At 41.6% G+C, this 288,358-nt stretch overlaps 5 protein-coding genes and 1 non-coding gene across 9 annotated transcripts; 3 read left to right on the plus strand and 3 right to left on the minus strand.

The window, feature by feature from the left end:
* The first annotated feature begins 32,139 nt into the window (after positions 1 to 32,139).
* Positions 32,140 to 32,245, plus strand: LOC128777440 (U6 spliceosomal RNA). The gene has a single exon (XR_008422700.1). It is a non-coding gene; the product is annotated as a U6 spliceosomal RNA (small nuclear RNA).
* A 30,769-nt stretch (positions 32,246 to 63,014) lies between these two features.
* On the plus strand, positions 63,015 to 174,700 carry SLC7A14 (solute carrier family 7 member 14). Of its 3 annotated transcripts, none has more exons than XM_019440558.2 (9): positions 63,015 to 63,234; positions 80,025 to 80,170; positions 120,076 to 120,532; positions 143,644 to 143,880; positions 145,534 to 145,751; positions 154,613 to 154,759; positions 157,248 to 157,456; positions 159,355 to 160,232; positions 172,314 to 174,700. In XM_019440558.2, the coding sequence occupies exons 3-9, from the start codon at positions 120,229 to 120,231 to the stop codon at positions 172,634 to 172,636; spliced, it is 2,316 nt and encodes a 771-aa protein (XP_019296103.1). In that variant the 5' UTR covers positions 63,015 to 63,234; positions 80,025 to 80,170; positions 120,076 to 120,228; the 3' UTR covers positions 172,637 to 174,700. The 3 variants fall into 3 exon arrangements, with proteins under 3 accessions (XP_019296103.1, XP_019296104.1, XP_019296102.1); XM_019440559.2 differs by having other exon boundaries at positions 80,028 to 80,170; XM_019440557.2 differs by lacking the exon at positions 80,025 to 80,170.
* On the minus strand, positions 126,203 to 127,836 carry LOC109262126 (centromere protein Q-like). Its single transcript, XM_053903643.1, has one exon. It carries the CDS (start codon positions 127,738 to 127,740, stop codon positions 126,877 to 126,879), a length of 864 nt encoding a protein of 287 aa, XP_053759618.1. The 5' UTR covers positions 127,741 to 127,836; the 3' UTR covers positions 126,203 to 126,876.
* A 26,777-nt stretch (positions 174,701 to 201,477) lies between the features above and the next one.
* CLDN11 (claudin 11) lies at positions 201,478 to 216,863 on the minus strand. Its single transcript, XM_019440560.2, has 3 exons — positions 216,405 to 216,863; positions 212,518 to 212,682; positions 201,478 to 202,789 (listed from the first exon to the last, which is right to left on the minus strand). The coding sequence occupies exons 1-3, from the start codon at positions 216,628 to 216,630 to the stop codon at positions 202,557 to 202,559; spliced, it is 624 nt and encodes a 207-aa protein (XP_019296105.1). The 5' UTR covers positions 216,631 to 216,863; the 3' UTR covers positions 201,478 to 202,556.
* Positions 216,864 to 229,694: 12,831 nt separating this feature from the next.
* On the minus strand, positions 229,695 to 259,178 carry SKIL (SKI like proto-oncogene). Of its 2 annotated transcripts, none has more exons than XM_053903644.1 (7): positions 258,826 to 259,178; positions 255,465 to 257,246; positions 240,478 to 240,575; positions 238,756 to 238,988; positions 235,281 to 235,522; positions 234,781 to 235,005; positions 229,695 to 234,126 (listed from the first exon to the last, which is right to left on the minus strand). In XM_053903644.1, the coding sequence occupies exons 2-7, from the start codon at positions 256,560 to 256,562 to the stop codon at positions 233,968 to 233,970; spliced, it is 2,055 nt and encodes a 684-aa protein (XP_053759619.1). In that variant the 5' UTR covers positions 256,563 to 257,246; positions 258,826 to 259,178; the 3' UTR covers positions 229,695 to 233,967. The 2 variants fall into 2 exon arrangements, with proteins under 2 accessions (XP_053759619.1, XP_019296099.1); XM_019440554.2 differs by having other exon boundaries at positions 258,808 to 259,178.
* LOC128777370 (basic proline-rich protein-like) lies at positions 258,079 to 259,799 on the plus strand. The gene is made up of 2 exons (XM_053904170.1): positions 258,079 to 259,139; positions 259,340 to 259,799. Exons 1-2 carry the CDS (start codon positions 258,079 to 258,081, stop codon positions 259,797 to 259,799), a joined length of 1,521 nt encoding a protein of 506 aa, XP_053760145.1.
* Positions 259,800 to 288,358: the final 28,559 nt, after the last annotated feature.

Genomic DNA, 288,358 nt, shown 5'->3' on the forward strand with positions numbered 1-288,358 from the left:
AGAAATAATGCCACGGTTTCAGCCTTGGCAGCTGATTAGAATTACATGAAGAGGGGTGCGTGGGTGTCTCAGTCGGTTGAGCGTTTGACTTCAGACCAGGTCATGATCTCACCCCTCTTGAGTTCAAGCCCTGCGTTGGGCTCTGTGCTGACAGTTCAGACTCTGGAGCCTGCTTCTAATTCTGTGTCTCCCTCTCTCTGTCCCTCTTCCGCTCACACTCTGTCTCTTTCTCTCAAAAATAAACATTAAAAAAAAAGAAGAAGAAGAATTACATGCAGAAACTGTAAATATCCCCGTGCCTGGGCTGCATCCCAAACCAGCTAAATCAGAATCTCTAAGGATAGGACCTGGACATCAGTATTTTTTAAATCTCCCTCCAAAACTGCAACATGTAGCCAAGTTCTAGAACCACTGAAATGATGTGTTAATTTACATACCCACCAGTTTAACCAAGGTCCTGCAATCAATTGTTCCACTTTCCCCTTACTGCTCTGCATTCTGGCCTCTCTATGCCAGCCTAAGACTTGTGAGGGACCGGATATTCAGTCTAGATCCCGAGCAGTCTATAGGACCTCATTGTGCGAATTAGAACAGTAACCCTCTCTCAAAGCACATTGCTTTGTTCTATTTAAGATTGTCTTGGGGAGCCTGGGTGGCTTGGTCAGTTAAGCATCTGACTTTGACTCAGGTCACTATCTTGCAGTTCATGAGTTCGAGCCCCACATCAGGCTCTGTGCTGACGGCTCAGAGCCTGGAGCCTGTTTCAGATTCTATGTCTCCCTCTCTCTTTGCTCCTCCTCCACCCTCTCTCGCTCTCTCAAAAATAAATAAACATTAAAAAAAATAAAATAAAATAATCTTAATATGATATACTGATTATATTAGAATAAAATCTGTCCCTCATCAAACAAGATGTTCTTTTTTTTTTTTTTAGTGGTCTTTCTTTTAATGTTTTATTATTTATTTTCGAAAGAGGGAGAGAGAGAGAGAGAGAGAGAGAGTGGGGGAGGGGCAGAGAGCGAGGGAGACACAGAATCAGAAGCAGGCTCCAGTCTCTGAGCTGTCAGCACAGAGCCCGACATGGGGCTTGAACTCATGAACCATGAGATCATGACCTGAGCCAAAGTCGGATGCTCAACCGACTGAGTCACGTAGGTGCCCCAAGATGTTCTAATAAATACACAAATCAATGATGCTTACAATGTGAATAGAGAATCTTTATATGTGGTAGCTTTGTACAGTGCACAACCTATACAACTATATTTGATGATCATCATGTAGTCAGGGGAGGTGTCTAATTCTGACTCCCTAAGTTTCTGACCCGAGCCCAGTCAACTTACTCTTTGACTCCTTCCTAGTCAGGATGATCCATAAATAAGGAGAATATATTTCCAAAGCCTTAATATGTATCCTTGGCACTGAGAAAGAATTTTGTTTTTCCGATTAGTGGATTTATTTAAATGAAGTCTTATAAAAGGCATAGAAATTAAATAACATCTAGTTATTTATTCAGTGAGCCGACTTTATTAAAAACAATTATGCTGCATGAAATTGGAACTGTTGTGGAAAAGCTGAGAAGGATAGCTGCCAAACACTAACTCCCAGACTAAAATTCTGCAGGTCTATTCTCCAGCCTCCCATGATGTGACATTTGCACCCACTCCATTCTCTATCTTGCAGTTCCTTGCAGTTTAGAGACCACCGGTGACCAAGAGGATTCTTACTGGGAAATGAGAGATGCACAGAATACCATCCTCGCTGTGCTTTTCCTCCATGGCATCTCATGCTCAGAGATGGCTGCTTGAGAAGGAACAACGATTCCCTGCAATCTCTCACTTTACTAACCCATGGCAGGGGTGCCGTGGTGGCACTGCCATGGTGACACCCGGGCTCACGGATGGCCAAGGAAAGGAGAGACTCAAACCGACAAGAATAATGATGGTCTCGATACCCACATAGAGCATTTCTTCCACGGATGATCAGGAGGAAGGACACGTACGTTCGGGTGAGAAGGAGCTGTGCTGGCCTGGAGAAACGGTGAATGTGAGCATCCTCTACCCACCATGGAGGACAGAACAAGGACTATTGGCCAGTGGATAACACAGAAAGAAAATAGTAGTGAAAGTGATCATTTAAAGAACTATCGTTTGAGTGGGGAGTGCAGAAATGAGGCGATCGCTAAGCCCCCATCTTTCACAGAATTCTTTGCCCAAAGAATCTAAGGTTATGGTGAAAAGAGTCATGTTCTAGAAGAGAAGATTCCAGCCCTGGTCCCGATATTAATCAGCTATTTGATCTTGGGGGAGTCACCTCACCACCTGGTACCTGTGAGTCAACATTCGTGGACTAAGGGGGATGACTTCCAAGATCCCTTCTAGATCCAGAGACAGCAAAGCGTGGCACAGAGACTCTGAAGCTGGAACAACTGGATACACATTGGGGCTCTACCTCCTGCTAGCTGTGTGACCTTGGGCACATTACTCATCATGATTCTGTGCCAGAATAAAATAGGATAAAGAGGGTGCCTACTTCAAAGACTAGCTGTGAGGATTAAACTAGATCACGTAAGGAAAAACTGCTTAGAACATAGCCTGGAGCACAGAACATGCTTAATAAAAAGCAATGAGAGCAGGGATCTATGTCTGCTGTGATCACTGCTGTGACGTTAGGTACTGACAACCTCATCCGGAACATAGTGGACACTCAGTAAGTATTTCTTGAAAGAACGAATGAACCGCGACATACCTATTAAAATGCTCAAAATCCATAAAACTAACACCACCGAATTCTGGTGGAGATGTGGAGCAATGGGAAGCCCCATTCGTGGCTGGTGGGAATGCGAAATAGGATAGCCACGTTGGAAGCCTGTGTTTGGTGGTTTCTTATAAAACTAAAAGTACTCTTACCATGTGATTCAGAAATTGCACTCTTTGTTATTTGCCCAAAAGAGCTGAAAGTTTACGTCCACACAAAATCCTGCACGTTGATGTGATGTTTATACCAGCTTTATTCATAATTGCTAAAAGTTGGAAACATTTAAGACGTCTTTCACTGGGTGAATGGACAAATAGACTGTGGTCCATCCAAACGATGGAATATTATTTAGCACTAGAAAGAAATGGACTATTGAGCCATGAAAAGACATGGAGTAGCCTTACATGCATGTGATTAAGTGAAAAAAAGCCAGTCTGAAAGAAACTACATACTGTATGATTCCAACTATGTGACATTCTGAAAAAGGCAAAACTATGGAGATAGTAAAAAAATAAAAATAAAAAGAAAGAAACAAAAAACAAAAAAAAAAAAACCAAGTCAGTGATTGCCAGGCAGGATGGAAGGATGAATAAGGAGCACAGAGAAATTTTAGAGCAGTGAAATCATTCTGTACGATACTATAAATATGCATAAATGTACTCCGAACGCTAAGGTAAACCGTGGACTTGGGGTGATAACGTTGTGTCAGTGTAGATTTCCTGATTGTAACAAATGTACCACTTTGATGGGGTTGAGGAAGAGGCCAGGCATGTATGGGGGCAGGAGGTATATGGGGACTCTCTATACTTCCTCCTCAATTTTGCTGTGAATCTGAAACTGCTCTAAAAAAATAAAGTTTATTTACTTTTTATTTTTTTAATGTTAATTTATTTTTGAGAGAGAGACAGAGCAGCAGCAGGGGAGGGGCAGAGAGAGAGGGAGACACAGAATCCAAAGCAGGCTCCAGGCTCCGAGCTGTCAGCACAGAGCCCGATGTGGGGCTTGAACCCACGAACCATGAGATCATGACCTGAGCCAAAGCTGGATGCTTAACTGACTGAGCGACCTAGGCACCCCAAGTTTATTTTTTTTAATAATGAAAAAAGAACACAATGGATCATATAATTGTCAGGAGGAAAAAAGTATATACATTACATATATATGCACAAGACATACACACACAGATGTTCCAGAATGTATTACTGAGCTTCTAGTGAAGAATCACCTGGATAGGGGAAATATGAGCAGTAGCAATTGATGCCGTCCTGCCAAGAGTAGCAAATTTAGGGCAAGGTATTGTTTTAAAAAATGATAAGCAATAGCTGCTGCAATTAATGAAGAAAAGCATGTGATTCTGTGTCTTTCCTAACATCCCTAATTTAAGCTATAGGGAAAAAAAAATTAGCATTTGTCAAGCAGGACTCTGCAACACACATTTTCTGTGTATAGTAATACCTAAACAAACGAAAAATAGTGCTTTTCCTTTGTGAGTGCTCAGGGCTTCCTTGAGGCAGCATCTGAAACAATGTACAGTATAATAAGATTAAATTCTTTCTTTTCAAAATATGATTTTGGGGGTGGTGGGACACAAAGAAATGAAAGCATCTTGACGGTGCTCTGAGATGGGGTCAGGACTCTAGGGAATGTGATGCTATGTGAGCTTCCAAGGTGAGGTCACAAAAAGCGACACAGCTTCTACCAGGCTCTCTCTCTTTTCTCTTGAAATACTCAGTTTGGGACACTGGGCTACCGTGGTAGCAAGTCTAAGGCTGTCATGCTGTGGGGAAGCCCAAGCGAGGCCATGTGCAGAGACCCCAGAGAAAAGCCTTGAGACCACATGAAGAGAAAGATACTGGCCAGCACCCAGCTGCTCCAACACTCTTACCCCTCATCCCAGTTCCAATGGGAGCTGGCTAATCACTCCTGCATGACAGACCCTGGGCCAGAACCACTTAGCTGAGTTGCCCCCCAGTTCCTGACCCACAGAAGCTATGAGAAATAATAAATGTTCTTGTGTTGAGCCACTGTTTCGGATGATTTTTTTTTTTCCTGCAGCAACAGATCAACTGAACAAATTCCCTGGCAAGCAACAACCAAGGCTGGCTTCTTCTCATCCACCCATCTCAAGCCTTAAATGGCTACTTGGTCCTTGAGAATGTTGGGATTTCTCTGGCAGGAAATCAAACACAACGTCCCTCAATTCACCTGCGAACTTTCCTACTGGAAACTCCTGCTCTTGCAGTTTAAGACCAAGGATCATGGGTGACTTCAACCTTGACTTCCAGCAACCTTGTTGGCCCTTGTCAGATTACAAGGAAACTCACTGTTCAGCAAGGACTCTTTTCTCTCTTTGCTTCCAGTAAATGTTAGGGCACCTCAAAAGTCCTTTCTGATTGGCTCTTTCTGGAAAGGTTTCACATTTCCTTCCTTTTCCCATCATTTCCCATCACGTTCCTCAAGTCTCAAGATGACAGTAACTCCAATGTCTTCTTTTGTCATTAATGTTTGACTGATCATGAAAGTGAACACCTATAAATCCTACATCTACACTGACAAACATAATGAAGAGTTGATTTGGGGAGGATAAGGTACATTTATCATGCTGAGGGAGGAACTCTATCATAATGGCAATTCAGGTTGTATAGTTACACATTTTAAAAGAATAACTATACTTCGGGTAATCCTTTCCAATTACATGTCCAAGGAGCAGTGCACACAAATCTCCTCCCTTGATAAATTCAAGACCTGGCTGCTCTTCTGGGACAGAGACATCAAAGAGAGAACAGGCAGATGTCAGACAATAACATGTCTCATGTGCCCAAAAAGGAGTCCTCCAAAGTTGAGGACAGAGAGCAAGGAAGCATAACTCCAAGGTGACTGTAGTGGACAACTCAGGTGTGACTTCTCATGAGCAGCTCGTAGTCCAGTAGAGCGAGCCCAGAATCAGGAGACAGAAACCAGTATTTATTTCCACCTCTGTGGCTTCCTAGATGTATGAACGGAAAAGTGAGATCTCTAAAGCCTAATTTCTTCACCTCTAAAATAAGATATAAATAAGTCTACTTTAAAAAATGTGTACAACAGAGTAGAAAAAGGCATTGAAACAAATACTTGGGAATAAATCTTTGTAACAACATGATTTATAGTAGCCAAAAGGTAGAAACAACCTGAATGCTTATCAACTGTTGAATGGACAAACAACATGTAGTATTTGCATACAGTGGAATATTATTCAGCCGTAAAAAAGAGCCGGGTGCCTGAGTCGGTTAAGTGTCTAACCGGCTCAGGTTATGATCTCATGGTTTGTGAGTTCAAGCCCCGCGTCAGGCTCTGTGCTGACTGCTTGGAGCCTGAAGCCTGCTTTGGATTTTGTGTTTCCCTCTCTCTCTGCCCCTCCCCTGTTCGCACTCTGTATCTCTCTCTCTCTCTCTCAAAAATAAATAAGCATTAAAAAAAAGAGCAAAGTACTGATACATGCTAAAACATGGACGAATAATGAAAACATGTCAAGTGAAAGACACAAACACAAAAGGCCACATACTGTATCATTTCGTTTATATAAAGTGACCCAGAATAGGTAATTCCAGGTACCAAAAGCAGGTCAGTGGTTTGCAGGGCCTGGGAGGAGGGAGGAATGCTGGGTGACTTCCCAGTGAGTACTGGGTTTCCTTTTGGAATGATGAAAATATCCTGGAACTAGATAGTGATAATGGTCACACGGTAATGAATGTTGTAAACTAAATTATATACTATAAAATGGTGAATTTAAGTTATGTGTATTTTAACATGACAACAAAATAAAATATGTAAAGCACATGTGCCCCCTCCCATGTCAGTAGACAAAGTAACCCAGCAGCAGCCTGGAACAGCTTGTTCCAACCACCCCATCACAAACCGAGGTTCCCATTAAAAAGTCAGTACAAGAGAAAGAATAATACATATCAGAGATTCTGATTCGTTTGCTTTGGGTGGGACTGGGGCATGTGTATTTTGCAAAATCTCTCTGCTGATTCTCATGTACGCCTCTAGTTAGGAAGTTCCTTACTAGATCAGGCAGCCTCCCACCAATAGGTTCTGGCCCCAAACTTTGCTTCTCACTGAGTGTCCTGTTTGTCACCTGAGTTCACCCACAGTGAAGTTCTCTGCACCAAAGACACATAGCTCACAAGACATTGTATTCAAAGACACTTTTAGAAAGACAGATAAGTCCCTTGGTGGCCCAATTAAATGGAGTTCCTATTTTGAGTGGGCTGAATTGCAATCAAAACTCAATCCTTGGCTTTTATCACCGTGAGAAACAGCCATTAAGAAAACAAAAAACAAAAAAACAACCTTCTGATTATTTTGCACAATTGCTGTTGAGTGCTTTGTATAGTGAATTGAAGAGTTTCCCCCAAAAATGGTATGGCCAAGTCCTGTCCCTGATACCTGTGAATGTGACCTTTACTTGGAAATAGGGTCTTTGCAGATGTAATTAAACTAAAGGTCTCGAGGTGAGATTGTTCTGGATTTAGGGTGGGGCCTAAATCCCATGAGTGATGTCCTTACAAGAGAAAGGGGAGGGAGTTTGGAGGCACAGGGAGGAAAAAACCATGGAAAGACACAGGGATCAGAGACACAGAGGGTCATGGGAAGACAGAAGCAGAGACTGAAGTGATGCATCTACAATCCAAGGAACACTGAGGATTGCCGGCAGCCATCAGGAGCTAGAAGAAAGGATTCTCCTTCAGACCCTCCAGGAAGCACCAATAGTGTCAACACCCTGATTTTGGACTTCTAGCCTTCAGAACTGTGAGAAAATAAATTTCTGTTGTTTGAAGCCACAAATTTGCATAAATTTGTTACAGCAGTCCCAGAAAACCAATACACTTGGTATCTCATATGACACTTTGTATCACAGATTAGACAACAAATGTCTTTCTAGAATTCAGTCCAAGGAAGCAATGTGTCTCTCCAATTGATGTATATGCTCACCCTTACCCAGTAAGGAGTAAGAGAGTTTGTATCCTGCCACATTTTGCATCGTTCTCATCAGAAAGCTCAGAGGGAGGTTAGGGCTCGAGCTGTGTGGTTACCCAATCTGATTCTTACTGTAACTGTACCCTTGCTTTTCCATATTTGCTTTCTTTTTCATTTTTAATTTGCTTCATCTGTATAGTTGTAGTTTTATTATAAATCTCCTAAAATCCCTTTTGAGAAGAGATGGCTATGAAATTATAAGTTAATAGTAGAATGGCTAAGAGAGCGGGCTCAAGAACAAAACTTCCTAGGTTCAAATCCCAGCTGCATAACTTAGGAGCTATGTGACTGTGTGGGCACTCCAGGCCTCCACATCCTCCGGTGCAAAGTGGGAATAGTATTGGTAAGTGCCCTATAGGGCTGTTGTAAGGATTAAATGAGTTAATAGATACATGAGAAGTACTTAGGACAACAAAAATATTCATTCAGTAAATGTTAGCTATTACAATTATTTGTCCATGTTATGGTCTTAGTTAAAACTCTCAGGCTGCCTGGGTGGCTCAGTCAGTTGAGTGTTTGACTCTTGATTTCTGCTCAAGTCATGATCCCAGAGTTGTGGGATCAAGCCCCACATGGGACTCTTCACTGAGCATGGAGCCTGCTTAAGATTCTTTCCCTCTCTCTCTCTCTCTCTCTCTCTCTCTCTCTCTCTGTCTCTCTGTCCCTCCCCACCCCCTTGCACTCTCTCTCTAAAAAAAATAAATAAATAAAATTAAAAATTCTCTACTGATGCTTCATTTCCTGCTGGATGAAGTTCAAGCTACCTATCACAGCACGCAAGGCTTTCCATGACCAGCTTCTCCAGAGGGTTGCAGCTTGTCTCCTGCGGGCTGTGTCCCACTGCATCTTCTGGCCACACTGACTACATCCACACGCTTGGCTGTCTGCTTTGCTAGGGATGCCATAGCTGGCTCCAACTCACCCTTGCAGACTCAGCTCTGGGTTACCTTCTCTAGGAGCTCAGCCCTTGCTTCCCCACCTGCAGCAGGTGGTCCTCACCCCGGCCCCCTCGGCGGCGTGGGCCCGCCTCCTATCTCGAGCCCACTATTTCCACAGCCTGTTAGAATGACTTGTGCTTTGTCTCTCATCCGGGATGTGTCTGAGTCTCCTGATTTCCGTTGTCTCTGTGGGTGGACAATAGAAGCATCGAAGCCCTGTGGAGGACTGAACTCTCGGGCTGTGGAGAAGGAGGTATTGGGTGCAGTCTGTATACTGACTGACCAGGATGTCCCCGGAAGGGATGGCAGCACCTGGAGATCCAAAGCTCCACACGCTCCACGAGCCATGGAACTGTTCGTGCTTAGGGTCAAAATTTGCTGTTCCATCCAGGCCTTTGACACTCAGGGTTGCTATTACTCGGTTGGCGAGATGTCATTCTGCATTTAGCACCACTAACCCCTGCTCTTGAGGAAGTTAAAGAATAACAGCCTCTAGGGTTTCCAGATGGCTTTGTTTAATCAAGTTTGGAAGTGTAATATTAAATCCTCTGAGAGGTTTTCCCTCGTGCCCTTTCTCCCCCCACCCCCCCCCCCCCCAGCTTACTGAGGTATAATTGACAAATAAAATTGTAACATATTTAAAATGTACATTGTGGAGATTTAGTATACGTATACATGTGAAAATATTCCCACCATTTGGTTAATTAACACATCATTGCCTCACGTATTTATTTATTTATTATTGTGAGAACATTTAAGTTCTGCTATATTAACAAATTTCAATTATATAATACAGCATGATCAACTACAGTCACCGTGTTTTATATTAGATCGTCAGAACTAACTCATCTTATGGTTGAAAGTTTGTAGCCTTTTTACCAGTCTCTCCCTGACTTCCTACTTCCCAGGCCCTGGCGACCATTTTTCTACTCCTTGTTTCCATGAGTTTGACTTTTTTTTTTTAGATTCCACATGTAAGTGATGCCATACAGCATTTGTCTTTCTTTGTCTGACTTTACTCACTTAGCATAATGCCCTCAAGATCCATCTATGCTGTTGCAAATGACAGGATTCCTTTTTTTTTTTTTTTTTTTCATGGCTGAATAACATTCTTCATGCTCTTTTTGAAGACCTCAGATCTGGGGCTTGGTGTGATATGTGTGTGTGTGTGTGTGAGAGAGAGAGAGAGAGAGAGACAGACAGACAGACAGACAGACACAGAGACAGACAGACATAGAGACAGAGACAGAAAGACAGAGAAGAAAAATTGGCCAGTCATTGCCCTGTGGTATCACAAAAAACATTCCCATTTGAGAATCAAAGGATATAAAATGAAGGAAAAAGCTCTACATGAACCTGTTTAGCTGGCCCTGTGTCCCTCCCCTACTCACAGCCCAGCTTTCTGCTTTCTTTCCACAGAGTCTAAGACCTTCACTCTTGGGTCTCCTTATTCCAAGACCAGGACGCATGAGCTTGAAGGCCCTGGTGTATAAGGGTCTGTGTACCTGCTGAGACCAGGGCTTGAGCCTGCAGGGGCGGGGGGGGTGGGGGTGGGGGGGTGGAAGGCAGAGCAACCAGGCTGAAGGTTCCCAGACAACAGAGGATTTCCTGGGTTCCCCAGGGCCCTCCCAAGGCTTCACCTTTTAACACTCTCCTCCATTCAAGGAAGTTCCTAGTGGTTGCTATACCCAGTATTCAGATGTAGTAAATGAAGTGTTTGTGGGTGAGTGGAAAAGGAGCACAGGATGATTTCTCTCAGGATAGCCTGTAGCCATCAGCCAGTGTGGAAACAAAATGGATCCTGGAGTCAGGCAGACCTGAGTTAGAGCCTGGGCTAGGAAGAGGAAGGAAAATGGAAACCTGCTCCTTCCAGGCTAGACTTTAAAGGCCTACGGATGGATAGCTGGTACCAGGTTCCTCTCCTTGCCCCAACCATGTTGACTGATACACTGCACATTTTTTTGCACACAGAAATCCTGGCACCTCAGTCTATATCCTATATCTACTTGCAACCCTCAATCCTTCAATCCCTACTTGCCAGGAGGAAAGGTGTGGAAAGCTTTGCACTCCTTTGAGATCCTCTGGCCTAGTCTCATCATTCAGCAGGTGGGAAAATAGGACTCAATGGTACTCATGCCAAGATTAGACTTATCTTGAGCCTGAGTTGCAAATGAACACATCTCTGGCTTTAAGGCAGGATTCTAGTATTCATATTAAAAAAAGTAAAAAGAAACTGGTAGAATTAATTTTGTGGCCTCTCTATAAAAGATCTGAATCCTGCAACCCAGGAGGCAAGACATAAAGTCAAAGTCAGTTTAAGTGCAGGATAGAAAGTGCCAATGGGAGGAACCATCTGCTTAGATTGTCGTTTAGAGCTAAGGCTGGACATCACCAACAGTGAATAGGTGACAGTCAGTCAGTCAACAGACAATTATTGAGCACCTGGTGAATGTCATGTACCCTTCTAGGTACTGAGGACCGAGAAGGAGCCTCTACTCCCTGAACTGTTGGTAGGTCAACCCGAGTCAAAAGGTACACTGCTGTGAGGCGAGGAGCTCGGGCTCAGTCTGAGTTCTTCTCTGCTACTTACATTTGTGACCTTGGGCAAGCCATATACTCTCCATGCCTCAGTTTCCTCATCTGCAATGTGAAAGTAATAAGGGTAACAGCCTCAGAGAGCCCCTGTGAAGGTTAAATCAGTTAAGTTAAATCAGTTTAACAGTTTAAACTGTTAAACAGTTTAAAAACTATTTAAACAGTTAAATCAGTTTAACTTTGTGAAGGTTAAATCAGTTAAGTAAAGCACTAAGCATGGTGAGAACTTAGTTATCATCCTCCTGGACACTAATCTTATTAAAATGCTGGGAGTAAGCAATGTTAGCACTGCAGAGCATTTGAAAGAAGCCACCCAGGGCTCTGACAGCTTGTGTTCCTTCAGTGGTGACAAGTTACGGCCTGGCTTCAAACAGGCCACTGGTTGTTCTCAGCCTCCATTCCATCCCCCAGTCCGGGGTTGGCAGAGGAGGGATGATGCCAGCTTGCTCAAGAGGCACTGGGAGGCGAGATGAGGTCATACTAAGTCTTGGAAGCCCAGAGTGTACTCATATAGCACACCTCACTTGGACTAGTCACACTTCAAGTGGCTCTGTATCCACACATGACTTGTGTCTACCATATTGTAGAGTACTGGTGTTCTAAACACGGCCAAGAGCTGTTTTGTTTTGGTTTGTTTTGGTTTTTTGTTTTTTGTTTTTGGTAACTAGACACTCATATTATTTCAGACAGTGCCCTGGAAATGGCAAACTGGACTAAATAGCGAAAGACATCCTAAGTTTTATTTTCGGGACACAGAATTACCTCCTGGCTTGCTCCTACCCTACCTTCATCAAAAGAAGCCAATTGTGTATTTAAAACTCTATGAGTTCAGTAATTAGTCTTTTCACTCTTGATTTAACTTGAGTACGGCTTTCAATAAATCATGCCATGACGCTCCAACGCTACCCTTCAGGCAGCTCACAAGAGCACACACACATAACCACTGGGAGCCCCAAGCTCCCACCCAGATGAAGCCTTAAGTGCCCCTCTGTCATCTGGCTGACTTACCATCTCTTTCCATGGCAAACACAGAGACACCTGTCCTGCCTCTGCTGGAGACGACCTGAGCCAGAGTCGGACACTTAACCAACTGAGCCACCCAGGTGCCCCTATATGATTTCCCTTATAGGTGAATCTAAAAAATAAAACAAAGAAGCAAACAATAACAACAATGAAGATCGAAACAGACTCACAAAAACAGAGAACAAAGTGGTGGTTGCCAAAGGGAAGAAGGGTGAAGGGATGAGCCAAATGGGGGAAGAGGTGAAGCTTAAGAGGTACAAACTTCCAGTTAGAAATTAAATAAGTCACAGGAATGAAAAGCACAGCATAAGGAATATAGTAAATAATATGGTAATACGCTTACTTTGGTGAAAATTTCATACTGCGTATGATTATTCAATCATTATGTTGTATACCTGAAACTAATTTAATATTACACGGCAATATTGTACTTTAATACACAAGAAAAAAATTTTAGTAAAGAAGAAACAAGTCCAGAGCTCACAGATGATAAGAGGTGGAGGTGGGATTCACACCCAGGCAGGCAGTTTCCAGGGTCTGTGCTGTGAACCACCCTGTGGCCTCTCGACTTATCCAGACTAGCCTGGATTCAATTTTGTTATCTATAAACTAGAGTCAACAACATCTGTTCTGTCTACCTTAAAGGACTGTGATGAGGACCAGAAGGAGACACGGGTGACCATAGACTGACTGTACACACGTGAGAGGGCAGAAGCTTCAGAAAGCAAATTACACAGAAAGAGCTTCCCATCTGTAAAGCCGTTAAAATCCAGACCCAGTTCCTCCATACAGTGTCTTCCCAAATGCCCCAGATGGCATTAATTTTTTCCTCTTCTTGTGCTCCACAGCATTCTGTGATACATCACCACCCTCACACTTGTCTTTCATTGCATGTATGTGTCTGTTTCTGGTATCTTAAAGGCAGACTGTCTTTTTTTTTTTTAAATATAATTTATTGTCAAATTGGTTTCCATACAACACTCGGTGCTCCTCCCAGCAGGTGCCCTCCTCAATGCCCATCACCCGCTTTCCCCTCTCCCCCGCCCCCATCAACCCTCAGTTTGTTCTCAGTATCCAAGGGTCTCTTATGGTTTGCCTCCCTCCCTTTCTGTAACTTTTTCCCCCCCTTCCCCTCCCCCATGGTCTTCTGTTAAGTTTCTCAAGATCCACTTATGAGTGAAAACATGGTATCTGTCTTTCTCTGACTGACTTATTTCACTTAGCATAACACCCTCCCATTCCATCCACATTGCTGCAAAAGCCCAGATTTCATTCTTTCTCATTGAAAGGCAGACTGTCTTGAAGATCAGTGCTTCTCAGCTGGAGGTGATTTTGCTCCAGGGACATGTGGCAACATCTGGAGACATTTTTGGTTATCATGACTTGGGGGGGGGGGGGGGTGGGTACTACTGAATTCTAGTGGATAAAGGTCAAGGATGATTCAAAACATCCTACAATGCACAGGACAGTCCCCACAACAAAGGATTATCTGGCCAAAATGTCAATAGTACTGAGATCATTACATGACCCATTGTGCCTCAGACACACACGAAACAATAGGTGTTCAACAAATGAGGAAATATTGACTGAGTGAATGAATAACAAATATAAATTACCTGTCTGTCTTGGATATAATTTTCTCTCAGCCACACTCAACAAATACATATTAAATACCCACGATATACCAAGCACATACGATAGCTGGAAAAAGAGGAGATGCAAAGGGTCACAGTCACAACAAGGAGACTGTCAATAACGTGGCAAATGATGAGTGCCATAGTCTTCACCAGCTTCGGGCAAAAGCACCACTCAGGAGATTTGTAAAATTGGATACGTGTCCCGGCCAATCTGGATGAAACTAATAATTTTTTCTCCATTTTCTATTTTGAAAAATTTCAAATACCAAAAATGCAGAACACCATACATTAAACAATTATACACATTTAGATAGATAGGTAGAAGATAGACGATAGATAGGTAGATAGATAGATAGATAGATAGATAGAAATATAAATAAAACACACCATTTTTTCAGAACCATTGGGAAATAGGATGCAGACATTATGACCTCAGCTAAAAGTATAAGCATACATTGGACTGACGTACTAATAGGTCTGGAGTAGGGTGCTGGTCTCGGACACACAGCCCAAGTTGTTCCAAAGTTCTCAGAGAAACCCTGAAATAGATTATGGGAACCAGGCCACTCTTGGGAAAGAGGAAAGGCCTTCTGGAGGAGACAAACTAAGTTTTGAAAGTAAGAGTCATTCAGGTAAATAAGAAAGAGAAAGAAGGTCTAAGCAAAGATAATAGTGTGAACACAACTTCAGAGGCTAGAAATACCATGGCATGTTTTGTATTCCTGGAACACAAATGTACATGAGATGAGGCTCAAAAGGAGAGACAGACTAGTTCCTAAAGCCTCATATGCCACTTGGGGGGCACCATCAGGAGCCACTGTGCATTTGGAGCAGAGGAATGACATGGCCAGATCTGGCTGCCAGGTGAACAGGTTGAGAGAGGAAATGATGAAGGAGGGGACAGAAGTTGGGCTGTTGCATTATTCCTGGAGAGGGACATGGGAGTCTGAACAAGGGCAGTGGTGGATCTGCAGAGGGAGGAGGGAAGGATTCAAGGGGAATTTGTTTAGGAGGTAATCAGAATCACTTGGTTCCTGATTCCCTTCTCCCCACTCGAGGCTGGAGTGTTCCCATCTGCAAGCTTACTTTTCTAAGTCTCTAGAGCTAATCATGAACCAAGACAGGGTGATATGAGAAGCTTCTGCTCAAAATCAAATCACTCTTGCTAGGGTCCTAATTCTGACAGATGCACTTTTGTCCTGTCCCCATGAGAGCCCTCAGTCTTGGAATCTGGATTCTTGCCCTGTTCCTGCCCTTATTCCTATATATGTGTCTCAACAACCTGCCCAGGGACACACAGGCCTTCTTGGATGGGACCCCCATTGTCCTTCTCCCTTTATCAGAGTTTCCTGAAGACTTTTGCCTGGGTCTCTGAGTTCTACCTGATCCCCAATTAACCACTGCACTTTCTATGCACTGCTGGGCCCCTCACACATGTTGGTTGTGCATGGGAAGCAAAAATATGTTGCTGTACCTTTCAGATACCTTGCCCATCCACCATGATGGATGTTCCACTGTCCCATTCACTCACCACCCCATTAGTGTCCGGGTCTGCTTCCAGGGCCTTTTCCCTCTCAGTTACCACAGCCCTGGTGTATTTTCCCATTATTATTTTCCATTTCCTTATCTGCACATGAGCAAGAGGCTTGCTTGAGTGATCCTAGGGCATCTTGGAGGTCAAACGTCTTGTCAGTATCTTGTCTGATTCTCAAATGTGAGTGATAATACAGTGAGTATCAGAGCACATGCAGAAATCCCATACCTTGGCTGTGGCCATCCTAAGACTTAGCCTAGCAGCCACATAATTTCAATATTCAGTGAGTGCAAAGCCATCAAGACAGGCTTGTTTTTAGTCAATAAACCAACAAAACATGCATTGGTTGGTTGATTGCGTTGTTGGATAATCTTCTGCTAACTATCTCATTAATATCCTCCTACCTCCCAAGATTCTGGTGAATGCTTCACTCTCTTCATCTTAAGTATATTTATCCCTTTCATTTCCCTCAGTCCTGTAAATTGAGGCAAAATGCCTCCATGTCACCTCTGATTTCCAAAGAGTCTACCAAAACAGCTACCTTTAAAGAGAAGAGAGATGCCACTTGAGGACAAATGAGGTCAGTCCTGGCCGTTGGACTTGTCTCTTCAAGCTTTGCTCTGCTGGCTGTGCACAGAATGAATTTTGGCTCCCAGGTGGTGGCCTAGACCCAGGGACACTGTGTCTGCGGGCAGATCACAGGAGGCACAGCAGTCTTCCTTGCCAAACTCCTCCCAGGTGGGAAGTTCTGAATCCCAGGAGCTCCCAAGGTGGAAAGGACCTGCAGGTCACCCAGGCCAACTCTCCTATTTTACAAATTTTTAAAAACGAGGCCCCAAAATAGCAAGTGCCTTTCCAAGGTCACACATCTAATTAAGTATGTGTTTGTCTGCTGTCTCTACTTGTTGTCTGACCCAGAAATTCCACTTCATGGACTTCATACCACAGATGTGCTCACACACAGGCACGGTGACGTAAAAGCAAGGTTATTCACTGCAGCATGCAACACAGAAAAGATTGGAAATGGCCTCTGTGTCCCCCATAGAGGACTAACTGTTCTTGTCATCAAACACACCGGACCACGTCCAGGCCCAAAAGCCATCTCCACCCACCACCCATGTTTCTTGAGTGTCCACCCCCACCTCAATTCAAATCCCACAGCATAAACCTTTCGGGGTGACTGCACCTGGCTGTGCCATGTGAGTTCCACCCGCAGCACAGCCTCCCCCAAGATGGCTGTGCACCAATGTCTCCAGCCCCCTGAGAGAACCACACCCTCCGTGTCTGTCGCACTAGTCTCTCCAATGGAGGTCTGACAGAACCCGCTGACAGCGCTGATTGGGGCCAGCCTGGGGCTGCAGCCAGCTTGGCCCCAGGCAGGGCTTACAGCTGAGTCAGCTGTTCACTCTTCCACATTTTTTAAATGTGCCCCTTACAGTGAAGAGAACTTCTCTGTCAGAGCACCATTTTAGATCCTCTCCCTTCTCAGCTCTGCCCTTCTCAGGGGCACAGGAGAAGAGGTGTGGGTGAGTCGGGCCCAGTGCCGTTTTCACTCTCTCATGATGGGGAATAAAGCCAGGTTCAGGAAAATCTAAAATACAGGCCCCATTGTCTTCCCTCTATCCCCACAGCCTTCGGGGTCATGGCTCCTTTGTTCAGTCATCCTTTCTTTCATGTGTAAAACACAAAAGCAACTTTCTGATTCTAATGCAAACACAGTGAGAAACCTAGAAAAGACCTCTGTGGCCCCCCATGACTCGGTTCCTATCTTGCACTCAGTTGAGGCAAAAGGGTCCCAGGGGAACCTTGCTGGTGGGTTGTGCGGCTGTCTCGAAGTCACCCTGCAGCCTGGGTGCCCCGCCTCCGGCCAAAACCGAGTCACAGGTTCCGAGGTTTTGGTCTTACTGTTGGCAACAAAGCCCTCACACTGGAGGGGAAACATACACCAGAGGTTTCAAATGGCTCACTTTTGTCAATATATTGTCAGACAGGTGGGGCAATGCATCCAGAATGGTGTCAATCTTACATAGGAAATCCCTATGTGCAGAGGTGACACAGTGATACTTGAATGAACAAGTCCTTGGGAGCAAAGAGCCTTTTACTACATCGGCTGAGCACAGAGGGAGCTGTGGTCTCCCAGACCCTTGGGCTCCAGGTTGGTGTGCAGCTGCTGGGAGGGGGCAGGGGCGTGGTCTCAGCGCAGATGTGGGCCTCCAGAAGGTGGACCTGGAATGTTTGAGAGGGGGAGCTTTCATAGCCATCCCCAACAGTGTCTCACAGGTCTGCGAGGGTGCATTCCCTCAATCGCGGCAGGGCAGGAAGGAGAGAAAGGGGCCCATCACAGGGCTGTGGGCAGGGCATGCATATCCAAGTCTCATCCCTGTGCCTATTCTATCTTCTGATTGTAATATTTTTTTTCTAAGAGAGATAGCCCACTGGAATCTTCTGTGGTGAAGATTTTATTCATGAATAAATGTGGAAAGGAGTAAGAGGAATTGGCTGGTAATTTGATGCAGAGTAATTGTGAAATAAATAAAGAAAATGACATCTAGCAATTTGTAAGCATGGCACAGGATGGTCTTAACTCTAAAACTAACTCATCTCCCACAACATCTCCACATTCTGGGTTTTACCCCATCCTACAACAAAGTCCATTCTTGTTCCATCATTTTTCAAGCCTTGATTGAGCCCTAAATTGTCAGTACCTGGTCCAATACTGGTCCTGGGAGAGTGGAGTGGCATTGTTAGGTTCTTCATGCTGTAGTTCAACCCCAACGTCCAGACTAGTTTTAAGGAAACTCTCTAAGGGTAGGTTCTCTGCCTCCATCAACTACCCATGTGCCCTAGGCTCTGCCACTTTCCCTAGGAAAAATCTTTGAAATTCTCTCCAGTTCAGATCCACTGCTTGGATATGGCCCATAGTGTATCTGGCTTGGGCCATCATGACACTCCAAGTGGCATTTATTTTCCATAGGTTTTGGTGTCCAGCTGATAGCCAGGTATTTCCACACTTCACTCAATGAAGCTAAACTCTTTCTTGTGAAAACATGAAGAAACTAGGTTCCCTAAACTAAGATCAGGTGACAGAAAGACCCCTCTCCATGCCAGTGGCCAGTTTGCTGATAGTCATCTTTCCTGAAGCCAAGCCAAGACTTAAGCACTTTAGGAAGAGGAGGCCCAGATCTAATTTAGCAGGGAGATAAGATGCCAGCTTGTCAACACTGCATCTCCAAGACCCTTGGAGACCCAAGCAGACATCTGCTGCTTTTGGCTTCAACATCACAATGGTGTCCATCAATAACAGCAGTGAAGTTACTCCTGGGGCTCCAACATTGGACAGACTTGTGTTTATTCATTTCATTTCCCTTCATTACGAATGGGTTTCATTATAATTAGCCCACTCCATGGAGTGCTATTGGGTTTCAGAATCTTTGTATATCTGCAGTAAAAATATTTCCTTTTCATACAAGGTACTTGATAAATCAGTATTTAGCTCAAGAGTACATTCAGCCTCATAAATAAATAAATACAATTTGCACACAGATGGCTCACCAAGCTCCGAGCACCTTCTCAGAGTGAGAACCTGGGGCTGGCGAATGGAGGGTGAGGCATGTCCCAGTGTCTCGCCTTATTGCTGTTGGCTTGAGTCATTATGGTTTAGTAAAGCACCTCTGACTGGACTCATGTTCTCCCAGAGCAATGGGAAAGCATCACCAGCTCTCAGTTAAGGAGCATTGGCTTGGCCTTTTGGCCATGTGTACAATTAATCGGCAGGCCATGCGAATTAGATGGTAATTAATTTCTGATAGCAAGGCCATGTCCATTTAAATAACTGCTTCAGCTGCATATGCTGTGTGGTGACCACTTTGGTCTCCAGGAAAGCCCTGGTCCTTCTGAAGTTTGTGGGTATTGAAATTGTGTAAAGAAGGCAAGGTTCGGAGCCTTTGAAAATCCCAACCTTTGTATTCAGTCCCACAAGTTGCCTTGCCCCGGAACCGTGGGGCAGTATGGCACCATGTACCCTTGAGCCCCTTCAAGCCTGTGTGCCTTCTACCCTGTCTCATGTATCCTCTCCCATCCCACCCACAGTCAACCTACATGAGGTTGCAAGATCAGTCTTCCCGAAGTACAGCTCAAATCATGCCACTTGTCTGCCAAAAACCCACGATGGCTTCCTGTTTGAACTTCAGAATGATGTCTAAACCCCTTTGTGATGAACTTATTTGAAACTCTGTGTGGTAGGAGAAATTTCCCATTTTCTGGTGGTCGTGAACCTGAGCCACCCCGTAGACTGTGGCTGAGAGGTTTCTTCATTCCTGATAGTATGTGCCATGTTACCATCTAGCCTGTGCCCCACCACAGGCTGCTTTTTAAGGCAAGATGTGGCATCTTCAAGCCAACGTTGCTTCTTACCTGGTAATTACCACTGGCTTCTAGGACAGTCATAATAATAGTCGATTACAGAAATTTCATCTGACATGGGTGTGAGAAAGGAAACTGATAGATGGTACCTGTTCCTAGCATTCACTGCTCACACACATGTGTGAGTGTGTGTTACACATAATCACAAACTGGACAGAGCCCTGTACACCTCTTCATCACCAACAGTCTACTAACCAGGGGACCCAAGAGAAGGTAATAATTGCCCCCTAACTGCAAAAAGGGCCTGTAGACTCAGGGCTAGAAGCTGGAACCGGAAAGTCTCAGTACAGGCTGAGAATGACTACTGGGAGGGGGCTGAAGGCAGGAGAGTTCAAAGGACCCGAGGTCAAGACAGTGCAGAGAATCAAAGCCAGCCCCCTATCAGGAGGCTAAAGTCAGGAAAAAACCAGGGACAAGGGGGGAAATAAGAGCAAGCTGAGCAATTAAAGGAACAGAGGCAGGCAGAGAGAACTCCAAAACTGAAGAAAACCCAGACAGAAACCTCTTGTAGCCTCCTGCTGCTGAGGCCAGGATTGCCAGAGTGAGCCCAGCCCCAGTGCAGCCTCCGCAGTATTGCTGTTCCTGGCCCCCACGCCCAGCCTGGCGCCTTATCAGCGGCAACCTGTCTCCCTCCACCATGCCCAGTTCTCTATGTTCAAATCCCCCCCACCTAGCTCACATGTTCCTACTCTCTCCCTGCAGGAAGAAGCCTGTGTTCCTCTCAACTTCATTTCTGTAAACATTTTAGTCTCTGCCGCTGAGTTCACCTTAACCAGAGGCTCTCAAACTCTGGAAACACATTGGCATTACCCAGTGAGCTTTTATAAAATACTGATGACTTCAACCCCAACGATCCTGATTTTATTTGGTCTTGGGAAAAACCTGGCAGGGATACTTTTCAGAAAGAAGCAGCCTCGGTGACTCCGATGTACAGCCAGGGCTAAGGAGGACTGACTTCAACCATTCCTCCTCCAGTAGAATCTCAGCCATGGAAGACACTCCCTACACACTTAGAAAAAGCAGAGCCCATGCCCCCCCCCACCTCCCTGGCTGTTTGAAGGACATCAAACACACCCCATGCCACAGGGCATTTGCCCTCACTGTTCCCTCTGCCTGGAATGCCCTTCCATGGTTTGACCCCTCGCCTCATTCAGGACTGCTGTGATGTCACTCCTCGGAGTAGCCCTCCCTGATGCTCCTGCCTAAATGAACAGCTCCTGGGGCGCCTGGGTGGCTCAGTCGGTTGAGCGTCCGACTTCAGCTCAGGTCACGATCTCACGGTCTGTGAGTCCGTGAGTTCGAGCCCCGCGTCGGGCTCTGGGCTGATGGCTCAGAGCCTGGAGCCTGCTTCCGATTCTGTGTCTCCCTCTCTCTCTGCCCCTCCCCTGTTCATGCTCTATCTCTCTCTGTCTCAAAAATAAATAAACGTTAAAAAATTTAAAAAAAAAAAAAAAAAAGAACAGCTCCTATGACTCTCCACCCCTTCCCTTGCTTATTGTTATTCATACCATTTCTCTGTGCTGATAATACATTAAACTTCTATTTAATTATGTTTTTATTGTTTAGCCCCCAGCAGAATGTAAGCTAACTATGGGCAGGGACATTTTCTTGTTCAACATGGGTATCCCCAAAGACTGGGACAGCTTCTAGAACATAATAGTTTTCCATAGATATTTACCGTTTGAATAACGAACTGAGTTAACAGATGAAGAAACTGGCGCTCAAAAAGTGGGAATGCTAAACACCCCACAACACACAGGACACCTCCCCACAGCAAAGCCATGTCCGCAGTGCTGAGCTGAGGAATGCCGGGCTGGCGGTCAGGTGGGGAGGTTGGGAGTGAGAAGGAGGTATCAGAGCTGGTCCTAGAAGGGAGGCAGATAGGGAGACTGGCAGGAGTGGATGAGTCAGGAAGTTAAATGCCTGGTTCTGTCACTTCCTGGGGTGTGACCCCTGTAAGCCATGCCCTCATTTGGAGACTAGCACTCACCCTCGCCTCCTGTTGTGCCAACCAAAACTGTCTCCACACATTCGTAAATGTTCTTCCCTGGAGGACAAGACTGTCCTGGTTGAGAATCACTGCAAATCTACCCTCTCCTTCCTCAGAACTTCGGCCTCCCTTTGGGAGAAGCCTTCTCCAAAGTCTTGGGTTCCATTTTGAGGTCAAAAGCACTCCTGGAACCAGTGTATCTTCTCTCCTGCTGGATTGTGGGCTCTTTACTCACTGTCTTCCTGACTCCCCTGTGCATACTCCTGCCTCTACACTGCGCCTGTTTCTTCACACACAGGAACAAGGAACATCCAGGGGAATCGGATTCTAAAACATCTGGCAACCTTTGAAGACAAAATGACCTAACTTAGGGCCAAACAGAAATAGATCCAAAATCTGGAGATTGCTCCAGATATCGCTGACTGCCATGTAGGTGTAATGATATCAAGCCGCTATGCTAGACTAGTTCGTAGATAACTAATATAGCTCTGATACTATAGAGAAGGCTTGTGAAATAAAAGACAAACAACTCTCTGCAGAACATCTGCAGAACTCACTGCAGAACATTTGAATGAAAGCTGGGAAGGAAAAAGCACGGAGGGCAGAAAACCAAGTGACTTGATTGGCAGGTGAGACCACCGTCCCTGGGGGCACCAGGGAGGGCTCAGGACTGCATCATTTAGCATTTAAAGATGTTGCTCTTTCTTCATTCAAAGGGGAAAACAACCTACTTTTTGTTTGGTTTGGCTTTCTTTCTTCCTGGTTTAGGATTCAGCACATCACCCAAGTTGGTGGATTTCACTGAAGTATTTTCCCCAAATGACCTACAGTTCCATTTTCTAATATGCTGCCACCCTCCCACAGCCTAGCAGTCAGAGATTGATATTCTGTAATTTTCAGCCACTAGCTGGAGCTTTTCTATGCACTTCTGTAATACTACCACTCATTACAGGTAAAAATGAGGGAAGTGATTACGGCGCTGGTGGAAAATCAGCTGCAGCTGAAACACAATATAAGTCTAAACCGTAGAAGGGCTGGGAATCCACAACTTGACTGAGCAAGTACACTCAGCAACCTCAACGTCAAATTGCTTATTGTAAGGTGGGGCTGGAAGATACTGCAAAGCAAATTCAAGTTACCTTGAAAAATAATTAGTGAGGGGCGCCTGGGTGGCTCAGTCGGTTAAGCATCCGACTTCAGCTCAGGTCACGATCTCACGTTCCGTGAGTTCGAGTCCCGCGTCGGGCTCTGGGCTGATGGCTCAGAGCCTGGAGCCTGCTTCCGGTTCTGTGTCTCCCTCTCTCTCTGCCCCTCCCCCGTTCATGCTCTGTCTCTCTCTGTCTCAAAATAAATAAACGTTAAAAAAAAATTAAAAAAAAAAGAAAAATAATTAGTGAGATGCAAAGCCTTGGAGATGGAAAATTTCTTTGAGATTAATTATTGCTGCTCAAATCTAGCCAGTCTCTGTCAGCAGCAAAGACAGTCTACAGCTACAGATCTCATCTCTTTGAGTGCTGCTGGAAGCTTCTGTTGGATCCTGATCTAAAATCAGCTTGAGTCTGGGGGTACCTGGGTGGCTCAGTCTGTTAAGCGTCTGACTCTTGATTTCGGCTCAGATCCCAGCGTCCTGGGATCAAGCCCCGTGTCGGACTCTGTGCTGAGCGTGGAGCCTGCTTAAGATTCTCTCTCTCTCTCTCTCTCTCTCTCTCTTTCTCTGTCTCTCTCTCTCTTCCTCTGCCCCTCTTCCTTGCTTGAGCCTGCACACATGTGCTCTCTCAGCAAAAAGAAAAATAAATAAATTAAATTAATAAAAAATACAATAAAATCAGCTTGAGTCTAGCATTAGAGGGGGTAGCCCATGCTGCAGAGGGAACTGCATAGTCAGAGGGTCAGATGAGCCCCAAATGCACAGGGAAGAGAAAAATAGGAAAAGCAATATCTGAACTGAACCATCAAGTCAGATTTAGAGGCCTTAGCCTCATCTAGTAACCCAGGCAACTGTCAATTCTTTGTGTGGAAGAGGAGAGATGAATGATGAATGTCTCCTTCACTCACAATACCCAGCGCACCCTCAGTGGTTGAAGACAAAAAAAATCCAACAGAGTGACACATCCCATTTCTCACGTGCAGCACCCCTCCTTGGGAGCATTCCAGGCACAGAGGCAGAAGTTGTGAAGTGAATGAAAATCATCAGCAACAACTGGAAAGGAAACTTGAACAGCGGAGGGGGGTGGGGGTCTTCGCACACCCAACAGGACTGGGGCTCACACCCCACGAAGGAGGGGGCATGAGAGAGCGGCAGGTCGTTTCCTTGCACGGAGGTATCCTTTGTCCTTTAGAGCTGACGTCATCATCCACTACAGCCGGGAACGGCAAGCACACTTTCTGCCGACTGTGCTGCCGGCCAAGGATCACGCAAGCCTCCAGTGAGTTGGGGGAGGGTGTCTGCATGAAAACACAGCTGAAGGAACAGGTGAAAACAGCCACAAAACACAAAACAACCAGAGGAACTGTGATCGTCGTTTTTGGTCTTTCTCCTTCTGTAGGAGCAGCCAAAGTAGTCAACATTTGGAGAGCACGTGGAGTCCCTCTTGTTACTGCCTTTGTGGCTGCAGCTGGAGGTTCAGATGACTAACCAGGCTTCAGGCAAAGCTGTAACTCACAGGATAAGGAGGGAGGAAGGGAGAAAAGGGAAAAAAAAAAAAAAAAAAAAGGATCTGTCAGTGGATTTGCTTTTTTTGGGAAGTTAAAGCTCCTATCCATACATTCAGCCCAAGGTGGTACCAGCCCACACTCGCCTGTATGAGCATTAAAAAAGAGGCCCCTCCAGGTGCCTGGCTGGCTCAGTAGGGAGAGCATGAGACTCTTGATCTTGGGATCGTGACTTCAAGCCCCACGTTGGGTTTAGAGATTACTTAAAAATAAATAAATAAACTTAAAAAAAAAAAAGAAGAGGCCTCTCTTCCTCTAGGGCACACAGTGTGGTGAACAGATGGCAGCTGGATTTTAGGCATCAGCCACTAAACCAACATGCACACCCCCATGATCACCTATGTCAGTCATATCCCAGCAGAAAATAGATGGAGCGTTCAAATTAGGACAATTCAAGGAAGGTTTAATAATGGACCTTTATTAAGGTGTGGGCAGGGTGAGGGGAGGAAGCACAAGGGGTTGCACAGAACCTCTAGTCTGAAAGGATGAGAGTCACGGTGTCACTGGACCTTGGAAAGACAGGGTTGGGTAGAGGAGGTCACCTGCCAGGTGCTGTGACCTCAGGAAAGCCGTTCAGTCAAAAGAAATCTCACAGGGAGAAAGTTGAGGGAATAAATACCTCCACCTCACTCTGCTCTGTCCCTCCAAGCTTCTTCTGGGATTCACTGGCTGACTCACCTGGAAAGCCAGAGGGAAAGGAGTTCATTGATGTGGCTTGTGCAGGTCAGCCTCTGGTGCAGAGAAGTAGCTAGAAGGTGGACAATGGACCTGGTGGTACACACAGGAGATATCCACCCTCCAAGGCAGTACCGCTCCAATCATTTATTTGCCATTCAAACATGTTCAGAACTGTCTACCCAGTGCTGCATCGGGTTCTGGGGACACTTTGACATGTCTATTCTGGGTCCCTAACCTCAAGCAGCTTTTTTCTAGTAGGGGAGATAGCTTCCTTGCTTGCTTTCTTGTTTCCTTCCTTCCTTCCTTCCTTCCTTCCTTCCTTCCTTCCTTCCTTCCTTCTTCTCTTTTTGCCTGTGAATCAGAGTAAATCTAACCATCTTGGGAAATTAGAATTCTTTTCTTTTTACTTCCAGCCATGTGGCTTAAGCTTCCACTTAAGTGACTGGGTGGGGGTGGTGGGGGGAGGAAGGGGCTGATGTTATCTTGAAGGCTCCTGACAGCTTGCATTTTATGAGTTTGCCTGCTTTATAAAATATTAACCAGAAAAATATTAAAGTTTACAAATGCAGCAACAGACCCAGAGGGACAATGTGATGATATCATTTTTGATAGGTTTTTAAAAACATGAAAAGCATATCTGACAACAAAAGGGGGGAAAAGTTCATGTGAATCTCTTTTCCCCTTCAGTGTGAGCAGGGTGGTATATATTTGTTTTCTGTGGACAGTGCTGACTCACCACGGATTTAAGGATTACTAATGAGTGTTTTTGCTTCTCATTTACAAGTGGAATATATTAAGAAATTACTCACCCACTCTGTGTGGTTTTTAATTGAAACCTACCTCTCTGTGTGGATGAGCAGAATTTGTTTTTCATTGCATACAGGGGCTGGTTGACCTTTTCAGCTTCACAGGGCCTGAAATGTGGTCGGCACATTTCCGCTTTTCACATGAACAACCTGTGCAATCTGTTTACATAGAATAACCGAACTGCCCGATGTTTCTTAGAATCCAGAATTCATTGCCTTAGAATATTCTCTGTCTCTCTCTCTCTCTCTGTCTCTCTCTCTCTCTCTCTCTCCATTCCCCCTGCCCCACCTTCTGAGCACTTTTTTTTAATGTTTATTTATTTTTGAGAGAGAGAGAGAGAGAGAGAACATGTGGGGGAGGGGCAGAAAGAGAGGGAGTCCCCAGGATCTGAAGGGGCTCTGAGCTGACAGCAGCGAGCCCTATGCAGGGCTTGAACTCACGAACCATGAGATCATGACCTGAGCTAAAGTCGGATGTTTAACCAACTGAGCGACCCAGGTGCCCCCTGAGCACCTTTGAAGCAGAGAAGATGCAGCATGAGATGGCATGTTTATTAACCCAATTTCTACTCTCTATTTTAAAATATGCAGTAGACCATAGTCTGGGAGGAATTATTACCCCAAATGTGACAGGAAAAGAGTGATTATGTTCTCATATTCAAACACTAGTAAAAACCAATAAAAACCTGACATCAATAACTAAATGGACAAAGGACATAACTAGACAGTGCTTTGAGAAATCACATCTACCAAAATGAGGAATTTAGCAAATATTTTTAATGATAATGCTCAATGTTGTAAAGCAACAGTTAACTGGGCTGACCTTGTCGACCTTGTGTCTTTTTAAATAGTAATATCCATGGCTTTCTAATTCTGTTTCTGGAGTTCCATATTAAGGGAATAATCTATCAGAAAAGCTATATGCTTTAAAATATTTATATATCATACAATCCTGTTACATACTGTAGCAAAAAAAGGAATCACCCTAAACCCTCAAAATCCACAGAGACATTCAGTGAATTATAGTATATCCATTTTTCTGGCTATTCTGTATCCATTAGGAATGTTCAATATATCAACTGAAAAAATGAAAACTGTGTATGTACTAAGTAATAATTATTTTAAAATATGCACAGGGGAAAAAAAAAAACCTGGGAAGAAATATTTTAAAAATACTGAGAGTGATCCCATGCATGATAGTTTTTTCTTTTTCCTAAGTTCCAAAAAAATTAATAGAATAAAATTCAAACCTGTATAAAATGCATAATTTACAAGGAAAATATAATCCTACCCATGTCATATCAGGAGCAGTTCTCCACCAGCTTAGTTCAAACGGCAGGAAAAGTGCCGTTGTCCGTCATGAGTCCTGGATAGTGGGCCCATCTCTAATCACTGTGTAATTTTGGTCAAGCCCCTTACCTCTCTGATTTTGTTTTCAGAAACGAAGAGAGATGCACTGAATTATCTCTCAAGCTCCTTCTGGCCCCCAAATCTATGAATCTTGATATTCTAGGAGGAAGAGTATGTGCCTCAATTCACTGAAATCACAAACGGGAACTGAGACACTTCTTCACCTAAATCAGGGGCAAAACGTCAGGCAGAGAAGGGACAGAATCAGAAACTAACGTGTGTTTGTCTCATCAGATATTGCTCAGAAGAGATTAAACAGGGTCTTTCCCACTGAACTCCTCACATCCTCTGTTTTTAGTGTATAAAACCAGGCTTTATGGAAGGGCGAGCTTTATCAATTATTCAGCACATGTCAATCTATTGTTATTCGGCCATGTAGAGGTGGTGCCCTTTATATACGATTTGGGTTTCCATATGCCAATACAAAACCTATATCTCTAATTTCTAAGTCCTTTTGCTTTTCTCGTGGTCATTCACAATACAGAGTACTCTGAGCTTCTACAGATTCAGTGTCTAAAACTGAAGGTGACCCTGGATAACAGAATCTACCAATTCTTCATGCAGGGAAAAGTGAAGCATTAGTAGGAGGGTTTTGTTTTTTGTGTTTTGTTTTTTTAATGTTTGTTTATTTTGAGAGAGAGAGAGAGAATGCGAGCAGGGGAGGGGCAGAGAGAGAGGGAGACACAGAATCGGAAGCAGGCTCCAGGCTCTGAGTTGTCAGCACAGAGCCCAACACGGGGCTCAAACTCACAGACCCTGAGATCAAATGATCTGAAATCAAGAATCGGACATTTAACCAACTGAGCCACTACACACCCCAGTAGGGGGTTTCTTAGCATGCTTCAGGGCCTGGAAATGCTCTTCATTCCTTTTCCAAATGATAGAGGTTTTAAACATTAGATTGGTCTTTTCTTAGGGGCCGAAGTAAGTAAATCATCTCTTGGATTAAATGTAAGTTGATGGGCTCCCCTTAATCAAAGAAGTTTATCAGTGGTTGATAAAATGAAACCTGAAATATGCTTCATCTCATGGGTGTTAGTGGGTGAGTCAATTCCTTCATTTGTAAAATGGGAGGCTTGGGCTTTATGCTTCCAAAGCCACCTTTCGGCGTCCTACTTTGCAGGCTTACTACAGAGCACCTAGGGCTGACCCAGGAGCTACTAGAAGATGCAGATATAGGAGCTTTGGGGATTCTGGCTCTCAGGAAATACCCGCAATAGTTACTTACATCCATGAAAACAGAGAAACAAATGGCAAAATACTCTGGCAGCTGTGCAGACTTTCCAACTTACAACTGCGTAAGGTGACAACCTACCTGATCCCTGAGCATGAAAAACCTCACCCACACTTGCCCTGTCTTTTCCTCATAGGAGGGTTCCTAGGTCCAGGAGGTGCCAGGACTAGAGGAAAATGCAGAAAAGAAACTATAAGATCTGAAAGAAAAATATTTCCCTGGAGAATTTCCCTGACCATTGAGGGGGTCAGTTAATAATGAATCCATTACGAATCTCCAGAGAGCTGAGGGTTCCAGCAGGTGGGGATTTACTTCCTGACATGGTTGGACACGGAGGAAGGTCACAGGTTCAGTCCCCGGGCCCCCTTCCCTTCCTCAACCGCACACCCTTCTTCAGAGTCTCATCCAGTCTTCCGGCTTTAAATATCAGGCTGCTGACAACTCCCAAATGGATCTCACACCTAGCTGACAACTCCACTTGGATGCCTTATAAGACATCTCCAATTTAAATATCCAAAGAAAACTCTTTTATTTTAATGTTTATTTTTGAGACAGAGAGCGCAAGCAGGGGAGGGGAAGAGAGAGAGGGGGACAGAGGATCTGAAATGGGTTCTGCACTGACAGCAGAGAGCCCCAGACGAGGCTGGAACTCACCAACCATACCGCGAGATCAAGACCTGAGCGAAGTTGGATGCTCACCTGACTGAGCCACCAAGGCGCCCCTCCAAAGATAACCCTTAATCCCTGCTTTCCACTTCTGAATTTGGTGCTCCCCGCAAAACCCAGTGGTCATTACTGGCGTCTTCCTTCTTCCTCATCCCTCACCATCATTTCAGCTGTCAGCTCTGTTTCCTTTGAGATCCAACCGGCCCCATCTCCACTGTCACCACTGAGGTTCCAGCCATTGTCACCTCTCGTGGGGGCAACACGAATAACCTCATAATTACTCTCTCTACTTCCATTTCTGACCCCCCTCTAATCTAGTTTCTGCACTGCAGCCAAAGGTTCTTTTCAAAACGTGGTTTGAATTACACTGTTCACCTGCTTAAAACTTATACCTGTCTCTTCACTGTGCTTCAGATGAAATCTTAGGCTCGTGCTATGGGGTCCTAAGGCATTCATGATGAGCCCCTTGCCCTCCTCTTCACCTTGCCTGGGGTCACACTTCTTTTGGTCCAGTGCACTGCAGTCCCACTGGCCGAATTAACATGCTACATGTGATCCTGCCTTACAGTCTTTGCCCCTCTGGTTCCCTTTACCGCCCCCCCCCCCCACCACCGTTTGTGTGGCTGACTCTTCTTCAAGTTTCAGTGTCAGTGTGACTTCTACAGAGAGACCTTCTCTGATGACCTATCCAAAGGATACCCCACCTTCATTTCTGTCTGTGACAGTACCCTGTTTATTCTTTCTTAGCACTTTCTAAAACCTGTCATTATTTTATCACTCATTTGATTACTGTTCTAGTAAGGACAACGTCAACGTTCTAGACAGGAGCAGAGGTTCTCTTCTTGCCTATGTATCTCACATCCAGCATATAACTGGTGCTCAATAAATATCTGTTGATTAAATTAATTAATTAAAGGACATTAGTTATTCCTATTTTGTGGCTAGTTGTTAGGAAAACATTCTGATTAACCTAATCTGACTGAGGCAGATTCTGTTCCCCCCACCTCTGTGCAAGTAGAGGTTTTGCCACACGAAGGGAAAAAAGAATTTGCAGCCTCATTTCCTGAAACCAACTCTTAAAAGAATAGAAAACTCTGTTCCTTTTTCAGGAGGACTTCTGAAAAGTTTCCTTTTCTGTAGCCTCTCCCCCAGAAAGCTTTGGTTTCACAGGGTAAAGAGAATATTAATTATAATTTATGTGAGCTGCTGTTTATTTTATAGTCAATTGCCTTGTAGCTCAATAACATTTATGCCTATCATTAATATGTGTCAGATTGATGTTCTTTTAAGTTTTATTTAATTATAGCTCATATAATACAATTTTCCCTTTTTTTAATTAGAGGAAACAATACATCAACTGGATGGACTATTATGCAACCATATAAAATTATTATTGTGTAGACATAGTAACAAGCAACAATGTTTATGATTCATTTTAAGAGGCAACAGCAGAATACATAATTGCTCTGATTTATAATTAAAACTATCAAAGTATGTATACAAATGAACAAGAACGAATAGGAAACAGGAAAAAAACACTTTGGTTTTCTAGTGTGTTTTATTTATGTATGATTCTTTTAAAAATTATTATTATTTCTCGGTCCAATATTAATTGCACAATCGTCAGAGGGAGCATGGGCTATAAATATGGCTGCTGGTACATACCTGAAGTTACTGTACCTACTAGAAATGCATGGTGCTAGCCTGAGAAAGTCTCACTGTTACTACTCTGGCTTATTTGGGCTGCCTAAAAATTGTGCCCTTCTGTTTAATGCTTATGGCTTTAGTGCCTGATTCAATGCTTCTTCACTCAAATATCCTATCAGGAGGGGCGCTTGGGTGGCTCAGTTGGTTAAGCATCCGATTTTGGCTCAAGTCATGGTCTCATGGTTTGTGAGTTCGAGCCCCACATTGGGCTCTGTGCTGATAGCTCAGAGCCTGAAGCCTGCATCGGATTCTGTGTCTCCCTCTCTCTCTTCCCCTCCCCCATTCGTGCTCTGTCTCTCTCTCTCTCTCTCAAAAATAAATAAACATCTAAAATTTTTAAAAATATTCCTATCAGGAAATGACAGCAAGATGAGCATCTGTAAAAGTTATATTTCCTGTTTGTGCTCCATGAGGATGTCTGTGTGAAAGTGTGTTGGTTAGGGTGGAGGAAACAAGGAGGACAATATATTTAAAATAACTGCAACAAAGTGTGCTGTGCCTGGGTGGCTCAGTCAGCTAAGCATCTGACTCAATTTCAGCTCAGGTCAGGATCTCAGGGTTTTTGAGATCGAGTCCCATGTTGGGCTCTGTGCTGGGCATGGAACCTGCTTAAGAGTCTCTCTCTTTCTCTCTCTCTCTCTCTCTCTCTCTCTCAACAAATTAAAAAAAATAAATTTTTATAAAATAAGTTACAAGGAATGGGATGGATTTCTATGTCTTATGTGCAACAATTCCCAAGATTTATTGCTGAGTTAGTTTTCTTTAAAAAGTAGAAACAGGGGCACCTGGATGGCTCAGTCAGTTAAGCGTCCGACTTCGGCTCAGGTCATGATCTCACGGTCCGTGAGTTCGAGCCCCGCGTCGGGCTCTGTGCTGACCACTCAGAGCCTGGAGCCTGTTTCAGATTCTGTGTCTCCTTCTCTCTGACCCTCCCCCGTTCATGCTCTGTCTCTCTCTGTCTCAAAAATAAATAAACGTTAAAAAAAAATTTTTTTTAAAGTAGAAACATGTCACGCTCGCTTCAGTGGCACATATACTAAAATTGGAACAATACAGAGATGATTATTATGGCCCCTGAGCAAGGATGGCACACAAATTGCATGAAGTGTTCCATATTTTTTCTTTTAAATAGACATCTGACTATTAACAAAAAGTAGAAACATGTGCATTATACCATCATTTGATATAAACAAAATAAAATAAAAAAAGAAAGTCAGAGGAGGATATATATTTATATCTATATATAGATTTTTTTAAAGCATGGATTTGCATAAATATATATACTATATATCTATAATACAGATGTGTATATTAGACACTCACATGCAGAGACATGTTTCTGAGCAAAGATTTATCTGGAAAGACAGACAACTGGTAATAATGGCTGCCTCTAAGGAAGTGAACTGGAAGACTGAGGTGTGAGTGAGCGTATCATCTTTCACTGTATCATCTTTCATGCTGTTTAAATACTTACCTTTTATGTATATTATCCATGCAAACAAATAACTAAGTCTTCGCTAATGAGGATAGAGAACCATTTGCCAACAAACCAAAATGACTGCATATGAAGCAAATTACGTTAAATGCTTCATGAATGGATTTTTTTAAAATACATAAAGGATAAAAAGGAAAATAAATACAGCTAGTATTATTAAGTGCTGCCTAAATTGTGTCCTGAGCATTTTGCATGACACAATGGGGCAGATATATCAGAGAAATAGAAGAGGTCACTATCTGTATTAATTTGCTGGGCCCTCCGTAACAGAATACCACCAGCAGGTGACTTATTTTCCTGCCGTTCTGGAAGCCTGGAAGACCAGGTACCAACAGGGTTGGTTTTTTCTGAGGCCTCTCTCCTTGGCCTACAGTCAGCCACCTTTTCTCCCATGTTGTTCATCCCTGATGTCTCTTTGTGTGTCCTAATCTCCTTTTCTTAAAAGGACACGGTTAGACTGGATTAGGGTCCAGACTAACAGCCTCATTTTAACTTCATTACCTCCTCTAAAGACCCTCTCTCCAAATACAGTCATATTTTAAAGGTTTTAACATACGAATTTTGGGGGACACAATTAATTCACAACACTGTCTTTGAGTTTTCATTTGAGTCAGTGAGCTAAGCCATATATGCTTGAAGGAAAGAGAAGAAACAATGTTAAAGGCAGCACACAATTAAATGTCAAAGTTAATATAGAAGCTAATGTGTGAAATTCTTTTTTTTTTTAATGTTGATTTATTTTTGAAAGAGAGAGACAGAGAGAGAGCAGGAGAGGGGCAGAGAGAGGGAGACAGAGAACCCAATGTGGGTTCTGTGCAGACAGCAAAGAGCCCAATACAGGGCTCAAAAACATGACCCTGTGAGATAATTTATATATAATATAATTAACCTGAGCCGAAGTCAGATGCTTAACTGACTGAGCCATCCAGGAGCCCCTGAGTGAGATTTCCTAGAGATTCCTAGGCACAATCTCCTATTTAAAGAAAAAAAAGAAAATTAAGAATCCATGAGGAAGCAAACAACAGTTAGTCCTTGCCATAGTTACCGTACCAGGTGCTGTGGGCAGGGTCTGTCTGTATGGAGTTTGGGAAAACAATTCGTTCACTAAATTATAATGTGATATGCGTATCTCCCCACCATACTAAGGCAACTCATGAATTCAATCAATTTAGTGAAAAAATAGTATCTCTAATGCTACTTGAAGTTGCCTAGGCAAGAGAATATTAGATTGTTGGAAAGTTTTATTTGTTACCAGTCATTTTATAACAAGAACAAGTGAGTGGGACTCATACCCATAAAAATGTAATAATCCCTCCATCCAGGAGAAGGCATTATAAGTCATCCTTGTTAATCAACTCAGGCAGTGAATATTTAAGTGAGTGCCCCTACAAAGAGCCCAGGTCTTTTTAGGGCTTGCCATAGATCAGAAAAGAAAACCATCATGTCTGCCTGAGGGAGTACTCAATCCAGCCAACCGAAGCTTCCAGTTGGTTAGATACTTCACCTGTTATTTTAACACCCTGACCCATCTTCCTTACTTGTTTCTTCTTGCCCAATTTCTTCTTCTCTCTTTCCTCATTTTTTTCTCATTCTGTGTACATGTCCAATAGATAGAAGAGCACATGATTCAGAATCACACCAAAGTGATGTAGTCCTTAACCTCCCAGCTCCACACAATACGACGGAGAAAGTTCTGTCTGACCTGCTCTGTACAGGAGTTCCTAACAACGTTCTGTTCAACCCACTCCTCAGGAACTGCGAGCGCTTGATTGGGCAATGTATATGAAAGCACTGTAGGAGCAGTGAAGCCCTCTTCAAAAGCTGGCTATTACTACTGTGCAGAAGTAAACAAAACAAAAAACTGAAACACCAGTCGGATCCACTGGAGCTGGTCATGTGGCCCAGTCGACTGTAATTGTCAGGTACCTTGAGAGTATCAGGGCTAAGAAGATGTGTTTTTGTTGCTCAGATGGTGAAATGGGGAGCCATACAATGAGGGAAAGCCCCCCTGGTAAATGAGTCAGGGGCAAATATACATATCATGAAACAAAGGGAATTTTGGCGTCTTCTTCCATTTTGAAAATCACTTACATATCAGCGTTGACTATTAGGTTTCCTTCAAAATGTCCGTCTTATGGGTATCTCAAAGGGATACATGGTAAAACAGCACAAATGGTATTTTTGGTGCCCTGAATCCAGGAAAGGAAGAGACCCAAGAAACTCAAGTGCCAATCAGCTCCTCTATGTGATCAATCCCTTGGGGAAGATTATGTAGCCACCCAAAGACCATTTAAAAGCAAAACAAATGTGAAGCTGGTGGGCTGCAAGTTGACCACACAGACCTCCTTTCCCCCCAAAATGGAAGCTGTGGTCACAGTGTAACAGTGGACTCAGCCCCTACCACTGTTCCCTGATTGACTAGTTCCTGTGACAGATGCCAGAGGAGGTGAATCTTCAGGACAATTCTCCAGGCCATTGACCCAGGTGGCACAGAATCCTAGGGGGGATCCAAACAAAGAAAGTTGTCAGCTCTCATTTTCTCAGTTTAAATTTCTGGAGGAATATGGCCACATGTGTTTGAGCAGGAAAAAAAAAAAAATGTCGGGATCACTTTTTGGATTAGCTGAGCTCCAGAAACAGACAGGTGTTGTTTTGTTGTTGTTGTTGTTGTTGTTGTTGTTGTTGTTGTTTTATCTGTTTCCTTCTCCCCACTGGCCTGACTTAACCAGTCAATCTAAGTAGCAAAATTCCATTTTGCCCGAAGGCCCAGTCTAGTTCTCATTAGAACACCTATTTGCTTTGAATGAGAGGCCCTTAGACCTTCCCCTTCCTACAGAAAAGTGTTCACATCTAATCTGGGATGAAAAACTTTCCAGTGACCCCAGGGGTAGGGAGGAAGCCGGGAACGGAAAGCTTCACACCACTCAGTGCCTGTCTGTCCACCAGATCATACCAGCTCCCCTTCAGCTGAGCCAGAGAGCGCCTGGAAGGGCAGCATGGAACTCCTTACTGTCATCACTTGTCCCTTCCTCCCTGTTTTAGTGCTTCCAAGAAGGGGGAGGCCAATGTGAAACTGGGGAATCAGATCTGCTCTGAGCTTACATGACATTCAGGCCTAGGCAGGGCTCCTCCAGGAATGGCTGTGCCCTCCGGAAACTTTCCCAAGCTCCCAGTGGGCATTTGTGGAAGGAGGTGAAGGAGGGACGAGGAGGTGCTACATGTGGCACAGAAGTAGTGACTAGGCCTCTGTGTCCTCCCAACAGGGAGGCGTGCTAGAAGAGAAAAAAGCATGGGCTTTGAAGTCAGACAGGCCTGGGTTTGAATCCTGTTTCGGTCACTGTATTAACCAGCTCAGGCTAAGTTATGGTGCAGTAACAAACAAATCCAGAATCTTGGTGGCTTGCAATAACAAAGGTTTATTTCTCACTCAGTCTACACATCATTTGTAGGTCAGCTGCAGTTCTGTTTCATGTTTTCTTCAGCTCAAGACCCAGGCTAAAGGAGCAGCCTCTGTTTAGGAAACTGACCTTGTGGAAGAAGGAGAAGATACAATGAAATCATATGCTGGCTTTAAAATTTTCTGCTCTCATCGCTTCCATTCATATTTTACTGACCAAACCAGTTATACCACTGAATCTAACATCAACAGAGCAGAGATATTTAACCCAACAAAGGATAGCAAATATGTTGAACAATAATACACCTTGCCACAGCCATTTACCGTGTGTCCTTTGGCAAATTACTGTGAGGTGAGAACAAGGATGTGAACCTAAAGTTGATGACGGGAAGGTTAAATAAAATACGGATTTTAAAAGTGAGTATATTATAGTAGGAACCAGACAAGTTAGTTCCCTCTCACATTTCATATACGAGACTTATCAAAGAAATTCTCATCCCTTCAGAATTAGCTTTTATGATTCTCTTCTATGCAGATGTGCCAATGTTAATGACTTCTCTTGAGAAATGCTTGCATTGTAATAATGGCCTTCCGTGCTATTTTAACCTAAAGTCTTAACTCTAACGATGGGAATTTCAGACACCAGAAGGTGTCGATATGCTTGACCACTTTCTTCCTTGCACCTATGGCCCTCTAAACTTTCCAGTTTGGACCACTTATCCGAATTAGGAAGAACTATAATGCATCATGCCATGTAAGAAAATGAAAGTTGGAACAGCTACAGCTCAGTCCCCTAGGACTCTCAGAGGGTGTGGAACATACCTCAACAATTTTGATGACATCATGCAAAGAAGTACAGACATTGTAGCAGAAAGAGGAGTTACAGGGTTGCCAGGGCCAGGTGAGGTGATACCCATTGAGAGAGAAGGGTGGAGACGTGGACTGATGGCCAGGCCAAAGACAAACAACTGTCTCTCTCTGAGGGATCCTCAGTACCAAGGGTGGTGTGGGAAGAGAATCAGACAAAATTTGACATCACCCTCAAGAAAATATGAAATAGTTATTTCTACAACACCACGCCCATCAGCAAAGGCAACTAGCATCAAACAGAACCAGATCAAAACAGAGCTTGGCCAGGGACATCTTCCTGCCACATATATGTCGTCAGGTATATAATATGACTTTTGCCTGCATCATCTCTCCTTCCAGCCCCCTGCAACCACACAGAATGGAGACCTAGAAAAGAAGAAGGCAGGCTGTGTGCATCTCACATCCTCTTCTTCCACCATCCAGAGGTCATGCTCAGGCCTGTGCTGCAGGGAAGGGAGAGAGCGAGCTTTAATACACTTTGAAATTGAACTGGACTCTTAATTAGCAAAAGTGACAAGAAAGTTATGGAATCGGCTGAACATGCTGCTGAGACAGGAAATGGAGGACTTATCAGAGCATAGTTTAAAATGGTAATTGGAAAAAATAAAGCTGCTATACTCCACTGAGTTAAATCTCCTCAATAAATTGTGAAACCTACTTCTGAATCATTACCTGATTATGTTTCCCTGATTAAAGACTAACTTTCTCATTTCAGGGGTGGAGTTAAAAGTGGGTTCTTTTGGGGCGCCTGAGTGGCTCAGTCAGCTGAGCTCCAACTTCAGCTCAGGTCATGATCTCACAGTCTGTGAGTTCCAGCCCTGCATCGGGCTCTGTGCTGACAGCTCAGAGCCTGGAGCCTGCTTCGGATTCTGTGTCTCCCTCTCTCTCCGCCCTTCCCCTGCTCACACTCTGTCTCTGTCTCTCTCTCTCAAAAATAAATAAACATTAAAAAAAAAATTTTTTTTAAAGTGGGTTCTCTTTTCCTTTAAATAGTGGGTGTTAATTTGGGGAACATAGACTCGTAAGCACAGGTAACATAATCACTTTTAATTCTGCCTTTCAATCTGCCTTGTTCCAAAGGGATCCCAAAAGGAAGTGGGGCCCCCAACCAGAAAAGAGTGAAGTTTTTTTCTCATTCCAAGCCAGATTGCAGATTTACAGATGGTGAAGGGGAGGATGGAATGGTCCAAATGCCTGTGAGTTCCTAAGAACACTAGGCCTGCTTTCTCCAGTCAGGAGAAAGGATAGAATGGAAGTAATTCTCAGAAGGGGTACCATGGGAGTACGGACCGTGAGTCCCATTACCTGAGACTATCCTGGAGAAACTGGGTGAGCCCGGAATCTTAACAAGAGTTAAGCTCATACCTTCTTTACTAATTAAGCTGATACATCCATTCAGAAGATACATACTGAACACCACAATATGTTAGGCATTTGTCTCTTTCACTGTTGGGATACATCAGTGAACAAACAAATAAACAAACAAACAGAAAAATCCTTACCCCTGGTAGGGTTCAGTTTACAGTTTGGAGAGAGAGATCATATAATATATTTTTTCGAATCAAGTGAGGAAATGAGCTGGGCAGTTATCTGTGTTCCTGCATTCAAACAACCAATTGATTCAACACTGAAAGTTTACCATCTCCTCTGCTCTTCTTGGCCAACAGACCGTATGAGCAGCATCATATAGTAGTGTCAAGAGGTTATCCATCGTTTTCTTGACCTTCGATGTCAAGAAGTCTTACAGTGAACAGCTGCTCTTCCTTGTAAAGACTATCTATGATAAAAAATGATATACTTTCAGGCCAAGCAAAAACAATTAGAAAACGTCATCATTCTCATGCCACACTTAGAGTATGTGCTCTCTATTCCATAGCTGTAGATTGTATTAACATTTAAGTTAGAAAAGAGATTTTTGGAGCACCTAAGTGGCTCAGTTGGTTAAGCATCCAAATCTTGATTTCGGCTCAGGTCATGATCTCAGGGCCATAAGACTGACCCCCACATCAGGCTCAGTGCTGGGCATGGAGCCTGCTTAGGATTTTCTTTCTCCCTCTGCCCCTCTCCCCATCTCTTTCACACACACACAAAAAGAGATTTTCAAAAAACATCCAAAACTTGCCCATTTCTCACCAAATCTATCGCAGTCACTCTGACGTAAGTAACCATTATTTTTTTCATCTGGTATATAATCAAAGTTACAAACCAAACAATAGTGAAAAAATGAGTTATTTAGAAAATGATATGGGGATCAAGATGTCCAAAAAATTGAGGGTAGTTCCCATCTCTTACTTACTAAAATACAACAGAAAGAGAAATCAAGAAATCAATCCCATTTATAATTGCAAGAACCATAAAATACCTAGGAATAAACCTAACCAAAGATGTAAAAGATCTGTATGTTGAAAACTATAGAAAACGTATGAAAGAAATTGAAGAAGACACAAAGAAATGGAAAAACATTCCATGTTCATGGATTTGAAGAACAAATATTGTTAAAATGTCAATACCACCCAAAGCAATCCACACATTCAGTGCAATCCCAATCAAAATTGCACCAGCATTCTTCTCGAAGCTAGAACAAACAATCCTAAAATTTGTATGGAACCACAAAAGACCCCGAATAGCCAAAGTAATGTTGAAAAAGAAAACCAAAGCGGGAGGCATCACAGTCCTGGACTTTAGCCTCTACTACGAAGCTGTAATCATCAAGACAGTATAGTGTTGGCACAAAAACAGATACATAGACCAATGGAATAGAATAGAGAACACAGAATTGGACCCACAAATGTATAGCCAACTTATCTTTGACAAAGCAGGAAAGAGTATCCAACGGAAAAAAGATACTCTCTAGCAAATGGTGCTGGGAGAACTGGACAACAACATGCAGAAGAATGGACCACTTTCTTATACCATACACAAAAATAAACTCAAAATGGATGAAAGACTTAAATGTGAGACAGGAAACCATCAAAATCTTAGAGGAGAAAACAGGCAACAACCTGTTTGACCTCAGTCACAGCAACTTCTTGCTTGACACATCTCTGAAGGCAAGGAAACAAAAACAAAAAATGAACTATTGGGACCTCATCAAGATAAAAAGCTTCTGCACAGCAAAGGAAACAATCAACAAAACTAAAAGGCAACTGACGGAACGGAAGAAGATATCTGCAAATGACATATTGGATAAATGGTTAGGGTCCAAAATCTATAAAGAACTTACCAAACTCAACACCCGAAAAACAAATAATCCAGTGAAGAAATGGGCAGAAGACATGAATAGACACTTTTTCAAAGAAGACATCCACATGGCCAGCAGACACATGAAAAGATGCTCACCATCAGTCATCACCAGGGAAATACAAATCAAAACCACATTGAGATACCACCTAACACCTGTCAGAATGGCTAACATTAACAACTCAGGTAACAACAGATGTTGGCGAGGATGCAGAGAAAGAGGAACCCTTTTGCACTGTTGGTGGGAAAACAAACTGGTGTAGCCACTCTGGAAAACGGTATGGAGGCTCCTCAAAAAATTAAAAATAGAACTACCCTATGACCCAACAATAGCATACTAGGAATTTATACAAAGGATACAGGAGTGCTGATTCATAGGGGCACATGTACCCCAATGTTTATAGCAGTGCTTTCAACAATAGCTAAATTATGGAAGGAGCCCAAATGTCCATCAACTGATGAATGGATAAAGAAGATGTGGTTTATATATACAATGGAATACTACTTGGCAATGAGAAAGAATGGAATCCTGCCATTTGCAACAACCTGGATGCAACTGGAGGGTATTATGCTAAGTGAAATAAGTCAGAGAAAGACAGATATCATATGTTTTCACTCATATGTGGAACTTCAGAAACTTAACAGAAGACCATGGGGGGAAGGGAAGGGGGAAAAAAATAGTTACAAACAGGGAGGGAGGCAAACCATCAGAGACTCTTAAATACAGAGAACGAACTTAGGGTTGATGGGGGGGAGCAGGGGAGAGGGGAAAATGGGTGATGGGAATTGAGGAAGACACTTGTTGGGATGAGCGCTGGGTGTTGTATGTAAGCGATGAATCACAGGAATCTACCCCCAAAGCCAAGAGCACACTGTATACACTGTATGTTAGCCAACTTGACAATAAATTACATTTTAAAAAACACGTTCTTCTGATCAAATAATCAAAATAAATAATTGTGAAAGTAAAATATAAATTATCAGTAAAATAATCAAAATAAATAATTGTGAAAGTAAAATATAAATGAGTAAGGACAGATTTCAAATCCTGACTTTGGAAATAGAACAAGGATATGTGCTACTATCCCTTCAATAGAATGTTGTATTGAAAGTCATAGCAATGCAAGGTGGGGAAGTATAAGCTTAGAAAAGAAAAATAAAAGTATTTGTACATGGCAAGTAGTGTAGACAATTCACTGTCTCTAAATATAAACTTTTAGAGTTAATCATTTAATTCAGCAAAATTGCTGGACACCACGTCAATATTTAAAAAAACAGTACTATTTCTATATATAAACCAAAAATTCGAAAATAGTATTTTCATAATACATTCGTATTAAAACTATCAATTGCCTGGGAATAAATTTAACAAAAGATACACAGAACCTCTGCCAGAAAACTCTAAAAAACTATTAAGGTAAATAAAAGAACACTTAAAAAAGTGAAAGCCTCCAGTGTGTTGTAGATTAGAATATTCCATAAATAAATTAATCCTCCCCAAAATAGGCCTAAAGATTCAACACAATCCAAGGTGAAATTCTAGGTAGGTTTTCCTGTGGAAATGAACAAGACGATTCCAAAATTAACGAAGAAATGCAAAGGCATGAAAAAGAAACAAATCGTAAATAATAAGGAAAAATGGAAGTACTTGAATAAATTCAACACATATGAAGATACAGCTTTTAATAGAGAGTAGTGTTGACGTGGGGAAAGACAAACAGATCAATGAAATGAACAGACCCACAACCACATGCATTTGTGAAGTGTTACACAGGTGGTACCTCAGAGTAGTGGGAAAAGGCCACCTTTCAGCGCAGACCCAATTGGTTGAGTGTTTTTAAAAAGTTAAATGACCCCTAGTTCACTTTGTGCAACAATCAAAGATAAATGGATTGAGTATCTCTCTATAGTTTCATTAACATTAAAACTTAATGAAGATAATACAGGCTCACGTCTTCATACTAGAAATCAAGAAAGAATAACTAAACAGATACAAAAAGCACTAATAACAAAGGAAAAGATTGATAAATTGGATTACAGCAAAGTCAAAAACCTCTATTCATCAAAAGATGCCATTAAGAGAATGAAAAAAACAAGGCACAGAGTCAAAAAAGATGTTTGTAATGCATGTAAAAAAAATTTACAAAGAATTTCCATAAATCAGTAAGAAATAAGATAACTCAATAGAAAAATGAGCAAAGTACTTGAGAAGACAATTTATAGGAAAAGTGGAATTGAAATGAAAAGGAGTTCAATCTCATTAGAAATCAAGAAAATACAAATTAAAACTAAAATGAGATGCTTATATGCATTTACTGGAATAGCTACAATAGAAAAGACTGGTAATACCTAGTGCTAACAAAAATGTGGAATGGGCGCCTGGGTGGCTCAGTCAGTTAAGCGGCCGACTTCAGCTTAGGTCACGATCTCACGGTCCATGAGTTCGAGCCCCGTGTCGGGCTCTGGGCTGATGGCTCAGAGCCTGGAGCCTGCTTCCGATTCTGTGTCTCCCTCTCTCTCTGCCCCTCCCCCATTCATGCTCTGTCTCTCTCTGTCTCAAAAATAAATAAAACGTTAAAAAAAAATTTTAAAAAAAATGTGGAGTAACTGGAACTCTCATACACTGCTGGTGGGAATTTAAATTGATACAACCAGTTTAGGAAACTCTCTGGCATCATTTACCAAAATTGAATATATGCATACCCTGTGACCCAGCAGTTCACTCCAAAGTAAATATCCATCAGAAATGTACTCACATGTGTACCAAAAGTTACGTCCAAGAATATTTGTGCAGTATCATTTGTAATAGCCCCAAACTGCAATCAACCTATGCCAGTGAATATATCAACTGTGATATATCCCTATAATGGAGTGTTCTCCAGACATTACAATGAAGAGCATACTGCTATTCTCAAAATTGAATCCCACAAATGTAATTCTGAGTGAAAGAGGTCAGATACCAAAGAATAGATTCGATTTCTTTAAAGTCCACAGAGGAGAAAAACTCAAAGATGTTAGATGTAAAGGTAGTCTTAGTGATGGTTTGAAAAATATGTCCACGAATTTTTCACTGTTGCTCCCTTTAAGAAGTGGATTCTGATTATCTTCCCTTTAAGTGTGGACTGGACTTAAGTCCAGCTTCTAACAAATAGAATGAAGTGAAAATGACAGTGTGTGACTTCAGAGACTAGATCAGAAAAAGGCACGATAGGTCTTCCTTCCTCTCTCCCAGCTTCCCTTTACCACCTCCACTCTGGGAAAGCTAGCTAATGTTCTGAAACGCTCCAGGGAAGGCCCCACATGGTGAGAAAACGAGCCTTCTTACGACAGCCAGAGAGGAACTAAGGGCTCCAGTCAAGTCATGTGAGTGAGCTTTCTTGGAAGAAGATCCTCTACTCTTAATAAAGCCTTCAGAGGACTACAGCCCTTGACCACATCTTGACTGCAATCTCACGAGAGTCTGAGCTCAAATCACCAAGCTAAGCTGCTTCTAGAGTCCTGATACCCAGAAACTGTGAGATAATAAATGTTTATTGTTTTAACTCACTAAGTGAGTTATGCAGAATAACTCTTTCTGTTATGCAGAAATAGATGACTAAGGCAGGTAAGTTTAGGAAAGAAAGAGAGGTTAGTAAAGAGAAGAGAGCTGGACACTTAATATTGTGCAAAATTTTATATATGTTATATTCTAATTATAGCCCAATTCTGAAAATTTTACTAAATTCAAATACATCTTTTTGCTCTTTAAAGAATACTATAGACAAAAGTAACAAATATGTGACTATCTGGGAGAAGATGTTTATAGTGCCCATGACTGACATTAGATTAATATCTAAAATATATAAAGAATTCTACAATGCAAAGAAAGGTAAACAAACAGGAAAGGGGTCAAATAGTAAAAGCAATTCACAGGAAACACAATCACTTAATAACTATGTAAAGAAATGTTCAACTTTGCCAGTAAACAGAGAAATTCAAATAAAACAATAGAAACACACCACTTTGCATCAGATTGGCAAAAAAAAACCCAGAAAAGCTGATAACATCAAGTGCCGATGAGGATGTGTGAAAACAGAATCTCTCTTGCACTGCTGGTGGAAAGTAGCCATTCCGTAAAGCAATCAAGCCTACAAAGCATGCTTGTACTTGACCACTCTGCAATCCTACTCCTGGATGTACAACCACAGAAATGCACAGGGAAGTATATAAATTAATATTAACTGGAGTGTGGCTTGAAACAGTAAAGAATAAGATTCAACAACAGGGGGATTTCATAAATAAAATGCAGTGGATGTATCAGAAGGAGATTTAGGCAGGTAACTGATAGAGTGAACTAGGTCCGCATATGGCACTGAGAACAAAGCTCAAAACATAGTTGTGAACTTTAAATTAAGAAACAAAATGCTATTTCTTTTTTTAATGTTTATTTATTTATTTTGAGAGAGAACGAGCACACGTGAGTGGGACAGGGGCAGAGGGGGAGAGAGAGAGAGAGAGAGAGAGAGAGAGAGAGATTCCCAAGCAGGCTCCACACTGTCAGCACAGAGCCCCATGCAGGACTCGATCCCATGATGGTGAGATCATGACCTGGGGCAAAATCAAGAGTCAGATGCCCAACGGACTGAGCCACCCAGGCGTCCCACAAAATTATACTTCTGACAAAATGTTATTTCTGTACACTTAAAACACACACTACTATGTACTGTTATTTATAAGTATGTGTGAAGAGACATATTAATAGTAAAATAGACATTCATAAAATAAGCAAGAATGTGCCCTTTAAGTGAAGGAGGAAATTTGGGTTAGAGGATTTGGTTTAGAGGAAGATGGGAGAAAATATTGAAATAAAGTATAAATAAAGGAAGGGTTCTCTATAAACGAATGACGATAATCAGGCATGATTTTAGGGGATACTTAGGAGTACACATGATGAACTAATTTTGTACTCCAGAGTGAAGAGAAGAAAAGCAAATTCATGAATAGTGGATAAGCCACTGGACTACCCTGAATAGGAACTTTAGCTTCGAGGTGATCAAGGCCTCATTCTTAACTGCCCCAGCCTCTGCCATATACCTGCCAGACAGCTCCTTTCTCAGCAAGAATAAAAGAGAAATGAAGGTGCTCTGGGCCTACCTGTAGTGAGACTACATTGGTTCCTGTCAAAAGATAATATCTGCTTTTCTGCCCACACAGCCACCCCCAAGGCGGGGGGGAAACCCTTACTGGAAATCTAAGTTTAATAACTATTATTTATGAAGCACCTACTTGTTTTCAAGAACTGTGCTGGCACTTTACAGGTGTTATGCCTAAAAAGCCTCATTACTATTATGCAAGTTAAGTTTCTTACCCCATTTCGTAGATTAGCAAGCCAATGCTTAGAGAATTAATCCCCCCAAAATCATGTATCTGGCAAATAAACAAACGGAGCTTCCAGCCCTGTCTGGCTTTCTACCACACTGTGCCGCCTCCACACTGGTCTTAAAAAAAGAAACAAATACAAGCCCTTTGGGGCAGAAAAATCTAGACATCATATGACTCAGGGTTAGAAAAAAACCCATGCTTAAACATTTTTTAAGTGTGTCCCCAGAATTGGTGTGTTTGTAAATACAGCCTCGGCCACAAACCATGACAATAACTGCTGGGAAAGGTGAACCAGAAACAGCTGCTGCACAGTGTGTTTCTAGACACCCACACCCTGGCTGCCTACACATACCCATGGCATTTGCTGCATGAGGACATGAGGGCAGAGAACACCTACACTCACTGTGCTTCCCCCACACTAGTGTGGTGAGCCTTACTTGGGGCCAATGAATCACACAAGGGATTAGACAGTATAGGACCTGTGCTATCTCTCAGCTTGCCCTCTAGATAAATATCTTTGTATCTACCTCCCAGTTTTAGATACCAGGACCATTTTTACAATCAGCTTTACAGACACAGACATATCTGTCCCAGCACCAAGGACGGCGACCCTTGGCTTCTGGGGTGTGTGGGTGGGAGACCCTGGCATTCTAAGAACTACACCAAGTTTAAGGCAAATGTCTTCAGCAGATGAAAGGGACTTATAAATATTGTCTGACAATTCTTGCCTAGTTGATCAACCCCTACTTTATTTCCATGCCAGCTCATCAAATGAAAATCATAAGCACTAATGACTGTTTTAGGCAATCTCTGATTCTTTTAGAGCTTTCCATAGCACCCACCACAGAGTACTATAATTTTCAGTATATTTCTCTGCCTCCTTCATTAGATAGTAAGCTCCTGGAAGGCAGAAATTGTATCTTCTCTCTGTTTATTCCTAGTAACTACCATGCATTGAGTACATAGAGGCTCTATAAATTATTGCTTAAATAAATGAGATCCAGAGCCTGATCTTGTGTCTAAATAAAAACTTAGAGGGTGTACAATGTTTTAAAACTAAAATCAAGGGCTAAATTCTGCTATCATCTTCTCAGTCTTCCCTTGACCTCATCCTCAGTCCCAAGCATTCCCTACCACATTCCCTCAGGCCACCACCTTAAATCAAAAAGAAGAATCATTAAACAATGTATTTATCCACTCAAAACTATGGTCTAGGAATTGAGCAAGACTGGAAGGATGCTGAAAGGAAAACTCAGTGGGTTAGGAGCTGAAGGGTGATGATTTTACTTAAGGTGATGTCAACTCCCAAAATCAAAAGAAAAGTTATAGAAAGAAAAAGAAGCATACCAAAGTGCTCAGTGAAAAATGAGAGGATATCGCCCAAAGTCAAAGGAGCTACAAGGAGGTATTGACATCATAGTACGGAGTACAGACTCAAAGTTGCAAGCAAGAGCAAACATAAGTGAATGCCATTATCTCTAAACATGGAGGCAGGAAGGAGAGTATTAGTCATACCCCCTTGTGAATACCATCTATTTAGATGGTTTAAGAGAAACTGAATGCAAATATCTCTTAATGTAATTTTTCCAGAAAAAAAAAATCACAAATAACCCCTGGCATAAACACAATCTCTAATCAAAGCATTAGTCATTTCTGCCATCATTGAGTACCTCCAGACATACTTTAACAGCAGATTAAATTTAATATGATTTAAGATATTTTAAGAGCTGTTCACTTAGCTTTACAACAGTGCAGAAGTACTCTTCTCCAAGATGATGCACTTTTCCATGAAAAATTGGTGCGGAAGCATTAAATGAATCATGAATTCTGATGCAGACTGTTGCAGAGTGAAGCAATATGGAAAAGAAATTCTACTCATTTTTTTCTGTAAATTCACAGTCTTTTGTGCATGCTCTGATCTCTCAACTACTCATGTGTGAAATGAATAAAGAGCATGATAATTTAATTTGATTATAATTTTATTGCATTGGGAGAGAACAATTTTTTTGCATGGACATATGGAAGCTTTGACAGGTCATCCATTTGAGTGGCCATGACTTGCCATAGTGATGTCTACAACAATTATTATACACTGGTGATTGGAGACAATCATTAGAGCAATGTGTTCTACTACTAATAACAAATATTTCAAATAAGAGTAGCTTTTAATATTTGTAGCTTAATTTTTCTCACACATAGAAGAAGACTCTAGGTCAGAAGTCCAGGGCTGACCTGGCAATTCTATCGTCATAAAGGACCCAGTGTCCTTCTATCTTTTTGCCCCACCATCCCTAATATATGGTGTCCATTCTCAAATCCCCTCCTGATCCAAAATGACTGCCTGGGCTCTAATGATTACAATCTGATTCAAGGTATGGGGCAAGATAAAACAGAGAAAGTCAAGAAAGTCATGCATAATTTCCCAGGAGCCTCAGAGACAGAGTAGACTAAAAAGAATAGACTTTAGCTGGCAATTTTCCAATCAGAACAGAAAGACATTATTATTACTAAGGAAAGAGAAAATGGGTACCATGTAGGTGAGTAGCCCCTGTTATTCAGATAAGGAAAATAAAGCTCAGAGTGTCTAGTTGGTTTGCCCAATCTCATACAGCTAGTAAAGACAGATCCTAGACTAGTGTCTGGGCATCCATTCTTCTCTTTCTTCTGCTCACCTAATAGAACCCTGATTTGACTCAGATATCCTCTCCTCCCACACACGGTGCCCTTGTATTCACAGAAGCTGTCCACACATCTAGCCTCAGAGAGGTGGACTTGATTCATTTAAGGCCATCCCATCTTCCTTGCTATAATTGGCTCCAGACTAGTCACAGGATGTCAATTAGATCAACTATATTTAAAAAAAAAAAAAAAAAAAAAAAAAGGTTTCTCATGGCTTCTGAAAATGTTACCTTGATCTTCTAGAAAAAAGTCCCCGGAAGCAATACTTTATCTATCATTATATTCTTTCATTGGTAGATATGAGGTTTAATTCTAGAGCAATGCCTCAGTACCAGCATGAAGCTACCACGCAGAGATGAGAGAAGAATCAAGAAAACAGCAGAAAGACAAAGATGGAGTAAATGGATTAAGTTGGCATAGATTATACCTACCTCTGAATCATTGGTAAATTTCTTATTCTTTATGTTGATTTGAGTTTGGGTTGTTATTGTCACGTTGTCAGATACACGTGGTTTAACACGGGCCCCTTCTTGTTTGCCTGCACTACCTTGAAAGACTCTTTTTCTTACTGTAACGAGAGCCATGGTATTAACATGGTAGGGCCTAATGGCACTTTGAAAATAACATACAAAAGTTTATGTGAGTAATAATAAGTGCTTTCTTGAATTTAGACTAACCCTAAGGATATGTCCATAGTTAGCTATTCACCAGAGTAAGCATAATTAAAGTTTCCTTCTTTTCTGCTTTCCCAGAAAACCACATTTTCCTTCTCCAACAAAGCCTCATGTCATAGTAGGGGTCATAGCATGTCTTCCTTACCTCAGCAGTCATGTCAGCTCTGCTGCTTGACAGACATGGAACATCACTTGACTTCCCATTGCTTAAGTCTGAATACGTTCCCCATTGTGTCTGATCTCCAGCTCCTGTAGCATGTCAGTTTTCTCCTTAAATTGTTACTTGCTGGTGCATATTTAAGGCAGCGATCTAATCAGCTGAAATTGATGCTTCTACATTTGCTCCTGGGGGAGTTTCCATCACAAATACTATTGTAGCTTGAGTGAACATGCCATGACCAAAGTCCACCAACAGGTTAACGTCTATCAACCCTGGCTTTTTAGAATTGTACACAAGCTGTCTTTACTGACGGCTGTTTACACATCCAACAATGTTTGCTGATCCCAGTACTTATCATAATTGGACATTTTAAATATTTTTTTGTTGTGCTAAGTATTTTTATGATTAATAGTTAAATAAGGAGCAGGCCATTAGAGGATGTAAGCAGATTGTCAACAAATGCACAAATACTAATTAGAGGATTATTAATGAATGTTAGCCAGTTGTGGGACATTTGTTGCGACAGCATATAAAATAAATAGATAACAGTGTCTATAACTGAAGTTACTCACTTACATCAAGATTGAAAAAAGCATTTGATGAAATATGTATTAATAGTGGAAGATTATTAACAAATTAGCTCAAAACTGGCCTGTTTACATTTCAATTATCAATTTAGTTTGCCATAGTCATACAGTGTATGTACAATAATGTACTTCAATCTCAGAAATAATAATGGATTACTTGGAGTTGGCTCCCTGAGATCTATCCTTACTCAAGTTTTTTTTTTAATTTTTATATAATTTTTTTAAGTTTATTTATTTATTTTGAGAGAGAGGGCATGATCAGGAGAGGGGCAGAGAGAGAGAGAGAGAGAATCCCAAGCAGGCTTCATGCTATCAGCATGGACCATGAGATCATGACCTGAGCCAAGATCAAGTGTCGGATGCTCAATTGACTGATCCACCTAGGCACCTCTATACTTCATTCATTTTTTAATATAAGCTCTATACCCAACATGGGGCTTGAATTCATAACACTGAGATCAAGTCATTGCATGATCTATCAACTGAAACAGCCAGGTGCCCCATTCTTTACTCAAGTTTTAAACAGTGATTGGTTTTACAATATCTTACTTAAGATTAAAAATAGTAACTTTGGGGTAGTTAATAAATTTGCTGCAAGCTACTCCTAGTTTTCCAACTGTAGCCTAATTTGCTTCTTTATTAAAAACACACAGTACATATTACATATTAGAATAGAAACATAAAATGTTATGAGCTAAAGGCATCTCAGCAATCATCTAGTACACCTCCCTTACTCTACAGATAACAAAGTTGAAGCGAGGTAGGTTAAGTGATTTCCCCAAAGTTGTGAAGATACTTAGTGTTTAGAACCTACACCTTCTTAGTCTGAATCCTAAAGCTGTTTTGAATGTTACTCTGCCTATGTTTGATGATTTAGAGGTACTAACCATGTCTTGAGAGTCAATACAAATATTAACCAACACTGAACTGTTAATTTATAGATATATTGGCCAGCAGAAATTGCCCATATATAAAGACAAAAATTGATTTTCCAAATTTTTAAGACCCATTAAATTTTCTTGAATTTTGACAATGATGGATAGTTATTTTCTAAAAAGAAACCTCAACAACTTTTCACAAGGTAAGAACTAGATATATAAATTGTCATATTGATGATTAACAGATGGCTATCTCTTTGTATTTTTTATCCAAATCGCTCTAGTAAGACAAATCAACTTGAAAACATTGAGCCAAGCAAGCTAAGACACTTTAAGAAGTTCAGAAATCCCTGTTTTTAAGTATCTTAATGTCATCTCCAGATCATTTTTTTAAGATTAAGAATATCAAGAATCCTATTCAAAATGTTTATGGACTTCTGAGGCTTAGAGAAGAAAGCTTCAGAGATAAGGTCCTCCTATTATTACCCACTTGTAAATTTACCAATTACTACAGACAGCCAGAGGAGTTACCACTTAGTAAGCAGCTACTATGTGCCAGGCATCGTTTGGCATTGTATAGTCACCAACTTACATAACCATCTCTCAAATCTTATGAGGTCAATGTTATTATCTCCTTTGTCATATAAGAAATCTGAGGATCAAAGAGGTTAATGATTGCTTACAGTTATATAATAAATAGGTGTCTGTCTGTCCTGAAACCCATGTTGTTTACTTCTGGATATTCGAAGGGAAATAACAAGTATAGTACTTTATACTGCAGAGCATAATTTCTCCCCACATGACACTGTCCTAGGATACTGAACATGTTTCTAAAAATAACTCATTTGATCATAGAAGCATCCATCTGGTCTTTCTCCAGCTATTCCAAAGTCATTGTTTCCTGTACTCAGCACCATATACCTAAAATCCACTGCTGCTGCTTTTTGTGGCAACTGGAGGTTTAGGATAGAACATTTTCCAAAGTAAATCTGCTGCTCTGAGTGATTGCTCTGAAATCTCTATTCCTCATTAAATGATGACAGACATTAAAAAAAGTAATAACTTACATTTGCATTGTAAACTAGAAAATGTTACTAAATTCATGATCTTTTCTTTGATCACAACAACCTTGTGAGCTAGGTAGGGTAAACATTATTCTCATTTATCCAGTGAGAGAGACTGAATTTCAGGTTGAAGATAGGGGACTTGGCCAAGGTCACAGAGATGGGATATGGCATCACCGAGCTCCAAGTCCAGTACTCTCTCTGTTATCCTCAACCTCCTCCTATAGATGGCCCATGTCTTCCTGAAGTCTTTTGTAGAATGAGGATAAATAGATAATATCTCAAAGGAAAGAGAGATAGAGAGGTGGGGAGAGAGTATACAATAATGTAATCCTACTCTAATGGGCTTTGTGTGAAGTTGCATCCCACATATCTGACTCCCATTCTTTGGTAACAACCCAGTTTACTCAGCTCACATAAGATTCAGGGTAAATTAACCCCACATCTGCCTTCAGAGACAGAATATCATTTGGCAAAATTCAAATATCTGGTTAGAACTTTTGATAAGAAAGGGGTATATGACCTAATCCAAGCCAATGAGACTGGAGAGGATGTTTGCTAGGGTCTCATGGGAAAGAAAGGCATGCTCTCTCCTTCTGGATGGTAAACGGTACAGATGTAAAGCCTGGACACATTGCAGCCATTTCGATGCCATGCTAAGAACTCTTTTTGATGACTGTATTAAGCTACTGAATCAAACAAATGCTGAATTCTACCCTATATATTATCTATCTATCTATCTATCTATCTATCACGTATCCATCCATTCTTGTCCTAAGAAGAATCTAAGGCAGACACAGGATTATATGAGCCAATAAATTCCTTTATTTTTAGTCAGTTTGAGTTGCACTTTCCTTTACTTGCAACCAAATACATCCTCACTGATCCATGCATACATACATTTATATATTCTTAGGTAAAAATGAATAGTCTAGGGGCATCTGAGTGGCTTAGTCATTTAAGCGGTCAACTCTTGATTTCAGCTCAGGTCCTGATCCCAGGGTTGTGGGATTGAGCCCCACGTTGAACTCTGAACTGAGTGTGGAGCCTGCTTAAGATTCTCTCTCCCCCCTCTTTGCCCCTCTCTCCTACTCACACTTACTTGCTCTCTCTCTCTCTCTCTCTCTCTCAAAAAAAAAAAAAATAATAACAAATGAATTGCCTAGTGCCCAGTGGCAACTCCAACTAAGCCATCTCAATGCCACTACTCTTAAACATAAATAACTTGTGGCCGGGACCATTCTCTTCTGTCACTTTTCAAAGTGACAGCTGGGTGCAATTTGCCAGTCTTCTCCCTTCAAGCGGCCCTTCCATCTGCTAATTTCTTATGGCACTAAAATAAAAGATACTTTCACTAAGGCAAAGTTAATTAGCATACTTAACATCTTCATTAAGAGTTTTTGAGTCCAACAAGGTGACAGGTAGAGCTAAAGGGAGTTGGAAATTGGGTATGATATTTTGACAACTAATGACAAGATGACTGATGTCCGATAGCTGTGGTCATTGAGTAATTAACTACATTGAATAACATCTAAGAGCTAATGAAATGGTATGTGGGGGAAAAACTTGATAAAGTATATAGTACTGAACAAATGCAGAATGGTACTTTTAAGAAGATATTTAATCACTATTATCATTGTAAATAAGGCAGTTCCTAGGGGTATAAAAACCAGGTGATGCATTCGTCACCTGTATATACAAACAACTTCAGTGAGGTCAGATAAGATTTTTTAGGCATAAGACCATAATTATTGTGAGGCATTTTTTAGGGATCAGATCACTTCAGACTGCATTTACCCAGATGTGTTCTACTGGATAGTAATCTTAAGGAAAAAGGATTCTATAGGTAGTAAAGTTTGGGAACCATTGTTTTCACCCAGTTATAATATATTTCTTTCTCCTGATAGTAGTGTCTTATCCTCACCCCAAGCCCATGTGGTTTATATGGTTCTAACCTCTTCTCCCAGAACTATAGTGGGCCCCAGGCATAGACCAGTCAATTAACACATTCTATTTCCCTGAACTTAATGATTAATTATGGAATGGGCAAATGACATCAGTCAGTCCAATGAGAATCAGCCTTGGACTTATGCTGGAATATTGCAAAAGAGATATTCTCCTTCCACTGGGGTTGTTAACCTCTTTTTTTAAGTGAGCCTGGGGCCAGTGGTGGCCATTTGCCACCTTTGAGGAGAGCTTGGCTGAGGAAGAAGCTAACTCAGTAACAAGAACTTAAGGATCATGACAAACACCTCGTGACGGTCTTTCAGCACCTGAACCCAGCTGTGTCCTACACCTCTAAACTTTTAGTTACATGAGCGTTCCATTTAGAAAATCATTCACAAGGGGGGTGCTGGAGTGGCTCAGTCAGTTAAGTGTCAAACTCTTGATTTCACCTCAGGTCATGATCTCGAGGCTCATGAGATCCAGCCCCGTGTCAGGCTCTGCGCTGACAGTGCAGCACCTGCTTGGGATTCTCTCTTTCCCTCTCTCTCTCTGTCCTTCCCCCACTCACACGTGCACATGCTAAATAAACAAACTTTAAAAAAAAAGTTTAAAGGAAAATCATTCACAGGGAAGACTGCAGAGGCCAAGTCACAGCCACGTTTTCCTTACTCCTCACCCTATTTCAGACCACAGCAATGCTGGCCCAACTGCTAGCCCCTCCCCTCTACCTACCCTTCATTCACACATGCCATCCTAGGGTCTATCTCCAAAAGAAATTCTCAGTTCTACTAAACAACTCAATTTTAGGCATTCTGTTCTTCCTCTTTTTCTTTCATCACAAAAGCCCACACTGGTCCCAAATGACATCCGTGTCTTGCTCAAACCCCACCTAGTCAGCACCCGATATGTGTTAGCCATTATAACTTTTATCCTTAAGTCTTCTAGTCTTCTTGATCAGGCTGAAATCACCCAAAAAGATGGTTTTCTTACTCGTATCTTCCCGTTTTGTTCAAATAAACGTCTCCTCCAACAACTGTCCTAAACCGGCCTAAGTCTCATTAAGGAAAGCCTCAGGGCATAGCAATTATTTCCACATCTCACATCACTGAAGAGTATCCCCCACCCACCCCAACATAAACACAATGTGTACAATTTGGGGTTTCTTTATCTTGTAATGCACTTTACCCGACATGGGAAAGACCTAATTCTCAAAATACTTAGTGCTATTCCCTTAACTAGACACATGTCCCTCTCAAATCCAGAGGTCTTATACCCTTTCTCTCTCGTTTGATGAGGATTCCAAACCAGCCAAAAGCACTGGCATGTACGAGATTGGCCCGAGTTTTATGCAGAGATCAGAGCAAAGAATTAGGGATGTTAAAGCTACTTACAGAATTCAAAGGAGTTGGGCACTTGCTTGTTAAATCAGCCATTGTCAGCATCTGTTCTGGACAAAACAATTCCAGTCTTTAAGCTATTGTGAGATGGGATTAATTTTGCCTCGTTTCCCACTATAGCTTAAAGTACTTATGATGACACATTAATTGGTACAAATGTTTCCAAGACTAAACATAGTGAGAAGAGCAGCAGCTGGTTCAGCCAGAGTAGGGGGCTTGAGGCGCTGGGGAGCGGGAGGAAAGACATCAACACTCTTACTGCACTGTCATCATCATCTTCATCACCATATCTTCATACCAGAAGGTGGAGATTCCAGAGAACAGGAAGATTATCAAGACTGGAAACAAACCTCATGGATGAAGCAAACCTTTGTAATGATCAGGGCTGAGTAGGGATAAAAGGAACAATCCTTATTTAGGCATGCCTCCTATTTGATCATGTATATATAAACATAGATCAAAACAAGAAACACTTCAGTGTATGCAACAATACGGGGCTTTAGCTAGATAATTAAAAGGGAGGCCTATGGGGTCAGAACCTAGAAAGCAGTGAACTGGTGTCACTCAAGAATTAGTCCAAGAGGCCAAATCATGTTTCAGGATTGGAGAGTTCATTAGTAGTTGCCCCAAGCCACATGGAGAAGGTGTTCCAAACCAATCTGAACACAGAATGAAGGGCCAGTGCCTCGAGTGATCAGCCAATCTGAAGACAGATGGCTACAGTTAGTGGGGTGATTGAGCCCTCCAAGTACTTGGACATACTGACTCTTGCCTTGAAACATCATACAGGCACTTCTGGTACCTAATACAATGGACATAGAAAACCTTAATGCAAGGATAACTAAAGACTATAACATTTTGTGGAAGGAGAGTGAATGGGGCAGTCAGGCTGTAAATTCTCCCTCCCTGGAGATTCTGAACACAGGAATCTGTTGGTTGCCTTCGTTGGCATTGGTCAACTTAGTGATTGTTGACTTAGGCCTTCTCCCACTAGGACCTGGTGGAGATAAAGACTGGAACTTCATTGCCTTTTCTAAATTATCTCGTAGCTTTCATCTAATGTGCTGGAATGCTTTGCAGAGTCTTTGGTCTTCTTAAGGGCTTTAAGGAAAGAGTAAATGGAATAAAATATTCTCATTTTCTAAAAGTCATTGAATTAAACAGGAGAAAGCTTATACACAGCAGGTGAATACATATCTTTAAAAGGCTGACAATAAAATAATCACTGTTTTACACGATGGATGTTTACTCAGAGTGTAGTGATTTGCCTGTCTCTCATGAAGGGAATGCTCTGTGGAGATATTTGACCCACTATTAATAAAATCCACCCTTCACTTGGTGGCAATAGTATGGGTTGCAGAGACAGGAGCAAGCTTACAATCCTGTTAGTATTTCTCTGGTGCTTCTTGATTGTTTTGTATTCAAATCTGCTGCTGTGGCTACTACCTTTGTTAACCATGTGACCTTTCTGACACGCAAAAGTGGCCAAAAAGACCATCCCTTGACCCACAATCATCCTTACGTTGCCTATTGTTGTAATGGGTCATTGGTTGGTGGAACAGCAATAAAATTGCAGCAGTTTGCTGCTGTCTGGGGCTCACCTCGAGTATTGCCTGGATTTCCCCAGGAGAACACCATGACTCCTGGTTCATTGACTTCAGTCTATGAAAGAGCTCTTAGAAGCAATCTGCTCCCATTCCTTCATTTTTCCAAAGAACAAACGAAGGCTAAGAACAGGAAACTGCCAGAGGTAAACCTACTCAAGTAGATGGAGGCTGATCCTCTTCAGTTTCTTTCACATCCATCTTCTTATTACTGATAACATTAACAACAGGCATTGATGTTGAGCAACTATATATGCTAAGCACTTTATGTATGCTATTTTCAATCTTCACCAGAACTCTGCAGTTAGGCATTATTATCCTCTTTCACAGATAGGAATACTAAGCCTCAGAGAACTTGAATGATTCACCGCATGCCAGATGCCCCATCACTAACAAGTAGTTGAGTTTGGATACAAACCTTGGTCTGTCTGAATTCAGTGCTCCTGCTCCTTCCCACGAAGACTTCAGCAGCGCATGGGAGAGTTCTAGCCCTCATCATTCTCAGGCTTCAGAGAAAAACTCCCCAATACCCACGATGACCTTAGCCGTTATATCTTCCCCTCAGTGGCTTCAGAAGAAGCTTGGCCTCCCAGGAGGACTGTATAATCCCATGTAATAGCCACTGTGGAATCAGGACGTTTCAGCTATTTGTCTGTACACGTCTACTACAGCAGAGCCAAGTCTCAGGAATTCCGATGTCACTATGAACAAGTAATCTTTTCTCCAGGTCCCATCCTGCCTCGCTCTGTAAGAGCGACTTTGTTAGACTCCCTAGGAGAGATTCTGGGTTTACGGTCTGACATCGATCCCGATTTACTCTCTGTGTTGACCTTGAAAAGTTATAGAAGCCTCCTGAGCCTCTGTGTCCTTGAGTGTAAAGCGGGCTAATAACAACCTGACAGGAATGTTATGCAGACAAAATTTGTAAAGATCCTAATAAAGCGTCTAAAATATCCTAAGTTCTAAAGAAATGATCATTTCTTTTCCTTTCCTGTCTCTTTTCCTCTACCCCTCCCCCTCTCGTAGTCACCGTGGCCTCTTTTCCTGACTGGCCTCTTTCTTTTGATGTCCCTGCTATCACCAAAGTTTCCAGGAATCCTATGTTCTCTCTGCAATTAAACTTTCTTTTCTTTCCGTATGATACAGAAGGACCCAGGAGAGAAATGGACTCATGGTGGCCCTGTTGCCCTGGAAAATTCATGAGAAGAGGGAAAAGATTGCCATGACAGACTCATGGATCATCAGTGATAGAAAAACTATATTATTTGTTAGAGACTTTTAATATTCATTGTATCTGATTCTATTCTCATTCTAGGCAGGTGGAAATATTATCCTTCTCCACCCTTGTAATTGCAGCTGAGTGGGGATATGTTCTGGCCAATGGGTTGTGGGCAATAGTGATATGCATCACTTCTAAGCCTGAGCATTTAGCTGCTGTGCAAGGTCCTCCAGCATTGGTCCTGCCTGCCAAAGCAAACTCTGAACTACCATGTGAGGATGGGACAACATAAAATGACATACAGTGACTACAGGGAGCAGAGCCCATAGTGACCCACAGTGGAAAAACAATGTCAACAACAAGTAAACTAACTTTAAGCTACTGTAAGTTTGGGCATGTTTGTTACCATAGCATAACCTAGAGAATATAGCAATGCAAACGTTGGCTTTCATGGCATAGCCCGTTGAAAAAGGTATTTTGTGTCCCTAGTGACAAGTCAGTGACTTTACAGATCTTTTGGGAAAGAACACTAGACTGAAAGACAGGAAGCTAATGAAATTTTAGCCCTGGCTCATCTACCAACTGTAGGACCTTAAGTTATTCACAACCTCAAGTCCTCACTTTTCTCATCTATAAAGTAAGAGTTAGCATATCCCCGAGTGTGAGACACATAACATTATTGGTACTTTGGATCCTTGCTATTCCAAAAGTGGTCCAAGAACCAACAACACCAGCATTACTGAGACCGTATTAGAAATGCAAGTCCTTGGGTCCCACCCCAGTCCTACCGAATCCAATTCTGCATTTTTGACAAAATCACCAGATGAGTCCCATGCACATTAAAGTTAGGAGAAATACTGATTTAGATGGTACTAGGACTCAACACTAAATGGCATATAATCACAGAGTGAGAGGTTAGTTTTATTCCTTTCTTTCAATCTTTCTGATTACTTCATGGAGAAAGTCTCAGTTTGATGCCAATATATCTTATATACTTCTCTACAGTTGCTAATTTTCTTTTTTTTCATAAGGAGAAAACAAGCCTCAGGTGCCTAGGCAGGCAATAGTATTTAGCTTGACTATCAAAGCATTGTTTTATTTTCATTGTGTTTACTTACATGGTTATCTTGTATTAATGGCAACTGATGCCAATTTTCTGTTTAAAGCAGTGAAAGAAACCTATTCAAAGTAAATTAAGTAGGAAAGTGAATGTATTTAAATAAATAAAATATAATAAATGGGAAGAAATGTTTGCCTTTTTAAAAAATTTATTTATTTTGAGAGAAAGAGAGAATCCCAGGCAGGCTCCAGTTGTTAGCACCGGGCTGGAGGCAGGTCTCCACCTCACAAACCATGAGATCATGACCTGAGCCAAAATCAAGAGTTGGGTGCTTAACTGACGGAACCACCCAGGTGCCCAAGAAGTGTTTGCTTTAATGTTTCCTAATCCCATGTCAGGGAATGCCATTAGTTTGACACTCCTGACTTCTCTCCACAGCTTCATCATTAAGGGACTTTATTCTCTCTATATGGGGTGGGGGTGGGAAAAGTGATATATGTCATTGTAAATTTCAGAAGAGTGAAATGAACATGTTTAGGATGAAATCCCCTTTCTTCCTCTTAGAATTTGGATATCCAGAGTATAATTACTCATAGATAATTGACTTATAAACTCCCAGTCCAATTGGTAGAATCCTAGCAGCAGGCTCTTCATTCAATATACTTTTATTGTGTGCCAAGGTACACGAGGATCTCGTCTTCTCCTCCTGCTACCCAGAAGCACCTCCCCCTTTGGAGGGTTTTGGACCAGGCTCTAGCCATGCTGTTGCAGTGTTTTTGGTTTCTCAGCTTCTAAATATGCTCTGAGGAAAATGTCAATAGCGTTGATGAGCTTGGAATTCTCCTAGAAGGAAACATTAGGTACTCATCATTATAAATCATGAGACAAAAACCAGGTAATTGTTCATAAGGCATCTGACCAATTCCCTTATGGGTTAACCATAATCTACCAAAGCAGGTCTATCAGGAAGGATTTTAATGACTACCCTGCTAATGACACAGAATTTTGTCAAAGAGCCCTATGTAAAACGGGCACTGCACCTTTCTTGCAGAGTAATCAGTTTTGTGTCTGGGCCCTGCATTTGTCTTTATCAGTTCTCCACCACTCAATACAGTGGTGCCTCTTTATTTCTTATTATAACAGTCCATTTTGTTTTCATCATGATACTTCTCGCCACTTCTTTCCTTATTTAGAATCTAACTCCCTCCACTAGACTGTAAGCTAAACGAGAGCAAGAATCATCTCTGAATTGTTTGTGGCCGTATCTCAAATATCTGGAACATGTCGAATAAATGAATCAACCCTTCCATATTCCACTTGGAACAAAAAGAAACTAGAATGTTTACTTTCAAGGTCTAATTAGCAGTCACCCTGTAGTATTATTGCTTAACCCTGAAACTGAGTGAGATATGTATCAATTTTCCCTGCTATGTGTGGCTCTAAGTGCTCCACTACATTTTTATCTACTGCCTTTCTATTTGTTGGCTCATTAATGCTCTGCTAACAGCTGAAAAGCATCTGCACTAGCTTATAAAGGCAACAGTCAACAGGCAAAAGATAAGAGCTTATAAGTAAAGGAGTAGGACCCAAGGGAAACCTTATCAGGAAATCACTGTTAAGGTGTAACTTTCTATTGCAATCAATCCAAGATCCATCCCCGAAGCTCCCTTTTCTGCCCTTAGCTGGGTAAAATTGACTTGGGCTTTGAAAACTGATTCAAAAAAAATTATTCAGAGTCCTAGAGCAACTTCTGATGAAACTGTCCATAATTTTCTAAAATGTATACTCATCTAAGGAACTGTTTACAAAGGCACCATTTTTGAGGCAAATTATTTCATTCTCATCCTTCCATTTCTCATGTTTTTGTCATCACAACACAAAGGTGGGTAGGAGTCAGAGGCAGCATCTTATTTAGCCTGGACAATATTTTTAAATGATACATTTAGGAGCATGAGTTGGCATCTTCTGGTCTTTTGATCTCTCTAAATATAAAGAGATCTAGATTGATAGTTTCTGAGGGATATTAAAAGGAAATAAACCAGAAAACTAGACTGGAGTCTGCTTAAGGGTAGGAAAGCCTACTTGGGAGTTTCTGGTTTGTGTGAACGTTTCATTGGATTTATTGGCAATGAACTAGAGATTCATTTCACCATTCAAGCTGCTGATGAACATCCAGAAATTGCTCCTGGATGCTGAATTTTTTAATTTTGAAATAAAACCCATTTTGAATTTCTAACCCAAATCAATTTTACCTAGCAAAGGCAGAAAAATCTAAATTCTGCTGTCCTGAAATACAGGCACAAACTTATCTCAGATATTAAATACTCCTAACCCCTGTGATTGTGGCTGGTGTTGTCCTAAAAATGAAAGACAAGGGGTAAAAATGGATGAGATTTAATCCAGCAATCCATCACAGAAGTGAAAATGAAAAAACACAATGCTCAAAACACCACACCCCTTGAATTACATGCACACACACAGACTTACAGAAATACATTGACATTTTAGTGGCTGCCCATTTAATGACAAATCCTGTCTTCTCATCCCTTCATGCCCATGATATATCTAGAACAAATACAGGGTTTTATTTAGGGCATAATATTAACAGCTTGCATTTGTTTACTCTTTACCTTGTGCAGCATGTCTTCTCGTACATTATCCCATTTTAACATTATAACTATGAAGAAGGCAGATAAACATTCTATTCCCATTTTAAAGATGAGACTTTGAAAGCTTGAATGATTTGCCAAAGATCATACAATAAGTAACGGGCAGAACCTGTGCTGACTCCAAACTTCTGAGTCTTTAACTCAGTGCCTCTCCTGCAATGTTTCACAGCTTCTTGAGTATCCCAGGAGGTGTGACATACCCTGAAGTACTCTCATAAGCTTAAACTAGGGGGATGTCTCAAGACATCAGACCTGGATGCTGGTGATCCAAGACAATAATGAGCTTGATCTAGGTGTACTTACTGAGACTGTCCTGGCACCAATCAGTCATTTCCTTGGGTGAACCCAGGGTCTCTGAGCCATAATCCACAACCTAAAGGTAAACTTGAACTGCTTTATCTGACAAAGGGTGTGTCAGTCAGCCAGCATTCTTCTCAAACAAAAGCTCAGTGAATTTGTTTCCAAGGGTAGGAGTTATATTTCATTAGCTCCCACATATTTTGAGGGCTTGGACCAAAGATGCAAGCATTCATGGAGGTACTTTCAGTCTACTCAATGAATGTTAAATAATTCATTCTCTGACGAGACCAAATATGCCTGGGTTGGTACCATCTAGTCCTCATCCTTTTGAGGCATAACGGAGTTATGGGATACTTACTGTAATGGAACCAATGAAAAATATAAGCCTTCTGTCTCTCCTGTCCCCATTCAGACTGGTTATCTCTCTAGCTTGACCTCACAGATGCCCCTCCCGGTCTTACAAAAGATAATTCTGTCCTGCTGGCACAAATTACAATCTTCTTGTTTTCTGAAATTTATTTTAATAGAGACAGGGAAAGCATGTTTATTTATTGAGTTACAAATACGTATCCAGCACTGGGCTAGGCTATTTCAAGAACATTATCATTTACAATTTTCATAACTGTCCTGTCAGGTGGTCATTTCATAGATGAGAGAAGAAAGGTTAGGAAGATGAAATACTCCAAGGTCACACAGACTAGAATTCTTGGTGGGTCTTCAAAACTCAAACCCACAGTCTTTCCATTCATAAGATGTTGAGAACCCAAAGATAAATTTGACCTACTTGAGCTTTGGAGAAGGAGGGTCTGCCTTTTTTTAAGAAGACAGAGGAAATCAATCTCTCCCATCCTTTCTTTCCAGCAATGCTGAGGGAAGTGGAAGAAATTTACGAGCAGCAAGGGTTCAGCAAAGGAGGAGGGAAGCTTTCAGAGGGTAGGAAGCAGGTCTGGAGAGCCAGCTTTGTTCAGTGCCAAGTCCAGCAAAGGTGGAGCTGCTGGCGGATGCCTTCTCAACCCACCGATACCGCAGACATCTGCTTAGTCCTGCTTTCCCAGGGGCAGAGAACTGCGCCCTTATCAGGCCCAGTAAGCCTCGGGACAGCCTGAGATACTGGAAGCAGCACCCGGAGGCTCAGCAAGCCAGAGAGGAGTTGAGAGTGGCATATAGCTGAGTGAGTGTGTGTGTGTGTGTGTGTGTGTGTGCGCGCTGGGAGGCGGGGGCGTCTGGTGAGAGGCCTCGGCTCAATAATGTAAGGGGTTGGGCCGCCCACGTGACTCCAGAAAGGCGGAGACAGACGAGCTGGAGGGAGGACTGACAGGCCGCCCGGAGGGAGGTGAGGAGGGGGGCGAACTGAATAATTGAGGAGCTGTTCAGCAGCAGCGGCTGCCTCCTGCCTTCCTTTGCCTCCAACCGCTCCGCATCATAGTGGGAGAGACAGAATCTGGCGCTGTAAGTGCAGACGGCTAGCCACCAGTCCCTGCAGCTAGTTCATCGCCTCCAGCTCTCCGGTGAGTGAACGTCCCCCTTCGCCGCAGTCTGTTCCCCTCCGCACCCCCTGCACCCCAACTGGACCCCCGCGAGTAGGATGGTCGCCTCTTGTTGAATGAACCAGGGAGCCGGAGCCACAGGAGGAGGGGAAACAGGAACATGGCGCGGAGGCTGAGGGCGCCCGCCGGGAAGGGGTCCCTTGGAAGAAGGAAGGAGCTGGGTTGGGGTCTTTCCGTATCTGGCCCGGGATGGGGCCTGGACAGGGTCTAGGGTCGGGGGACGCCGGGCTCCGACTCACGGGAGCTGCCAGGCTGGGCTGGGGCAAACGCAGCTCCGGCGCGGCCAGAGTGAGAGGCAGAAGAGGGAGCCGCAAGCAGTGTCCGGGCCGCCTGGGTCTCCACAGATGCCGGGCCTGTCCTTTCCTCCCTGCCTTGTCACACACCCGGCTCCCGCAGCTAGGTTCTCGGCCTCGGACTGAGCCCACGGAAAGGAAGAGAGGCTTTTCCGGCTGTAGCCCGAGGGGAGGGCGGGGACAACGTCTGCCCTTTTACCTGAGAGCAAACTCTTCAAAGGGGCTCCAGCTGAGCCCGATACCCACACAGGGCCGGTGCGCTCCTGTCCTCAGAGAGCGGTGATACGCGACGGGGCAGCGAGAAGGACGTGATGGGAAAAGTGTCCAAGGAAGCTCTCTTGCCAGAGCGCGCAGCCCCGGGGGAGAGGATTCTCGCCCGCACTTATTCACCCCATCTGAGCTTTCTCTCTTCCCTCATCCCAAACACGTCTGTTTCCTACAAATCAAGAGGGCCAGAGTAAGGCAGTGTGGCCTCGCGGGTACAGCCCCAAACCCCCTCCTCCATCCAGAGTCATCTTCCCCCCCCACCCACCCCCACACACACATACACACACAACGTTTATTTTATATCGTGATCGAAAAGTAAGGTAGAAATCGCCAAGTGACCAGAAGCAAAGGGAAGGCAGGGAAAGATGGAAGGAAAACTAGAACAGCAGGGATCTCGTCTGCTCCTGGTACTCCTCACCCCACTACCTGTGCGAGGCTCCATTCACTGAGTCCTGAACCGAGAGTCTTGAACTGAATTCAAATTCAGAGGAAAAACTTGGGGTGGGGTGGGGTGGGGGGAGCAGGTGGGATTCTCGTCGAAGTGGCGGGGCCAGTCACTGGCCGGAGTTGACAAGCACCACAGAGTGATAACCCGCCTGTCGCCGGGGTAAGGGGTCCTGAAGAACATCCCAGGCAGGATAGCACCAGGCAGGAGCCTGGGCCGCAGAGCTGATAGCAGGGAAGGGCGCTGTCCGCGGTGCTGAAAGTTCTGCGAGGCCGGGAGCTAAATACCGCGGGCAACTGGCGGCTCACTGCTCGCCGGCGGTTCCCGCAAGCTGAAACTGCGTTAGAGCCACGTAAAGACGGTCAGGTGGAACAAGCGACCTGGAGAAAGGGGTTTAGGAGCTCTGCGTTCCCCGATTCTCTGCCTTCCCCTGGTCTCCTCTTGGAAAGAGGTTTTTCCGACTCCTAGGTAGAGGAGCAAGTAGCAGATGTCACTCCAGGATCCAGTTTTGCTAACTTCAGGTGGAAATAAGACGTGTGGTTCCCCTTTCTATGTCCTGGGCCTGTGCGGTTAATCTTCCTACTGGTAAAGTGTTGGAAAAGCAGTTAGGGTTGTTATTCTGATAAACACTTCTGTGGCTTTCAGGAAGCAGAGAATTGTGAGGCTACCAAAAGAAGAGGTTTCATTAACGAAAAGCCTGGGTTTTCTATTCCTGGCTATGGCTTTTACTCTCTTCAGCACCCTTCTCTCCCCACCACAGATTGTTTACATCCTCTAGATATAGACCTCTAAGCAGCCCTACATGATTGTTTCTTCGACTAATCTTTTACATTATGGGTAAAATGGGGAAAGAATTAAGCCAATTTCGGGGGGGGGGGGCAATTAAGAAAATATTTACTGAGCACCTGCTATCTACTAGGTAACATTATCTCATTTAAGCTTCATAATAGCTGCTGACTACAAATATCACAAAGATAAGAAAACTGAATTTAGAATCCAGAGCTTGGATTCAAATTCAGGTCTGCTTAACTCCAAACCCCAAGCTATTTTCATGCCCTCATTTTGGCATTTGGCTTTTGATAGTTTTATTGGAGAATGTAGCAAAAGAATGTCAAAAGAGGAAGGTCTACTTTCTTTTGCACACACACAACTCTCTCTCCCAACCCTTTCCTCTTTAATCTGTTCACCCACCCACTGTCACTAACTCCCACCATACCAACTGCTTTTGTGCATGCTGATTGAGATATCACTGTTCACACAAGTTGAGATTCAGAATTACAGAAACAAGTTAAAGGACTAAAACAGCAGGCTCTCCCGAAAGAGCAGTGGGGCTTCACAGGATCTGGAGAACTAGAGCCCACATGTGCTTTCATAATTAGAACTATACTCTTGAGCTTTAGGGCTGGAATAGGGCTTAAAGATCCTTGAGCACCATTCAGATCATTGTTTTACAAGAAGAATTTGGGGACCAAAAGATGATTATAAGTCTAAGTCACATGATTGAAAAGTTAGGATTGGAACCCAGTTAACTCAATTCCAGGGTCAGTGGCCTTTCAAGTACCCTCATCGTGCTTCAGATACCCTTCCCTGCTTCCTTCTGTGGTTATCTTTGATAAGGACATCAGCATCAGTAAACCATATGCAATAATATACCACAAATACCTAAAATCCAAGTGCTCATCTTAAATTTTCTTCCTTTTCTTTTTCCCTCTGGTCTCACTATTCCATTGTAGTCTGACCCAACATACCTGACCCACCTTCCTCAACAACAGTTCTCCCTATGGGAGCAAATTGCAAATGGAGATGGGGGCATGGCATTTCTCTACACAAAGGCATTGCCTTTGTGTTGTCTATATTTCCTCTTCTGTGGTCTATTCTCAACAAAATAAGCTTTCAAAAATAAATACCTCTAAGCATCTTTCTGTGTTCTCACAGGTACTTGGAATAGGCCTTTAAAACATCTAGGCAGAAATAAATTATCATTATAAATGCTAATATCAGTCAAATGTGAGGCACTTTCCTAGTTCCTTTTTGTAAATAATTTCATTGGATCTTCACAATTCTGTCAAGTAGATAATTTCATTAGAGGTGATCCTAGAGTTCTAGTCCACTGTAACTAACATGCAGCAGATTTGATGCTCTATGTATTTCTTCTTGCTTCTCTTTCAGCCCCTAGTAAAATCCCAACTTTATTGCATTGGCAAGGAGGAGGAAATTTTTATCTTGAATTGAATTGTTCTATCCTCTTCCAGTGTGTAAAGTTTAGAAATTCAAATTCACTTCAAATGGTAATGTTCTGTTCTTTTATCTCAATATTTACCACAACATATTCTTCCTTCATTTGTCATCCTTTACTTAAAGATCCTTATATACCTTCTTAATTCTAATGTTAACGTTCTGCTTCAAACCCCATCTAGAATGAATTAAGGCACAACTCATAATTAAATATATGACTTCTATTGTACCCTCACAGGGTGATCCTGCAAGGATGCTGTTCCTGAGGTGCTCTGGGCCCTGTGAACCATAATCTTTAACTGTCTAGAACTGCTCTTCAATATGGTGTCACTGGCCACATATAGCTATTTAAATTTTAATTAATTAACATTAACATTTAATTAACATTAAAAATTTCAATTTTTAATCACACTAGCCATATTTCAAGTGCTCAATAACCATATGTGGCTAATAACTACCTTATTGAACCGTGCAAATATGGCACATTTCCAGCATTGTAGAAAGTCCTATTGCACGATGCTGTTTTGGAAAGTGCTAAAAACATCCTCACAACAACAACTGAGAACTTGGAATTGGGAAGAACTTGGGATTCTGTTTTAAAACTTCTGCCAAGAAAGGAGGAAAAGCCACTTGTGGCCTAGGACACCCCTAGAAGCCCAAATATGCTCAAGATAATAAGGCTAGCAAAGAGAGTACATGTCCCACTGAAGGAGCTGGTGACCTCTGTCATTTGCTTCACATGAATTCTGTTTTACCATGAAGTAAAATATTCCATTAATGGGTCTTGCTGGTTTCCTGGATTCCATCTTAGAAATAACCTGGAAGTTTTTATTCAAAATTCAAGTTTTATACACATATATATCACATATACATGTAACAACCTGTATGTGTGTGTGTGTGTGTGTGTTTACACGTATATGTATGTATATCTTGTCTTAGTAAGTATAGTATGATAAATATGGAAAGAATATGGGACTTGGAGTTAGTAGTAAATCTGCCACTTACTACTTGGTGACATTTTAAGACCCTCTAGATTTCCATTACTTCATTTGTAAAATGTTGACAAGAATAGCCTATCTCAACAGGCTATTGTGAGATTCAAAATGTAGATAAATGAAAGTACTTTGCAGGGAGCATGATTGATAATCTCATGTAGATATTGTATAGTATATAAACAAATAGGATAGCTTAAACCAACGGCATTTCTGAATGCTTTTAGTCCCATATAAATATATTTTGCTTTTGTTGTCATTTTTCACTGTAAAGGAGAATGCTGAAGAAAAAAATCTTTTTGGTTGTTGAGATTTCTTGTTGGTTAAGTTCTATGAATTGAAATACTGTTTACTGTTTGTGGTTTACTTCCTTTGGCCCTGAACATTTCCTTCAGGGTAAAAAAAAACCTAGGAAGTCTCATTGGTTCTGAAATAGCTTTTACCTGTTAACTAATAGCCTTAAATCAATTGTCAATAACTATCCTGTCATTACAATAGTGTTTCAGATAACAGAAAAAGTATTATCGATATTTTTGAGCATGGGTGGATAAAGGGGATGATTTAAAATGACCATTTTTACTATTTATTCATTGAAATGAACTACCCATCTCATGAATCAATGAAGACTTCTATTTTATCCATTGATTAACCCAAAAATAAAAGTAAAGGCTATCAATTTGACTGAATTCTTGAAGTTGCATTAGGGATTCTGACCTTAAATAAAGGGTCTTTATCTATTCTCTAAGGTAAAATTTGTTGGGGTCAGAAGTAGAAACTTAACTTGCTAACAGGTGGGACTGGGAGGCCAGAAGTACCAGGGCACTAGACAGCTATTCTCCACCCCCTCCAAACCTTAATCCATACCTTTTATAGAACAAGGGGCATCGTGGTGAGGTCAAAGGGTAGGCACCTAAAATGGCAACACCTGTACACCAGTGGTCTCTACTAGTCATCTAACGTGGAGCCTTCTGTGTGCAACTGTAGGGAAGATCAGAACAAGCCTTCCCACATTCTGGTTAAGGCACACGTTAACTTCCAAGGAACCTGGAACACGTAGCCCCAAGTAAGGTCACTTCATGGGCATGAACAAGATGGAGGGTCAAACATGGATTCAGTGTTGTCTGCACTTCTACAACTTAGCTAACATTTACTCCCAAACCTGGCATCTATTGCCTATGCCTGAACTTTAATCTACAGCATTTATAACTCAAGTAGGAGTGCTTTTTTTATATATGCCTGACTGGGTCAGAAAATGACACAAAGACAGTCATGCCTTCTCTAATAGATCACCATTTTGATACTTAAATATTTTTCTCCTACAACACAAAAGTTAATACAATGCTCAAGTATTATAGAAAATAAGTCTGCAAAGGAAACTATTCCATCAGATGATTCTTAATTGTATTATGTTTGCTATTGATCCTGAAAACCCAATGAAGTAATATATTTTTTTATTGGGAAGGGGTAGGTAAACCTCCTGAAAAATCAAGCTGAGTGTAGCTAAGGGCTCTAGATTCTATCTCTGGTTCTCTGGCAGGTTATTTCCTTTCTTGGAACCCGAGATTACCTTTGTTCAGACTTTGTTAAGGCACGCATGGTAATTTACAATATGCTCTACCAGAGAAATAGCTGAAACATACTCTCAGCTCCAAATGCTGGTCAAGCATTACATTCTCAGGTCTTTGTTGCATATAAAATTATATTACTAAAGGGAAAATTAGTGAGATTATCAACTCTGGTCTCTGGTAGCTCATGCTAGCTTTAATAACAGATACCCTTTGTTAAGAATCATGGTTATTAATTTCATTGGAATTATTTGTCTCTTGGAAGGGCTTGGATTTTGGAAGGGGGAAAATACATTACCTTGGAGCTGAAAAGAGCTTACTTTTCACTGTCTTTAGCTTGAGGGATATCAATAATTTTATATCACAGGAAAGAAAATTAACAATGTAGCTTTGAAACTCATGCTGGTAGCATGCAATCATTCACTTAAAGTAACTGAGGTAGGGGAACCTCAGTGGCTCAGTCGGTTAAGCGTCGACTTTGGCTCGGGTCATGATCTCGTGGCTCATGAGTTTGAGCCCTGCAGAGCCTGCTGGGATTCTCTCACTCTCCCTGTCTCTCTGCTCTCTCTCTCTCTCTCTCTCTCAAAATAAATAAAATTTAAAAAATAAGGTAACTGAGGTAGCCCTATATTGGTAGCCATGGGTGTTTGGAACCCCTACAGCCTGGCATATGAGTGCTGAATACATATTTGTTGAATTCAGGCCATTGTTCCAGGTCGGTTCATGCCATGCACTCATCTAGCCAAGAAATAAGTATACCCTGTGGCATTTTCTTTTAGCAAATGAAATAGGAGGCAAGCACCGAACATCAAATCTTACCCTGACAACCACACCTGTAACCATAAGTAGAAGTGGCCTGGACAGACTGCTCCTGAGAATTGGGTCTTGCCACCTTCCTCCAGGAAATAAGGGATACATTAGCTCGAGGGTCTTGAATCTCACTGTGATGAGGCAACTCCATGAAGCCAAAGCTTAAAATAGAGTTGTATGTTATTTTTGACTTTAGAGATATTTCTTTATTTCCTTGAGAAAATATTTGACTGGCAAGATTGTTACAGGAAATTACTATTGTTCCTAAATTCAGAAGGAACTAGAACGAAAGCTTAGAATGAAAGCACATACATTAATTAGAGAGCTGATGACATCACAGTCTGGAAGGTCACAGAATATTTTCCTTTTCCAGGAATAATTGGGCCTTCTTTCAAGAGTTTTGACTGGTCATTACTGACAAAAATGGAAGAAAAATAGATCATTCTATTCTAGCAAGTCAATAAGCAAATACCTAGAATTAACTGATTCTCATTTGCCAAAGGCAAAATATTCCAACCCAATAAACTGTCCTACAAATGAGCAAGCTGATTTCCATGGCCTGTTCATTTATTAGGTTGTTTTTTTCTCTGTTTGTTTTTTAAATAATTAGCAAATTTTAAAAATTACATCCAGGTGTTTGAACATTCTGATGACAAATTGTCTTCATAATTATAAATACTTTGTTGTTCATTAGAGATTATATTTATACAATATATTATTGTGCCAATGTTTTGGAATGATCACATAACCCAACTCTCTCATCTGACAGAGAAATTGAGGCTGAGAACACTCACCCAAGTCAATGGCAAAGGCAGAAATAAGATTTGAGCCTCCTCTCTCTCAATCCACTGCTCTTTGTATATATCAACCTCAGACATCTTTTCATTAGTCATGAAAACCTATTCAGTCAATGAGTTTAGCCACCAAACTTTTGCCAGGGCTACTAGGAGTAGGAAAGTATATGTATTTGGATTTCATACTATTTCCATTTGCACCTCCAGATGAAAGAACTGCGGAATCAAGGATAGTCAACAAGTAGAAATTTCATGGGGGGAGCTCTGAGCCAGAAGAAAAGCATCAAAACCCCAGAATCCTTGTGAGAACCTGGGCAAGGATTTAACTCCTCTTACCTTCATCATCTTCGTCTCTAAAAACAAGAAATTTGAATTAAATAGTTTCAGATCCTATAAGCTCTAACATTCTATAGTTTTATGAAATGAGGCCAAGGATTTAAATTATCCATGTTCTGCCTCACTCAGACCACATAATAAAAAACAAATCCGGATTCTTATTTTTACATCACTACTTATTGGAGGCTCCGTTTCATGCTAGTACTTCATTCAGTAACAATATTCATAATAACAGCACTTATGACGATAGCTAATAATTATTGACTTATTTACATTTACTGTGACCCTATCATGTTGGTAATGCTAGTATCCCCATTTTGCAGGTGAGAAACCCGGGTCCCAAAGTAATTAAATAACCTGCCCAAATTGATATAGCTTTATGCTCTTAACCACCATGCACACTGCCTCCTTTGAAAAGCACTGGTCTCTCAGATAACTGATGTGTGTCATTTACAGGCCACTTAACACACAAGCCCCTTTTCTGGGGGAATTTCCATCTTACCTACATTTTCTGACTAGAAGAGCAATCAAGAGAGTAAATAGAACTTCAGGTCTCTGGGTCTGATGAGGCTTGTAGAGTGATCTTCATTGTCTTTCTGCAAGATGGCTCTTGTCCTTTTGCATTTGATACCATTGATCAATTATTTCAATGGTTTAGTACTGAAAGTTGGTGCTTTGCAAGCTGCTGCATGCAATGAGAACCATTCTGCTGTGTTTTCCCCAGCATGTGTGGACAGCCTGCATTGCCAGAAATGGATGGATGCTGGTATAGGATTCAGCACCTTCTGAAACTACAGAAGTCACCCTCCCACATCTTCATTGTTCAGTGGCATCTTCTGGCTTTTGTCTCCAAGTTTTTGACTCAGAGTAACAATCTAGACAGCTTTTAAGGCAGAGAGAGAGAGAGTTTCAAAGCGTCATTTTCTGGTGGTGGGATTCAGTTATTAATCATTAAATACATATACCACAGTACCCATCTATTCTACTGCGGATTTCAACATGTGCTTAATCTGTTCACGGACATCCTGTACTTAATATGTCATGTCTAATAAATAGAATGCTCTGACAGCAGCCTAGCATGTACATACATTTTTATTGTGTAAATATATGATTATGTAAAAACTTATATAATGTAATAAGTATTATTTGTATACATGCTTTTATTTTTTAATTTTAAAAGGTTTTACTTAAATTCCAATTGGTTTGCATACAAAGCAATAGTAGTTTCAGGTGTACAATATAGTGATCCAACACTATATAACACCTGTTCCATATAACACCTGGTGCTCATCACAACATGTACACTCCTTAATCCCCACCACCTGTTTAACCCATTACCCCACTGACCTCTCCTCCAGTAACCATCAGGTTTTTCTCTATAGGTAAGAGTCTGTTTCTTGGTTTACCTCTCTCTCCTTTTTTCCCCTTTGCTCATTTGTTTTGTTTCTTAAACTCTACATATAAGTAAATCCTTTGTCTTTCTCTGACTTATTTCACTTAGCATAATACTCTCTAGCTCCACCTGTGTCATTGCAAATGGCAAGGTTTCATTCTTTTTCACGGCTGAGTAATATTCTTCTTTACCCATTCGTTGGTTGATGGACACTTGAGCTGTTTCCATAATTTGGCTATTGTAGATAATGCTGCTATGAACATCCCGGTGCATGTATCCCTTTGAATTATTATTTTTGTATTCTTTGAGCAAATACCTAGCAGTGCAATTGCTGGATTGTAGGAGAGTTCTCTTTTTAACTTTTTTGTATAAACTCCATACTGTTTTCCGGAGTGGCTGCACCCGTTTGCATTCCCACCAACAGTGCAAGAAGGTTCCCCTTCTTCTGCATCCTCACCGACATCAGTTGTGCTCCTGTGTTGTTGAGTTTAGCCATTCCAACAGCTGGGTGATTATATAATAGTAACTTATATAAGATAATAAATATATGTGATATATTTAATATATTATTTTGCACATTTCATACACATCCTTTTATTCTTTAGCTCTAGTGTCTGGCTTGCTAAACTAGTCACATACCCCACCAATACCAAAGTCAATTATAGGATGCGTAAGTCTACTTCTGCCTCTGCGGCAGTCAGATGGATGTAAACTCCACTAATCGTGTATGCAACATATCAATATATGCTGTAACATGTTACGAGGGAGCCTCAAGGAGAGACCAGGGAATGATTTACGTCCATACAGAAAGTACAATGAAATTATACTTTGAATGATATGCGATATTTTCTCATGTGGATAAATAAGAGGGAAGGCTATTGTAGAAATGGGAACAGCATAAACAGTGTGAATGTAAATGACATAGGCTGATGTGGTTAGTTAGAGACTTGGCTGGAAAGGTGGAAGGTCATATTGAAAAAGATTCTGAAGAAACTTGAATACAGCTGGGTGGATGTATTTATTCAGCCTGAAGTTTATCTTTGAAGACAGTTTTTATGAATATTTTAGAAATGCCACTGATTTCAGTGTTGGTTCATGGCCAGAATCATGAAGTCTAATTTCCTGGCTAGAAGGAACCTCAGAAATCATATCGGCCTTCCCCTTTGCCTATATTTTACAGTTGAAGTAATTAAAACCCAGAGACATTAAGTGACTTGCCCAAGGTCAGCAGCAAATTAGTGACAGGACAAAGACCAGAGCCTAGTCCATCCTCTTAGTTCATAGCATTTTGTCCTGTTCTGTGCTGCCTTCGGGGATTTTATTCATCATCTGAGCATAACCCAATGTAACACAAATGGTGATTATTAAGTATTTATGAAGCTCCGAGTTTTCCATTGCTCACTATGGAGGTATAGTTTCTTCATTACAGCCAGATGATAGATCAGATCCTGGGCTGCTTCTATCTACATGAGAGAGCATTCTCTTCAGAAACACAAACAAACAGCATTCCGAACACATGGGCATGACATTCTTCCCCTGCCTCATTTCAAACCGCCAGAGATTATAGAGGCACAGCCTGAACAGAAGGTATCTTAATCTCTGGTGGTTCTGTAAATAATATGCTGTTCATGCCTGCATAGAAATGATCACAGCCTATTTTCTAGATGAGGGATCCTTCAGAAAAATGAAGCTGCTAGCACACACAGCACATCAGATAGGATTTCAGACCCCAGAGCACCAGACCTCTTTGTAACAAGTTTGAATATTTCACCCATTTGCACACTCTTAATTTATCCAGACTTGCGGCCTTAAATTTTATGTCACAGTCTAGTTAGTCTGTGCATATTTAGGTTCGATTGGTTATCGCCCATTCTTTTCCTCTGGCCACTCTTCCTTCACCTCAGCCAAAAGCAGCACTGTAACTAGATTCTCTGACTCCCAGTCTCATGCTTGTCCCTCCAAACTGCTTTCCAAGGGTAGAGAATACAGCGTTTTCGCACTCTTCACCACCCCTGCCCGCCATGCACATCATAACCTTGTAAGAATGGATGGGAATGACTACTTGCACTGCTTGGAAGTTCATTCCAAGCCCTTGTTTAGAATACCCACCATGCTCTACTGTCCACCTATCATTTTAAGAAGCTGATTATGGAGAAGTTTAACACACTTTCTACTCTGGAGGTTATATACAATCATTGCCATTGCTCAAGGAGATATCACCACAGAGAACAGTGTGTTCAAGAAGAAAGAGGACAGGGTCTGCTGCTCCCATCATTTGACAATGGAGCAAAGTTCATCCAAAATTCACTATAAGTTATAGGTCATTAGATTCATAATCCCAGAGACCAGACAATTGGGTAATTAGATGGAGTTAAGCAATATTGGTAGTAGCCAAGAAAGTGAAAAAAGACAACTCCCACACCATTCCTTCTCTAGGGGTGAGGTGTTTTGCCTGAATTGATCAGCATGGTACACTTCATTTAGTGTACATAAAGTTTACAATGATAGGGTTTTTGTTTTTAGAAAATCAATGGAATTCACACTTTCTGTTTAAACTCCTTCTGATGAATCATTTTAAGACAAAAAAACAGGTGGTGTTTGAGTAAAGAGTATGTGGAAAATAGAAGCAGGGAAGAGGGCAGAGAAATTCAAGAACTGGCTTCCCACCCAAGTCTTCATAGGCTCATGATTATCTCATAGTCTGACCAGGCTTATTTATTAGGTATAGAAACTCAATTTTATCAGTCTGTCAAAAGTCATCTAGCTCTGAAGAATCAAGCCATGCCCCCCAAATCCCAAGAGGCTGATTTGTAAACTAGATGCAGTATAGTCACATGCAATGGGGAGATACTGTAGACTATTGCCCAGGTCATTCCCTTCCTGGTATTAGGTTAACAAGAAAACCAAAGGAGTGATCAAAGATAAGCTGTAAGCACAAGATAAGGACCAATGGCATTAGACAGAGAGTCTCATAGAACGTGCTATGCAGGCTGCAAGAGGGACAGAGAATTCTTTCAGATTCTACCCAAAAGCACCTTTTAGATTTCTGAAACAGTCGTGCCCTTCAATTTGACACTCACAAGAGGGTCTTGTTTCCACTTTCTCTAATGTTGTAGAAACTTTGGCAAACACTTCCAGTAGAAGATAGAGACATTATCTAGTCTCTATGGAGTCCTCATCTTCCATTCGGATATTACTTTGGACATGTTATAACTTCTTAATTCATAGCCTATCTCATATTAGTTACATGCTAGTCTCCTTCAAGGAGTTCTGGTAGATGCCCCAGTTTAAGCACCAATCATGAATAAATTGCCTTAAGTTTTCTCTGGAAGGTTAGGTTAGGTTATTTCTGTAAGGGGCAAATCTCTTGTACTTTGTGTTAGTTCTGTTTATTCTGCTTCAGAGGGTACCATGATCTGACATTGCTCTGAGAGCTCTGGGGTCTGGTTTATCCTTGTCAGTAATCTACGTGTATGGACCCTGACATTTGAAACTGTATCCATTCATCACTCTCAATACAGAAAACATTCATGGGGTGACTATGACTCATCCACAAAACGCTGAAGGCATCAACTCTCAAAAGGTTTTTTAAAAATCAGACAATTACCTCTGAAAGAGGCCAAACAACCATTTTAACTATTTTTATTCTCCCCTTGACCTGACTGGTTACCCTGGTTCCAAGCAGGCACAAACTACACAGACAGTTTGGGATTCATTTTAAATTCTTTCCTAATCACATAGACTTTTGACACACTTTCGATTCCAGCATCAGAATACAGAGGGAAAAAAATCTGAATGAGTATAGACGGTTGTGCCAGAAATAAATCCCTAATATAGACAACTAAAATATGCTTCTATAGAACTTAGCTGTCAAAATAGAAACAAAACTACTGTTTCAATACTATCTTAGTATCTTGTCTGTGTTCTTCCTTTCTGCCCCCAAGTTATAGTTGTAAATAAATACTATGGTGCCATCACAGTGCATTAAGAGATTGAGGAGAACTTGTCCATCGAGCATTATGATGTTATCTCTTTACGTATGTAATTCCAGTATGGCAAATTATACAATGTTCTTCTTAAAGTCAAGGATAACTAAATAGCTACATCACAATACTTGTGATCAGAATAGCTCACATTTACTCATGAAGTCTTATGAAGGAGATATGATTATCCCAATTCTACATACAATGATTGGCAAATTTAAATGACTTGTCCAAGGTTTTCTAGACAAAGGTTTTACAGGGTTGAGATTCAAATGCTGTGCCACCTGACATCAAAATCTTCCCCACTCATACTACCCGTCCACAATTTAAAAATTCTCTCTGAAAGAGGCCAGTCTTAATGTATCTCATATGAGTGCATGGATAATAAGAATGATTTTTCAGGTTTACCTTCATGGTCTTTCAGAGGATTAGACTCAGGACTCCAAAGACTTGGCATAGGACTTTGGGCAACACATCTCTTTCCTAGGCCTCAGTCATTCCATCTAGGAAAGAGAAAACTAGTGGCTCTTCATTTGGTTAGTTATTCACTCATTCCACAAATATGGTAAACACTAAAACGACAATGGGAAAAAACACAGACCGGGAGCTGTTAGTAAAAATAGGAACCACTATTCATAATATTGTTACTAAAATAAAAACAATATCAAGTCCCTATTGTTCATGATATGTACAGGATTGAATCCAAGATTTGCTGTTTTGGGGGAAAAAAAGATTGTTTTGCTTAAGTTTTCATAATCAGTGAAATAATTTTAATTCTTCTCATATAATTGTCAAATAAACAAAATTACAGGCCCAACTAACCAATGTAATGCAAGTTATTACTTAAAAGAGCAGAAGTCTAGATCCTCAAGTTTCCTGTGGTTGGTTTCTGGAAGACAGATTTGCTCCAAACTATCAGTGATATACATTGCAACTCTAGACTTAATACATTCATATTCTAAAAATTCATAGTACATTTTCATTGCATACAGGAACTCATTTCTTTCAGCGAAGGCTGAGATTGTTTGAATACCCCAAAGCAAGAACATAGTACAGGAAGACTAATAAGCTGTAATGGGAGACTGATAGCAGAAGGGATATTTATTAAGCAAAACAGAACAGGAGATTTGAAAGGAAGAAAAGTAATTTGAAAGGCAATTTTCAGTTTAAGACAATTCTAAAGTTTAATATTGTTGATGGGCTAGAGCATATTAAAAAAAAAACGTTGAATGAGAGAGTAAAAAAGAAAATTAAGGCAACAAAAAAAAAGAGGGAAAGAAATTACATTTATTCTAAGACACTATTCCTTAAAATTTTATTCTTCCTAAGTACTTTTCCTTTAAAGCTCAGCGGCAGGAGGCATTTGCTGGGCAGGAGAAGGGAAGATACAATTCATTCCCCTGAGTCAAAACCTTTGCCAGTATCCCAGGCTTGAAAGTAAAAGGTACCTCTCACACATAAACACACAGTTGTCTTTTTCTCAGTTGTCTCTTTCTGCATTCTTCAATTTGTCACGAATTTTCAGAAGCCACTTGCAAGAGGCATCATCACAAAACCATTATCTAATGACCCCCAACTGTGCCCAGCTGAGAGACCCAATTTATATGTAGGAAACTATTTGAACTTTCAAGGTGATTTTCTTCTCTTAAAACATGGGACATCAAGTCTTTCCTAGCATGAGATCAAAACAAAGAAATAAATAAATAAAATAGAGCCCCCCCCACCCAAAAAAAAAATCAAGGGGAAACCACTGTCGTTAGGAAATGAAGTAAATTTGCCTGCCAGCCTGATCTCATAGCTCAGCTTGTATGCAGGGCCGATTTCTAATCAAAAGGATTATACCAGTTGTAGGATAATATCAGTTGTAAATGGAATATTTATGACCGCATGACATCACTCAGGGCAATCCATTTTAACTTTGCTTTTAATATTAAAGCAAAGGTTTCAGGGTTAGCTTTTTCAGATTTTTTAAAATAAACTATAAGGTGATCCTCACCAAAATTTGTTTATCATTCAGCTTCTTGGGGTTTTTAGAGAAGCATTACAAATTCTGTGGCTACAAGGTGAGTAAAACTCATCTGTCCTGGATCTTGAATGTTGAGCTCGAGAAATTGGGCTTCAAGCCACGATCAGTGGAAGCCCCAAAGGTTTTGGTGCAGAGTTGTGACCCGAACAGTCATGGAAGTTTCCGACAACAGTGAGTGGGATATATCAGGGAAACACAGAGAAAGCGAGGAAGTAGAAAAGTAAGTCAGGAGAGTAAACTGTGGGAAAAGGTGCAAGAAAAAAAAAAAACATTTCATAGCTACAGAATCAGGGTCCATTGTTGCTTTTTCTTGGCTGGTGCTGAAGCCTGGAACGCAAATCTTGTTGGAGGTGAGCACAGCTCTGAGCACTGGGGAAATGGCGCCCCTCTCTCGTTGGCTTCACACCTAACATCGGTGGGATGTTTCTCTCAGCTGACAGGAGCCCCTCTCTGCTGATGGTGAAAGAGTTGGTAGGGATGGGCAGAGTTGCAGAGAAGAGGGAAAACAGATGAGCTTTGCACACTTGGAACAAAAACAAAGCCAAGGAAGCACCATGGAGAAGTGGAGCTGAGTGGGTAGTGGTTTCATACCCTCTCCAGCTGTGTGCACCTCAGTTCACACAGGTCCTTTTGCTTCGTGTGGCCTGAGACACCTCATCTACAAGACAGAAAGGCTGCCACAGATGATTGCCATGGTTCTTACCAGCTGGACAATTTATAACATCAGCAGCGTATTATTAATTTAAAGATGCATTTCATGGATCATACTCAATTCACTTCAATTCCAGGGTGGATCATTGCACAAAATGCCGAAGCTCCTAAGGGCTTGATTTCCTCGCTTTATTTTTCTGCCCTCCATTTCTTGTTTTTTTCCATTACTTTTCTGAAGCAGTATTTTTCCCCTCTTCCACTTTTTTCTTCATTTTCTAGTGACAGCAGGGAAGGTACTGTTTCAATAAGACAGGAAGCTGAGGTCATCTGCTTATCCACAGGACAAGGAGAACCCAGGGCCTAGGCAGCCAGCTCTTTTCCACACCATTCTGCTGCTAGACCTCAGTCCTTACCAGCAAGCAGAAAAAATCTTACTCAGCCTGTCTTCTGACTTATTTTTTTTTATCACTGCTTTCTCTGCCAGACTGCAGGCTCCCAGATGTTCTAGGCAACTCTATCTGTCTCATTGCCTGCAGGCCAAGCTAGGTGATTGTTGTCACCCCCTTCTTCTAGGAAAAGTACTACAGAGGGAGATGATTTGCACAAGTCTTAGCATAGTTTAACTTGATGATAACCATGTGAGTGCCATGCACGTATACATACCCAGTGCCAGTCTTCTATCCACAACTGCCTCTATTTAAACTTGTCTCCTCAAGGGGCGCCTGGGTGGCTCAGTCGGTTAAGTGTCTGACTTCAGCTCAGGTCATGATCTCACGATCCGTGAGTTCGAGCCCCGTGTCAGGCTCTGTGCTGACAGCTCAGAGCCTGGAGCCTGCTTCGGATTCTGTGTCTCCCTCTCTCTCTGACCCTCCCCCGTTCATGCTCTGTCTCTCTCTGTCTCAAAAAATAAATAAAAAAACATTTAAAAAATAAATAAATAAACTTGTCTCCTCAAATCTAGCAGGTCAGCAGAGCCATGGAGATCACACTTCCCAAGGAAAAGCTGGACCTTGAATTAGTCAGTCTTCTTCTAGTCCCCGGAATTACAGTCGCATTTGAGAACCAGCGCTTCCTTGCCTTGCTCATCTCAGTGGAGGCTGAGCTGAGGTATGATCTCTACCTTGTTATCTTGCCTCACCCCCACCACCAGCCCAGAACTTCTGACCCACTGCTTGGGTGACTCACTTCCTGTACTAGCCCCGTTCTCTCCCTTTGGAGACAACTGAAGTTGCCCTTGAAATAAAGCAAAGAACACAGAATCTCTTTCTGCTGGTCCTCAGAGCTGAAGGAGGCTTGAGATTTCCTCGTAACAACACACGAATCGGATCGTTGGGCTGCTCGAATCCTTTAAAAAATGAAACATTTGATTCCCAACAGAGTCAATACTCCTACAGGGTGGGCATTATCAGCCCCATTTTTTAGATGAAGAGACCAAGGCTCACAAAGACTTGTAATAGGCAGGGTGGGGACTCTTAACACAGATCCATCTGACTTCAGAGGCTATAGCCTATTACTTCTGTGAAACAGTAAACTACTAAGACTTATGAAAATAAAGCCAAACCCAGAGAAATAAAGACAAGTGGAACTTAGGTAGTGGAACTACTACCTCTAACTAGCAGCTTGACCCTGGGCACATCTTTCAGGTTTCACTTTCTTTGTCCATGAAATGAGAGTGCTGGATCCAATGATTTCTTCCAGCTCCTGCACCCGGAAGTGTGCTTTCTAGTTAGTCCCTGTGTCTCTTCCACAGGAGCCAGCAGCTAAAATCTTACCTCAGCACAATAGACTTCTAACAACAGGAAGTGCCACTTCTCTAGATGCTCTGGAAATGACTCAGGAAATAATTCTGTTCTCCAGAGAGAACCTATAATTTCTGACTTCGATTGCCCAGTGGTCAGGGCTGGCTTAGGTAACATTCACAGCTGTTTATTCTGCCAGCAGGAGGTCTCCATGGCATTCTCTGCCGACATTGGAGGGAGAATCTGGGCTCAATACTTGTTATCCCTGGATTTAAAGAGGTAGTGATTCAAAAGTGCAACAGAGAGAAAAGATAAATATTACACACCCACTCATACTTCTTATGTGAAAACCCATTACAAGAACGTGTTAAAGGTAGATAGAATTATTTACCAGCAAGGATTTTTCATTTAATAAAAGGAACCATCAGGATTCCTAAATGGTGTATATTTAGTCTTCTAGAGACTGAATTTGGTGGAGAAATAGATATTAAATCCAATGCTGACTGAATGCAGATCATAATCAAAGGGGGGACATGTTGTTTAATGAGAGAATATGATACGCTGTTTGCAAAAGTTTGCTTTACACACAACCCTTAGGAACCGATGTTTGTTGAACTGATATGAATGTATCTTTTGTGTGGCAGGATGCCCACTGGTATAAATCGACACAGGGGAGCTGGGTGTACATTGGTAAGGGAGGGGAAAGGGAAGTGGAGACCAGGTGTGGGTGAACACCATTTTTGCTTAGAAAAGCATCATGGTGGCAAATATTGTATTGACTTAAAAAAAAACTGGAATGATGTTGTTAAAAGGGGTGATGACATTTGATGCAAGTATTTGCATTAAACAGCCAAAAAAGAAGCTTTGTCTAAGCCATCCAGAATAACAATAAGACTCCTTTGGTCAGCGTATTAACCATTAAAGAGAGTTTGACAAGTGAAAATAATATTTCTGTAGCACGGCCAGAAACAAGACAATGCCAGAATAAGCAATATTTCCCAGGAGGAATCAGGAAATCTTATTACTGCCTCTGTGGTTTACCATGTCCTGACCCACAAACAACAACACAATATCCACAACACCCAATAGATAGACTTTAAAAGTTTAAACCAGTTTTGCACATGGCATTTCTCATTTAATCCTCATCTCAACCCTGTGGGATAAGCAAAGCAGATATACTGTCTTCATTTCATAGACATAAAAACAAAACAAAACAAAATAAAACTGAGGTCCAGAAGGGTAGAATTATTTGTCTGAAGACACACAATTTTTCTAGAATAGATTCATCTAAAACCCTGGACTTCTCACTCCTTGTCCAGTGATCCCTCCACAATACCCAATAAGATCTGAGGCTTAGGACACCCCCAACTCTATCAGTTTAATTGGAAAACAGCTTTTATATTTTATATGAAGATACACACACAGTAATTGCCCAGATTGGTGAGTTTGTGGATCAGCGAACAAATATTTGTTACAAGAAGCTTGCAAGCTGACATTTGCAAGGTCTAGACTGTGAAGGGACTGAAGGCCAAAAGATGTATTATCGGAAATAGTATTAGCACAAATTAAGGCTCACAGAATAAAGAGAAGAGTCAGAAGAAAGAAATGAGAGCATGTTCTTGCAGGTAAGGATGAGAGGAGGAAGAGTTATAATACCCAGGAAAGGGTACTAATGCTTCAGGGCTTGGATTTGAAGGCCCATGCAGGAAATACAACAGATATAGGCCCACTAGAGGAGGAGAGTTGAAACTGAGACCCCCTACCTGGAGCTAGGACCCTCAAAGGACCTCATTGTCAGTGAAAGAGGGACTAGAAAAATACCCACTGCATCAGTGATCATCAAGGAAGTGTGTCCCTGCCCAATATTTGGAGTAGAGGATAAATGTCTTGCATGAGAAATCAAAACCTTAAGCCTTTCCATGTAAGGGCTTGGGATCCAGGTTCACACTACTCACATGATGTAAGAGCCCCAAGACTGAGAATTTAACAAAAAAATCAGGCCTGGATACCCATGCTCAACTATGCTCAGGATTTCCTCTCATCCATGAAGCACCTGGCAGAAGAAAAACAAAAAAACAACTCTGGAAGGATACCTCCACAACCAAGGCTAGATGAGATACGCAAGAGAAAACAAATCCCATTAAGTTAGCTCATAAAAAAAATAAATAAAAAAACAGATAAAGAAATACTCTCCCATGAATCAGAATGAGTAAAAACAAAAAACTAGAGGTTAGCATTCCAATAACCTGATATAACAGAAAATCTGAAGGAAACTACGAAATAAATGAGTTTGAAATAATTAAAGAGATAAAAGAAAGCAGGGAGGGAGCCACAAAGAAAAAACAAGATGTCATGAGAAAAAAAATAAACTGATTTGAAAAAGAACCAATTGAATAATTAGAAATAAAAAGTATGGTATTGAAATTTAAAGCTTAAGCAGATTACACATAATTAGAAAGAGACTTGGTGAACTGATAAATTTAAGGCAACTGTACAGGATGCATTAGGGAAAGATTAAAAAGCTAAATATATAAAAATACCATTAAGAGACAAGAAGAATGAAATGAGAAGGCCAAGCATTTATCAAATAGGCATTTCAGAAAAATAGATCATAGAAAATATAAAGGCAGCAGTGTTTGAAAACATAGTGTTTGAGAATTTTCCAGAATTTCATAAAACTGAATTTTCAGGTGCAAAGATAACCACTAGTTCTTAGCAGAATAAATAAAAATAAATCTGTACCTAGATACATGTAACAAATTTCAAAATCCCAAAGACAAGAGGGAAAAAACTCTAAATATTCACAGTAAATATAAAAAGACTATCTAGGAAGGAACAACAGCAGAATCTCAGCACATTTTCCAAAAGCAACAATAGAGGTCAAAAGACAATAGAATAGTATGTTCAAAGTGCTCAGGGAAAACAACTGTCAATTAGTATTCCACACACACTAAGAGAACGGATGAAATAAAGACATTTTCCAACGAATGCTAGGATAATCACTCAAAGACCCTAATGAAAGTACATTTAAAGAATATTCTTGTCGAAGAAGGAGACTGAACCCAAAGGAATAATGGGCAAAGAAAGAAATTAGGAAACTTGTGCATAAACCTGAAGAAGCGTCTACCTGTTGCAAATAAATAAATGAATGAGTGAATAATTAAGGATGATTACCAAGGCAGTGAAGACTTAAAAACAAGGTGGGAATAAAATTGTAGGCAACAATAACATTGAAGTAGAGGGGAAATCAATAAGAGTGAAAAGAGTTAAAGCATTTGTTTTATGCAGAAGGTCGACAAAGATATTGACCGGATTCAGATTTTTTTGTCAATATGTAAGGTAACTTAGAAAAATAATATGTTCTATAACAATAAAATGAGCAGAGGGGAAAACTTATTCTGTCCTATAGAAAAATAAAGGGAAAGAGGTGAAGGATGAGGAAAAGAAGAGGCACAGTAAATACACAATACAATATAATGGATATAAATCTAAATATTCCAGCAATCCAATAAATATAAACAGATTAAATTGGTAACTTCAAGATTCTAAGAGTAGGTTTAAGGTTTAAGGTTCTAAGAGTAGATTTTTAATATTTTATTTATGGGATATACTTGGAAAACATAAAGACACAGAAATTTTTAATATAAAGGGATAGAAAAATATAATCAGTATTTTTCAAATACTGATTAAAAGAGGCTATCAAAGGCTCCTAGGTAGCTCAGTCGGTTAAGCATCTGACTTTGGCTCAGGTCATGATCTCATGGTTTGTGAGCATGAGCCCCACTTAAGGTAAACACGAGCCCCGCTTCGGGTGAGCCCCACTTCTCTTTCTCTCTCTCTCTCCCTGCTTCTCATGAGATTCTCTCTCTCTCTCCCTCTCTCTCTCTCTGCCCCCACTCACTTGTGCCCTCTCTCTAAAAAAAAAAAAAAGGTCTATTATAAATAATTACACACAATAATTACACAATAATTACAGGATAAATTACAGACACAATAATTACAGGATAAAAAACATGATTATTATAAATATAAATGGTAATAGCATAATAATAAAAGGAAAAACTTGCCAGGAACATATCATAATTCTGAACCTCTATAGCCATAACAACATAGCCTCAGAATAGGAAGTAAAAATTGCCAAATGGATAAAATTCCCAAATGTGAAAACTAAATTTTAAAACTTTTAGGTCAATATATAAGATAAAATCTTATGACATCAGAATAAAAAGGCTTTTTTAAATCACAGACACACACATACAAAGAAAACAGTAAGTCATAATTTAAAATATTTATGACTACATTAAGGCGTCTACATGGCTCAGTCAGTTAAGCTTCCAACTTCCACTCAACTCATGATCTCATGGTTTGTGGGTTCGAGCCCCACATCAATCAATGCAGAGCCTTCTTGGGATTCTCTCTCTCTCTGCCCCTCCCCTACTTGTCCATGCTCTCTCTCTCTATCTCAAAATAAATAAAACCTTTAAAAAATAAAAAATATTTAATGACTACATTAAAATCAAAGAGTTCTGTATAAGACTATTTTTTTTTAAAACAGAGCTAAGCCACAGACTGATTATAGCAATGCATTATGAGCCACATATAAAATATTAGAATGCAGAGTAAATTTTAAAATAGATAACAAGACTAGCTCCCCTAGCTCATTTCTTCCTTATATATGTTAGAATTTTAAAAATGGGGGCAACTGGCTGGTACTGGTTTTTGCAGGTCAACACTGCAGTTAAATATGCGTGTGTGTGTGTGTGTGTGTGTGTGTTTTCTGCTATGCATTGCTCCTGACACATAGTGGTGGTGATTACATATGTGACTGAGGCAATTTCAATGTATAAGCTAAAATAAAATAAGTCAAGCAGATTACCTGAATATAAGTTTTATTGGAAATTAAAAACAATGTCCAACTATGCTCAGGATTGCCTTGAGAAAACTTGATATTTTTGAGAAAAATTGTTATTGAGAAGAGCTGCCAGTGCTGGCCACTTTCAGATCGTGCTATTGTTTTCCATGAACCAAAACCTTGGTGCATTATGTGCAGATTATGAGGGGCTCTGTAGAGAGGCAGTACTTGCTTTGTCCATCAAGGAAGAGGCTCATCTCATAATTAAATGATTTCTTTTGGTTTTAGAACAGAGGTGTTGTTTTAACCAAAAAAAAATGTTGGAAGGACCCAGGCTATGTTGAATAAAGGAAATCCAATCCCCATAGCTCCTTTTTTTTTTTTTTTTTTTTTTTTTGGTAAAATTTCTCACCTCAGTGAGTTGCATTATCCCAACTAAATTCTCTTTTATTTTTTTTAATAAGTTTATTTATTTATTTTGAGAGAGAGTGTGCATGGGGGACGGGCAGAGAGAGATGGAGAAGTGGAGAGAGAGAACCCTAAGCACATTCACCCTATGCAAGGCTCTGGGCTCAAACTCACGAACTATAAGATCATGACCTGAGCCAAAATCAAGAGTCAAATGCTTAATCCACTGAACCACCCACGGTCCCCTAAATTATCTTTTAAAGCAAACTTTTATATTAGCTATCAGAAATGGTAGGAAACAGCCCGGGAGCTCTACATTTCTTATACAATTTTAGCATCTTTTATTACAGGTTCCGAAAACCAAGCTTCATCAGAAATAAAAATCCCTTTTTAATTTTTAGGATTCTGCCAGCAAAATAAGTGCATTAGATGTAAGACTCTTTGATGTCATAATAAAAATAAACTTAAAAGAAAAAAAGAAACCACAAACATAGAGAAAATATATTCGATGCCTAAAACTAAGAAAAAATTAGTAGAAATCATATGTATTTTAAAATTCCTACACATAGATAAGAAACAACATAGTAGAAAATGGACAATGATATGAACAAGCAGTTCGCAGAAAAGGAAACTCATATAGTCAAAAACACATGAAAAGACTTACTTAGCTAAATGGATAGTTAGAGAAATACAAATTTGACCCATTGAAGCCATTTCAAATCTATCACATAAGCAACAATTTTAAAGTCCAACAACACTAGGTGTTGGTGAGGATGTGCAGAAACAAGAAGTCATACATGTAGCTGGTGGAAATACAATCTCTGCTACCACTTTAGAGAGCAATTTGGCAATATCTAGTCAAGTTAAAGGTCCCCCCACCTTATACCCCAGCAACTCCAACCGCATATGTGTAAGGAGACGTACACCGTGAAGATATTCATGGCAGCATTGTTCGTATTAGTGCTAAAAAGAGAAGCAACCAAACTGCCAGCATCGAGAGAATGAATACGCAAACTAGTATATTCATACAGTGAGATATTGTACCTAAGTTAAAATAGATTATCTAGACCAAGGGACAGATAAATCTCAAAAATAAAAATTTGACACTACTTTAAATAAATAGTTGACACTATTTTTAAATATTTTGGACAATTACAAAACAATAATCTGTGTGGGTATAACCTAAGTGATTTTTTAAAGTTTTAAACATCCACAGGAATGATGCATGTGGACTCTAGGATAGTGGGTCCCTCTGTGGAAAAAGAGGGGAGAGTGGTAATAGGGGGCCTTAGCTATTAACAGCTACCTTTTATTTCTTTTCAGAAAGAGAGATCTAAAGCAAAAATGTTAAATAGGAGTGCCTGTGATAACGCTGTCTATGCTTTTATACATGGGTGAAATATTTCAAAACTATAGTAATCTTTTCATTTACTTATTTTCAAAATTTTGTTTCTCAAGGAGAGGCACCATGTCTGGCCACCACATCAGAGCAAGATGGTGTCAGTGAGGTTGAGGGGATCATAGAAAAGTCTTCCTAACAATTCATATGAGAGTGGAGTTTGGGAAGGCACAGTCTCACGGTCACGGTCATGGAGAGAGATGGGGATGGGAAGGCCCTCCGCACCGGAGGCAGGGTCCTTGCATACCTTGACCGGCCCAGTCCTAATTGTGCTTGCTTGTTTGGAGACTTAAGATCCTGTCAGCGTCAGCCACAGATGCTTCCTAATGGGAGGAAATTCTTCCTCCCAGTTACTACTAATCCCAATGAATGACTCAGCCAGGCCAAAAGCGTGGCAAAGACTGACAGGTCTTTCTTGCCTCTGAAATGACAGTGGACCGAAAGGGTGTGGTTCCATCTGGTTGTTAATTACACATTGTGTGAGACGGGAATCCCACTTAATAATAAAACCAACCACAGTGTGGCCTCCGAAATTCAAGAGAGAGCCAAAGAGGGAGAAGAAGAGAGATATATGGTGTCCTTTTAATCCATTTGTTTGTTTTTTAACTCAGGTATTAGAATTTGTAATTTTTCAAAATCGATGGCATTTACTTAGAACATGGGTTAATCAATGTTAATCAATGGTTTAATCCCTTTTTTGAATAATGCAAACTAGTGTGTGTTCAGGGATTAAAAAAAAAAAGATTTGCCAGAGAAAATGAAAGGAACAAAAAATTACTCTGGGAATACTGCATGTCTTACATAAAAATAATTTTAAAACTTGTAATAGTAGGCATGTTAAAGTGACAGATTACAGGTCTTTTTCCTACTTTGTAAATTTTCTATAATGATAGCTAATTATTACTTTTATAGTAACAAATTTTTTAAGACAAAGGGGTAGCTTTGCATTTCTGAAACCAATTAGTTCTACTGATTAAAAGAAATAGATCTTTTCTGCTATCCAGGAGATAATTTTACAATTGGTTAAGGAATGGGTTTTAGTAACAATCCACCTTTCCAAAATCGCGTCCTCTATTCTCTGCCTGAACAAATTTAAAATTTGAAACAAACCTTTGAAACTAATAATGTGCCATTTAAATGGGTCCTTTATTAGCATTAATACTGGCAATTGGTAAGAGATATTAATTCGTAATTTTTTGAGGTGCAAGTTTAGAAAGACCTGTCTCGTGTCATTCGTGAGTTTTGTGAACCGGACTTTCATGCAGTTGAATTCCTGTATAAACCATCCAAGACAGTCTCTTGGCCTGGCAGCTACTAACAAGAAAATCAACAGTTCACATCCTTCAGCTCAGCAGGGCCACACACAGGGGAAACTATTTATAACAAGAAGGAACTGCCACCCCTTCTGTTTAAGGTGTAAGGAGAAGCTTAAACCAGCCATTCTTATACTATAACCTTATACTTACAGCCAACGAGAAAGCCCAGTCATTGAAATCCAACTTTGTAATTCTCCATTCAGAATGACACTGTAGGAAAAACATCATGTTTAACTCTGTCATTTGACATTTTTCATACGAAGTGGGTGTGTTTCCTACTTGATTTTCAGCCACACAGTCTTATTACTGAGCTACTCACATCTACCATGGTGATCTGAAAATAAAAACTGGCTGTTTGCCCAGATGCCTTCAAGTACAAAACACAGCAAGTTACAAGTAGACTGGGGATTTGGAGCTTGAGAGTTGTAAATTTGAAAGGGAATTTAAGTAGTTAATCCCTCCCACTACCCTTTTTTCTAAATTCAGAATACCAAGGCTCAGAGAACTCCTGCCTGAATTAGGTTGTTGTAGTTTCCCATTGCCACTAATCATAGGACAGAGGGTACTGAAGTGCCCTGGGGGAGCTCCTGTATTCCAGATACATCCTTCTTACCTCCAGTGTGTGGCACAGCCCAATTGCTCCTTGACAGTCAGGACAAATCAGCCCAGCCAAGACACTAACCCCCTTCTTTCCTGTTTGTTTTAGAGGCATGAGTCTTGCCCAAGATTACAAAATTATTCAATGGGAAGGAGAGGATTCAAATTCAACGCTCTTGCCTCCCAGTAGTTGGTAATAAACATTTACTGGTGCTTACAATCAGCTCTACATTTTCTAAGCAAGTCCCGTGGAGCATCTTTTTTAATCCTTACAATAATACTTTTAGGGAAGATGCTATTCTTACCCCCATCTTACAAAAGGAAGAAATCAAACTGACATGTGGAGAGTTAAAGTTACAAGGTCACACAGCTGGTCAGTGACAGAGTCGGGATTTGAATGGAGGTAGTTGGATGCCAGATCTGTGCTCTTACACATTAGTTCATAGACTCTCTTTCTGGCCACGTCTGCTAATCCAATGACATTTCCACTACGCAAGCCAGAAGCAACTGAGTATGAGAAGCCCGAGGACAGGGGCCTCGTCCCCTTCATCTCCTGCCCCATCACCCAGCATTGCACCCGACACAGAATCAGTGCTTGTTAAGAGTTTGATAAATGGGATTGAACTCCAGGTAACAAACAAAATTAGGCAACCCCAGACACCTGTTCTTAAAATCAATATGAAATTACATAACTCAGTTACAAATGAAGGCTGATTGCAAACTTCCTGCCCTAAAGCCTGGATATTTTAAATAATAAAAAGGTTGGTTTGTGGGTTTGTTTGGATTTGTTTCTCTAGCACTTTTAAGCACTTCGCAAACCTTGTTTCATATTAATTGTTCTCCCATCCAAGTACTAACCAGGCCCGACCCTGCTTAGCTTCCAAGATCAGACGAGATCGGGCGCGTTCAGGGTGGTATGGCCGTAGACTCATATTAATTGTTCACAACAACTCTGCAAGACAGGTGCTGCTTTCCCCTTCAATTCACACATGAGAAAACTCAAGTTTGAGGGGCTGGTGTAAATTGCCCAAGACCACACAGCTAGTTAAGTGGCAAAGACAGGCTTTTAACACAGGACTGTCTTATTCCAATGTGTGTACTTTACTCCTATGAATATAAGATCTGTGTAAGTCCAACCATTTTGAGTTTTTTTTCCAAAAATCTCTTTATCAGTTTGTGAATATAAAGGTTCACACTGGGCACTCCCACCCCCACTCCAGCTGCTCAGAGTGGTCCTTGGGGCCCAGCTGGAAGGAGGAAGCAACAAGGACAGTGCCAAGCTCCCTCTACAGAGCATGGTTCTGTCCTTTCCTCTGATATACAAACAGTATGGATGTAGGCAATGCCCAGGCAGCAAGCACTTGCATTATTTATAACTGGCCCCAGCCCTCCTTAGCCACGCTTTCTTCCTTTACTGGGCCCAGCTCAGCCTGTCTCTGTTGATAGGGTGCCTGCACCTCCCCACCCTGCTCCCTTGTGGTCTCGGGCAGTTCTACTGCCCATGATTGCGTGGCCTCTGCAAAAGTGGGCTCCACGTTCCAGAAGATAAGCTTACCAGTGAACCCCCATAATACATCCCATTAGAAAGTCCAGGGTGGCCTATACTTAGTAAGGAGAAACACCAATTCATCCCCAAAAAACACTTAACAGAATTGTGCTCCATTATCTACCTGGAGGTCACTGGAAACAATAGGCAGTATGAACTCACAAGAAGCCTGACCCACCTCTCCAAGTGATCAGGACTGAGACACACGGGAAAAGACAGGATTCCATGAGGGACCAGAAAGGCCTCATGAACGCTATGTTTTTAAATGAGACTCTCATTTATCCATTTATTCCTCTGGTCTCTTGTTTTTCCTCTTAGTGCCTTAATGGCTTTAATTTGACTTTTGTTACAAAGGTTGGGATGGGAGGGGGAGAGAGCCTGGTAAGCTATATTTCAGCAAGGATAATATAGATCTTGCAATTATTTACCTGAAATATCAATGGTTTGGCTTCCTTTGGTGTGTCTGTGTCTGTCTATGGGGGGCAAAATCAATACCCAGTTCCTCTGCATTTCCTGGGGAGTGCCCAAATAGGCCGTGTGTCCAGATTCTTCTATTAAAAACACACAGGTACAAAACAGGCTTAGATGGTGATTCACCATTTACTGTGCTGTTATTGAAAAAGAGGATTAATGCCTTCCTTGAAGAATAACTCTGGTAGATCAAACTTTTGTGTCACCATCCAGAGCACATGATGCCCACGTGATTTATTGAAATGTATATTACAGTAATAGCTATGATAATTAAAACCCACTATTACCGGGTTCCTGGTGGCTCAGTCAGTTAAGCGTCCAGCTCTTGATTTTGGCTTAGGTCACGTTCTCACAGTTCATAGGATCAAGCGCCACTTTGGGCTCTGTGCTGACAGCACAGAGCCTGCTTAGGATTCTCTCTCTCCCTCTCTCTCTGCCCCTGCCCTGCTTGCTCCCTCTCTCTCTCTCAAAAAAAAATAAGTACTAAAAATAAAACAAAGCAAAAAAACCCACTAATGTATGTAGGAGTCCTACATACATTATCTCATTTAGTTTTCCTATGAACCCTGCAAAACAGGCATGATAAATAGCATTTACAGAAGAAGACCTGTAATCCAAAGAGGCTAAATTACTTTGCCCAAGGTCACAAAGGAGAAATTGAAGCCAGGGCTGATGGAACACAAACACCATATACTTCCCAACTTGCCATATTGCCTCCCAACAGCTAGACCCAGTCTTTATACAGGCTATAGGCCATCCCGAGCCCCATGGGAAATTAATGAGCCATACAAGAAATGAGCTGTGATCACAATTATTTGTGAATATGATATCTTAGATATATGTTATTAGCTCAAATCTGAAGGTCAGAATTGCTCAAAAATGACAGACTATCATTGGTAAAAGGTAACATAATGCAATGCCTTCATTTTAGAAACAAAGGAAACCACTGAAGGAAACTGAGACCCAGGGAGGTGTTGTTACTGCAACCAACATTTGTAGTGAACCTTCTCTGGATGGAACTTTGTGCCAGTTTACACAGGATAGACACACATTTAGTAGGACAGATAAAAAAAAATATGCCAATTATTAAAATAATAGAAGAAATATAAGGAGTCAACTTTTAGGAATATCTTCTAAACAAACATCAACAATGTAATCAAAGACATATATGCAACCAAATCCACTGTAGCACTATTTATAATGATGATAAAATTTTATAGATATCTAAATGTCTAAAAATACCAACAATAGATGGATGATTAAATCATAGCACAGCTATATAATGGGTCATTGAACAATAGTTCAAATAATATTTTATAAGAATGTTTGAATAATCTGAGCAAATGTCCATGACATAATAAGTGAAAATACAGGAATATGATATCATATGTACAGTTTAAGCATAATTTTGGACCATTTTGCACGAAAATTTAGCAGTGGCTAACTCTAGGCAGTGGAATATGGGTGATTATTTGCTTCTTTACACTCTCTGCATTTTCCAAATTGTCTGCAATGAGCATTATGAAAGCATAACTTTCACTGTTAGCTAAACAAGCAATATAGGCTTCAAAGGGCTTGGCAACCTCTTCAGACATTACTTTCCAACTGGAGCCATCTGAGAGTAATAGAATGTAAGACTGGAAAGGCAGACGAGGGCAAATAACCTACTAAGGGCAGGCAGCTCATTCTTTTTGTGTTAGAGAACTGTTGAAGGTTTCTGAGAAGACAGGTGATAACCAGGGCTGGCCTTTGGGAGCAGTGGCTGTGCTGGGGCAGAGGATGGGGAGGAGCGAACTGAAAACAGAGGCCCATCAGGCTATCATACGTGGTCAGAGTAGCGTGACTCACAAAGGCTGACATGAGTGAGGACTGTGGGAAAAAACAGGGGTGGGGGGGGGCTGTGCCAGAGACAATCCACAGGCCTAGTAGAACTGAAGGAAGCAAGGAGAAGGAAATGCTGAATATAAGTTAAGGTGCATTTTCAACATGGTGCCTTGGACTTCATACTGAATGAATGAAACATAGACACAGAGGAGAATATGTTGAATTAAGGAACCCTTGCAAAAACCATTTCTCCTTAGTTAAAAATCCAGGAGCTGCCATCTGACTCATGGTTAATTTTGTTCTGGTCATTCTGAATTGCATTACTGACGTCAAGCCTGTGCAATGCAAGATGTAATCAAATCAATATTCTAATCAATCCTAGCCATGCCCGGCACAGTCCCAGACTGAGAATAGCTGACAAACCCATCAACATTTTTTTGTTTACACTTTTCTTGATTGTACCTTTTTTTCTTTTTTAGCTTTGAAATTTGCAGTTTTCCCCAATGACTGACTGTAAGAATCACACCGCGGAGAAGTTAAAAATGCTAGAGGGAGAAAACAGAATTGTGTAGACCAGAATATGCACAGTGCCATCTGTAGGCAATGGCATTCGTGATGATAGATGTTGCTTCTTTTTATTTAGCCATATTTTTAAAGATTTTTCCAATTAATGCGTATTAACTGTGGAAAGAAAAAAAAGAATGATTCGAAAATGCCAAATCATGCAAAAAAAAAAAAAATTGTTAACAGTGGCTTAGGCATCAGAGCTGGAGCGGGAAGATCGGTGTCCAAGGTTGATCCCAGTGCCAATGTTTGCAAACGGGTCACTTAAACACAGCAGCTGCCACTTCAGACAAACTTATCCTTCCAACTGTTTCTTTGTGGGGACCCCTGCACTATGGCTCCTCTTAGATCCCCAGGGCCTCCTCATCTGTCCATAGCCTCTGGTCATCTTCCATCAGACATTTCCACTGTCCTTGAATATTTTACATGGGGCACTTGGGTTTTAAACTGCTTCTTTAGTGTATAAAACAAAAAGGCTTTGCCCTGTTAGAGAATTTCTAGTATTTAAAAGACTTTCTGTTGTTGCTGCTGATGATGATAAGGAGGAGGGAGAAAAGGAAAATGTTGATGTTTTGAACAAAGTTCTTCCCTACACCATGAGATTACACATACAGACCCCTACCTATGTTCTCAAATAAAGGCATGTACATTATATAAATAAATGGTCATAAATCTTTATGAGCTTCAAGGCTAATCGATGTCTCAGGAGAACTGGAGCAGTAAGAACTTATGGTAGTACTGAGGATTCATTCTTTCAATCAAACTTCACTGACCCCAACAGTATGTCAGGCAACGCGCTTGGCATTGAGGTGGAGACAGAGATGCCAAGATGAACAAGGTAGGACACTTACAGCCAGCAGCAGAAAGAGAACCCAGCTCTTGCATTTCAGAGTGATAAATGCCAGAATGGAAGTTTCCCAAAGGCACTTTGGGAGCTCAAGGCAGGGAAGCACCAGCTGGAGTAAAGACCCACAGGCTTCCAGAGGAGCTGAGGAAGCTGGTCCCAAAGGATTAATGTGATTTCCAAAGAGCTGTTGGTTTGCTCAATGGAGGGGCAATGTGTAGTGGCCAGGTCAGATCCATAGGCCAGGTGGCATGCAGGATGAGGTTATGAAGGGTAATGGAGCTGACAGGCCCTGTTGAAAAGCTTGAACTTTGTCTCACAGGGCATAAGAGTCATTGAAAGTTTTTAAGCAAGGAATAACCTGGGAAGATTGTATTTTAGGCATGTGAGAGATGGGCTGAAGAGGCAGAGGAGGAGATAGGCTGAAGGGTGCAGAAGATAACGTTAAAGAAATGGCTCTCAAAGGTGACGTTACCTTCTGAGGGTTGTTCTAGATATTTACAAGACATTTTAATTGTCAAAAAGGTTGGTGGCACACTGACATTTTGTTGATAGAGGCTAGTAATGTTAGATGTACTGCAATGGGCAGCATAGTCCCACACGAGGAAGAATTGCTTTGCCTCCCACATGACTTTGAAATATTCCACAAGAAAATCATACAGGTAAAAACCTGTTAATAATTGTCTGAATCCAGGTGCACCTGGATGGCTCAGTCAGTTGAGCATCTGACTCTTGATTTCAGCTCAGGTCATGATCCCAGTGTAGTGGATCAAGCCCCACATCAGGCTCCACACTGAGAGTGTGGAGATTAAGATTCTCTCTGCTTAAGATTCCCTCTCTCTCCCTCTGCCCCTCTCCCCTCCTCGTTCACTCTCCCTCTCTCCCTAAAATAATTTTTTTTAATTGTCTGAATCCAGAACATAATTCCATTTTACATGTAAATGTTGTGTGCAAATTTTATATATGCTGTAGACACATAGATCAATGGAATAGAATTGAGAGTTCAGAAATAATAAATCTTTACATTTATGGGCAATTGGTTTTGTTAAGGGCACCAAGGCAATTTAATGGGGTACAAATAGTCTTTTCAACAAATGGTGCTGGAGCAATTAGATACCCATATGCAAAAGAATGAAATTGGACTCATCTCAGAAGATATACAATAATTAATCCAGGATGGATCAAAGACCTAACTGTAGGAGTTAACTGTAAGAGTTAAAACTATAAAACTCCTAGAAGAAAACATAAACATAAATCTTTATGATCTTGGATTAAACAGTAGTTTCTTGGGGCGCCTGGGTGGCTCAGTCGGTTGAGCGTCCGACTTCAGCTCAGGTCACGACCTCGCGGTCCATGAGTTCAAGCCCCGCGTCGGGCTCTGGGCTGATGGCTCAGAGCCTGGAGCCTGCTTCCGATTCTGTGTCTCCCTCTCTCTCTGCCCCTCCCCCGTTCATGCTCTGTCTCTCTCTGTCTCAAAAATTAAACGTAAAAAAAATTAAAAAAAAAAAAACAGTAGTTTCTTAGATATGACACCAAAAGCATAAGCGATAAAAGAAAAAATAGGTAAATTAGACTATATCAAAACCAAAAACCTTTTGAAATGCCAATGATATCATCAACAAAGCGAAAAGACAGCCCACAGAATAAGAGAAAATATTTGCAAATCCGATACCTGATAGGGGTCTGATATCCAGAATATATAAAGAACCCTTATGATTCAATAGTAAAAAGACAAATAACCCAATTTTTAAAATGAGCAAAGGATTTGAATAGACATTTCTCTAAAGGAGATAGACATATGGCCAACAAGCATGTGAGAAGATTCTAAGTAATTATTAAGGAAATGAAAACCTAAACCACAATGACATCACTTCACGCTCACTAGGATGGTTATAGTAAAAAAAAGAAAAAAGATGGACATTAACAAGTGTTGATGAAGATGGAGAGAAATTGAAACCTTCAAATATTGCTGAAGAGAACAGAAAATGTTGTTGCTGCCTTGGAACATTATCTGGAAGTTCCTCAAAATGTTAAACATAGAGTTGCCAAATGACCTAGAAATCCCACTCCTAGTATATACCCAACACTTGAAAACATACGTCCATACAAAAATCTGTGCACAAATGCTCATAACTGCATTATTCATAATAGCCAAAAAATGTAGATGACCCAAATGGCATCAACTAATCAATGGATACACAAAATATAGTATATCAATGCCCTGGAATTTTATCCAGCCATAAAAAGAAATGAAGTTCTGATACATGATACAATGTGGATGAGCTTTGCAAACCTTATAAGTGAAAGAAGCCAGACACAAAAAGCCACATATTATAATATTGCATTTGCATGAAATGTTCAAAATAGGTAAATCCATTGAAACAGAAAGTAGATTCGTGTTTTCCAGGAGTTGGAGGAAGGGGAAATAGAGAGCAACTGCTAATGTACATGGGTTTCTTTTGGTGTGGGTGATAAAAATGTTCTGAAATTAGGTCATTGTGATGGTTGTATAATGCTAAAAAAAATGCTGAATTATTCCCTTTAAAAGGGATGGATTTTATGGTATGTGAATTATACCCCAATTTAAAAAATGTATATGTGCTGAATTTCTCAGAACGGCAACTCACGTACAAATCAAGGAAAGATGGGATTCGGTTTCGTTTGGAATTTTGCAAGAGATGTTCACCATTTCACAAAATCACTTCGCGCATAAGTGCTCATCACCAGCATTTGAATCACCAGCACTGCACAACTTTATCATGTGTGGCTGTTGAGCTCACAGTGACTCTAATGCATGGATGCAAGTTTGAGTCCTTCATTATATTGTGCTGGGGCATTTACAGTGCAAAGAGCATTTTTATTATGAATTAACTGCCTTTTAGTTCTTCATATTATGAATGCCCTGTATTGATTTTTCTTATGTAATATCTGTGGGTTGACTATATTATCTATGAATCTCTTGTCAAGATACACAAATGTGTAATGCTCCATCACATTCGTAATGCAATGTGGGCTATAATAAATGGTGGCAGTGAGGCTGAAAGAATTGAGGTCCGTTGACCTATTTTCAGATCAACCCCTCATTAAATATGTTAGTCACAAATATGTACTTGTAGCCCCAGGTCTTCCTCTTTTCGTCTCTGCACATAAAATCGTGACAGGTAAAACCACAGCAAACCCATCTTTGGCATTTCCCTAGACCGTAGCATTCACCCATTTGGCCTCTGCCCCCGCAATTATAAAGGTTTCCTTGTAAAGAGCTTAAATTCCCTTACTGTCTTCACTCTCATTCAGACTCCCCGTGCCTTCGTGGGTTTGAGGGAGAAGCTGACTTTTGCTGATTGTTCTACATGTGTTTTATTCACCTGCTCATGTTTTAAAAAGTATAACGTGGAAGTAACCGGGGTAACCATTGTCTGTTCTCAAAAGATGCGATCCTCGTGTCACTGTTCAAACTAACTGCCTCTCCCTAGGGTGTCAGGTGGGGATCACTCTTAGCATTTTTAATTTCTGAAATTATAAAAAGTGTCACACTGGTGACACTTAAACAAATGTCCTCCACGTGGGCTGAGTGTAAAAGCTGTAAAGGAACAGCCTGGATAGGCAAAGATGGGCTGGCCTGGTGTTCAGAATGCCATTGGCCAGGTCTAACTCAAGCTGTGTCAACATTGAATGAATCACTCTCTCCCTCCAAACTTTTGTCTTTTCATTTGTGAGATGGCGACATGCCTACACTTCCTGCCTCACAGACTTATGACAACTGAATGTGAAAATATTTACAAAGTCTCTTATAAAGTATGTCTACTCATTTATTCATTCCTGTGTCCTGGGTGCCACATACTTGCCAGCAGACCCTGAGCACCCAAGACAGACATAGCTCTGCCTTCATGGACCTCGGAGACTAAAAGGGACACAGACTCTAATAAATAATGACACAATCCGTGTATTATATGGAGTGCTCCAACGGAGAAGTGCAGAGTGCTATAAAAGTTTATAGTGGGGAGGGGCGCCTGGGTGGCTCGGTTGGTTAAGCATCTGACTTTGGCTCAGGTCATGATCTCACGGTCCGTGAGTTCGAGCCCCGCGTCGGGCTCTGTGCTGACAGCTCAGAGCCTGGAGCCTGTTTCAGATTCTGTGTCTCCCTCTCTCTCTGCCCACCCCCCCCCCCCCCGTTCACGCTCTGTCTCTCTCTGTCTCAAAAATAAATAAACGTTAAAAAAAATTTTTAAAGTTTATGCTGGGGAGATGGATAGATCAGAAGTGACATGCAGGGTAAGGCCTGGGGATCAGAAGAACAACCTAACCAGCAGTTAAATGATTCTGTTTAAAACACTGATTCTTGGACCCTACTCCCAGAGATGTGGATTCAGCAGCTCCATGGAAAAGGCTGAGGATCTGTGTTTCTGCTTTTGTTTTTTTTTTTAAGTTTCCTACATGATTCTCTTTACAGCCAGGTAGGGGAACAACTGAGCTAGGCAAAGAAGGGGAAGAGCAAAATAGGCAAAGGGAACAGCTATTGCAAAGGCCCAGAGGTAGGATTGAGCCTTGCTGCTAGATGTAGACAACTATACAGGTGCAGGCATCTTCTGGAAGCTTCTTAGAAGTGCAGAATCTCAGGCCCCATCTCAGACTTACAGAGGCAGAAGCTGTATTTTAACAAGATGGCCAGGTGATATTTACATACATTAAAGTACCCAGAAATACTAGGTAAAGGAAGGGCAGAACTCTGGCTTATGCAGTGGTATTCTAATGCACCCAGCACATATTAGGCACTCTGTAAATGTGGCTCAAATCAAGTTTTACAGACGCAAATTTTTATTTCATGGGATCTACCCATTTCAGAGACTGTTAAGACTGATGGGAAATGGACACAGGCATGCTATCCTGAGAAGCACGTAAAATGGCACAATCTTTTGAGAGGACAATTTGGCAAAGGCACCAGAACATAAAAGATGCATACCTATTAACTTGGTAACTTCACTCCTAGGAACTTAGAGTAAGGGTTTATATGAAAATGTCTGCAAAATGTATGTCCACTGAGGCATTGTTTATAAGAGCAACATAATGAGAAGAGCTTCAATTTCCATTTTAAAAGTATCTCAATTGCAAAAGTGTGTGTGTGTGTGTGTGTATTGAAAAGAAAAATACTTACATCTAGAAAACTTTCTAGAAAGTTATATACCAAAATAGAGTTCTTATCTCTAGTAGGAGGTAATGAGCGGTTTTGACTTTCTTTTTTAGACCCCTCCAAATTGTCTGAAATTATTTACAATAGGTATAGATTGTTTTGTTTATAAAGGATGGAAAATATTTTCATGTGCATAAAAGGAAACAAAATCCCCAACTTCAAAAAGTGTAAGCTACTCTATTTGGCTCCTTGAGTCACTACTGGAGATAGCTAGGAGGAGGAGGAGAGGGGAGCGGAGGAGGGGAGGGGGGTCCTGACAACCTGAGGCTGCTGGTTACTCTATCTGGTGGTCTCAGCTCAGGCTGCACACTGGGGATCACCTGGGGAGTTTTCCAACATCACCAACGCCAGGTGCTCTCCTCAGACCAACTCAACATAAATCTCTTGGAAGTGAGACTGGACACTGTTATTTTTAGAAGCTCCCCAAGTGACTCAAATGGTTCTAAATGATTCTAAAGAGGTGGAAAATCTTGGGAGTCTAGCTTGAAAGACCAAGGAAACATGTGCATCATCTACCTACATGTGTTATTATGCATGATACTCTGGCTCTCGCCAATAATCCTAGTTCAAGTCCAGCCTTTAGGGTGAAAAAAATGATTGGATGAGTGAAAGCTGATCCAAATTACCTTCTGGAGTCAGCTGTCCATCTGTGCGAGGGGCCTCCGTCTGATTGCTTTCTAGCTGGATGCACCAGGGAATGGCACAGTTTGACAATGGGATTTTCTCCAAGAAATGGCTTGCAGGTCTGATTGCAAGTAGAAAGAGCTCCTGGTTAAAACCACGGTGCTGGATGTCATATCTTGCAAAATTATAAAATGCCTTATTTCTTGCTCTTCTGTCACACCACCATATGAACTTGTTCCCTCTACGTGAGTCAGTGGAAACGAGAACGCTCATTTACATCAATGTTCTGGGTTTTTAAGTACCATCAGGCTGGCTGTACTGGCATAGCTCAATCATCATTTGAGATCCACCATGTCCAGGGCATGTCACATGGCAATTAGAATCATCGAGGAGACCCAAACACAGATGCCCTTTCTCCCCCACTTTTATTATGTTCTAAAAGAGTCTTCCTCCCTCCTCTGTCTCTTCTCAAGCTGCTTTCCAACGGACTCCTACTTTCCAGGTCATTGGAAATACTGGTGTGCTCTTCTCCATCAGGAAACATTAGATTCTGCCTCCTCCTGTCTGAGTCCTCGTCTCCAGATAAAACAGTGATCGCGTCTCGTGATCAGATTGGCAGGCTGCTATCTGACAAGTGACAGCATTTCTTCTCTTCTGAGGCCAAAACGGATTGCCTGAATGCTTTAAGCCTGGACGCACCAGTATTTAAATTTGGTTTTTCTTTGTTGAACAGAGCTCTGTTTTCTCTTTTCTTGCCCGATGGTTAAAGTGAGGTTTCCTACTCAGATAATTCCAAACTCACTAATGGAAGGTAGAAAAAGGCAAATCAGTGAAATGTTAATAGTTGTACAAGACAATACGCTTGGCTCACATGGGTCAACATAAGGTTGGCTTATTCAAAACTACCCTTGGGGCGCCTGGGTGGCTCAGTCAGTTAAGTGTCCGACTTTGGCTCAGGTCATGATCTCACTGTCCGTGAGTTCGAGCCCCGCGTCGGGCTCTGTGCTGACTGCTCAGAGCCTGGAGCCTGTTTCAGATTCTGTGTCTCCCTCTCTCTCTGACCCTCCCCCGTTCATGCTCTGTCTCTCTCTGTCTCAAAATAAAAAAATAAACGTTAAAAAAAAAATTAAAAAAAAAAAAACTACCCTTAAGAGAAAGTCTTCTAAACCATAATGATTGTATTTTTTTCTTTAATAATATTAGCTAACATGAACCTAATTGAAAGAAGTTTGTTTGGGGAATGGGGGGGGGGGGTGGAATTTCAAATTAAATAGTAAAGCTTGAGGTAGATAAAACTTTAGTACTTTTAAGCAAAGTCTGTTTGATTATGTAGCATATATTTTGTTACCAATGATGGAAGAATTGAACTAGGGTAAGCTGGAGAGAAGAACAACCGAGAAGAAAGAGACAACAAAAGAATAGTGTGGGATAGGCCTTTAAGAATGTTAAGAAGGAGTACACCGCTTACTCTTAGGTTCAGCTATTCGGATTTGGCCAGTTAAACTCTCCAGGGCCGAGCCACATCCCCCACACATGTCGCATGGCATTCTGCCACCACGTGCTACTGTTCTACCATTACTGCATTCATAATAGAGGAAGGGAAAAAGAGACTTTGATAAGGGTGGAGGAAGAAAGGTACGCTTTCAGATCCTGTTTGGAAAGAGATGCAGAACTGGAGGGGGAGGTGCATCTCTGACGACCGGAGCATGGGGCTGGGCCTTAGAGGCTGGCATCCTGGCTTTTCCCCGTTCTAGCTTCGGAGCCTTGGATAAATCCCCTAACCTTTTTGACACTCAGTGTCCTCTTCTGTAAAGGATATCGTCACCTTTCTGGTGATATTTTAGAAGTTATTAAAGTGTAGACCCTACAGCTATGTGTCTAGTATAGTAGCCTCTAGCCACGTGGGGCCATTTAAATTTAAATTAATCCAAATTCAGTAAAATTTACACTTCGTTCCTCCAGCTGCACTAGCCTCATTCCAAGTGCCTGGTAGACACATGTGCCCAGTGGCTGCTGTACCAGACAGCACAGGGACCGTGTTCAGCATCCCAGAGCTCTGCTGGGCGGTGCTGCTCCAGGTGGCCCGCTGCTCCAGAGCTGCACGGGCCGGCTTTTGAAGCTCAGCTCTGCCACTTAGTAGCTGCCTTCATTGTTCTGTACCTCAGGTCCCTGGTCTTTAAGTTGGAAGTGGTTAAAAATAGTAGTGAAAGTAGTGTTGTCAAAATAATATGTATGTACAAATCAGTTAAAATCATGCCTGGTACAGGGACGCCTACGTGGCTCAGTGGGTTGGGCATCCAACTTCGGCTCAGGTCATGATCTCATGGTTCATGGGTTCAAGCCCCTCATCAGGCTCTGCTGACAGCTCGGAGCCTGGAGTCTGCCTGGAATTCTGCCCCTCCCCTGCTTGTTTTCTCTCTCTCTCTCTCTCTCTCTCTCATAAATAAACATTTTTAAAAAATGCCTGGTACATAGTAAACATCATATAAGTGATGCTATTATTTAAGTACAGTCACCCAAGAAAAAGCATGGGAAGTATCTGGCACATAGGAGGGGCTGGCAAATATTTCTCTTTTTTTTTTAATTTTTATTCATTTTTTAGATGGGGGGTGGGGGGAGGCGGGCATAGAGGATCTGAAGCGGGCTCTGCACTATAACAACAGAAAGCCTGATGTGGGGCTCGAACTTGCAAACTGTGAGTTCGTGACCTGAGCCAAAGTTGGACGCTTAACCAACTGAGGCACGCAGGTGCCCCAATGGGCAAATGTTTCTATCTCAGGTGTACAAACATAGAAGGCAGAGAAGGAAGACACTCTTATTTGAGTACTATGATTTGTTTTTTAGATATATATGACCATTTAACCTCTTAATTTTTAGCTTCATAATAAGAGACTCTTTTTAGTCTATTTCACCTTTTATCTGCTCAATACAGCATGAGATCCAGAATTCAAAATAACAAGAGAGCTGTTTCAAACCTTTTATGTGCCTGAGGGTGGTTCACCCCTTTCTACTTGTAAATTCCTCACTAACTGAATGGATGGGAGTTCTGGTCAGACCCAAACTGCAAACAGGAAGGACTTACATGCTCAGCACTTGCCTATGGCAGGTAGAACCAATTAAGCATTCTAGACACCAGGCTCTGAATGCAGAGGCTCATTTGTTGGCATTTTCCTCTATTGTCAAAGTAGAAACCACAACTTGGCACATCTCTTTTCCCACCTCTCTTGGTTCTAGAGAGATAGTGCTTCTTACAGATAGAGGACCACAGGCTCATGGACCTCACTGATGCAAAACATAGTGAAATGGGCTCTTCTTGGGCAGATTCTAAACAGTAAGCACCTCTCTACAAAAGAAGGAATAAAAGTATCAATCAGATCTGGGCCGGTGCCTTCCGGGGGAAGGAAAGAAGTCAAAGACACCAGGGAAGCAAGTCCACCAGCCTAGTTTGGCAAGAGGACTTTACACTTTCAACCTAAGCTTCAATCTCAGAGAGGGCAACAGCCTCACACAGGTCAGCTCCAAGCATGGGTCAAGGTGCAGAGATGGCCAAATAGTCCAGATGGACCTGAAAGTTTGTAAACCATCTAATACTCTACCTCAAGGAATATTTTAATTCTTGTTAACATTAATCAAGCAAATTCTCCCATTTCTTTTTCATGTTGAATTAAAAGACATTTACATAGTCTCTTTCCCCTTCAGGACCACTCTTTCAGCAAAGGCATTCCAGGCATCAAGGCACAATGACTTCTTGACATTGACTCACACTGACCAATACATGGTCATATCAGAATCTCATTCTGTGATTCCATGTAATAATAGACACTGTATTAATAACTAGGGGCGCCTGGGTGGCTCAGTCGGTTAAGCGGCCGACTTCGGCTCAGGTCATGATCTCGCAGTCTGTGAGTTCAAGCCCCGCGTCGGGCTCTGTGCTGACAACTCAGAGCCTGGAGCCTGTTTCGGATTCTGTGTCTCCCTCTCTCTCTGCCCCTCCCCCATTCATGCTCTGTCTTTCCCTGTCTCAAAAATAAATAAAGGTTAAAAAAAAAAAAACTTAAAACAGAAAAATAAATAAATAAATAAATAAATAACTAAAAATGTACCAGCAGTAAAGGATCGTCTGGAGGATGTGTTCTTCCTTTTAAAATCTCATTGCACTGAAGAAGAAAAAAATCACAAGAGCTTATTCCGAAAAGAATGATAGGAGGTCACAGTCCAGCTTGCATGTGACACACACACACACACACACACACACCCCTCATGAAATCCAAATCTCTTAGTGAAGAATTAAGAGTGTTTTGAGAAGGAAGACTTAACTGTGTTGAATGCCTCTAACAGGTCAAGTGAAAGAGATGAGGGCTAAAATACGTTCATCGGATTTAGCATCATGGAAGCCACTGATGACCTCAACAAAAGCAGTTTTGGTAGCAAGAAAGATGCATATGGCAGAATGGAGAGGGTCCATGACTGACAAGATATAAAGAAGTGGAGATAGCTCCTAGGACGATAGTCTAAGTGTGGCAATAGTTAAAGAGGGCATAGTGTTTGGGGGAAGAGGAGGGTTTTTACTTGTTTGTTTTACAAGATGAACCTACTGGAAATAATTAGAATTCTTACAATAGTCCATGAAATTATTAGAATTAGTTGCCTGTGGGTGGTGATCAACATGGAAAGAAAGAAAACCAAACTATGAGAAACCAAAGTCATAGGGCTGTGGTATTTGCTTTAGGGACAGAGTCTATCTTCCCAGCAGGGAGGTTAGCCTGAGCTTTGTGTAGAAACCGGGAGAATCCCACCTTCAGGCCCCTGGTGACTCAAACCTGCTATCTGAAGCTGATTCTGTAACCAAGTTCGAACTTTCCCTGGGCCTTAAAATTCTATTTCCAATGTGAAAAGAATGATAATGATACTGACTAATCTAATTCTATGGGGAAAACAGATCCTAAAACAGTTCTCCATAAAAGATGCATAGACACGTAACTACAAAAATCAAAGATATCTCTTCATGGCCAGAGATAAGAGCATGCTCATTATTCTGGGATCTTCCGTGTTCTGTTTTGGTTTTTAATTAAATAGTTCTCCTCTGATTTTAAAGAGATACATGCTCCCCACAACAAAAATGGAGTAGAAATCACTCCTATAGAAATCGTTCCTCCACCACCTTAGTTCCATATTTTTAACATTCTAGCACACTGCCTTCAGAAGGAGAGAATGAAATTGGATCACACTCAATACACAGTTCTATATCCTTTCTTTGTAGTAGCTTTAATTTAATATAGCCTGAGTGATTTTTGTGTCATTAAATATTATCTTGAAATAATATTTTAATGTTTGTTTACTATTTATTCTTTGAATAGCTCATAATTGATTTGACTTCATCCATAGTTAGGGGCATTTAGATTGTCTCCAGTTTTTACTACTATAAATAATATTGCAATAGGGGCGCCTGGGTGGCTCAGTCAGTTGGATGTCCGACTTCAGCTCAGGTCATGATCTCACAGTCTGTGAGTTCGAGCCCCACGTCAGGCTCTGTGCTGACAGCTCAGAGCCGGGAGCCTGCTTCGGATTCTGTGTCTCCCTCTCTCTCTGCCCCTCCCCTGCTCATGCTCCGTCTCTCTGCCTCAAAAATAAATAAAAACATTACAAAAATTTTAAATAATATTACAATAGATGCCCTTGAAAAAAATTGCACCTGATTATTTCCACATGATCAATTTACTTTCCAAAACATTTAAGACAGATTGCACTCCCATCACCAGTGAATGGAAGTATTGTTTCTTTGACCACCACCCACCACCCCACCACCATCAGCAATGAGTGGTTCTTTTAACCTTTGCCATGTTAATAAGTGAAAATGACTCCTTTTTTGGCATTTATTTGAATACTAGTGATAACGGACATGTCTCATATTATTGAACATTGATATTTGCATTAACGGTTGCTCTTTACTGGGCTCTACGAGGAATACATTTAAACTAAAGAACTTGAAGAATGGAAAATTTTTTAACTCAACAGTTTGGAAGTAAGCACTTTTCAGTTGTATAGCTTGTAGGTTGGAAATTCATTTTATTTTTTTAATGTTTATTTATTTAAAGGAAAGAAAGAGTGCGTGTGCACACATGTGTTCACACACACACACACACACACACACGTACACGAGCACACACAAGCAGGAGAAGAGCAAAGAGAGAGAATCCCAAGCAAGCTCTGCTGGCAGCATGGAACCGGAGGTGGGGCTCAAACTCAGAAACTATCAGATCATGACCTAAGCCTAAATCAAGAGTCAGCAGCTTAACCGACTGAGCCACCCAGGCATCCCTGGAAATTCATTTTAAACTCCCATAATGAAACCTGGTATTTTTCTGTGATTTCGTGCTGTTGACATTGAAAGATGCACTCAGAGCTTTCAGATTTCTTGAGGAAATGACAGATAATAGGAAAGGAATCTGCCACAAAGAATTCTCTGGGCTGTGGATCCAGAATGTACCCTGAGGGCCTGCAAACTAACCAACCCTGCATGCAGACTAACCAACCCTGCATGCAGGTGCCATTCTCAAAAGAGACTCAGAACTTACAAATCAATAGTGCACCCATAGGACAAAGCACGTCTCCATTTTTCAACAACATGCTAAATTCCCAGGCTATTAAAGTCTCGACTATTTTCCTCCCAGATAGAAAACAAAACAAAACAAAAAAAGCAATGAAGCAAACTGAAAAATATACCTTCCGTTCTATGGTTCATACTCTATGACTTAGGAGGTTTCTCTGACTCTCTGGTTGGAGCCTACAAATTGCAGCATGGAACATCTACATCAAAAAGTACAACTCTAACCTTAACTAGATTTTAATATTTTAATACTGTATAGTTTTCATCCAGTCTTCTCTTGATTTAATGAATATAAGAGAATCAAAAATAGATAGCGATAACTTATTTATAATCAGACATACTTATTTTTAGATGATTTAGGTTCCCAAAGGGATTTGTGAAGGCATTCAACAAAAATAATTTTTTCATTTGTAAAATCTGAGACTTGGACCAGTTGATTTCTAAATTTTGTGTTCTGTGATTTTATGCACAAAGAGTAATTAACAAAGAAAGTCATCTCATATTCCAATAGATAATCACAAGATAGCAAGGTTGTTACAAACTGCTATTGTAAACTATATCTTTTATAAAGAAATACTTTGTTCCCAACAGTCTTTTAAGCACTGTGGAGGAATTTTATTCTACAAATATTTATTGATTACTTGCTTTGTGCCAGTCCCCGCTGTGGTCCTTAGGTATTCAGCAAAAAAACAAGATGGACAAAATCCTTACCTTCAAGGAGTTTACAGTCTAGAGGGAGAATACACACAATGAAACCATAAACAAATAAATATCCAACAGGGATAAATTACTCAAAAGTAAATAAATAAATAAGTAGATAAATGGATAGATGGATATATAGATAGAAGAACATGAGGGAAAGAGTACAAAGACCAGGCCATTGTTGTTTTTTTTTTATTATTTCCAGATCATTTTTTTAATCCATTTGATTCATACATTACAGCAAAGTATAAAATAAAAAATCTTTCTCTTTTAATCCCCCCTTCCTAATTCAGTTTGTTTTTTTGGTTTTTGTTGTTGTTGTTATTGTTGTTTTTAATTTAAATCCAAGTTAGTTAACAAATAGTGTAATAATGATTTCAGGAATAGAATTTAGTGATTCATCACTTACATATAACACCCAGTGCTCATCGCAACAAGGGCCCTTCTTCATGCCCGTCACCCATTTAGCCCATCCCCCACTCAACACCCCTCCAGCACTTTGTTCTCTGTATATAAGTCTCTTATGGTTTGTCTCAAGATATGGCTACTTTCAACTCAAGTAGTTCAGCAGGGCCTCTCCTGCAGAGTGACATTCCAGCTGAGACCAGAATCATGAGAAGGATAGAGCCATGCAAAGACTTGGAGCAAGGGATCCCAGGTAGGGGAAACAAGTGCAACCCTTGAAATAACAGGCATATTTCCTGTGTTTCAAAAACAGAAAGCAGGACAGCATGGCTGCACCAAGAAAGAGGCTGGCAGGAGATGTATTCAGGGGTGAAAGAGACACCAGACAGCATAGGGCTCTGTAGACCATTGTAAGGAGTTTGTATTTCATTTCCTTTCCAAAAAAAATAGAGGGTTTTAAGGATATTCTAGCCCTCAAGTGTGTAACAATCTGTGCAAGGCAATTGAAAAATACATGCTGACTTGGGGGGTCCGTAGGAAATCAGAGAAGAGGAGGCCCAAGTGGTTAACACACATTTAATGGCAGATGGAGTATGAGCTGAGTTTCAAAAGAACATGAAAAGGTGGATGGCTGCAGGGGAAAGGTCAGAAAAGCAGCAAATAGAAAGGCTAAGAAGTAAAATCACTATAATCAGTGGGGAGACATACTGTTACGATAGATGGTCACTTCATTGGCAGGCTTATCTTTCTGGCCAAATCGGGAGCTCCTGGAGGAACGGGGCCATCTTCTTCCTCCTTCTGTCCCTGCATCTTGCACACATGGTGCCCGACATTTACTAGGTGCTCTGAACCCATTAAAGCAGATGGTGTGTATTGAGAGCAGTACAAAGAGAAGAGTGGTGCTGGGTGTGAGGAGTCAGTCTTTGTTAAGAGCTAGAAGTTCACAGAGCATGTAAAGTGACCTACATCAATTGAAATGAAGATTCTGTCCACTTGTCTGTTTATAGCTGTATCGCATGTAAATGGCCATTATCAAAACTTGAAGAGTCCACTTGAAATTACCTGACTTAAAATGCAGACTCTTTAGAGTAGTAGAAATTTCCTTTGGGGGAGAGGAAGGAATCTCAAAGAGACGGGTGAATGGCTTCCAGGATAACTGAATCCACAGTACAAAAAAGAGTCCTGGGTATCAGTTAAGACACAGTGAATAGAAAAACAAAACTGTTTCATATATTAGCTGTTTCATATATTCATATAACACCCAAGGGCACGAAGTCAGTTATCCAATTATTGATTTGTGTTTAGCCTCTCCGGGGAGAGTAGCTGTAGGGATGTACCTACTGAAGGATTTTCCCGAGTAACGCTGGGGATGCCAGCTGGTTAATCATGTGAATAATAGCATTTGGAAGACTCCTACAAGAGCCGTGCTTCTCCAAACTGGCATGACGAAATGCCCACTGAGGCCAAGTCACCAGGAAGAGTTTTGAGATACATCAAACACCTTTGTCCATTCCCTTAGCTCCTAAGAAAGAGCTTTTCTTTTTGGCCATATCTAAGTTCATTGTAGGTTGTTAAGTACATTTAAAGAACATATTGAAACCCATCAACCCAGTCAATACAATAATTTAGGGAGGGCACTGGTTCTCATATTTTAGATAATGTCAGATGAAATAATATGAACCACTAGTGCTCACTATGTATTACAATTACATATTTTCCCTACTTATCCCTAGTATTCATTCCTGTTTTTTTCCATTTTATTTTATTATTATTTTTTATTATTTTTTTCAATTTTTTATTTTTATTTTCTTAATATTTATTGTCAAGTTAGCTAACATATAGCATACACCGTGCATTCTCGGTTTCAGGGGGAGATTCCCATGATTCATCACCTACATACAATGCCCAGTGCTCATCCCAAGAAGTGCCCTCCTTAATGCCCATCACCCATTTTCCCCTCTCCCCCACAACCAAGAAAAATATATTTTAAAGGAACATTACCACATAGGACATTACCACAAATGCTTTTTTTTCCTTTGGGGATCATCCCAAGCCTGACATGAGAGTGATATCATTCAAAGAAAATTGAGGCAGCTCCATTCACTTTCTTAAATATGGAGCAGTAGGGAGGGCCCCAGGGTGGAGGAAAGGAGACCCATATTATCCCATTACCTTGAGTGTGGCCTTGGATAAGTCATTCCAGTGCTCAGGCCCGGGATCCATCTATCTGAAAGTAGCTGAATGAATTACTCTGCTAAGGGTATTCTTTCAGAACAATGGGCAAATGTAGTTTCGGTTAAGTTTTTGTTGTAATTAGGGACCGAACTTTGGAGAGAGGGTATGAAGAAAAGCTGAGCCAAGTGTTTCCAGAAAAAGAGAGAGGTGGAAGTTTGCCATAGAGTGTAGGACTATGAAGAGATATGTCCTTAAAGAGTATGAAAAGGCATTCAGGCTGAAGAATAACTCCTTCAAAGATGCCCACAACCTAATCTCTAAAACCTGTCACTAAGTTCCTTTACATGATAAAGGGGAAACTTGTGGGTGATTAAATTAAGGGTCTTGAGATGGGGATATTAATCCTGGATTAAATCAATGGGCTGATGCAATCACAGGAGTCCTTACAAGAGGGAGTCTGGAGGACAGAGAGGAGAGAAGACGCCATGCTGCTGACTTTAAAGACGGATCCTGGGACCCCAGTTCCTGATATTCTGCGTCTTGTAGTAATTTATGGCCACAACAGCTACCGTTCAGTTCAGCACATAGTAGAAACTCATTAAATACTTTTAGCAATGATTAATTTAATGCAATTTCTTAAATCTTTTCTACTGGCATGGGAAAATGAACTAATTTTCTTGTGTAATTTTTCCCTTCTGAAAGAAGTGTTCCCCCAAGAAAATCTGGTTAGTACAGAGTTTTTCATTTCCTCTGGTTTTGCTCATGTTGCCATATGCACAATGAATAACACAAGACACTGCACAGAGACCTGAGACCCTGGACCTACTCTTTCCTAGAGGAAAGAGTAGAAGGGTGACATCAGGCTGTGATATCCTCCCTGACTGGGTTGTTGGAGGAGAAACGTGGTATCTCAGTGCTGAATAATCAGATCTCTGAACAAGCTTCTCCTCAATTCTCCTGCTTAGTAGATGCCAGGCATTCCCTTGAGACTATTTTCACAACAGTTGCTGCCAAATACATACACAGATAATATTCTCAACCCTGAAGGGTTGACAAATAGGGAAGCAGAATGGGAAACGTTTTTAAACAGAAATGTTGTCCCAGACCAGGCAAAGATCAAATATTCTCATAAGGTTAAATATATATATACGTATACATATATATTTTTTAACACACATATGTATGTGTGTATATCCACTCATATATGTATTTGTTTATTTCTAGCAAATAAGGTTAGAATGAGTTCTCATTGTTTTGTTGTGCTTGGTGTCAGAAGCAGATGAATTTTGGATTCATACTGGTATTCAAAGGAAATGAATATTCATACCTCTACAGCATTAATCGTGCAAGTACAGGAATGACTATCAGAGTCTTTTTAAGTTTATATATCAGATGCCCAGACTTCTGCCTATTCCGGAAAAGCAGCCTCAAAAAAAAATCGTAATACAATTGTTTTGCCTAGTACATAGAAGGGGTTCCGTAAGATAAGTTACATGATTGTCACAGCTTTTCATATCCTCCTTCATAAGAGAAGTATGCAACCTCATGCATACTTACCTGTCTTCAATGAAAGAAATATACATCCTACCCCTCTAACTTTGAGCTTGGCCATTTGCTTCACCTTAATCAACGGAAACCTGTTGAATTCCAGTCCCAACCAGAAGCAGAAGAGGCATTGCATGTTTCCACCAGTTGCCTGTTCTTAGCCTGTGCCACAAGAGAACAGCATATGTCAGGTAGGGATTGTTCCTTAGCCTGACTCTCAGAATGAGAAGACATGTGGGGACTCACAGTCCACCCTGGGGAGAAAACCTGAAGCCAATGCACAGCCTGGAGTAGAGTCATAGCAAGAGATAAATGTCATTGTTGTAACATATTGAAATTTGATATTGTTTGTTACTGCAGCAAAAGCTGATTAATGCACTCAATAACATTTTAGAAACAGAAAAAGAAACAACAAGCTGAATTGGAACAACCTCTTTTGCTTAGCTACTCAATTGTCAGAGATCCAAACTCTCCTTTAAAAGCGTTCCAAGCAAAACAAAGCCAGCTGTGCCTGAGTTTCTGCATGTAATGTAAATGGGGTAGCACATTGTTAAGTAATATGGGAAGTGATCAAAAATACTTAAAGTGGGTTCCATCAATCAAACATTTAGAAAATATATAACTGGGAAAATTAGCAGTCTCAAAGTCAGGAATCCTGGTTTTGAAGTCAAGGATACCTCTGAGTCAGTTTGTCAGGCACCAGTATTGCATGATTTAGGACACCCATGTGCATACACACACACACACACACACACACACACACACACAGAGCTAGACTGATCAAAAACATCTTCCTTACTGCCTTGTCATGGTCCCAAAATGTCAACAATGATAAACTGCAGCCTGCCCAAGAAGTATAAATCAAAATGTGATTGATCTAGAAGCTGTACTATGTGAGACACTACTGCTCACTGAAGAAATTGAGGATGTTCAGTCTGGGGAAGATAAAACTCCAAGAGTTATGTTAGTTGCCTTCAAAAACATGAAGCCTGTTCCTGTAAGGAGATTAAGCCTAATCTGCATAGATACAGGGAGCAAAACTGAGGATAACAGGAGAAAATTACCAGGACACAGATCTCAATTCCATTCACTAGGATGTTCTTTTAGAATGGGGCAGACCCTGGGACTCAGACACGTCTGTATCTTGCCACCCAGAATCAAGTTACAGTGACTGACAGGCAAGCCCATCCACAGTCAGGGTGCAAACGCAGAGCCGTATCTGGCAAGCATGGAAAGAATAGAAGAGCAACAGAAGCAAGTACCTCAGCAGAAAATCCGCCATCAGAGACTGGCTGAGCGAACCGCAATGAGCAACAGGCATAGAGGTCAGAAGTGGAGCATGTTTTCAGGGATACGGTGATGACTGTAAATGAACCCACCATGTCCTAGGCCCCTCACAGCGTATGTACATCTTGGGGAGAAAAGTCAAGGGCGTAAAAGAATGAGTAGCACCCAGAGCCCCAAGCAAATCTGCTAAGAAGCCCATTTCGATAATGAAACATAAGAAAGGAGGAAGCCATTCTCTGCAAGCACGAGAAAGAGAAGCACGAGAAGAGAAGAACAAATCCCTTGGAGGAAAAATATCAGGGCACAGTCTGCAGCCAGAAGATACCCAAGGAAGTTTCAGCAGAGAAAAGCCCTGGGTGAGGACTGGGCAGCAGGCCAAGGGTCTTCTGAGAACTGCCTAGGGAGGTGGAGGCAGTGAGAAGGGGTGTCAGCAATAGGGGACAAAAAGACCTGGTCAGGGAGCAGGGTGATGCGAGCTAGTGCTCCCATGGCACCCACAGTGTGCCAGGCACTGTGCTAAAAGCTTCACACATATTAACTCCTTTGCCCCTCACCACAACCCTGTGAGCTAGGTACCGTTATGATCCCATTTTATAGATGGCAAAACTGAAGCACAGAAAGGCTTCATTCAAGGTCACTTAGCTAGTAAGGGCAGAGCCAGAATTTGAACCCAGAGAACTCTACTACTGAATTATGTTCTATTTTATTTTATTTTATTTTATTTTATTTTATTTTTAAGAGAGAGAGCATGTGAGCAGAGGAGAGGAGCAGAGGGAGAGAGAGAGTGAAAGAATCTTAAGCAGCCTCCATGCTCAGCTCAAAGTCCCATGCAGGGCTCAATCCCATAACCCTGAGATCATGACCTAAGCCAAAATCAAAAGTCAGATGCTCAACTTACTGAGCCACCCGGGTGCCCCCTGAATTATGTTCTTAACCAGGCACCAGAAGCTCAGCCCAGAGGAGGAGAAACAGCAGACTGGTGAGGAGGAGGGTTAGTGCAGGACCCCACGATATGGGACAGGGGAGGGCCTCAGAAGGCTCCTCGAGATCCTGAAGTCACCAGGTAGGGTTCATCAAACCAGGCACCTTTTACTCTAACTGAAACCTCATTTTGCCAGGGGACATTGATTAGAAGAATTCTATAGCAGTCACAACTGTCCAACTCCATGAAGGGGCTGCTTCGATCAGCCCATGTTTCCCACTGCTCCAGATGTTCGAGCAAAGGCTGGACAACTGTTTCTAGGGGACGCGAGGGAGGGATTGTTGTAATCCCTCGGTGTTTTTGCAAAATCAAGCTAGAATGATTTTTGGCCGTTTACTGTTTTGTTAGTCTTCATTTCCTTCCTCTCCTCACCTCCGAAGGCAAGCTCCAACCTAATTCGATAATCCTACCTCTTCAGTGAACTTCTGAGCCATGATTGTTTTCATCCTGACACAAACCTGCTTTTACCATCATTATTCTTGGAGTCCACTGAACCCTCAGCCACGCTGGCAAACACCACAATGAGGACTCTCTCCTCCCAGAGGCCCTGTAAGCCTTTCTTAGTTATAGCTGTGAAGTATTTTGAGAAACTTGAATTAAAGTGCTAGAGAAAGCACAACACACATTTATTGCTCATCTTGGAAAGACAACAGCAATGAGCTTCCAAAACTATCTTTGATTAACATAATCTAAGGGTAATGAATATGGATATTGTCAATAGTCACTTCGAAGCATGTTTTCTCGTACATTTTGTTCTCTCCAGTAAATTTCCAACCAAGAAAGAAAATGCCCCCAAGTTCCTGTTTGCATCAACAAAGCAAACACTCAGAGGAATTACGCAGAGGGAATAGAGCCAGGAAGGAATGCTCACCACCCTCAACCTTTGTTCCAGTTTGTTCTCTATGTTTTCACCACGCTTCTAATTATCTATCAAATAAAAGCCCTCATCTCCCTAACAAGCCTGGTTATTTCTCTGTGTCCTTGTGACAGTTTCTGAGGAAGGTTGATCAGAACTAGTGTCCCAGAGGGTGTCTCTAGACCGCACAGCATCCGTAGTCACTGCTTGCAGAAGACAGATGCCAAAAAGCCCAGCTTCCTGCCCAAAAAGAGAAATAGAAAGTACCTGTCAGACCTGTGGCCCCATGTGGGAAATGACAATGTATTTCATGGTCCTCCAGAGAGACAGAACCAAGAGGGCATATACAGATACATACGAGGGGATTTATGATGGGAATTGGGTCCCATGTTACGGAGGCCAAGAAGACCCAGAACCTGCTATCTTCAAGCTGGAGACCCAGAACGGCCAGTGGTATGATTCAGTCCGAGTCTGAAGGCCTGAGAATCAAGGTGGAGGGGCCAGTGGTAGAGAGCCCAGTCTGCATCCAGAAGCTCAAGAACCAGGAGCACCAATGTCCAAGAACAGAAGATGGATGTCAGCTCCAGCAAAGACTGTGAATTTGCCCTTCCTCTGCCTCTCTGTTCTATTCTGGCCCTCAACGGATCAGAAGATGCCCACCCACACCAGGAGAGAGGATCTTCTTCACTCAGTCTACAGATTCAAATGCTAATCTCTTCCAGAAACACCCTCACGGACACAGCCAGAAATCATGTTTCACCAGCTATCTGGGCATCCCTTTGCCCAGTCAAGTTGACACAAACTTAATCATCACAGGAACTATCTGGTTTTCCACACCTAAAGCTTTAGTCTTCCCTGGTGCCATAGGGCAGTGGACCTGACTGTGCCTTGCTAGAACGACCTGGGGAGCCTTAAAGAATCCCTATACCTAGGCCACACCTCAGACCGATTAAACTGGAATTTCTGGGGTAGAAGCCAGGCAGCAGTGTTTCTGGAAGAACCTTGGACAATTCCAGCATGCAGCCAAGATGGAGAACCACTGCAAAGGGATCAGGAGATCAGAAAACCCTTTTACCATCCCTCAAAAAGCCGAAATTAAGGCCACCTGCATTTATCACTGGCCTTCCCTGCCATGGGGCCACTCTCCTCATTTCTAACACGAGTGACCTAGGAGGCTCTCCCTGGCCTTCCTGACAGTTTGTCCCCACACCTCCGTGTCCCCTGTCCTCGTGCACAGGTCCTGACACAGGCTGCTGTGGAACTGCACTGGTGATGGTTCTCTGCTTGTCTGTCTCCTCAGCAGCAGGGCCACACCTCCCGCACCTTTTTACTCCATCCTGAAGCTAACTTATCAGGATGTGATTGTTCAGTTAACTGCACAGCAGCTATAATGAGCTTTTAAAAACATAAGTATCGGGGTTCCCGGGTGGCTCAGTCAGTTAAGCGTCCAACTTCAGCTCAGGTCACGATCTGGCAGTTCATGAGTTCGAGCCCCATGTGGGACTCTGTGCTGACAGCTCAGAGCCGGGAGCTTGCTTTGGAGTCTGTGTCCCCCTCTCTCTCTGCCCCCTCACCTGCTCGCACGCTGTCTCTCTCTCAAAAATAAATAAAACATTAAAAAAAATAAAAACATAAATATTATCATATCACTCACCTGAATAAAACCCTCTGGTGACTTCTCACTGTGCTTACCGCAAACCCCAGCCCTCTTTTGGCTTGCAAGCCCTGTGCAGGCTGATCCTGCCCACCTCAGGCAGGAGGAAGGGGAGTAAGGACATGAACTCTGCAAGCAAGCACCACAGGGCCAAGTGCAGTGCCATGGGCTCCTCCACTCTGGAGAAGTTACTGGACCTCTCCCGACCTCCTCTCCAAAGGCAGATTTGTTGTGAGGATTAAATTAGCTGGCACACGGTCTAACAGGGCACTAGAATCCTCCTCACCCTGTCCCAGACTTCATCCCAGGAATGAGCCACAACTGCTCTCCCCCTGGGAGCGCTGACACCTGGCCCGACTGGTTCCCCGTCGTCACTCAGGAACCAGGAACCAATGTCATGGCTGCACAGACCCTCTGTCACCCCTTCGGCAGCCCATTTCATATCCTTCATGACCCATGTTAGTTTGCTGAGCTGCTATATAACAAAGCACCACAAATGAGGTGTCTATTGTTTATTTATTTTTGAGAGAGAGAGAGACAGACAGACAGACGGAACATGAGCAGGGGAGGGGCAGAAAGAGAGAGAGAGAGAGAGAAACGGAATCTGACGCAGGCTCCAGGCTTCACACTGTCACCACAGAGCCCAACACGGGGCTCCAACTCACAAATCACAAGATCGTGACCTGAGCCACAGTGGGACGCTTAACCAACTGAGCCACCCAGGCACCCCCAAACTAGGTGTCTTGAAAATAGAAACATATTGACTCCCAGTTCTGGAGGCTGGAAGTCTGCGATAAAGGTGCAGCAAGGTTGGTTCCTTCCTTGAGGAAGATGCACATTCCGTGGCTTTCTCCCAGCTTCTTGTGGTTTGCCAGCAAATCCTTGGTGTTTCTTCGCTTTTTTTAGATGCATCGCTCTGACCTCTGCTTTCATCTTCACACCTCATTCTCTCTGTGTCCAAATTTCCTCTTCCTACAAGGACACCAGTCATAGTAGATTAAGTGCCCACCCTATTCCAGATGACCTCATCTTAACTGACCACATCTATAACAACTATTTCCAAATAAGGGCACATTCTGAGACACTGGGGGTTAAGACTTCAACATACAAATTTGGGGGAACACAGTTCAGCACACAGCATATCTATTCCTCTTCCCTCCCTGGAATGACCTGGTTTTATTTGTCATCCTGTATGTTGTATTATATTCTTTCTTCACTGAACATTACTGTTTGTGTTGTCCAATTTTTCTGCAATAGAATAATAAGAAAAACAATAAAAGATAGGCTTTTCAGATAAGAAGAAAAACAAAGCTTATTCCTTGCATTGTGATTTGGGTGTTCACCTCCTCCCATGCTAGACTTAAAGGTCCATGGGAGCAGGAACCATGTCTTTGCACCCCCAAGCCTAAGACCATGCATGGCACATAACAGATGCTTGGTACATGCTGAGTTGAAATTAAATAGATATGTACATTAAGTTCCCACAAGAGCTCAAGTGAAGCAATTGTCCTTGCAGTCTTGCTGGGATATATGTGACATGTTTTCTCACGAATCTGGAAATCTTTAAAAAAAAAAAAAAAACCGCTGACACTTCAGGCTCTGAAATGACTCTGCCGTATACAATGTCACTCTCCAACTATAGTGATATTTAAGATATGATCAAGAATTAAAACACAGCATGAAGCAACATTGTCAAATCTAGGAGGAAATTAAACCATTAGATCTATCATCACCCAACCCCTGTGAACCAAACTGCCACATTTCCCCCAATTCTTCTAATTAAGGTTGTGTTTGCAAAGCCTTTAGAAGCAGACAAGTGTTACATTAAGTGCTAAGCAGTATTAATCATACTGGTAGATTACATGGGCTGGTACTTCTCATAAATGTAAATGTCCTAGGCTTGTCAGCACAGTTCTTGGAAGCAATGTTCACATGTACTCTAGAAGTTCTTTATAGAATTATAAAAAGCTCCTGGCTTCGTAGTTTCTTATCATCTTGATATTCTCCACTTTGTCAAAACTTTGGAAACGGTCTAATATAGTAGTCCCCAGTTCTATCAGGCCCAGCGCCTCTTTTCTGTATTGAAGATTTATTATACCTCTCTTTAATATCCTGAAGCAAAATGCATGAAAAACCTGCCTATATATAACATATTTCAGTATGTAAACACTCCAGCAAGCACACATGGGGCTGTCAGATGCTCTCACTATATTGAGAATCACTGTCCGTGTGCCAATTCCAAATGGTAGGTGTGCATGTGAGATGCAGTACCATGGGTGGTGCTGGAAGGTGGCCTTGAGTTTCAGAAGCAGTGAAGAACTCCTTTTTGGTTCCAAACTAAAGAATTTACAATCATCCTTCAATTTACTCTATAGTTGCATTCCTGGAAAAGTCAACGTACTTGTATTTTAAAACCATCCCTGAAAACCCCCACATGTTTATATATATAAAAGAGAATTAAGTTTGGGGCACCTGGATGCCTCAGTCAGTTGAGCGTCTGACTTCAGCTCAGGTCACGATCGCCCGCTTCTTGAGTTCTGGCCCCACATCGCGCTCACGCTCAGGTCAGTGCAGAGTCTGCTTCAATCATCTGTCCCCCGCTCTCTGCCCCTCCCCCGCTTGCACTCTCAAAAAATAAATAAAACATTTTTTAAAACTAGGTTTTAGGTTTAGATCATCATAACCAGAATTTTCACCTACAGGAATGTCTGTGCGATCACTGAAAATTGGATGACACCATCCCACCCAGTTAGCATCTCTGGGGCTCACCCACCAAATGCAAGGAACACCTCCCCGTTTCTCAATCTCTGAGAGCAAAACAATTGCTCAAAACCTTCTCATTTCATTTGAGAACAAAGTTCCAAAAGAACTCCATGGGTGGGACTGTCTCTCTTAAGAGTCAAAAATCTAATTTTACATCTTCATATTTAAAAAAAAAAAAAGAAGATATTGTGTCCCCAAAGAATATGCCCCAAATCACAGACCACGCCTTGGCAGAGTCAGGTAAGAAGCACTTAAGAATTTGGACAAGTGGGCATTTTCCATGTGGCAGGTATTATCTTATGCTCTGTTTAGATGCTAATCTAATCTTCACATCAACACTAGGCAGGAGGCTCTATTATCCCCATGATACAGGTGAAACTGAAGCACAGAGAAATGAGATAACTTATCCACGGTCCTACAGCAATAAGTAGCAGAGCCCTGACTCAGACCATCTTCTTCAGAATGACTTGGGGACACAGTGCAAATAACAGATTGTTATTTAGGACTGGAGGAGACACAAAGGGGGAAATGCACCCCTTCTGCATTATGAGAACACAAGATAGACCAGTTTGACCAGTTCAGTATACTGACCTCCAACCATGCCTCCAAATGAAAATTTGTTCCTGCTTGGTCTCATCTTCTCTTTCTTGTGTTTTTCCTGCAGACATTCATGCCCAGGAGAAGGCTGCTTTGGGTCCCTCTGGACCTTTCCTAAAAAGAAGATCCCCATTCACTAGATGAGTTCCAGAAGCATCCACTAAGGCTTCCATAGCTCGCTTCCATCAGTTGACCTTCACCGTAACCCCTCTCACACAGGATGAGTGGCTTCCTTGCCTCCCTGGACCCCCGGCGGGTGCAGTGGGGGGCGGCCTGGTATGCCATGCACTCCAGGATCCTGCGCACCAAACCAGTGGAGTCGATGCTGGAGGGAACTGGGGCCACCACAACCCATGGCACCAAGCTAGCCAAGGTGCTCACCACCATGGACCTCATCTCACTTGGCGTTGGCAGCTGCGTGGGCACAGGGATGTACGTGGTGTCTGGTCTGGTGGCCAAGGAAATGGCAGGACCTGGTGTCATTGTGTCCTTCATCATTGCAGCTGTTGCGTCCATATTATCAGGTAAGTGCCTCAGTACAGTGAAAGGCCTATGGAAAGTGCACTTGCCAGTCTTTTACCGCTCATCCCGCTCTTCTAGAATATTGAATGGTGAGATGTAAGAAGTGTCACCAAAGAGGCCATTGGGCTCCTTTTTTGCCTGGACTGCCAGGGAGTTCAAGGCTCAATTACAGTAGCTTCCTTTTTCTTTGGTTTTTCTATACAACTAATTATTCTGGTGCCCTGCTTCCTCCCAATTTCTCTTTCCCTGTCATGTCCTAATGGCTCCGTTTTTATTATAACTCTCCCTTTCAATGGAGGATAGGTCAATCCCTTGGTGGAGATGTGGATATAGCTAGGATTATAAATAATACATAAAGGATAGGCAGAGTAGCAAAATGACAAGTCACTAAATCTGATGTGATTGGGATTTGATGAGCCAAAAACTGGCATTGTGACACCCAAGCAGGAGGAAAGCAAGCTAGGAAATGTAAAGCCATCGTGAGAATCACAACGCACCATCTGCCACAAGCACTTCAACAGATTGTATTCTACAGAGGTGGTTCAACGAGCATTATCTCTTTCCTTGAGAAAGAATCATAGAACTCATTTTTTTTTAAATAAGGTGCCACGACTTACGTATTGATAATTTGTGAAATGGCTCTTCTATTTTCCTTTCCCTCTTCCCTCCTTGTCTCTTGAGCTATGGTCCACAGTATCTTGCCAGGAATGGGTAAACATGTAACTTGAAAAAGAAGGAAACAACACTTCCTGCTTCCTGATCATAATATTGTGCAAGCCCGAGGCTTTGCTGGGGTTTTGGTGGTGAATCAGGTGGGTCAACTCACATCCTGGCAGGGAATGCATGGTCTCTTCCAAAGCTTCAGAAGCAAGAATGCTGGGGTATATAAGGATTTCTGTGTACAAATGCACATCATCACAAGAAAAGTTCTACATTCATATTGTATATCCAGACTGAACAGCCCCCATCCACGGTGTGTGCATGGACCAGGAACACACAACCAGAAAGTGCGCTGGTTTATATTTGATATCTTTTTAACTTAATGGCAGAAATGTTTCCAGACTGATTTTATTTATCTCCCATCATGGCTTACTTTCCTGTTGGTGTTACAACTATCCCTTTTCCTGAAGTTATTCTCTAATATGCATGAATAGCCTAATAATTTCCTTCAGAAAAGAGAACTTTTTTTCTTAGAGATGAAAATAAATCATTCCCACGGATGAATTTTGTGGATACCTCAAATGCTATTAACCTCATTGTGTTCATTTTCAAACTTATTTGGCAAAGAAATTATTTGGAGGAAGGTGCCAGATTTTTATTCACCATAAATCTAGAGACCTAGAAGTGTTTGCATACAGACCAAAATAGTGATAGTGGGATAAAAGGCAGACATATAAACAGGGCTCCCATCGAAGGCACAGGGCAGGTGGCTAAGAGTCCCGCCTACTTAATGCATACTGCCCTTTCTCCTCTTGACCCGTCCTTTTATGACCCCATCCCCAAACCACAATGATTGCTGCAAGCAAATCACCCACATCTTATCCTTCACAGTGCTACATTACATTTAGAAACCAGCACAAGGTTCAGTTGCATTCTGGGAAACTGCCCCCCTGCCAAGGTGCCCATGATGCTATATAACCCAGACTTTTCTGCTGCTCCTGTGGAGGAGACCCGGCCAGCACTGTGCTGGAGCTAGCTTGCCCCGGCTGCCAAGATCCCTAATTGTGCACACCTCTCCCCACCTTTGCATTTCCGCAAGGTTATGTTGTTAACTTGGAATTGGCTACAGCAGGAGTATTTGCACCACAAAAATTGGCAAAGGCTCCAGGTAGAGTTTGTTTGTTTTGGTTGGTTGTTTCACCACCGACCCGGTCCACTGAAAGCCCTGGAACTGCCCAGTAACTGGTACCTTCACCACTGCACCAGGCACCAAAAGAAAACTCTGTCTCTCCCCCAAGGAGAGACACCCCCCCCCCCGCCCCCCCGCTCCACATGTGGCTGCATCCACAACACTTCTTTACACTCTGTGACTGAGGCCAGCCAGAATTCTCCTACAGGCCCCAGCTAGATCCCGGGCCCAAATAACTTGTGCCAAAATTAGCATTTTTATAACAGAAGTCTTCAACCAGGCATCTCATTCTGTGATTCTTTGTCACTAAACTAAAGAAAGTCCCCCCCTGCTGCCTTCTTTCCACTCCTGTGTCATCATCCTGGTGTCGCGTCTCCCTTGACCAAACTTGCCACCACTTTCTGCCTCATGATAATCAAGCTCCCCTCTACCTTCAGACTTTTTAACACCTGCTCCTTCCTCCTTCTGACCTTAACCAAAACCTGGCTCAACTCTGAGGGGTACACCATTGCAAACACTGAGAAAGTGCGCGAGAAGGATAGACGTGTAGCCAAAGAGCGGGATGTTTGAAGCGGAGATTTTGGAAGTGGTACAGCGATCAGTGATGTTAAAATTAGACCTGGCTCCGCCGCTAACTGGCTGTGAGACCTTGAGCCAGTTCCATCACTTCTCTGAGCCTCAGTTTCTCCGCTTTGAAAACGGCCATCATGCCACCGCCTTCGCAGAGTTCCTGTGATGATTCGTGACGCCAGTGAGCACCAGCCACAGTGCCTGGTACACGGCCCTCGACACGTCATTCTTATCATCGTGTGCCAAGCCCTGTGTTCAGAGTTTGCCATACGTTAACACATTTAAGAGGCAGCATACCCCTTCAAGGTGGGTTTTATTACTTTCACATAGGAGAAAGCTGAAATTTCAATAACAGAACCTAGGTTCAAATTTATTATACCAGCAATAGTTTTCAGCACGGACTATGAATTTAAATCACCTGGGGAGCTTATTTTTTCAAATCGTGGTTTGGCAGAGAAAGGTTATAATTACATGCAGTAAAATCTACCTTTTTAAATATACAACTCTGTGAGTTTCACCAACACATATCATTGTGTAACCTCCATATAATCAAGATACAGAAGCATCCCATCATCCCCAAATAATTCCTTCATGTTATCTCTTTGCAACGCTCCTCACATCCACCCCCAACCCCTGGCAACCACTAATCTGTTTTCTGTCCCTATGCTTTTGCCTTTTCCAAGATGTCCTATAAACAGAAACACTCAGTACGTAACATTTTGAGTTTGTTTTCTGTCACTTAGTATGATACATTGGAGGCTTATTCATATTGTATGTATCAGTGGGTCATTCCATTTTATTTTTGAGTAGTATCCCATTGTATGGACATACTACAGTTTATTTATCCATTTACTAGTTGAACGTGGAATTGGGTGGTTTCCAGTCTGGGGCCGTTATAAACAAAGCCATTATAAACATTTGTGTACAGGTTTTCGTGTGAACACAGGTTGTCAGTTCTCTTGAGTAAATACCTAGGGATGGAAGTGCTAGATTGTGTGTTAGGTGTAGGTTTAACTTCAAAATAAACCGCTAAACTCTTTTCCAAAGTGATTGGATTCTTTTTCATTCCCACCAGCCATGCCTTTGATTTCCAGTTGCTCCGTTCCTGGCCAGCCCTCAGAATTGTCAGGTGTTGCTTTGTGTTGTTGCTTCGTTTGTTTGCCACTTTAAAAGGTGAATGATGGTAGTTCAATGTGGTTTTCATTTGCACTTCCCTAACTGCTAATATTTCGAACATGTTTGTATGTGCTTGTTTGCCATCTATCTTCTCTGGTGAAGTGTTCAAATCACTTGCCCATTCTTTAATTGGGTTCTTCATTTTCTTATTACTAACTTTTAAATTTTTCTAATATATTCTAGATACAAGTCCTTTATCAGATATGTGATTTTGTGAATATTTTCTCCCAGTTTATGGCTCATCTTTTAGTTTTCTTTTAATTTGTTGATTTCTTTTTAAAAATGCCCAGGTTCCACCCCCAGAGATTCTCATTCAGTTGGACTGGGGCAGAACCTGGGGAATCGTATTTTTTTTTTTACAAGCCTCAGAGGATTCGAACGTGGAGCTAGAGTTAAGAATTACTCTGTCATAGGGACCAAAACTTAACTTCTGCTGCAGCTGACCTATGAAAATAGAAAATAGATGTTAAGATATAAGTTGGGGCGCCTGGGTGGCTTCAGCTTAGGACATGAACTCGCTGTTCATGAATTCGAGCCCTGTGTCGGGCTCTGTGCTGACAGCTCAGAACCTGGAGCCTGCTTCGGATTCTGTGTCTCCCTCTCCTCTGTTCCTTCCTCTCTCTCTCTCTCACTCTCTCTCTCTCTCTCATGCGCACGCTCTCAAAAATAAGTAAACATTAAGAAAATTTAAAAAAACAGATACAAGTTATTTGGCCAGCAGATAGCAGATTCTTAAGTGATTTTCATGGCCCTATGGCATCATCACCCATGCCATGCAAACCAGCCTATAACCTGAAACAAATCTGACTAAGGGAGAAAGCCATTTCCTCTACAATTTGACAAGACCCAAAGTTACAATAACCTCCCCAGGTGCTCCTGCCAGTCATGCCCCAACACCGTACCCACCCACAGCCCTATCACAGGTGGATGGAAAGTTATCAGAGGAAGCAGCTTGTGCTGTAACCTTTACCCTTTGTCCATAGAGTATTATCTACTCTTTAATAGTTCAGCAGGCCCCATGCCCATACCAGACCTAAAACACCCTTTGGATACACCAGATTGAATCAACCAGATAGGAGAAATCGTGTTCCTTTATGATTCCCACCTATAACGTTATTGAGACACTGAGGGACAGAAGCAGGATGGCTTACAGAGGTTCTCTAATTCAGTTGACTTAGGAGGAAACACAAAGCAAAGCCACCATGCCAGTGACACTGGGTCACTCAAAGTTCTAAGAGCCTCCTATGAACTTGAGTGAGGATGCCTGCTTTGGCTTTTTTTCCTAAGTTTATTTCCAGTTCTCTCTTAATATTATTAAAATTGAACCTTAAATAGAATGTAGGTCTGAATGACTCCTAAGCTCATGTGGATCCTACAATAACCCTTAAGGCCCGTAGCTCAAATGGTTTTGGTAGGGATTAAGTGACAGTGTGCATACATCACATCAGTCCCCAGTCTGATGCATGAAACCAGTAATTTCTATCATCTACTCCTAAGAAATAGTTGACAAAAATCTAATAAGACGTGGTTCAGTACAGATGTATTGTATACCCACCATCTAGCAGTTCTGGGGCAGTACCAAAAACAAATAAGAGATTGTTTCTACTCTAAAGGACCCATTGTTTATTGATGCAGATGAACACCTAATCTGATAGGTAACTATGGCAATGATAGTAGTAATAATAGAAATAAAGCAACAGGGGCACCTGGATGGCTCGGTCAGTTAAGCACCCGACTTCAGATCAGGTCATGATCTCACGGTTTATGAGTTTGAGCCCCTCATCAGGCTCTGTGCAGACAGCTCAGAGCCTGGAGCCTGCTTCGGATTCTGTCTCCCTCTCTCTTTGCTCCTCCTCTGCTCATGGTCCCCTGTCTCCCTCTCAAAAATAAATAAACATAAAAAAGTATTTTATTTTTTTTTCCCAAGAAATTACATTTATTTGTTATTTTATTTTACAAATAAATAAAAGCAAATCAGACAATATACTGTAGTGTACAGAAAAGACTTTTAATATATTCAAATGATAATTTACTCATATATATATACATATATATATACATATATATGTATATATATATATGTATATATATATACACATATACTTATTACTACAATGAGAAAAGGTTTATAGAAAGGGGTTTTTGTTTGATTTTTCTTTTAAGGGATAAATGTGCTTAGGTTTCTTTTAGATAAAGTATGCTTTGATGATAGTGGAAAATATTCAACATCTAGTCAATAACCCAACCAAAGAAATATGGTCATGCTACCTCCAAAGGCAAAGACACCTGGCAATTCTTAATTATGCCACAAAAATCCAGGGAGTTATGTAAAAGAATTAAGGCATTTGGGGATTTCTCAAGTTCCAGATAACCACACAGAAAATGCAAGTCATGAGCTAAAGGATAATAATGCTAGCAAACAATTATGTTTCTATGTACCAGCTACTACACACACTTTATATATGACAGTACCACATTTCCACTGCACTAGCCAATAAATGAGTTCAATTCAGTCACTGTAAATCATTAGATTGTGACTGTTCCTTGTTTCATGGCTTCAGGCAAATAACCAGAGATACAGCAACAGAAATGTGAGTTCCCAGTTTTGGCAACTACTCAAAACAGTTTTTAGGACATTAGATGCTAACAGATCTATAAGGCTAATTTTAAGAGTGTATTGGAAATACATCCTGAAGAAGACCCACCCTCTGCAATATCATCACAAGTAACAGTTTTATAAATTCATAGACATTAAATTAATATGGACCAATCTAAAAAAAAAAAAAAAAAAAAAAAAAAAAAAAAAACCTCATTAAGAGGCATCCAGTCCTTATAGGCTTCTTCAATGAAAGTTAACATATTCTTCATCTGGGATGAATTATGGAGAACATCCAAGTCCTTCAGAAGAGCATTATGGTTTGGAATTAACGTCAGAATTTCTTTCTGAAGTGTGGGAGCTTTGAGACTCTTCTGAGAAAGTTCTGGAAGACAGAGTACCCCACTATCTATCTGAAACATCTGTTTTACTTTCTCTTCCTCTTCTTCCACCTCACTTGTCAGAATTTGAATTTTGTTCTTTAGGCTGTGAATACTCCCAGTCATTGACTCTATGGTCTCTAGTATTTTATCTATTTCCTCCTGCAATAATGCCAGACCTTCTTCATTAGCTCTGTGCTCTGCCCTTTCCATTTTCAGTAGACTTGACACATTAGTTAAATCTTTCAGCTTTCTGGGAGGGACTTTAAGATTTTCACACAGTTGTAGCAATCTTTTCTTTAGATAGTTAAGATGATACTGAACTTGTTCATGTTCTCTAATATTGTTACTCAAAATTGTTATTATTACTGATTCCATCATAGCTTGTAAATGCTCTCTGCTCCTCTTTGAAAGAGGCTGCCAGGTTTTTCTCTTGTTGAATGCTACCTTTACCCGTTTTAGATTAGTATGCTCTGTTTGTCCTGTTACTTCAGAAGGCAGATGCTTTGGATTTTTATTTTTTGCTGTGTTTCTAACCTTTCTCTCTGGTAACTCCACTTCTTCATCATCAGTTTTTCGTTTTGGGGTTTTTTTTAACTGTTGAGATCTTTTCTTGGAAGCCCCTGCTTTGTTAGACATCTTGATTAAACAGAACAATCATAACAAAAAGTCTGGGAGATATTGCAGGTTCTGTTCTAGACCACAAAGGTGCCTATTGAATGCTTCAGGAGGCCAAGCTCTCAAAAAAGTATTTTAAAAAAAGAAAAGAAATAATAGCAGCAGCAGTAGCTACTATTTATTGAGCATTTACTATATACCAAAAGAGTTCTAAGTGCTTAACACATTATTTTACTTAACCTTCACATCAACTCTACGTGATAAGTGGTGTCATTATCCTCATACTACAGATGGAGAAAACAGAGCCTTGTGAAAAGTTTGGTAACTTGCTTAAGGCACCTGATTAAGAGGTGACAGGGCAAGGAATAGAGTGAAAGCACCCTGACTCCAGGGCCAAATCTTAATCACCTTGCTGGTAATCGGCTACTGCGGTAGCAGATTAGGGTCATATTCCATCACATACAAAACAAAACTAAAAATGAGAGACAATTTCACTTCTTTCCTGTGTAGAAAGAATCCGGAGGGAGGCTGGTATTGTGGCTCTGCAGTCATGGGGACTCAGGCCCCTTCATCTTTGGTTCTAACGATGAGGATGCTTGCCTTCCATCCTCAAGATGACTTCAAGCCCTAAGATGGCTGCTGGAGCTCCAGTTGGTACATTTGAGTTCCAGAAGTCAGGAAGGAGAACAGACAGTTGAGGCAGATCATTTCCCATATTTCTGTCCCCCTCCTTTTTCAAGTTTTTTTAATGTTGGTTTATTTTTGAGAGAGAGTGTGTGTGTAAGCAGGGGAGGGGCAAAGAGAGAGGGAGACACAGAATCCGAAGCAGGCTCCAGGCTGCGAGCTGTCAGCACAGAGCCCAATGCAGGGCTCAAACACTCTAACCGTGGGATCATGACCTGAGCTGAAGCCGGACGCTTAACCAACTGAGCCACCCAGGTGCCCCTCAGTCCCCTTTTAAGAAACTTCTTCAGAAATCCTTCTCTATAACTTACATTGGCTGAAACTTGGACACTTGGCCACAACAAGGAAAGCTGGGAAGTATAGTCTTCAGACAGGGTATATTGCCAACCCCAGTATTACAGGGGCTGTGTCGATGGGGAAGAACAGGAAAACTGTCTGTCACTGCCACATCTATAGTGGATGCATAACCTCTAAGCCCTCCATCTTGCTGAGGTCAAGTTGTTCTGAAATATTTAAATAAAATTGGTTCTAATTCCCAGTAATGTACAACTGGAAAATCTAGAGTCGCCCTCAATAAACCTAGGGAGTTGCAAGGCTTACTTTTTCCTAGTTCTGCCGACTCTGAATCTCCGCTCCCATGGAGTCTTCATCTCCATTCTGCATTTCATTAGCTTCTGCCCATTTTCTTTACCTCATCATGCAACCAGATGAACTCCAATCCCTCCTCTCCCCGAGTATCCACAAGACAAAATTGAATGTGCAGTGGGCTTTATAGAAAGTTTGGGCCAGAGACGGGAGCTATAATAGAGTCCATCCCAGCAGACCACAAACTTCTAATTGAATGTAGGACTCCAATTCTCCCTGCCTTTAAACAAGTCCACAGACTCTCTCTTTTCCTTGGGTCCAGCATCCAGTACCATTAATGGGCAGCCTTTCTCCTTCAATCTCACCTTCTTTTCCCTTGCTGCTCCCTGTCAAGCCCTAAAACCTTTGTCCATATCTTATCCAGAGCAGTATACTATCTCTCTATCTCTCTACAAGTTCATCCCCACCATACTCCAAAGACTATTGTCCCCTAACCAAAATGGCCCATCAAGATAATTCATTAAACAAAGTGGGTTCTTAAGGGAGAGACTTGGGGGCCAAGCAAGAAGGTTGGAGATCACTTGTTCGGCAGAGAAGTTGAGCAACGTGACCAGATCTGTAATGTATTAATACGGTGGAGAGAGAGCAAGGGTGAAGAAACTGGCCATGCAGTTGTACAAAACAGGCAAGAGACCATGAGTGGAGATCAGAAGGAAGCTTCAGATGGAGAGGATGCGGGCATGGGTGGACAAGGGAGGACGGGGGGAGAGGGATAAATGCTCTCTGTAGCTGAGAAAAGACTTAACACATGAGAGTGTTTTTGAAATAATGTCATTAGAATAACGGATTTACAGCACAGTTCTGGTGACAGAAAGTGAAAGTAGAAACAGAAAACCCAAGGAAAGGGGACCTCCACAGAATGCCACCAGGGGAAATGAATGAACGCGTGTGTGCAGAACGCCGCAGGCGGGGCTCCCGCGCAGCCCCACGGACACAGTGGGGCGAAGAGTGACTTTATCTCCTCCCTCAGCTGGAGGAGCCAGACGGTCAGAAGTTAAAGTCACTTCCTGAGAGGCAGGCAGATATTTAGTGACAGGGCCAGAACTCCAACCTCAGCCTGCAGGACTCCAGAACTCACAGTCTTCCATTTCAGCAAGTGCCTCTGAGATCTTTGAAGCCAACCACCTAAAAGGCAATACTGGGGGCGTCTGAGTGGCTCAGTCGGTCTGACTTCATTCGGACTGACTCAGGTCATGATCTCACAGTTTGTGAGTTCGAGCCCCATGGGCTCTGTGCTGGCAGCTCAGAGCCTGGAGCCTGCTTCAGATTCTGTGTCTCCCTCTCTCTGCCCCTCCCCTACTCATTCTCCCCCCCCCCCCTCAAAAACAAATAAACATTGAAAAAAAAATTTAAGGCAATACAGGCCAACATGCTGAGTAGCATTTTCTTGGCATTCTTAGTTTATGGTTTAGCGCTAGCATTTATCATTTGTATTTCCTGCCATCCTCATTCACTCTTTGGCATCTTCTAATCCATCATCACGTGAGACTGTGGGAACAGAATCCCTGGGAAGGCGGTAAGGGGCACAGAGTTCTGTCAAGCAGATGCCTTCCCCACAGGCAAAGCTCCCCACCCTCTGGGCTGGGCCTTCACCAGGCTTCAGCAGAATATCCTCACTCCAATATTCATCTCAGGCTGGATTTTCATGACCAAGGAAGATTTCTAAAGATTCAGAGTCTATATAGATAGTCTGCTCAGTTCCCTTGTCTTGTTTTTCAGAACAAACCATTTTCCCCTCCTCAAACTGAAGCCAGACTAGAGAGGTGGACACAGGAGGGTGGGTCCTTTTGCACTGGTCGTTCTCAGTGATCTAGGATCACTCATTCATTTCACAAGCTTGCATCTATGCGTTTGCCCAAACATACCTGAGCACTGCTCTCAGCCACCCTGGTGAGGGGAGAGGTAGAAACATTGAAAGGGTAGAAAGGAAAGGCAAAGATGAACAGTTATGTGCCAGTCTTCAAGCTTCTGGAAAACTAGCTTTCCAAAATATTGTCCAAACACACAGCTCTATGTCGAATTCTTAATAATGATAGCAGCTTCCCCGATGTTTGTGAAGTCTCTAAGCCATAGCTTAGGAAGCACGTGATAAATGTTAGTAATTATTATTACTATTATTTTTATTGTTATTAATCAAATACTGTGCCCCAGGCACTGTGCATATATTACCTCATTTAATGCTCTCAACCTCCCTTCTGGGAGGGAGAGACACTAACTATTAGTGTCCCCATTTTATGGCTAATCATAACAGCTAAAGCACTGGGGACTTCATGTGCCTGGCTTTAGCTGCACACAGCTGCAAAATCCTCCCAATGAATCCTACAAAATAAGTGATATTGTATACTTATTCTGCAGATGATAAAACTGAGGCCCAGAGAGGTATGGTGACTTATCCAGACCCATAAGGCAGTCAGCGGCGAAGGCTGAATCTAAATTTGATTCTGCCTGGTTCCAAAGGCTATTACCCCTAACCTGCTTCATGCAGACACATCCTCCAAATTTAAAAACCCACCAAAGAGAATCAAGAAAACTCTCACCCTTACTGAGGTTTCAAAAGAGCCTGTAGCTCACTCTGTTCTATTGATCAGTTGAGCACTTTTCTAGATCATAACTTCTGTAACCCAGGTCATGAAAATGCTTTCTAAGCTCAGCACCTTTCTGTCACCTGTCAGCAGTGAGAAGGGTGTTGTGAAGTTCATGTAACTCTTCTATACAGAGCTGGATTGACAGTCCTGTAGGAAGGATGTCAATTACCAGTTCAGAGAAGGTGAGCGCATTTTAATAAAAATTTACAAGGCTCTCAAATTGCTGATTCTGAGATGAGCTTCCCCCAGCAAACCGAGGAGGACCGGGCTTATTTTACATCTTGTACAGCACCTGGTAGAGTAGACAGTGCAGAACAAGGGCAGCTAGCATGGCCATGGGAGGGACTGGTCACCTGCTCTGGGCTCAGCACAGCCGCTGTGCTGCAGAACACAGGAAAGAAACCAGGAGACAAAGGGCTCAACATCCATGCGAAGAAACAAGACAAGCCCACATGAAATAATCATGAGCACTGCAAGAGACCACGGGGCCCAGGACAGAAGTCGGTACATCCGAGTCCTAGTTCCAGCTCTGTTTCTTAGCAGCTCGGGATGCTGACCTCTTGACTTCAGTTTCTTCCTCTGCAAAAGGAACAGTTCAGATTAGATTGCCTGTGTGAGGACAACAAAAGAACCCAGGGAGGGGAAAGATCTGTAAAGAAAGACACAATGTCTCAACTTTCCACACACACTTTCCAACCCCATGTAGCAGCCAGGCGCCAGATGCACTTAGTCCCTGGAATGGATCTCCCTCATTTCAAGCCCTGCTCTGCTACTTACAACCTGTGTGACTTGGGAAACATACTTAACCTAGACCTTCCCAAACAGGTTGCCCGAAGTTACAGGTGGGCCACGGTATTGAGCCCTCAGCCCTCGGCACAGCTAGCAGGTGGCAGAGACCCCAGGTTATCACCTCTACCTGTGAGCGGCCTCGCCCTGTGCCTGCTGACCTCCCTCTCATGTCTGTACCATAGCCCATTTAGATCTTAGATTCATCATCTGTAAATGGAAATAATAATAGTTTCTACTTGGGAAGATTGTGTATGTAAAGTGCTTAGTAGAGCCGGTGCACGTAGTAAATGCTCAGTAAATATGCCCGGATTATTACTACTGCCAACACTATTAGCCAGATCTCCAACCTAACAAGGCTAGGTTGGTTCTTAGTGCAAATGAGCACCCATCTTTCAGATTCTGAAGCCCCTTGGTGCACACCTAGCAAAAGACCCAGCGGGCCTGCCTCCTATTTACCCTTTCTCCAGATCGACCTTCCACAAAGAGCATTCTTTTGCATCTGAAGGTATATTCCCAAGAGCAATTCTCATCTCTACCAGGATAACCCCCTTCCAAAAGATTGTGCTTCAAAACGCCTTCCAAAAGATTGTGCTTCAAAACGTATAGGCAGGCTATGCCTCAGAAAACAAGTACATGGATACATTTAACTACAAATTGTGGTAAGTGCCCTTAAGGAAATTAAACAGGGTCCCGTGACATAGTACTCTTTCTGAACAAGGGGTATTGAAGCACTGGAATGGGGGTGCTAGAAGTGAGTAAGGCAGGACTGCATGAGACAGCGTGAAGAGGCCTCGCCCTCAGAGGCCCGGGACGAAGCAGACTTCGTGCACAGCGGCTCGGAAGTTCTGCAGGTGCCAGGCACTGGCTCTGTGCACTCGGTGCCCCTCCTCACACTGCTAGGTCCCCTAAATCCCTAGTCCCTGGCCCTGCTCCGCCCTCCCTGCATATTAGCCCTATCTGGGAAAACAGAGATGGCACCCCTCTTCTTAAATGAAGGGTGTCTCATGTCTCTGGGAAGGTCCTCTACGGAGAACAGATCCAGGCCCGTGAGAGATTCAGCGTGTCTCATGCTCCCAGGCATCTGCTGAGAATGCAGCCAGGGGAACCCCGGGGGAGCCCGGGGGGAACCTGAATCCCCGGGGGAACCCAGTCCCACCTGCCCATGAACTGGGCCAAGGAGCCACACAAGGGCTCGTGTGTGTTCTCTTAGGACTCGGCTTTGACCCCCTCCCACTAAGTCCTCAGGGCAGGGAGTGATGGCCTGGTCCCCTCACAGAGCTTCTTAGGTCTATCATCCTTGTTGGTGCCACTATCATCTGCTTTAGAAATGGGGACACTGCCTACCCCTGGGGAGTGGTGAGCCGGAAAATACCTGGGTGCACGAGAATTGCTGGCTGTCCCTTGACCCCTGTTCTCTCCTTTCTGCACAAAGTCTTTCTAGCCCGGTTATCAGAGTCATCTGAACAGGGCCAGAGGCCTCATGAAGAAAGGTTGAGCAAGAAAGCAGGAAATTTCTCTCCACCCTCACAACGTCCAGCTGGACTTGCGGAAAAGAACATGTGTTTCCAGATTAAAGGTTTAAAACCTAAGAAGGAACTTTTCCACGTTCTCATTTAGAAGTGAATTAGAGGAGAAAAAAAAGAACCAAAGCATCCATCAAGAAGTGAATTGGGCACACGTAGGGCTTGGTCTAGACTCCAGATGATTTCTGATATCCCTGCCAACGCTGACTCTCTAAAACCATGAGCCAACTATTCTTGCTTCCAACCTCTTCTCTCCCATCCCCAAGGAAAAGGTTCCTGCAGAAACACTCAGGAGGCTACTGCTAAGAAAGTCTGTGCGATTCCCTTTCCTCCTCGGTAATAATTGCCATTGGTCCCACTGCCAGAGTGCCCGCCACACTCCAGAACGTGTGCTCCTTTGCAGACCCATGGCAACCTCACAGCAGGGATCACCTTCGCCACTGTCCAGATGGGGAAACTAACGCCCAGTGAACCGGGTGCCTTACTCAAGGCCACAGTTAGTAATAACTTCAGTTGCCATTTATTAAACACTTACTGTGTGCCAGGCACTGGGCAAAGTGATGTGTGTGCATTATCTCATTTAGCTGTCAAAACCACTCTCTAGACCTCTCTCCAGATGCTGTGTGGCTCCTGTGACACTCACTGCTTCTCCTAAAGCCAGAGACGGGCTGCTGATGTTGGCCTCGTCATTTGCCTACAGCTTACCTGGGCATCAGATGAAAAACTGTGTACAATGGGCCTGGCACAGGTAGATGCCAATAACCAGGTGCCTTTCTCTTTTGTAACTTCTTTTTCCCTCCGAGGCTGCCTTTGACATTACCCTGAGGTCACCTACATAGAAATGTTAGCAGCAGAGAAAAGAGCTGTCCCCGTCCACCTGCCACCTCAGCAATGAAGAGGGACCAATCTGGGTCAGAATATGGGATCAAGGAACAGCTAAGCCTGTGGGTCACTTCGTTGAAAGCAACCACATGAGTGTTATTACCATCTCCATCATCATTTGATAAAGCAATAAAACTAGTATGCACTAATGATGATAATTAACAATAGCATGGCCACACAATATAATACTCTAATCCATCATGCTATGGAAATCGTACCTCCGACAAACCTTTAAAGTCTTTTCACAGAAGGAGATCTAGAGAAGAGAGTACACAGATAGTCTGGTCACATTTAATCAGTAAATTATGAAACTTCCTCGACATCTCTCAGGGGTCACTTCTCTGACTATGAGAACAGCTTCTTTCCTTTCTGTGTAGGTGTTGATAGATTGGTGCTCTGGTTTAGGGAACCTGCTTTTCCCCAACCCAACTTTAATTGGAGCCCTGTCAGGTTCAGTAACGAATAGTGTCACACACACCCTGATCAAAGATGCTACCCATCCTCTGAACACAGGCTCCTACTGTCCCCCTAAGGCCCTGCTTTGGCAGAAAAATGATGTCTCTTCTTAGACGCAAAGAAATGGGCGTTCCCAGACAAATTGCTTTTCTTCCAGACGCATTTGTTAGAACTGCCTGGACTTCCCTGACAGGTGATGGAGTGACCAGGGTTCCTCAGGTAGATGAGACAGGAGCAGGGAGGTGAGAGGAAGAGACAGCCTGATGGATTTCTCCTGGGAAAAGAAATGCACAATTTTCTTGGCTAATCAAGAGCATTGGAAAGAGGACACGGGGGCAGGGATCACAGGGTCCCACAAACCAGGGGACTGAAGAGATAGATGTTTCTGAGAATCCAGCAGCCTGCTTCTCAAGGGCAACAGCAATGATGGTGATACTTCATTACTTGCCATCTGGAATCCGGTGTCACAAAGGAAACAAATGTTTCCGAGAGAATCCACACTCTATTTCTCTCTGAGGTCCTGTGATTTCTCCCGATAGCCCACTCCCAATCCACATTTATGCAGTGCTATCACCCACAGCAATATAGTCGTGTCTTAGCCCGGCTGTGAATCTGTAAACAGAACAAAGATGTCTTAAGAAAACTAAGAAAAGGACAAAGAAATGAGTTAACAACATCTCAGCAAAAATGTTGTATTTGGTGAGGACTTGTTCAGGCCTAATTGGTGTGGTGCACAGGTTCCATCCAATGGCTGATTCCATCCTGTGTCTGGGAGACAGAGAAGATGACTGGCACTCGGGAGGAACCGACTTCATGAATGAGAATCACTGAGAGACGCATGTTCAAAATAACTGCACAGGCTTGATGTCTGTGACCAAGAGAGCCTGATTGACCTTGTGAGCAACACTCCCGATGTTACTGATCCCAGAGGCCTGAATGAAGCGGCAGCTTGGCAAACTGTTTTCTTGGAGACTCCGCCCCCTCCTTCTCATATCTCTGGATACCTCTTGCCCTAGAGACAGTCCTTCTGGCTGTCCAAAGACCTTACTTTAGAATTCAGTTTTGCAGCTCTTTAAAGCAGCTCATGAATTTTCCCCCATCCCCCCCGCCACGACTAATATCTCCTTTCTCGTTTTATTATAATATGTTGGGGTTTTTTTGTCTGTCTTCTCCACTAGACTATAAGACCCACAACAAAGGGACCGTATTCTTCCCACTCACCTTTAAATCTCTAAAATCTAACATAGAGGCATAGAGATAGAACCTTATAAATGTTGTGGATGAATGGATGAGTTGGAAAGCTCCTAGAACTGCATATCAGTATATGCAGTATATGCGCGGCTCTATCACTAATTGAAGGTCCAACGTCAGGTCTGGGGCTCAGTTGCATCAACCATCAAGGGTAAAGCCCTGATGAGCAGGTGGCACGCACCCCCCACACTGCGCTCAGTGTGGCCCCGTGAGTCCACAGAGGAGGGTTGGCATTTTGGGAGGTATGGGATGAGGGGGATCCTGAGCAGACCAGCCTCAGGCTCCCCACCCCCTCCTCAAACAAAGCCACCTTGCTTTTACTTATTTATGTATGAGACTCTTAAAGAACACTTGTGTGCGAAGAGGTTTTTACAACCAAGACAAAGCTTTAAAACGAGACAAGTAGATAATTGAACAGTTTTTTCTTTCAGCTAGATTCCCCCAGTCTATTAAGAAGATCCCACTCCTTCAATCACTTGATCCTCAGTTCACCTCTACAAGACTCATCCTCCTCAATCCACAAAGCAGCCCACGTGTGTCATCCAGCTACCCCCTTCCATCTGCCTGAGATCACCCTTTTCCATTTCATTCTGCCTGGAAAAGCCCAAGTCGCCCTTCAATATGAGCTCAGAAGCCTCCCCTTCGTCACTACCTCCCCAGAAACCGAGGACCAGGTTCTCTAAGAGCCGCTCACCCCACTGGGTTCCCAGAGCACCTCATAAATACTGATAGTACTGAAACTGGCTGCATGGAATCATCTGTTTATTAAACTCTTTCCTGGTTGGAATCCAGATGCTTCAAGATCAGGAGATTTATGCCTCTGGTATTCACTTCAGTGCCTGACATAGTAGGCACTTAACTGTGTGCATCACTTAAAGGAAAGACATTAGGAAGTCAGAAGTTATTGTAGGAAATCAGTAAGTTAGTTGATAGGTCAGTTAGGGAATCAGTCCATAAGTTAAACTGCATGTTAACGGAAAAACCTGTTTGTATCTGAGTAGAGTAATTGGCAAGTGTGAAAAACCTCTAGATTTAATCCTTCCAGGTGAAAGTATTTTAAAAAGTACTTATGCAGACAATGTTTTGTTTTGTTTTGTTTTTTTAGCAGAATGTGGAGGGAATATAGTTCTTGAGTGGAGAAATCCTTCTCGAACTTTCACCTACGCCCAGCTGGATCTTTCTCTTCTACACCTGTTAGAATGGAGGAGAATCTTCGCCTCCTGGTTCTCGAGTGACAGGAAGCACATGTAGAGGTTATCTTGATGATTGGCAATAGCATATTAGGCAGTTTGGAAAGTTCGACATCTCATCTAGGCTCTCTGGGAGAATTTAATGTAAGGCCGGCTGATTATAACTATATGCAATAGAACCACAGATTCTCTGAGTTGGAAAGAAATCCACTTCGAAAAGGACCAAATTTCTCTAAACTCCAAACCATGCATCATTTATAGGGTACACGAGAGATCAATAGAGAATATTTCAAATAAAGAATCCCCTTGGTATCTTATCCCAACCTTCTTTTCGATGTTGTAAGTCCTAAGTTTGACTGCTATTCAGGCTGGCTGGTTGTCAATTTAACAAAAAATAGTTCTGGGTGTACAAATAAAACAAAACACTAGGAATATGACAAAATGAAAAGAAGGGCATATTTACAATATACTTAAAGAGCTGATAAATTGAAAAGGATATTTGAGTTTCAGGCTATGAAAAATCACTCTATTCCCTCTTGTCCTGCTCAAATGAACCCCTATATTTCTCAAGGACCTGGACTTGCCAACTCTGAACAACCCCATTGGGAAACTTTCACCCAGTGGTCTGCACCATCTGTACCCCGACGTTGTACTTCATGATTTTCTCCAGCCACACAGTTATACTTTTGAAATCAATATATCTCTCCCTCTCCAATCACTTGATGGTTAGCCAAGGAATGCAGAATCACTTTGACAATAGCATAAAGCAAATATGACTAGGAAGATAACCCTAGGGCAAGAAATTTTTAATGCATTACTAAATTGAGTACAGATTATTTATAAATGTTTCTCTCATAGCGATTCTCCCCCCTAGTACAAATCAACTTTAGGTAATGAATACTTTGAAATTCTTCCTTTGCTATCAAATAGTTCTAGAAATAAACTAGAGATAATGTGACCTTCCTACACACTTATTTTTTTCTAGTGATTAAAATTATATATATTTTTTAAGTTTTTATTTAAAACCAGTTAACAGGGGCGCCTGGGTGGCTCAGTCCATTGAGCGTCCGACTTCAGCTCAGGTCAGGATCTCGAGGTTCATGGGTTGAAGCCCCACATTGGACTCTGTGCTGACAGCTTGGAGCCTGGAGCCTGTTTCGGATTCTGTGTCTCCCTCTTTCTCTGCCCCTCCCCTGCTTACACTCTGTCTCTCTCTCTCTCTCTCTCTCAAAAATAAATAAACATTACAAAAATATTATTAAATTCCAGTTAACATACAGTGTAATATTAGCTTCAGTTATATAATTAGTGATTCAACACTCCATACAACATCTGGTGCTTATCACAACAAGTGCCAATTCCTTAATCCCAACCACCTATTTAACCCATACCCCCCCCCCAACCTCCCTTCTGGTAACCATCAGTTTGTTCTCTAAAGGTAAGAGTCTGTTTCTTGGTTTGACTCCCCCCCTCTCTCTCTCCTTTTCTCCCACTTAGTTCCTTTTTTTTTGTTTCTTAAATTCCACATATTAGTGAAATCATATGGTATTTGTCTTTCTCTGACTAACTTATTTTACTTACCATTAATACTCTCTAGCTCCATCCTTGCTGTTACGAATTGCAAGATTTCATTCTTTTTTATGGCTCAGTAATATTCCATTGTGTGTGTGTGTGTGTGTGTGTGTGTGTACACATCATACCTTCTTTATCCATCAGTCAATGGGCCTTTGGGCTGTTTCCATAATTTGGCTATTGTAGATAGTGCTGCTATAAATATTGGGGTGCCTGTATCCCTTTGAATTTGAGTTTTTGTATTCTTTGGGTAAACACCTAGTAATGCAATAGCTGGATCATAAGGTAGTTCTATTTTTAACTTTTTGAGGAACCCTTACTATTTTCCAGAGCCACACACTTAATTTAAATATATATATATATATATCTCCCCTGAGTATGGAAGGTAAACGAAAGAAGAGTCACGTCTAGTAAAAATAATATTTCAGTGTGTAGAAGCTAGAGCATAAGAACAATAGGAGACGTAACGAAGTCATCAGATGTCTGCTGTCACTTGTAGAACAACTGTGAACACAAGTCACATAGGTGTGCTGTTGTATATTCAGAGACCATGACTTATGCTGCTGTTGATGATGTGGTTTTCCAAAATAATGACCAACTCTTAATTCCAAACAAAACAAATTGCAACTGTCCCTCAATTTACCCAGATGTCACAGCCCTGGAAAATTCAATGCATATAAAATCATGAAAAAAAAAATAACTTTGTGTTAATATGTAAAATGGAGATATGGGCACCTGGGTGGCTCAGTCAGTTAAGCATTCCACTCTTGATTTCGGCTCAGGTCATGATTTCACAGTTCATGAGATCAAGCCCCGCATCAGGCCCTGTGATGACAGCACAGAGCCTGCTTAAGATTCTCTGTGTCCCTCTCTCTCTCTCTGCTCCTCTCTCCAGCTCCTGTGCTCTCTCTCTCTCTCTCTCTCTCAAAATAAATAAATAAACTTAAAAATGTATTAAAATTGGGGCGCCTGGGTGGCTCAGTTGGTTGAGCGTCCGACTTTAGCTCAGGTCGTGATCTAGCAGTTTGTGAGTTCAAGCCCTGTGTCAGGCTCTGTGCTGACAGCTCAGAGCCTGGAGCTGGCTTCCGATTCTGTGTTTCCTTCTCTCTCTGCCCCTCCCCCACTTGTGTTCTGTCTCTTTCTGCCTATCAAAAAAAAATGTAAAAAAAGTGGGTTTTTTTAATGTATTAAAATGGAGATAGATTCAGGCTCAGAAATTATAAAAAGGTTTTTTTAATTTATAAACTTGTTTTCATAAACAGGTCCTTTGGGACCCTCAGAAGTTATGTAAGACACAGGAAAATGCTTCATTCTGTGGGACAGTCCCACACTGCAGAATGTCTAATGGCTCCCTACCCATTGAATGCCTCAAGTGTCCACAATCATGAAAACCTTGGACACCCCCACAGATTTCCAAAATTCCCCCTAGATGGCAGTACTACTTTTGCTGAAAACTACTGGTTTCCAGTATTTTCTCCGGAGCTGCCCCCATTGACTCAAATGTTTGAAAGTTGATTCTGGCTGTGAAACCAAAGAATGGTAACACTAGAAGGGACCCTAAAGTTTATCTACCTGGCCCCTTCACTTTACCCATGTTAGGTAAGTAACTTGCTCTTCAACACTCAACTATTATATAATCTAAGATAAAAACCAAGGTTTCCCTTTCTTTGGTTCTTGTTTCTTATTAAATTAGAAAGATACTTTTGAATATGTTTCTCTTACACACCATCTTTTTGAAAAAAGTGGAGTGATTGACAACATTTTCCAGGTTGGTTTTTTGTTTTTTTTGTTTTTTTTTTTTTTTCAGGACATTTGGGGTTGAGATCACTTACTCCTCACCACTGAGGTTCAGTGCCAGGCTGGATAGTCTCTAATGCCCACTAAAAGCCTGGATTCTTGCATACAAATAAATCAGAAAGATGCAAAAATAAAATCCTTTACAATGCATCCAAAAGAATGGTCTCTAGGAGCAGAAATTGTCTTACCTAGTTAGTGTCTCATTTAGTTTTCCTGCTGTTCTTCCCAAACTCCACCTATCAGAATACAAGCTGGACCTTGGGAAATAAACAACTGATGTCATATGCTCCTACACTGTGCACAGCTAAGGGCCTCTTCCTCTGCCTCAGGACAGCAATGCACTGGCTCCTTCACAAGACCTAAGTAAGACGTGGCTATTTGCTAATTACCCTTGGCAAGTGAGTTCTGATGGTGAATTAGGAATTTTTACAACTAATTTGGCAGATCAAATATTAAGGAGAGAACCACTGATTGCCCAAACTTCAAAATATTGCCTCTCCAAATTAAATTTACAATCAAATCAATGCCAGTTTCAAAAGCATTGGTTGAGATTTTTCTATTTGTAAGCCGTGTGCATTATCAGGGGTAAAAAGGGTGAAAAGATGAAGTTCACAGGATGTAAGAATTCTTGGGTAAAGCTATGGATCCTATACCCAAGAGCAGAATTAGGATTGCCTCCTAATCCTTTCCTCACACTGCCTATCGATGGTATAAAACATGGGTTTAACATGTCTTTTGAAAACTGGTTTATCTTCACAGTTGTGAAGGGCAACCTAATGTGTATCCACAAACCCAACTCTCTTCAGGAGAGAGTGCTTATTCACTCCATACACTCCTCATAGAAAACTCCTCCAGTCCTTCCTTCAGGGACCACTTCCTCTTAGTTTTAGACTCGCTCTAACAATGTAAACATCAGGTGTTGGAAGTGGCAATTTAGAACAGGAGGTGGTCAGCCTGTTCAAGGTAATCCCTGTGACAGCAACAAAAAGAAACAACTTATAGTCTGACCTCCAGGAGGGAGATGAAAAACTGTTTTACAAAGGTGGGGGAGGGAGCCAACATAGGAACTCAAAACAAACAGTGGCCTAGGTCATTCAGTGCAGGGACGGATGACTTTGCTAGGCCTGAGAATGTCTCCATATGTAGAACAATATAGTAATTGATGTAAAAGAAAAGTGAACCATGCTCAATGCGTTTTGCAGCAAAATCCATAAAATTCAGTGTAACAGGTAGAATCCTAGAGTGTCACAGTAGGGAGGCCCTTAAGAGAGCATCCCTGTCTAATTCCTTTAGTTTACAAAGAAGGAAACTGAATATAAAGGGATGAACAGGTTCAAGGCAAAGTTGAGACAAGAGCACAGCCCCCCTGCTCCAGCACTCCTTTCACATGGACACCTGGAGAGCCGGCACCACTAAGGGGAAGGAAAAGAGAAAGTGCATCACCTTTAACCACTCATTGTGCCGTGGCTTCTGACATCTCTGTGCCTCCTTGCACTGATATCACTCCCTTCAAAGGAGAAGAAATTTGCTCTCTTTATTCACTAAAGAGTGAACTGTTATTCCCCGATTTATGATGAGAGAACCTCAGGGTTGGCCCTTAACAAAATTGGTAATGAAGGTAAAGTTTACTTTGAAATCCCTCCTACAACCCATTCCTGTGTGTTTCCTCCAGGCTGTCCTAGGTTTGTCCTCCAACTTGGCATCCTACCTACTGGCCTCACATCCAGAGTCTCTAGCAAGATGTAGGAAACTCTCCTAGTTCCCAGAAGCTTGGTGTATTCCCAGTCTCTTTCTAATTTAATCTATAATTCCATCAAAGATAGGCAATAGGGGCATCTGGGTGGCTCAGTAGATTAAGCATCCACTCTTGATTTTAGCTCAGGTCATGATCTTAGGGTTGTGAGATCAAGCCCCTCATCAGCTCCACCTAGTGTGGAGCCTGCTTAAGATTCTCTCAATCTCTCTCTCTCTCTCTCTCTCTCTCTCTCTCTCTCTCCTTCCCCCATTGGTATTCATGCTCACTCTCTCTCAAAAAAAAAAAAAAAAAAAAAAAAGAGAGACACTTACTTATATTTGCATTTTGTATCAATCCTGCCTCCCGTATATAGTTCAGAATCTTCATAGATCACTTGAACTATCATTGTCAAATGAGGAGGGCCTCTGTAATATGTAAAAATGAAAGAGAAGAATATTATACATAATGTAAACTTAATATCATCAAGTCATGAACTAGACCGTGCTCATTCTGACACCTAAGGACACCTAAAGAACATGACAGAGACACATACAACAAATAGGAATTTTTCTAAACAAAGAGCAGTTTCCAATAGTCCATTAAAATTAGTTCTGATTCTCTTCCCCAACATTCAGGTTAAAAGTTTTTCAGAACTGACATTAGAATTGGCCTTGAATTTATTCATATACATAAAATTTTGTGTATTTGTTCTAAGATCCCAGAGATTCCCAGTATTTTGTACCCAAGATGGTTGACCACCAAGAGGTTATCTCATCTCCTAAAGTCCCCCACCCATATATGCTTTTCCCACGCAGGTGTCTGCTATGCAGAGTTCGGAGTCCGTGTTCCCAAGACAACGGGGTCGGCCTACACTTACAGCTACGTCACTGTCGGAGAATTCGTGGCATTTTTCATTGGCTGGAACCTGATTCTGGAGTACCTGATTGGCACTGCAGCCGGCGCCAGTGCTCTGAGCAGCATGTTCGACTCCTTGGCAAACCACACCATCAGCCGCTGGATGGTGGACACTGTGGGAACCCTCAATGGCCTAGGTGAGACTGCCATATCCTCTTGCCCCAACGTGCAAAATTACCCCAACAAACAAATGGGTTCCTCCTTCAGGATTCAATTTGACAAAATGTATCAGGACCCTTAAATATGTTTCTTTCTTCTTTGTTATTTTTTTTTGCAAAGTAATTCTTCTTCTGTGAATCTATGCTAAGGAAATCATTCTAATTTCCATAAAAGCTTTATATGAAAAGATATTCATCACAGCCTTATTTATATTAAAGATTAGAAACTGCCTAAATACTCTACAGTGGAGCAAACGATTAAGTAAATTGTGGAAGCATATTATGTAGCAATTAAAAGGATGATTAGGAGGACTGTTGTAATAATATGGAATATGTTTTTGATGCAATGTCAAGTGACAAAGGATACAAATTGTATACGCATTATGTTAATAACTATATAAAAACGAGATCAATGCAGGAAAAATAACAGTAAGGAATTTCTCTAGTGGTTTCGGCAGATTTTTTTTAATTTTTATAAATAAGCATGTATTAACTTTTAAATGAGAAAATATACTTTTAAAAGGGAAAAATGGATTCCAGTCTAGCAGAGGTCAAGGAAGGGGTAATACAACTGGGTGAACACTGAACAGTCAGAAGCTCACATAACAAATACCACTCACTCCATCCATCGCTTGCCTTGCTTCCTATCCTAATGTCTGACTTTAACCTCTCATATTCGTGGGAAGCCACACAATAGTTGGGGAAACTTGGGGGTCTTGTCCCAGAACTTCCAAGTATAGATTCTTGGCTGTGTGCTAGTCATGTGACTTTGGTGTGCCTATCTCAGAAGAATTGACAAAAATGCTAAGCAAGCAGATACCATAAGAAGATAAAAAGTATGAAGACCACATCTCCACAATATGCTGATTTCATGGAATTTTTAAGCTCAAAAGGGCCTCCAAAATCAGGTGGTCCAAACTCTTCACTTTACAAATGAGATCCAGGGAACTGAGGCATTTGCCCAAGGCCACACAACCGGTCATGGGCACAAGTACAGCTGAAATTCAGGACCCTGACAGCTGAGGCAGTGCCTTTTCCATTCTGTAGAGAGCAGGAGTCCACTGGCCAACAGACAAGACCAATCAGGTGGGGGTATGTTCACTGCTTATCTTCTCTGCAAACACATACACATAAATGCAAAGAATACTCTTCTTCCAATAGCGTTCAAAGATACACATTTTAAAACTTTCTAAAAATGAAAAGATTACTAGGATGGAAAATTTATGGACTCTATACTGAACAACTGTGAAGATAAACCAGTTTTCAAAAGACATGTTAAACCCATGTTTTATACCATCGATATGTCAGTACGGTTCTGACTTCAAATGTTCTGTGCCATGGTTCCCTAGGCTGTTTGTCATTGTCATATCATGTATCCCAATTTTTGGTCCAGGATATCAGGTCGTCTTACTTGTATTTCAAAATCTTCCCATTTGCAAATAGACACTTGTGGACCACAGTGTACGTACATGCATTCATACATACACACACTTACACGCAAGCCTCTCCTCCCTCCATGACAAACTGATTACCCTTGTCAGAGCTGAGTGCAAATGCTCTGAAGCGGTGCTGGGAGTTTGCATGGCCCTTTCTCCCCTCTGAACAACATTAACTCATATCTTTCCCCTCTAGGGAAAGGTGAAAAATCATACCCTGACCTTCTGGCTCTAGTAATTGCTGTGATTGTCACCATCATTGTTGCGCTGGGGGTGAAGAATTCCGTGGGCTTCAACAACGTCCTCAACGTGCTGAATCTGGCAGTATGGGCATTCATCATGATTGCAGGCCTCTTCTTCATCAATGGGAAATACTGGGCTGAGGGCCAGTTTTTGCCCCACGGCTGGTCAGGGGTGAGTTCATTTCTAAAGTCTAGTATGGCTATTGCACATTCTGCCTTCCATCTTGTGGCTAGTCTGAGACATATTTTTAAGAAAATGCTGCTCTGTCCTGTGATCTTCATGGCATCCGTTTCATTACTTTTTATCTGAATTTAATTGGAATGCTCTGAAAAAGTGGTTCCTATATATTTTTTTAATTTGTTTCACATTCATTGAGATCCTATTTTATACAAATAACAAGAAAAGATTTTATGTTTTGGCCACGTGAAATATGCCTAATCTTATGCTAAGTGCTCTGCGTGTAATATTTAGGTGTCCTAAGAACCTTGCAAGGAAGATATTTACATTCTGGTCTTATAGATGAAAAACTCGCACTTGGAGAGGTCAGTGTGTGCTCACTATTAAGCATACAATGTAACTGGCAGAGTCAAGACCCAAAGGCAGGATGGTCTGACTCCAAAGCCTGTACAGCTTGGTCCTATAGAATCTCTGTAGAGTATTTTCCGAGAGACAGACAGCCCTAAATAGACAAGGCAGTAAAGGAGCCGGGAGAGTGGGTGGGTAGGTAAGGGATGAGTGTTGCCTGGGTACAGAACTAGAGAAAGAACAGTTTTTAAATTTAATCCCAATGTTTGGCCCAATATGGAGAGCCCCACTGAAGTCTAAGTGCAGCTGGGCCGGCCCAGTGAGGGCCGCTCATAAATCCCATTCCAGTGGTGTGGCTCACAGCACAAAAGTCCACCTGGAGTGGTCTGGGAGTTGACCAGAGAGCAGTCTGGACCAAAAGGACATTTTCCGATCTCATCCCCATGATCTGGGTGGTGAGGTTTATGCTAAAGAAAAATGGGAAGGTCAGAGTGGCAAGCCAACTACTTGGCTAATAAATAGTTCTAAATTGTGTCTGGATCCTCTTTCTAGTATGACTAAAAATGCCTACTTTATGAATTCATTGGTAAAATTCACCCACCTATCCCTTTTTCTTTTTTTTAATAATAGAACATAAACCAGAGAATTTTGAGCTGGGAGAGGTCTTAGAAATCACCCGGTCTTATCTCCTCACCTAGCAGGTGAAGAAATGGAGGCCGAGAAAGGCATGCCGCCTAGCAGACTGCCATGCGACTGGCAGACGCATGTCCAGGACTCTCCCAGATTTGCTTGTGTAGCTTTTGCTTAGACTGGTTTTCCTCCAAGATGTCCAGGGACCAGAAATCTCTCTTGGAGAATACTCAAAATAACTCCTGTTTATTCTGAACCGTGCCACACTGTTCAATGCCAAGAAATAAGCAAAGGAGGAATCTGAGCCAAGATTTCTAGTCTTCTGCTTATCTGTAAGAATCCCACAGTACCGCAAAGTTCATCTCTCCTCCTTGAAGTGAATAAATCCCAAAACTGGTTAAAACTAGAAAAGACAAAGAAACACTGTTGACCTTATTCTGGATCCCTGAGTCTGTATTCTCTTGCGATACAAATCGTTCCTTTCCTATCAAATAAGAGAAACAATATATTACAAGAGTGGCAAAGAAAAAAAAGTGTTTTTCCGGAACACAACTGCATTTCCACTGTAGCGCACAAATTCCCACCATTTTTTTTCACAATCTAAGACATTTGGGGGTCATGGACTTACTGTTAGGACTTTGACCAACAGCTAACTTCTGTGCTCTCAGGTTTTCTCATCCACCAACTGGGAAAACTAATTGTATCCAATGTTTGCCAAAAAAGAATAACATCTTGGATAGTTTTTTTAGTACACATTGTGTGGTTAGCAATAGTGATAATTACAGGAGGAAGAAGCTAGAGTTTATTGACTACCAGTTAGGTACCCAGCATTGTGTTCTATGGATATTATTTCACTCTTATAACAAAACTTTAAAGGAGGTGCTGTTGTCCCCAACTTAACAGGTGGAGAATCCAAGGCTCAAAGAGGCTGGGGAGCTTACCTGAGGTCACTTAGCTAGTCAGTGCCAGGACTGAAATTCCTACTTGGGTCTATGTGACTACGACATGCTTTCTACTTCATGGACTACCTTGTGCATGATCACCCCCTTCCATCTGAGTCTTCTTTAAAAAAATGCAATCAGGTAATTCATCCAACATGTTACATTTTCATTTCCTTTAAGCTTTTACAAAGTCATAAAGTCTTCGAGCTAGGAGGAGCATTAAGACGTGGTCTAGCTACTCTTCTTACCTACAGTTGGGCACGTAAACCAACCTAGGCCAAAGTGCATTGTTTACCAAGACAACACAGCAAAACAATTTGAAAACCTTTTTTAATTACTCAGTTCATGTCTACTTTTCAAAATCCTCCTAAGAGTTCACCGAAATGGCATACATTGTAGTCTAGGCCCCACGTAAAGACTAGAAACAATCTCTTCTGTGCCCGTGCCAAAAGAGATGAATGAATCTTTTACCCTTCCCCCTGTGCTTTGTGCTGGGGTATTTATGCTCTTTGGGGGTCTCCTCTTCCCACTCAAGGGCTCCATATCCCTCCTCAGGATAGTCAGGAGTCTACCTCATCAAGGAAGAAACTAAGTCAAACCAGCCTTAGGGGGTCCCCATTTATACATATCCCATGTTCTCACTAGCTTTTGTGGCGAGAAAAGAAGATCTGAAGTCAGGCATAAAAAAGGAAAGGAAGGATTCTGTTCCTAACACGAACCATTTTCTTTGTGATGCACTCTTTCATGTACACTTTTCATTTCATCTTCACAGCAGCCTTACAAAATAAGGACAATGGTCTCTACTCGTACATCAAAATACCTTAAATTGAGAAAAGTTAAGGCTACAGATCTAGATGGTAATGGATCTGAAATTCAATCCCAGTTCTGCTTCAGTCAGAGCCCTATTTACTCCACTATCCCCCAACCTGGTTTGGACACACGGGACCGATTGCCTCTCTTTGCACCTTTGGCCTCGCAATCTCACTGCAACCCAACCTTACAATCTTGAGTAGGCTTGTCACTGGCCACCAAAAAGGTCTGGCTGGGATTTTGTATTTTTCGCTGCAAATCCATTATCCCTGCAGGGAATTCAAATATGTGCTCTAGTGGCTGTGACTAAAAGCATCAGCTGAGCACAAAGGACAGCCCAGTTTGAGGATGTTGCTGACTCATCCTCTTCTCTATCTGCCCGGCCTTGGATTTCTGCATAGTACATTTCCTCCCTAACAAACTGGCCTGGACCTGTTCTTTCTCAACTTTGTTTTCTGGTCACTTTTCTAGTCCATGAAGGCCACTTTGGGTTTGTTTTGTTTTGTTTTGTTTTTTTCTTTTTCTTTTTCTTTTTCCTTCTTTTTTTTTTTTCTTTTTCGTTCTTTTTTTTTTTTTTTTTATGTAAACTCTTCACCCCAACGTGAGGCTTGAACTCATGACCTCAAGATCAAGAGTTTTGTTCTCTACTGACTGAGCCAGCCAGATGGCCCCTAGCAAGGCCACTTTGAATATAGATCCTAATTTTTAAGGTCTGAAACCCTCTCATGAACATGACATCCATCAAGTGAATAAACACACTCCCTACTCCGTTACTTGACAATTGTCAACAAAAGTGAGTTGACTACTCGACAGCTGCAGACTTCTCCTTAGGGAAAACCCAACCCTTCTCCCTGACAAAGGGCCTAGTACAGAGCTCCAATCCACTTTACTCTTCAATCGCTTCTGGTAGGATGGGCTGGGGGAGATCATTGTGTTATGTAGGAGATGGTTTATAAGGATGCCGATACCTGACTTGACACACAATTCTCAAGTACTTTGAAAGGGTTAATAATAAACAATCTGTCCTCTGGCCATAGACCCTTCACAAGCCTACTCTTTCCCTGCCCCAACCACATCCTTCCAAAGAAAATAGCTTAAGGAATGGTTTACTCACTTACAGGTTCTGGGTCAGATGCTGCTTTGGTCTTGAAGAGCCGAAGAACAACAAACATTTTTCTCTAGATCAAGTAACTGCTGGCCCTCAGCTGAACCCCTGCTTCCATCTGCAGTTCTTTAGCCCCTGGACACTGTTGGATGTGTATTGCCTGTATGTTATTTGTTCTTGATGTTATCTTATGGTTTCTCTTGAACCAAATGAGACACTCCACCGCACAAACAGCTCCAAGGAAAATGGTCCTTAGCAAGCATGTGTGGGGAATGCTGAACGCCTCCAAACAAAGGAAACGTTGGCTTTCGTGTTCTCCACAGTTTAATTCATTTGTTGGAACCTATTAACACATTCCACTGTCACTGTGGACAGGCTGCTAATAGATATCCGGAGCTTGAGGGTGGTAGAAAATGCTATTAAAGTTGGAGTTTTGTCTTGTTACCGTGGGAGTGAATTATATAAAGGTGCCCAATTATCTCCTAGACATCTGGCAGACTGGCCAAGGCAGAATATGGAGAGCTGCCTCATTCCTATGCCTCTTGAATATCAGCAAGACACAGAGGGCCAGCTTTTAGGGACCCCACACACTGAACAGCATGCCGCTATAATGGCATTGCTTTCGACAACCAAGTAAGCAGCAGCCCTCCAGCAACTGAGGCACGTGCTGCTTCCCCACAAAGGCTCTGTAGAGGGATGAGCTGATCTGGATCGCCTGGCTGAGCAGCTACACCAGCTTTGCCACGGAAAACTTTCCACTTACGTCGTCAAATTAAAAAGTCAATGCTATTTTTTATTTATGCGAAATATTTTTTAAAGCTAGGTGAAAGCACCAACGAACCCAGAAACATGCACATACGCACACTTCACCCACCAATTTCATTCATAGATGTTCACTCCTAAGAACATACGCATTCTTTCATGCTTGGAAGGGAATCCTAATCACAAATACCAATGGCCAGATCTGAGGTCTGGAGAGAGCGAATAATTTTAGTGGTTATTTGGGTAGAGACAGACCCATACCCAGTTTCATTTCCTGGCTCTTTTGTATTCATCAATCGGGAATCATTTGCTTGCAAGGAAGAAAAATTCATTCAAACTAACTTAAGTAAAACTAACTTAGGCAAAAAGGTGATCTTATTCGCTAATTTTATTATCTTCTCCTTGATAATGTGTTTATTTAATCTATAGCTTGTTAGACCAGGATCTGTTTGATCTTGACAGGTATGCTGGGTTTTTTCTATTTCTCCTCCCTCCCCAGATCCATTATCCATCTTTCATACTCCGTTCTGTGCTCCAGAAGGCCCCTTGCTGGTTGCTCCCTGATGGACTTAGCCAATGGGCCTTCACTGAAATCATTTCATTTAAACCATCTGAGTTAAATTCTGTTTCCTGCCTAATGCAGTAGAACCTCCAAATGTCCTACCTTTGATCTATCCAGTCTTCCTTCAACTATAATGACTTTCTAGTTTTACATAGCAAATTCAGGCTAACAGACATTCTCTTTGCAAACTAATTCTCTCCATTCCCAACTTGACCATAGTCAATATTCTGGTATCTCATCATTTTCAGCAGTTGCCATCTATTTTTTCAATTATTTGGAGAGCAGCAGAATTTGTGTTTCATAAATAACATAGACACTTATTAATCTCATTCAGTTTATTACCACAGTCAATATTGTATTTTAGGTCTTGCAGTATCCTCTAGACTCCAAGTCCCAGGGGGTTAAGCTCACAGTATTTTTGCTCATGACTATATCCACATCCCCAAGCACAGTGCCTGGCACAAGGGAGCAATTAATAAAATATATGCCCTTTAAAAAAAAAAAAAGGAGGAGGAAGAATTTGTTTATGCCTTTGAGTTTCATCTGTTCTAGAAATTTTATAATAGTGATTAAAAAATACTGCTGATAAGAGCTAATATTTACTAAGTACCTGCTGTAGTCTATGACTGCAGTTCACTGTATTATCTCATTTAATCCTTGTTAACAACCCTATGAACTAAATACCACTTTCATCTCCATTTAAGAAAATGAGGTTCCAAGAGGTTAGGAACTTATTCTAGGTCACCAAGCCAGTATGTGACAGAACCACACCAAGTCTGACAATCTGTAAAATCTGTTCTCCTAACTAAATCCAATCCCCACCCCCAACCCCCAACCTGTGGATGGCTGTGCATGGCATTGGGATTCCCCCTGGAGCCTACAGTATATTTCTCCTCCAACTGCTTCATGATCAGCACTTCAAAATTGGAAGGTGTCCTCCAAGTCTTCCACTGAGTCTTCTTTTCTTCACCTTTGACATCCCTGGGCCCCCAGTGATTCCTCACAAGGCGTGGCTTACAGACCTCTCATCTTTTTCTAGGGTAGATTGGCCCCCAAGTTCTTATTTTAAGATCCTTCCAACCCCATTTCCTCAACAGTAAGCTCTTGCAATATCTGTGAACTTTCCATCCAGAACTGACCACAGCAAATAGGTACAGGGACTATTCATGGCACATCCTAACTGGGAGTGATACATCATCAACTGACTGTCCTGACAGATCTGTATGATTTGCAGGAGCTGTGTGTGTGTGCGCGTACGTATGTATGTACGTGTAAAGGAAGAAAGATGTTAAAGGAAGAGAAAGCAGAACCTGTTTTCTGGTAGCTATCTTAAAGCAAGGCTTTCCTTGATTGGGGAGGTTTAGGGAGCCTGCAATCGCAGCCTCTGTTTATCCTTAAAGACCAAAAACATTTGCTAGATAAGCGAAACAAGCACATTTCCAGACCGGTAAACCTCCAGGTACAATGAAGTGAGATCTGTTTTCTCTCCTTACCTGGAGGCCAAAACACTTTCCATTCCCTGAAATGAAGGAGTTTACTGAAGTAAATTTTGAGATATCTCCTCTCCCAGAAAGCAGTCCTTTGATGACAATTCCTTGAGAAGTTCTTTCTACCTGAGTTATTAGGATAGACCAGCAGCTCTTATGGGGTGCTTGGGTGGCTCAGTCAGTTAAGCATCCGACTTCGGCTCAGGTCACGATCTCATGGTTTGTGGGTTTGAGCCCCGCATCGGGCTCTGTGCTGACAGCTCAGAGGCTGAAGCCTGCTTTGGATTCTGTGTCTCCCTCTCTCTGCCCCTCCCCTGCTCATGCTCTGTCTCTCTTTCTCTCTCTCTCAAAAAGAAATAAATGTTAAAAAAAAAAAAAAAAAAAAAAAAGGAGTTTGGAATAGACCAGCAGCTCTTAGATTATTTTGTGCCATGGACTCTTTGGCAGTTTGATGAAGCCTATGGACCCCTTCTGAGAATTGTGTTTATAAATGAATAACCTAATTACATAGGAATCCAAAAGAAAGCAAATATATTAAAACATAGTTATAAAAACATTTTTAATTGTGATATAATAACAATGTGCTTCTATATTAGTGTTTTAAATATTAATATCTGTGTCTAATAACTATCGTAATTTGGAAGTAGCAATAAGCACAAGAAATATTTCAAGATCTCTGCAACTATCTACTAGTATAGAAAAAATATCTGATTGCTTTGGTGACAAAATCACAGGTACTATTAGTTTGTCACTTACATTCATAATTAAAAGAAATGCTTATGTTTAGTCAGAGGTTACTAACAATAAAGATATAATCTTTTCTTAGCAAAGTTCATAGACTCCCACCCTGAGTTGAACGGACCCCAGGATAAGAATGCCCACTTAGGGACTTGGAACTTTAGAATCCTAGTGGGAAAGACCACAGAAAGGGCCAAGTCATTTTACAGGTGAGCAAACTTGCTTCTGAGGTTTGAGAAGATATTCAGTTTGTCATGTACCTGGCCGATTCCAGTACTTAGTATTTTATTTACTGAGAAGCCAGTGGGAGAGGTAAGAGTGAAACTTTGGGCACAGGTATCTGCTTGGCACATGTTTTGAATTTCATCATTTGTAAGCTACATGTGGATTAAAGGGGGAGAAATGATCCTTCTACAATGAAGCTCACCCCTGGACCCCTAGCTAGAGCTTGCGTGTTGCCAAGGCCCCTGGCCCATACACACAAGTCTAGAAAAAGCTCTCTCACCCTCCCCTGAAAGGACATTCCCCAAGCATTCAGACAGGCACACTTTTTGCTTTCAGCCGATAATGAGAATGCCAAGGTGGGGAAACTTCATCTAAAGTTCAGTCAATTCTTTGGAAGAAAGTAACACACTCCTTAAGAGAAGATTCGCACTGACATCTTGACTTATAGTCCCACCCGCCCTTGCAGCCGTGCAGGCTCAGTCCAACAGGCATCCAGCAGATGTCACTGGTTACCACCTCCCCAGCCTGACACTGCCTCTCACTGCATATCTTCTCCAGCCTTATAACCCAGCTAGGACACTCGAGCCCCAAAGGGACAGAAAAATCAGACTGTCTCTACCTGTCTCCCCACGGAAGACAGTAGGATATCTGAAGATCTGAAAATCTTTTCTATCATTTCAGATCTAGGTGTTACCACAGAGATGATCTATGAAGGGCACCAATGGTAATGTCAGTAGGACAATTCTTGGTGCAGAAGCGTTTGAGTCCTGTACCCTAAATGCTGAAAGCAAACCTCACGTCTCTGTGAAAGTCACAAGTAGCTCCTCACATTTCCAAACATCCCCTAAGGGAAGTCATAGGACCCCTGGTTGTGGTTGAGAACCATTGGAAGAAAATAAGGCACGGAGAGGTTAGTTAATGAGTTCTGCAAGACATAGGGATAGCCAGTTTATTGATTTACTTATAACCCCACTTATTTCCCGAAATGATTTGAATATGTTGAACAACCCAGTGTTTATGTGGCCGTAAGTCTTCTTATCTCCATTTTACCCATGAGGGAATTGCCCAGGATCACACAGCTAGAAAGCACAGGAGATCAGAACTCAAGTGCTGAGCACGAGACCCACCATGTTATTCCCTCTGCTGCTCAGTGACGCGGCCGAGCACCGGGCAGTTGTTGGTACCACATGTTAGGCCCTCGTGCTGCCCTGACACTCTGAGTCTGAAAAATGCTATTGTCCCACCAGGTGCTGCAAGGAGCAGCCACGTGTTTCTATGCTTTCATTGGCTTTGACATCATTGCCACCACTGGAGAGGAAGCCAAGAATCCCAACACATCCATCCCTTATGCCATCACCGCCTCTTTGGTCATCTGCCTGACAGCATACGTATCTGTAAGTACTACATCCTTTTGGGACCATCTTGATGGCCTTTTCATATTTGACCTTAAAAAGTAGCTCTGGGACTGGGTCACCCTCTGTCAGGAAATGATCCCTTCCTTGTGCTGTCTCGGCGTTTGTATGCATGTGTCCATGCACCCTATATCCCCACCCACCAATGACAAGAAGAAAATCAGCACTCCGAACTGGAGACGGGGGCAGTCTTGACCTCTGAGTTTCCATCCCTGCTCCTCCGCACACACAGGCTCTGGGTATCCACTACTGCCCAGGGGACGGTATACAGGGAGTGGGCTGCTGTCCAAGGAGCTCAGATCATAGGCTGGCAGTAACGGGTGGGTGTGCAAGCAGAGGCATTGTGGACCTCTGTGCACCCTCCTCAATGCTCTTCTGTCTTCTGGGATCTTCCCGGCAGCGGGAGGCGAGGCTCCTCCAGAGTGGGGAGACAGTACACCACCCTCCTAGAGACACTCTTCCCCTTAAATCTCAGGGGAAATGCCATTTCTTTCTGCTGTTGCTCCCTCTTTTTATACCGGCCCAAGCTCATTTTTCAAGTTTTCCTGCCAAGGGGAATCCTTAGAAGGAAGCCTGCAGCTTCTTGTCATCTCAGGATCAGACGCTCCTCAAACTTGTGATGTGTCATTTCCCAGTTCCCATCCCAGAATTTCTATCACAGAAATAGCTCACTCGCAGCCAACATCCTCCTCGGCCCCTGGCAATGGAGAGAACCAGCCAACAAGTCAATAGGTGTGTGGTCACAAAAATGCCCCAGGCCCTGGGGGTCCCACTCACTTCACTTACCACAAATAGGAAAGATCCACGGCTGTTATGTGCACCCCTGCTGCAAAACATAGGAAAAGCACCTCCTTCCCAAAAAACAAACAAAACAGAAACAGCTTTAGCAACTACTTAAGGAAGCCAGACCAGCGGCTGGCTTGATCATTAGGGCAAGCTGCAAAATAAGATTGTCCTGGGCACCAAAGGAAAACACAAGAGCAACCATGGATGTGGTTTATAGGAATTCACTTGTCCCTGGCAATTGTTTTATGGGTCAATTATCACCTCCCCTTGAGCACACACAGGCAAGTGGCTTCATCTTAACCATACTCTGATGATCCCTGCAGACAGCGTTCAGGCCATGAGGGTGGTGTGGGGCAGAGTATCTCAGGGCAGAGATGCTCTGCTTTGCATTTCCCCTCTTATTCCTCCCTCATATACCTCCCCCTCCTCCAGGGGTCAACCCCTGCTGCACACATAATAACGTTGGTCATCACAATTCCTTTCTTAGAATAGTGCCTTATAGACTACAGACTACTTCTACGCATCTGCCCACTTTTTGCCCATCCGGATCTAACATGAGCAGCCGACTCAACGCAAACCGCTGTAGGAATCAATCCCACTGTCTCCCAGCCCACCCCATGTTGCAAGTGGTGAAGCTGCTGGGAAACATCCTCTTCTAGAACACACGGCCCTTAACCAGGCCTCAGGGGCTGTTTGGTCTTGCACCGGTCAGCAGGCTGCCATTCCACCATCAGGAGAAGAGCCAAATTGCTGGGCTGTGGTGATCCATCCTGCTGTCCTCCCTAGCAGCCCATGGCTTCACTGGAGGATGTTGGCTCCCGAGGAATATGCAAAGAAGTGGTCTGGAAATGCACCACCCTCTCCCGTTCAGGCTCTGACCTCCATTCTTGATGCCAGCATTGGCCCCTGCAGGCCAGGGGGAGCCTGGACTTATAACTGGTGGTTTCATTGCCTGGGGCCATGGAGGGAGGGTTGTTATGGCCGATTTATGACATATGAAGGAAGATGGGTCCTAGGAGCCAAGTGATTCCTGGCTAAGCAAAGCCACAGTAGTCTTACAACCCCAGAGTAGGACCGGGTTCCATCCTGATGCCTTCATTTGTGGGCTGCCTGGCTCCTGGCGCTGAGCTACAGAGAGGAAATGGAAATATGGTCCTCATATGGGTGCCCCCTGTTAAATGGCTATGGACCTCTGATCACTTATCTTTGGAGTTTTTATCTCTGATTTTCAGAGTGAATGGGAGAATACATTTAAGACCATATAGGATCCTGAAAGTATAAAGGAAATGAGAGTCCTGCCCATGTGGGCAGGGTGCTCGCGGCCACTGCCAGGTCCTAGCTCCAGCACCTTTGGCTCCAGTTCCTTCCATGTGATGGTATCTGCCCTTCATTGAACTGTCAGTGTAGTTCTGCTGTTGTGGGGCTTAGATACCTGCATACTTATTCCTCAGATATGAAAGCCTGAGAGAGATATTGAGGACCATCTTGTCAAGTCCACTAAATTCTAATGTGAGGAGAAAATACTGAGACCAAGAGGTCCAGATGCAAAATGACTGGTCTAAATTAAGGGCACATGCCAAGAAGCGACAAATCCAAAGTCCAGGCCTCTTCGCTCTCCTATGGGACATCCATCCATGCTGTCAGTCCTCTCCACCTCCAGCCATGTTTTCTCTTGTTTCAACAGGTGAGCATAATCTTAACTCTGATGGTGCCATTCTACGCCATTGACACGGAATCCCCACTCATGGAGATGTTTGTGGCTCATGGGTTCTATGCTGCAAAATTCGTAGTAGCCATCGGGTCAGTTGCAGGACTGACAGTCAGTTTGCTGGGCTCTCTCTTCCCAATGCCAAGGGTCATTTACGCCATGGCTGGTGATGGGCTGCTTTTCAGGTAAGGACTATGCTTTATGAAATTAATTCTGCTCTGCCATGCCTGTCCAGGGAGAATGTCACCCACTGTCAGCCTGACTATAATTTTGATGTGCGTGTATGTCACATAGACGATGGAATTTGTCATATATCCTGATAAAGACTTTGAGCAAAAAGAACGTAAGCCCCATAACAGCCCCTCAGTTTGACTCTGGGTCTCCCAATCTAGCACAAACTGGTATACTCCCCCTAACTGCCCCTCCCCTCTTGTTTGACACTGTGTGTTGCTTTGTGAAGATTGTGGGTGTCAAACTGCTGCACTGAGTGACTTCCAGAAGGAAGGACCCCTCCCAGGGACATCTTAGGCCTGCCCTCACATTGAGGTGAGGTACTGACCACAGCCCCTCTCCACAGCCCCTCTGAAGGTGAAAACATTAAAAGCTACCATCACAGGGAGTATAAGACCATCTGAACAGAACCTAATAACAGTAGCAACAATAACTACCATTCATTGAACATATGTGTACCCTGGGTGCTTTGTATACAGATCCCATGTAGTTGTCACAATAACCCTGTTTTGCAGACAAATATAGTAGATGAGTATACTTAGAAAGGCAAAAACACTTACCCCAACCCCCCAGCTGCTGAGGGGAGGCCGGGATTTGAATCCATGACTGTATGACTCCAAAGACAGGATTTTCAAGCACTCCAATATATTGGCTTCCAGCCCCCTACATTGGCCATGAAGTGGTCAATCTGCCCCAAGGAAATGTGGCCCATCTCTCGGTTCCCAGTGCCCACTGTATGAGGGGCTTGCAGGGAAGGCATTCTTCAAGTACACAAAGCAAGGTGTAAAGCATGGAGGTCAAGGAGCGCTCAGGGGTACGGGGGTGAGGGGGGGGGGAATCCAGCTCAGGGACTTCCTCTCTGCCACCAGCTGTCATCTTCTGCTCCATTTCCCCTGCATACCCCCTGAAGTCATCGCCAGGTCAGAGTTGCCATGTTTGGGGAGCTGGACAGATCAAGAAGAGGCTGAGTGTGGCGGAGATGTTACAACTTCAGACACCCAAAAGGTTTTTCTGCTGTCAAAGAGGAAAGATGCTGGAGCTCCAAAGGCAGCTGATAGTCAGTCATATGTGAAAGACGAAAATAAAAGAGAAATGGAAGAGGTGGGAGGAGGGCAGATTAGGAGGAGAGGGAGGAGGAGAGCAGGAACCTGCTTAAGGCCCACAGGAACTGCTAAAGAGGCACCTGTCATTCATTCACCTTTGTTGGTCTTCTCCAGTTGGTAAGTGGCTGGATTGGGGCTGCTTTTATGAGCACATGTTCTGAGTTATTGCGCTATTTTGCCAACTAAACTTCTGCACTTTTGTTGTACAGCAATGCTTCTCAAGCTTTGGTATAAATCAGAATCCTCTGGAGGTTTTTTAAAGCATAGTTTGCTAGGCCCCATGTCCAGAGGTTCTGATGTAGGAGGTCTCTGGTGATACCTGAATATGTGCATTTCCAATAAGCTCCAAGGTGATACTGATGCTGCTGGTCCACGGACTGACCATATTTTAGGTAACACAGGTTTAGGGGACCCCAAGGAGGTGTATGCATGTTCCACATATCACTCCTTCCCAGCAAAGCTTGCACTTCGATTCAGATTTCTAACATGCTTCCTAAATTCAGTCGTCCCTTCACATCGCATAATGAAGTAGGAACTTTAATAAAGAAGTTTGCCTCAAAACCAAGGCATCAAAGTAAATTATTTTTAAATTGTATTCCAGAAACCAAATCCTGCAGTAGGAATAACTGTATTCAAAGCAGTGACTCCAGAAGTACATTGGAGGAGCAGGACCAGGTGGACTTAAGCCGTGTTAGAGTCAGTCACCATCTGTAGCTCACTGTTAACCCTCTGCTTGCCCGTCCCTCCAGGTTCCTGGCTCACGTGAGCACCTACACAGAGACACCAGTGGTGGCCTGCATTGTATCGGGGTTCCTAGCAGCTCTCCTCTCGTTATTAGTCAGCCTGAAAGACCTAATAGAGATGATGTCCATCGGCACACTCCTTGCCTACACCTTGGTCTCTGTCTGCGTCTTGCTCCTTCGATACCAACCAGAGAGTGACATTGATGGTTTTGTCAAGTTCTTGTCCCAGGAGCACACAAAGAAGAAGGAGGGCATCCTGGCGGACTGTGAGAAGGAAGTTTGTTCTCCTGTGAGTGAAGGGGAAGAGTTTTCCGGCCCAGCCACCAACACATGCGGGGCCAAGAACCTACCATCCCTGGGAGACAACGAGATGCTCATAGGCAAGTCGGACAAGTCAACCTACAATGTGAACCATCCCAACTACGGCACTGTGGACATGACCACAGGCATCGAAGCCGACGAATCTGAAAACATTTATCTCATCAAGTTAAAGAAGCTGATCGGGCCCCGCTACTACACCATGAGGATCCGGCTGGGCCTTCCAGGCAAAATGGACCGGCCCACAGCAGCCACAGGGCACACGGTGACCATCTGCGTGCTCCTGCTCTTCATCCTCATGTTCATCTTCTGCTCCTTTCTCATCTTTGGTTCCGACCACATCTCAGAGCGGAGCTGGTGGGCCATCCTGCTGGTTGTTTTGATGGTGCTGCTGATCGGCGCCCTGGTGTTCGTGATCCTGCAGCAACCAGAGAACCCCAAAAAGCTACCCTACATGGCTCCCTGCCTCCCCTTCGTGCCTGCCTTTGCCATGCTGGTGAACATTTATCTCATGCTAAAGCTCTCCACCATCACATGGATCCGGTTTGCAGTCTGGTGCTTTGTGGGTAAGCAATTTCCTTTGACGCCTGGAGAATTCCCTCTCAAGGCCTTAAACAGGCTTATCCCAAAATTATCTCCTAGCTGGACTAGGCATCTCCGTTGCAAGAGAAGTCTGGCTTGTTCTATGCACCCTTGCTCTCTGCATTAGAGTCAATAAAGCCAGTTGTGCCCTTTCTGCCTATTATGGTCTTGGCCGTTGGTTCTGAAGAATGATGCTAATCAATCCATCACTTCATTGAATACTATTACTGGACATTCTTTTTATGGATAATTAATTCCATAAAAAGTCATTAATTAAAAATATAAATAAATTTTATAGAAATATAAACAGTCATTCAGTAAAATGAATCCACATAACAAAGGGACATAAATAACACAGTAAAAATTAGAGTGAAAAAGGTTGACTGGAATTCTGTTTTAGAAACTGAAAATTATGAAACTGAAAGTTATGGAAGAATTACTTTTCTTATATTTGACAAAATTAAAGTAAAATACCAATCATGCCTTAATATTTTAAACGAGCAAAGTATGAATTAAGTGTGGATTTTGGCATAATTTTTCCGACTAGATTATACCATTTACCATCCCTCACTTCATATTGACTTTTATAAGATATTCAAGAGTTTTTCGTTTTCTCTCAAGATTCTTTCATCATCCTTCGATATTCTAGTCATTCTCTTGGAAAGCACACATCACGCCATCAATCTTAACTGATTTTCTCTTTGTTGACAACTGATACAGTTCTGCTAGAACTTCAACTGTCCACAACTTTGGGTGTAAATCAGAAGTTCTCTCTCTAAATTCACTTTTATTGCCTTCAAAAAGCCCTGCCCCTGTCCCAAGATTTTTCATTTTCCTTTGTGATTGATTTGTATTACATTCACATCACACGTTTATTATATCCAACAAGTACTGATGTTCATGAAATGGTTGGAGATCAGTGCTCATGGTAACTTGAGAGGGAGGTTTAAGTGAAAACTGATTTTAAAGTTCCTTAGTCACTGCCTTTATTTCCCTATACAAATTGATAGCCCTGAGGTCCCATCCACTCCTTGATGTAGGAATACGGGTGTTTAGCACTATGTCCTCTGTGCCTGGCACACAGCATGTGCTTAATAAATACTTCTCTATGACTACTCTTCCGATGAGAAAAAAAGAATAGCTGGAAAGGAACTTGAGGAGGTGGAATTTGAACCGTTAGCCTAGGGATGCTTGGGTGTCTCAGTTGGTTGAGAGTCCAACTCTTGATTTCAACTCAGGTCATGATCCCCAGGCCATAGGATCAAGCCCCACATTGGGCTCTACACTGAGCATGGAGCCTGCTTAAAATTCTCTTTTTCCCTCTGCCCCTCTCCCCTTCTCATGCTCTCTCCTTTTCTCTCTCTCTCAAATTATAAATAAACATACAAACAAAAACAAACAGAAACTGTAAGCCTATAAGATAAGATCTGCATAGAAGGAAGTGGGGCAAAAACAGTACCCAAAGGAAAGGGTCCAGACCTTCCAGCAGATTCCTCAACTCTCAAGGCCATCCTGTGTCTTCTTAGAAGCATCCGGTCCCAACTTTCACAGCTCTAGGTTTCATCCTTTGTTAGACTTTAGGGGGAGTTCTTGAGAGAACCCCACTAACCCCTCAAAGTTTAAACCACTTACATGATTTATTCATAATCTCTCGTCTCCATTTAAACATTTTTCCACTGAAACCTGTAGCCAACCAATGGAAAGATTCTACTGTGGGTAGAAGTGACTGAGGAGGGTAGAAATATTCCAGTCATGTATTTGTCAAATGACTGAAGGCATAGACACAAAGACATGTGCATTTATTCATTCATTCCTAGAGTACTAAAGCTGGAAGGGACCTTCAATATCTAGCACAATGTTCCCCATGGTTTTGGTACCATTCTATCAGTAATATTTGGACTGATTTTAGGGAGCATATGAATGGACTTTTTTTGAATTTTTAAAAGTATTATATAGGTATTATACATTTGCACACGTACGAGAAAAAATATACATACTCACATGAATCTGGTGATTATTTTTAAATTTAAGAAGTGAGTCCAATTAAAGAAAAAGCATTACTACTGGTACAGGTGCCATGATTCGTAGTAATAATTAACACTTAATGTAGCCCTTATCACACACCAACTATTACTCAAGGACTTTCCTCACATTAACTTATGTATTCCTCACAGCAATCTTCATTTTACAGATGAGGAAGTGGAAGCACTTGACCGAGGTCACATAGCTAGAATTTAGGGGAGCCAAAATTAGAAGTCAGGTAGTATGGGTCCAGGGATCATGACCATGGCCACGATACAAAATATGTGGTATATAAATAACCAAAGTTTGAGGGGTGCTTGGGTGGCTCAGTCAGTCAAGTGTCCCACTTCAGCTCAGATCATGATCTCACAGTTCGTGGGTTCGAGCCCCACCTAGGACTCTGTGCTGACAGCTCGGAGCCTGGAGCCTGCTTCGGAGTCTGTGTCTCCCTCTCTTTTCCCCTCCCTTGCTCATGCTCTGTCTCTCTCTCTAAAAAATAAATAAGCATTACAAAACAACAACAACAACAAAGTTTGAGAAACACTGAAATCATCTACCCTTCCCCACCGCTCCCTCTCTCAATGTCACAGATGACTAACCTGAACCTCCAAAAGGTTAAACAACATACTCAAGGTCAACAGGAATAACTGGAGATTATTCACAGAGCTATTATTAAAAACTCAGTATCTCCACGCCCAGATCTGCAGCCCGTACCTCCCTGCCAGGGTGCCTCTGAGCATCTTCCCTATTGGATCAGGATGTTTGATACGTAGTTTGTGCGGATTAACACCTAACATCAGGGCTGGCTCCATGGGCGCATAGGACCCCACATTTGGCCTAATGCTCTGCTGCTGCTTTCTTGAATTCTTAACAACCTTTTTTTTCTTAACAACTTTTTAACAAGGGGCTCTATGGTTTCATTTCACACTGGGGCCCGTAAATTACGTCACCAGTTCTGCACTAAATCTATGGTTTCTGGAGCACCAGAGGCACTCTGCAAACATGGTAAGGTGGCAGGGACCCTTGCCTTTGGAGTCAAACAGCCCAGGTTCAAATCACAGTTCTGCCACCTCTGTGTCTTGTGACCTTGGGAAGTTCACTTAGCTCCTTTGGGTTTCAGTTTACCCATCTGTAAAAATGCAGATTAATTCTACTCGTCTTCTTCTGGTTGCTGTTTGGGGCTTAAATAAGAAAATATTGCAGAAAGTAATAAGAATTATTTCTTCCCTGCCTTTCTCTTTAAAATCTAAAATGATTCATTGTCGCCCAGACTAGCTATCACATGCCAAAGTACAGCATGAACCTGTTCTGACTCAGGCTGCCCTCCCAGTTATCAGGCAGAAGAAAACTCCCAGAGAGCCTTTTGTAATCTTGCTGATAGCATAAACTTCAAACTCGCTCCAGAAATTGATACTCCACGACATGGGAGGGTGCCACTACGCAGCCTGGAGTTGGCCAGGCAGAGGACACAGGAGCTCACAGCTCACATCCAGCTGCTGGCAACTAACTGCTTTAGCATCGTGGTCTTTGAGAAATGGTCCCTGAGTAATTTCTGCCTAGAACAAACAGTCTCCGTCCTGACTACACATCAGAATCACCCGAGCTGCTCCTGAAATATTCTATACCCAGGATCTCAGAGATTTTCTGATTTAATTGGTCTGGTGCAGCCAAGCACTGGGTATTTTTTTTTTTTTTTTTTTTTAAGATCCTCAGGGAATTTTAATGTGCGGGCAGGTTTACAATGATCTAGAACAGTGGTTCTCCAAGTGTGGTCCCAGACCAGGAGCATCATACATGGAACAGGTTAAAAGTGAGATTTTAAACCCCATCCCAGACCTGCCAAGTCAAAATCTCTGAGAGCAATTTAGGTTTTAACAAACCCTACACATTGTTCTGATGCATGCTCAAATGTGACAAGGACTGGTCTAGAGAGAAGAATAAGAAGATATTAGCAAGCAAGGCAAATAATTTAATTATAAAAACTCCCTGTTTTTCAAAAACAAATTTTTGCACATATAAAATATATCCATCAAACAACCCCAAATTGGCTTATACAATTTTCAGTGATCTCATAGACTAATTATCCCATCTCTAAACTTCTGAGTCTCCAAGATGTCAGATTTTTATTTTGTTATTCATAGTATAACTTTCTTGGGGAGAACAGTAGAGATATTTTAAGCGGAGCTTCTTATGAAACATTAGCTACTTTTTAAAAACGAGATTTACATAGTTAGGCTGAGTCATAACTCGATCATCTTCTCGGGCATATCTTTTTAACCAGCCTTCTCTAGATGAATCTTAATCACAGCATTTTTCTAACAATGTTTTGCTAAGCTCTAAACCTTTGGATGAGCACGACTCACTGAATAAAATAAGGCCCAAGTCCCAGCAAGATTACTCAGCACTTGTTTCTTTTCCTTCAGACAAGAGAAGTAACACGCACAGCAAATGTTTGATAATCCCCAGCAAAATGAGCACAGATCAGACTTCCTGTTCCTTTTCTCTCGGCTGATGCGGTTTTGTAAAAGAACACCTCGAAGTGTTGGGCAGAGTCTCAGGGAGCCTGAAACTAGCAGTTACCAGTGATGAGACTATACGGCAGTACTTTCCAGGTCTACTGTTCCCTGTGGGACCTGAGTATAAAATAATCATCGGGTGAACCAGCACGTGGGCCCCCTCACGCTGAGGGCTGCCAAGTTCTCACCTGGAATTTTTTAAGCCCCTCAGAGAAAAACCAAATTCTCATCTATAGATTTAGAGAACAGACACTAATCTGGCAATGAGCTTCGTAAATCCTGGACTAAAACATGGTTTCCAAAGGGAAAACACAGCTGTGGTCTTTACCTGCAGTATCATTTGAAAACCCTGTTGGAAATTGACTCAAAGCAGCCATTGTCGTGTAGGGAAGAGGAGGAGAAGAGGGGGGCCTTGAATGGGGAGCAGAGAGGACACCAAGATAAATCAATTCCTGAGGATATGTCCCATAAATCAGCTTGAAATTCTCCTTGTAGGCAAAGGAGAAAACAATTGGCAACTTCGACAAATAAATCATGCTCAAAAGGGCAAAATAAAACTCATGAAGGCCAGGGCGAGGATGGCAAGAGGAGCAGCGCAATTCCAAGAAGCAGGGGAAGGGGGGAGGGGGGTCCTGCTACAGTCCAGGCTGCCTGCTGGCAGAGGGGCTATGCCGGGCAGGGCTATGCATGGAGAAAAGGGCCGGGTGATACCATGGCTCTGCACCCAGCAGCAGCCACAATATCGGCTGTCCTTTGAGACAAAAGAAGGAAGGGAGAGATGGCCATGGCAGAGACGAAGGGCCCCGGAGCAGGTGTGAACAGAGCCCCTGGAACACACTTAGAGCCATGAAAGAGTGGGCACTGGGCATCTTTCCCTCAGCATTATATTTGTAAGACTCATCCATGTCGTTGCTTGTGGTTTTAGTTCGTTCACTCTCCTTACCCGGCTGGCATTCCACTGTGATAATAATATGCCACAGTGGACTTATCCATTCTAGTGCCTGTGGACATTTAACTTGCTTCTACTCTGGGGCTATTACAGATAGAGCTGCTGTGAACATTCTTGTACGTGTTTTTGGTGGACACATGAACATATCTCCCTTGGGTTTCTGCTGAGTTAGAAGTGGCATTACTGGCTTGCATTACTGGATTTTTTAAAATATTCTTTAATAAGATTGCATTCTGTTTCATGGCCATTATACCCCTCAAATAAAATAAGTCCCCGGTTCCATTTTGCAGATGGGAAACTGAGGCATAAAGTAATGTGACTTTGTATTTGATCGGTAGCAGGGCCAGGAAGAGAATTTCTACACCCCCCCCCAACACCCCATTCAATCCAAGCCTGCTCTTCCTGGCCACACCATCTTAAACAAACCTTACTGTTATTATAATCAATGGGCTTGCGGTGGTATTTTTTTTGGGGGGGGGGGGGAGAGAGAGAGAGAGAGAGAGAGAGCTGGAAAGGGGCAGAGGGAGAGGGAGAGACAGAATCTTAAGCAGACTCCATGCCCAGCACAGTGCCTGATGCGGGGCTCGATCTCACGATTGTGAGATCACGACCTAAGCCAAAATCAGGAGTCAGATGCTTAACCAACTGAGCCACCCAGGCGTCCCTCTGGTGGTATTTTAAAAACTAATTAGCAAAGCAGGAGTTGGTAGGGATGGCAGTGGGTGGGGAGGCCACCTTCTCATTACCATTTAGTTTTCATTTCTGCCTTGGCAAATGTCTGTTTTGGGAAGTCGATCCCAGAGCAGTAAAAATAAAAAAGCCTCTGGGCATAACAAAGTGCCTCAGTTATCTGCCGCGGGCAGGGCTTCCTGCTGGAAAGTGCACCCCAGGAAGAGGTAGCTCCACCCAGCCTGAGGTCAGGTGGCCCACCTCATCTGGCCCTGAGCCCTGTTGCTGCCTACAGAGGACAGGAAGCCCCCAGGGGACTCTAGAGATCCAACATCTGCTCCTCAGCCAGACTTTGGGCCCGTAAGGTTAGAAATCTGCTGCTGCTGTCTATCTCCAGGTCACCCAGTCTCTTTTCAGACTTGAGGTTTTGTGCTAGGTTTTCCCCATATGATCCAGAGACACCCCCTTCCTCCTACCCCCTCACTTGTAGGTTTGGCGCCATTTGCTTAGTTTGCACAAATGGAACAACACAAGTAGAGTAAGTGGTTGTTTGTCCCAGCATCTGAAGGCAGGCTTGGCATTTCTAAACCTTCCCTGGAGGTGCCCGGGTGGGATGGGCACAGCCATCAGTTTAGACCCAACAGATGAAAGTTCCAGTGCCTTTTCAATCACTGACTTATTAACCAGCTCTTGACCTCTCTGGGATGATAGACGAGGAAGTACTTTTCTACAAAGGGCTTTATGATCACAAAGTATTCTACTACATTAAAAAAGCCCACTAAATTGCTGAAGGAGTGATTCCTCATCTTGTCTAGCGTGAACCTCTCCTGGGCACATTCTCCACCAGGGAATTTCTGTCTGAAAGAAAAGCCAATGCCTCCTTTTGAATGAATATTTCCCTTCGCTGCAAACAGCCTTTTGCGGGACTCATGGCCATTACCTTTGACCAGGGCTGGCATTCAGCCCATGTGCCCGGTACAGCCATGTCTGTTTTTTAAAATACTGAAACCCTTCTGTGCCTGCTGCTAACTTGTTGCTGCCCTGAGCTTCTCCTCTCCCTAAAAAAATAACTCCAGCCCACCAGGGGGGCTTCCAAGACCCTACGGCAACAGAAGAGCTAACCACCCCCCTGATTTTTAACATCACCCCTGCCTTTCATTTATCACAGATATAAGACGTGTAACTACAAAGCAATGGATCTAAGTTTTTAAGACACAGCAGGATTAAATATGCAAATGTCAATTAGCCGTCTCATTCTTAAGGGTTCATTCCAAATGACTTCTGGCTTAGGCCAAAAGCGAATCCTCTCTCAAAAGATTAACTTTGCCATCTGTAACGGTTTGCAAAAGAATATGATGCCAGCCCCAGTGATGACTTGAATAACAGTGCCCCAAAACTCTATCAAGCAGTGATAGCATCATTGGAGTAAGTCTATAGCCTCATACGGTAAAGAGTATTTCCCCCACATGCACAATAATTCAGGGAAATGTTAATACTTCTGCATATCAGATAATCTTAGGGAATTATTATTAGTTTTTAGATGTGATAATGATAGTAAGTAAAGTATTTTTAAGAAGTCTATTTTAGGGGCACCTGGGTGGTTCAGTCAGTTGAGCATCCAACTCTTGATTTCGGCTCAGGTCGTGATCTCATGATCTCAATCTTGTGGGACCTAACCCTGCATTGGGCTCCATGCTGAGTGTGGAGCCTGCTTGGGATTCTCCCTCTCCCTCTCCCCTGCTTGCACTCTCTCTTTCAAAACAAATAAATGAACATTTAAATAAGAATGCTATTTTAAATATACGTACTTATTTATTTACAGGTGAAGCATAGGATGGAAGGGATTTGTTTCAAAATAACCTGAGAAGGGAGCGGTGGGTGGATGTCAGGAGCAAAGTAGTGATGACTATATGGGGTTTTTTATACTATTCTCTCCACTTTGATATATGTTTGAAATTCTTCAAACTAAAAAGTTAAGCAAGATTGACTGCAATCAGTCTATAGCCCTGGCAGGTGAGAGAAATAACAGAAGCACCCTGGATCAGGACACGGAGAGACCCCGAAGGATCCACAGTCCAACCACTAACCATGTTGCTGTGGAAAATCTCTTATTTTGTCCCGTGCCCAAGTTTCCTGTCTGTGCGACACACGTAATCGCAACCTTCCCACTCCCAGCCACACACACTCACACACACTCCTGAACAGGCAAGGAGGGATCTAAACAGGATAACATATGTATAACATTTTGAGCTTCTTGGGGGAAAGGCGCAACATAACGAATGTATCATTAGGACCTCAGCACCCGGAGGTGTTGTGCGAAGTTCAGTTTAGATGATTCAGAATTCCCAGAATCCCCACAGACTTTTCAGAAACTACCTCATGCTTAGTTTTGTAAGCCAGCTGAAGAAAGGAGCAGAAACAAAACACCCTGCTTCTACACAGGAGGCTTTTAGCAGCTCTGTTTACTCCTCCGACACAAAGCCTTTGTTTATGTGTGACAGATGGTAGTACATGCTTCTCTCCTCTCTCTCTCTCTCTCTCTCTACCTCCCTTCTACCCTCCCTTCCTCACTTCATTTGTTCCTGTTTCTTTGTCCACCTACATTTTTCCTTTTATTCAATCCTCAGTGCTTCACATCACTTTTCTTTTTTTATTATTATTTTTTTTAGAGACAGAGAGAGAGAGCTCACACAAGGGGGGAAGGGGCAGAGAGAGAGGGAGAGAGAGAATCCCAAGCAGGCTCCATGCTCAGTGCAAATCCTGACACAGGGCTCAATCCCATGACCTTGGGATCATGACCTGAGTCGAAATAAAGAGTCAGGCGCTCAACCTACTGAGCCACCCAGGCGCCCCTCACAACACTTTTCTTGAATTTACTCAAGAGCCAGCAAGAAGGATGAAGGCAGACAGAACACCAGACCTTTGCCCAGGTTGACCATATATTCCATCAGGCTGCATGCACAAGTCACTTCTTGGTTCAGAGCACTCATATTTGAAATATATTTTAGAAGACAAAATAATGCACCTTTGAAATTGTAGAGCAAACATTAAAAGGCCCATAAATATTTACATGGCAGAATTCCATAGGTTGCTTTCTCAAAGTAATCATAGTCAATGCATTCATGCACACACACACACACACACACACACACACACGTTCCTTCAGACTCAGCCATTCCCAAACAACAAATGTAGACATAACCTCTTTTTTTTAATTTTTTAATTTTTATTTATTTTTGAGAGAGAGAGAGAGAGCGAGCAGGGGAAAAACGGAGAGAGAGGGAGACACAGAATCCAAAGCAGGCTCCAGGCTCTGAGCTGTCAGCGCAGAGCCGGACGCGGGGCTCGAACCCACGAACCGTGAGATCATGACCTGAGCTGAAGTCGGACGCCCAACCGACTGAGCCACCCAGGTGCCCCTTTTTGTTATTTTAGACATAACCTCTCACTGAATATGTACTGTGATATGCATAGTCTATACACCAGCCTGCGGAGGAGAGGTGTGAAGGACTGGGTATGCAAGAGCCTTCTCTCTATCCATATAGAATGCTGGTTCTGCCCTCAGCCTGTTTCTTTTTCTGTAAAGGGAAGGTATTGCATTCATTCACAGCCTCTTTCCCAGCTCTATATATCTAGGATTCTATGAGGCTCTTAGAGAATTTCCATAAATTCTGGTGGGGGCATGGGAAGGTCTGTTGGAATACATGTCAAACCAGTGCTTGAATGATGAGCCACGTGATGGCACAGCAGAAAACTTAGGGGCAAAGGGAAAAGGGGGGGAAATGGTATTAAGCTCAGTAGGAAAATAATTTGCTTATAAATAGGGTCTGAGAAGGGGATCAGAGATGGAAAAAATTGATATAATAGATACCAAGCAGGAATAGGAGGCAAGATTTGACACCTGCCTTGATGTCTAAGACAAAAAATAACAAAAAAGCAAAATTGGGCCAAAAAAAAAAAAAAAGGTGTGTACCTGTTGATCCCACCTAGTCTCCTGAAATTTACTCTCAGATCTCAAACATGCTTCCAAAACAGGCATTCTTCAAGCTGCAGCATACTGGCCATTTTAGAGGAGGTCTGGATGCCTTGTGCTACACAAGGATGATAACTATCCCCGTGGCCACCCTCCGCCCCCAGACAAGAAAGAGTAAAGATCCGTGCTCAGAAAAATGAAGTTGCTATTTGAGAATAGCTACATCTGCAAATGATTAACTCCAGGATTTATTACCAATTAGGACTATAAATCTCTGCTTACTTTGGCTCCTGGAAAGTTGATTTCACTGGGGGATGGGGGAAGGGGTGAGGAGAAAGTCATTTGAGACAGGGAGGGAGAAATCCAAGCTTAAAAAGACACACTTCAAATTCAAAAGGGAGAAGGATTTCTCAAGTACCAAAGAGGAAAGCACACTTGACCTTAAGGTTCTATGCAAACAGCTCTACAGATGCCTGCAGCGTTAGCAAAGTCAAAGGTGCTAATGCCACTCGGAAGAGGGTGTCTGGGGTCTGGAAGGGGGTTGCATAACAGAGTGCCATCCAGTGGCCAAGCCATAATGTGTCCAGAGTCGGCAATGGAGTATGTGCCTCAGGTTTATACTCCTGAGCTAAGGAATTCCCAGCCTTGGCTGACCATTGGACTCACCTGCGAAGCCTTAAAACATACCTATGCTTCGATCATATTACAGGCCAATTAAATCAGAATCTCCAGGGGTGGTGTTTGGGTATAAGGGCGGTTCAAAAACTCCCCAGGTGACCCTCCAGGTGAAGCCAGGGTTGAAAGCCACCGCTTATCTCATTCCATCCTCATGGCAACCCCAAGTTATCAGTATCTATCTTATGGTTTTCTAAAAGGGAAAACTGAGGCACAAAAAGGTTAAGTAACTGGTCCAGGGTTACACAGCTAATAGTGATGGGAGGCAGGATTTGAACCCATGGCTCACAGTCTTAATCATCATGCCCTATGACCTCCCAGGGATATGGTTCTCACCCATTCCAGGCCCTGAGCCTTTATGAGCTTTTCAAGGTGGAAAACGGGGCTTCTCAAACTATTTTGTTATTTCAAAAAAATTATAATAGAAATGAAACATTAGCCCTTATTAATGCTACCTATCAATTAGGAAGACACGTTTCTTTCCTTGGCTTGGAATGACATCAAAGTAAGGAGGTTGCACTGGAAAATTCATGCTCATCAGGAGTCCTCATTCTTTCATGCAACAAATATTAAGCGCCAGTTTTCTGCAGAGTCTATAAAACAGAACCACCCTGTGCAGGTAACCACACAATAGATGTTCTCAGGGCCGTAACAGTGGCATGCTCCAGACACTCTGAGAGCCCACAGAAGAAAGTAAACAGCTCTGAGTGGCAGTAATATAATAATACTCCTTTGGTGAGTGAAAAATGTCAAGGTAAACCATAGGGCAATATATGCACATTGCTCAACGGTAAGATAAAAGAGGGAGTCCCCTGGTGGAGGCGTGGGATAATAAAATACTGTAAGAAGGCTGGGGACGCACTGTGGGTGATCCATAAATATTTAAGCCAGGGTGGAAAATTCAAAGTCCTGGTTGGCACCTCCATGAGTGTAGTGGGCTGGATGTCAACAGGGACGTGGGGACAGAGGCGACTAAAGAGCCCACATTCTGTCCGAAGCGGCAGCTGTTCTCACCTCCAGCTGAAACTGTCATACAGAAATGTGGGGACAGGGTTGTCAGACCTTCGGAGTTTTTTAGGGAAAGCTGTGAATAAGGGTTGCTTAATGCAAGATATCCCACTTTGAGTCTTTTCCAGACACTGTGCAGACCAAAGAAAACACATCCACCCCCAGCCCTGCTTTCACCATTTGAGTGATCTCCCCGCTAGTCCCATGGATCCCCAAGCAACTGCTTATTCACCTGTGCCTTTCCCTCCGGCAGGTATGCTCATTTATTTTGGGTATGGCATCTGGAACAGCACCCTGGAAATCAGTGCTCGAGAAGAAGCCTTGCACCAAAGCACGTACCAGCGCTACGACGTGGATGACCCTTTCTCGGTGGAGGAGGGTTTCTCCTACGCCACCGAAGGCGAAAGCCAGGAGAACTGGGGCGGGCCCGCCGAGGACAAAGGCTTCTATTACCAACAGATGTCAGATGCTAAGGCAAACACCCGGACAAGTAGCAAAGCAAAGAGCAAAAGCAAACACAAACAGAACTCAGAGGCCCTGATTGCAAATGATGAGTTAGATTACTCTCCAGAGTAGGAGTAAACACACAAGAAACGTGTAGACACGATGGTGATTTCTTTTCAGTAACTTAACCTGTGGGCTAGAGGGTGAAAACATTTTTTGGCTCTCATTTCAAAACTCCAGCCTTCCCCCAGAGTCAGTCCCCAGTCATAGCCCTTCATTTGCTACTTTTGCTCTTCAGGATAGTTCTGTTGAAGGGTCTAACCTGGGTTTCGTCACCGATTCCCTTGTAAAAAAAAAAAACTAAACAGGAGGCTACAAGAAATTCTATCTTAGGTGCAACCATCAGAGCTGATGGCAGCAAATGTTTCCCAGGCCTTTGCTTTGCTGGTTGAATCCTTCTGCTTCTTACTGAGACCCCAGAAGCAAGGGGCTAACTTCTTGGGCCACACCGAGGCTGCAGCTCCTCCTGGAGATGTGCCAAAGCAGGTGGGTGTGGGCACAGGACGGCTTTTCAGGCACCGGGATCACAAGGGCAAAGATCCTCTCAGCGCTGGTGGGCTGAGGACTGCTCCCCAGGGGGTGGGCAGGTGGGTGCTAGCACTTCCTCAGCCAGCAACACTTTGTCCTCAGATCTCACAAAAACGAATTCATGGGAGAAGACGCGTGCTTCTTTTTATTCCCCAAGGTTCTCAGTCTCCACACTATAACTTCAGGAACCAGCAAAGGTTAGGGACTCTGAGACCATTTCCCCAGAGGTTTCAGATTTACCATAAAGCAGTCGCACAGACCCCACAACATGGTGAGAAGCACCATCAAAGGCCTACTTACGTGCCCGGGAAAAAATTAAACAAGCATCTCTTGCAGCGAAGGCCAGAAGGGCATTGGCAGAAATTAACTCTCTGTCATACCTTTTCTTTTACCAGCCCCTAAGCTCCTGCTGATATAATGAAAGAGGGCAAAGTTGGAGCATGATTTCATGGCACTAATATGCCTTGAAGAAGTAGGCCGTTTGTTTTATAATCGGATAAAAATCTTTACAAGGAGAAGTGACCCAGCCAGTGAGATCACATTGCAAATTCTATTTCAGATTTCCAAAATTATAAATTGTGCAGTTTGTTGAGATTTGCAACCACTTGATTGGTGGGGGCTCCTCTGAAAACAAAGATGTGAAAGCACAGCTACTTAGGTAATCACATTCCAAGAGATCACATTTCACCTCTGAACCTTATTCTTCTGGAGTAGCTCCCTTTTAGACATGTATTTTGTCTGTTATTTCCCAGAGCAGGATTCACTGAAGCCCAGAGAAACACCGACCCAGTAAGGTCTAAATTGGGCCATGAGAGGGGCTCCTAAAAGAATTTTCTCAGAAATAACCTAGATGAGAGAACGTGCCGCAGGAAGAAAGCACATGGCCTCTAATCTCTCCTCTTGGGTTCCAGGGATTCCCATGGCTGCACTGAGATGTGCATGCGAAAACATGAAGGCACAGTTTCAGTCGAGCTAAAATCTTTGTGGGAGTTTCCTGAAAGGGGGACAAAATAGCAAATTTCGTGCCCTCTCTCTCCCGGATCTAGCATTATGCCAAAAGTTTTCCAGAATACATCGACTAATGTGAAGTGTATTCTTTCTTAACTGTTGAGGTTCCTGCCATCTTGGCATGCTTTAGGATTCTGAAGAAGAGGCAAATTCCATTTTTTCACTCAGTGAACACTGATTGAGAAAGTACCAAGGGCTAAGCGATGAGAAGGGAAAGAAGTGTAACATTGTGCCCTTGGGGTTCCCAGTTCAGGGAAGGCACAGCTCTGACGCCTGCCAAACGCAGACAAAACCACCAAGCCTGAGTCCTCGTGGATGGCGCACTGGGCTTAAAATTAAAGGTCAACTGAAACTAGTTTTTTAACACGCTTTTAAGTCAATTGCATATCACACCCATAGCCAATGTACGCCAATAAATTCAAGCAACTCCTATTTTCTAGATCTTCTTTTTCTGTATTAATTGTTCAGATTTCTGGTTCCCTGAGGTCATTCTGTCATTTTAACGTGATGCATGGCAATGCCGTGTCTTCTCTCCCCTACACTTGACCATAAAGATACAGTAGCTGGTCTGTGAAATATAGTCGTGGGAATGAACCGTAAGCTAATTATCAGGAATGTTTTGTGAATACAAAGTTCTGAACTAGTTTTGAGATTCAACAAATCTGCCTAAATCAAATAATAACGTGCTAAGCCTGAGATATCCAGATAGATGGGATGGGGCTGTATTCATTTAAAATTTCCCAAAAGAAATATGAATGCAAAATAACAAAATCTTAACATGGGTGAAAGAGCTTCCTTTTACTATGAGGGTTGAGTGTTAAGGTTACAATAGTCTGGTGGCAGATGTACGAAATTTCTGCAGCATGAGGAGAGAGAACGCACGCTTTGGTAAACACCACTGGCATATAGATTTTGTGAAGGTCCTATGAGCTGCTCTTTTTTCTGGAGCCATTTCTCCCAAATGGTATCTCCTTCTTTTCTTAATCCTGGCCTCTTCATTTCTCTAAAGTTAGTCATCTCCCTAGCAATCTTGGTTTTAAAAAAAAATAAATCAAAAAACTTAGTATGATAGAAAAAGATTTCTTAAGGTAAGTTGACATGTTTTGTTCCCAGCCTCTGTGCAATGGTCCCAGATTTCAGAATGCAGTTTCAAATACCGTCAATGACTAGAATGATTCTATTAGTGTTTCCTAACAATTTCCGCAAGACCACTTTCTGGGGTCATGTTAAAAGTGAGATCACCTTATAATTACTGAAGAAACTTAGCCCTCTTGAATGGAGTTCAAGGAAGACCTACATTTTATTGAATTCTTCTCTGCTGCAAAAGCTCTTCCAGGGAAGTTTCATTGCGTGAATTAGTAGTTTGGAACCAATTACTTGATTTTTTTTTTGTAATTGTATTCTATTTATCGGTACTCTGCTTCATTTCAAAAGGATTTTGAGGTGGCCATTAAAATACATATAATACCGAAAAAAAAGTGAGGAGTTTGGATAAATTAAAAATAGAGATAGAAAGGATAAGACAAATCTAGAAGTGTGTTTAGTGCACAAGCGCAAAATCTTTATGTGCATTGCTAGATTTGCCGGTGAGGGGCAACTTGAAAAATAATGGAATTGTTAGTAATGACAAGAAGAAATACTTCTGCATGATAACAACAAATCTTTCCCCATGAGGGTAGAGAATAGCATAGACTATTGAAACCCACATATAAGCTTCAGACTTAGATTTTGTCAGAAACACGTGCCTGGCATATAGTGAATGCTCAATAAATATCTGATGATGAGATGGATGGATGAATAGATGGATGAAAGGAAAATGAAATGTCATGTATTCAACAATTTTTTGTGGAGTCCTTATTCTGTGCTATGGCATAAGAAATGAGGGAAATCAGGATATATAAGATATATAAATAAAAACTATAGTGAAGGTTACAGGTGAGATGAGGGAATTACAATGTGAAATTGGAGTTCAAGTATGGAAAAGACCTCCTTCCATTGGAGAAAAAAAAAATGATAGGGAATGCAGCCCTTGTGTTGAGCCTTGTGGAATGGGCGGAATTCTGCCAGGTAGAAATGGGGGAGAGGCTTGCCAAGTGGAGAAACAGCACGCATAAGGTGGAGACTGGCTGGTAATCTGTACTGTGACTAATAATCTGTACTGTGCCTCCTTCAAGGGAAGGCAAGAAGCTAGTTTGACAGGAGCTTATGCTGTCTGCACGATTTACATATGGAACAGTAAGCAGTAATGCTGAGAAGGTGGTCAGGGCTTACTCACTGATAGACTGGAACAGCGAACTAAACTGGCTGGCTCTCTCTGGGTGGGGAGGCACTGGGGAAATGAGGAAGGTATGAGTCAGGTTGGACTTTAAGAAGCTGGGCCAGTGGCCTCATCCGCCTGTGGAAGGAGCTAACAGATCACATACACATTTCAAATTGACTTAATACATTAAAGGGGAAAATATATCCAAATTAAAGCAATGTATGGTTGATTCTTCTTTTGAATCCTGATTTCATCGTTAACCTAGGAAAAGTACAGTCATTTAACGTGTAGACAGACAATACGAAGTTATTCACAGCCACTTTATAATTTTCTTTTTTTTTTTTAATTTTTTAACGTTTATTTATTTTTGAGACAGAGAGAGACAGAGCATGAACGGGAGAGGGTCAGAGAGAGGGAGACACAGAATCCGAAATAGGTTCCAGGCTCCGAGCTGTCAGCACAGAGCCCAACGCGGGGCTTGAACTCATGGACCGTGAGATCATGACCTGAGCCGAAGTCAGCCGCTCAACCGACTAAGCCACCCAGGCGCCCCGACCACTTTATAAGTTTCAACAATAAGTTTAAACGACCAAACCTAACAACTTTTTATATCTAACTAATGTAAACAGTAAAACCTCAGCTCCAGATTTTACTCAGCTTGACTGCAAGGCCACGTTGAACTGGAGAAAGGAATTGGATGATAGAATTAGGCTAAGGGACACCTGGGTGGCTCAGTCGGTTAAGCCTCCGACTCTTGGTTTCAGCTCAGGTCATGATCTCACTGTAGGTTTGAGACCTGCATCCGGCTCTGTGCTGGGGTGGGGGGGGGGGGGGGGCGGAAGTTGTTGAATTTAACGATCCATTTGTCTAGATATAAAGCCAGCGATTATTGGGAAACAAAACATGAAATCCTTCAAAGAAATGTCTTTCCCCTATTCTCCTGAAAAGAATTGATCAACTTGACCTCCTTCACATCACACTTGTTGGAAGTCTACAAGGGGCTACCTTCTCTCTGTATTATAAACAGAGGCTACAGGAGTTTGAGACTCAGCCTAAAAGACCAAAGGAAGTGGCTTTCCCCTCACCCCAGCTTTCACCAGGGGCTGAGATGTCAGTGGAAGCCCATGGCGGGTCAGCCACAGGTTGACCTAATTTTGTATCTCAGAGTGGAAAAGTCAGAAGTCAGGAACCACGTCTGAAGGCAGGGAAGGGACCAGCTCACTGAATCCAGGTGGAGTTAATGGCCCCTCTTGGATGTAAGCTTCCAGGTTAGTGACCAATCCAGAGATGGCCTTAATTTCTTATGCTGGTGGGAGAGGGGGCACGAATGAGACACACACTCCAAAGTTTGCCACTAGGGCTTCATGGCAGTACTCCATTTTTACGCCATTTGAAACAAGACTAGTCAAGGAAGGTGTTTCCAACCAAAATGTCCACAGAGCCTCCATTACTTCCATATGCTTCACCTCCCTGACACTGAGGACCCGTTTATCTGCAAGGGCCCTTTGAAATCCCTAAGAGAGAGAGTTACCAGCTGGTAACCACTGAGGCCTGGCGGTGAAAAGAGACAATATTTGTAATTAAACAGCAGGCAAACGCAGAAACGGCATCCCGAACCACAGGCTCCATGGCGAGCAGGAACCCGGATGTTGTTTCATCAAAGAGCTGACTTTGTATTTCTCAGTTAGAATGGTGATGGGTGGCAAAAAGCCCCTTTCATGTACACAACCGTTAGCCCTGTGTCTATTTTTTTTTTTTATCTAAGACTTTAGAGGAGAAGCTATTGTAATTTCCTTTCCTCCTCAGGAGCTACTGCTTTCTAAAATGCTTTCCTTTTCTGGCTTGGCTTGAATGACACATGCATCATTCTGAAATACCTAGGCCATTGTCTTTTCTCAAAATTATTGCTCTAAAATAATGTTCTTTTTTTTCTTTTAGGGCTTAAAGCCCAACAGGGATTGGTGAGAGTTTTGAAGCCCATCAAAAGTGAATATATATTCTGCAGTGTCAACTAAAAGAGTGCTAGAGGGGCACCTGGATGGTTCAGTCTGTTGAGCATCCAACTCTTGATTTGGGCTCAGGTCGTGATCTCACAGGTTCATGGGATCAAGCTCCGGGTCAGGTTCTGCACTGTGAGTGCAGAGATTCTCTCTCTCATCCCAGTGCTTGGGATTCTCTCTCTCTCTGCCCCTCCCCTGATCATGCTTGCACACTCTCATTCTCTTTCTCTCACTCTCTCAAAAATAAATAAACATTTAAAAATAAATAATAAAATAAAATAGTGCTCGAAATCGTTAAACAGTGTTCTACGTGCATGGCATTACCAAATTCATACAGGACTTCCGCAAAGTCAGCTTTGGGCTTTAAGTCTTCTGAAAACAGGTAGCTTTTATTTTTTACCCCAGGAGACCATTCAGTACATTTTGGTACAATAAGGAGAGAAAATGGCTCCGTATTAGAATTCGGAAACAAGAGCAGCCTGGATTTTTTTCATTAGGGACTCACCCTGTGCTTTTTTATTTTTTCTATTACACTTTCCTAACATTGACATTAGCGACATTGGCTAAAGAGAGTTGTGGGTCACGTAAATTTCCCAGGCAGTGCGGACTTTGAAGGATTGTGCTCATTCCAATATCCAGAGGAGGAGAGAGCTCCTTGCACATCTCCAACTGATTGGTGTTGGCAATTGCCAGTTCACTGGTCTCACTCATGCTCCCGAAGGCGAGAATCTACGGCAGAAATCATACGTTCCCACTTTCCAAAGCAAAGACATGCCATGTTAGTGCTATGATGGCGCATAAATACCTCAACTGTCTGGGCTGATAGAGGGGCTGCGGGTTTTTAAGAGAGCAGCTATTTCTTCTTTCTTCTTCCCATGTAGTTATACCATCTAAGGACAGAACTCACTCGATATTCTAGCTTTTCTCACTGTGGAAAAGAAACATTACTGTTCAATTCATGTCCAAAGTTATAAATACAGCTTGTAAATCTTACTAACTTGTTTCATTTTTGTTTGGTCCTTGAGAAGTACAACTTGCTTTTTGCCGATGGTAATTTCTAGTGTCTTTCTCTGCTATTTTTCTTTTTTGGTGGGGGGAGTATGAAATTGCTGTATTTGCTGAAGTTTGTTCGTTTTGTGGTTTTTAATTCCCATTGGTGCACTGTACAATGGGGTGTTGTAGTGTATCATGAAGAAAGAAATAATTTGCAGATATGTTATGGGGTGTGTTTTATTTTCAAATGACTGTGGTGTTGATAATATATTGGTTTATCAAGATACTAAGGGAAAATTCTAAATTTACCAAAATGTGTATATTTTAATAAATGCATAAAGCTTTATTGTGTGCCTTTAAATTTAAAAATGGGTGATAAAGTCAGAAACAAAAATGTCTTACTATAAAATATACATAGTAATGTAAAGCTTTTACACAGAAGACTACCAAAAGAAAAAAAAAGAAAAGAAAAAGGAACTTCCCCCTATTTTGTTCACCTTAGTCAGTACCTGAAGTCTGATACTTTCTTTCCATTCTAAAATGGAGACGAATAAGTGAATCTTGCCTTAAATGTTTCAGTTGTCCTTTGTAGAAAAGCCAGATAAATGAGCTCATTTTTTTTTTTTTTTGGAACTAATTGCATTACTGTGGAAAAATTCATTCTCAGAATAAAAATATTTTAAAAATTACAGCTAATCGACTATGAAAATTGAAATTTGAAGAAAGTCAGTGTCATCCTACCTTTCAAATTCACTTTATTTCCATGAAGAGAACTACAAGTTCTTCTTCAGTGGACTCTCAGGAGGACAGGAAGTGACCCAATCTCCCTCTGGTCATTTTCTTCTAACTTGGTACCAGGCTCCATCTGGGACCCCCCACTACACTGCTTCCAGAATTACCCCATCCCCAATACCACAAGACATACACACCTGCCCTCCATCCTCAGCACCAAGGAGCATTCCGACTCGTTGCCCCCATTCATTTTAGGGACAAACTGGAGGACCATTACCTGCCTACAGACAGCATTTCTGGTGGTTTAATTTATTTTTACTGCTTGACAGTACAGTGGTGACATCTGGAGAAAAGGTAAAGTGGTGTGGTAGGGTCACATAATGCCACACCGCATGAGATGCAAAGAACCTGCCATGTCTCTATTTTCTGCAATGCGTTGATCTCCCTTGCCAGGGTCTACCTGCCTGGGTAGCAGGGAGAGAAAAACAAATTTTAAATGTATTCATTTGCAGAATCACGGCTGTCTTCTAGTTTAGTCTCTTTTTCGATGATTGAGTCTCTTTGGGATGCAGGCTCAGTCTTTTGGATTTCCTCCCCTCCCCCTTGCTTCTCTCCAAAATGACATCTGGGAACAGAACCTACAGGATCTCACAGAAGTTGGGGGGGGGGGGTTGGGGGAGGCTAGGCGAGCAGATGAGAACTAAGGTGTTCTGGACCCTCTGCTGCTGCTGAATGGCTACCTGGACTGTTCCCTGCACAGGTGACCATGGAAAAAGAACTGGCCCATCTAGCCATATGGATTTCATGATGACATTCACTTCCAAAGTCCACACTGAATCCCAGTTGTGAAGTTCCTGCACACAGATGCTCCTTGGTATGATTCCAGGCCTCTGCTGGTCCACCAAGCCCTCAGCACTTCCACTTTAGAACCCACTGCATCCCCTCTGAGACCTGGGGCAGGACCACCACCACGGGCCAAAGTATCCAGTCACTTCTGTCACTAATGACACACTATTATTTCTGGGCTCTGCTCATTGATGCTTATAGCCCATGATTGCAGCTTCTAGCCTGTGGTGTGCTGCAGCCTGATCCTGAGAACAATTGTTAACTTTTCATAACTTTTGTGAGTCAGTTGCTAAAGACAACTATTATTAAAACTCGGGGCGCCTAGGGGGCTCAGTCGGTTGAGCGCCCGACTTTGGCTCAGGTCATGATCTCCCGTTCGTGGGTTCGAGCCCTGCATCTGGCTCTGTGCTGACAGCTCAGAGCCTGCAGCCTGCTTCGGATTCTGTGTCTCCCTCTCTTTCTGCCCCTCCCCTGGTTGTGCTCTGTCTGTCTCTTTCTCTCTCAAAAATAAATAAATGTTAATCAAAAAAAATTTTTAAAAACTTAATTTCTATAACCTTACAATCAATTGTATTGAAAACAAAGGTAATAAATACTCAAAACTAATTACTACATTTAACTGTTATCTACTACATTTAACTCTTCTTGAGGTTATTTACAACCGTTATATCTGTCTGGGGAACACTCTACAATCATGTGCTATCAACATCTTTTCCCAACTTCGTGCTCAGTGAGTTCACACTGGTAGCTTGAAATCAGCCATGGTGGGAGTATTCACACCGTGCAAATTGACACATGCTACAAAATCAGGGTCTGTTTGTTTGTTTCCAGAGAGCTGTCTGTTAGACATTGATAAGCACACCACCGCTCATATCCCTGCCAGGTAAGTATACCACTAATCCGTCCAGTGTTTTCAGACGTTATCACTCCTAACACAACCCTGCTCACAGAGAGGGGAAAAGCCTGGACAAGTATTTTTCCCTTTCCATTCTACCTCCGTTTCTCTTCTTCTCCCCACCATCCAGCAGGACCAGCAGGGGTTGGCTCTCCACTCTTCTCTCAGTCTGAAAAAGGATTTTTCCTACACATCACCTCCCTCCTGAGGTCTATACGCCTTGGAACTCTGTCTTACTGGTGAAAGAGTTGCCCGTTTGTTTATCTGTAAATAGTAGCCAAGGAGACTCACAGGACAACCTGGAACTGGGGATCACCAGGATCAAAAGAATTGGATACATATTCCAAAATACAGCCTCATTACATGGGTCTTAATGTTGAAAGGTTATTTAATACCAAGCGTTAGTGAAGATGTGAAGAAGTTGGAACCCTTCAACTTGCCCTGGTGGGAAGGTGAAATGATGCAGCCACTGTGGAAAACAGTGTGGCTATTCCTCAAAAAAATAAAAATAGATTAGCATATGATGTAAAAACTCCACTTCTGGATATATATCCAAAAGCATTGAAAGCAGGGTCTCAAAGGTACTTATTCACAGCAGCATTACTCACAGTGGCTAAAACAGGAAAGCAACCCAAGTGTCCATCGATGACTGAATGGATATGTATATATACATATATGTGTATATATGTGTATGTATATATAAACAATGGAATATTATTCAACCTTAAAAAGGAAGGAAATCGTGGGCACCTGGATGGCTCAGTTGGTTAAGCAACTAAATCTTGATTTTGGCTCAGGTCATGATCTCATGGTCCTTGAGATCGAGCCCTGTGTCAGGCTCCATGCTGGGTGTGGAGCCTGCTTAAGATTCTCTCTCTCCCTCTCGCTCTGCCCCCCTCCTGTTCACTTGCTCCCTCTCTCTCAAAAAAAAAGAAAGGGAAAAGAAAGAAAGAAAAAGAAAGGAAGGAAATCCTGACATACGCTACATCATGGATGAACTTTGAGGACATTATGCTGAGTAAGCCAATGACAAAAAGATAAATACCATCTGACTCTACTTATATGGGGTACCTAGAGTAATCCAAATCATAGAAGCAGTAAGAAGGGCTGAGGGGAGGGGAGAACGGAGACTTATTGTTTAATGGGTGCAGAGTTTCAGTTTTGCAAGATGAAAGAGTTCACGAGAGGATGCAGTGATGGCTGTGCAACAATATGAATGTGGTTAATAGCACTGAACTGTATGCTTACAAATGGTTAAGATGATACGTGTCAGGTTATGTACATTTTCCACAATTTTTAAAAGTGAAAAAGATTCAAAGGTTGTTCAGAGTATCAAAGCTGCTGTATAGGCATTTTCTCCTTAGGCCATAACTGAAAACCTTTGTTTTATTCAAATGCCAGTTAGTTAACACACAGTGTAGTCTTGGTTTCAGGAGTGGAACTCAGTGATTCATCTCTTACATTACACCCAGTGCCCATTCCTAAAAGCACCCTCCTTAATACCCATGACCCATTTAACCCACCCCCCCACCCACCTCCCCTCCAGCAGCCCTCAGTTTGTTCTCTGTATTTAAGAGTCTCTTATGGTTTGCCTCCCTCTCTGTTTTTATCTCATTTTTCCTTCCCTTCTCCTATATCAAAACCATTTTAAAACTTAAATGCCCCATTCGAAATTTAAGGGACCCCCATATCCCAAACACTAAACATTTTATTTCCAACTATTAACAGTTCAGTGCCTGGCAGTGAGAGTCCTTTCTGTGTCAAGGTCCCCTCCTCTCTTTTGCCCACGTGCACCTCTTCCCCCACCTGAGGATAGGTTTTTTTTTCCATTCTCACACTGGCCTGAATCAAATCAAGAAAAACTCTAAGCTATGAGGCTCAGAGAGAAAACCACACACACATCCCATTTTTATGACCTAGAAAATTTGAATTCTCCAAGCTTTTATTACATATATGTGTAATCCTGATGCTTACCCATCAGAGCCATTTAGAGTGTTTTCGGGAAGGGATGAGCCAGCCCTCTATAAGTCAATTAACTGGCTGAGATAAGTGCAGTGGCAGGCTTTCCTTCAGAGGAGGGAAATACAAATGATTTGTGACTCTAATTAACTTCAAACACAGCAACAGGAATACAATTTGGCACAGAATCCAAAGAGGAAATAGTCCATCTAAATTCATTTCTGGTGGCTGGAAGACTGTAATTGAATTTCCTTCCTAACAGAGACACTCCTCACAGGGCAGGGTGGGGAGGAGAAAGGGGGTTTCCTAGCAATGGGGTTTCCCTGTTCTATGAAGCTCCGTGTCCAAAGCAACCCCTTTAATGTACTGGAAACTATTCAAGGTGTGGATACAATGTCCTCCACTTTCTCACCCAGCCTTGTCAGTCTTGTAAAAGAAGGTGGAGGAGACTGGGCTGATCAACCCACTGGAAAGGGCATGGGAAGGAGGTAGGCTGTGAGCCTTGAAGACCAGCAGAGAGAGGACACCTCTGCCCTATCTGCTCCCTGAGGCCCAAATGCCTCCATTGGAAACAAAGTCTGGCATTCCTCAGTAAGAAAGAGATCTTTAAATGCCTTCACAGTTAACTCCCCTTGGAAGAAGGAACACAGTGTCTTAATTCAATCATGTTGAGATATGAATGACTGATATTAGTTCCTTCTCAGAAAGTTGATTTTCCCTGGTCATGGGAACAGAGTATGAGGGCCCTGGGTGCCTGACAGGGGTTTGGGAGCCTCCCAGAGGTGAAAATGTCACAGAAGGAAGAGGCCAGGGTCCCAAAGACACACTTAGCCCCATTCACTTCACAATCTTGCTGAGAGCTAAATCTAAATACAGCAAGGGTTTAGATACCATAAATCTGCCTTGAACTGATGCCCCCAAGATCACTCTCAGGGGAGAGCTGGCAGGTGAGGTGCAAAGAGGTTTGGACTGCTAGAGAGAGACGGTATTCCAGTCCTGGCTCTCCATAGCTGGTTCTGTAAACCTTGTTTCCTCATCTATAAACAATAAGTTGACCTGTGATTTCTAACTTTCCAGATCGCTGCCATGAGGGCAGTGAACACAACTCTCTTGCTTCCTACTGCACCTTGGCACCTAGTGCAGAGCCTGGGATGCAGGAGGCCTTCAAAGAATATTTGTTAAACGGATGAATGACTGGAAGTTGAGTTTTCCTTCACCATCCAGAGGCCCTCCCTACACTTTTGCCAAAGTGGAGAACAATTTCAATCACACTATTAAATATTGGGCAGTTCACCTCTCTGACAGATTTCAGATCCTTTAAATCAACTCTTTAGAAATTGATCCTAAGAAAATAAATAATCAGAGCTATGGTCAAAGGTTTATGCCAAAGACTATATCTATAATTACAGGGGGAAAATACCAAAACATGGAAGTCAAACTAATGTCCCAAACAGGAGGTTGTTTAAGTAAATTGCAATGTAACTGTAGAACTCAGTAATGTACAGCCAACCAAAACTGTCTTCAAGGGGCACCTGGGTGCCCACGTTTTTCACCATGGAAAATGTGTACCGATACAACTTTGCATTGCCTTGGGGATATGGCATGTCACACAGAAAATGATCAATAATTTTTTCTTAAATTCGATCAAACAGAGTTTCATCCACACCTGCCAAAAATATATTTTCAAAATGTACATGTTGTTCATGATTTATAAAGGAAATATATCCTTCTCTAAGGTCATTCCTCTACTTAAAATCTCCACTGGCTCCCATTTGCCAATAGAATCAGCCCTCCATAGCATATATCCCACCAGTATCTCCAGTCTCATGCCTAGCCCTCCCCCAAGCATCCTATATTCTGACCCCATCAGACTCCTGAATGTGTTCTAAGCCCATTCTCTTGCCCTCTTCTTGAATGTCCTTCACCCCTCATCCACTCAACAAACTCCCATTCATCCTTCAAGTTCCTCTCAAATGCATCCCTTTTCTGAATTTCTGGAATTTAACCTCTGCCCTACTGACTCCTCTCCCAACTACATGTTTGCATAGCATTCTTTTTTCCTTAATGTATCTAGCATTTTCCATGTTGAATACAGTTATTTGTTTATATGTCTCTTCCCTGCACTAGATCAGGTGCATCCAAAAAAAAACATAACAAAGAAAATATTAGAACTGCTTTTCCAAAATTTAAAATCTAAAAAATGAGAACAAAACTAAGCCTTATGTTCAATAGATTATTATATAAAATTAACATATTATAATATGCTTATTATAATACATTAATATATATTATAATATACTTATAATCTGTATTAACATACAACAATAACATATTCAATGGATGAAGTATAAGACTTAATTTTATTTGTGTTATATTGTATTAAGTAGCTTACTATGGATTACTCAGAGCCACATATTCATCAGATCATCACTGCGAGGATCTAATGGTCATATGGGTCCCTAAGAACTTCTGAGGACTGAGAAGAGGTAGATAGCACCACCCTCACCACCCTCACCATTTCATTCAAGTTATGATATTTTGTATATTACAAATACCCATTTAAGTGGATTTATGGATTGCATTGTCTGTTTTTATTAAACTGACCCCACACAAAGAGCTGTCATTTACAAAGCTTCCTACAAAGCATAAACTAACAAACTGTGGCAGAAACAGTGAAGCCAAAAGTACAAAAGTTTGTTATCTAAGAATTTTAAAAACAAACATTGTTAGTCTGTGATCTTATAACAATTCATGAAAAACAATTGCTTTTGGGGGCGCCTGGGTGGCTCAATCGATTAAGCGTCCAACTCTTGATTTCGGCTCAGGTCATGATCTCACAGCTCCTGAGATTCAGCAGCCCCCTCCACCCCCACTCCTCCCAGCCCCGAGTGGGGCTCTGTGCTGGCAACCGGAGGCCTGCTTGGGATTCTGTCTCTGCCCCTCCCCCTGCTCTCTCTCTCTCTCTCTCATAATAAATATTTAAAGAAATTGTTTTTGTGGGGTGCCTGGATGGCTCAGCTGGTTACGTGTCCAACTTCAGCTCAGGTCATGATCTCACAGTTCATGAGTTCAAGCCCCGCGTCCAGCTCTGTGCTGACAGCTCGGAGCCTGGAGCCTGCTTCAGATCCTGTGTCTCCCTGTCTCTGCCCCTCCCCAGCTCACGCTCTGTCTCTCAAAAATAAATAAAACGTTAAGCAAGAAAGAAATTCCAAATCCTAACACACAGAGGGAGCCTTTGACAGCCTCCTGGTCTTGACACTGTCCACCCTCCTTGGGCTAGGAGGAGAAGTACAGGACTAAAGAATCAGAACCCTGACCCTCTCTGCCATCCTGAGGCCAATCTTTAACCAAAGCGAGGCCCTACTTCCCTTTTCGGGGTCTTGCTGGATTGAAAGTAGCTCAGAAAGACCTTCTGACCTGGAGTGCTCTCTTCTTTTACTTTCACATTTTAAACACAAACTGGTTAACTTCAAGAGGGCTCTGTACAAAAATCTTATTGTTTTTCTAAAGAGGTCTTATTGAGTGATTGATATTTTGAGGGTTTTCCAGCACAATGATTTCTTTGCTAAAAACAGAGTGCGCTCACTCGTTTTGGTATTTGTTTGCAAACCAAACCCATAGTGTGAACATTGGCCATGTCCCCTTCCTCCCCTCTCCCATCCCCCTGCTAACAAGTGGTAACCACAGTGGCCCATACCTAGCATACAGATTATGTATGATCTGTCATTCATTAGGACTTCAAAGCCTACAAAAGAGTTCACTCCCTTCAGAAGCTAATTCCCCTTATTTCCTGAAAATCCATTTGTGGCCTGGTGGAGAATATGAGTCTACCTTTCCTCTTTCCAGAGATACAAATATCCAATAGTTCTTATGCCATAGAGAAGCTTGAGTTCCCTTTATTTTCCAATTGACCACAGATAAATGATCCCTTTCTAAGAATAATTGTTTTGAAAATAGGTCCAGAATTTAACTCTATTTCTAAACTAACATTTTTAAGAAGGAGAGGATTTATGTTAAAGACTCTTACACTAATTTTGTATCTGTCCTTTTATTAAATGGCTTTCCATAGTAATTCACTCCACTTTCTTAGGAGGCAAATTCCGTTTGAAGGCTAGAGTAGCATTTAATACTTCAGGCTTTAGAGTCAGAATGCAAAGGTTATAATCTTGGCTATGGAACCTGCAATTTACTTAATCTCTCTGCGCCTCTATTTTCTCATCTGTAAAAATGACTATGTGATCGTCCCTAACTCATGGAATGGTTGTAAGAATTAAATGAACAAAACCTGTGTGATGAACTCTGTTACTATTTTAGGTAAGATCAATACTTCTCTTTAAAGTCCTATGTGAAAGATGCATATTTTTGATATTGTAATTCTGCTCTAGTTTGTGAAACATAATTTAACTTCATTTCCTAAACTCCAGGTATGCTGTAGCAGTATCAGAACGGGCCTTAGCTTTAGAACACGTGCGTTCAAGGCTTTTACTTCAAGAGAGAGAGAAAGAGTGCGAGCAAGAGAGGGGGCAGAGGGAGAAAGACAGAGAATCTTTAAGCAGGCTCCGTGCTGAGCACGGAACCTGATGTGGGGCTCAGTCCCACGACTTTGGGGTCATGATCTGAGTCGAAATCAAGAGTCGGACACACTCAACTGAGCCACCCAGGCGCCCCCAAGTATTGATACTTGCTAGAGCTGTCGCTGTGGTTCATTACTTCATCTCCCTGAGCCCCGGTTTCTTCACATGGGAAAAAGGGGGTGATACTAATAGTTGAATAGACCGAATGTGTGTGTGTCCCTCAAATTCATATGTTGCCACCCTCATCCCCAAAGTGATGGTGTTTGGAGGGGCTGCCTTTCAGAGATAATTAGGTTTAGATAAGGTCATGACAGAGGAGCCCCATGATAGAATTTGTGTTCCTATAAAAAGAAGGTCTAGGGGAGCCTGTGAGGCTCAGTCCGTTAAGTGTCTGACTTCAGCTCAGGTCATGATCTTGCGGTTCGTGGGTTCAAGCCCCACATCAGGCTCTGTGCTGACAGCTCAGAGCCTGGATCCTGCTTCGGATTCTGGGTCTCCTTCTCTCTCTCTGCCCCTTCCCTACTCATGCTCTGTCTCTCTCGAAAAATGAATAAACATTAGAAAGAAAGAAAGAAAGAAAGAAAGAAAGAAAGAAAGAAAGAAAGAAAGACAGTCTAGAGCTTTCGCTTGATTTCTCTTCCTACCCCATGAGGACACAGCAAGAAGGCAGCATCTGCAAACCAGGAAGAGACTCCTCACCAGATACTAGATCTGCTGGCACCTTAATCTTAGACTTCCCAGCCTCCAGAACAGTGAGAAATTAATGTTTATTATTTAAGCCATCGAGTCTATGGTATTTTGTTACAGAAGTCTGAACTAAGACAGATACCCTTCTCATAGAATTGTTAGAAAGTATCACATAGGTTTCCCTCAAAATCCATTCTCTTCTTACACATTTAATCGAGGAGCCTGGGGTGGCTCATTCGGTTAAGCGTCTGTCTCTTGATCTCGGCTCAGGTCATGATCTCACAGTTCATGAGATGAAGCCCTGCATCGGGCCCTGTGCTGATAGCTCAGAGCCTGCTTGGGATTCTTCTCTCTTTCTCTCTATCTCTCTCTCTCTCTCCCCCTCCCTCTGCCTCTCCCCTGCTCACTCTCTCTCTCAAAATAAATAAATAAATAAATAAACATTTAAAAAAATAATAATTGAAAATTTAGCTAGGTACATAGCCAGCTAGAACAAAGGCCAGCTAGAACAAAAGCCAGGGCCAGCTTCGTGGACACAATGACCTGTGTAGTCTCACAGCCCCTGAAAGAAGGGGGACCCTGTACTTGGTTTAATTCTCTGCTGTTGCCATCTTGAAATTCTTGACAATTTTACCATTGAACTTGTGTTTTCTAAGTCAAGTCTAACAGGACAATAGAGCATGCATATGAATAGAGAAAATATGTGCAATACATGTTTCCAACATTTCTTGCCACTGTATTTTCATATAGCATTCACAATGCCCCGCGAGCACAGAATTCCAGTGGATCCATGATGTATGGGAGTTCAGCAAGATTCAAAGCAAGCTCAAAGGTAAGAGTGGGTTATATCTATGACTGAGTATCACGGTCTGAATATTTGAGTACCCCCAAAATTCATATGTTGGAATCCTAGGCCCCACAAGTTATGGTATTAGGAGGTGGATCTTTCGGGAGGTACTTAGGTACTTGGGGGTGAAGCTCTCTTGGGATTAACGCTTTGCTAAATGAAGCCCCAGGGAGGTCCCTCACCCCTTCCGCTGCATAAGATACAGTGAGAGGGCACTGGCTGTGAACCAGGAGGAGGGCGAACGCCACCATGCTGGTGCCTTAATGGTGGGCTTCCAGCCTCTCAAACTGTGAGAATAAATTTCTGTTGTTTATAAGCCACCCAGTCTGTGGTGTTTTGTTATAGCAGCAGAAACAGACTAAGACACTGAGTAAGCAAGTGCACTGACAGTCTCCAGAGGCCACACCTACCATTCAAACCACAGCTCACTTCAAACAGAAAGAAGGCAATGGAATCCTAAGAAACACCAATGACCAAGGAACCCTATCACATCCTTGTATTAATTCCCTGTATTCGCCAACTACTTTATACTGAAAAGGATGGCAGAGAAGGAAAGGGAAAAATAGGGCAACTTACAGTTCCTTTTCATTTCAACCTTTCCTTACTCATCAGGAAGCTGAAACGAGAGAGAATTGGTAGACTGGGTGCATGTCAAGAAGTAAAATAAAAAACAATTTAGTTAGCTTGGTGCAATGTTTCCACAGTTCTAATAAGAATTAAGTCCTAATAGATGCATGAGCGACCAAATACAAATTGTGGGATTTTTAAGTTTCTGCATAAAAGTAAAATGTTCTTATATTTACATTTAAAACAGACATTCCAGGGGTGCCTGGGAGGCTTAGTGGGTTAAGTGTCCAACTCGTGATTTTGTGTCAGGTCATGATCTCACAGTTTTTGAGTTCGAACCCCACATTGGGCTTTGCTAACAGTGCAGAGTCTGCTTAGGATTCTCTCCCTCTTTCTCTCTCTCTATCACTGTCCCTCTCAAAAGGAAATAAATAAACATTTAAAAAATAATAAAACAGGGACGCCTGGGTGGCTCAGTCGGTTAAGCGTCTGACATCAGCTCAGGTCATGATCTTGTGGTTTGTGAGTTCGAGCCCAGTGTCGGGCTCTGTGCTGACAGCTTGGAGGCTGGAGCCTGCTTCGGATTCTGTGTCTCCTCCTCTCTCTGCCTCTCCCATACTCATGCTATGTCTCTCTCTGTCTCTCAATAATAAATAAACGTTAAAAAAATTAAATAATAAAACAAACATTCCACAATATAAAGAATAGTAAAATTCATGCTAGTAATTTAAGATTTTAATTTTTCTTTACCTAGAACAACATTAAATGGCAAAACAAAACAAAACAAAGTGAAAGATCATGACAAGTCAAAAGAGAGACCACAGGAAAAGGAAAAAACTTTACATTTTTGTTATCTTTAACACTTCTTTCCTGCTTTTTCTAAAAAGAGCTCCACATTTTCATTTTACACTGGGCATTGCAGATTACATAGCCAGCCCTGATGAAGATTGTATTTCCCAACCTCTCCTGCAGCTAGATGTGGCCATGTGACTTACTACAATCAGATTCCTGTGGCAGCTTCAGGGAACTATCCCAGGACATAGTGGGCATGGGCCTTTGCCTCTTTTCTTCGATCCTTTTTCCACCTGCAATGTAGATGCTGGCATCTTGGAGCATGAGTTCAAGAGCCACTTCTAGGATTGATGAAGCAGTGTGTTGGAAGGAGCCGGGGATTCCCTGAGCGCTTTGTGAAGAAGAATCACCGTATCAGGCCAAGACTATGGATTGCCAAATTTTACAGTTTGTGAAATGCATTTCATGAAATGACTCGTGTGGTAGCATATTGCCTATGTTAGTTATTCGATAGACGCCTAGATTTTTGTTTTGATTGGGTTTTTTTAATCGACTATGAAAAGAAACATTACTCCTCATATTTTTAGAGGAGGAACAGTTCAGCAGCCTCAGACCACCTACAGTTTCCAGCATGAAGGTCACTGTCTCTACTGTACTGTGCCCATTGTACCTGGTCGTGTCTTTTACATGCATGTCAGTGCCAGGTGACTCAGCTGTTTTTGTTGCCCTTAACACAATAAAAACTGAGTCCCAACCCCTGGAGAGAAAGTTTTTAAATCACTCAGAAGAGAAAAGATTGACACCTTCCACTAAATTCCAGCCCTAAGGAGAAGCAACATGCTTCTCTGCAGAAGGTCTCAACAGGACATTGTGCAAAAGCCTTGGGAAGGCACTTTCTGCCAATTCCTCAGTGTTCAGCTCATAATTAAATCAATAGGTTTTATGTAGTTTAGGGATTGGCTGACTTTCAGCCAAAAAGGTGCCAGGTTGAGAGATGACCTAGTCAATACGCCTTTATATATCAGATAGTCTGTGAACTCCTATCTTTAATCTGCACTAACGTGCTTCTGTTGGCATTTTATTTTCCCCTCTCAGTCAGGGTGTAAATTTCCGACGTAGATTAAGGATGGCAATGATAAGAAGCTACGGCACCCTTATTCATGATGTGCCTGACTATGCCACTAGCCTGTGCATTATCTGAGGGCTGCCTTCCTGCTTATTTTTATACCTGGTGGCTAATGCATGGCTGGCACACAGCAAGCACTCATTAAATGTCTGTTTAATCAATTAACTAGTCAAATGACTCAATGAGTGAATAAATGAATAATGTAATTTTAGCAGATGCTCTTTAAATCTATTTTATTTTATATTTTATTTTATTTTATTTTAACTCAAGTTAGATAACATACAGTGTAGTCTTGGCTTCAGGAATAGAGCCCATTGATTCATCTCTTACATATGACACCCAGTGCTCATCCCGAAAAGTGCCCTCCTTAATGCCCATCACCCACTTAACCCCTCTCTCCCCCACCCTCCTCCAGCACTCCTCAGGTTTTTCAATCTATTTTAAATGACCAAAAGTCTAAGAGCTTGTGAATTTTTAAATAATAAGCTAGATTTCAAATCTTAATGTCAATAAGCTCTAGGGAAGCCCAGACCTAAAAACATGTGAATTATGTAGCTGGCACCATACCCTGAAGGCCAACTTATTCAGAATTCTGTTCTATTCTGAACAAAATTGAGGAAAATATTTTAATTAATAACAGTTTTTTAAATTTACAGAAAATATAAATAGCTCTAGGGAATAAGTTTAAAATTTATAATAATCCACCAGGAGATTGTTCCTATAAAATATCCCTTGTTTGGTGGTAAATGATTCTTTCCAAAAGACTCTGTAGATGAGATCACAGGGCAATAAGGCAGAGCAGGCCAATGTAAAAGAAGATTGTTGGTTGAATTAAACTTTCAGGTATTGGTAAGTGTAATGGACATATATTATTTTGGGTCCTCTCAGCATCATTGTGCCCTTTTCTGGTAAAAGCACTGTAACTTCCATTGGGGAAGCCATACTTTTTCTCATCCAGCAGGAAAAGAAATCTACATGGAGTATATGACCCAAGCCTGCCCCAATTTCCCTAGCTTCAGAGACTGGCTCAGGAGCAGGAACATAACCCTTGTACCTGATCAGATGCTCTCTTCCTGGTATTCAAATCTTAAGCTGAGTGACAAAACACTAAACATAATTGTTGTTCCTTCATCCTAGCAGTAGAGCCCTTACAAAATTGTCCTGTGCTTGCCCTTCTCGGAGTTTAGTTTTCCTGAAAAGTTAAGTTTTGTTCTCCAAAAATCCTTTTCTCCTCCCCACCATCTTTTGTGTGTTAATTTCATCTATCCAGAGTCTGTTTCTCTTACTCATAACCAAATCGTTTTAATAAGAGCCAGGTATCTTAGGGGCATATTGTGAAGCCTTGCATGCTAAGCTAAGGCATATGCACTTTATGCAGTGGGAAAAGGGAACATATCAAAGGATGTCAAGACAGAGAAACACATGTTGTCGAGATTTATGTATGGATATGAAGGCAGAAGATGGATAGAAGGAAGAGAGGGAAGAGTCATCCAGGAAGGAGATGATGTACTCTTGAGGCAATAAGGAGACAGTGAGAATGGACAGGTGAAAGGGCCCCCCGGGGTACAGCCTATGTAGCATCAATGGGAAAGGAAGTGGTCCAGAACCCAAGTTCTGGTTTTGGTTCTAGGGAACACAGTAAGAGAAGCAATCTCATCTCTGAACCTGAGCAGTAGAACTGCAGGGCAATGCTGAGCACTATTAGGAACATCACTGATTCCAGTGGAGAAGGTAGATTTGGAAATCAGTTCTGAATCAATATCTTAAACAAGCCTAGAAGTACCTATCTGTGAGGTACTTACAGGCAGCCTCTCAGAAAATGCCTACCCACCCACCCCCGGCACCCCCTCTGCCCTCAGCGACTTCCAGATTTTGTGACTCCCTAATCCTTGCACCTGCTCTGCCATGTTCAGACTTAACTGCCCATGTGCTCTGAGAACCATTTCCTGCCCTTCTCTTACTCTTCCCTCTATATTCCCCAGGTTCCCTTGACCTCTGCTGACTTCTGGCAAGCTCTGCCAAAGAGAGGCACTGTCAGAACACTAGAGGGTAGGAGAAGGGGAGACACCAGGGTATTTCTCTTTCTCTCACTCTGCTTTGGTGGCTTCTTGAGCAGGGGCTGAGTCTCCTCCATAGTCCCAGATCCCACAGGACAGCCTCTCCCTCTGTGCTCTCAGCCGTTACCAGATACCCACCGTGGTCCCAGCCCTGAACAGATGGCCCCAGCTGTTGGGTTCTGGTCACATGGCCCCATCCCATTGCTTCTCCATCCCCTGCTAGTGGCTTCCTGCTCCTGCCGACTTGGTGTTACCTCATCACCCTGTTTGGCTTTTCAGCTGTTCCATATCTGGAACCAATCCCCTGTGCTAAAATCTCTGCTTGTAACCCTAAGTCGGTTTCTGTTTTCCGGAAATATGACTCAGCAGCTAGTATATGGGGGGCAAGGAAGGGGACAGTGGTGTGAGGAGGTGTCCGTGAGTTTCAGTTAGGATCAACACTAGTGATGAAACCCCAGCCCTCCGCCCTGCATAAACATACCACAGCAGCAACCCAAACACGAGACAGCCTCAGGCTCCGGGTCTAAGTCAAACCGTTCACAGGGCCCTCTATGACAGGCGACTTTTTTAATTACAAGTGACAGCACACCAGGTCAGATTAGCTTTAAGCATAAACGATGGTGCTGGTTCCCAGGTCACCTAGAACTAGAAACCTGAATATTGTTGGGCTCTCTGCCCTCCCTACCCCATTTCTTCTCTTTCCCTCCATTCCTACAGATAAGCTGCTTCACAAAGTTGATGGACGCCATGGAGACTGGAAAACTCTCCCGGCTGGAGAAGAAAGGTCACCTCATTTAGAAATTCCAGGAGAGAACTTGATTGGCCTGACTTGAGTCACACATCCATCTTCTGGGCCTTTCATTGTGGCAAAGGAGGAGGGTCACAGTCCCACTCAGACCACTCAGCTAATGAAAAAAGGCACAACGCCCAGAGGAAGAGAAGACTGGCATGGACAGCGTAGGAACTGTGCCTATAAGTACCGCCTCTTCCTAGTCAGAATTCTTTTGGTTGCAAGAGACAGAACGCAATTAAGAAAAGTAAAGGGGTAAATGGAGGTACTGGTTTGTGTAACCAAAGAGTATTTGTAAAGGTGGCCTCAGAAATGATGGAACCAGGTCCCCTTATACTCTCTGCTCTTTTATCCCTACTTCCCTCTGCATTTGGCCTCATATGCCCCAGGCTCCCTTTTTCCGCAAGGCCATAAGTGCAGCTCTAAGAACTTCCAATCTCACATCTTCCCAGCCTGGCTCTCAGAGAGGAACGTGCTCTGACCCACAGCTCCAATAAAGGATGGGCTCCAGTTTTGGATGGGCCACCCCTGTCCTCTCAGGGAGAGCCTGAGTCAGGTGCTTGCTCCAAGACCAGGGAGGAAGGGTCAAGTAAGACAAAGGAAGTCCTCATTCTGATGGCTTGGCTAGTTCAAAGAAGGAGAAGGTCCCCCAAACCATGACCTTATAATTTTACAGTCCTAGGAAATGAAGAATGACTCCCTAGAATATGGCCTTGGCAAAACAGCAAACTTTCTGGCTTCTAGTTTCTTCATTTGACCAGATACTCTTTCTGTAATGTTCTCTTCCAGTACCTACATTCACTGAAACTTTTTCAATGGTTCTCAAACTTTGGGGTGTGTCAGAATCACCTGAGGAGTCATTTAAAATGCAGATTCCCAGGCTCCATCCAGACACCGTCTCTGTAAGTCTGGGGCAGAACCCACAAATCTGCATTTACTGAATAAATCTTATGTTGGTGACCTCCTGTGCCATGCTTTAGAAATAATGAATGGAATGGTTTGAGATCCTTGCTTAGACAGTCTACGACAGAGGCACATAGGAACTGTGTTCTGGCTCAGGGAAGGCCAAGGTGGAGGAGGAAGGGTTTGCCACAGACTAGAATCGAAGGGAAGAGCAGTACCCCCAGGTCAGCCTGTGGGCTGGAATGAACGAGTGAGGTCTCCTGACTGGACGCTGAGAAGGTTCTGTTCTACTCATGGGAACCAAAGCAGGACCAAAGGAAACACCCAAAGGTCCCTGGCTGCCCTCATCCCCAACAGTCCTAGGCCTTTTCATGCCTCTAGAAGCACTCCTTTATGCATATTTTTTTTCTGACCCTTTGTTGAAACAGAAACAAAAGCAGTCAGCAAGAGAAACCAGGTAAATTCTCTTTCCACCATATGCACAGGATTAACATTTAGAAGGTTTGAGGCAAGGGCAAGTGACTCGTTTTTACCATACTTCGTCTTTATCTCAAGTTTAATAAATTATTGGGGGGAGGGGCAAATAAAATAAAGAATGATTCAGCTGGCAATGCTCGCAGAGCTTCCCACTCCTAACCAGCGCTATTGGGATCAGAGTGTTCCCAGCACAAGGTCTCCTGGAGATAAATGCTCATGTTTGGATCCCCTATAGACCAGAGTCAACTGAAGCAGAATTGTAACGTAGAGCAGGCTGAACTCCAGACCCCCACCTCCCCTCTCCACATCTTTTCTCCTATTGTGAATACTTCTGGAATTTTCCATTGACTGTTTATTACAAGTATTGTTTTTATATAATTCCCTATCAACACAACTGAAATTTTAAAGATTTCAAATAATTAAAAAAAAAAAACAACAACAACATATTAGGGGCACCTGGGTGGCTCAGTTGGTTCAGTGTATGACTCTTGGTTTTGGCTCAGGTCACGATCCCAGGGTCGTGGAATCAAGCCCCGAGTCGGGCTCTGTGCTGAGCATGGAGCCTGATTAAAAATTCTCTCTCTCTCTCCCTCTGCTCTTCTCTCCCCAATAAAAAAATAAAAAATTAAAAAATGTGAAAAACAGCATATTACATTGATACACCCTATCCTATTGGGGGAAGCTAAGCACACCCTTATCAAAAAAATAAACTGTTCTTAAAACACCGTCTGGAATATGTGATCCAGAAACTCCTTTCTAGGAATTTACATTAAAGGGATCATCATGTGTATGGGCAAGACTTACTTGTGAGGATATTGATGGCAAAATTACTTAGAAGAAATTAGAAAGGAAGTAAGGTAACCAAGATATTCTTGGGAGCTCCTTGCGTAACTTGTGGTACATCCAAACAATGGGAGATTATGGAAATATTAAAATTTTTGTTTTAGAAAAACACCTAATGATAAAAGAAAATGTGCTCTACACATTAAGGTTTTTTTACGTAGATTACAAACTATATGTATAGTATATTAGAAGTTTTTGTTTTACAAAAGTAGTTGCTCTAGCGATGAAATGATGGGTATTTTTTTTATTTTATTTCAGTTTTCTACAGTGTTCAAATTTTCTTTAATGAGTACATATTACTCCAAGTGTGAATCTGTACCAACAGCATCAGCATCTCCTGAGAGCTTGTTAGAAATACAGAACGCCCCCCCAACTCCATGATCTGTATGCACATTATACTTTGAAAAGCAAAGCTGTATATAACTCAACATAGGAGAAGTAACTGTTGTTGTTGTTGTCTTTGTTGTTGTTTTAAATAGGCTTCTCACCCAGTATGGAGCCCAACACAGGACTTGAACTCACAACCCTGAAATCAAGACCCTGAGTTCAAAACCTGAGCTGAGATCAAGAGTCAGACACTTAACCAACTAAGCCACCCAAGTGCCCCTAGAAATAACAGTTTTAATAACAGCCCCAGGCTGTGACAACTGGGTGCCCTTTACTTTTTGGAAGGTCATTCTGATGTACAGCGTAAGCAATTCTTACCTCCAAAATCCAAAATCCTCTAGAAATGGCTTACCACTTCCACATTTTCCATTTCAACAATGGGGCATGGAACAGTGACAAGTCCCTCCATCTCCGTCCCCTCCCCCGGCCACAGGGCCACAAAGCCTGAGCTCTGAGACTCCGCGTGAGGTAGAGAAATATAGATTCCTCAAGAGCTGCTATTCAAGCCATTAAGCAGCATGTGCCAATGTTCCACCCACAATTCTGGTTCAGTCTCCATTAAGCTGCACATCTGGCCGTCACACACTCTTTTGTGGGGACATCTCAATGGCAGCACTGATGCTGCCTCTCCCCAGGGCCAGCCCTACAGTGGCCTCCCTGTCCTCCCAGCATGTGATGTCATGAGCATGAATGTCCTGCCAAACATTTAAGATGTTGCAGTTCACATTGTGTACATTGTATAGAGAAACACTGACAGGCAGATTTGAAATTTAAAAAAACCACACACACACAGGGCAAGACACAACCAAACTTTGTTCTATTGTTATTCCAAACCACCACTTCAGCACAAATATGTATCTTGTATTCTTTAGCTACATAATCTTCTCCTCTTTGTTGGTGTTGTTCTAACTAGCATCCCCAGATTCAGAGATTTCCTTGAAACATTCTTTCTCTAATTTGGTTGCTGTCAAATTCGTGGAAAGCATGAACACAACTGGTTCATTTCAAACCAAAGATCCCCTGCGTGGGGTCTCTTTCGAAAAGGCCAGAGGAGGGAAAGCTGGATGTTACGTCTCAAAGTCATCTCGCCCTCAGAGAGGGATGGGATGTGGTTAGCTGCACACAGAAGACATGAGAAAGAGGCCCCTCCCTTCACTGTTCCTCAAAGTGTGGCATGGGGACCATCTCATCAAAATCACCGGCGTGCGCAATGAAAATGCAGATTCCTGGGTACGGCCCGGAACTACTGAGTGGCCTCTGGGGGTGAGGAGAACGAATCTGCATTTTACCTGACTTCCTAGCAGTGATTCATATATGAGAGTACAAGGGCTTTAAAATTAGATGGACTTAAACCCCATTTTTCTCCTGTATAGTGGCTATCTGACCTTGACAAATAACCTAAACTCTCTCATTTTCCTCATTTACACCGGGGACTGTGGGGAGGATTAAAAGTCTGAAGTTCCTGACACAAACAGGTCCCAACAGCATGAATTCCCTTTTCCCAGTTGTTCAGGTAGAGCACTTTGGGTCTGCTATTTTACCTGTGATTGGGGCGGGGGGGTCATTGTTTTCCCCTGGCTAACAATTGCTGTCACTGTATTGCCAGGTTCCAATGGGGCTCTAATGAGACAAAATCATCAAGTCTGAATTCCACTGGATGATTACGGAAGCAGAACCTGTAGTTGTAGAGCTGTGCTGTCCAATCCAATAGCCGATAGCCCATGTGGCCATTGAGCACTTAAGGTGTGACTAGTACAGGGGCGCCTGAGTGACTCAGTCGGTTGAGCGTCCAACTTCGGCTCAGGTCATGATCTAGAGGCTCTTGAGTTTGAGCCCCGCATTGGGCTCTGTGCTGACAGCTCGGAGCCTGGAGCCTGCTTCGGATTCTGTGTCTCCCTCTGTCTCTGCCCCTCCCCCACTCACAGTCTGTCACTCTCTCTCAAAAATGAATAAATACAAAAAAAATGTTTTTAAAAAGGTGTGATTAGTACAGAGACATGTTATAAGTGTAAAATATACATTGGAATCCAAAAACAATACAAAAGGGCATAAAATATCCCATTAATTGATTACATATTGAAATGATAATATTTTACATATGTCAGATTAAATAGAATAAATTAAAATTAATTTCACTTGTTTATTTTCAGCTTTTTAATGTGACTTTTAGAAAATTTTAAATCACATATGTGGCTATATTGTATTTCTATTGGACACTACTGTTCTGGAGGAACAGTTACCCTCCTCTCCCTCCCTAGCACTGATAATAAAACCCAACCCTGTAATTATGACATACAAAATGGGGTTTCCTGGGCACCTGAGTGGCTCAGTTGGTTAAGCATCCCATTTCGGCTCAGGTCATGATCTCAAGGTTTAGGTGTTTGAGCCCCATGCCGGGCTCTGTGCTGACAGCTCAGAGCCTGGAACCTGCTTCGGATTCTGTGTCTCCCTCTCTCTCTGCCCCTCCACTGCTCATGCTCTGTCTCCCACTCTCTCTCAAAAATAAATAAACACTTAAAAAATAATAATAAATAAATAAAATTTCTAAGTGGGATTTCCTAACTAGACAGGCAACGATCAGCTAGGAGAGATTTAGGGTGTCTGTTCTCCCACTGCAGGGAAAAGTGGGCTCATGTAGCATTACCCCTCATGTGAGAAAGCAAGCAGCAATGTCAATGAAGGAGGTGGCTGAGTGAGGAGATCAGTCTTTAAGAGCATAGATTTATCAGTTGAAACACCTTGAATTCAAGCCAGCAGTGCTAAGGAGAGGGTATGTGGGGGTCTTACTTGTCTTGTCCCCACCCCCTGGATGCCTTTCGCTCTGTTAGTGCTTACAGTCATTACACCTGACAAGTTTTATTAGTTAAAGAGAGTCCTCCAACACAATTACACAACTTACATTCTTACAAAAGCTGCATCATAACTAAGCAAATATTTTGGTCAACAGGAAGACTGTCTCTTCTGCACAAGTAATTTAGAAATAGTTATAATCTCCTAACATACACAGATATCTACCAAAATGACTAGCCCAAATGGATATTTCCAAAGAGGAAATGTCTGTCTATTATATTATCAGCTAAAGAAATTAGTATTTTTGGAAAACTACTGCCAAAATAGATTGTAATCTGTGTGTTTTATAACAGATTCATAACCTGACACAGTTTCTGGAATAAAAAAACAAATAAAAATCAACTCAATGCATCTGTCTTTGTCCAAAATTTCCAAATTTTCAAAACAATTTTGAAAAAAATGCATTTTAGATACTATTACCAAAATACCTATACTGTGTGTGGTTTATACTTCCTTTTATACCTAGCCAATTTCTTCACTCAGTGTTCAAAGTAGATAAAGAGTTTAACTGTGTAATGCTTGGAACTTGGTTTCTAATTATTGACCATTTATATATGACTTAAAGATGCTATAACATCATTCCACTAAAGAAATCTAACAGAGCACCTAGGTTGCATTTTTATGACCACACATGACCACCATGATACAGTAAATAATACAGAACATCTTAATTATTCGGGGCCGTGCAGAATAACTTGTTCTTGAGTCACTGACCAGGTTCCTATAAATTATTAGTAGAGATTAGTGACATTTTTGAAAATGTTTTGAAAATAAGAGAATATTAAAGGCCACTTTTGCAGACAGTCTGTTATTTTATTGCACAGATTTCACTTAAAGAACAAAATGCACCATCAATGTTTGGAGAGTTTGGGGTCTCAGATACTGATACACTATCAGTGTTTACACCCGTAAAGCCAAATTCAACAGCACAATTTATGTTAAACAATATCACTCCAAGATGGCTAACAAAATGAAAATAGAGAATGGGGGAAAGCTTTAAAAATGTGTTAATTTGAAGCACATGCAAGTGTAGGATTAAAAACTACACCGTACAAACCTGGAAACCAAAAACGTTTTGTGGAATGTCAGTCACAGTTATATTCACTTGTACTGTTATTTGTCATATAATTAAAGTCTATTCGGTTCATTTCCTTCATACTGATGAATTGAGAATTTCAGGAAAACCATGGTTATAAAAATGATCAATCTTGAAAAAGTATGTACAGATAAATGTAAAATCACAAACTAAAAAATATCCCCGCCCCTTGCCCTCGACTTACAAAAGGGAAAGTTTCCCATAGAGGAAAGTTCCACAGTCCCCTCCCTCCCCACCCCATGTCCCCAGTTCTATTTTTTTCTATCGCTTATAACTAAATGACCTTGGAGCTGAAGAGGAGGGAGCGAACAGAGAGGCATCTTTATGAAGCTCCCATTGTCATCTGTAACGGTTTGAAAAGTGTCTTTTATTTCTCTCCCCACACCCAACTCAGCAATGTTTGCAAGATATTTAAAATTTAAAGAGAGAGAGGAAAATACATATACATATACATATACATATATATATACATATACACATACACATACATATATGTATATATCCTGGTGAACAATAAAGTTAATGCCCAAGAAAAGAGCTAATAATGGGCAAAACCATGAGAAAAGTGTGTGGGCATTTTCTGAGCTAAAGATTTCTTTTAAGGCAATAAATGGGGAGCAGGGTGTTAAGACTAAAAAATGCCAGACAGGATGCTTTTCTGGACCTTTGGCGTTGGAGCCTGGCAGCGGAGTGGGCTTTCCCCGCCTGTGGCAAGCAAACCGAGGGCCGTGGCCCCAGTATCTGCAGCACCTCCGTGGGCAGGCTAGCAGCCCTCTTATACATGGGCACTCTTGGCATGGGTTGGGGAGCTGGAGCCTGAAGAGTAGTAGAAACGGTTTTCACCAAACGCCTGGGCATCTCCAGCGCAGCAGACGATGACACAGCCACCCACGAGGCACAGGACAGCACCGATCCAGCCTGCATACAGGGAGTAGCCAAAGCTCACGATGGTGGTCTCGCGGTGGGCGCACACAGGAAACCAGATGGTGGCAACCATGGCACAGAGAGCTGGGGAGACATGAGAGGGCTATGACTGGGCACACCCATCACACACCCCGAGCAGCAGACAGGCTTCCCTTCACTCCACATGCACACCCCTCTGGCCTCCAACTAACTCCGGAAAGCTTGATACGCACAGCTCTGCTCCCGTGGCAACCTGAACCTACAAGTTTGCATCTATAGAATCAACCGATCGAAAGCTGTGTCAAACTGCTAGATGCTTATTTTTTCAACTGGTGGCAGAGATGAAAGAACTCCAGTGTAAAAGCCCAGAAATAAATCACTGAGGCCGAAAAATAGGTACTTGTATTTACTTATGTATCTTTACTTCGTGTATCTATACTTATGATTCTTTTATTATGCTTACCTAATTGTATTATAATTATCTCTTTACATGTCTATTTCCCATTCCAAGTTCTGGGTTCCTTGACGGCAGTGGCCATGTCCTACTTATGTTTGTAAAGTCAGTATTTAACCCACTATGAGGCCCATAGTATGTGCTCGGTGTCGACTAGCTGAATGACTGCATCGCCTGAGGTATTCCGAAATGAGAAACACAGTGGTGCCCATTCCATTTATCCACTCTATTTTTTCAATTTGGTCAATTCACATTACAAAGACCCGAAGAAGCCATGTGAATTCTCTTGCTGTGATGAATGTTGTTAGACACCAGTGGAATATCAGCTAAGAGTTTGAGTTTGTGTGATGCTGTTCGCAATCACAAAATCTCAACATACCATAAACAGCACTCAAGGTAAAAGAATTTACCCATCCGAGGATTTTATGGTGTTGGAATTTGTGATGGGTCGCAATGGTAGAATTTTATGGTCTTCCACCAACCAGCCTTTCAGACTTGGTGTAGATTTGAAAGAATAAACTAAGAAATAGCTTCTATATCATTTAGTTCTTCTCTTCCTAAGCAAAGCAGCTAAAAAGGCAGGCAGAAGCCCATAAGAAAGTTAAAAAAATAAATAAATTTAAACCTCTACACCAGCACTGCCAAATACGGCACTCACTAGCTACATGGGCTTTTAAACGTTTTTCATGAGGCCAGTGAGATCAAAAAGCAGAGTTTTGAATTTTAATTAATTAAAAGTTAAATAGTCATATGTGGCTGGTGGCTCATGTGTTGAACAGCACAACTCTAGACAAAGTAACTCCATAACCTCCTTTGGTATCATCTGATTTCTCACAACTACAAGCAGGACAGAAATTTTAGTTGAAGCTTTAAATTGGGAGGATACATTAAAGTCGGCAGATCAAGAAAACAGTAACAATGAGGTTTCCAATCATAAGCCATAATGTTTTCAATAAATTCAAGGCAGAGCACCGCAATGTTTGCTGCCTGCAGTATCCTTGTTACTTTCAACTCAGCAAGCATTTTTGATTTCTACTCACACTGAGTGACTTTCTGACTTACCTCTAGGCCCAAATAGAAGAAATATAATTTCTCTGTACACGTAAGCACTCAATTCTAACAGCCTCGTACATTAGTTCTAAACTGAACTAAAGATTGAAGCCTTACCCATTTTGAAAGATCTCTTAAACTAGCTCACTGCATTTGTGTAACTTGTAACATAACCTCACTCCCCCAAGCTGGGTATAGATACACATAAATAGATGTGATTCCTATCATAAAAATACATAGATCCCAAGTGGAAGTCAGAAGGAAGAAAGTTAATTTGGGGGCTTTGATTGCTCAAATTGACTTTTTAACAGCCTAAATTCACTCCATTAATTATGTACTATTCACATATTTAAGGAGTTGTTATAGATCATCTAAGAAGCTAAAATCTGTCTATATATTAATGTCTTCATTTTTTTCTTAAAAGAGTAAAATCAATCATGCCAGCTTCTGTAATGTTTGTATGAGACACCATGAGAATATGTATTTTCATTCTGTGAATAAAATGTTCTCAAAATGACCAGTGCTGGGACTCCTGGGTGGCTCAGTTGGTTGAGCATCCAACTCTTGATTTTGGCTCAGGTCATGATCTCACAGCTTGTGAGATGGAGCTTCGCATTGGGCTCTGTGTTGACAGCATTGACCTGCTTGGGATTCTCTGTCTCCCACGCTCTCCTCTCCTCCCCCACTCATGCTCTCTTTCAAAATAAATAGATAAACTTATTAAATTAAATTAAATTAAATTAAATTAAATTAAATTAAATTAAATTAAAAAAGAAGAAGACCAGTGTTAATTGTATCTTCCCTTTCCAGCTCAGGACCTCAAACACCTGGTGGGGGTGGGGGTGGGGAAGTCTTTTTCTCTCCTCCTCCAGCCGCACATTCCAAGGGTGGCACTCACGGAGAACAGCTTGGCTACTGTCCTCAGCAAGGCACAGAGAAAGAGAGAAGTCTTCTTCTCTGTCAGGACAAGAAACAGAAACTCTTCTAGAGCATTTCAGCCAGAGAGAACTGCCCTTGGTTCTTCGTGTCAACACATAACCTAGCTACACACCCCTAGACCCCCAAAGGGGGCACTCTCTGCTTGAGCAAAACAGCACCCTAGCAAGTGCTTCCAAACACCCAAGCTTGATTAGAGGGAGAAGGTGGAGAGTGAAAAGATGAATTCCATAGGAAAAAAAATATTTGATTGCCAAACAACTGGTTTGAAAACAGCTTATGGTTCAAATTAGGTATAATATTTTTCAATTACTTCGTATTTATACATACAACACACACACACACACACACACACTCACAAGTATTCCCCACATTTCACGTAAACCTAACTCCAATACAGACTTGATGTAGATTTTATAGAATAAGATAAGAAATTGCCTCTAGGGGCGCCTGGGTGGCGCAGTCGGTTAAGCGTCCGACTTCAGCCAGGTCACGATCTCGCGGTCAGTGAGTTCGAGCCCCGCGTCAGGCTCTGGGCTGATGGCTCGGAGCCTGGAGCCTGTTTCCGATTCTGTGTCTCCCTCTCTCTCTGCCCCTCCCCCGTTCATGCTCTGTCTCTCTCTGTCCCAAAAATAAAAATAAAAAACGTTGAAAAAAAAAATTTAATAAAAAAAAAAAAAAAGAAATTGCCTCTAATTTCATTTAGTTCTTCCCCCTTTCCTAAGCAAAATAATAAGAGTATCTTCACACAGGGAAAGAAATCAGGCTCAATATTCCAAAAATAACCATCAGTCTTGATTTTGATTGCTTTAGGGATTTTATTAGATTTTATTCCAGTGTAATTCACTAGAAAAAGGAAAAATCAGGAACATGTCTAAACATTTAAATAATGAGCCTATCAGGACTGAATGGGTGGGTGAGCGGATGAGAGGTGGTCTCATTTCAAGTCTACTTTCCACTTCAAACACATCAAAACTGACTTCCAAAATCATAAAACCTTAATGTGACTTTAACACACTTAAAGTTACAAACTCATGATTTACCTCATTAAAAATTTCCTCCTTTTATAATCCATGCAAAACAAGGCAGACTAGTGCTAGCGGGGTCTTTATTTCCTAGCAGATAAATGAACTCTGGGTCGGATTCCTGTGGCTCTCAGAGACGAACCACATCAAAACCACTGAAAGATGACAGGCCACCACACAACACGAAGGGAAATGAGAGGTTCAATACAAACAGTGACCTTCAACTGAACTCAGAATGAAGAATGTTTAGAAACTAAAAAAGGAGAATTTACTCAATTTCAGCATCGTTTGAAGGGAAAGGGGAATGTTTTCAGCAGTAAAGTTAAAATGCAAGTTAAAATGCATTACTTAACCAAAAGATGTAAAATATTAATAAAACTGGCAATAATTTGGGGCTGTCTTAATGACACAGAAGGCCTGCTGGATTTATTTCTGTTTGTGTGCACGTGTGCACACACACACAGACACACACACACACACAGAGTTTATAATGGCTCTCCCAATTATTTGGAGAAAAGAAAATGCTTTTCTAAAAAAGTCACAGTTTCCCATAAGGTAAAGAAAAGTGAAGAAAGATAAAGAGAATTTTCATTGCTTTTCTTTGCATGTCATCAGAATGTATTTTTTAAGTAAGTCTCTAATAGAAGAATTTTAACACTCAGATTTTTCAATCTGTTTCTCCTCTTCTACCTTCAAAAGATGCAATAGTTAACTGTACAAGGGGGGCAGGAATAAGTCATTTGGGAGGGAGCAGAAAGTAAAAATTGGGGACATACTTAGCTAAAATAAAAATTAAAAAAAAAAAAAAAAAGGAGGAGGAGGGGGAAGTGGAGGAGAAGGAGAGCAGGGGAGAAGAAAGCTTCACTGTGTAGATTATAGATTCATCCAGACTTGGTCCTCTCACCAGTAGAACTCCTGCTCTTTATAGAATAAATTGTTTGCCTCTTTTGGTAAGTTTCAAATAATGTAATACAATGTGTTCTTTAGTTGACAGAATACAGCCTCATTAAAAGTTAACAATGATCTTGATAGAGCCAAACACAGAAAATAGTTGGAAAAGCAATTTTAGAGCAATGAAATGTAAACACAGCTTTTAATTTCTTTAGGGATTAAATGACACACAGTAATATACGGAGTTAAATAAATGTGAAATTAAATAATATTAGTACATGTGTGTTTGACTTTGAAGGTAACAATTTAGAGACAGAGGGAAAGACTGACAAGGGGGCCCAAAAAGGCAGAAGGGCACCAGATTCATTTCTTCCTTCCTCCAATGAACATCTCTGTTTTCAGGCTTTGTCACTTTCAGAACTAAGAACTGATAGCACTTTTAAGAGCATTATTTCTAGCACCAAGCAATATTTCCATTAAAATCACATAAATTACTCTGAATGATATAAGTAATACTGGAAAAATTCTTCCTTGACATTATATCTGAGATTTGCTTCAAAAAAAAATCTGGGGACTAGAAGAAAAGAAGTACATGGATGAAGCAGATTGGCTGTGACTGAGAATGAGTTTGGGCTCATGGGGGTTCATTATACTATTTTTTCTACTTCTGTGTATGTATGAAATTTTCCACAATAAAAACTATTTCTTAAACTTTCTCCTTTTAAACTTTTTACAATGCAAAGAATGCTGCCTTCTACAATTGATGCTATTATAACATATGATCTAAATAGCAACAAACTTTAGCTTTGTGCCAGTTAACTTAAGGCAACAAGTAATGAGATTTCTAATGAGCTATTGGCTGGAGTCATATTTATTTGTTGTTTCCTTATAATTTGAATCTAGAAAAATTTTACTTTTTATTTTTATCATTTGTCATTCTCTAAATTTTGACATAAGAAAACATAGTTGCCAAAAGACATACTCCTCTCATACTATGGCTTTTATGAAGATTTAATATTTAAAACAAGTCAATGGAATGTTTGACTATATTATTTTTCCTGGCCTGCTTTCAACATTTTTTCCTTTATTTTTCTATTTCACACATCATTATCTTTTTTTTCCCATAACCTTTTTTAAAAGCCAGTCTCATGGTTATTTAATATTTTTTTAATCACAGAATTTAGAGATAGGAGAGACCTCATAAACCAGTTAACTCCTCCAATTTTACCAGTAAGTTCATTTTAAGCCACAACTGTACTAAAGATACCGCAGCCTTCCCACTACCCACATAAAATTTGATTGACATTACAGACTTGTTTGTAGAAAGCTAATGACTTTAGAGGAAGACTTTTTCCATCTATTTGCTTAAGACGCCGGGATTAAGAGCATCACTGTTTACTACACACCCAAGGGAGACCTTTCCTAGGACATCTGATTCTGTGTGCCGGACAAACTCAACCTGTCCCACATTTGCACATGCCTTTTATTTTACAGCAGTTCCATTATTAACTTGTAAGTTTCAAGTTAAAACAACTTTTTTTCCAATACAAATAGGATTCTTGGGGCCATATTTTTAAAAAGGAGAGAAGTTGAGAGGGTCCCACTTAGGGAAGAATATACACTTTCTTTCTGTCCATTCCCTACCTCATCTCCCCAAGAAACACTCAAATCAAGTACTTTCTAAGTTACAATGAGGTGAGAATGAGACCAAATCAGAACTAAGCTTGAGCATTTTCAGTTGGGTAGCTTAACATAGCTTCCTATAACGGAATAAGCAAAAAAACTCCCAACTATTTATTGATCCTTACACTCCAGTTTCTACAAAGTAAACAATGGAAATGTTTCCATTAGACCAGGATGCAACCAACCTAGTGTTTCCAGGAACAGCTCACTGTCTCTCTTGACCAGTGCCATGTGTGGAGATTACCCCACAGAAATGAGACATCAACAAAAGAATACCCACTTCCCTCTGGCTTAGGTCTCTATTTCCTCTAACCAACAACAGCAATTATAATAACAACCATTTGTTGAGCACTTATTATGTGCCAGACGCCAGGCTAAATAACTTGCATACCTCCTTTCACTATTCTTACCAATCTCAGATGAAAGCATTATGGTCTCATTTCATAGAAAGGCTCAGAGACATTAAGTAACTGCCCCAGTTCACACAGCTGGAAAGTGGTAGATTGGAGATTCAGTACCATTGGTCTGGCTCCCAGTGATGAGATAAAGCAGCTCAGGGCATAGGCACTTCCTGCCTTGGCAGGGGCTCTTGAAAAGCTGCAGACTAGGGTCGCCTGGGTGGCTCAGTCGGTTAAGCTACCAACTTCGGCTCAGGTCATGATCTCATGGTTCATGAGTTCTAGCCCCACATCGGGCTCTGTGCTGACAGCTCGGAGCCTGGAGCCTGCTTCAGATTCTGTCTCTGTCTCTCTCTGCTCCTTCCCCACTCATGCTCTGTCTCTCTCTCTCTCTCTCTCTCTCTCTCTCTCTCTCTCAAAAATAAACATTAAAAAGAAAAAAGAAAAGAAAACTACAGATTATGTTCGCCTGGATCCATCCTAGATCTAAGGAGCCTGCTACATCTGGGTCCCATGCCTTCCCCCAAAGCAGGGCTGAATCCTCACAAACTTAAGACAGTTGAGAAGATAAAGCTATTGTACAACAGACATATAATTTTTTTAAGCTTTTGGAAAAATAAAAATTTTCAGGGTCAGGAAGAACTGATTTTAATTAATAGTCCTTACAGTTTCCATACCAAGATTAGCTTTGGTATTGTTTCCAGTTCCCAGGCCCCAAAACCCCGGTGCTGCCTAGTCCCCTTTGGTCAGTGACCACACCTCAGCGGAAGCACCACTGATGACCTCTAGGATCCAGCAGGAGCCCAGCACTGGCTTCTCCGGGGAGAGCAGAGCGTCAGAAGCCAATCCAGAGCAACACAAAGGGAGCCTTCACTCACTCTAGCTCCTCCCACCCACTGCCAACAGGGGAACCGAGGCACCGGGCTCCAAAGAAGACCCAGAGGAGACCAGCCGGTGCCACAACTGAGACAATGAGCATTACATTTCCAGAGCTAGCTTGTTCCTGTCAAAACAACATCCAACCTGAAGGCAAATGGCCATGCACTGAGAAATAAATCCGGCAGGAGCCATGAAAGAGGCGGCAGGTAACACTGGAAATTAAACGCTACAAGAGGGCACAGGGAGGTGTCCTCAGCCCAAACTAATAGTGAGTGGCTGGAAAAGTACAGCCTCTCTGAGAGGGCCAGATCACTCAATGCCCCTCCATCTTTTCACTCAGACAGGAGTCAGGGACTGAGGGACCCACACCACTCCCCACCCCACCTCACGCTCCTCTCTGTGATTCTGTCCCCATACACCAACCAACCCACTTGAAAAACGTAAAGAAAAGCTTTAATTCAGCTAGGAAGTTTCAAACAACTGGTTGCCTTTGGTTTTTTAATAACCCTTGCTATTCAGCTGGACGATTCAGTTGGTTTTAGAGTTTATTTAAATACCAATTTGTCTGTATGTACTTGCTTTTATATCTTTATTTTCCAACAAGGCTGGGTTTTGTTTGTTTGTTTATCTGTTTGTTTGTTTTCAGTACCTCCTTATTGAAAACTCCACATTCCTGCATTATCTGAAAGCCCTGGGGAATTTCACAGCCAAAAATATCTTAGTGGATATTCGGTGACTCTCAGATGGAAGGCCAGAATTTCTAAAAATGAACACCTAATACAACAGGCCCACCTTTTGGCTCTGGCACCCTCAGAGATAGAGAGAGCCCTGTGGGACTTCTGTAAGAATATGCGGAAAGCAACCATGGTGCCTGCCAAAGATGACAAGGGTTTCCACCTGGATTCCGCAAACCAATTTACCTGTAGAGCTTTGGTCTAACTGTTGGAAAGAGAATTCGAATGTAAAGATCTGACTTCCAAAAAGCACTGTAAAGAGGACCTTGTGAGTTACATGAGTCACATGATACTGATTGTGTGTTCCATGGGGCACTCCATCACAAATTCTTTGTGGCTGGACCCAAAATGTCCATGCCCAGATTCTTCTCTGGAAATGACAGTGGCCCTCTGGCCTTTTTGCTCCTGTTACCCACCCCTCCCCCCTACACACACACACACACACACACACACACACACACACACACACAGTTGTGTGTACAAGCCCCTCCTCTGAATTTTCTGTGGCTTCACAAGCCCCTGAAAACCTCCATCCCTTTGCAGTCTTGGGAAATGGCATCCCTACCTCTCATGTCCCCTTCCCTCACCAATATCACTGTGTGTGACCATTACTAAGTGGCATTGACCCGCATAGAACCCTGACCCTTACCTTTAAGCACATGGTCTGATACCAGTTTGGGGATGGGAATTCCTTGTCTCAGGAATACCTGACTTCGTGTATAACCCATATGCAGAGCAGTTGCTGCTCACCGATGTATCAGTGCACTCTGCAACAAGAGCTGCTGTTCTTAAAATTCATGTCTTCTATTAGGGTTTAGAATGTGCTGATGGAATTAGCACTCAAGAAAAAAGTAGAGAGAAATGAAGTCACTCAAGAGAGCAGAGCTAGAAGGACCCTCCCTAGGTTGTTAAATCAAGCCCTCTGTGGGCAAGCACAACAAGGAAAACTGAATGGGCACGTGCCATTTCCTAGGCCTGGGCTGTGCCCCCTCCCCACCCTCCACCCCCCGCAATCTAAGATCTCACCACCTTCTCTTCAACTCTCATCACTGGGATCCTCTGCTCTGGGAAACTCCTCCAGTCGTGCTTAGGTTCCTTCCTATGTGTGTGCACAATCTGTGTACCTTCTTTAGATGAGCACATGCCACACTCCATGAAAATATCCAAGTGCACTCCAAGCAGAGACTACCTTCTTCCCCAGGGTCCCCAATGCCAACCGTGATGCCTGGCACTCCGCAGATGCCCAGTGAATCTTTACTGTATAAAAGACTGAATCATCACTAGTGATCTACCACCCTCAACATCTTGCTTTTCCCTTGCCCTCCTTTCTCTACTCTTTCCTTATAGGTTAACTGAAGTTTTCGATCGTGGCTACAAGTAAGAATCACCTGGAAGCTTTCCAAAAATATCTTTGCTTGGTCTGATGCCAAGTAATTCTGACTCAGTTGACCTGCTATGGGATCCGGGCAAAGGTATTCCCAAAGAAAAGATTCCACTGTGTTACTCTTCTGTCGCTTGGTCTCTCTCTTAAGTATACCCTCAAAATCCTTTTTACCTTTTGGTTTTAAATTTATTTTCATGCCTAGTGACCCCCACAGACATTACACATCTGTCTGCATAAACGACGCAGGAAACATAAAGGGATACACATTGTGGGGATCTTTTCCTGGGTGGATTCACTTGGCTTCCTTTTACATGCTCTTGAACTCAATGAAGCAGCAGCAAGATCTGAGATTCATCAGACTCACTTGGAGTTGGGGTGCTATATAGAAAGCTGTCTTACCTAGCAGAATGAGCATAACGCCAGCCAGCTGGGCTCGCCTGTACTTGGCTACACCAGGCTCATGGCCCATTCGGATGCAGGGGAGAACCGTCAGCAGCAGGAGAATGGCCGGCAGACCCAGGACTGAAGCTGCGATCATCAGGGCTCGGCAAGCCTGCACATAGCCTGGACACAAGAGAGCACACAGAGGGGTTAGACCGTGGGTCTCCCTGACCCCTGAACCCTGGCTCAAGGGAATTCAGCACCATCTGCCTTCCTCTCGTCCCATTCCAGGACTTAGAATGTGGTAAATGTTATCTAAGATCACTTCACATGTTCAGTTTTTAAAGTGACTCCATGACACGAAAGGGAGGTTGGAGGCTGGAGATACTGGATGGAGAGCTCTAGGCTAGACCACTGGTCTAAGCCTTCAGGATGAAGAGGCCAAGAGTCCAACTACACTGTTGCATCACCTTATGAAAAATTCAGATTAAAACTCAAATCTTCCAAGATGCCTTCTGTGAGGGTCTATGTTGACTCCAGCCTGCTGCTGATACACTCTACCTGTGTGACCTTGGGCAAGTTACTGAACTGTTATGTCTTGACACTCTCCGCATCTATAAAGTAAAAATATAATAGTACCTATATCTCTCTAAAAGAATTCAACCAAGATTAAATTAGTTAATTCATACAGTGCTTACAACAGTGCCTAGCGCATACTAAGTATTCCAAAAAGATTAGCTATTATTACCAGTGTTATTACTCTGTGTCAGTGCAATCATTTTATACTAGGTATATTCGGCGATTTTGTCCTAACCATGTGCTTTTAATTCAAGTTGTACATAGCGTGTGGCCCTAACTAAACTAAGACTCAGGCTTCCTCTCTTGACATCTCCCCAGAGACTGCTGTGCTCACGAATCCTGACCCCTATTGACTGATGGTCAGACTCCATCTCCTGCCTCACCCACAGTCTCCTGGGCATGCTTCCACAACGGTCTGGTATCCGCTCTAAAGGCATCTCTCTGGCCCCAAAGATTCCTAGAGGGCAGACTCCTGCTTTGGTCTTCATGGAGTTAACACAGTGCCCCCAGCAGATGACGTAAACATACAATTATGAATTAAGGAATAAGAAGCTGAATGATAGGGGAGCCTGGATAGCTCAGTCGGTTAAGCGTCCGACTTCAGCTCAGGTCATGATCTTGCAGTTCAAGAGTTCGAGCCCCCCATCGGGCTCTATGCTGACAGCTCAGTGCCTGGAGCCTGCTTTGGATTCCCTCTCTCCCTCTCTCTCTACCCCTCCCCCACTCATGTTCTCTCTCTCCCTCCCTCTCTCTCTCTCTCTCCAAATAAAAATAAACATTAAAAATTAAAAAAAAAAGAAGTTGAATAAGAGTGGAGCAAACCCAATTGAACGTTATGCTGTCAAATAAAATGCCAGGTAACAATTTCATTAAGAAACAGATTACAATATGTGCAAATTTATGTAAAATAAATCTGACAAGATACTAGCAGAATATGGCAGACTTCAATGTATTGTTTCTCATTAAAACACTCTCCCTTCTCCAAAAATAAAGGAGGGGGTTGTACTTATTACTCTTCCTTTTTCACTCAGAGGAAATTAAGCTAGTGGCTGCGGGTGGGAGGGTGGGTAGAGTTAAAGGCAAAGCCAAAAATGAGCCCTGATTTCTGCCTCCACACACTCCACACGACTCTCATACCAAGACGCAACTGCAACACTGTCTCTTAGCAAGACCTAGCTATTTTACCAGAATTCAGACTCCACAAGGGTACTCTTCCAGTCATTACCCACCTCAGCTTCTTCAAAATTAAGGGTAACTCAACTATTGACTTTATTGACTTGAAGACCCCCCCAAAGAGGAGCCACAGGATTCTGAAACAGGATCTCTGACGGAAGTCCTACGCCCCTGCAGCTTATAGGAGAGCAGGGTGAACACAACGGAGACGGTCAACTAGCAACTGAGGTTCTGAAATTCATAGTGCAGGCTATCCATGTGCTAGATGCCAAGGCCATGTCTAAAAAAACAAAAGATGGACACTGAGATCTGTTCCTGTCCCCACCCAGGTGTGAGGGAGGGGGACAGCAGGAAGGATTAGGCCCTCCCTAAAATGTACTCCATCTGTAGGATGGAACATGGTCTGTTCTCCGAAAATAAACCACTTGGCTCTGAATGCTCAGTAAACTTAATTTCAGGGGAAAGAAGGAAAGAGTGATTTTATGCTTCAATCAGATTCCTACAAATACCATGCCCAGCTTTTTGAAAAAAATTATAGCTACAATTTGTGAAACCTACACTACATCAAAGGAGGTTTACATTTCTCATATCTAATCCCCAAAACAACTCTGTAAGATAGGTGGTTGGTTTGATTTTACTTTTTAAAGGAAGACATTTGGGATTCACAGACATTAGTGAATTGTCCTAAATTACCCAGGTTATGAGCACTGGATCCCGGAGTCTGACCCAGGTCTACCAAGGCCACCATTAAGTGAAGGTAAGTGAAGATCTGGGTTCCCCCCATCTCTGTCATTCTGAAAGTTCAAAACGGAAAAGAAGAAAGTACATTGTGTGCACCAGCCCTGTTCCCCGGATTTCCTGATGCAGGAGAGGATGGAAAGAGAGTAGGACGCCATCTTTATCTTTGAGGAATTTAAAATGTGTAGGAAAACTTGATTCACAATGAACAAAAATGTCAAAATGTGCCCTGATGGAAACAAGAGTCAAATACCAGGGCAGCAAGGAGGAAGGGGGGATTGATTCCAACCACAAGGACTGGGAAATAGGAGGCACTTTGGGGTAGGTTTAAAGGGGGAGCAGAGTCTCTAGGGAGCTAAAGGCTCACCCAGGAGATGGCACAAAGCCAAAGGCTCCCAAACTGGTCTTGAGACCAAGTTGCCCCGCTGGTTAAGGATAGGCCTTTAAATGGGCACCATCCTCAAAGACTAGCGGGGACAGAAGGCAATCCTTAAGGGGAGCCCACGACCTCGCCAATCACCCAACCACCCACTGGCTCGAGGTTTACATCTGAATTGAAACTGTTGCCCAGAATTTTTCAGTGCCCACCACCCCCTCCGAACCCGACCCCTGCTGGCATCGAAGGAGTTGGGAGGCTAGATAATTCTTCCCTTGTCTCCCGCAGCTGGAGGGGAGCGAGCGACCGATGGTGGCGCGCCTTCTCGCCAGGTGAGCGGGGGGGGGCCCCCCTGGGGACGACAGCTCTTCCCTAGTGGACATGAGAGGTGCAGAGGCAGGGAGGGGAATCCCCGCAGGCCCGCGGACCGACGCCCCCACTGCGGGGGCAAGGGGTGGGGGGAGTAACACAGGCCCCCCGGACCTAAGGGAACCGACCTGGCAGAGCTAGGAGGTCCGGGACTTGTGGCCAGTCTCACAAAGACGAAAGACCGGGTAACTCGGCCTACTCCTGTTGGGATCGCTGGAATGCTAGGGTTTCTCTCCTCCTCGCCTCTGCGGGTGGAGTCTAACGCCCGAGGGAAGAGGCCCCCGGGGGGAGGGGGGGGTGGGCGGGTGGAGGGAAGTACAGTACTTCTGAACCACTGACGGTGGGAGCCTGAGGCAGGTGGGTGACCGTCAGTCGTTAACATGGACAGAGTTCCAACTAGGTGTCTGCGTCTCAGTTTATTAACTTCTCAGGGTGACTCGGCCAGTGGCTACCACTATCATCCCAAATTCCGGATAAGAAAACTGAGGCTGAGAGAGGCTAAATTCAGGACTGCCTAATCTCTCTACAAGGTGGGACTGGAAGTATCAAAATGTGCGCTAAGGTCTTCAAGGCCTTGAAACGTTTCTGTGAACGCCATCTAATGCGCCCATCCCGGGTCTGCCCCGACGATAAGGGCTAGGAGCAGCCGCTCGAGAGGTGGGGTCCTTACCCGGCAGGATGAGGATGTCCACCAGGGGCTTGCAGTGGTACAGCCCCGTGGCCATGACGCAGTCTGCCCACAGCCCCTTGGAGCCCAGTTCGTCCAGCTTGCGGCAGGTGGGGATGGTGTAGCCGCAGGTCACCACCCAGTCGTTGGTGGACGTGGTGACGATGATGCCGATCCAACCCACGAAGCTCGTGACGAAGCCCACTACCTGCAGGCACGTGGCCACCATGGTGGCCACCTTGGCGTCTGCGGGCCTCGCCCCTCACCAGCTGTGCCTGCGCCTGGGACTGGACCGCACCTGCCGCGGTCCTCTCGCGCGCGCCCTCGAGAGCCGCTGACCGGCGACGGGCGGACGTGCGACGCTGGAAGCGGCGGCAGGCAAAGAGAGGCCGCGAGCCCAGCTCCGACGGCGCGACGGGCGCACGGCGGCGGGGACAGCGGCGCGGCTGGGCAGTGCGCCCCCGCCCCCCTCTTTAAACCCCGTAGACCCGGCTGGCGAGCGCCAATCGGCGACGGCCCGGGTGGAGCCAGCCAATCGCGGGGCGGGGCCCGGAGTTGGGGGGTGGGGAGGGGGAGCAGGGTCAGAGAGGGGGCGATGTGGCCTCTGCACCCAGCCCGGCGTCGCGGGTCCAGGTTAGAAAGTAAAATAATCCGTTCCAGGTCCAAGAAGTGGAGAGCGATGAGAGGGCCCGCGTCAGGCTCCAGTTCTGTTTCGCTGCAAATTATTTCTCTTCTTGCTGCCCCTCTGTCACCTCTGTCTCTGGGTCTCCGCTTCGCTCCCTCCCTCCTCATTCTCCCCACCCGCTCTTTCTTCCCAGCTGAGAGCTGGGACAGTTCCTCCACCGCCCATGAGGGTAACAACGGAGGAGCTGAGAATTGCCCTGAGGAACAGAGGAGAAGCATCCGGCATACCACAGTTACTAGTGGAAAGAAAATGATCCTTTCTTGTGCTTGAAAATCATCAGAGGTGGACATGGCCATATTAATGGTGACAACAGCAATAGCAACTCAGATTTATCCAACTGTACTGTCATGTACTATATGCACGTGTTTATATTTATGTATTATTTAATTCTCATAACAACCCTCTGTGATAGGAACCATTGTTTACGCATAATACGTATGAAGAAATAGCACAAGAGGTTCAATTGCCCAATGTCACACAGCCAGGTGGGAAGAGAGTCCGTGGGCCCCTTAACCCTTCCTGGGAACCTCTCCTGATAATCACTTTCTGAAAATTCTTGAAGGGCTCAAACTCCGTGTTTTGACACATTGAAAGCTAGGCTGACTGCTCTGGCTGAGGCTAAGTTAGTATCTGTACTCCAGTGAGAACTCTGGGTAGCCTGAAGTGAGTGCTCTACAAGTGCTTACTACCATCATCATTATTAAGCCTTCTTCTCTCTTTGCATTCAAATGAGACCCATTATATGCACTTTTTTATCAAGTAGAGAAGTCCTCCTTGGACTATATTTACATTAAACAATTTCAATTCCCTTTGATACCTTTGGCTTATCTTATTATATCCCTCTATCAACAACCATGAGATTTAAAGATGAGGAGGATTTCAGCAAACACAAAACTTCCCACTCAATCTAAGATATGGATCATGAATCACAGCTACTAAGCCTTCCCATACCTATTCTGGGTGTCAGGGCAAATCACCAGATCTCCTAGGGAAGACTAGGCTTGAGGAAACCCCAAAGAATCCAAGCGCACAAACAGAAAAGGCTCCACAAATAGATGACAGAGTGTCAAGGACAAGAGCCCACAACAATCACTGGGGAGAGCTCGGTGGTGGTGAACAATGCATCCCAGGCTGCCTGACTTCAAATCCTGGCTCCACCAATAACTAGCTTGGGACCAAGTTGCTTCATCTCTCTGGGCCTCAGTTTTCTTACTTGTAAGATGGGCATGAAAATAGTGCCTACTTCATAGGTTTCTTGATTGTTATATGAGTTAATATACATATAGAGCTTAAAACAGTATCTGGTACAAAGCACTCAGTAAACCTGAATAAGGATTCAGAACTCTTGCTTTTCACTCTTATGTTCTCTCTGCATTCATACAGGTTTGGTTTGTAGAAACTGCTGTAGGAATATGTCCCTTTTTTGAAGGAGCCATGTGTTTGGGGGCATTTCATCACCAGGATCTATTGACCTGGATGTTTTCAGATGTTTCCTTCATAACCTTTTTTTTTTTTTTTTTTTTTTTTTTTTTACAAAAGAGCTTTTGTTTTAAGTACAGTATAGACTATAAAATCCGGGTTGCCTGGCTGGCTCAGTCAGTACAGCATGTGACCCTTGATCTTAGGATTGTAAGTTCAAGACCCACATTGGGTATGGAGCCTACTTAAACTAAAACTTAAAACATAGATAGATAGATAGATAGATAGATAGATAGATAGATACAGATATAGATATAGATAGATACACATATGTATATATTAAAAACTATAAAACCCAACATCAATTCATTGAAAAAGCAATTATGAAATCTGCATTCTTATGACTCCATTAGCATTTGACATTCCAACAATAAAAATTAAACAATCAGAATTCAACAATGCTCAGGTCACCCACAGGTGACACACACAGAGGTATTTGTAAAGCCAGATTTTAGAACTCAGACACTAAATGGTAAAAGGTTGTCAGGTTGTTAAGTTCTTGGAATGGAACCTCCTGAGGTTATATTCCAACTTTATCACTTGGGCTGTCCCTTAACCTATGTAACTCTCAGGTTCTCGATCTATAAAGTGAGAATTGTCGATGCCCCATAGGGTTATTGTTCGGGTTAAGTGAGATAACGTATGCAAAGTTGAATATTTATATATATGCTTTATTTACATATACATACACACATATATATTACAAATGGGCGCTCATAATGTTAGCTACTGTTAGCATTATCCATAGGCAAAATGGATTAATTGAAAATATGAGCTGCTTTTGATAGAAACTAAAGATAAAATAATTAGGTTATACAGAGAAATCCTAAGATGAATATTGAAACAATCACAACACAGATGTACACAAGGCCACTGGAGGAAGAGCTGCAAACTGTAACCTGCTTGAATTAATTAGCCATAACAGAGCATGTCCCTCGGAAAGGAAGTTGGGCAGCCATGGAAGCACAAGGAACTGGAAGCCAAGAGGCCATGAGAATCCTCTACTATCCACGGGAGATGGTATAGTGACCCACCAACACCAAGAACACTGTCCCTTTGGTAAGGTTCCCTGTATACTGGGGAAGTCCCGGAAGCTATTTTAGCTGAGAGACCTACCCTAAAATCATCCACATTCCTGTGGTGATTCTACTCCCCAAGGCTTCCCTGTGATTAGAAAATGACTTCCCACATGGCATGACTTAATAAACTGACGTTCCAGGTCTGCCACAGTCGCGGGTACCGTTTCAGCAGTGAAAGTCAGTTTCTCAGGGTCCAGTCACCCCAGTCAACGGTGGGCTCCCAGTCCTCCCAGACAAGGTCTTTCCAGTTAATTTTCTCTCAGAAAACTGTGCCTTGCCATCTCTTCACATTTCTGTGTAACAGAACTAGTAAGGTAAAGCTGAAATCTGATCCCAGCTCTTCCAACCCTAAGTCCAATATCCTTTCCATTACAAAAAATGTAAGAAGGTCTTTCCTTCCTTAATCTTGTTCAAAAATGTATAATGGAGAGCATTAGAAAGGCAGTTGATGACCTTAACCCCAGATATGTACTGAACAAAGGAGTCAGCGTGGTTAACTGTTCTACCATTCACACTGAAACATAGTCACATAGCCTGTGATTCAGTTAGAGCACTAATGTACTAGGCACAGACAAGTGTGTTTGCTTACAAGCAGCAAAAGCCCACACAGAAAGCAAAACTTGGGCCAAAGGAGTGGGCTTACAGCGACTACTAATGGTTGTCTTTTATCATTGCATAGCTGGTGAAAACATTTTCTGTGTCAAGGGGACTATGATTTGCAGAGAAACATGATTAACAGCAACTTCCCACATTCTACATGTGTGATCATTAGCCCCAAATGGAATGTACACTTCTCTGTAGAAAGCTTTCCTCCCAGGGGCGCCTGACTGGCTCAGTCAGTAGAGCACGCGACTCTCGATCTCAGGGTTGTAAGCTTAAGCCCCACGCTGGATGTAGAGATTACTTAAAAACAAAATTGTAAAAAAAAAAAAAAAAAAAAAAAAAAAAAAAAAAAGGCTTTCCTCACATATTAAGAAACATGCATTTCTTTAGAAAATGTGAAAGCATAGGACATATATGATACTACTTGGGTGAGATCATTCATTTAAAAATTAAAATACTTTTGGGGTTCCTGGCAGGCTCAGTCAGTAGAACATGCGACTCTTGTTCTTGGGGTAGTGAGTTCAAGCCCTGCATAGAGCTTACTTAAAAAAATAATTAAAATACTTTTAATAAGGCTTCTTTTAAAGGATAAATTCCTCTTGTGGATTTTAATATTTGGTAATACAAAATTCCAAATACACATACATTTTTAGAAATATTGTAGTATATGGGCGCTTGGGGGGCTCAGTCCATTAAGCATCTGACTTCGGCTCAGGTCATGATCTCACAGTTTGTGAGTTTGAGCCCTGCATCTGGCTCTGTCTTGACAGCTCAGAGCCTGGAGCCTGCGTTGGATTCTGGGTCTCCCTCTCTCTCTGCCCCACCCCTGTTTACGCTCTGTCTCTGTCTCTCAAAAGTGAATAAATGTTAAAAAAAATTAAGAAATATTGTAGTATAGGGGCACCTGGGTGGCTTGGTTGGCTAAGCATCCAACTTCAGCTCAGGTCATGATCTCATGGCTCGTGGGTTCAAACCCCATGTCAGACTCTATGCTGAAAGCCTGGAGCCTGGAGCCTGCTTCATATTCTGTGTCTCCCTCTCTCTCTGCACCCCACCCCCAACACACACTCTGACCCTCTCTCTTTCAAAAATAAATAAACATTAAAAAAAAAAGAAATATTGTAGTATAAACTCATAGTGTAATATAAACTCATAGTGTAAGCAAATGTGAAATGCCCTGTGAGTTTGGGGGTTTTGTCTATTTTATTGATCACTGAAATCTGAGTGTGGCACAGTGTCTGAAAGACTTAAAGGCACTCTGTACCTATCTGTTGAATGGAGTTGAATTGAAATGTTCTCCCCAAAAAGAGAGACTGCATTTGCAAGCCTCCAAGTTTCACTAAGATGCTGTCTCAGTCTATCTGGACTTCCAAAAGAGAATGCCATAGACTGGGTAGTTTATAGAGAACAGAAACTTACTTCTACAATTCTGGGGTTAGAAGTGCAAGGTCAAGGAACTGACTAGCAGATTCTGTGTCTGCTGAGAATCGTCCTCTAGGTTCATAGACAGTAGTCTTTTTGCTGTGTCCTGACATGATAGAAAGGATAAGGGAGTTTTCTGGGGGCTCTCTCTCTCTTTTTTTTTTAATTTTTTTAAATGTCTATTCATTTTTGACAGAGAGAAAGACTGTGAGTGGGGAAGAGTCAGAGAGAGGGAGACACAGAATCCCAAGAAGGATCCAGGCTCTGTGCTGACAGCACAGGACTCGAACGCAGGACTCGAACTCTTGGACCACAAGATGATGACCTGAGCCAAAGTCAGATGCTTAACCTACTGAGCCAGCCAGGCGCCCCAGGGTCTCTTTTATAAAGGCACTAATTTCATGCACGAGGCCTACACTCTTAAGACCTAATCACCTCCCAAAGGTTTAGGTTTCAACCAGCGATCGTGGGAGGACACAAATATGGGAATGGGAAGCAGATGGGAATCTGAAGAAGAAGAAATCAGGAGGTAGGGATTAGAACTGGTCTGAGAGCAGGCAAGAGGCAGTAATGAAGGCCCTATGTGGTCTCTGTACCCACCTGCTGTCCTTGGTAAGGAAGAGACTTCTCCAGTAAGGAATGTGTGCTGCTCAGGTCTCAAGCAGGAAAGTCTCTGATTACCTAGAGATACTGGCCTCAGTCAAGGTAACTCCCTCGAGAGCAAAGCAGCACTTTCACAAATTACTTCCATCTAGAATTTCGACTTCAGCTACTGGGGAAAAAAAAAAACCAACTGTCTTTTCAGGGTCCCAGTTCTTGGCCTGCATCATGCAATTAAAAAAACATTCCTAGGGCACCTGGGTGGCTCAGTCAGTTAAGTGTAGGACTCTTGGTTTCAGCTCAAGCCCCGCATCGGGCTCTGCGCTGACAGTGAGGAGCCTGCATGGGATTCTCTGTCTCCCTCTCTCTCTGCCCCTCCCCCACTCACTCTCTATCTTTCTCTCTCTCTCTCAAATAAATAAATAAACATTTTTTAAAAATCCTTCAGGGGTCCCTGGGTGGCTCAGTTGGTTGAGTGTCTGACTTCTGCTCAGGTCACGATCTCATAGTGACTTCGAGCCCCGCCTCAGGCTCTGTGCCATTTGCTCAGAGCTTCAGATCCTCTCTGGCCCTTGCACACATGCGCTCTCATTCTCTCTCAAAAATAAATACACATTTTTTTAAAAAATTCCTTCAGGAGCCATTTTATTCCAAATTTCTCCTCCTTCCACTCAGAGATAAAGCAAAATAACAAAAAGCTGTACCTGGATTGTTAGGTTTGAGTCCCTTCCAGAATGTGTTTTCTCCTCTGCTTTCAAATAGCCATTTATCTGCTTCTCTACCAGAAGTTTCAAAATACATTAGATAATAGGCCTCATTCAACCTATAAGATTATACATCCTAGGGGCACCTGGGTGGCGCAGTCAGTTAAGCATCTGACTCATGATCATGGCTTAGGTCGTGAGTTCCTTAGGTCACGGTTCATGAGTTCCCGCCCCGCATCGGGCTTTGTGCTGATGGTGCAGAGCCTGCTTGGGATTCTGTCTCTCCTTCTCTCTGCCCTTCCCCAACATGGGCATGCACTGTCTCTCTCTTTCTCTCTCTCAAAATAAATAATTAAACATAAAAATAAACAAAAATTTTAAAAAAGATCATACATCCTGAAGAACAGTAGAAGTCTTTATTTTTAGTTCAAACAGGAGATCACATTTTCTAAAAATAGAATAGTAGCAAAGTATGTAAGTACTGAAAGGAAAATAAGACAATTAGCTAGAAAGCCACACCATTAAATTCTCTTAGAAATTAAGAGCAGGTATTTCTACTTACCCACCTAGGACGTCAAAATACAGAGCAATCTGTCAAACTTTAAGTCTTTCACTGAAAAATGTATGAATTATAAAATAATCAAAACTATCATGTGTCCTCTTGTTATTCATTCAACACATGATATAAAATCATAAATTATGTTATCAACACGATACTGTTCCTAAAGAACTACTAGAAGGGAAGCCAATGTCTCAACTGTACCGATTGTTTTCTTTGTTCATTCATTTGTTACATAAATAAAGATTCTACTTTATGAATTGTCCTGAATGAGAACATTCTTGGACACCAAGATCCAAAGGAGACATTAGAGCAGGTGGTTAAGAGCACTGGGTTGGAATTCTAGCTCCATCACTTATGATTTGTGACTGTGGGCAAGTTATTTAACCTTTCTGTTAAGCTATTCTATTTAGTAACGAAAATTCTATTTCCTGCCAGTAAAATGGTATTGAAAAATAGTAATTATGTTATAATAACCATGAGATTTAAATTCATTACCATATGTAAAATGCTTGAAACAGTGCCTGACACATATAAGTACTCAATAAACATTAGCTTTTATAAGCAATCAGTTGGTTTTAAACCTGTTTGAAACCAGATTAATCTTCATATTACATAGCAGTGAAATTCAAAACATTGCATAATCTGGTAGCAGATGAACAAGAATTTGAAAAGAAAGCAAATGGCATCCCTACTCTAACTAAAGGATAAGCCCTTTTCAACGGGCAAGATATTTCTAGCACTTCCCTCTTTTTGCCGTTAAGATTCAGCAACTAGATACAATTCCTTTTTAATTCCACTCATGATAATATTTTTGCAGAAATTAGCTTGGCCACTGGAGGGCTCTCACAGCCTCTCATTAACCCTCTATCAAAGTGATTTAATAAAAATAACCAACACAAAGAATGAACAATACCAATAACACAAATGATATGCTCTTTTTCAAAATGATTCAGCAATATATAAAGGACTTAAATATGTATATTCTTTGATCCAGCTGCTAAAAGTCTACCTAAGAAAATCATTATAAGAGTATTCAATTAAGTTTTTCAACTTACATTTCAACTAAGTGTTCAGTTAAGAAGCAAATATGCTGGGGCACTTTCCTGGCTCAGTCAGCAGAGTATGCGACTCTTGATGTCAGGGTCATGTGCATCTGTGTTTGGCTGCATGGTTGGTGGAGGTATCAAGAGGGGAAAGAAGTTAGATAAAACTCTTCTCGAAAGAAAGGGGGTGTTGGGCACCTGGGTGGGTCAGTTGGTCAAGCATCCAACTCTTGATTTTGGATCAGGTCTTGATCTCAGGCTTGTGAATTCAAGTCCCACACTGGGCTCCACACTAGGTGTGAAGCCTACTTAAACAAACAAACAAACAAAAAAAAAAAAAAATCAAGCAAACAAACAAATGAAAGATCCAAAATCAATAACCAAACTATAAATCCTGAGGAACTAAAAAAAAAAAAAAAAAAAAAAAAAGAGTAGGGGCCCCTGGCTGTCTCATTCAGTGGAGCATATGACTCTTGATCTCAGGGCTGTGAGTTCTAACCCCATGCTGGGTGTAGAGATTACTTAAAAATAAAATCTTAAGGGACGCCTGGGCTGCTCAGTCGGACTTTGGCTCAAGTCATGATCTCACAGTTCATGAGTTCAAGTCCTGCGTCAGGCTCTGTACTGACAACTCAGAGCCTGGAGCCTGCTTCAGATTCTGTGTCTCCCTCTCTCTCTGCCCCTCCCCTGCTCATGTTTGCTCTCTCTCTCACACACAAAAAATAAACATTAAAAAAGAAAAAAAAATCTTAAAAAAATAAAATAAAATAAATTTAAAAATAAAAAAAAGAAGGGTAAACTAAACTCAAGTTCAGTAGAAGGAAAAAATAAAGAGTGGACATAGAGAAGAAAAAACAGTAGAGAAAATCAGTAAAATCAAAAGCTGGTTCTTTGAAAAGATCACAAAATTGACGAAACTTTAGCTAGATTGACTAAGGAAAAAGAAGACTCAAACTCCTAAAATCAGAAATGAAAATAGGAACATTTCTACTTATTTTACAAAAATAAAAGGGATTTTTAAGAGAGTACTATCAACAATTATGTGCCATCAAAAAAGATAACCTGGATGAAATGGACAAATTCCTACAAACACGCCATCCACCAAAAATAACTCATGAAGAAATAAAAAATTTGAATAAACCTGTAACTAGTAAGATTAAATCACTAATCAAAAACCTCCCAACAATGCAAAGTGGTGCAGCCTCTCTGGAAAACAGTGTGGAGTTCCCTCAAAAAATTTAAAATAGGACTACCCTAAGACCCAGCAATAGTACTGCTAGGAATTTACCCCAGGGATACAGGAATGCTGATTCATAGGGGCACATGTACCCCAATGTTTATAGCAGGGCTTTCAACAATAGCCAAATTATGGAAAGAGCCCAAATGTCCATCAACTGATGAATGGATAAAGAAGATGTGGTTTATATATACAATGGAATACTACTTGGCAATGAGAAAGAATGAAATCTGGCCATTTGAAGCAACGTGGATGGAACTGGAGGGTATTATGCTAAGTGAAATAAGTCAGTCAGAGAAAAACAGGTATCATATGTTTTCACTCATATGTGGATCTTGAGAAACTTAACAGAAGACCATGGGGAAGGGGAGGGGGGGGAAATAGTTACAAACAGAGAGGGAGGGAGGCAAACTCTTAAATATGGAGAACAAACTGAGGGTTGATGGGGGGTGGGGGAGAGGGGAAAGTGGATGATGGACACTGAGGAGGTTGCTTGTTGGGATGAGCACTGGGTGTTGTATGTAAGCCAATTTGACAATAAATTATATTTAAAAAAAACAAAAAACAAAAAAAAACAAAAACAAAAACAAAAAGACTCCCAACAAAGAAAAGTGCAGAACCAGATGGCTTCAGTGGGGAGTTCTACAAAACACTGAAGAAAGAACTAACACCAGTATTTCTCAAACTCTTCCAAAAAATCAAAGCACAGGGGTGCCTGGGTGACTCAGTCAGTTAAATGTCCCACTCTTGATTTGGGCTCAGGTCATGATATCAGGGTTTGTGGATTTGAGCCCCACATTGGGCTCTGCACAGGCAATGCAGAGCCTGCTTGGGATCCTCACTCTTCTCTCTCTGCCCTTCCCCAGCTCGTGCTCTCTCTCAAAATAAATAAACAATAAACAAACAAACATTTTTTAAGAAAGATTCTTGAGGCACGTGAGTGGCTCAGTCAGTTAAGCGTTAGAGTCTTGATTTTGGCTCAGGTCATGATCTCAGCGTTCGTGAATTCAAGCCCTGCATCCAGCCCTACACTGACAGTGCGGAGCCTGCTTGGTATTCTCTCTCTCCGTCTGTCTCTCTCCCTCTCTCTCTGCCCTTCTCCCGTGCATTCTCTCTCTCTCTCTCTCTCTCTCTCTCTCTCTCAGAATAAACTTCAAAAAAATTTTTTTAAAGGTTCTTTCTCCCTCTGCCCCTCCTCCATGTTCTTGCACTTTCACTCTTTCCCTTTCTCTTAAAAAAATAAATAAAAATAAAATGAATCTTAAGAAAAAAAAATCAAAGCACAGAGAACACTTCCTAAGTCATTCTGTGAGGCTACAATTATCCCAATACTAGGACCAATGACACTACAGAAAACAAACAAAACCTACAGACCAATATCTTTTATGAGTATTGATGCAAAAGCCCTCAACAAAATGCTAAATTCAACATATTAAAAACTAAATAAATGTATCAAATTAACATAGTGTACACCTTAAATTTACACATTGTGTGTCAAATATATTTCATTTAAATAAATAACAGCATATTAAACGGATTATTCACCATGAGCAATGGAATTTATTCTTGGAATGCAAAAGATAGTTCACCTTACGAAAACCAAGCAATGTAACACATCACAAAAATAGAAGGGGAAAAAAAAAACACATGATCATCTTAAGTGTTGCAGAAAAAGTATTTGACAAAATTCAACACCTTTCCGTGATAAAAACACTCAATAAGCTAGATATAGATGGAATTTTTTCAACATAAGTAGGCCGTATATGAAAAATCCACAGCTGACATTACACACAATGATGAAAGACTAAAAGCTTTCCCTCCAAGATCAAGAACTAAACAAAGATGCCTGCTTTCACCACTTCTATTCAATATAGTATTGGAGGTTCTAGCTGGAATAATTAGGCAAGAAAAATGAATAAAAAGCATCCAAATTAAAAAGGAAGAAGTAAAATTAGTTGTTTGCAGATGATTCGATCTTACATGTTAAAAATTCCACACATGATAAAATTGTTACACCTAATAAATTCAGCAAAGTTCCAGGATACAAAATTAATACACAAAAACTAATTGCATTTTCTACAAGCTAGCAATGAACAATCTTAATGGAAATTAATAAAATCCCATTTACAATGCATCAAAAAGAACAAAATATGTAAGAATAAATCTGAGGGGGAAATCTTGTACATTGAAAACTATAAAACATTGCTGAAAGAAATTAAAGACCTAAATAAATGCAAAGATATCCCATGGTCATAGACTGGAAGACCTAATATCATTAAGATGACAATACCATCTAAAGTGATCCAGATTCAGTGAAATGCCTAACAAAATTTCAATGGTGTTTTTTGTAAAAATAGAAGAATCCACCCTAAATTCACATGGAATATCAAGGGACCCAAAATAGGCAAAACAATCTTGAAAAAGAACAAATTTGGAAGACTCTCACTTCCTCATTTCAAAACTTACTACAAAGCTACAGTAATCAAAAGAGTGTGATACTGGTATAAGGACAGATACATAGACCAGTGGAATAAAAGAGAGAGCCCAGAAATAAAACTTCACACATATGGTCAATGATTGTGGACAAAGGTGTCAAAACCATTCAACAGGAAGGACAGTTTTCAGTAAATGATGCTGTGAACTGGATACCCATATGCAAAAGAATAAAATTGGACCCTTACCTGACATCAGATACAAAAGTAACATAATGTGGATCAAAGACCTAAATGGAAAAGCTAAAACAATATAAATCTTAGAAGAAAACATAGGGGAAATTACTGTTTAATAGGTACATAGTTTCTGTTTGGGATAATGAAAAAGTCTGAATATAGTGGTGATAGTCGAACATTGTGAACGTACCCATTGCCACTGAATTACACTCTTAAAAATAGTCAAAATGTTAACTTTTACGTTATGTGTATTTTGCCACAAAAAATTTGGGAAGTTATGGTAATCAGACTCTAGAATGGTCCTCAGTAATCCCTGCCTCCTGGTATTCCATACCCTTCTGTAATCTTCTCCAATCGCATATGGGCCGGACTTGGGACTCACTTAGCCTAAGCAACGAAAGAAAACTGGCATCGTTCTTACTCTCCTTTGGATCATTCATTTGTGGGAAGCCATCTACCACGCTGTACAGAGCTCCATGGACAGGTCCATACAGTAGGGAACTGAACACCTGTCAATAACCATATGAATAAACTTGCAAGCAGATCCTCCAGCTGTCAAGCTCCCAAATGACTTCAGCCCCAGGTAACATAGTGACTGCACACTACTAAGAGGTCCTGAACCATCACACCCTGCTAACCTGCCTTTGCGTTTCTGATTTTCAGATACTGTGTGAAATGTTATTTCCAGCAGCTAAATTTGGGAGTAATTTGTTATGCTGTCATAAACCACTAATACCAGAGGTGGGGGTAGAGGAATAAGGGAAAGATGTGAAAACAAGAGAATACATCATGAAAGAAAATCATCACAAATGCTGGTATGTTCTGCACCTGAAATATTGCATAAAACGCCTTATTTTAGGGGCACCTGGGTGGTTCATGTCAGTTAAGCAACCGACTTTGGCTCAGGTAACTATCTCACCATCTCACTGCTCATGAGTTCAGGCCCCATGTCGGATTCTGTGCTGACAGCTCAGAGCCCAGAGCCTGCTTCGGATTTTGTCTCTGTCTCTCTCTGCCCCTCCCCCTCTCTCTCTCAAAAATAAACGTTAAATTTTTTTAAATGTCTTAATTTATAATCTTAAAAATATTTCTCAAGTTAATCATTTAGTGTGTCACGAATAATAAACTTTAAAGGACAAAAGGAGAATATGTCAATCTTAAGAGACAAGAAAGTTGAGTTCACACAGGATATTAAGACAGCTTGAATCAGTTTCATTGGCATTAAAAGTTTTTATTCAGAATTTAATCCACAATCTATACAAGTTATTTACAAGGCATGAAAATGGAAAACAGCACAAAATACGATTGAGGTATAAGCTGAGAGCACAGTATGTCATGTTTCAATAAATATAATTCAAAATTTGTAAACTAAGTGACCAGATAGATGAGTCTTGTTTTATAGTAAAACCATATAAAATATTTATTTCACGTGAGGTAGAGGACAGTTTTGTGTCATGTGATGCAACCAACCACAGCAATTTTAACCATAAAACTGTACATCATTGGCAAAATTTTAAATTGAATTATAGTCAGTATAGTCAACAACTTGTTTCAATAGTTGCAGAACAGGTATTTCATTTACTGCTTTCACAGGTTAGAAATTCAGAAATAATTTAAGACTACTGTGTTGGCTTAAAATCATCAGGATAAGCAAATACTTCTAACAGGATGGTTAAAAGCAAGTGTATTTTATGTTTCCCAAACTATAACTCCCCCCAAAGTTGTCCTAGATTAAGCAATTCTTTTAGCAGGACGTTTTTACTAGAACTACTTTAAGTATGCTGTGCTTTATTTTCAAGTGAGGTATCTATATTGAAGAAAAAATCTTACAAATTTCTTTTACATTCAACTAAATACACTATTTTGTTTTCTGGGCTTAATTTTTAAATTTCAGTTTTTACATTTGATCATTTTCTAATTCAAAAACAGTAGCGCTATATAAGACATTTAAGTCTATTACTAAAGAAAAAGGCTCCAGGTTGCATTATGCAGCTTAGAAGCCATCTAAAATGGAAAGATTTTACAAAAAAATTTAAAAAAAGAAAGAAAAAAAAAACTGTCCTTTTAAAAAGACGCAATACAGAATACCCATACAAATTTCTTCCAGTAATGGAAATGCTTCAGTATCCTATAATAGAAAAAAAAAATTTAAGCTGTTTATTCAATCCCACAACGTATAATACAGCAGTAATGTGTCTCTTATTGCTGACAGCTTCAATAAAAATTAACAAGTAGTTCTAAGCACAGAAATAGATGTACAGTATGAGCACAACTTTTCATTATATTGACTTTTAATGTCCTGTCGTGCAGATTAAATGCGTAAGAGCAAATGAAAATGTGGATTTTCCCCTATGCAATCAAAACAGAAGTCATTGAGAAGAAAACATTAGAAGCTGATCAAAAACCTTCAGCATCAGCTTTACAACTAACTTTAGGGAAATATCTTGCACGCACATCATATTACTCGAGTTTCCTTACCATTCTACTTTCCTTCAAACAGAAGTCATAGATGTGCAAAGGAATTGGTTGTTCGGTCATGACTTCTGAAACATATGGATAACCTGCGAATATCATTGTACTCAATCTATTTCACCTACTTTAGCAACTGGTTTTTAATTCAATATGTACAAATGATTTTATATCTCAATTGGTAATATATTAAATATGTTATAAAATTAGTTCAAGAAGCATAAAACATCCCGACTCTCATGGACACAGAAATTCAAGCAAAACAATATGCTTTACAGAACTAAAGCACAAGCCAAACTTATGTGGTTGGTCAAATCTTTTGATAGTGTTACAAGTTGCATTTGTGAAATCAGGGTGGTTTAGAGCTTCCTCAATGACAGCAGGTTTTACATTTACTACCTTTATAGATTTGGTACCTTTTACTCGTAACATTTAAAGAACAGAAACTATCATCACCCAAATTAAACATCACCCATCACCCAGTAAGCTAATATTCTATCTTTTTTTCCTTAAGATCCTCTAGCACTTTTGCTAGGCCGTTCTTTAATGCAGCTTTTTAAAGTAAATATTTTTATATTTTTCCTAAAAAGAATATTACAAAGTCTGAGGAAAAATCTGCTTGTCTAATGAACTGACACACAAAAACTAACACCAAAACAAACTTTAAGCTAGCAACCAACACACAAAATGAGCATGCAAAGTATAGAAGAATAAGTTTATATGGATAAGGTTATTTCAGCAGAGGCCACTTTTAAAGTATTACAAAATCTATTTTCAAGCTATGTGGTGCAGTTTAACTTAAAATTACTTTTAACTAGAATAGGCATAATATTTACAATTGACTAAAAAGCTATATTTTCAAGGAAGACAGACATAAACCTATGGCACATCAATGTATCTTCTGGAAAATGAAGACTATACAATTTCATGTGGCAAATTTTCCTTATGCAAAGGACTAGAAAAAATATTTCTTTACTCAATTCAACATCAAGAGTTTATGATAATTTAAAGGTGTTTAAGCACTGCTTAGAATTTTAAAATAAAATATTTCAAATCGCAATTTGTTTTAGAACTTTTGGGTTGAAACTTAAGTAAGCTTGTCATTTACTATGTACCATAAGCACAAAGATTTTTTAATAAATTAGAAAAATGAAATTATAAGGCTTGAGTTTATCTCCCAAAAAGCTTACTGTGACACAACTGAAATGAACTTTATCATAAAATGTCTTCATGATTTTTCTTTCTCCAGATCCAAATAAAAGGTATTAGGAGATTATATCATTTTTAACATTTGCTCCTGTATGTCATTTTAACATTTGTTCCTCCTTGAAGAGACCCCAAGAATCAACAAATTAAATTGCAGGGTTAATATAGTAAAATTAAATGGAAAATAGAAAATACACATTTAGATCACACTCTTGTAAAGAAACTATACTTTGAGAAGTACAAAAATTCCTTTAGGATATGTAAGTACCATTAAGCAAAATACGAAAATAACTGGCTGAATGATAACCTACTGATTTTTGAAGTTCTATACCAGTAGAGCATCTATCGTCTATGCTGGGAATAGTATATAACCTTAACTCTAGCTGATTTATTTCAAAAATAAATTTAGCTCTCAAGTAATTTCATACAGTACCCTACATGAGAACATAAACATAAAATTACTGGAATAATAATATCAGTAAATGGTAACTTCAGGAAACTTCCTTTAAAAAATGCATACTAAGAACTTTACCTAGTATTTTTTAAGCCAAGAGTTAAAGAATATGAAATTTGCCATTAAAGAATGACAGACTTTTTTGTGCAAAAAAAAAGTGCAGAAGATTTGTCCTCCCCCCAAACTATGGAATTTCTTTGTCTTCTAAAAATTATCTAAAAACATTTTAGTAGCAGGTAACTAAACTTCCCTATATTAACCTCTCATACACTATCAGGTGACTGTAAATTCCTGATTTTGATATTAAGTAGTAATTGAAAATGGTCCATTCGTGCAAATATTGGTAAGACTTAACATTTAAACATACAAAAATCCAAAATAACCTTCAAGGTATTTAATATTTTACAATTTAAGGAAAAATGAACCCATTAAGGAAAACAAATCTATTATATAAATTTCAGTAAGACCCATAACTACATATAAAAACTGTACAGGAGGATTATGGATTGTATACAAACTGATATACATCAATGGTATCAGTTTTTCTCAAGAACATTAATATTTTCACACCTCTATTAACAACATAAACAAAAGTTCAAAAATTATTACATTTTATTCCCTCTTCTAAAGTTGCTACATAAAAAAAATTCTAAATACAACCACATTTAACCAAAAAACAAATTACAACCACTTCTTGTGTTTTAACAGCAGCGTATGACAAAGTATGTTATCCTTCCTCATTATGCCTATGGGGTGCTATAACCCCATCAATGAAATTCCTCTTTTGACAAAATGTCTCTTAGGAGACATTAAAAAGAAAAGCACTGGTGGAAATTCATTAATATGAACCAAATAAAAGCAAATTTTATATATAACAATGAGTAAAACTATTATCAATTTAGAAGGGAGATTGTGTTAATGAAAAAATGGAGATTCAACTCCTTCAATAGCTCTATATATCTGAAATATGAAGTCACTAATGTATGTAAAATTGAGTGTGAAATATGGATAACAAAACTGACCACAACTATCCATCACACAATGCGGCTTTTAAAAAGTGTACAACTGCTAAATTTGCAACAGAATCTAGGCAGATTATCTAACAGTTGAAACCATGTACTACTGTCACTAAGCCAATTGAAAAAAAAGTACAAAGAAACACACATTTTCATTCATTTGGAAAATGTAAAAATTTATGTACTAATATATAATCACTTTCTCTGATCTACAAATGGATAGAATGCCTAGTTATCTTCATGCAGACAAGTTATTCAGAATTCAATAATCAAAGCACACACAGAAAGAACAAAAATAAACCCTGTTGGGAAACACAGACGTATCTCTTTAAAGGTTTCTATTCTTTAGCAGTCTTAGATGATTTCAAAATCTGCAGCTTCAGCTCTTTTATCATCATCTCTAACTTCTGTCTTGCCTCCCGTTCCTGTCTGAGTTCATCTTGGAGTTCTTGCCTATCAGCCTCGGCGTGGTCCAATCTCTGTCTCAGTTCTGCCAACTGTGGGATTTAAAAGACTGTGTCAGTTTTCATTCAGTTTTGTTTTTCCATTTAGTCCTCAGATCATGGCAAAGACCTGCTTTCAAATTACTTTTTACAAAATGAACTACTTCATGCATATTACAATCTCTTGATTAATACTATTCGTCGGACTCTGACATAGCATTGAATTGAAAGAAAAACAAAGGGAAGAGAACTAACATAACACCTAGAGCACTTTCATTATGCCCTACACTTTGACATACCTCTCACACAGCCTGCTCATGGTAAGGGTTATTTGATCACCTTCCCCAGTGAGCTACTATTCATTTTTGCTCGAGAGCTTCTGAACATAGTGGGCAACAGTTCATGTCTGTTAATTTGTTGATGTGAAAGCCCATATTCTATATTAAGATAATGTAACATTTGCTATTCAAAAGCTAATGAGTAGCATTTTGGGCAACTACAAAAACCTAATGAAAGTTTAATAAAGCAATCAAAATAGAAAAACCATCTTGGATGATACAGCTTAAACTTGTGTTTAACAGAATTATCTATTTTTAAATCTTGCCCAATGAAATGAGCTTGATAAAAAGTAACTTCTTTAATAAAGAAGGTAACAACCTCAATTTCCACACTGAAAGGGCAACATTATACAAACTGAGTAATTCTTACCTGTGCTGCATATTCAGCCTCTTTGTCTTTTTCTAAATTTGAATCACAGGTACATTTTTGCTTCATTACCTGCTCTAATTTTTTCTCTAAGTCTTTCTGTTCAATATAAAATTCTTCCATTCTCTGAGCATGTTCATTCTGTAAAGATTCAAGCTCTTTCTGTAAATTCTGCTGCTCTTCAGTGAGTTCCTTCATAGCTTTTGAACTACTCAACATTTCAACTTCCTGTAATATGAAGAATTACAATACAATTTTTATTTTATTTCCATCATGTTAAAAATTTCAATGCAGGAAAAAAAATAGGTCAGAAAACATCTAATATTCAGCTGTCGTATCAGTTTTATATAGAAGTAATTATCTTGAAAACATCTTTAAAAATTTAAAAGAAAATTGCTTATGAGTAATAAAACTCTAAACAATCTTAAACACATTTACAATCCCTTGTTTCTTAAAGATATGCAAAAGCCTGTTTTCACAATAGACTATCATTTAGATTTTACCATCTGAAGTTGTTGCTTCTTCTGCAAAATTGAGTTCAGTTTTTCCTGTTGTTTTACGTAAGTTCTCATTACTTCTTCCATGATTTTTCCCTTATCATCCTCACAAATGATATCTTTGACAAGAAGTGGCGATGAAGCAACAATATCACGGTCAATTCCTGTCTTGCTTGTGTCTCTGATGAAATTGCAAGTGGTAGACTCGGGTTTCTTTTTACTTGTCGAATTATTTGAGACTGATGGATCTTTGAGAGGCAAAAATGAGGTAACAAAAAATGAGCATCACTGTTAACAAGTCACCAGAACAATCCACAAATGAAAAAATTTCATTTGCAAATAAAATAAAAATAATAAAATAATAAACTTAAGAAAAGTAGTGCAAGACTTCTACAATGAAAACTATACAAACTATCATTGAAAAAAATTAAAGACCTAAATAAATGAAAAGACACCCCATGTTCATGGATTGGAAGACTTAATACAGTTAAGATGGGGCCATGAACTAAATGTCAGTGACCACAAAATTCAGTATGTTGAAATACTAATGCCCAATGATGGTAATAGGAGGCAGGGGCTTTGGGAGATAATTAGGTCATAAGACCTATGATGGAATCTATGACTTTATAAAAGAGACTCCAGAGACCTCTCCTGCCTTTTCCATCATGTGAGGACTTCCATCATGTATCTGAGCAGAACACAGACATTTATGAACCAGGAAGCAGGGCCCTGCCAGACACCAAATCTGCTGATGCCCTGATCTTGGACTTCCCAGCCTCCAGAAGTATGAAAAATAAATGTTTGTGGTATAAGCCACCCAGTCTATGGTATTTTTGTTACAGCAGCCTGAACAGACTAAGATAGATGGTAATACTCCCCAAGGGGATCTACTTTTTCAATGCAATTCCTATCAAAATCTCACCTGGCTTGTGGCAAAAATTGACAAGCTGATTCAGAAACTCATATGAAAATGCAAGGAATCCAAAATAATCAAAACAATCTTGAAAAACAACAAATGTGTAGGACTCACAATGCCCAATTTCAAAGCTTATTACAAAGCTACAGAAAGCAAGACTCTGTACTGGCATAAACACTGAATACAGAAATAAACCCATACTTTCATGGGCCACTGGTATTTGACAAGGGCACCAAAACAGTTCAGTCAGGAGGGAACAGTCTTTTCAACAAATAGTGTTGGAACAACTGCATTCATATACAAAGAGTGAGGTTGAACCTCACACTGTATGTAAAAATTAACTCAAAATGGAACAAAATCCTAAATGTAAGAGCTAAAACTTTTATATGCACATCTTTGTGATCTTGAATTTGGCAATGGTTTCTGAGAATAACATCTACATAAGCAATCAAAGACAAAATAAATTGGGACTTCATCAGAATTTAAAACTTTTGTGCTTCAAAAACACCAACAATAAAATGAAAGACAACTGATAGAATGGCAAATCATGTATCTGATATGGGTCTACTATCCAGAATATATAAAGAACACTTACAAGTCAACAGTTAAGAGACAAATAATCCAAAGTAAAAATAGGCAAAGGATCTGAAGAGATTCAATAAAACATGGAAAGGTACTCAATATCATTAGTCATTGGAGAACTGCAAATCAAAACCATGATATACCACTTTACAACAACTAGGATGGCTATAATCAAAAGACAACAATAAGTGTTGACAAAGATGTGCAGAAACTGGAACCCTCATAAGCTGCTGGTGAGAAGGAAAATGGTATAGCTGCTTTGAAAAACAGTTTGGCAGTCCCTCAAGATGTTAAATATGACCCAGTAATTTCACTCCTAAATATATACCCAAGAGAAATGAAAAAACATGTCTACATTAAAATGTGTGCATAAGCGTTGACAGCAGCATTATTCATTATAGCCAAAAAGTGAACACAATTTGGGGTGCCTGGCAGGCTCACTCAGTAGAGCATGAGACTCTTAATCTCAGGGTCATGAGTTCAAGCCCCATGTTGGGCATGGAGCCTACTTAAAAAAAAAAAAAAAAAAAAAAAAGTGGACACAATTCAGTGTCCATCAACTGATGAGTGGACAAGCCAAAGCCAAATGTGGTATTTATCTATACAACAGAGTATTATTAAACCATAAAAAGAAAACAAGTACTAAAATATCCTACAACGACTGAGAAAATATTATGCAAAGTGAGAAGTCAGACGATAAAAGGTCACATATTATATGATCTCTTTTATATGGTATGTCCAGAATAGGCAAATCTATAAAAACAGAAAATAAATAGAGGCTGGAGAAAGAGGAAAATGAGGAGTAACTTCTAATGGATTACACGGTTTCTTTTGGGGATGAGAAAAATGTCCTGAAATTAAATAGGTGTATTGATGAACAACTTTACGAATTTACTGAAAGTCACAAAACTGTACACTTTAAAAAGGTATATTTTATGGTACATGAACTATATCCCAACAATTTTTTACAAGTCACTAGAATTAATTTGGGAGATATACTGCAAATAAGACTTACTAGTATGTTACCGGTTATTATTTACCATATTTATATCCAAAGAAAGTTGAATTTTAAAAATCTCAAAATTAGGGGCGCCTGGGTGGCACAGTCGGTTAAGCGTCCGACTTCAGCTCAGGTCACGATCTCGCGGTCCGTGAGTTCGAGCCCCGTGTCAGGCTCTGGGCTGATGGCTCGGAGCCTGGAGCCTGCTTCTGATTCTGTGTCTCCCTCTCTCTGCCCCTCCCCCGTTCATGCTCTGTCTCTCTCTGTCCCAAAAATAAATAAAAAACGTTGAAAAAAAAAAAATCTCAAAATTAAAGTATAGAAACCCCCTTGACCCCAAGAATCTTCAACTACTCCAGGAAAGCTGCAACAACTATCACACTTTGCCTAAGCTGTAAGCAAAGCTCTGCTGCTATAAAGAGGATAAAAGAAGCAGCATTTGTACAGATATGTCTTGTTTGGTCCACGGCACTTTAAAAGCCACTGTAATAGGCAGCTCTTTTATTTTTTTAAGATGTCCAGCCAGCATTCTGCTTTTATGCCATCTGCTTGGCTCTCACTCACAGCTATGAGTTTTCACTCCTTGCTTATCCCATGACTAAGTTTCCCTGAGTCCTACACCTCACTACTCTTACGTACTAAGTCCTAGCATTAGTAAATGTTTTCTCCACTCACAGCAAATTAAAAAGGACCTTCTGAAAAAAACTGACAGGAAAAAAAAAAAAAGGCAGGAAAGGGAAAAAAAAAGTCATACAAAAATCACCCACAGTATGAAACCATGTAGTCCACATATCTGTATCTTTAGCCGCGATAGCTATCACCATGCTAAAAAAAAAACTCAGAGTTTTGAAAGGTACATTTTTTTTCAAGATAAAAGCTTCAATTATCTGGAACATTCTCTTACCTAGAAATCTTCTTTGAAAATGCTGAAAAAACAGATTAATTAGATATCTGATTTCAAAAAATAATTTCTGAGTACTTACCTACACGGCTACATAATTCTTTACTTGTTTTCAAATCCATTTTCTCCTGTTCCTCCAGTGAGACATCTGGATACGATACCACTTTTTGATGTTTCCCACTACTATGAGGCTTCTCTGATGGTCTTGGTACGGTCCTACTTGTCTCTGTCTTTGTGACCTCTTTAGACTGGGATACAGCAGAAGTAAGCGACACATTTGGTGCAACCACTTTATCACACATGTATAAGTAGTAGCTACAGACAGAGAAAGGCAAAATAAGACACATATTACACTTGGGTAAAAAAACAAAATACATTAAATCTATTTCTATCATTAAAAAATTTTACATTAAAACAGACAACATAACAACTCAGAAAATAAGGGTCACAGAAAAGAATTCCTTAAAAATTCAGTACTTTAGGCAGTAAGTGCAAAATTATGAGTTATTTTTGTTATTTTGCAAAAAGTAATCTCTAAGCACAGAGAGATACCCACAGGGAAAGAAAATTAGTCTCATCTCCTTCCCTCAAAACCACCTGAGAATTAAAGGCATCAAGCACTTTTAGAGCTATTTAATAGCCCTAAATAGGTAAGGCTTATGCTAGAAAGAAAACAGACCATATACTACTTGGAGAACCATTTTCTTGCCTGCCACCCATCCAAAGCCAAGGAATCCTTGCTCTGTTATAGAGAGGCTGATTCAGTTCCACAGTTCCACACTATAAGGCTAGAGCCAGATTCACCGCAGGCCCAATCAGGAGCTCCCAGGGCCCATCTTCTATAGCAGTCTGAACACCGCTACTGGGCAACAAGTCCTACTTGTTTCAAACCCCACAGAGCGATCTTCCTAAAATACTTCAGTACTTCCTAATTTGATAAAAATTCAATAGTAAGTTGCACAAAACTAAGATTGAAGGCATGACTACCAATTTTGCTCAAAGCTCACATAGAATTTTCTGCAGATTACTTGAGAGACCCATGGAACAAACTGGAGCTAGATATTGAAGTACCATACTATTAACTATAATCTGCATAACCTTTAGCCAAAAGATGCAACCATTTAACTAACATAATACTTCATTCCCTAAATGCTAATGATCTCTTCTTACATCTGATTTTCTTTACGCAGTAATCTATATTGTTCCTCTTTACCAATCACATGAATTCTGCAGATGAAAACTCAGTCTCCAAAGAGTTACTTCAACACAATAGGAATGGTAGGAACTGTGCAAATGTAAGACTGAGATTCTTCATCACCGTGTTTGGGGGGGGGGGGGGGGAGGGGGAATATATATTTACAGCAATAAAAATCTAGAAATCGACAAAGAAAAAGTTTATAATCTAAGGTGGATTTTTATTGAAAATGTGAACACTGGATTTTGAGGGATATGGTTACTATGAAAACTTCTAAATTTCAAAAAATTTCCTTGTAAAATATCAAAGTTGCGTACCAAACTCTTGAAGAGTTGGTTTACCTCTTAAAAGGAAGGAAATTAAAGGAAAATTTTCAATGTTTACTTCAGGGTGAAAAGGAAATGATGATTTCCTAGAAAGAACATACACACCAAGAAAAGGTTATCTCAAATATTCAACACAGTTTACAATTCATTTATTAACAAGCCTAAAACTAAATAATGAATTGGCAGAGTCTAGAACAGTACCTGACATATAGATGTTGAAGGAATGAATGAATGAATGAATGAATGAACAAACGAACAAACAAATGAGCCAATACCCACTCACCTGGGGTGTAAAAATGAATGTGTCTGCGAAACATGGTCACCTTCCTGCTTTATAACAGGGTACCATGACTGTAATTCCATTCCTGATGATGTATCTATCTGTAGAAAAATGTAGAAGGGAAAAAGTTCATTGAAGGAAGATGTGATGGTTAATTTTATGTGTCAACCAGATAGGGCCATAGGATGTCTCCGGAGAACCCTAGTAAGAGTTACATTATTTAAGAGTCATCTTCTTACAAGGCAGTCTGTCCTTAAAGTACCAAATCTAGTCACTCAAAACAACATCAACCATCCTTTCAAAAAATAGTTTCAGGGGCACCTGGGTGGCTCAGTCAGTTGAGCGTCCGACTTCAGCTCAGGTCATGATCTCACAGCTCATGAGTTCGAGCCCCGTGTCGGGCTCTGTGCTGACAGCTCAGAGCCTGGAGCCTGCTTCAGAGTCTGTGTCTCCCTCTCTCTCTGCCCTCCTCAACTCATGCTCTGTCTCTGTCTCTTAAAAATGAATAAATGTTAAAAAAAAAAAAAAATTTTTTTTAAAAAGAAATAGTTTCAGTATGCATGTTCAACATGGATTATCAGAAATGATTTCATAAAATTTCATACTTATGGAATCTATTTTTTAAATGCTTTTTAATTTTTAGTGTTTATTTTATTTTTTGAGAGAGATGGAGCGTGAGCAGGGGAGAGGCAAAGAGAGAGGGAGGCACAGAATCTGAAGCAGGTTCCAGGCTCTGAGCTGTCAGCACAGAGCCTGATATGGAGCTTGAACCCATGGACCATGAGATGATGACCTGAGCTGAAGTCAGATGCTCATCTGACTGAGCCACCCAGGCGCCCCTATTTTTTTTAATGTTTATTTGAGAGAGAGCAAGAGAGAGCGTGCAAGCAAGGGAGGGGCAGAGGGAGAGGAAAGAGAATCCCAAGCAGATTCCCTCACAGCTATGAGATCATGACCTGAGCTGAAATCAAGAGTCAGATGCTTAACCCACTGAGCCAGCCAGGCACTGCTGGAATCTATTTTTTAAATCCATTTTAAATAGCACCTTACAAATGTACAGCATTGGTAAGTTCCGATCCTTCTTGCTGCTACAATCAGCTAGAATATACCCTTTCCCTACAGTATTTGTTAATGGATTAGATGGCATTCTATAGCAACAAATATTTGCCAGGGGAGTGAGATCACTAAGATGGCAACATAGGTTGTTCCTGACTTTGCCCCACCACCCCCGCCACACGCAAGAAAAACAACTAACATCTATTCAAGGGCAAGTCACCAGTGAGAGAATGCTGTAACACAGGGGATGGGGGTGGTGAAGCTGAAGCGCCCCATCGCACCTCAGAAACCAAGACAGACTACACTAGAAGGATGAATGTTAGCTGAACCTACTGTGGTAATTCACTTCACAACACATGCAAATCAAACTATCATGCTGTATGCCTTACATTTAGTGATGATATCGATTATTTCTGAATAAAACTGGAGGGGAAGAAAAGTGAATTGATAGAGGGATGAATAGGTAGATATCTAATAAAAGAAGTATAGTGAAATGTTAAAAAAAAAAAAAAAAATTAAAAAGATAAGGGAACCCAAGCAGAGCCTCACAGAGTAACCTGAGTGGAGGAGTAGAATGTCCAGAAAGACCAAGGCAAATAGAGTCTGCAGCACAGAGAAAGGTGCCCAGAGAGAACTCCACAGATCTGTGGAGGGTTTACCTCAAGAATTCAGCATAGTACCTGAGCAGCCCATGCTTGTGAGGAAATTTCTCAAAGCCGGGTCATGCAGCTAATATGGTGACTGATGTGAGGGGGGTAGGAGTCCAAAGAGCAGCCAATTTATCCTATTATGGCACAACTCAAATGGGCATTATTCACTCCACAGCTCCCTACCAACTTGGATGAAACAGTGATGGGATTGCATTGCACATTTTTACCTTCCCTCTACCCAGTCTTGCCCCTACTCCCTTCCTTTCACAGGCAACTGATCTCTAATAAACATCACAAAAAAACAAACACACAAGCACCACAAAAGTTTGCCAAGCTAAACGACTTTGCCTAACACTTATCAGTAAACCATACTTCCTCATAAACTGTACCTGTGAATAAAGGCAAAGAAGAAGGTAAACCCTTTTGGCTACTTAATGAGCATCTACCTGATAAGAACTTTATACATCCTACTTAATTCTAACAATAACTTATATTAAGTAGGTATCATGATCTCCATTTTACACATTAGAAAAGTGAGGTTCAGAAACTGAGAAAGATGGGGCACCTGGGTGGCTCAATTGGTTAAGCATCCGACTTCGGCTCAAGTCATGATCTCATAGTTCGTGGGTTCGAGCCCCGCGTCAGGCTCTGTGCTGACAGCTCAGAGCCTGGAGCCTGCTTTGGATTCTGTGTCTCCCTCTCTCTCTGCCCCTCCCCTGCTCGTGATTTGTCTCTGTCTCTCAAAAATAAATAAACATTAAAAAAAAAATTTTTAAAGAAAGAAAAGAAAAGAAACAGAAAAGAATAACCTGTGGCTACTAACTTCTCCCTTATTTGGTTTGTTTCACATGGCCTCCTCACTACCACTCCCACTCCCACCACCACCACCACCACCACCATTCAAATTACAGTAATGACCCTGCTCTTGTGGGAAGAGTATCTTATTAAAGGGGGAACAAGACTCACTTGGTAGAGGAGTGAGCTAAAAGGTGGCAGTATTTGGGTGAGCAACAAAAACAAGAGGCTAACAGACAAACCCAGTGGAGTAAGAGAGAATGGAATTAAGAATGAGGTGAAGGAGGAGAAGGATGTGACAAAAAGGAGAGCTTCATATTCTTCTGACACTGCCTCTGAGAGTCTCCATTCACTTCTGCAACTGGGTAAAGTGTGTGGGAAATGATGCCATCATCCAATAATTCATAAACACAGCACTCAGAGGACAGCCACCAAATACCAAGAAACCAAGAAAACTATTTTGCCTCATGTCCCAATATTCCAGTTCAGAACCAAGAAACTACACAAAATGGAAGGGAAACAGATCTCTAGATGCTAAGCAGTTGTGATTTAAGCAAAATTAATTCATAAACTGTCCATGGTTTGACTGGGGAGATCTCACTCATGGGGGAAGAAACTCAGAAGAAACCTGACAACCCACTACCCATTTTGTTAATGGGCCAAAAAGGAAAAGGAAAACAGCTTTTGGAGCAAACATTACACAACTTGATCAATCAGGAGGTGATTTAAGGCCAATTAAAAGCCAAAATTAAAAATATGGACAGGGCACCTGGGTGTCCCAGTCAGTTAAGTGTCTGACTTTGGCTCAGGTCATGATCTTGAAGTTCATGGGTTCGAGCCTCGCGTCAGGCTTTGAGCTGTCAGCACAGAGCCTGGATCCTGCTTCAGATTCTGTGTCTCCCTCTCTCTCTGCCCCTCCCCCACTCACACGCACGCACACACGCGCGCTCTCTCTCTCTCAAAAATAAACATTAAAAACAATTTTTTTAATCCACAAAAATAAAAATATGGTAACTTCTATTTGTAGGAGGCCAACATTTTGGTTAAGAATGAACAAGGAAGGCACCTGAGGGGCTCAGTCAGTTGAGCATCTGACACCTGACTTCAGCTCAAGCATGATCTCACGTTTCATGAGATGAAGACCCACTCAGGTCATGATCTCACGGTTAGTGAGTTCAAGCCCCGCTGGCAGCACAGAGCCTGCGTGGGATTCTCTAGCCTTCTGCTCTCTCTGCTCCTCCCCTGCTTTGCAGGCGCTCAAGCGCATGCCTTCTCTCAAAATAAATAAATAAACTTAAAAAAAAAAAAAAGAATGAACAAGTAATTTGAAAAACTAACAAGACCACAAGACTAGGGGAAATAAAGAGATTTTCAAAGGATTTAAGAATTGAGTATTCAGTGAGGGGACCCTAGGCTCTCTACAAGAGTACAAACAAAACAACAACAACCTCACAATCCTGATCAATTCTAAAGTTCAGAATCTGAGGCAAAAATCATATGTTTATTTATAAAATAAGCCAATCTCTTGTTTACATAGTTTCTCAGATAACTTAGTTCTACAAGTAAATTAGAAAGGATATTGCTGGTAACAACGATACTAAATAATAGATGCCAGGTGACAATCGACAGCCTAAGAAGAATTACAAAATGCAAACACAAACACTAATTCAAAAAGCAAGACAATCTAAGGGCTTTATCACAGACCAGGGCAAATAATTTAATAAAGCTCACTTGTCCCCTACCTTCACAACAGAGCACAGAAACTGATATTTAAAAAGTCTTGAGTTAACATGACATAAACTATATTCTATAACTTATACCAGATATAAATACTACACTGTATACATACATACCTACCACTTAGAAAGACTGAAAACTATTTAAGACATTTTAGAATTCAGGAAAAAGGTTAAAGTTTTTAAGAACACAGTGCTGAAAAGAGTAGCTTCATCATCCAGAAAACTCATTTAGGCAGAACATTTTTCACCAAAACACTGTATGACAAGGTGTTAATAAGCATGGATAAGCTCACTGTAACAAATCAATGAAATGTAAGATCAGCTAGGGTGCTTGGGTGGCTCACCCGGTTAAGCATCCGACTTGATTTCAGCTCAGGTATGATCTCAGGGTCATGAGATCGAGCCTGGTGTCGGGCTCTGTGCTGAGTGTGGATCGAGTCTGCTTGGGATTCATTCTCTCTCTCTCTCTCTCTCTCTCTCTCTCTCTCTCTCTCTCTCCCCCCTTCTCTGCCCCACACCTACTCATGCACAAGTACTCTCCCTCTCTGTCAACATAAATAAACATTAAAAAAAATTGAAGATCAGCTTCAATTAAATCAGAATTTCTTTTCTAGAAGTCACTTGTTAAACTCATTATTTAGAAAATAAAGAAAGCTCCACTTTAAATCAGTTATATATCCCAAATAATTCTGGATGTACTGCCCAAGATATCAATTGCTTCTCAGTTTTTTTTAATTAAAATTACCAAAATTGAGACATTTTCTAAAGTTTTTTCTTGAAAAATTTTTTGAATGTTTATTTTTGAGAGAGAGAGAGAGAGAGAGAGAGAGAGAGCGTGAGTGGGGGTAGGGCTGACAGAGAGGGAGACACAGAATCTGAAGCAGGCTCCAGGCTCCAAGTTGTCAGCACAGAGCCAACGCAGGGCTCGAACTCACAGACCGTGAGATCATGACCTGAGCCAAAGTCAGGAGCTTAACCGACTGAGCCATCCAGGCGCCCCAAAAGTTTTTTCTATTATAGATATCTGGAATCTCAAATCTCCTGAATAGCAAGTTCTGAACTCCTTGACTTGAAATCTGACTCAATTTTGATCAATTTCAAAGCTTGATTTGTTTAAATTTTACTATTTTATTCATGATCCAAAGCCAATACATATTTCTATTTTCTATTATCTCTAAACCTCAGATGCCTCCATAAAGAATTGCTAGCATTTTAAATATCCATCCCTCTCTAATTTCTGCCCTTTATTTTATTTTCTAATCTCACACAATCCAACTAACAGAATCACAGTCTAGGGATTTTAAAGAAACCCTCTTTAAAGATCACCTAGTGCAGTCCCCTAGCCAACGTCTGAATTCCCTATTCAAAATCACTGACAAGTGGCTATCCAGCCTCTGCTTGTACAGCAGCTTTAGGTCAAGGGCCATCTTCTTTACTTTTGTGTATTTTCAGTACCTAGCACCATGCCTGGCATGTAGAAGGAACTAATAAATATTTGTTGAATGAATCCTGAATGACAGCTTAGCTCATTAATTCCCAGGGTGGCCTTTTATCGGGTTACTGTGCTACCATGAAACTGAGAAAGAAGATAGTCTCTTTCACATTCAATATCCTTCTACTCCATGAAGTACCAGAAAGCCCAACAGTCTCTGGGGTGTATTTTTAGAAATCAGACCTACAAATTAAATAATACAAATGATGGGGAAATATACAACGCTAACCATGATAAAATGTTGGGATTTGATTTTATCTAACATGTGGTAAGCCATAAACACATTTATAACAACTTATCCTAACTGTGTGTTAAAAACAATTAAGAAAAGCACATATTATACAACAGAACATTCACAGGCATGCCAGATTTTCTCATCTATTCTGCATTTGTGTCAACATACAAATTAGGTCTTCAAAAAAAGAACAATGTAATTAAATGGCACAGCAGTGTTGCTACTACTGATCAGGAATAAAAATTAGATACCAAGATATGAGCACGTATTACCTCTTATCTCACTTTTCAAGGTGGGAAGAATTTATTTACTTGGTGTTTTTAAACATCAGAATAGAATTCATTACATTACTTGGCAAAGGAGAGAAGTAGATCACTTAGTATCTTAAGTTAGAGCCCTAAACATTTTTAAATGCTTTTATCGCCCAACTTCCCCACCGTTATCTACCGCGAAATGAACAGATGGCATCCTCATCTGAAACACAGGAAAATTTTCAGACATATTATTTCATTCTTTCTCTAAGTCATAAAACAACAAATAACATCTATGAAAGCAAAATTAAAACAATCCCAAAATGTACACAAGAGTAAATTTTAAATAAAAATTAGGAAATGTTTTATAAAAATTTCTCTAAATTTCAACTTACTGTGTTATATACACATGATCCTTTAATAATCACATTTCCTAATAAAGAACTATTGTGTTTTTGGTAGTACAATGCTTTTTAGTCTCACAATGACAAATAATTTAGAGAACTTGATTTCATTTACAAAAAAAAACAAAAAACAATAAACATTTTAGTCACCACTTTCTGGATACAAAAGCAATCCTACCCACTCGGCGCTATTCACATATAAACATTCCAATTTATACTTTAAAAAAAAAAAAAATCACAACACTTTACAATTCCTAGACTTATCTCCAATAATAAACTTTGCTTTTAGATGATACTCTAGTTTTTAATTATAGTAGCAGATTAATATTATGACCCTTAATTAAATCCAAATGACAAATATTGATGAACTAAAGAAATCCAGATAATATCCTCAACATATACTGGTAGGATTTCCAAAGTCTCTCCAAAAATTACATTAAAATTTTTTTAATATGTGGAAAAATTATTTTTAAAAACAGAATTTAGAAAGAGCTATAAGAGGTAAATTTTTAGATTGTGGTATTTATTCCTAAAACAGTATGCATACAAAGGACTAGCAGATTGGTAAATTTAACAGACTATTCTAATGATGTGCTTACACAAGAAATAAAAGATAATGTATATTAAATATACATTACTTTGTACAAGCCCAACATAAATCACTAGCAACCTTACTAAACACATGACTGAATACACAGCTAAGCAATAATTCCTTAGGAATAAAGTGGATATACCTGTCAGGGCCTTTTTGCTGTGTTATTAAAATACTAAGGCATTCAAGTGGTCAATAAATGATTTCAGAAGGACACAAAGACACCCTACCACACAGCTGCCAACAACTCTTACTGAAAGAAACTGAATCTCTCACTGAAGGATCAAGTTTCCTCAGTACTTCCAACATGTTGTGAATGAGCGTTTCAACAACTGAAAGAGGAATAGTGTTACAAGGTAGCAAATAGCTACTTAAGAGATTTTAAGGCTCAATCTTGTGCCTCACTTCATTGTAATTATTAGAATTAATCAACCTAATGCAAAACTGAAACAATATGATCTAAGCACCTCCACTAAATTACCAAAACCAGATAGATCTTCTGGAGATATAGCAATGTCTGCTGCTCCCCCACACTGAAAGATACCACCTATTTCACAAAGCCAATTTTAAGTTTAAATAAGTGCTCAAAGATGCTCACAGCAAAAGCAAAGGCTCACGTTTTTATAATGTGCAACTATTATCTTAAATCCTTTATGGAAATAAAGCCATGTGAAGTTAGTAGTTTGATACCACTCCCTTCACAATGTGAAGGAAAAGGAGCAAACTGATATAAGTCCTGTTAAGTTCCTACTTCTAAAATAATAAAAAAATAATAATAATAAGTTTATTTATTTAAGTAATCTCTACACCCAATGTGGGGTGCGAACCCACGACCCTGAGATCAAGAGTCATGTGTTCCTCCGATTTGAGCCAGCCAGACACCCCTAAAAATAAAAATTTTTATACTGCAATTTTACAGAGACCAATTCATTTAATATGACAATAACTTATCAATCTCCATGTCACATACATCTTTTCACTAAAATATCTGTATAAATCTAAGGTTTTGCTTTTCCAGCCCATTTCAACATATATGCTTTTTCAAAAAATGTTTATTTTTTTTTTAATTTTTTTTTAACGTTTATTTATTTTTGAGACAGAGAGAGACAGAGCATGAACGGGGGAGGGTCAGAGAGAGGGAGACACAGAATCTGAAACAGGCTCCAGGCTCTGAGCTGTCAGCACAGAGCCCGACGTGGGGCTCGAACTCACGGACCGTGAGATCATGACCTGAGCCGAAGTCTCGGCCACTTAACCGACTGAGCCACCCAGGCGCCCCAAAAAATGTTTATTTTTGAGAGAGAGAGAGAGAATGAATGGGGGAGGGGCAGAGAGAGAAGGGGACAGAGGATCCAAAGCAGGCTCCAAGCTGACAGCAGTGAGCCCAATGTAGGGCTGGAAGAACCCACAAACCCACAAACCATAAGATCATGACCTGAGCCAAAGTCGGTCGCTCAACCTACTGAGCCACCCAGGGGCCCCCCAGCATATGTGCTTTTTAAAAAAATTATGATGGTGCCTTCCCCACTCATGGTCTGTCACTTAAAAATAAGTAAACATTAATAAAAAATTTTTTTAATTATGATCTCTGTGGCGCCTGGGTGTCTCAGTTGGTTAAGCGTCCAATTTTCTCTGAGGTCATGATGTCGTAGTTCATGGGTTCCAGCCTGGCGTGGGGCTCTGTGCTGACAGCTCAGAGCCTGGGGCCCGCTTCAGATTCTGTCTCCCTCTCTCTGCCTCTCCCTCACTCGCACTGTGTCTCTTTCTCTCTCAAAAATAAACATTAAAAAAAATAAAAATAAAAAATTATGATCTCAGATCATTTTGGCCTTCAATTAATGTATGTTGAGAATATCAAAATGAAGATTAATTTTTTTATGTAGATTAATTTTACTATATGCAATGTAGTCTATTTTTTATTTTACTCTACTTCATTTTTTTAATGTCGGTGACCCACTAAATTGATTTCATAACCCTCCTGGCCCTCAACTGGGGTTCTCAAGAGATAAGCCCAAATGCCCCAAGGCATCCACTGTATGCAATGAATTAACTTCACTTCAAAGCTTTGAGAATGGTAGTATACACCATCTTTGGAAGAAATGATGAAACCATCACTCAGATCATTTTCTGTAGGGCTTAAATCTCCTTTCTTGAAACCCCAGATGAAAAGGGCTGTGTGAGTGACAAACTGCAATTTGAAAAACCTTGCTCTAAGTGAACGATCCTAGAATTGGTCCACAAGTATTATTTCAACAACTAGTCTTGTATTAATAATAACACTTGTGCACTGGCCATTTGCACAGATTTACAAAGGATTACGTGTGTAAGGGAATAAACTCCAGTGTTAATTATCATCTACGTTGAAATTATGAATTACGAAATTTTGTTTTCTTCTTTGCACTTGTTTAGGATTTACTACAGTGGGCCTATATTGCTTTCATAACCACACCAAAAAACAACAACAACAAAAAACACTTTTAATACGGAATAAAAGCCCTAGTGTTACCAAAATGATCTTTAGTGAGCCTCTAAACTTTCATATTCCTTGTCCCCATAAGATAAACAAAATACGCACTTTTAGGGCTATTTGAAATCTCAAAACAAATTCAATACCACAAGTAAAAACAAAATGCTGCTTTGCTTTAAAACTAAGCCTCTTTTTCTCCTCAAAAATCACTGGTAACTTTATAGGGCTAGTTAAGACTCTTCATTCAGTTATTCAAACCTTTATTAAACATCTACCACATTCTAGATTCAAAAACTAGAAGATAAAGTCCTGCCCTAAGGAGCCTCCATTTAGTCTTTATGTACATATTTCTGTGACCCACTTCTAAGTCTAGAAATCAGTATGAGTTTTAAAGTAATTTATATCTTTCTATTCATTCCTTTTTCTGCCTAGCATGGTACTGTAATACTTAATTTAGTGAATGAAGCAAGCTTCACCTTAAGAAAAGATTTAGAATTTAATTATATATCTTCTTTTTGCTTTTCACAGTCTAATAAAATCCTTAAGTTATTTTAAGTTTATGAACCCTCATTAGACCAAAATTCTGCATGTGGACAGAATAGTTTCCAGTCATTACTAAAGCTATTCCCAAACTAGTTCTATCTCTTTACTTGAACAAAATGAGTTTTGCTCCACACTTTCCTTTCCCAGAATACTAAAGGAATTGAAATTAACCCAATTCTTGATTACTTCCTTGTTCTCCCAGTGGCATAAATTATAACGTATGCATAGCTATGAGAACACTGCTGGCTGCCTACACAGTGATTCAAGTATACCCTTTTTCTTCTTCCTTGAAGTTTCTTAATTTTTTCCCATTTATCAGATCAAAAAGAATAAAGTTGTAACTTATCACCAGCCTTTTTAAAAATGTTAATACTTATAAATGTTTTACCATTTTTTTAATGGTAAAAACGAATATAGGCTCTGTATTTCCTAAACCATAAGGGGGCACTATTCCCAAAGCCATTCTAAAGATTTCATTGAAATGTCCTTATAATTCTTACAATAGACCTGTTTTGTATGTTCTTCTTGCATACTTCATTTTTAGTAAGTAAACAAAATATCCAACTAGTATAACAGCTGTGTACAAATAACTAAGAGTGGGATACATTTGAACCCATTACTCAGTTATCTCATTTGTGTTAGAAATGTCTTCACATAATTCCAGGTAAGTCAAGAAGATGTTTGGGGAAAGGAAAAGTCCCCAAATACATATTAGTAAATGTTTTAATAATAGTTTGAAGTACCATCCTACATTTCTAGACTCTTCCAAAATGCTCTGGCTTCCATTCTCTCACTCAACAGTTTATTTGCAAATCACAGGTGTTTATTTACAGATCAAACCATTATTTTACCCAAAAACTCCAAACATTCTAAAATATAATGCAGTGTGTTGTTCTTCAAAAATGTATTCAGTTTAAAAAAAGATTTCATTGACAGCCTCTGATGCACCAAGCACTAAACTACATTCTGGGAAAACAGGAAAAAGGGTCTCTAAACTCATGAAGTCAATTATTAATTTCAGAAAAGTAGACAAAAATATTCATACTCGTCGTGCATATGAACACAAATACTTCATCTGATTCTAACCTTACCCCCACTTGATCAAAATTTATGTTAATTGCAAAATACAAACTATATCACTGATGTAACAAATTACCACCAAATTGGCCACAATTATTACTGAAACACATTTTGTCTCAACACTACTCTTTGTAGTTGCCCATTTTCTCTAGTGTATTTCCTTACCTTATTGGACTAAGAAATGCACTTCCTAAACAGAAAAAAAACAGTTTACAAGATAGAATTTTTTTTGTACTATTATTATTCCAATGACTTCTACAAAAATGAGGAACTGAAAGGAAAATGCAAAACTAAAAATAGTAAAATGTTTAACAGGCTTTAAAAAAAAAGTTTAAATTGATATCTTTAGGTCATTTATGTGCATCATAATCTATTTTTTTCCTAAGCAGAGTAAATACCATATTATTATTTACCTAAGAGTAGTCAATTCTGAATGTTAAAAAATCTACATTTTAAATGTTTTTTTTTTTTTTTTTTTAAATATAAGGGCATACACCATCTCTAACTTAAAGATTTTCTGTCACATTTTGTAAGAGTAAAGAACCACCTATCACTACAAGTGGGCTTTTCCAATGTGCTTGAAAATAATCTTAAACATCACCCTTCAAATTTTATTTACAAATGATCAATTTGCTTAGCAACCTTTTTTCCATAGACAAAAATGTAAGAGCAACTAAATCAGAATTAGATCAAATAAATAATACAACAGCCATATTTCTAAAAAAAAGCGTAAAAAGTTCAGGCGATACAAAGAAATAAATTGCTTAAGAACATCATTTTACAAAGCCACCTAGGCAGATCTAAAACCAGTTGTATTTCTTGTCCTGACCTGAGTAAGAAAGGCTTCAAAATATACCGTTAGTTTCTACACAGAGCCAGTTCTTCACTTAGAACACTGACCTTATACCACTTACTTCTCCCATCTAAATATAGCTACTAACTATGCAAATTAAATGGAGCTATTAGTTATGCAAATAGTTAGGTGATCATTACTAATATAATTTCCAACCTTGGAAATAACAGTTGCTACATTTCAAACAATTGCCTTTTGAGTTTCATAATTTTGGTTTTTAAATCTAAAACAATACTTTAACTAAATTAACAATGTATAAACGTATTGAACTACGTTAGTATTCACATTAAACATAAGGTTCTTTACATAAAATATTAATATATTTAGTTTACTCTTCTATGTAAAAAAAAAAAAAAGAAAAGAAAGCCTGTATTGACTTCTTCAAATGAGCTTCCTCTGGGTCTATTTGGTTTGTTTGGCAACCAACTCACTGACTCACAGGAGATAATAAAAAACGTTCCCCAGTCAAGGATATCTCCTAGCACCCCCTCCCTGTTAAGGACCTTAGTATAAAATTCAAGTTAACACAGAGTTTACGAACCATTACACTAAGGAAAATTGATAAGAAGTTAATGTTTCTCAAAATTCAGTAGTAGTTTGTACTACAAAGTTTGCTTTAGGGAAAAGCAGTGAAAATTACTAGACTTCAAGTCAGAAGAACTGCATTCAGCTCCTCATTCTACCACCCACCAGTTATACAACCAGAACATGTGACCCATCTGGGACTGGTTTCTCATCTAAGAAACCTTGTTCACAGACCTTCAAAAAAGTCTTCAGGACTAAATTTTCAAAATATGGAGTGATAAGCATAATAAAACAACCACTCAAGTATGTATTACATGTGAACCCAAAAGTCTTCTTTCTTAAAGATTTCATTGCTAGAAATTTTCTTAAATTCCCTTACATTGCTTACAATTCACATAAAATTGGAAACAATACCAAAATGAAACCAAAAACATTATAGTAAATCCTGCAAAAAGATAACAGCCAAAAGGTGAGGGAAAAAAATCTCACACCTTCCCCCCCAAAAAAAATGAATTCAAATTAATCATTTCTGAGACAATAAAGGACTACATTCAGATGAAGAATGGTTTCAATTTTACTTAAACCCTAGCACATACAGTTTCAGTTAAGTAAATTCATCACCTTTTTCTTTCTAATCTTTATCATGGTTCTCAGATGTTTTTGTTCACAAATACAGAAGAGGAACTTCAGGCAAAGGAGTTTATCCCAAAAACGCTTATGTCAGAGCAATGAAGACTGGAGTAAGAATATCTAGCAAATAATGTGGTCACCTATGGACACGTAAGGGTAGGGCTCTAATTAGCATTGAGCAAGATATTGTAAATATCAAAAGGAGCATTCCACATTTTGAGAATATAGATCATCTCCAAGCACAAGCTTCAGCATGGGACCAATCCAGCTGTAAGCAAGTCCAGTAATTTGAGAAGTGGCTTGAAGTCAATCCTGCTTCAAAATCAGTCAATAACTGCACATGAACAATATAAACTTATCTAGTAGCCACAGGCAAGGAATTTCAGAGTGCTGACCCTTTGGAAGCAGCAAGTAGCAAACTACCCTGAATTAAGAGTCTAAAATTATCTTCTTGAGCTTCAGAAGCAAATCACAGTTTTAAAACTCAACTGTAACTAAATTTCCCTCAAAACCTTAAAGGTACCATAATAAGGCACACGACACCAAAATCTCAGATTCAAGCCCAAGCTCTAATGTTGCTGTGAATAAGCTGCGGTCATTTAATACGCTTCACTCATTTCTTCTGTGAAGTAGAAAAGGTAGAGATTATTTCAAGAAATAAAAACTAATAGTGGAAAACTTAGATTCTTAAGATGAAACATGGCCAATCTTTCATTGTACAACTCAAATAAAATTATATATGTGAAACTGCTCAAAAACAATGCTTGCCACAATGTGTTAAACAGTGCTAGCTATTATACTAACTTTAATCAAGTAAAAAATATATTTAACAACCAAATCAACAAGCTGGATATTTAATAACCCAAATCTTGTTTATTACCCAGGCATTCAGGCTCTCAGAATGAAGACCTTAGTTTACCCTAGCAGATATTGCAGTGGGAAAAATAATAAGATCTCTTTGCTGACAGGTTTTTATATTAGTATTTATTTAGCCTAAAATAATCTATTTATTCTAGCTGTCACAATTTTTTAAAGTTATTTCTTTCTTTTAAAAAAACCTCTTACCAGAATCACAAATTCTTCCGATAAACCTGTTTTTTCCATTTATTCCGAATATTGATCAAACCTGAATATCCAGGGATAAAAACAATGTCAGAAATCCTAGATCTACCTTGGAAAAATGCTGTTTGAAGCCCACAACCAGAATTGTTTTGGCCAGCCATTGTACCATTTGCAAATGGAAATAACACCAAAGTGTAAATTATCTGGAGTCCTAGGACAACAACAGATCTAGTCATCAAAAAGCAGGATGTGTGAAAAAGAAAGAGATCATGACTTGACAAAGAAGCCCCAAATCCTCCACACCCTGTCTATATAATCTTGGGAAAGCCACTTGATCTGAGCCTCATTCTCTTTATCTGTAGAATGGGAATAATCCTACTTCTTGCACTAGGCTGTTTGAAAGATCAAATGAACACACACACAGGAAAGCGCTTTATAGCCTAAAACGTGTGATACAAACATAACACATTACAAAGACCAGTATTTTTTGTTGTTGCATGAGCAGTAACAGTTTCTTAACATCGCACAGGTTAAGTAAGTCTAAATATAGACTTCTGATTTCAAAGTAAACCAGTGCCATTATTTAAAATTACTATTAAAAAAAAAAAAAACTTGCCTTAGATTGAGTCCTTTTTCCATTTCTCATGCTAAATTTCTCCTTCATTTCTTCTAATATTATCTTCAGTTTCTTTTCTTCAGGTGTCCCTAAGTATTTCTGGTTCACATGAAGATAGCAATGCCATTTGGCTGACTCAAAGCCCCAGTGGCAAGTCCTTTTGTCAGGTGATCTGTGAGAATGCATCACAAATGTCTGGGGCGCAAACATTCCACAGCACTCCAGACATTGAATACATGGAGCATCAGGCTGAACATAAAACTGGGGTGCAAACAGACCCTGACATTTGCCCAAGCATTCATGTTCCACTTCAAAGGCACTGCCAGTTTCCTTTAACTGGGCCAATGAGTTTTTAGCAGGAAGTACACTACCATTTTGAGGAAAAGTGCGTGGCCGCAATAAAGCATTACATAGTCTTTGTGCATCAGTTAATGTGATCAACCCACAGGATGGGGCATTGAATGGAAGTATTCCCAGGACCTTTAAGATATGAAGCTGGTCTGAAGTACACCGTGAACAATAGATGTACAATTCGTCACACACCGTATTTATTTGCTGGAGTGAAAATTCTCGGAGAACAGAATTTAAGACTTGAGGCAAACAGAGTCTCTTTTCTCCTCCAACCTGAAAACAAGAAATAGACTCCCCTTCCAACACAGTCTGTGTGAGTTCTGTGGAGCTATCAGAAGGGATGAACAGTGGACCAGGAAGAACCTGAGGAGATGGAAGAGGCAGAAATACAGTGGGTGACATGCTTTCTTGGGAATACCGAGCAGAAAATGCTGCTGGTCCACCCAGAGAGCTCTGACTACTTAAATGAAATTGTGCCAAAGTGTGTTTCAAACTGGGATTTAAATGTAAAGGTTCTGGCACAGAGGCACAGGTTCGCTTGACGTGCTCCCCATCGGTTTCCATTGGCACTTCATAGTCCTCCAAGTGTTCCTTCTTTACTGTTGGCATCTTGTTCATCATCATTTTTCCATTTGCAGGAACGTCTGTCATCATTTTTTTCACTGGGGGGCCACAATCATCTCCCATCCCATTCAGTTTTTTATTTGAGCCCTGAACCAAGGAAAAATTTGTCTGTAGATTTTCCATTGCTAAAAACTGTGGTGTTAAATAAGTAAGTCTGAGATTTGCATTGTTATTTAGTCACTCATTCCAAGAGAGAAGCAATGTATATCAATACTTATACTAGCTTACTCTCACAGAAAACTTAAATTTCCAAAGAGAAATCTCCCTAAATTACTCAAGAGATTTTAGTTTTATTTGGTTCTGCTTATACTCTAGTATAATTTCACTGCTAGTGCTATAAAATGTCTTTTGTCCCTAATAATAAAGAATATAATTTTGAGAGGCACACCTCTGAGGAAGCCTTTTTTCTTAACTCTTCAAATAGACGCATTAAAATAAACTTATCAATTCTCTCAACTCGGAATGTCCAGATTCAGTGCAATGGTTTGGTCTGGTTTGGAGCAAAACATGTGAAAAGTTTATGCAATTACTTGTGTCATAAAACCTAGACACAAATATAAATCAAAATGTTGCACCCAAATTTAGTTTTTGGCACCAAGGACACCAAAAAAAGGAAAAGAAAACAGTATCTTCTCTAAAAGTGATGATCTGTTGGTCTGTGTTGACCAACTGAAGGTTTGTAGAAATCCTCAAAAACAGTAAGAAGAGCCTCTGACTCCACTTGAACTTCTACAGTTAAAAATGATATCTAAAGAAAAATTGCCCAGTTATCTTCATGGATTACTGTTCATTCTTCTTTTAATTAATCTGGAAGAGAAGAGCAGTGAGGGAGAGTTATACTTGAATTTGCTCAGAGGCCAAAGGGTCAGTTTGAAACTAGTTTCTTAATCTTACACTGAGTTCACTTTACCAAAGGTGACACTTGAGCGATTTCTTTAAATCTAACACCAGTTAACTAGAAGAACTTCATTTAAACAAGAAAATAATTTGTAGAATGGGTAAAGGGAGCAATAACATCCCTGAAAAGGGAATAGAAGAACCTTAAATAGATCATCTCACCTAAAACTAAGTACCAGAGTCTTTCCCAGTTATGCCATTTGAACTATAATAATCCATTACTTCATCTCTTAATTTTAAAAAATGCCAGTTTCATCCAAAAAAATCAGATACGTGCTAACATATCTACCATATGTACCTAACTTACAATTTTAAGGGCATTAATTCACCCAGTGTACGCTATTTTTTCTGGAATGACTGTAGGCAAAAATTAACTTTCCCTTTAAAAGGTTAGTGAATTTGCTTAATGGAAGCCAAAAGCTATAGACTCCACTCCTGGGAATCTCCATCCTTAACAAGACTAATTCCGGACAAAAAACACAAGGCAGACAGACCTCACAAAGAATGCAAATGGAGGAAGAGGAGAAAAGAAAAGATTCTTCTTCCACTTCCTTCTTGAGAGGACACCCAAAAGAAATCCAATAAATAAAAATGTTTGCCTCCCAAACTCTCAGCAGTGTCCCTTAAAAGAGACCCAAAGGGTTACGGACCCAGGCCACTAACCAATGTTCTGACTTTCGCCCACCACAGAAACACCTCAGCCAACGCAGACCGAGAAAGAGGGCAGGAGGCATGACCTACAATGGGGGAGCCCCCCCAAACTGTGAAATCCTCGGCCCACGCAAATCCACCCACCCATCACAAACCCGAGGGGGAGGGCGGAGTGGCGGACAGGGGAGCCGGGACGCCTTGGGCTGCGCAAGGGGAGAGTGGGAAGTGGAAAAAGAGGAGTCCCCCAACCCCCACCCACGGTCTCGGGACAACCCCAAGTGCCCTCCCAATACTGCCCCACTGCGGGGGCCGCGGGGAGGACTGTGGAAATCCACCCCCGTACCCTCGCCCCAGGAAGTTCTCGGGTGTTACCCCAGCACCCCTAAGGCTGCACCTCCCCCGCCTCCCCGGGGCCAGAAAGGAGAAGGGTCTGCGGGCGGGTGGGGCGCCTAGCCGGGATCTCCGCGCCGCCGGGCGCCGACAGACGCCCGGGGCATCCCCGAGGAGCGCAGACTGGCGGCTGGGGAAGGGTGGGGGGAGTGACGGGCGTCCGGGTCTCCGGGGTCCCGACGGCTCCGGTCAAGTGCAGCGCCCTTCCAGCCTAGGGTCAGCGAGGCTTGATCCGCCGTGGGACACCCGCCCTGCGCCCCCCGTGGCCCCGACCCCACCCGGGACCCGCGCATCCGGACCCCCGACTTCGGCCTCCGCGCCCGAGGTAGCTCGACGAGCTTTGTTAACTCCCCACTATCCACGGCACCGCCGTCGGGCTGCCCCAAGGCCGCGCGCCCCTTGCCGCCCGCCGCGCCCGCCGCGTCCTCACCACGAGCCGGGGCCGCACCTGTGCCAGCCGCCGCCGCTCGCCCGCTCCCTTCGGCTGTGCCGGCGCCGCTCCGAACCCCACACACATCGCTACACACAGCCCTCTGACGTCACCGAGCCCTCGGCCCGCCCACGTCACTGCGGAGACACACGGCTTCCCGCAGACGCCGCCGCCGTCTCCGGCCGCCCGGGGGAGAGCGAGGGCGGCGGGGAGGGGGAGGGGAAGGGAACGGAGCCAGCGGCGGCACCGCGCGCGCGGGCCCGCCGGCGTCGCTGCCACCGCCCCCTCGCGACTCCCAGCCCCTCGGGGACGCGCGCGCCGTCTGGCCTATTGTGGCTCCTCGGGGCTCCCCCCTCGCCCCGTCGCCTCGCGCACGCCCCTCCCCCCCCCCCAGGCGCGCGCCCGGCACTCCTGGCCTCGCGCGCCGTCTGGGCGGCTGGCGCACGGCGCTGTCTGCGGTGCACCCGGCGCAGACAGGATGTTCCCTCCCCGCCCCACCCCCACTGCCGCCCTCCCTCCTTCCTTCCTCGAGTCGCCCAGCCGGCTGTCTGGGGCCGCCACCGCCCCGCCCCCGCCCCACCCGCTGCTCTGTGGTGACGGGCCAGACCCGGGGGCGCCCTGGCCGCTCCGCTGCCGCGCGACTGGGAGAGAGGGGGCAGGGCGGCCGCGCGGTGCACTGTGCGCGACCCCAGCAGCCGGCAGGGCGGAGGCAGGGCCCGCCCGGCAGAGCGCCGCCGCCCGAGGTCAGGCACGGGCGACCCTCCCCCCGCGAGGCCGCAGCTGGGCCGCCCCGCCCCGGAGGCAGCCGGGTGGCGGCCGCCCTGCAGCGCCCCCGGTGTGGGCCCCGCTCCCCGGGGCGCGCTGGGGCTGCCCCCCGCCCCCACGGGGCCTCCCGCCCGCAGGCCGCCCTGCCAGCTGCCTGCGCTCCGCCCCACCTCGGCGGCCCCCGCCTTGCCGGGGCGGCCTCCGCCCAGACGCCTTCCCCGGGCTGACCTCCATCCGCCATCCGGCCAGGCTGGAGGGCTGGCCAAAGTTCCGGCAAAACCGAGAGAAAACATTTTTGTCCCTACTTCTCAGCCTCTCTCCTCCCACCCTTTCTCCTCACTAGGTTGCTCCCTCGGTTCCAAAAGGGAGCTAGAAATTACAGGTTTCTACAGTGTTTACTTAAGGCCTTTTATTATTTGGTTTTTGTCTCAGAGGGGAACAGGAGATAAGACGAGGAAAGGTACGACGTACGAGCTTTCGGCTTTGACCCTCAGGGGCGAGCAGAATGGTCTTCCTGGTCAGTGTTCCCAGGGTAGCCAATTAGCATATTGAACTCTGCCGAGTTGCTCTGTCATATTTCGAAACACTAAGAAATCCCCTTTTCTCCACCCCGGTGCTAGATCAGGAACTGAAATAGTCCTCCAAGTCGCACTGCACAGAATTTAGAGGACTGGAGCTTAGTCTCTTCCCCCCCCCCCCCCCCCCGCTCCTTTTCGCCCATTTTTGTCCAATTTCTCCTGGTTTTACTGCTTGGAGGTCTCTCCTACGGGGTCCACATTTGGAGCTGGCCGACTGGGAACAGTCCTGTGCTCATAGATTTTTACCCCCTCTTTTACTCGCAGAAGGCCTACCAAAGGCTCACAAGCCTCTTATTCCCCCCACTCCCAAGTTCCCGTCCTGACGCCCCCATCGTCGTGCTCCAGGGTCGTGCCCTCTCGCCCCCCCCCCCCACCTTCCCCTTCTTCTTGACTGCCTCCTTTGCTGAACATGAATAATTCCGCAGCACTTCCCATCTGTTATTGCCATAGAGACAGAAGCTCGGCAAAGATAATGATGTTCTGTGCAGAGCCAGTGGGGGGAGAACAGCATCTGTGAGTCTGGGGGATAGATTTTCTAACCGGGAGAATATTTAGAAGGCCCGGCTGCAGATACAGTGTGGAAGACTGGACAGTCCTGAGACTTGGCATCCAGTCAACCCTTGGCACCTGGCTCATGTCTCTCCAGAAGAAACAATTTTTGGAAACCAAAATGACAGATTTTTTAAAAAGTGATTCCAAACTGCAATTAATGATACATGTTTAGTACTCATTTTATCAGCCATAAAAATAATTACTTGCTAGCATGTCCAAAGACCTAAGAACCAAAATAAATTGGACAGTAAATAGACTTTTGAGAAATCACACGCATTATCCCCGCCACTGTTCTTTTGATTTGCTTTCCCCGGGAATCTGTTTTTTGAGGGAAGGATCTTTTGTGCCTCTTATTTTATGTACAATGGTTTGAGAAATAGTGACAGGCAAATGTAGCTAGAACCAATCAAGCTTTGAGGGCATTTTTTTTTTCATTATTCATCAAAGTACAAAACGTATCAAATTAAAATTCACTTTGCCCTTGAATTCCCAAGGTCTCAGCCTCCAAGGTACAGGTTTGAACACAAGTTAAACTAAGCAGAGTACATTTACATGATGCAGATGGGGAGGCTCATTCTAAGCCAGATTTTTGCAGGCCTACTTAAACATTTTCAGAAATTATCAGTAAAACTGATTGCATAACATGAAAAAAAAACACTGAAGCAAATGAGAATGGTTCTTTATCTCAGAAACAGAATTAAATGGACACAGAGAATACAATCCTTGGAAAAAATAAGCACTGTGAGGTCATGAATGTCGTACTTCCCACATACGGATGGTCTTAATCAGTGTTGAAAAGCCATCTCGAGTATTGGTTAGTAAATAGCTTTTAGGTAGGTTTTGAATGGCCTCCTACCGCATCTTGTTGGCTGCCAGCAGGAGCTGAGCAAGACCAGTGTGAGAGGTGTGCCTTCGTGCATGTAAGAAATTCCAAATGATTGGAGGGGAGGAGGAGCCTACTCGTTGTCTCATCTTCCATCAAGCAGTACAGCTACAAGATCTAAGCTAACTGGTACCAGATGGTCTAGAATTTCTTCTTCATTAGTTATGGCCCTCTGGTAATAATAGAAATCAAGAATTTAGGGGTTATAAATTCAAAGACTAATTCTGACCTGTGACCTGATAAATGGTTTGGGGCAAATGCTTTCCTCTGTGTCTCCATTTACCCAACTATTGATAATGACCTACCAATATTAATTATGAAGAATACAGAAAGGAAAAGGATACAGAAAGGTAAAGTGCAAACACTCAATGTAAATTAATTTTATTTTTATGAAGAAGGGGCGAGAAAGGTCAAATAAGTGTTCATCAGGCACACAGACTCAGGCTTGTGTTTTTGTTTATACTCCCTAGTGCTCTTTTCTAAGGGAGAAAAACCAACTGTAGCTTGATGGTTCTAATGCCTCTTCTCCCCTCTTCCTTGATCTTCAACAAAAAAGCTTGTTTGAAATATTTTTTTGCAGCAAATTAAATGCTACAAGTCCCTTCAGTTTTATAAAAGAATCTCAACTATTTCCTTTTCCATCTCATTTTTTTCTGTAGCTTTTTACTTATTTCTACTCGTCTGAATTGTGACAATGATGATTATCTTTAACTTCCTCCCAGCACTCTAATCTTTTTCTTACCTACCATACCCCCACCCCTCAGTACCCTTTAAGCACCATATTAGTTTAATGTTACTGTCCCTGCTGGTACAAAGTTCCCCTCACTGACTAGGTTTTCTCCTCCAGGCTCCTTTCTCCTCTTATCTGCCAAATCAATACTATATCTTCAAGATCCTAATCCCCATTTTCATGCCTTAAATAAGATGGAAACCAGATGCTTAAAAACTATTAACCTCTTCTTCCTGAATACTGTTACACAACACTTCTTTTTTTCAGGTTTTAACTTGGGCTCTGTGAAATTGAAAGCGAAGTAAGAGGAGGAATGCAAAAAGGAATAGCCAGAAAGGGCAAAACAGAGAAAGATCACGCTAGAAATGTTTGAATGTTCAGTGTTTAAATTGCAACCATCTCTAAAATCAATGTAACAGACACATTAAATGTATTTCATTGTCAATTCTAGGAATTTCATGGGTGTTTAGAAAGTTTGGCAAAGCTTGACTTACTACAAATCAGAGAACTTTTCTCTTTTGCAGAAAAAAAAAAGTCATAATGAGCCCTATGATATTGCCGCTTAAGCTATGATTTGAAACCCGCAAGGTGAGAGGTGTTGTCTAATTGTAGTACTAGACTTTAAGTAGCTCAAAGTGCTTCACACTTTCCTATGAGATACATACAAGAAATTCTCTTTTTAACAAAAGAGAAGTTGAGGCAGAGTTTAAGTTATGAGCCAAACCACTTTGCTGATCAGTGGCAGAACAAAATGCATCTGACCCACCCACATCAGTGGAGTTTCCATTCTTCGTTTTCTCACTCTTCTTGGTGCTCACTTTCATAAGCTATAAGGACTGATTCAAAATAGCCAAAAAAGACCAAATATTGAAACTTACAGGGTAGGTAGCAATGTACCAAGCATTGGGGAATATTTATCACAACCCACAATTACACTTACCTTACTATGGGCAACGCTCTCTGATAGTCTCTTCTCCTCTATTCTGTTTCTTTTTATTTCAGTTCACTACTAATGCATGCAACCTACAGTTTAAGAAACAATGCATTAAAGAATAATAATCAATATTAACATTTATATAGTATTTACTATTGCTAGGCTCTGTTCTAAGTATTTTATGTATAGCTCATTTAATCTTCAAAACAACCTTATGGGACAGTGGCTATTATTATCCACATCTTACAGATGAAGAAACTAGCACAGGGTTGTGCTCAAGATTATACAGCTAGGCAGATCCTTCCATTCAAATTGTGAAAAAGACTATACATGATACTGAAATCTGAATCTTATGTAAGCTCAATCTGGATATAAAAAATAGGATTAAGGTTTATGTTACATGATTTGAGGGTCACTAAAGATTCTATCACCCCCACTGCCTTTCTGACATAGTGTTTGAGATTCCCATGGTATATTATTTTCATTAGTATCCAGGTTAAACTGCAAATGTATTACATGGAAAAGAATAAACATTATTACTATTAATCTCTAATTATTATTATTATATAATTAATCTCACAACAATGTTCTCAAGTTAGGCAATATTACCCCCACTTATCAGATGAGAAAACTGATATTCTGGGTTTATCTGAAATCTTGGCTATGGTTTGCTGTCTCTATCAGATTCATTGGTCACCAAGCAGAATCCCTTTATAATGGTATACAGGGAAACTTTGATTAGAGGAGGATGTAGAAACAGAATGTATTCATGGTATAGCTCAGGGAGGGAAAGCTCAGGTAAAGGACCAAAGCAGGGAGCACTGGGCCACCAATTGTAGTGGCCTCCCATAGGGTTGGCTGCCTAGCTCTGTGTCTTTTCCTGGCTCATGTCCCACTCTCTGAACCACATGGCCACAACAGCAGGTCTTTGTGAAGCTTCCCTGCAATCATAGCCAACTGGACCAGGAACAGACACCTAGGCCAATGAACATCTTCCCAGAGGTGTTTGGAATGGGCGCGGAAAGAGTCTAGCCTCAGCCTGCCTGGTGTATTGAATGGAGAAAATATAAACTCTGGAGCTTTTGGGGGTCATACTTGCTGTATCACAGAGTGGAAAAGAAGTGTAAGCCAATCTGCCTGGAGAAACCCAAATGAGGCAGGTGTAAAGAGAAGAGCAGATAGAGTGTTGATAAGACTCAAGTCTTAGGTTCCGGTTTGTTCCCATGCTGAGCTGTACTCCTGTCCTTGGATGCTCCTGCAAACTTGAACTGAATCCCCTTTATTTTGCTTGAGCTCATCAGAGTAGATTTCTGTTACTTGCAACCAAAAGAGTCAGAAAAAAGTGGAAGGATGGAGTAGTGGCAGAAAGAGCTACCCACTTCAATTTTACACTTCACTGGACTTGGTTTTAACTGGCAAATTGTGCTATACTTAGATTCCTCAAGGAAAGAAAAAAAAGGAAAGGAAAGGAAAGGAAAGGAAAGGAAAGGAAAGGAAAGGAAAGGAAAGGAAAGGAAAAAGAAAGAAAGAAAGAAAGAAAGAAAGAAAGAAAGAAAGAAAGAAAGAAAGAAAGAAAGAGAAAGAAAGGTTAAAAACACCCCACCTTTTTTTGCCTTTGGCATATAAAATATTTAAAGAGGGGCACCTGGGTGGCTCTCCGTTAAGCCTATGACTTCGGCTCAGGTCATGATCCTGCAGTTCGTGGGTTCGAGCCCCGCATCGAGCTCTGTGCTGACAGCTCAGAGCCTGGAGCCTGTTTCGGATTCTGTGTCTTCCTCTCTCTCTCTGACCCTCCCCCATTCATGCTCTGTCTCCCTGTGCCTCAAAAGGAAATAAATGTTAAAAAAATTAAAATATATATATATTTAAAGAACGTCTTGCTTTTTTTAAACTCAGGGGTCTCTAGGCCAGTGTTGTCCAATAGAAATGTCTGCAATGATAGATATGTTCTGTATGTACACTGTACCTTACAACAAGAAGCCCATAGCTACATGTGACTGTTGAGCACTTAAAATGTGGCTAACGCAACTAAGAAACAGAAAATTTTCATTTAATTTTAATAAATTTAAGTTTAAATCGCCACCATATGTAGCTAGTGACTATCATAATGGGCCGCATAACTCTCTAGGAGAGACAAGACACAAATAGTGAAGCTGGCTTGCAGTGTCAAGATGAGAATCAAAAGAAACCTGAGAGTGGTGCAGAAACACTAGGGAACAACTGTGAAGCGCCTGACCCAGTCATTGTACACTGTATCCCTACCTCCCAATCAAGATTAAGACAGAAAAAGATAATAAGAATTACTTGTAAAACAAACAAAAAGGAAGAAAGAAACAAAGAAGGGAAGGAAAGAAGAAGAAAAGCAGAGAGGGGCAAAAACGCTTTGAAGACACGAAATGGTTCTCTGGTCAGAGTAAAACTGCCGGGGTGCCTGGCTGGCTCAGTTGGTAGAGCGTGTGATTCTTGATCTTGAGGTTGTGAGTTTGAGCCCCACATTGGGTGAAGAGATTACTTAAAAATAAAGTCTTCAAAGAAAAAAAAAAAAGGTTTACCTGATTGCATTAATAAACCTGCCAGGGGCGCCTGGGTGGCGCAGTCGGTTAAGCGTCCGACTTCAGCCAGGTCACGATCTCACGGTCCGTGAGTTCGAGCCCCGCGTCAGGCTCTGGGCTGATGGCTCGGAGCCTGGAGCCTGTTTCCGATTCTGTGTCTCCCTCTCTCTCTGCCCCTCCCCCGTTCATGCTCTGTCTCTCTCTGTCCCAAAAATAAAAATAAAAAACGTTGAAAAAAAATAAAAAATAAAAAAATAAACCTGCAAAATAAATGTATCCCTCAGAAGGTATAACTGGTCAGCAAGATTAGCAAGCCTATCTCAATTGTAGAAATGAATGCATCAGCCTCAAGGTATCCAGAAAGCAAATTTTGTATTTAACCTCCCTTACTCTGACTTCTTAGCCATGAAGTGAACTTCTGGGTTTAACTGAGTTTCCCAAACCACTGTACTGTGGCGAGAGGTCCATGTCAATGCAAATGTCCAGTTCCTTGCTAACTGTAAACAAGTGCATTCCATGCTGATTTTGTGCACCAGGTGCTGGGAGTTTGGCTAAAGTGAACCTGTTCACAGACCAGATCCAATCTTGTTTGTTGACAAAATCAAGCCTCTGAAGCTTCTAGGCAAAGAACCAGGTTCTAATTAAGCCAGGTAATGTCAGTTGGGTCCGTACCTGGCAGACAGCCAAATGGCCTCCCCACACAATACCTGACCTGTCCCAGGAATTTGTCCTCAAAATATTAATTCCTAAAGTAGAGTCAGAAGAAACTCTAGAGTTCCTCAGTGGATTCTGGCATGGGCCAATAAGAACAGGAGAACCATAGGGGTTATGAATGGAAGACTGTGAGACACATAAGTTAATTAAAAAGGATGGATAGTAAAAGAAAGCAAGGGCAGCAGTATTCTTGTTCAGGAAGTACTGGGGAAACACATCTTTAAGATGTGTCCAGGGGCGCCTGGGTGGCTCAGTCGGTTAAGCATCTGACTTCAGCTCAGGTCATGATCTCACGGCTTGTGGGTTCAAGCCCCACGTTGGGCTCCGTCCTAACAACTCAGAGCCTGCAGCCTGCCTCAGATTCTGTTTCTCCCTCTCTCTCTTTGCCCCTCCCCTTGCTTGCTCTCTCTCTCTCTCTCTCTCTCTCTCAAAAATGAATAAACATTAAAAAAAAAAAAAAAACATGTGTCCAAATCTGGGGTACCTGGCTGGCTCAGTCAGTGGAGCATTCAACTCTTGATCTTGGGGTTGTGGGTTCAAGCCCCACATTGGGTGGAGAGATTACTTAAAAATAAAATCTTCAAAAAAATGCATTGAGATCTGACTTACTGAAACAAAGACAGCATAATCATTTTTTAGAGGAAAATTTTGTTAAGTAGAAAACTTTTTATTTCCTCACACCCAAAAAGTACCCATTAAGTCCCTACAGCAATTTTCCTCAAAGTGGGGTTTACCACGCACCTGCCCCAGAGTCATCTGGGGAACTTGTTAAAAATCTAGACTCTTGGGCCCCAGAACTGCCAAAATAGAATCTCAGGGGTTAGAGTGCAGGAATCAGCACTTTGAATAAACGTCCAGCCACAGCTCTGCCCTCTCAAGTCTGAGGAGCTGTACCCCAAGGGAAGTACACAGGAAAGGCAGAGGGAAGAATTCTTCTACCTGAAATGTGACCAGGGACAGCTGTGGCAGCAGAAACACTCAGACCAGCCAGTTGGGCAGACAGGACAAGTACAAGTGCACCCTTTCCAGAAACAACAACCAGACCCACTTTGCAAACTCTGTCAGCTGTCCCACCACACTGAGGGCACTTTGGTTTTTGTTTTTGGTTATTGTCATTGTTGTTTTTTTAATCTTTTGAAAAATTTGCAAAATTAAGTAAAAAAAAAAAAAAAGCACCTGGACTTTTCTCTTTTTCTCTCTCTTGGATTCTAGTCTCCCTAGCACTAGGCAAGCAGCTCTAGCCTTTTCTTGCAGCAAAAAAAAAATTCTAGAGATATGAATACCTCCCAAAATATAACACTAAAGTTCTTTCATAACAGATTTGCAGAAAAACAAGAAAAAGAGCAAAGTGGTAAGGCTCGATCATTTTTGTGAGTTGATTACAGAAGTAAAACTTTTATTTCTTATATGTTTACACTCATGGAGAGGAGTATTATATTCTTGGTGTTCAGGAAGTGAAATAGCAAGAGACTAAGGCAGGATAAGTAGCAAAATTAAAAATATTCATGTGCTGACAGCTCAGAGCCTGAAGCCTGCTTTGGATTCTGTGTCTCTGTCTCTCTGTCCTTCCCCCGCTCGCTCTATCTCTCTCTCAAAAATAAATAAACATTAAAAAAATTAAATAGTTACTCTTCTAGAAATTTCTTCTAACAGTAATGGACAAGCATGAAAAGATATAAAACAAGGATGTACGTCAGTGTTATTTACAATAAAGAAAGATTGGGTGGGCGCCTGGGTAGCTCAGTCGGTTGAGCATCCTACTCTCAATTTCAGTTCAGGTCATGATCTCGCAGTCATGGGATCGAGCCCCGAGCTGGGCTCCATGCTGAGTGTGGGGTGTGCTTGGGATTCTCTCTCTCCCTTTCCCTCTGCCCCTCCCCTACTCGTGCTCATTTGCTCACCCTTCCTCTCAAAAATAAATAAACTTTAAAAAGAAGAAAGATTGGAAACTTCTGATATGAGACACATCAATCATGATGCCAGCAACTTCTCCATCCTCTTCTAACAGAACCCACCGTGTTCATAGTCTTTTGCTGTGGCCTTAGACTATTCCTTGAGCAAAGGGCAGTCACTGACTGGATCAGGAATGGGGACCTGAATCATAGGCTGGCCAATAACTTTTAGACTTAGCCTGACCCAAAAGGCCTGGCCTGGAAAGGTTGATACTAATTAATTAGGCCAATTACATCTTCTCCTTTTACAATTTAACAGAAAAATACAGAACTAGCAATTAGACTTGACATATACATTTTTCTTTGTATAAATAAATTATAAAGTTATATATTAAAACCTCAAGCAATAAAATGATTATTTGCAAATATGCCTAATGTAAATATAGAAGTTATTTTCATAAGAAAATATTAACAACACTGTTGTTTTATCCATTAATGTCTCAACCATTTACCAGTTAAATTAGTTACAGTAGGTGGTCAACATATTCTTTCAACTGACAGCATGGGAAATAACCGTTGATAATGAAGTCTTATATTCACAAAGTTAAATATCTTGGATTTGAAAGCTCACTAGAATTGGCCTCTGTGGGATATGAATATTGGCTGTGTTACCAAAATCAGAGACGGGATTTCTAATGAATAGGTTTTCTTTACACAGGTAATATAGATTTTAAAGAAACCACATGGGCTCATTAAAGGTTAATATAAATGTGAAATTACTACCCTGAAGTTCCATTAGCCACCTTGTTGATTTTTAAATAAATCAGCTTGTCAAATAAAGCTCTATATAATATTTTCCTCATGTGCTTTAGTCACTTTCTCCTGGATGGACAAGTGCCAGGCATTTGGTATGTTTCACACATTTAAAAATAGATAAAATAAATACTACATTACCATAATTTCAGGCTAATGGAGAACAACTTGCCAATAAACATTGCAGAATTATTTAGCTGTAAACAATCATCCATACTGAAGCAGACCTCTAAGGCCCTCCATGAAATACATACTGCTGAGATCGTGGTGGGCCATAATAAATAGGAAATGAGTCCAGTCTCCCACAGGCCTCTATGACTCTACCAACCCCACACCTGCACAGATGTTCTGTTGAGACCTTTACCTAAGCCAGAAGATCGTCTGGTGTCACCTCTCCAGGTTTGTCTCTTTGCTTCCAGAAAATGATGCCAGCCATAACACCTGCTCTGTTGATTGTCCACATATCAAAATGTCAGAAATATGCATCTACCGTTAATCAGCTGTATCCAATTTCTGCCCTTCAGGATATAACCTCTCTGCTCTTTAATTCTTATCGAAGCACAGTTGTGGGGAATGCTGTTCATCAAACATTTCCTGGAGGACTGGAAGGCCGTCCACTCCTCTAGGCATGTTATATTTTCCCCCCCTTTCCTGGGTTCAAATTCATCCATCAATGTTCATACTTAAAACAAGGAGAGTTCCCTTCCTTAGTAGGATTTGGTATTCTGCCTTTTCTGTATAATGGATATTCTAAGAAAGAGTCACCTGCCGTTTATTGGTTGAGGATGATGTGGTGTTTCCTTCATGAGGACCCATACAGATATTTCTGCTGGGCCCCGACTGCTTTACTTCTGTCTTAAAATACTAAAAAGCTTGTTATTAACCAGGTTTTCCCCCGGCTCCTTACGAGCTCAGAATCAGATCTGTAGCAATGTCCAGCTACAGTTGTGTATTGGCTATATATCTGTCTTGATTTTACTTCCCACCTCCAATTTCTCCTTCTCATTTCATCCATGAGACAAGGAAGGAGGGAGGGAGAGAGAAAAGTTCGAAGTAAGAGAAAGAGAAACTGGAAGTTCTGGTTAACTTGCACCATTTATCAGTTCCTGTCACATGCAAATGTAAGGGCAATGTCTACTTTATAAATAGTAAGACGACTTTCAAGGTATTTGTACGAAGAGAGTCTCAAAGCTGAGAGAGAGGGCAAAAAGTTAGTATTTCCATTCATCTTGTCCATATAATTTAATTGGATAATTTGGTTAAACAGATATCCATTCCATTTACTTCTAATCACTTAGAGGTAGAAGATTATAAAGACACCCATAACTGGAACCAGAAAGTCCTCAGGCTCCTAGATAGCCTGGTACCACCTTCATATCATAACTTTGACTGACACAATGGCATCCTTTCATTTGCTCTCTTTTCATATCTCAACCTTTACATTGTTAAGAAGGAGACTCTCATAGGCTCAGAATATCTTTCTTAGCTGGGCTTTGCTGATCAGGCCACACCTGGGAGTGACATTCTGTGGGTCATGTAACCATCTCTTACCTACTTTGCTGGAACAGGGGTCATGGGCATTAAAACTTGACCGCCTAGAAGAACCTTTGAGCAAGACAGCTTCTTTAGAGGGAATGCAAACAAGCAGGCACTAGAAACATCTAGTACATCGTGAAAGATAGGAAGAAGGTATTCTCTCCCTTTCACATCTACTAAAATTTGGGCCACCCTTCAAAGCCAGAGTCAATTCCCAGATCTTTTGTGAAGCTTTGCCTGTCTATCTCAGCCTTTCAGGAAAGGCTGATACTTATATTATGTATTAGAATGTAATTTTATGATCTTAGATCATCATCTGTATTAAAAGATCTGGTGGGGCAGGAACTGCGTCTTATTCGTGTCGACATCTCCCATGGGGTTTGGTATGGTTCCTTTACGTGGTACTCTCAGTAAGTATTTGTTCTTGACAATGCAGAAGTTGATACAGTCAGCCTTCCTACTAACCCACCACATAAGTTAATAATCCTATCAGCAAATCAGCAAGATCCTAAAACATACCCAAATTCTGGTTTTTTGTAATAGTTTCTGACCACAGATATTTCTCTAATAATTAGGGAGAATCTCAGAATTATTTTTAAATTGAATAAAAATCAACCAACCACAGGGAGGAAAGAAGTTCCCTGCCTCTTTCCTAGACCCTTAATTCTCCTCCCACTGCCCTTTACTCCCTTGTAGCGTCCAGGAAAGTCTCTGGTGACTAAAAAGTCTAGACGTGCCCTTTGCCTGTGTGTATAAAGGATGCCCTTTGGAGCCAGTCGATGTGGCCACAACCTGTCAGTCCTGACTGGGGCACTTCTGACTCTCCACCAGGATGGATTTCCTGTCTGGCTGACACCCTGGTGTACAGATTCTTATCATTAGGTCAACACAGACAGGCTCCCTATGGGACAGACTTTTTCCTGGTAGTGCGTTTCCTCCCCATTCCTGCTGTGTCAGTTTGATAAGCAAAATATTTTTTAACCCACTCTGATTAGGCGCTAGCGTTCTCTACTGGCTGTCAAAGGGATGGATGTACGGCCAAGAAAAGTCTAGATTCAGCTCCAGTATAGGTTAAGGTTCAGGTCTGCTGCGGGGATCCTGAATTTGACTGAAGAATATATATAGCTCAGGCCTAGGGACACCTGGGTAGCTCAGTCAGTTAAGCATCTGACTCGGCTCAGGTCATATCTCATGGTTCATGAGTTCCAGCCCCACATCAGGCTCTGTGCTGACAGTGCAGAGCTCACTTGGAATTCTGTCTCCCTCTCTCTGTGCCCCTCCCCTATTTGTGTGCTCTCTTGCTCTCTCTCTCAAAAATAAATAAATAAATAAATAAATAAATAAATACTGGGGGGAAAAAAAAAGAATATAGCTCAGACCTGTGCCCTTCAGTCTCCAGGGTTCTCTCCCTTTCTATGTGTCATTGAATTTGGATGCTTTCAGATAGAACATGTGCTTCTGAATTCACCATAACCCCAATATTCCCCATCACTGTCCCTGGCACACATTTTCACACTGAGCAATTATTACCTTTCACAGTGGCCACCTACAGTAGATCTTCCTCATCTCTGAAGACCCAGACTGACTCCAAGGGCCCACACAGAGTGGGCTCTGTGACAAGCCAGAGGGGGCCTGGGCATCTACACTAGCTTTCTGACTCCATTGTAAAGAAAGCCAATCCCGTGGGATAATAGTTGGGACAAGGAAGGCAAAAAAATAAACTTCTCTTTACCCTGATATGTACCTGTAAACAACAAATTCTTTTTTAATTTTTTTTAATGTTTATTTTTGAGAGAGAGAGAGAGAGAGAGACAGAGCATGAGCGGGGAAGATGTAGAGAGAGAAAGGGAGACACAGAATCTGAAGCAGGTTCTAGGCTTCGAGCTGTCAGCACAGAGTCTGACATGGGGCTTGAACCCATGAACCATGAGATCATGACCTGAGCCGAAGTCAAATGCTTAATCAACTGAGCCACCCAGGCACCCCAAACAACAAATTCTTTTAAAACATAATCACAGCACCAGTGCCATACCTTAAATAATTAACAGCGATTCCTTAATACCATCAAGTATCTAGTCACTGTTCATATTTTCCTGGTTTTCTGGTAAAGGCTTGTTTGCTTGTTTTTATAGTTGATATGTTTGAATCAAGATCCACAAACTACACTTGGGTGTTTCTTGAGTCTTTTAGTCTATAGGTATGCCTTTTACTTTGCAATCTATTTGTGGAAGAAATTGCCATTTGCCCTGTACAGTTTTCTATATTCTGATTGTTGATGATTTTATTGACTGCATCCCTATAATGTTCATTTTTCATGTACCTGCTCCCTCTCTTTTCCTTGATAATGGTAGTAAAATCTAGAGACTTTGATCAGATTATGTATGATTTGTTGGCAAGAATATTTTATTGGCAGTGGTGTATACTTCCTATTTACAGCACATGAGACACATAATGTCTACTTGTCTCTCTTTTCTGTACTATTAAGATCAATCAGTGTTTTCAGCTGATCAAGCGTTGTCAGCCTGATCCATCTATTCTCGAGTTCCTCACCAGTTTTCAACAAATGATTTAACAGGCCATTGATGGACATTGCTTGGATTCGTTATTTCACTAAAGGTTGTAATATCATCTATTCCTTCCTCATTTATTAGCTAGAATGTGTTTTTAAAAGAACTCTCCCTTTTATTATCTATTGGTTACTCTCAGGTACGGGTGCTTTGTTTTTGTTTTTGTTTTTGTTTTTTGTTTTTCAGGGAAGGCAGGATGTTTGCCTTTTATTTACCAGTTTTCAGGATGATAAGCATCCTCCACAGATGACCAAGGAATACTTTAAGTTTTAATCTTTGCATCCTTATGAACTCATGGATTTTAGTGCATTTTCCGTACCTCAATCTATTATAGTTTGGTTTTGCCCAAAATGCCCTATTTTTGGCCATAGGAGCTGCTTTGGTTCTTAGAGATGAATGACCCACAGTCACATCAGCATTTACTTCGCAATATGTCTAGGAGCCACTTTTTGGAAACTTACAAGATAATTTGTTACGAGTTACTTAAATCTGGTATTTATAGAGCAAACTCTGTGTGCTACTAGAATTTAGGAGGATTCTGCATTCCTCTGTGAAGTCCAGCTGTCATGCAGATGGCTGGAGTCAGCTCCAACTGGGAGACGGAACTTCTCTTCAATGTGTCATTGGTATTGGATTGCTCCTGATTTTCAAGTGCTGCTATTCCTGTGTGGCTGCTATGACTTTTATTCTACAAGAGTGAGGTTGGGAAATGTCACATTCCTACTACCCAATAAGCACACATCCTGAAAAAATGATATCTGCATCTTTCTGAACCTTCATTAAGATGGGGGCACCTGGGCGGTGGGTGGTTCAGTCAGTTAAGCATCCAATGCTTGATTTCAGCTCAGGACATGATCTCGCGGTTTTGTGAGTTCAGCCCCTCATCAGGCTCTGAACTGGCAGCATAGAGCCTCCTTGGGATTCTCTCTCTCCCTCTGTCTCAGCCTCTCCCACACCTGTGCTGTCTGTGTCTCTCTCAAAATAAATAAACTTAAAAAAAAGGGAAGTAAATGAGTAAAGTAAGCACAAACAAAAGCAGCAACAAAACGCCAGAGATGAGGACAAAGGACAGAAAGATGAGACTGATGTGGAAGGGAACCCCCAGATGACAAGCATGTTTCAGGCCACATTAGTGCAGGAGAATGAGAAATGACAGAAAATGACACACTGCCTAACGTTTGAACATATTTAGAGAGCCCTAGTATGTAGTGAGAAAGTTTGAAGATGAATGAGTGACGAATAGGTAAATAGAAAACTAAGCAAAGTTTTGGGGTTTTTTTAGGTAACCCTAGAAAAAAATCACTCAAGAAAGGAAAATAATTTATTAATTGGCTCTGCTGTAAATAAAACTGGAATAGTCATAATAATGTAAATCCTCTATAAATAACCAAAATTGTGCAGTTGTGATATAACTATATTGAGAGGAAGGAAGGAAGGAAGGAAGGAAGGAAGGAAGGAAGGAAGGAAGGTAAAGTGTGTGTGTGTGTGTGTGTGTGCGCGCGCATAAAGGAGTTGAACTTTCATCTTCCATAGTGAGAAGTCCTTAGGTAATATCTAAAACTCAAGAACTTCAGAAGTAATATGAATACCTTATTTAGAATTATGGAGGTAAATGTGGGAAGAAACAGCTAAAAAAGTTGAAGGTAGTTGTTCCTGGGAAGTAGGAATCTACCTTGTGGAGGTGGGATGAGGGATTTTTATTTTCACTTCTATTTGATGTTTCAAATTATGTAACTGTGTACATTTATAAATTAAGATATTTTTCATTAAAAACTTGCCACATTTCTATTTCAAATCATTCTACTGCCAAGAAATTAATCTCAGTCATGATTTGGAATCCTCGTCTCCCTAAGGTCATTCAAGAGTCCCAGAAGATCTCATGTATTCTAGAATGCACAGGGCAGGTTCTCCAGTCTCTAGCGCACGTAGGTTCCCATGTCCCGTCAAAGTCCGTGATCTCTTCAGTTCTTGGTCCAAAGTTGGAGAGAGGAGTCTTTCTTTCACTGCTGCCTTCAAACCTTAGTATCTCCCTACACTTCTCATCAGAAAGGTCTTGTTGCCCCTGGGGACCCTATGTGGAGCAGGACTCCACGGCCCCTGCTCATAGAACCTAATGACGTAAGTACTGGCTCCTTCCTTACTTTCTTCTATCCTTTCTCTTCTGAATGAACGTTTAGAAACTCAGAGCCTGTTCCTCTTCACTGTAAGGGGTGGGGTACAGAGGAGGGGAGACAAGATACTAAGCAGAACCTAGGGTGTACCTTAGTCCTTCCCCCATAATCTTTGATTCAACCCTTTGACAATTTTGTAATCCGAAGTAAAGTTCTGTTTTTGTCTCTTCGGTTTTAAGTAGGCACCACACACAATGTGGGCTTGAATTCGCAACCCTGAGATGAGTCACGTGCTCTGTGCTCTACCAACTGAGCCAGCCAGGGGTCCCTAGGTAAAGTCCTGGGTACAGATAGCTTCGGGAGGTGGGGGGGGGCTGGATCTCACTGCCTCTCACTTGGCCCCTCCTCCACTTGCCCCTCTCTGAACAAACTTCTACAGCTGCAACTGAGGGGAGCCTCCTCCTAGCCTTTTTTCTTACTCAAGGTGCAACATTTGTAATATTTGACTTTGGTTGTACTTGCTTAATCTGTGTGTTGTTACAATTTTTATTGTAATGTTGTTTCTCTCTGATTATAAGGACCTGGTTCCCCTACTCAAAGGAGTATGAAGAAATAGGTCCTTTGCCTCATCAAGAGCTAGCCAGTACTAAGGTAACAATTTCCAAAGGGGCACATATACATCCCCGGGGTACACATGGTAATCACTGAGGTGTGGGAAGAAGATACTATAACATCCATTCATGTGTTTGTTTTCAATTTTTGTGTTTTCTAATGTATATAAAGTAAACTTCTAGCAAAAAAAATACACTTTGGGGGCGGCGTTCTCAAACTTTTTTCTCATTGATGAATTATGTGAGCTATTTCAGAGTTATGTTCTGGGACAAAACTGTCCAATAGAAACACAATGTGAACCACGAATGTGAGTCCCATATGAAACTTAAGGTATTCCATAGCCACATTTTTAAAAAGTAAAAGGAGGTGAAATTAATTGCAATATATTTTATTTAGCACAGTATGTCCAGGGACACCCGGGTGGCTCAGTCAGTTGAGGTCCAACTTCAGCTCAGGTCATGATCTTGCGGTTAGTGGGTTCAAGCCCCACCTCAGGCTTGCTGCTGTCAGTGCGGAGCCTGCTTTGGATCCTCTGTCTCCCTCTCTCTGCCCCTCCCCCACTTGCTCTCTCTCTCAAAAAGAAATAAACATTTAAAAACAAACACACAATATGTCCAAAGTACTCTTATTTCAACATGTAATAAATATACAAATTATTCATAAAAATGTTTACATTTTTTTTTCTTACTAAGTCTTCGAAATCTGGCATGTAGTCTACACGGACAGGTCATCTGAATTTGAGCTAGCCTAATGCTCAGTAGTACATGTGGCTTATGGCCAGCGCGTTAGAGAGTGCAACTCAGAGGTCTTCAAGGGCATCTGAGAAGCAACGGGACTCTAGAACTGCTTCTCAGGTGGGGGCCTCCTGGGGTTAAGACAGGGGTGTACCTGCCTCATGCCTGCAGCACACCCAAGGCAGCAAGAAGAGAACTACCGTTCGTGGAATATCTACTCTGCACCAAAGCATGTTTCCCACCCACTCCATTTCATTTTCTAGCATCCTGTTTGTGATAGAGGTTATTAAACCACGTGAGATGAAGACACAGGACTTGGATCACAGAACTCGTTAGAATCCCAGCCTTCTTCATCCAAAGCCCCGAACTGCAGATTCTTCTGAACGACACTCCATTCCTTCCCCTAAAAGCTACCACTCGCCGTTGTGTAATGCTGTTAGCTGTTGAGAACGCTTTCACAGAGCCAGCGAGCAAAATCTGTAGTAGGACCAGAGTGCAGCCACGATGCCCTCCCCCACCCCTTAACAAAAAATGCAAATTATGCCACAGGCCATTCTCCCGCCCTCTTAGACTCTCCAACTGTGCACTGTCAGATTTCCTAGTGCAGTACTTTCCTGATTGGGGCTCCTTTATGTGAAGTCAATCTGCAGTAGATTAATTAAACACTGTATTGATTTTCTATTCTCTGGGGTATTTCTAAAAGGGCTGTATTCTTGAAGCCCCTCCTCTGAGTTAGTAGAACATTTCCCTTTTGGAAATGTGATACTTGGTACTCTGTCACAGTCACCCCTACCCAGACATCACCCCCACCCCTATCATTTGGCACAAAATCTAACTTCTTGCCTTCCCCAAAAGACGGTCATGGCAAGAAAAGGGGGAGGGAGTCCTGCTGGTTTTCAGGTCTTGTTGATTTAACACTTCATGATTTATGCATCCTGTCTGTCTTGCTTGTAGATTTTCATTTTTGCATCTTGCTAAATACCTTGCAGGGGTGTTGTTCCCCTTAATTAGTTAATGTTTGTAAGGCACATTACAGATGAAAGTGCTGTGTCAGTGCTAAATATGAACACTCGGGTATCCTCAAGCTGTCCTTTGTCTATCTGCACAGGGGTTTTTAGTGGAAGACAAATCGTGAAAGATCTGCATTGGAAAAAGGCTTGGGTAATTCTCCTCTGAACTGCAGATTACTAAAACATACATAAACTTGGGGAGTAAGAGTGGCAATAAACACAGGGCTATTTGCATTCAGACAGTTTTCTGACCCCGATGTAACAGTGCTTTCCTCACTTGGTTAAAGTGCTGCGATGGTGAGGAGTGAATGAAAAAAGAAACTTGTGAACCATGCTGCCTTCGTGGCAGACCCGTCACCTTCCCGGTATGTAGCAAGCAATAAGTCACTTTTTTGGTTCACTGAGTGAGTGTCTGAAACAATCTAGCTGCATTTCCAAGGTGTCTGAGTAGGAAAAAAGATTCATTTAAAATTACAGCATATTACGGTTGAGCATTCGACTTCAGCTCAGGTCATGACCTCACGGTCCGTGAGTTCGAGCCCCGCATCAGGCTCTGTGCTGACAGCTCAGAGCCTGGAGCCTGCTTCAGAGTCTGTCTCCCTCTCTCTCTGCCCCTCCCCTGCTAGTGCTCAGTCTCTTTCTCTGTCTCTCAAAAATGAATAAACATTAAAAAATTCTTTTTAATTATAGCATATTAAATTAAGTGTTGAGTAATGTTTCACTAAGCAAACTTTTTAACTACCAGGTGCATTGGCTTTTATGAACACAGTCACTAAACCTGACTTTATCAAATTTTTGAATGTGTAAAGAATCCTGTTTGGCATCCTTATTAAGGTATTGATTTCAATGGCCCATCTTTGAACACAAATAAAAAAATATTTTCTTTCAGAAGATTGAGTGGTTTTCCATTCTTTACTGTTTTCTAATCCTAAGCTTTTAAGCTAGATTTATACTTTAGAATAAGAAAACTGCTTGAAATGGAACACAGAAAGTTTCAGGCTTCTATTTTAACAGCAAGAGTTTATGAAAAAAACGTGATTTGGGGAGTACCTATCATTTTTTTTTATAAACAAAAACCAAAATGTAAACTTATAGCCCAAAACAGACTTTAGATTCCCTCTCAAATCCACAGAACGGCTCTTACCTGCAAGTAATTTACCGTAACGTTAATAAATGTTATTTTTGCTGATCCGGATTTCATGCTAAGACTCTAGCAAATTGTCCTTCAGTTCAATTCCTTTGCCATGTAAGAACATTTTGGATTTATTTTTAATAATCAAAATTCCTAATGCTCCAACAGGATCCTCAGTCAATGTAAATTTACATAATTCGTCTTCTTCCACTCAACTTGTTTTTCTATAATTAGTGCAGCTGTCACCAGGGAGCCACATTCTTGTGGGCAGGTAGCTATGGGTACAGCAGGCAGGCTTCAGTCAAACATTTCCTTTTAAGCCATCCATCAGTTTTTTCCTTCATTTCCAATAAAGTGGGTTCTTTAAAAGAGAATTTATTTCCTACCTGGCAGATTCCCCCTTTCAAACTTTGACTATTATTCCGTAATTTACAATTCCTTCTCCAGGTTCACTTAGCCAAAAGATATAAACGAGGGTCTGAAGAATTTCTTGATCAGGTCAACTTGTAGCCTGCATAGATGATATTTCTCTTTATAGCTGTCATATTTTTGTGAAGACAGATTCTCATTTCAAAATGTACTTATAATGCTGTTAAAAGCATAGCCACACCACATTATAGGTACAATGACAAAGCACGCTTCAGAATAGTCCATAAATATCTACCTTTACATCTTTCTAGGATAGATAGTCTTTAAACAGCCTTTCTCTTTAGTTTTTTTTTTTTTAATTCTTTTAATGTTTATTTATTTTTGAGAAAGAGAGAGTAAGAGTTGGGGAGGGGCAGAGAGCGAGGGAGACACAGAATCCGAAGCAGGCTCCAGGCTCCAAGCTGTCAGCACAGAGCCTGACATGGGGCTTGAACTCACAAACTGAAAGATCATGACCTGAGCCGAAGTTGGTAGTTTAACCAACTGAGCCACCGATGCATCCCTTTAGTTTTTGGGGTTTTTTAATTTTTTTTTAATGTTTATTTATTTTTGAGAGAGAGAGAGAGAGAGTGAGTGGGGGTGGGCAGCAGAGAGAGGGACACACAAAATGTGAGGCAGGTTCCAGGCTCTGAGCTGTCAGCACAGAGCCCGATGTGGGGCTCGAACTCACAAGCAGTGAGATCATGACCTGAGCCGAAGTCAGACACCCAACTGACTGAGCCATGCAGGCACCCCAACCCCTTTAGTTTTTGATAAAATCTTCCTCAGTAGGGCTATATATTTAGCCTTTTCTATTGTCTATTCTGTCATTGCTTGTTTGGTAATACCTAGTTCAAGTGCTGAGTAGCCAATGCTTAAATCATCTAAACCTTCACTTTAAAAAGGATTACCGTTGGGGTACCTGGGTGGCTCAGTAAGCTAAGCATCCGACTCTTGGTTTCGGCTCTGGTCACGATCCCACGGTTTTGTGAGTTCAAGCCCCTTGCTGGGCTCTGCGCTGACAGCCCGGAGCCTGCTTGTGATTCTTGGTCTCTCTCTCACTCTCTGCCCCTCCCACACTCACACTGTCTCTGTCTCTCTCAAAACAAATAAATACAGTTAAAAAAATAAAAACATAAAAAGGATTTCCCTTAAAATAATAAGTGGATGAGGGAAGGGCTAGTATCGACAGCACTTAGTGAGTGCTTAGTGTGTACTAGGTGCTGTGGAGTAAACAAAGAAGTATATATGTGCCACAGCACATGGGCTATAATAAGATACTCATTAAGTATAGATCAGCTTAGATAGGGGAGGGGGTGGCAGGTCACCTACATAAAAATAATCCCACCATTACAAGGCTGTTGACATATGTGAGGTGCCAAATGAAGGATTCTTACTGAGTCTGTTTCATGTCTATATGTCTTCCGTACTGCCTGGGCCACAGAAGACTTCTAGCTAGGGAGCTCCTCACAGGAAGGAGAAGCTGGGCCTTGGCCCCTAGGCCCCTAACACAGATGTGGTCTGCAGCTTGGGAGAGCAAAGACGCTGAGTGTGCTTGGGTGTGAAATAGACAACTTCGAAAAGGCCACACCAGCAACTAGCCTGGGGGGCAGGGGGTGAGGGGAGGTCAGATGGAGGTGAGGAGAACAAAGGAGGAGACCAAAGTGTCAAAGCCAATGAGAGGCCATGAAGGGCAGTGTCCTGGGCATGGGGCATCAGGAAGGGCAGTGTCCTGGGCATGGGGCATCAGAGCCCCGGGGCTGCTGTCCTCATTAGGAGGAACATAATGGGACTCACAAGACACATGAGCAAAAAGCCAAGGGAATCCAGCAGGCAGCTGAATAAGAGACCAGGAGACTCAATTGGTAGATACTGGGTAGCAAGGAGAGACTGTGAGCCTGAGACCACACTGACTGGGAGCAGGGCACTGGAAGAGAGCAAAGGAAGGGGCTGGAAGTCCAGCGGAGTCAGGGATTGAAGAAGGAAATCGAAGCGGGACATAGCAGCCAGGTACCAACAGGGGGTTGTGGTGGTGACCCTCTGATCACAATGTAGGACTTCCCACCTGATCTGTCAAAGTCTGAAACATAGGCTGATGGCCCTCCAAGGGTCAGTTCTGGGCCTCTGATCTGATGTGACTCAGTCTGAAAGAAATTCTGCCGCAGGATGGGGGAGGCAGCTGTCAGGCCACCCATGGCTAGTCACCTCTTCTTCCTGGACGCACCATGGGCTGACGTTCTTCAACCTCCTTTGCTGTCGGAAAGGCCAAAGGACTGAGTTCTCGAAGAAGTAATGTGAGCCTGAGTGAGGCAAGCTCTGTCGGGGCCTGGGCCATAACGTCTGCCCTGTATATACCTCCCAGCCTTTCCCCTTCTCGTGGTTTGAAGATGGCAGAGCCACCATCAGCCTGGACCCCTGAATGTTAACGGGAAATAGAACCCTATCCTTCCAGCTGCAGACCCAGAGCATCCGTCCTTAAGAGAGGAAGAAATAAACTTCTACCCCCTTACGAGTCTATTTGTTAGAGCAGTCACCTACCTTAAAGTAAGACTCAGTAAGGCCACAGATTTACCAAGGCCCCAAAAGGATTGTCACAGAGAGAATGCCCCAGAGCATTGCCTTTATGTGTGTTATGTGTATGACCACCCGTGCATACACATAGAGACTGTTTCCACGGTAACAGTAGGTCTTCTAGTTTGCTTGTCTGTCCTTATTTGGAACATAGAAGATCTTTCCCCATAGAGACGGTGTTAGAGATGGCTGTTAGGTCCTCACACCTACACTTGCTTGACCTACAATACGAAAAGCACTAATTCGATACAGTCCACCATCATTTATAACATCTCTGTCTGCTGTCGGAGGGTGAAGAAAACAGGAAATTGAGAAGAGGAAATCAGACATGGTTTCTGTTAAGCTCACATTAATAGAAAGGGACTTTGTAATGTTACTCCAGGTTTTAAAAGGAGACAGATGCTCTTTTAATTCCCGAAGGCCCAAGAGTCATACTAGCAGAGAGAGTATGAATCTTAATTGTAGACCTGGAAATGTAGCCACAGGATATTAATCCTCACGGTGCAAGATGTCGACTTTTTAAAAAAAAGGAATTTAGAAGTGACCAAAAGACAAAACAAAATGAAGAAAACAAAAAACGCAGGAAACAAAAGCAAAGCAATTGCAATTCTTTTCTGCCCTCCGCCAACCCCAGAAATGCCTGTTTCCCTTACCCATCTTATCAATAGAGATGAGACATGGGGTAAGAATGGCGGTTACTCATGCGGTAAAGGAGGTGGATTAAGGATGGAGGGTGGGGAGAGAGGAAGGGGGACTCTGGGTGGGACATTCTCTACTATCATAGAGAGCACCCACGAAAGGACACCCACAGGTCTGTGGCTAAAACCCTGCTGTTGGGTGAGCTTCTAGGGACAAGGAGTCTAAACTAGAGGTACAAGGCCTCCCTCTCTTTTCATCCGCAAACTCCAACCCTATGAAATCCTATTCTGAGTAGCCTGGAGTACAGCACTAATTAAATATTCCTCTGGGTTCTGCAAATAGAGGCTTGGAAGAGCTTTGGAAGCATCCCCTCTCCACCCCCTTGTTCACAACAAGCAGCTGAGGTACTTTCGAAGCACTCGATGCAGAGACAACGGGCACAGAGTTAGGGAATCATTGTGCTGGAGACAAAATATGTTCTCTAGGTCATCATTTCTTCTTCCCTGAGAATTTAAGTCTTTCTCTGTGGGCCACAGAGAGGGAGCAAAATGTCCCATTTACCTCAAAGTCATTTCCAGCAGAGGCTCTTCCACCAGCTGGTAGGAAGGAGGGGGAATTAAAGTCCAAATTTCCAGAGCAGTATTTCCCAGGTTTGCTGCCCACATGAGATTTGACTCCAACTAGCTTTTGAGGATTTCTGTGAATCAAATCCACCTTCAAAGTATGAAATGTGCTTCCGTGGAGCACTTTCATTAGGATTCGCTTGGTTAAGGCAATAGAGGCAATCTATATGAAATTCTCCTCTCCTAAATTCTTCCTACAAAACAGAAAACTAACAATCAACTGACGTAGTCTATGCGTTGCAGTCTTCAATATTTTGGGAGACCCCCCTTTCCCCAGATTTCCATTTGTTACCTGAGAAATTTGGGGCCTTCTCTAAAAGCTTCCGTTTACATCAGTGCTGGGGAATCCCACAAAACCCCACAATGATTCACCTTCCCAACTGTAGCAAAAAGTTTCTTTGGCCTAGGTCAGCATTTAGTGTGTGGGTGAAAGCCTTCTCCTAGCTCAGTTTTCTGGTCTTTATTAAAGCAGAAAAAACATCTGCGTGGTCTGTTAAAAGTACTGGTTCCTTAGCCCCAATGCTGCTGTAGCGCTGAGAGTTTCTCTGCCAATCTCCACTCTTGGGGAAATCAGACGCCCCTGGGAGCTTTCTCTTTCCAAAGTAGAGAGCTCATGTGTGTCCGTTCGCTCATTTATGCATTCATTTAATAACTATTCCTGGAGGGTCTGTGTGCCAAGCATTGCTCCCGGTGCCCAGACTACAGTGGGAAGTGGAAATGGCATGGCCCCTGTCCTCATGCAGCTCCCAGAGTGGGGGGAAGTGACAGATGATAATAAAATAAGCCAGCAAATGCATACTTCGACATTGTGAGAGCAGCTGTGGAGAAAACGGGTGAAGTGCAACAGAGAATAGGGGAGGGGCCGCCAGGTGGTGTAGCCTGAGGTTGTCTTCTCTGTACAAGTGACACATGCCTGAAAGATATAAGGTGCCCACTCCCAGGGCATGGGGACAGCACGTGTTAAGGTCTTGAGGTGGCAATTGGTGTGGTGGAAAAAAAACTGATGAAAAAGAAGGGACGGGGGTTGGTGTGTGGTTGGATGTTGGATCCTGAATCTGTGGAGACACTGCTACTTAGATTTAATGCTAAATGGTTAGCATATGCCTGGCTCACGTCAGCTATTAAAACCCATAAATAATATTCCTTTTTGGGTGGACCCGACATTGAGGAGCAACTTTCTTTGGGAAACTGAAATTCCTCTGGCATCACTGAAAATCAAACAGAAGTAAAAAACAAAAGGAAACGAAACGAAACACCAGGCCTCATTATAACGTACAAGCTTTGCCCTTTATTTTTTTTCTAAGTGTATTTATTTATTTTGGGGGGGGGGGGAGGGCAGAGGGAGTGACAGAGAATCCCAAGCACCACAAAAGGCTTGAACTCACAAATCATGAGATCATGAGCTGAGCAGAAATCAAGAGTCAGGCACTTAACCGACGGAGCCACCCAGGTGCCCCTCCCCTCTATTTAAAAAAAGTAAAAATAAAAATAAAGGAACTCATCCTTTCAAGAATTTGCAAGTGGACAGCTATCATTCTTCTGAGTTACTCTTACTACCAAGTTACAATGTGCAAATTATAAAGTGGTGTCAACAACAATCTAAAAAAGTTGTTGATGAAAAACCCGCGAAGGAGAAGGTGTGAGGTTGTTGAATGCAACTTACGGCATATTGTACAATTGGTTATTTTGGGCGGTGAAGTAAATAACTGCCTGGAATTGAGGCATGGTGGAAATTTTCAGCAGGATTAACAGGAATGTGCCTTTTCTTGGCAAATTGATGCTTTCAGCTGTTTACCTCCAGTACAAAAGTGTTCAGTATTTGTGAAATAGCAACCTAGTCAAAATTCTTCTGAAATCATGTTTTTGATGGACAATCTGAAGGTCTACCAACATTCATGGGTTAAATCTATAATGCCGTGCAATATTTGATTTAGAATTCCACAAATGAAAGAATGTGAACAATTTCTTGCATTTTGTTTTCACTGAATTTCTCAGTATTTAAATGACCAAAAACAGTCTTGATTTTCTTTTCAGCTGAAGGTATCTTCTATAGATGGAAAAATGTCCAGATAGCAATAAATATATGACAAAATTCTTTCTTGATATATCCCCCAAGTGCCTGGCACATAGTAGGTCCTCATTTGTGTTGAATAAATATAAAAAGTTCTAACACCCACAAGGCAAAGCAGTTCTATGAAAACTTGCCAGACACCCACATATAACACATTCCTGATTTCCTTCAGAAAGGCAATTCAAATGTTGATTTCCAATAATTCTGTAAAATCAAAATACACATGTTTAGCCTGATGAAATCCTGGAATCTGTTGTTAACTGGCCTGTAGTGAATATACTGCCTCTTCCAGAGGGCTAAGGGGCTGGTAACTCTGACCTTCATTATAGCAAGAGACTGGCCCCTGGTGGTGGTAAAGCAGATAGGATCCCCATTCAGAGAAAGGCTATAGCGCTGTCTCCCATTTCCATGTTTCAGACCTCACTACCTGGGGGAGAATGTTAATTTTTATTTTAATCATAGGAAATATCCCCTACTTAAAGGGATAATATACACACAGAATTTTCTTTTGAACTTAAGCCATCTTTTCTGAAATGCATTTATTCTTTATATCACAAATTCCTTACAATAAAACATTTCTAAACTCTGCAGAATCAGTAGAGTGCTAGACACATTGTAACGCCTCCAATAAATATAATTAAAAATTTAAACATCAAGAAAGTAAGAATAATTTAGCAAAACATCAAGTCTGCCACAGCGATTTAGATTTCTTCATTAAAATATTGTTTCAAACTGGGCAAACTTTCAAACTGTTCACCAATGCACATCCTTTTATGACGCTTACATTTTAAAACCTGACTTTTAAATAAAAATCTAGAGTTCCTAGTAACAAATTTCACTTAGAAAAGAAAACGTTCTGTAAAAGGCCACAAAATGTGAGTTAAAATAGGTTCCTGTACTTAACTACCTTTACCTGATTTTCCCCTATATTATGAATAATGTAAAAAGTCACCAAGTATAACCACCCACATTGCAGATAGTTTATATCATGTAAGTTTTAAATGTCGTTACGCGGCACTACCTCTAGAAACCCAGAACTTGCCTTTTATGGGAAAAACAAAGCTTCTAATTTTTCAAGGATTTTGCTAGAGCTTTTCAACTGGCTCTTTCTTTTCTCTTTTCTAACGGGTTTTCCTACACAATCAGAATTTGCTTCTGATCAGCTAAACTGTCAATGAAAAGATAAAGCTCTCTGAAATTCTCAAATCCATCTGGCATGGGTTTTAAATTTCAGACATCCTATAAAAGATCACACCAAATACTTAACTCTTGGAAAAATTATAATTTCATTTTATTCACTAAATACATCAGGAATAATAATTACAGTAAATATAGTGTTAATGCCAGTAAGGCACAAATTGCTACATGAAGGTAAACTGTACTGCCAAAAATCACTCTCAAATTCTGAGCTGGATTCATTTTAACCATAAATTTCAGAGATGAATTGTACAAAACCTAATCTAAGCAGAAGCATCTAACAATTTTCTCTCCCTTTCCCATTCATATTTCTGGGCACAAAAGCCAAAAACAATCAAATATAAATATACAAAAGAATATGTGTGTATATATGAATTCTTACTGTGTATATATGAATTCTGAAAGCTTTATCTACCATAAATCTGAAAAATGTCTAGCATAAATTACATATGAATGTCAAAACTCATGCAAGTTTCATTGGTGAGGCTGATAAACTATCATGACCATATAATGTATATTTTACTGCATTTATTTGGCTCCTATAACTGGACTATTTGCTGTAAATATGAATATCTTCTCAGTATGTCCATTCCCTGTCTTGAAGGTCAAGGGCAGAGATTGTCTTATTTAGCACCATGCATAACAAATCCAGTATATTCTGGAACGATAAACTATGGATACAAACTACTCAGACTATATGGGCCTTAACTGGTCCCTTAAGGGCTAAGGCTAATCTGCAAAGGAAGACAGGCCATCAATACACCAAATGACTCGGTATTGGGTGTTGTTCAGAAGCCAAGCTGCTGAATTTTAATGGTTGGAGATTGGCTTTAACTTTCCGGAAGAAACCGGTTGCCCTCATGACTGTCTTAGTGCACCATTTCCCTAAAGCTTCGAACTCCTCTTTGGACTCTGTTTTGGGATTTTACTAACTCAAAGAAAACAACCATATTTGTGATTTGGTATAGAGGTTACCCTGAACAGAGCTTTGTTAATATTGCCTATACTCCATTTTAAGCAAGAATTGAAATTAGGATAAAATAATAAGACACAAGGGAAGCCAGTCTAGCTCAGCTGGTAAAGCACGTGACTCTTTATTTCAGGGTTGTAAATCTGAGCCCTACGTTGGGTGTAGAGATAACTTTATTTTTTTTATTTGGGTTTTATTTTTAAATTAATTATTTTTTAAAAAAATTTACATCCAAGTTAGCATATAGTGCAACTATGATTTCGGGAGTAGATTCTTTAATGCCCCTTACCCACTTAGCCCATACCTCCTCCCACAAACCCTCCAGCAACCCTCTGTTTGTTCTCCATATTTAAGAGTGTCTTATGTTTTGTCCCCCTCCCCGTCTTTATATTTTTTTGCTTCCCTTCCCTAATGTTCATCTGTTTTGTATCTTAAAGTCCTCATATGAGTGAAGTCATTTGATATTTATCTTTGATGAATTTTGCTTAGCATAATGCCCTCTAGTTCCATCCACGTAGTTGCAAATGGCAAGATTTCATTCTTTTTGATTGACGAGTAATACTCCATTGTATATATATACCACATCTTCTTTATCCATTCATCCACCGATGGACATTTGGGCTCTTTCCATACTTTGGCTATTGTTGATGGTACTGCTATAAACATTGGGGTGCACATGCCCCTTCGAAACAGCACACCTGTATCCCTTGGGTAAATACCTAGTTGTGCAATTGCTGGGTCGTAGGGTAGTTCTATTTTTAATTTTTTGAGGAACCTCCATACTGTTTTCCAGAGTGGCTGCACCAGTTTGCATTCCCACCAACAGTGCAAAAAACATCCTCTTTTTCCACATCCCCACCAACATCTGTTGTTGCCTGAGTTGTTAATGTTTGCCATTCTGACTGGTGTGAGGTGGTATTTCATTGTGGTTTTGATTCGTATTTCCCTGATGACGAG

The sequence above is a fragment of the Panthera pardus genome, unplaced genomic scaffold (genome assembly GCF_024362965.1).
Source record: "Panthera pardus isolate Hobbes unplaced genomic scaffold, ASM2436296v1 HiC_scaffold_16, whole genome shotgun sequence".
Taxonomy (NCBI): Eukaryota; Metazoa; Chordata; class Mammalia; order Carnivora; family Felidae; genus Panthera; species Panthera pardus.

What these genes read in the sequence shown, in the direction of transcription:
- CLDN11 (XM_019440560.2), bottom strand. Translation starts at nt 216,630, where the DNA reads ATGGTGGCCACGTGCCTGCAGGTAGTGGGCTTCGTCACGAGCTTCGTG. An exon ending in GGACATCCTCATCCTGCCGG is followed by an intron (nt 212,683 to 216,404) that starts GTAAGGACCCCA and finishes TCTTGTGTCCAG; the next exon opens with GCTATGTGCAGGCTTGCCGA. An exon ending in CGTTATGCTCATTCTGCTAG is followed by an intron (nt 202,790 to 212,517) that starts GTAAGACAGCTT and finishes ATGTCTCCCCAG; the next exon opens with CTCTCTGTGCCATGGTTGCC.
- LOC128777370 (XM_053904170.1), top strand. Translation starts at nt 258,079, where the DNA reads ATGGGGGAGCCCCCCCAAACTGTGAAATCCTCGGCCCACGCAAATCCA. An exon ending in CGCGCGCCGTCTGGCCTATT is followed by an intron (nt 259,140 to 259,339) that starts GTGGCTCCTCGG and finishes TCCTTCCTCGAG; the next exon opens with TCGCCCAGCCGGCTGTCTGG.
- SKIL (XM_053903644.1), bottom strand. Translation starts at nt 256,562, where the DNA reads ATGGAAAATCTACAGACAAATTTTTCCTTGGTTCAGGGCTCAAATAAA. An exon ending in CATTCATTTTTACACCCCAG is followed by an intron (nt 238,989 to 240,477) that starts GTGAGTGGGTAT and finishes CTCTGTCTGTAG; the next exon opens with CTACTACTTATACATGTGTG. An exon ending in AGAATTATGTAGCCGTGTAG is followed by an intron (nt 235,523 to 238,755) that starts GTAAGTACTCAG and finishes TGCCTCTCAAAG; the next exon opens with ATCCATCAGTCTCAAATAAT.
- SLC7A14 (XM_019440558.2), top strand. Translation starts at nt 120,229, where the DNA reads ATGAGTGGCTTCCTTGCCTCCCTGGACCCCCGGCGGGTGCAGTGGGGG. An exon ending in GCCTGACAGCATACGTATCT is followed by an intron (nt 154,760 to 157,247) that starts GTAAGTACTACA and finishes TTGTTTCAACAG; the next exon opens with GTGAGCATAATCTTAACTCT. An exon ending in TGCAGTCTGGTGCTTTGTGG is followed by an intron (nt 160,233 to 172,313) that starts GTAAGCAATTTC and finishes TCCCTCCGGCAG; the next exon opens with GTATGCTCATTTATTTTGGG.
- LOC109262126 (XM_053903643.1), bottom strand. Translation starts at nt 127,740, where the DNA reads ATGTCTAACAAAGCAGGGGCTTCCAAGAAAAGATCTCAACAGTTAAAA.